At 43.0% G+C, this 288,358-nt stretch overlaps 2 protein-coding genes and 2 pseudogenes across 2 annotated transcripts; 1 reads left to right on the forward strand and 3 right to left on the reverse strand.

Annotated features, from left to right (window-relative positions):
- Nucleotides 1-2,222: 2,222 nt before the first annotated feature.
- TFDP3 (transcription factor Dp family member 3) lies at nt 2,223-3,898 on the reverse strand. Its single transcript, XM_033201317.1, has one exon. The coding sequence runs from the start codon at nt 3,807-3,809 to the stop codon at nt 2,589-2,591; it is 1,221 nt and encodes a 406-aa protein (XP_033057208.1). The 5' UTR covers nt 3,810-3,898; the 3' UTR covers nt 2,223-2,588.
- A 35,701-nt stretch (nt 3,899-39,599) lies between these two features.
- Nucleotides 39,600-39,752, reverse strand: LOC117078700 (annotated as a pseudogene).
- A 69,814-nt stretch (nt 39,753-109,566) lies between these two features.
- Nucleotides 109,567-227,666, reverse strand: GPC4 (glypican 4). The gene is made up of 9 exons (XM_033201326.1): nt 226,827-227,666; nt 146,618-146,776; nt 131,642-132,033; nt 118,381-118,546; nt 113,163-113,293; nt 112,903-113,049; nt 111,860-111,996; nt 110,306-110,481; nt 109,567-110,210 (listed from the first exon to the last, which is right to left on the reverse strand). Exons 1-9 carry the CDS (start codon nt 226,984-226,986, stop codon nt 110,008-110,010), a joined length of 1,671 nt encoding a protein of 556 aa, XP_033057217.1. The 5' UTR covers nt 226,987-227,666; the 3' UTR covers nt 109,567-110,007.
- Nucleotides 227,667-260,405: 32,739 nt separating this feature from the next.
- On the forward strand, nt 260,406-260,763 carry LOC117077661 (annotated as a pseudogene).
- The last annotated feature ends 27,595 nt before the right edge of the window (nt 260,764-288,358 follow it).

The raw sequence follows: 288,358 nt of genomic DNA on the forward strand, positions 1-288,358 counted from the left end.
AGCATGGTTTGGAAAAGTTTTCAGACAGGACACAAAGAAACCGACTCAAAAAAACACAAGGACCAGCCAGTGCCATCACTATACACAGGTGACCTTAGTAATGTCTTCTCTACTCCCAAGACTACTCGAAACCATCTCTAAGATGTCTTGTATGTTGCTGGTGAGTATTTCACAGCCTCTGTGGAAACCTGCCTGGGGGTTCCTCAAAAGGCTTAATATACTGTTACCATATGACCCAGTAATTCCACTCCCAAATATACACATACTCAAGAGAATTGAAAGCAGAGACGTGAACAGATATTTGCATACTAATGTTCACTGCATTGTTACTTGCAACAGCCGAAAGGTAGAAACAACCCAACTGTCCATCAAGAGATGACTGGATAAACAAAAAGTCTATCCATACATACAAGGGAATGTTACCCATAAAAAGGAATGAAGTACTGATCCATGCTACAAGATGGATGAACCTTGGAAACACTTTGCTAAGTAAAAGAAGTCAGTCACGGTCACGTGTGGTGGCTCACACCTATAATCCCAACATTTTTGGACGCTGAGGTAGGTGCATTGCTTGAGCCCAGGGGCTCGAGACCAGCCTGGGCAACATGGTGAAACCCCATCCCTACAAAAAATACCAAAACAAAATTAGCTAGGTGTGGAGTAGCTGTAGTCCCAGCTACTCGGGAGGCTGAGGTGAGAGGACTGATTGAGCCTGGAAGGTTGAGGCTGCAGTGAGCCATGATCTTTCCACTTCACTGCAGGCCTGGGCAATAGAGGGAGACCTTACCTCAAAATAATAATTATAATAGCCATTCTAATGGGTGTGAAGTGGTATCTCATTGTAATTAACTACCTGCCCTCTCTTATGGTCTTACGGTCTTGCTTTCACAGTGATTACTCTAGTGTCTATTTTTTCTTGGAACTCTGGACAGGTCTGCATATGGTTGGAAAGATGACCCTTTGTGAAACTGTGCTTGAAGAAAGCAACAGCTCCCTCTGCTGCCCCCAGCCACACTTTTGGTACAACTTTCTCATATTAATGAGTCAAGATCTTGCTACCTAGATTCTGAACCAGTTTCTTCTCACCATACCATGACACTGCTGTAGGCTCCACCACTGTTCTATCTCACAGATTTGAAAAAGGCACTATTCAAGGTGGCAAAGACTTGGAATCAACCCAAATGTCCATCTGTGACAGACTGGATTAAGAAAATGTGGCACATATACACCATGGAATACTATGCAGCCATCAAAAAGGATGAGTTTGCGTCCTTTGTAGGGACATGGATGCAGCTGGAAACCATCATTCTTAGCAAACTATCACAAGAAGAGAAAACCAAACACCGCATGTTCTCACTCATAGGTGGGAACTGAACAATGAGATCACTTGGACTCGGGAAGGGGAACATCACACACTGGGGCCTATCATGGGGAGGGGGGAGGAGGGAGGGATTGCATTGGGGAGTTATACATGATATAAATGATGACTTGATGGGTGCTAACGAGTTGATGGGTGCAGCACACCAACATGGCATAAGTATACATATGTAACAAACCTGCACGTTATGCACATGTACCCTAGAACTTAAAGTATAATAAAAAATATATTTAAAAAAATTAAAAAAAGAAAAAAAAAAAAGAAAAAGGAAAATCTACTCGTCTTGCTTCCAGTCAGCAAATGATTCCTGCATAGATAGATGTACCTTGATTGCCAGCTGGGAGCCTTCAGTCATCCTGTCTTAGTTCGTTTTCTGCTCCTATAACAGACTGGGTAATTTATAAAGATAAACAGATTTATTTGGCTCATGGTTCTGGAGCCTGAGAAGTCCAAAGGCATAGTGCCAGCATATGTTTGACACCTAGTGAAGACCCTCCTGCTGTGTCCTAACATGGCAGAAGGGCAAGCAAGCATTCAAGACAGAGAGAGGAATAGGGTTGAAATTATCCTTCTATCAAAAGTCTATTCCTATGATAACAGCATTAATCCATTGATGAGGGCACAGCCCTCATGGCCTATCACCTCCTAAAGTCCCTACCTTTTTTTTTTTTTTTTTTTAAAGATTAATGGTGTTTATTGTTCTGAAAATAGAATTCTGTCATTTGCTTGGGGCTCTGGACACTGCACAACTGAACAAATGGAAAACTCAAGAGTCTTGCTATGCATCAGTGGGGGTGCCATCCAAACCCATGGCAAATAAACGGCATTCGGTACTCACTGTGCACAACAGGAGAGCATTTTATTTTCATGGATGTGAATGAAGTACAATTTCTTCACTAAACTCAGCAAAAACTGTTAAGGGACAACAATGAACTCTGCATTTAAAGAAAAATAGAAAATGAAAACACAAAATCCTAAAAAGTAAATAAAGTTTCTGCGTCAGCACACTGGTATCAAAACACACATCAACAGCACGTCTTAATCATACGGGAAACAATGCTTGCTTATCAGAGGTGCACATCTAAATTCTATAGCTTACCAATATCTTCTTGAGAGTAGGCAAAAAAGAAACAGAAAACCTCACATTTAACAAAAAAAGTTTCTTTTCCCTAAATGTTTTCCCGAAGCTGAATTTGAAGTGGAGAGGACGTCAGTCATCCTCGTCATTCTCATTGAAGTCGTCATCGTTGTTGTCCTCCTCCTCCTCCTCCTCCTGGACTGCTGTGGTCTCCACTCTGGAGCCACTGTAGTGAGACCCATTGGAGCTTGTGGCTGGCATCTCATCCATATCGTTGGTCAGGTCACTGGCAGAGGGCCGCGTGCCATTAGACGTGGAACCTGCCATCGTGAACACACCTCCAAAAGTTCCCTGAGCCATTTCTGTCACGTACGGCTCCAGAGCCTTTGGGACCAAACTTCTGGCCATTTTAAGGTCTTCGGCAGAGCAGCTCCCGGACTCTAGCCCAAAAGTCATGCCCATCCACGTCAGCACTTGCCTGTCATCGTGGATTTCAAATGAGTTGTCAAACTTAAACAGATAATCTAATTTGTCGTCAGAGATGCTGCAGTTGACAACGGTCTTCTTGCTAGTGCTGACGACGATGAAGGGCAGTTGGATGACTGAGTTGGGCGGCAGCTGCTGACTGACCTGCTCCTCCACATACCGGTTTCTCAGTACCAGGTTCTTGAAGGCAATTTGCTGTAGAATAAGTTGTTGAAGTTCAGACTGTTTCTGCTTTATTCTTTCAAGTCTCTTCTGTCTTTCCACCTGTAAGTTCTGACAGTTCTGAGCTGAGTTGGTGGTCAGACCAATCCACTTGATCTTCTTTTTCTCCCTGGAGATGACATTCATGGCCATCAGCACGTTTAAGGCATCGTAGGTGCGCCGTTTTATGTTATTCACGACATAAGCTGACTCGTTTGGTGAGACGTGGTCGCTGGCAGCTCTGAACTTGGCGACCAGCTCGCCCACCACTTCCTTGCAGGAAGTGATCCCTTTCCTCTGCACCGTCTCCCAGACCTTCATGGAAAGATGGCTCAGGCCCATGCCATTCTTCTCTCCTTTCCTGTTGTGCTGCCTGGCCCACTGAGGTGAGGAGCAGGAAGGCTGGTTCTGAGAAGGAAAGTGACTGCTGGGTGGGCTTGGGCTTCCTACCACAGGGATGTTTGATGCTGCTGGTCTCTCAGGCATACCGATTACCACTTGCTGGTCGATACTGACATTGGACTGTCCAGAGGTGTTCGGCAAGAGCTGCTTCCCGAGCGGGTTTATGGTGGAGGGGTGAACGGCCACGGAGCCACTGGTCTGGTTCTGCTCTATTAAGACCTTGAGTTCCTCGTTAGCTTCAGTTAGACTGTTATATTTTGCCATGTTACCAGATTTGGGAAATAAACGCTATAAATGTTCACCTTCCAGAGAAGAAAAATAATTCTTCAGGGCCGAGTGTAGGACTGGCGTGGTGTGCGCAGTGCCGCGTGCGTTGCGCGGCGTGGCGTGCGCGGCGTGGCGTGCGCGGCGTGGCGTGCGCGGCGTGGCGTGCGCGGCGTGGCGTGCGCGGCGTGAGGCGTGCCCGGCGTGGCGTGCGCGGCGTGAGGCGTGCGTGGCGTGAGGCGTGCGCGGCCTGAGGCGTGCCCGGCGTGAGGTGTGCGGCGTGAGGTGTGCTGCGCGGGCGATGCTCCGTGCAGTGCGCCTGCGTGCCTTTTTACGCCTTCGGCCCCTCCTCCTCTGGGCCTACCTCTTAATACTGTTACAATGGTAATTAAGTTTCCAACACTGAACTTTTGGAGGACACATTTAAACCATAGCACATCCTGAAGGGACTGATGAAAATCAGACGTGTAGGCCTCTGCAGGCCCATCTATCATTTCTTCCCAGCCATTGTCTCACAAGAAGCTGGATCTGGGCTCTTGCAAGGATTATTTCTTCACCTGCTGGTCAAGAAGCTTCTTGTGGAAGAATCTGGTTTTTGTCTCTCTACCCAAACAGCTACACTAAGGCTTCCTGAGTAGATAGAGTAGAGATGGGAAAAGGGAGTTAACAATATACAGGAACATTTATTTGTTGGGCTATGGTACAATCAATAGACTAAGTCCACAGCCTATACCTCACTTTGGAAGCTACACACATTGCCAATGAGAAAGAGATTTAAAGAGAGAACAGGACAAAGCCCAGCAGAAGCAGAGGCCTGTGGCAGTCTCTTTCTCCCACCCTTGGTCTCAACTCTGCCTCACTCACCAAGAGTCCTAATAACCATGCCACACAGGCTCTGTGTCTTCAGGCCTGCTTCTCTAGTCCACAGCAACTTCCTCTAGCACCTGGGCTCTGGAAATAATGCATGTGATTGCGCACATGCATACACCTCAGCCTCAAACACATAGAGGTGCTATCTCACTCACCTTGGGCTGCCATAACAAAATACCATAGACTGGGTGGCTGAAACAAGAGACATTATTTTCTCACAGTTCTGGAGGCTGGAAGTCCAAGATCAAGTTTCCGGCAGGGTTAGTTTCTGGTGAGGGCTCACTTCCTGGCTTTCAGATGTCTGCCTTCTCACTGTGTCCTCACATGGCAGCGGGGCTTGGAGAGATCTCTTTTCATAAGGACACATCCTATCGTGTTTGGGACCCACCCTTATGACCTCATTAACCTTAATTACCTCCTAAAGACCCTATCTCCAGATACTGTCAAATTGGGGGTTAGGGCTCAACATATGAGTTTTAGCAGGTAGGGGGACAAAATTCAGTCTATAGAATTTGCTAAACAGAACCAGAGCTGGACAGTAGTGAAAGAGGTAAAACAGATATTATTCAGGAACTATTGCACTGGGGCAAAGAGACCTCAGGATAGAACTGGGCTCATTCTTTTTTTTTTTTTTTTTTTTTTTATTATTATACTTTAAGTTCTAGGGTACATGTGCATGACGTTTATATCATGTATAACTCCCCAATGCAATCCCTCCCTCCTCCCCCCTCCCCATGATAGGCCCCAGTGTGTGATGTTCCCCTTCCCGAGTCCAAGTGATCTCATTGTTCAGTTCCCACCTATGAGTGAGAACATGCGGTGTTTGGTTTTCTCTTCTTGTGATAGTTTGCTAAGAATGATGGATTCCAGCTGCATCCATGTCCCTACAAAGGACGCAAACTCATCCTTTTTGATGGCTGCATAGTATTCCATGGTGTATATGTGCCACATTTTCTTAATCCAGTCTGTCACAGATGGACATTTGGGTTGATTCCAAGTCTTTGCTATTGTGAATAGTGCCGCAATAAACATACGTGTGCATGTGTCTTTGTAGTAGAGTAATTTATAATCCTTTGGGTATATACCCAGTAGTGGGATGGCTGGGTCATATGGTACATCTAGTTCTAGATCCTTGAGGAATCGCCATACTGTTTTCCATAATGGTTGAACTAGTTTACAATCCCACCAACAGTGTAAAAGTGTTCCTATTTCTCCACATCCTCTCCAACACCTGTTGTTTCCTGACTTCTTAATGATTGCCATTCTAACTGGTGTGAGATGGTATCTCATTGTGGTTTTGATTTGCATTTCTCTGATGGCGAGTGATGATGAGCATTTTTTCATGTGTCTGTTGGCTGTATGGATGTCTTCTTTGAGAAATGTCTGTTCATATCCTTTGCCCACTTTTTGATGGGGTTGTTTGTTTTTTTCTTGTATATTTGTTTGAGTTCTTTGTAGATTCTAGATATTAGCCCTTTGTCAGATGAGTAGGTTGCAAAAATTTTCTCCCATTCTGTAGGTTGCCTGTTCACTCTGATGGTAGTTTCTTTTGCTGTGCAAAAGCTCTTTAGTTTAATTAGATCCCATGTGTCAATTTTTGCTTTTGCTGCCGTTGCTTTTGGTGTTTTAGACATGAAGTCCTTGCCCATGCCTATGTCCTGAATGGTACTACCTAGATTTTCTTCTAGGGTTTTTATGGTATTAGGTCTGACATTTAAGTCTCTGATCCATCTTGAATAATTTTCGTATAAGGGGTAAGGAAAGGATCCAGTTTCAGCTTTCTACTTATGGCTAGCCAATTTTCCCAGCACCATTTATTAAATAGGGAATCCTTTCCCCATTTCTTGTTTTTGTCAGGTTTGTCAAAGATCAGATGGCTGTAGATGTGTGGTATTATTTCTGAGGACTCTGTTCTGTTCCATTGGTCTATATCTCTGTTGTGGTACCAGTACCATGCTGTTTTGGTTACTGTAGCCTTGTAGTATAGTTTGAAGTCAGGTAGCGTGACGCCTCCAGCTTTGTCCTTTTAGGCAGAGTCTCACTCTGTCGTCCAGGCTAGACTGCAGTGGCATGATCTAGGCTCACTGCAACCTCCGCCTCCTGGGTTCAAGCGATTCTCCTGCCTCAGCCTCCTGAATAGCTGGGATTACAGGCTCCCGCCACAACCCCCAGCTGTGAGCCACTGCACTGGCCTGGGCTCAATTCTAAATGCAGTAAAGGCAAGAGGATTTGTAGTCAAGGAGCAGAGTGAAGTGGTCAGTGGATGAAAAATTACTAAAGATACATCAAGGGTAGGTGAATTCTTGTTAAACCAACTTAACAAGATTCTTGCTAAAGGCAGGCTGGGGTGATCAGATATCAAGGGTGGGGAAGAAGAGTGTGATCAGATATTGAAGGTGATTGGATATCAACAGCCGGGGATTCTCACTAAGGTGACTTAAGCTAAACTCTTGCTAAAATTAGACTTAGCAAGGATGAGGTCAAAAAGAGGGCTTAGAGGAGCCTGTCTAAAGTTTAGTTAAGGAGAGAGTTTTAACCCCTCTGGTTCGCCCCAAATTTATGTTTTCTCACATGTAAAATGCATTCATTCCATTCCAACAGTCCCAAAGTCTTCACTCTTTCCAGCATCGACTCTTAAAGTCTAAAGTCCAAAGTCTTTATCTAAATATCATGTAAATTATATGTTGGTGAGACTCAAGGTAAGATTCATCCAGAGACAGAATTCTTCTCTAGCTGTGAACCTATGAAACCAGACTAGTTATGTGCTTCTAAAATACAATGGTGACAGAGGCATAGGATAGACATTCCCATCCCAAAAGAAAGAAATCAGAAGAAAGAAAGGGGTAATGAGTCCCAAGCAAGTCCAAAACCTAGCAAGGTGAATTCCATGAGATCTTAAGGCTCAATAATCTCTTTGGTTCAACACTCTACCCACCACTTGGGTGGCAGTGTCACTTTCATTGCTCTGCTAGGGCCCTGCCCCTTCAGTTATCAGAGAGGGTCCAGCTCAAAGGATTGTCTATAAAGGCTGCCTTGTCCCTGAGGAACAGGGCAGGGTCATCCTGGCCCACTGAAACTGGAGAGGTGGTATCACCCTTTGAAACTGAGGTAGAAACAGCTTTGCCCCATGGGCCTATGGTAGAAGTGTCAGCCCTGATTATCTATAAATGCCTTCATGGTTATTCTTATTTTTCCTTGAATAACAATGCAATTAGCAGCCAAAAAGCTAAATGTTCTGCTCCTGAGAATCCAAGAACTTCAAAAGTCTCCCTTCATTCTGTGTAGCTTTCTCTGTCTCCTTTAGTTCAAACTAGTGGTGTTTTTGCTCATATAATCCCACTTCTATTCCTGGCTTCTGCTGAGATGGCTGATTAAACTCATGAGTCCCACCCACAATCTCTTCATCAAACGGTTGTCCAGCTGTAGGGTTAGTGTTCTCTTCAGGACAAGTTTCATTTTTTGCAATATGGATAGGCTGAGAATATTCCAAGTTGTAAGTTCTGGTTCCTTTTTGCTTAACAATTCCTTCTCTAATTCGTCTCTCTCTTCTTGCATTTTACTATAATTAGTCAGGAGAAACCAAGCCAATCCCTCAACACTTTGTTTAGAAATCTCCTTAGCTAAATATCCAATTTATTCACTTGTATGTTCTAACTTCTGCAAAACACTAGGACACAGTTCAGCCAAGTTCTTTGCCACCATATAACAGAAATCACCTTTCCTCCAGTTTTCAATATCAGGTTCTTTGTTTCTCTGTGAGACCTTACCAGGATTGCCCTAAATGTCCATATTTCTAGGATATGCCACAAGACTCTAGTCTTTACCCATTACCCAGTTCTAAGCCACTTCCACATTTTTAGGTATTTTTTACAGCAGCACCCCACTTCTCAGTACCAAAATCTGTCTTACTGTATTTGGGCTACCATATCAAAATACTGTAGACTGGTGGCTTAAATAACATACATTTACTTTCTCACAATTCTGGAGGCAGGAAAGTCTAAGACCAAGGTTCTAGCAGGCTTTGGTCTCTGGTGAGCACCCTCTTTCTATCTTGCAGATGGCTACCTTTTCACTGTGTTCTCACATGAAACAGAGAGAGAGAGAGAGAGAGCGAGAGAGAGAGAGAGAGAGATTTACTTATTATAAAGACATAGTCCTTTAAGATTAAGATTCCACTCTTGTGATTTCATTTAATTTTAATTACCTCCTAAAGACTCTATCTCCAAAAATAGTCAAATTGGGGGTTTGGGTTTCAGCATAAGAATTTTCAGAGGATGCAATTTAGTTCATAGCAGGTGCTCTGCTGGTTTTTTTCTCACTGCCCTGTGGTAGCTGCAGACAGGTAGGCTTTGCTGAGCTCATTAAGCATTGGTAGAACTTCTCAGAGACTTTGCTCAGAACATAAGGCCCCAACAGAGCAAAAAATGGCTCCTCACATCTAAGTGTTGACATGCTTACCAAGTCTCATCAAGGCTTCCCAATCTAACATTTGAGAGGCCCAAGCATATGCCTGATAATTAAAATTTTTAAGTCAAAGCAAAAAAATTGTAAAATATGTTCTATCTTATATTTTGACAACTCTACCTTTATAAAAATAAAATCAATATGTGTAAAGTGATGGTTTTAATACTATTGAAAGCACAATATCAAAGATGACTGAATTTAATTATGATTCTGCATGTCTGAGTGTTCTTCTTATGGGCTAGCAATATATGGATGAGTAATGTAAAGACATACATATTTCAGAAATTATTTTATATTCCACAAAATTAATTTTTGTCACCTTCAGCAAAAATCACTGTGTTATTCATTGCTATAATAGTAGATTTTCACATAATGTATATTTTCAGTCATGATCCAAAGCAGAGGTCAGCAGATTTTTTCTGTTAAGGGATAGATAGTAAAAATTTGAAGCTTTGCAGACACCATACAGTCTCTATTTCAACTACTCACTCTGCCATTGTAGCACAGAAGCTATAATACTCACCATGTAAACAAATGGGTGTGGCTGTGCTTCAATAAAACTTTATTTATAAAAATAGGCAATCCACTTGTGGGCCATACCCATGAGCTAAATGAGTAAAAAATAAAATGTAGGATGGCATCAGCAAGATGGCAGAGTAGGAATCCAGCCCTCCTTGCCCCACAAACAATGATCTAACAACTACCCACAAATGCAAATACCACCCAGGAGTTTGCCCAGGGCTCAGCAAAGTTAAAGTTCATCTAGTCCTACAGAGCAAAGCAACCTCTCAGTACTTAGAAGAAGAGAGGCGGACAGATTTAGGAAGAGACTTTTCCTAACCTCTCATGGCAAAGGAGTCAAATATTTTAGCCCAATAAAAGGGAAGGTGGCTTGTCCTAGTGGGTTACAGGGTGGCCTGCCAACCAGATGAATTCCAAATCCTTGCTGTGTGGCTTGGGGAAAGTTGCTACACCTTTCTGTGCCTCAGTATCTTCACTTAGAAAATGTTAAGCCTCCAGGTGCTCAATAAAGATTCACCCCTTCATTTGCATAAAAGAGTTTGAGCATTATTTGGTTATCAATTTAGCTTTTGTTTTAACATCTGCCATTATCAATTTCTCTTTAGAGAAATTTCAAGACCTTCCCAGATTCCACATGGCTTAAACAGAATGCAAGTTGTCAAAACAAAACCCTCCTGGCCCTTCAAGGGTACATGAGGGAGGCTGAAGAAGGGTCTGCTGGGTGCCTCACCTTCTAGGCCACTTGGGCCAGGATCCTGTATGTGGTATTGTTTGGATAAGATTCCTGAGCTCCTCTTGGCAATATCAGAAAATATGCCCACGGTCCCAGGAGTCTCTGGGATTGGTAGTGGTCAGGAAGGGAGGGGATAAGAATTTGATGCTACAGGCTGGGTGTGGTGGCTCATGCCTGTAATCCCAGCACTTTGGGAGGCCAAGGTGGGCAGATCATTTGAGGTCAGGAGTTTGAGACCAGCCTGGCCAACATGGTGAAACCTCATCTCTACCAGAAATACAATAAGTAACTGGGTGTGGTGGTGGGCACCTGCAGTCCTAGCTATTCGGGAGGCTGAGGCAGGAGAATCACTTGAACCTGGAAGGTGGAGGTTGCAGTGAGCCGAAATTGCACCACTGCACTACAGCCTGGGTGACAGAGTGACTCTGTCTCAAAAAAAGAATTTGATGCTACAAAAAAAAAAAATTTCTCTGGAGAAGGAGAGACATGATGAGAGCTGTCTTCAAATATCTAAAGAGCCATCCTGTAAAAGAAAACACAAACTTGATCTTTGTTACTCTAGAGGAAAAATCAGAAACAGCAGGCAGAAGTTACACAAATGCTGGTTCCAGCTCAATTTAAGAAAGTCATTGCTAATGACTTAAGTGATTCAACAAAGAAAAGGGCTATTCAGGCAGTAGTAAACTCCCTGGGCAGGTAGTATTCAAGCAGAGTCCATGTGTCTATCTGCTAGGATGCTACCAAAAATTTTATTGGCCAGATGGACAGTTGGGATAAATGTTCTTTCTAAAGATCCTTCTAACACCATAGGAGTCTCTATGCATGCATGGGACAACATCAAATTTAAGTAGGCTCAATCTCATAGGGCCTCAACTAACTTTACAGAATTTAAATATCTGATTACTGCAATGGTATGCCACTTTGGGATTATGTCATTGTATTTCCTTCAGCAAGCTGAAAACATTTTGCACGTCTTTTTCCTATCATCTGGCATTGTAGGCAAGGCATGATTCTCTACTGATTGTGAAACAAAGGTCCCCAAAAGATGTAACTTCCAGGAGTCATACTGAATTTGTGGGGGAATTTAAAGCAGAACACAAGTTTCCTGACCCACAACCCAACTCCAGTGACCACCTCACAATGCAAAACAGGCTCCATTGCTCTGGGATAGAAGAGGCTAACTTGACCAATTTGGAAATCCTCTCACTGTGTTGAGATTAGTAGAAAACAGAATGTGGACTTTCCAAGTTCAAAGTCTATTTCCTACTGGGAAAATTAGACATCTGGTTTGTAGTTTAAAAAGATGGATCCTGAGGGATCTGTGACAATAAATTGCTTTTCTAAATCTGCTTTTTAGAAATTTAAACACACATTCGTCAGAAACATATGGATTGGATATGCAAAAACCTGGGATGCTGTTGGATTGGCAAACAATGAGAGAATCTTAGAATAATGGGATAGAAGAGATTTCTAAATGTTTGATTATCTATTCTGTCTTCCCTCTAGCCTAGCTATCTTGCCTCCATCAAGCAAGAACTCTGTAATGAGGGCCTATTTTGTTCTCAGCACCTGTTGTGTTGGGTGGCAGTTAACAAAAAGCAGGCCAAAAATTAGTCAGTTTTCAGTAAAATAGTCATATTATGCTGAAGAAGATATCCTATAGGCTAACCTTGGTCTAATGACATGCAACTACAAGGAACATCAAGGGGCCAAACTGCAATTAACTGTGAACCCCATTGTCTTCTGGGAAATAGAGAAAAATTCCATTGTGCCCACTGAGTATTATAATACAGGGTTGAGCTGAGAAGGGTGGGTGTGGGAGGTACAGAAAATATATGGACAGGGACCCCTCAATTAAATGGCTTACTGTTAATTTTGACTTTTCTGATTAATTTCTATGAATAATCCATTTTTGCATTAAAGTTACCTGAAACAAAAATGTGGCTATATCAGAGCCCTTAGAGATGCCTTGTTCAAGGCTGGGTGTGGTGGCTCATGCCTGTAGTCCTAGCACTCAGGGAGGCCTAGGCAAGAGCATCATTTGAGCCCAGGAGTTCGAGGTTGCAGTGAGCTATGATTGTGCCACTGTACTCCAGCCTGGATGACAGAGGGAGACCCTGTCTCTTTAAAAAAAAAAAAAAAAAATGCTGATTCAATCTCTCAAGGCATGCATATGTGGGGATGTGTGTGTTGGTTGATCACTCATCAATGGATGTTTATAAACACAGTCCTTCACTAACCACAAGTTGTCAGTCTTATAGCCAGACTGTCAGTTCTAGCATTGGCTCACTTGGAAAGAGGCTCATGGAGACCCAAATCCAGGTCACCTCTGGAGCAGAGGCAGGCTTGGGAAAAATCAAATAGTTTGTTCTACACTTCAAAGGAGCAGAAGGAAGACTGGTTTCAAGAATCTAAGAGGACTAAAACAGATTTCCATAAGAAAATTCAATTCGAGTTGTAAGGAACTGTAGCTTTTTTGAAATCAGTCAATCACGTGGAAAGTATGGACCACAGATTTTTTTAAAGATGCTGATAAAATGTAAAATTTGAAGGATGGCGTATCTTTCCATTCAAAGAATAAGTATAGATCACAGGTTAAGTGTATATTTTGCTTAAATTTCTATAGCAGAAAACAGGAAAATTAAAAAGCTTTTAGTGTTTTGGCGAAATTAGAGGTAAATATTTTTAAAGTATTTATAATGGAATACTAGATAGCTATTTTTAAAAAGAATGAAATCTGACTGAAAAATATACAAATTCTTTGTTGTTTTAATTTAATTTTATTTATTTAAATTTTTTTTTTTTGAGATGGAGCTTTGCTTTTGTCACCCAGGCTGGAGTGCAATGGCACAATCTTGGCTTACTGCAACCTCCGCCTCCTGGGTTCAAGCGATTCTCCTGCCTCAGCCTCCCAAGTAGCTGGGATTACAGGTGCCCACCACCACGCCCAGCTAATTTTTTGTATTTTTATTAGAGACGGGGTTTCACCATGTTTTTCAGGCTGGTCTTGAACTCCTGACCTCAGGTAATCAACCCTCCTTGGCCTCCCAAAGTGCTGGGATTACAGGCATGAGCGACCATGCTCTGCCTGTTTTAATTTAAGTTCCAGAATACATGTGCAGGACGTGCAGGTTTGTTACATAAGTAAATGTGTACCATGGTGTTTTGCTGCACTTATCAACCAATCACATAGATATTAAGCCCAGCATGCATTAGCTATTTATCCCGCTACCTTCCCGACAGGCCCAGTATGTGTTGTTCCCCTCTCTCTGTCCATGTGTCCGTGTGTTCTCATTGTTCATCTCCCCCTTATAAGTGAGAACATGCAGTGTTTGGTTTTCTGTTCCTGTGTTGGTTTCCTGAGGATAATGGCTTTCAGCTCCATCCATGTCCTTGCAAAGGACGTGGTCTCGTTCCTTTTCATGGCTGCATAGTAAGAATATAGGAATTACTTGAAATTTTTGCATCTAAGTCTGAAGTTATTTCAAAATACATTTGTTAAAAGAGTGCTCTAAATTTTTTTCAGAATACACGAACAAGCAAGTTCATAGCAGCACTATTCATAATAGTCTCAAACTGAATGTCCATCAACAGTAAAATGGAAAAATAATGTGTCACATTTCAGTAACATGGAATGCTACACAGCAGTGAGAAAAAAAGTACAGCTACACAAGGGGGATGGATTTCACAGACATACTGTCCAGTAGAAGAAACAAGACACAAAGATACATGTTATATGATTCTATTTATGTGGAGTTCAAAAAGAGGCAGAACTAAGCTCTGGTGATGGATGGCAGAATGGAGGTTATCTTTGAGCAGGGTGTGTTGACTGAATGAAGGGGCTGTGATTTCCTGGAATTATCACAATTCATGGAGCTTTCAGGTGGAATTTGAGCACTTGCCTGAATGCAAACTGGACCTCCATAAACAACAATTCAAACTTTTCGAAAGGAACAAAAAGCATCATACTTGACATCTCCATCTTTGGCTCTTCTTCCCCTATTTGTCATTCCTCAGATCCATCAGCTCATATTTTATCCTTTTCTGTGTTCTGAGTTCTAACAAAGACAGCATTTATTTATCCCAGTATGGTAGTGTGGGCTGTGCACCTGTATGTCTGCTTCACCAGACTGTAAGTTCCTAGAGGACAAGGAGCATATCATTATCATCTTATCCCCAGTATGTGGTAGACACCTGGTCCCAAGCCTTAGAGACCTTACTCTGGCCCTTCCCTAGATGTAGCCCTCATAGAAGCAGGAATCCACTGGACCAAAAGATTGTGTCCAACCAGAGTCCATGCCCTTCCTTTCTAGTGCATGCTTGGCTACCCAGGTCCTGGGAATTCTCTGGCTAAAGGGCCTTGTGCCTTCTTTCAGGGTCTGTGTGGGTCTCTATCCCCAGTCCATCCTCCCAAGGGTGGAACCCCTTGGACAGGAGGACCGGGGTGTTTACCTGCATGTGTGAGAGGCCCCTCATAGTACAAGATGGAGTTAGAGTGGAAGAGAAGGGGGTCAAAAGTCAGGCTGGGAGCTGGGAGCCTAGGACCGCCCCATCTGTCCTGTCATGTTTTGGCATGAAACTCTGAGAAATTCAAGAATTTAAAACTTGATCCTAGTTTCCAGATCATTATGAAGATATACTTTGTTTGTAAAGGTGGGAGAACAGAACACACTTTATTAAATGCTGTTAATTTATAACTTGCAAATCTTCAGACATATGGTAGGTGGAGCTGAGTCCCTTTGTACATTTTCCCTGGGCCCCACATATGTCATGGGCAGGCTTGTCTGACATGTAGTAACTACTCGATACATAATTAGCTAAATGAATAGCATAGGCTGCTATTCGCATTTCGGATTTGCATTTCTATCACTGGCTCTAAATGTGATTGCACGAGTAAGTCCTATCCACTTATTCCAGAGCAATTCATATCACTGATAATGACATATTAAAGATGACTACATTTCTGGTTAATCAAGCTAACCTGCCTATCCCCACCACCACCACCCAGATACACACAAACATCCATGATAAAAGTTTTACTTTATTTTCTGTTTATCACATTCAAGGATTATTCTAGCCTAGAACTGGGTTTCTCATTCCTACTTTATGATCCTTTACGCAATCAATTGGCACATGTAAAGTTTTTGAGCTTCTTTTCCTTTTACTTGCATTCAAGGGCTTTAAACAGATGGTTGCTGCTGCAGATCTAGCCTCTGAGCAAGGCACGCTCTCCTGGGCTTCTGATTGCTACTTCTAGGTGTGGGGCATGTGTGGAAAGCTTGCATTTTAATCTAGGTTTTAGAGGTGGTGAGAAGTATACCTTGGCAGAGAGGAAAAGGAAAGACTTGAAATAGAGGACCTGGAGTCAGTACAGATGCAGTAATAGAATGAACATGTTCTGGGCGAATGACAGAAAGCAGAAGAGCTTGATGAATGCAGAGGGTCTGTAAAGGCATCTGACTGGTTCACAGGCATGTCCCCAGCACCTAGCTCAGTGCATAGCACGTAGTAGGCACACAACAAACATGAACTGGATGAAAAAATTAAATGAATCAGTGATGTGGGGAGTGCAGTTGTGAAAAAAAGAGATTGAGGTGTTTGTTTGGACTTGGTGCTAAAGGCAATGGGGAGTCACTGAAAATTCTTGAGCAGAAGAGTAACTTGGTAATGAAGTGTCTTAGGAAGATGTATTTGACATAAAGGAGATACTAGAGGCAAGGAGTTCAGGAATAGAAGGTTTCAGTGATTTGCTCTGCTTTCCCTAGTGTCATGTATCGCTTCTGTGATTTTCATCAAGTGAGATCTCAATGCTGGACGGAAGAAAGAGAGTGACTGTGAGTCATTGTTCAATTTTCCATGTTCTAGATTTTGCATTAGCTCCTTATTGCAGGGCCTGGATTTGGAGCCATATGCCACATGACAAGTTTTTCATATTGAGTGAGTCATAGGACTTAACACTATGGAGGCGAAGAGCTGTCCATCAGAGTAATCGAATCCAATATATGGAAAGGTGTTTATGACTCATTGCAAGGACCATTTTCTTTTTTTTTTTTTTTTTTTAGAGTTGTTTATTTGTTTGTTTGTGACACTCTGGCTCTGTCACCTAGGCAGAAGTGCAGTGGCTCGATCTCTGCTACCTGCAATCTCCACCTCCCAGGTTCAAGTGATTCATGTGCCTCACCACCCAGGTAGCTGGGATTACAGGCGTGCACCACCACTCCCCAGTAATTTTTTTTTTTTTTTTTTTTTTTTGAGACAGAGTCCCGCTCTTTCGCCAGGCTGGAATGTAATGGTGTGATCTCGGCTCACTGTGACCTCCACCTCCCAGGTTCATGCCATTCTCCTGCCTCAGCCTCCCAAGTAGCTGGGACCACAGTGGCCCACCACCACACCCAGCTAATTTTTTGTATTTTTAGTAGAGATGGGGTTCACTGTGTTAGCCAGGATGGTCTCGATCTCCTGACCTCATGATCCGCCCGCCTCGGCCTCCCAAAGCACTGGGATTACAGGCGTGAGCCACAGCCCCTGGCCAATTTTTTGTATTTTTAGTAGAGATGGGGTTTCACCATGTTGACCAGACTGGTCTTGAACTCCTGGCTTCAAGGGATCTGCCTGCCTTGGCCTCCCAAAGTGCTGGGATTACAGACATGAGCCGCTGCACCTGGTGGGATCCTGCAAATTTATCACCAGCTTTCTAGAGTCAAAGTGGACTACTAAGGCAAGGTGGCAATTCCACAAAAAACCAAGCAGATTCAGTTTGCTGATTGATAATGCAGTTTTGGGGTGTGTGTGTGTGTGTGTGTGTGTGTTTTGAGACAGGTCTTACTCTATCGCCCAGGATGGAGTGCAGTGGCACAATCTCAGCTCACTGTAACCTTTGCCTCCTGCGTTCAACCAATTATCCCACCTCAGCCTCCAGAGTAGCTGGGATTATAGGCTCACGCCACCATGCCCAACTAATTTTTTTTTTTTTTTTTTTTTGAACGGAGTTTCACTCTTGTCACCCGCCTGGAGTGCAATGGCACAATCTTGGCTCACTGCAACCTCTGCCTCATGGGTTCCAGCAATTCTCCTGCTCAGCCTCCCTAAGTAGCTGGGATTACAGGTGTCTGCCACCACACCCAGCTAATTTTTTGTATTTTTAGTGAATGGGGTTTCACCATGTTGTAGCTGCTCTTGAACTCTTACCTCAGTTGATCCACCTGCCTCGGCCTTCCAAGTGCTGGATTACAGGCATGAGCCACTAGCCTGGTCAATTTTTGTATTTTTTTTTTTATTATTATACTTTAAGTTCTAGGGTACATGTGCATAACGTTTATATCACGTATAACTCCCCAATGCAATCCCTCCCTCCTCCTCCCCACTCCCCATGATAGGCCCCAGTGTGTGATGTTCCCCTTCCCGAGTCCAAGTGATCTCATTGTTCACTTCCACCTATGAGTGAGAACATGCGGTGTTTGGTTTTCTCTTCTTGTGATAGTTTGCTAAGAATGATGGTTTCCAGCTGCATCCATGTCCCTACAAAGGACGCAACTCATCCTTTTTGATGGCTGCATAGTATTCCATGGTGTATATGTGCCACATTTTCTTAATCCAGTCTGTCACAGATGGACATTTGGGTTGATTCCAAGTCTTTGCTATTGTGAATAGTGCCGCAATAAACATACGTGTGCATGTGTCTTTGTAGTAGAGTAATTTATAATCCTTTGGGTATATACCCAGTAGTGGGATGGCTGGGTCATATGGTACATCTAGTTCTAGATCCTTGAGGAATCGCCATACTGTTTTCCATAATGGTTGAACTAGTTTACAATCCCACCAACAGTGTAAAAGTGTTCCTATTTCTCCACATCCTCTCCAGCACCTGTTGTTTCCTGACTTCTAATGATTGCCATTCTAACTGGTGTGAGATGGTATCTCATTGTGGTTTTGATTTGCATTTCTCTGATGGCGAGTGATGATGAGCATTTTTTCATGTGTCTGTTGGCTGTATGGATGTCTTCTTTTGAGAAATGTCTGTTCATATCCTTTGCCCACTTTTTGATGGGGTTGTTTTTTTTTTCTTGTATATTTGTTTGAGTTCTTTGTAGATTCTGGATATTAGCCCTTTGTCAGATGAGTAGGTTGCAAAAATTTTCTCCCATTCTGTAGGTTGCCTGTTCACTCTGATGGTAGTTTCTTTAGCTGTGCAAAAGCTCTTTAGTTTAATGAGATCCCATTTGTCAATTTTGCTTTTGCTGCCGTTGCTTTTGGTGTTTTAGACATGAAGTCCTTGCCCATGCCTATGTCCTGAATGGTACTACCTAGATTTTCTTCTAGGGTTTTTATGGTATTAGGTCTAACATTTAAGTCTCTAATCCATCTTGAATTAATTTTCGTATAAGGGGTAAGGAAAGGATCCAGTTTCAGCTTTCTACTTATGGCTAGCCAATTTTCCCAGCACCATTTATTAAATAGGGAATCCTTTCCCCATTTCTTGTTTCTCTCAGGTTTGTCAAAGATCAGATGGCTGTAGATGTGTGGTATTATTTCTGAGGACTCTGTTCTGTTCCATTGGTCTATATCTCTGTTGTGGTACCAGTACCATGCTGTTTTGGTTACTGTAGCCTTGTAGTATAGTTTGAAGTCAGGTAGCGTGACGCCTCCAGCTTTGTCCTTTTGACTTAGGATTGTCTTGGCAATGCGGGCTCTTTTTTGGTTCCATATGAACTTTAAAGCAGTTTTTTCCAATTCTGTGAAGAAAGTCATTGGTAGCTTGATGGGGATGGCATTGAATCTATAAATAACCTTGGGCAGTATGGCCATTTTCACGATATTGATTCTTCCTATCCATGAGCATGGTATGTTCTTCCATTTGTTTGTGTCCTCTTTGATTTCACTGAGCAGTGGTTTGTAGTTCTCCTTGAAGAGGTCCTTTACATCCCTTGTAAGCTGGATTCCTAGGTATTTTATTCTCTTTGAAGCAATTGTGAATGGAAGTTCATTCCTGATTTGGCTCTCTGCTTGTCTGTTACTGGTGTATAAGATGCTTGTGATTTTTGCACATTATTTTGTATCCTGAGACTTTGCTGAAGTTGCTTATCAGCTTAAGGAGATTTTGGGCTGAGACGATGGGGTTTTCTAAATATACATCATGTCATCTGCAAACAGGGACAATTTGACTTCTTCTTTTCCTAACTGGATACCCTTGATTTCTTTCTCTTGCCTGATTGCCCTAGCCAGAACTTCCAAGACTATGTTGAATAGGAGTGGTGAGAGAGGGCATCCCTGTCTTGTGCCAGTTTTCAAAGGGAATTTTTCCAGTTTTTTGCCCATTCAGTATGATATTAGCTGTGGGTTTGTCATAAATAGCTCTTATTATTTTGAGGTACGTTCCATCAATACCGAATTTATTGAGCGTTTTTAGCATAAAGGGCTGTTGAATTTTGTCAAAAGCCTTTTCTGCATCTATTGAGATAATCATGTGGTTCTTGTCTTTGGTTCTGTTTATATGCTGGATTACGTTTATTGATTTGCGAATGTTGAACCAGCCTTGCATCCCAGGGATGAAGGCCACTTGATCATGGTGGATAAGCTTTTTGATGTGCTGCTGAATCCGGTTTGCCAGTATTTTATTGAGAATTTTTGCATTGATGTTCATCAGGGATATTGGTCTAAAATTCTCTTTTTGTTGTGTCTCTGCCAGGCTTTGGTATCAGGATGATGTTGGCCTCATAAAATGAGTTAGGGAGGATTCCCTCTTTTTCTATTGATTGGAATAGTTTCAGAAGGAATGGTACCAGCTCCTCCTTGTACCTCTGGTAGAATTCAGCTGTGAATCCATCTGGTCCTGGACTTTTTTTGGTGGGTAGGCTATTAATTGTTGCCTCAATTTCAGAGCCTGCTATTGGTCTATTCAGGGATTCAACTTCTTCCTGGTTTAGTCTTGGAAGAGTGTAAGTGTCCAGGAAATTATCCATTTCTCCTAGATTTTCTAGTTGATTTGCGTAGAGGCGTTTATAGTATTCTCTGATGGTTGTTTGTATTTCTGTGGGGTCGGTGGTGATATCGCCTTTATCATTTTTTATGGCGTCTATTTGATTCCTCTCTCTTTTCTTCTTTATTAGTCTAGCTAGCGGTCTGTCAATTTGTTGATCTTTTCAAAAAACCAACTCCTGGATTCATTGATTTTTTGGAGGGTTTTTTGTGTCTCTATCTCCTTCAGTTCTGCTCTGATCTTAGTTATTTCTTGCCTTCTGCTAGCTTTTGAATGTGTTTGCTCTTGCCTCTCTAGTTCTTTTAATTGTGATGTTAGAGTGCCAATTTTAGATCTTTCCTGCTTTCTCTTGTGGGCATTTAGTGCTATAATTCCCTCTACACACTGCTTTAAATGTGTCCCAGAGATTCTGGTATGTTGTATCTTTGTTCTCATTGGTTTCAAAGAACATCTTTATTTCTGCTTCATTTCGTTATGTACCCAGTAGTCATTCAGGAGCAGGTTGTTCAGTTCCATGTAGTTGAGCGGTTTGGATTGAGTTTCTTAGTCCTGAGTTCTAGTTTGATTGCACTGTGGTCTGAGAGACAGTTTGTTATAATTTCTGTTCTTTTACATTTGCTGAGGAGTGCTTTACTTCCAATTATGTGGTCAATTTTGGAATAAGTGCGATGTGGTGCTGAGAAGAATGTATATCTGTTGATTTGGGATGGAGAGTTCTATAGATGTCTATTAGGTCCGCTTGGTGCAGAGATGAGTTCAATTCCTGGATATCCTTGTTAACTTTCTGTCTCATTGATCTGTCTAATGTTGACAGTGGAGTGTTGAAGTCTCCCATTATTATTGTATGGGAGTCTAAGTCTCTTTGTAGGTCTCTAAGGACTTGCTTTATGAATCTGGGTGCTCCTGTATTGGGTGCATATATATTTAGGAGAGTTAGCTCTTCTGTTGAATTGATCCCTTTACCATTATGTAATGGCCTTCTTTGTCTCTTTTGATCTTTGATGGTTAAAGTCTGTTTTATCAGAGACTAGGATTGCAACCCCTGCTTTTTTTTGTTCTCCATTTGCTTGGTAGATCTTCCTCCATCCCTTTATTTTGAGCCTATGTATGTCTCTGCATGTGAGATGGGTCTCCTGAATACAGCAGACTGATGGGTCTTGACTCTTTATCCAGTTTGCCAGTCTGTGTCTTTTAATTGGAGCATTTAGTCCATTGACATTTAAGGTTAATATTGTTATGTGTGAACTTGATCCTGTCATTATGATATTAACTGGTTATTTTGCTCGTTAGTTGATGCAGTTTCTTCCTAGCCTCGATGGTCTTTACATTTTGGCATGTTTTTGCAATGGCTGGTACCGCTTGTTCCTTTCCATGTTTAGGGCTTCCTTCAGGGTCTCTTGTAAGGCAGGCCTGGTGGTGACAAAATCTCTAAGCATTTGCTTATCTGTAAAGGATTTTATTTCTCCTTCACTGATGAAACTTAGTTTGGCTGGATATGAAATTCTGGGTTGAAAATTCTTTCTTTAAGAACGTTGAATATTGGCCCCCACTCTCTTCTGGCTTGTAGAGTTTCTGCCGAGAGATCTGCTGTTAGTCTGATGGGCTTCCCTTTGTGGGTAACCCGACCTTCTCTCTGGCTGCCCTTAAGATTTTTTCCTTCATTTCAACTTTGGTGAATCTGGCAATTATGTGTCTTGGAGTTGCTCTTCTGGAGGAGTATCTTTGTGGCGTTCTCTGTCTTTCCTGAATTTGAATGTTGGCCTGCACTACTAGGTTGGGGAAGTTCTCCTGGATGATATCCTGAAGAGTGTTTTCCAACTTGGTTCCATTTTCCCCCTCACTTTCAGGCACCCCAATCAGACGTAGATTGGTCTTTTTACATAATCCCATACTTCTTGCAGGCTTTGTTCATTTCTTTTTCTTCTTTTTTCTTTTGGTTTCTCTTCTCGCTTCATTTCATTCATTTGATCCTCAATCGCTGATACTCTTTCTTCCAGTTGATCGAGTCGGTTACTGAAGCTTGTGCATTTGTCACGTATTTCTCGTGTCATGGTTTTCATCTCTGTCATTTCGTTTATGATCTTCTCTGCATTAATTAGTCTAGCTGTCAATTCTTCCACTCTTTTTCAAGATTTTTAGTTTCTTTGCACTGGGTCCGTAAATCCTCCTTTAGCTCTGAGAAGTTTGATGGACTGAAGCCTTCTTCTCTCATCTCGTCAAAGTCATTCTCTGACCAGCTTTGATCCGTTGCTGGCGATGGGCTGCGCTCCTTTGCAGGGGGAGATGCGCTCTTATTTTTTGAATTTCCAGCTTTTCTGCCCTGCTTCTTCCCATCTTTGTGGTTTTATCTGTCTCTGGTCTTTGATGATGGTGACGTACTGATGGGGTTTTGGTATAGGTGTCCTTCCTGTTTGATAGTTTTCCGTCTGATAGTCAGAAGGACTGTCTGTTGGTCTGTTGGAGATTGCTTGAGGTCCACTCCAGACCCTGTTTGCCTGGGTATCAGCAGCAGAGGTTGACGAAGATAGAATATTGCTGAACAGCGAGTGTACCTGTCTGATTCTTCCTTTGAAGTTTCCTCTCAGGGGTGACTCCACCCTGTGAGGTGTGGGGTGTCAGACTGCCCCGTGGGGGATGTCTCCCCTAGGCTACTCAGGGGTCAGGGACCCACCTGAGCAGGCAGTCTGTCCGTTCTCAGATCTCAACCTCTGCGTTAGGAGATCCACGGCTCTCCCCAAGTTGTCAGACAGAGTCGTTCGCGTCTGCACCGGCCCCCGCTGCTTCCCTATTCGCAAGGACCATTTTCTAGCCTGCAATGTGAATCACCAAATGCACTTCACAGCCCAGTGTCTTTTGCATCGGCCACTGGATTTCTGAAGATATGTTTCCACAGGACTAATTTGCAAACACACAGCAAATTCCAATAGGAATATTCCATGAATGCTTTAAATTGTCAAGAGCTCCCTACCCAATTTACTTGAACTAATAGAATTGGCACCCTTTGCAGTATTTGCACTGGAGCATGCACACTGCTCTATCAAGAGGTAGATACAAACGGATGTGTATTCTGGCAGCTCAGCAAAACCTGCATAGTGCCCAGAACAGAGACAGTGCAGCTCTATGTCTCATAGCCCAGAGACCAGGTTAATAACAAAAACAGTTACCATTTATATGCACTTACTATATGCCACGCCCCATGAAGCACTTTGTAGATGTTATCTGATTCCGTCTTCACAGCCACCCTGTTAGGTATGGGCTTTTATTATCCAATTTTGCAGAAAACAGGTGAAAATATTAAGTAAATCAGAAAGACTAAGCTAGGACTAACACCCCAAATCTGACCAGCTACCAGAAGGACTGCTGCTTATTTAACCTTGGCATGTTAGTTAGTCTTCCTGAGCCTCAGTTTCCCCATTTACAAAACGAGGATACTAAATAATAGTACCTACCTCAGAGAGTTGTTGAAAAGATCAGATTAGCAGACTGCCTGGCACCATATAAACACTCAATACATGGTAACTAACATCAGTGTTATTTTTCCAGCTTTGTTACAGTACATTGACAACAATTGTATTTAAGGTGCATGACTTGATTTTTTTTTTTTTTTTTTTGAGACAGGGTCTCACTCTGTCGCCCAGACTGGAGTGCAGTGGCATGATCTTGGCTCACTCTGCCTCCCAGGCTCAAGTGATTCTCTGGCCTCAGCCTCCCAAATACCTGGGATGACAGATATGTGCCACTACCACCCAGCTAATTTTTGTATTTTCAGTAGAGACAGGGTTTCACCTTGTTGGCCAGACTGATCTCAAACTCTTGACCTCAAATGATCCACCTGCCTCAGCCACTCAAAATGCTGGGATTACAGGTGTGAGCCACCATACCCAGCCCACAATTTGATGTTTTGATATATGTATACATTGTGAAGTGATCACCACGATTAAGCTAATTAACATCTCCATCACCACACATAGTTACTACTTTCTTTTTTGTGTGATGAAAACACTAAAGATGTACCTTTTTAGTAAATTTCAAGTATACACTACTGTGTTGTTAACTATAGGCATGGTGTTGTACAGAAGATTTCTACAATTTATTCATCCAGCATAACTGAAATTCTATATCCATTGAACAAGAACTCCTCATTTTCCCCATGCCCCAGTTCCTGGCAACCACTATTATATTCTCTGCTTCTATGAGTTTGACTGTTATAGATTCCATATAAAAGTGAGATCATTCAATATTTGTCTTTATGTGTCTGGCCTATTTCACTTAGCAGTGTCTTCCAGGTTCATCCGTATTGTCAAAAATGACAGGCTTTCCTTATTTTTTAAGGCCAAATAATATTCCATTTTATAAATGTAAGAACACATCCCCCACTTTCTTTATTCATTCATCTGTCAACCACACTTAACCACTAGGCCTTATGGCTTCTACCTTCAGAAGTCATCAATAGATCCTGGCTCTGTCACCAAAGTTGGGCAGTTGCAAACCATTTGGAACAAATACTAACAGTGCTAATGCAGATGAGTTACCTCCACTCTCTGGACTTTATTATCCTAGGCACCATCTTAAGAACTTGGATTTTCAAAATTATCTTCTGGAGAAAAGAAGAACAAGGAAGGCTGGGCATGGTGGTTCACATCTGTAATGCCAGCACTTTGGGAGGCCAACGCAGGAGATCACCTGAGCCCAGGAGTTTGAGACCAGCCTGAGCAGCATAGTGAGACCCCCCTCTCTACAAAGAATTTAAAAAACTAGCCTGGCATGGTGGTGTACACCTGTGGTCCCAGCTACTTGGAAGGCTAAGGTGGGAGGGCCACTTGCCAGGAAGTAGAGCCTGCAGTGAGCTGTGACTGTGCCACTGCACTCCAGCTTGGGTGAGAGAGCAAGACCCCATCTGAAAGAAAGAAAGAAAGAAAGAAAGAAAGAAAGAAAGAAAGAAAGAAAGAAAAAAAGAAAGAAAGAAAGAAAGAGAGAGAGAGAAAAGAAAGGAAGGAAGGAAGGAAGGAAGGAAGGAAGAAGGAAGGAAGGCAGGCAGGCAGGCCGGGCATGGTCATGGTGGCTTACACCTGTAATCCCAGCACTTTGGGAGGCCGAAGCGGGTAGATAATGAACTCAGGAGATGGAGACCATCCTGGCTAACATGGGGAAACCCTGTCTCTACTAAAAATACAAAAATTAGCCAGGCATGGTGGCGCATGTCTGTAATCCCAGCTACTTGGGAGGCTGAGGCAGGAGAATGGCATGAACCCAGGAGGCGGAGCTTGCAGTGAGCCAAGATTGTGTCACTGCACTCCAGCCTGGGCAACAGAGTGAGACTCCATCACAAAAAAAAAAGAAGAAGAAGAAGGAGCAAGGAGAGAGAGAGAGAGGAAGAACAAGAGGAAGAGAAAGAGAGGGAGGGAGGGAGGAAGGGAGAGAAGGGAGGGAGGGAGGGAGGGAGGAAGGAAGGAAGGAAGGAAGGAAGGAAGGAAACTAAAGGAATGGTTTGAGTTAACCTAAGTAAAGAACAAAAGTAAGAACCCAGTCCATTCTCAGCATGCTGTTGTAATTAAAAGCAAAGATTCAACCCAGTCCAAGAGACTAGATTACACTATTCTACATGAAAAAACAGCCAGAGCTGAGCTCACTGGATACAGCCACCACACCCACCGAGCCTGGGCTCACAAGAGAAACAACTTTATCAGGTCAACCAAAGTTCTTTGGCCTAGGTGTGTGGGCTTTTGCAGGTATTTTTCTGCCTGAACTTGAAAAAGATGCGCTAGTCACCTCTGCTATCAAAGCATACCCAAGTTGGAAAAGGCCATCCATCTTCTTATGGTGATTTGGAATCATCTACATGAGCTAGAAGCACATTAAGTCTAAAACCAATTACTACCTTAGGCCCAAGTTCTCAGGAAATCAGAGATAATATTATTTTATGAAAGAGAGTTCACTTGTCATGGAATGTATAAATACATAGAATTTAGAGAACAGATATGTTATAAAAATTATGACAGCTCCAGATGATGGATCATGAATCATAATGGCAGAGAACCAGCTAGCTAGCATTACTGATTTAGCATATATTTTCCTCAGGAGTGGTCATCTCAAAACGGTTTCCATTTTGCTCTCTTGTTCTTTCTTTCTTCCTCTATGCCCCTGCATAGATTTTTTTTAACTTCTTTTTTTATTATTATACTTTAAGTTCTAGGGTACATGTGCACAACATACAGGTTTGTTACATAAGTATACATGTGCCATGTTGGTGTGCTGCACCCATTAACTTGTCATTTACATTAGGTATATCTCCTAATGTTATCCTTCCCCTCTCCCTGCTCCCCACAACAGGCCCCGGTGTGTGATGTTCCCCTTCCTGTGTCCAAATTTCTCATTGTTCAATTCCCACCTATGAGTGAGACATGTGGTGTTTGGTTTTCTCTTCTTGTGATAGTTTGCTGAGAATGATGGTTTCCAGCTTCATCCATGTCCCTACAAAGGACACGAACTCATCCTTTTTATGGCTGCATAGTATTCCATGGTGTATATGTGCCACATTTTCTTTTTTTTTTTTTTTAAATCTTAATAATTTATATATTTTCTTATATACATTTTACACAGTGAATTTATACTGTATAACATTTATGAAGTAATATATTCAAGGTAATATTATATCTCTTTTCATTGTTCTAAACTGTTTTTTAATAATTGTCACAGGTAGTTTGAATATAGGTGGTCAATTCTCTCCATCCAACTTCTAGTGGTAGATGAAAAAATTGTTATATTTGAATTAATATGGTTGACTTTTTCTTATTTATATCTTTTTGGCTCATTTTACACCTATCCTCTATATTCTTTTTTTTTTATTTTTTTAATTTTTTTTATTATACTTTAAGTTCTAGGGTACATGTGCATAACGTGCAGGTTGTTACATATGTATACTTATGCCATGTTGGTGTGCTGCACCCATCAACTCGTCAGCACCCATCAATTCATCATTTATATCATGTATCTCCCCAATGCAATCCTCCCTCCTCCCCCCTCCCATGATAGGCCCCAGTGTGTGATGTTCCCCTTCCCGAGTCCAAGTGATCTCATTGTTCAGTTCCCACCTATGAGTGAGAACATACGGTGTTTGGTTTTCTCTTCTTGTGATAGTTTGCTAAGAATGATGGTTTCCAGCTGCATCCATGTCCCTACAAAGGACGCAAACTCATCCTTTTTGATGGCTGCATAGTATTCCATGGTGTATATGTGCCACATTTTCTTAATCCAGTCTGTCACAGATGGACATTTGGGTTGATTCCAAGTCTTTGCTATTGTGAATAGTGCCGCAATAAACATACGTGTGCATGTGTCTTTGTAGTAGAGTAATTATAATCCTTTGGGTATATACCCAGTAGTGGGATGGCTGGGTCATATGGTACATCTAGTTCTAGATCCTTGAGGAATCGCCATACTGTTTTCCATAATGGTTGAACTAGTTTACAATCCCACCAACAGTGTAAAAGTGTTCCTATTTCTCCACATCCTCTCCAACACCTGTTGTTTCCTGACTTCTTAATGATTGCCATTCTGACTGGTGTGAGATGGTATCTCATTGTGGTTTTGATTTGCATTTCTCTGATGGCGAGTGATGATGAGCATTTTTTCATGTGTCTGTTGGCTGTATGGATGTCTTCTTTTGAGAAATGTCTGTTCATATCCTTTGCCCACTTTTTGATGGGGTTGTTTGTTTTTTTCTTGTATATTTGTTTGAGTTCTTTGTAGATTCTGGATATTAGCCCTTTGTCAGATGAGTAGGTTGCAAAAATTTTCTCCCATTCTGTAGGTTGCCTGTTCACTCTGATGGTAGTTTCTTTTGCTGTGCAGAAGCTCTTTAGTTTAATGAGATCCCATTTGTCAATTTTGGCTTTTGCTGCCATTGCTTTTGGTGTTTTAGACATGAAGTCCTTGCCCATGCCTATGTCCTGAATGGTATTGACTAGGTTTCTTCTAGGGTTTTTATGGTTTTAGGTCTAACATTTAAGTCTTTAATCCATCTTGAATAATTTTTGTATAAGGTGTAAGGAAGGGATCCAGTTTCAGCTTTCTACTTATGGCTAGCAGTTTCCCAGCACCATTTATTAAATAGGGAATCCTTTCCCCATTTCTTGTTTTTGTCAGGTTTGTCAAAGATCAGATGGTTGTAGATGTGTGGTATTATTTCTGAGGGCTCTGTTCTGTTCCATTGGTCTATATCTCTGTTGTGGTACCAGTACCATGCTGTTTTGGTTACTGTAGCCTTGCAGTATAGTTTGAAGTCAGGTAGTGTGATGCCTCCAGCTTTGTTCTTTTGGCTTAGGATTGACTTGGCAATGCGGGCTCTTTTTGGTTCCATATGAACTTTAAAGCAGTTTTTTCCAATGCTGTGAAGAAAGTCATTGGTAGCTCGATGGGGATGGTATTGAATCATAAATTACCTTGGGCAGTATGGCCATTTTCACGAGATTGATTCTTCCTATCCATGAGCATGGTATGTTCTTCCATTTGCTTGTGTTCTCTTTTATTTCGTTGAGCAGTGGTTTGTAGTTCTCCTTGAAGAGGTCCTTCACATCCCTTGTAAGTTGGATTCCTAGGTATTTTATTCTCTCTGTAGCAATTGTGAATAGGAGTTCACTCATGATTTCGCTCTCTGTCTATTCTTGGTGTATAAGAATGCTTACGGCCGGGCGCGGTGGCTCAAGCCTGTAATCCCAGCACTTTGGGAGGCCGAGACGGCGGATCACGAGGTCAGGAGATCGAGACCATCCTGGCTAACATGGTGAAACCCCGTCTCTACTAAAAAAATACAAAAAACTAGCCGGGCGACATGGCGGGCGCCTGTAGTCCCAGCTGCTTGGGAGGCTGAGGCAGGAGAATGGCGTAAACCCAGGAGGCGGAGCTTGCAGTGAGCTGAGATCCGGCCACTGCACTCCAGCCTGGGCGGCAGAGCGAGACTCCGTCTCAAAAAAAAAAAAAAAAAGAATGCTTACGATTTCTGCACATTGATTTTGTATCCTGAGACTTTGCTGAAGTTGCTTATCAACTTAGGAGATTTGGGCTGAGATGATGGTTTTCTAAATATACAATCATATCATCTGCAAACAGGGACAAATTTACTTCCTCTTTTCCTAATTGAATACCCTTTATTTCTTTCTCCTGCCTGATTGCCCTGGCCAGAACTTCCAACACTATGTTGAATAGGAGTGGTGAGAGAGGGCATCCCTGTCTTGTGCCAGTTTTCAAAAGGAATGCTTCCAGTTTTTGCCCATTCAGTATGATATTGGCTGTGGGTTTGTCATAAATAGCCCTTATTATTTTGAGATACATCCCATCAATACCTAATTTATTGAGAGTTTTTAGCATGAAGGGCTGTTGAATTTTGTCAAAGGCCTTTTCTGCATCTATTGAGATAATCATGTGGTTTTGTTTTTGGTTCTGTTTATATGCTGGATTACGTTAATTGATTTGCATATGTTGAACCAGCCTTGCATCCAGGGATGAAGCCCACTTGATCATGGTGGATAAGCTTTTTGATGTGCTGCTGGATTCAGTTTGCCAGTATTTTTATTGAGGATTTTTGCATCGATGTTCATCAGGGATATTGATCTAAAATTCTCTTTTTCTGTTGTGTCTCTGCCAGGCTTTGGTATCAGTATGATGCTGGCCTCACAAAATGAGTTAGGGAGGATTCCCTCTTTTTCTATTGACTGGAATAGTTTCAGAAGGAATGGTACCAGCTCCTCCTTGTACCTCTGGTAGAATTCAGCTGTGAATCCGTCTGGTCCTGGACTTTTTTTGATTGATAGGCTATTCATTATTGCCTTAATTTCAGAGCCTGCTATTGGCTATTCAGGGATTCACTTCTTCCTGGTTTAGTCTTGGAGGGTGTATGTGTCCAGGAATTTATCCATTTCTTCTAGATTTTCTAGTTTATTTGCATAGAGGTGTTTATAATATTCTCTGATGGTAGTTTGTATTTCTGTGGGATCAGTGGTGATATCCCCTTTATCATTTTTTATTGCATCTATTTGATTCTTCTCTCTTTTCTTCTTTATTAGTCTTGCTAGCGGTCTATCAATTTTGTTGATCTTTTCAAAAAACGAGACCCTGGATTCATTGATTTTTTGAAGGGTTTTTTGTCTGTCTATCTCCTTCAGTTCTGCTCTGATCTTAGTTATTTCTTGTCTTCTCTTAGCTTTTGAATGTGTTTGCTCTTGCTTCTCTAGTTCTTTTAATTGTGATGTTAGGGTGTCAATTTTAGATCTCTTCTGCTTTCTCTTGTGGGCATTTAGTGCTATAAATTTGCCTGTACACACTGCTTTAAATGTGTCCCACAGATTCTAGTATGTTGTGTCTTTGTTCTCATTGATTTCAAAGAACATCTTTATTTCTGCCTTCATTTCGTTATGTACTCAGTAGTCATTCAGAAGCAGGTTGTTCGGTTTCCGTGTAGTTGAGTGGTTTTCAGTAAGTTTCTTAAATCTGAGTTCTAGTTTGATCACACTGTGATTTGAAAGACAGTTTGTTATAGTTTTTGTTCTTTTACATTTGCTGAAGAGTGCTTTGCTTCCACTATGTGGTCAATTTTGGAATAAGTGCGATGTGGTGCTGAGAAGAATGTATATTCTGTTGATTTGGGGTGGAGAGTTCTGTACATGTCTATTAGGTCTGCTTGGTGCAGAGCTGAGTTCAATTCCTGGATATCCTGGTTAACTTTCTGTCTCGTTGATCTGTCTAATGTTGGCAGTGGGGTGTTAAAATCTCCCATTATTACTATGTGGGAGTTTAAGTCTCTTTGTAGGTCTCTAAGGACTTGCTTTATGAATCTGGGTGCCCCTGTATTGGGTGCAAATATATTTAGGATAGTTAGCTCTTCTTGTTGAATTGATCCCTTTACCATTATGTAGTGGCCTTCTTTGTCTCTTTTGATCTTTGATGGTTTAAAGTCTGTTTTATCAGAGACTCGGATTGCAATGCCTGCCTTTTTTTGATTTCCATTTGCTTGGTAGATCTTCCTCCATCCCTTTATTTTGAGTCTATGTGTGTCTCTGCATGTGAGATGGGTCTCCTGAATACAGCACACTTATGGGTCTTGACTCTATCCAATTTGCCAGTCTGTGTCTTTTAATTGGAGCATTTAGCCCATTTACATTTAAGGTTAATATTGTTAGGTGTGAATTTGATCCTGTCATTATGATGTTAGCTGGTTATTTTACTCATTAGTTGATGCAGTTTCTTCTTAGCATCGATGGTCTTTACAATTTGACATGTTTTTGCAGTGGCTGGTACCTGTTGTTCCTTTCCATGTGAGTGCTTCCTTCAGGAGCTCTTGTAAGGCAGGCCTGGTGGTGACAAACTCTCTGAGCATTTGCTTGTCTGTAAAGGATTTTATTTTTCCTTCACTTATGAAGCTTAGCTTGGCTGGATATGAAATTCTTGGTTGAAATTTCTTTTCTTTAGGAATGTTGAATATTGGCCCCCACTCTCTTCTGGCTTGGAGAGTTTCTGCTGAGAGATCCACTGTTAGTCTGATGGGCTTCCCTTTGTGAGTAACCTGACCTTTCTCTCTGGCTGTCCTTAACATTTTTTCCTTCATTTCAACTTTGGTGAATCTGACAATTGTGTGTCTTGGAGTTGCTCTTCTCGAGGAGTATCTTTGTGGCATTCTCTGTATTTCTTGAATTTGAATGTTGGCCTGCCTTGCTAGGTTGGGGAAGTTCTCCCGTATAATATCCTGTAGAGTGTTTTCCAACTTGGTTCCATTCTCCCCGTCACTTTCAGGTACACCAATCAGACATAGATTTGGTCTTTTCACATAGTCCCGTATTTCTTGGAGCCTTTGTTCATTTCTTTTTACTCTTTTTGCTCTAAACTTCTCTTCTCGCTTCATTTCATTCATTTGATCGTCAATCACTAATGCCCTTTCTTCCAGTTGATTGAATCGGTTACTGAAGCTTGTGCATTCGTCACGTAGTTCTCATGCCAGGATTTTCAGCTCCATCAGGTCATTTAAGGACTTCTCTACACTGGTTATTCTAGTTAGCCATTTGTCTAATCTTTTTTCAAGGTTTTTAGCTTCTTTGCAATGGGTTCAAACTCCCTCCTTTAGCTTGGAGAAGTTTGATCGTCTGAAGCCTTCTTCTCTCAACTCGTCAAAGTCATTCTCCATCCTATTTTGTTCCGTTGCTGGCAAAGATCTGAGTTCCTTTGGAGGGGGAGAGGTGCTCTGATTTTTAGAATTTTCAGCTTTTCTGCTCTGTTTTTTCACCATCTTTGTGGTTTTATCTACCTTTGGTCTTTGATGATGGTGACATACATATGGGGTTTTGGTGTGGACATCCTTTCTGTTTGTTAGTTTTCCTTCTAACAGTCAGGACCTCAGCTGCAGGTCTGCTGGCATTTGCTGGGGGTCCACTCCAGACCCTGTTTGCCTGGGTATCAGCAGTGGAGGCTGCAGAACAGATAATATTGCTGAACAGCAAATGTTGCTGCCTGATCATTTCTCTGGAAGCTTCATCTCAGAGGGGTACCTGGCTGTGTGAGGTGTCAGTCGGCCCCTACTTGGGAGCGCATCCCGGTTAGGCTGTTCGGGTGTCAGGGACCCACTTGAGGACGCAGTCTGTCCGTTCTCAGATCTCAAACTCCATGCTTGGAGAACCACTATTCTATTCAAAGCTGTCAGACAGGGACATTTAAGTCTGCAGAGGTTTCTGCTGTCTTTTGTTTGGCTATGCCCTGCCCCCAGAGGTGGACTCTACAGAGGCAGGCAGGCCTCCTTGAGCTGCAGTGGGCTCCACCCAGTTCGAGCTTCCCGGCTGCTTTGTTTACCTACTCAAGCCTCAGCAATGGCGGGCGCCCCTTTCGCAGCCTCGCTGCGGCCTTGCAATTCAATCTCAGACTGCCGTGCTAGTAATGAGTGAGGCTCTGTGGGCGTGGGACCCTCCGAGCCAGGCGCGGGATATTATCTCTTGGTGTGCCATTTGCTAAGACCACTGGAAAAGCGCAGTATTAGGGTGGGAGTGACCCGATTTTCCAGGTGTCGTCTGTCACAGCTTCCCTTGGCTAGGAAAGGGGATTCCCTGACCCCTTGCACTTCCTGGGTGAGGCAATGCCTCACCCTGCTTCAGCTCATGCTCAGTGGGCTGCTCCCACTGTCCTGCACCCACTGTCTGACAAGCTGCAGTGAGATGAACCAGGTACCTCAGTTGGAAATGCAGAAATCACCCATCTTCTGCATCGCTCATGCTGGGAGCTGGAGGCTGGAGCTGTTCCTGTTCCGCCATCTTGGAACCACCAGTCGCCCCTGCATAGATTTTAATGCCCAACCTGAGCCTCTCTACTTCCAGGATGCCTCTTCTGACCAACTGCTATAGTTTGCCTTATTTGCACAACTCATCTCACATGCCATCATTCACTACGTTGTGCTATTTCTATACAATTGTCTAGGACTGTGATTAACACTAATCGCCATTTTCTTAGCTGTTCATGTATGTATGTCTTCTCACTTCTAGTTCTTAATGACTGAGATTGTATAGTTCTACAAATTACTATTTTTCCTGAATGTTTCTAAAAAGACTTCAAGATGGCTGGGGCTGTTGTCCTATAATTATTTGTATCTTTCACAGAATTTAGCATAGTTATACCTAAAGAAAGTAAGTCATAAATGCTTGTTGAGTGGAAGAATGAAAACAGGATGAGTCATTGATCCATAAAAATCCAGTACATGGATTTGGAACCTTATTCTCAGCCTTATACTGAGAATCAAAGGAAGGCTTCTTCCCTTCTCTGGCTACTCTAAACTAAACATGTATAGCACAGGCAGGGGTGACCCAAAGGTCCACAGCACAGGAGAGCAGCAGCATTCAAGGACCCAGGAAGGATCATCAGATTTCACAATTACCTTCTTCTCCATGACTTTCAGTATTTAGGACTTTCAGATAAACATACAGACATGGACAATCATGTATCCCTTTAAGCAAACACCTGTGTTTACTAAATAAATAAACCTTCCTTGGTATTCTAAACACATTAAGAACTCTCCTGCCTTGGGGTCTTTGCACTTGCTCTTCCCTCTACTGGGAAAGCCCTTTTCTTCAAATCTCTCCACGACTCACTCTCACTGTCCTGTGTTTTCAGGTCTCAGCTCAATAGACACTTCCTATATGAGGTCTTCGCTGATCACTCAATGTCTCACTCCCCAAAAAGTCCCCATCCACCAACCCTGCTTGAATTTTTCTTTAGAACTTGTCACCACTTGACTTCGTGTATATTTACTGGCTTGTTTATTATTGACTCTCTCCCTCTTTGAGAGTGTAAGCTCCATGTGGTGGAGGGTAGTACTTTGTCTTTCTTGTTCACTGTATTCCCAGCACTTAGCATAATTCTTTGAGTGGGTAATAGTAACAGCTCCAGTATAGGGAGATATTAAATAACATCCTAAGACTTTGCTGTGTTCCAGGCATGATGCTAAGAATTTTACACAAGGTATTTTATTTAATTCCTATAACAGTCCTGTAAGGGAGTGCTTTTTGTTTGTTTGTTTTGAGGCAGGGTCTCTGTCACCCAGGCTGGAGTGCAGTGGCATGATCTCAGCACACTGCAGCCTCTGCTTCCCGGGCTCAAGCAATCCTTCCACCTCAGCCTTGTGAGTAGCTAGGATGGCAGGAGCAGGCCACCATGCCTGGCTAAGGGAGTGCTTTTAATATCCCCATTTTACAAATAAGAAAACTGAAGCTCGTAGAAGTTAAGCGACATCTTACAGCTAGTAAGTCATGGTCTGACTATTCTGACCATGTACCCTAAGTGGGTTACAGGAAGGGGATTGTGCAGGCATTGAAGATCAGATACACGGGATAAGCAAAGATCTAACTGAGCATGGGCAGTTAGGAGAGTGTTTATATTACTGGGAGAATGGATGTGGGGTGAGAGAGGACTGAGGGAGGGGATCATGAGTAGAACTAGGAAATGGCCATAATAGAGTTTGAATCCATGACCCTCTAGCACCAATATCTGTGCTATAGACCACTATTTAAGAGTAATTAGCCTCCTACTGGAATGTCTTTTCCCTCCATCTCTGCCCACCTGTCAGGATCCAGCTCAAATGCAGCCTTCTCAATAATCAGTGATCATGTGTTCACTGATCCTGTCCCTCTCTAACAGGTAATGGGCTCTCTTGCTGCTACCAGGTGAGAAATATGGGAAAACGTTAGAGTTGGGTGCAATGTAGTGTTGAGAACACTGGGATCAGTTAGCACTGGGCTGGATGTTGTAGAAAGGACCCAGGTTTGTACTTGGGGGTTTGCACTTGTTAGGTTGCCAATATTCTGCAAAGTCCAGTGCAAAGAAATAACAAAGTAACTCATACCCATCTCCTGATTGGTCAGAGCAAGCTAAATGCAAACTACAAGTTGAAAACAAATATGGTAAACAACAACAAAGTACTGTACGGCAGCCACCTGGATTGATGCCAGTAACAAATTCTAACAGTACAGCAACCATCCTTTCCAGTCTTTTGCATATCCTTGCCTCCTCCTAGGAAGTTCTTTCCTCCTATCTGTGCCATGGAAATCTTACTCCACTCTTCGACCTCCTCTCTGAAGCCTTTTCTAATTTCATGCTCTCCCACCCCCAACAGAGAGACTCAACAGAGGTGTTACTATTGGATGGGGGACATGGGGAGGCCACACCATTTTTAAGTGGCAGAGGTGGGATGGGAGCCCGGTCTACCTGCAAAATCCATACTCTTTCCATGTAGCATTTTGCTTGTTACCTGGCATTAAGGGCTGTGCACTCTAATTCCACATCAGTTGAGTCTGTGGAATGGGCAGTAAAATACACAGAAGAATGGATAACTATCCAGTGAGCATATGCAATTACAAGATACACTTAAGATCTCTTTCTCATGGCTATGGTCCCTCCCCACTTCATCCCTTTCCCTTTATCTTATAGTTGCTTAGCAGCAGCAATACTCAGAATGTTTTCCTGGGGTGCAAAAATAGAAAAGCTGGACAAGAAAACAATGCTGTACAGGTGGGGGCTGTATAGGTAGAAGAGGTAACTATGGAGGCACCCTCCGGAACCCTTGGTAGGATGTCTTTGTCTAGGCCCAGGTTGAGTATATCCTACCTTTTGGGTGGTGTGCTGCAGGGACTAATCTTCCCAACTCTGACTATCCAAGACAGGAATTATGTCCTCTCCTTCTCCTTATTTTCTTTCTTTCTTTTCTTCTTCTTTTTTGGAACAGGGTCTCTCTGTTGCCCAGGCTGGAGTGCAGTGGTGTGATTATAGCTCACTGCAGCTTTGAACTCCTGGCCTCGAGCAATCCTCCCACCTCAGCCTCCCAAGTAGCTGGGACTACAGGCACACACCACCATGCCCACCTAAGTAAAAAAGAAAAAGTTGTAGAGATGGAGTCTCACTATTGCCCAGGCTGGTCTCAAACTCCTAGCCTCAAGCAATCCTCTCATCTCGGCCTCCCACAGTGTTGGGATTACAGGCATCAGCCACTGCACCCCGCCCAGAGTGACTTCCTAACTCCAAATCTGAATTCCACTTCTGTTACCTACTAGACTAAAACCGGTCCCTTTCCTCTTTCCTGTTGCTCTGTCCATCTCCAAACCCAACCCCATGCCTCCACATCCCTTTGATATATTGTCTTGACTCTTCTGGATACTACAAGGTGAAGGTTCTGAATATACTGAACTGATTATCCGCCCAGGGACTATACCCTCCCACATATGCACTGGCAGAAAAGGAAGCTGTTTGAGAAGAAAGGACCATTATGAAATTAAATAATAGAAGAGGCTTGAGAAACATGCAAGCTCCAAAGTAGAATTCTCTAGCCAGGATTCTCAACATGTGGTCCATGGACCACCATCCTCAAAATTGCCTAAGGAGCTTGTTAAAAATATAGAATCTCAGGCCCCAAGCCCAGACCTACTGAATCTGCATTTTAACAAGCTCCCTAGTTGATTCCAGTATGCACTAAAGTTAGAGACCCATTTCCTTTATCGGCCTTAACTGCTTAAAGCAGTGGTTCACAGACTTGGCAACACATCAGAATAACATGGTGAGCTCAAGAAAAATATTGGCTCCTGGGTCACTAACAATTGTGATTCGATTGGTCTGTGGTGGCCTAGACATTTGAGAATTTTAAAAACTTCCCAGGTAATTTTAATGTCCTGCCATAGTTGCAAACCACTGGTGTAGAGGAAACCCATGAAGCTGCATAGATAAGAGCTCCTCCATCCAAGGCTGTGTTTTCTGTGTGATTGTGTGTGCTTGTGTATGTCTGTTCAAAAATGTTAAAATTTCTGCTGGGCCTGAGGTGTAAAGCAACATCTTCTGGGCAGATTTGGGAATTTCATTGGGGGTGACAACAAGCACTCCCAGGAAAAATATGCGGTGTGCTGACTGGTCCATTGAGAGAAATTATCATCTCGTATCATTCATTTGCCCAATCACCCTCAGGGATCGGGGCCACAGATGCATCCCTGGCATGGATGACCTGGCAGTGCCCACCCTTAGCACTGTGTCATTTGTACCATTAAAGTTGTATCCTCTCTGTTGGGCTCATTTGAGGCTCTCTTAAGATCTGGTGATTAATATAAAGGTGAAGATCCAAAGAGTTGACTTTTGTTTCTATCTGCACTGCCCTCCCCGCAAAGAAACAAGATTTGCCTTAAGTAGCCCCCAAGTTCATGGTGTCAGCCACATAAAAGGCTCCAGACCCATTTATGTGTCTCAGCTGTGATTGATGAATAGCCATTCATCCTCCTGTGACTGGAGTTGCTGCTTGTTGTCATACTAGGTAAAACAATTGTATAAATTACCTCTCATCCAAGTCACAAAATATATTTGCCAAAATGATTTCTTCTAAAATTGTAAAAGTGAAAATAGAGTGCAGAGAGAGAAATTGAGTTTGCTCCAAGGAGCTATGAATGCACCATTAAGAAAGCCTCGAAAAGAGATTAGCAATCCATCTAGTGTGTTTGCACATCGTTTAGTGCCATTTTGGGGCATTTCTGAAAATGTCAGTCACAGTGGGGAGGAAGAGGAGGAGGTTCTACTGGCCTTTAAGATGATATACCAAGAGGCTGTGATTATCAGGGCATGCAGTGGGGCAGCGCTTCACCAGCTCTGACCTCAGCTCAGTGAGAATTGCAAAAGCTCCAAAGTTTAATAAAAATCATTGATTGGATTCCAGTGCCAGGGGGTTTGATAAAGCATTGTTATAAGCTTCAGGCCATGTTCTCTGAACAAAACAACTGTCTATATTCTTGAATATACCCCCCTACACACACACACACAGACACAACCCCTCACCAAAGAAAACTGACAAACAGACAAACTCATATTTTCTAAGCCAATCTGGGAAAAGATCTCGACTAAATATGGGACATCTTAGTTAAGTACTTGCTGGAAAGTCCCACTCTTTAGCGGTCTTAAAACTAAGACAGACTGGGCACAGTGGCTCATTCCTGTAATCTCAGCACTTTAGGAGACTGAGGCAGGAGGATCACTTGAGGCCAGGAGTTCCATACCAGCTTGGGCAACATAGTGAGACTCCATCTCTATAAAAAATTAAAAATTATCTGTGCATGGTGGCACATACCTGTAATCCCAGCTACTTATGAAGCCGGGGTGGGAGGGTCACTTGAGCCCAGGAGTTCAAGGCTACAGTGAACCATGATTGCACCATTGCACTCCAGCCTGGGCAACAGAGTGAGCCTGTCTCTAAAACAAGTAAAAAAAAAAAAAAAAGATTAAATCATGTTGTGACATAGTTACATTTTATATAAAATAATCTTTAGCAGGCTGTATATCTTCTATCCATTCTCTTTTACTGTTATTAGAAAATTATACTCCCAGCATTACAACTATATGTAATAAGACAGACTACACTTTCTTCCACCTCATTACATCTATATGTAGTAAAACAGACTACACTTTCTTCCACCTCTTGGTGAAGGAATTTTGTCTACTCCCTATGCTTACCTTGTCCCAAAAGCTGAAATCTGGATTCTGGGGCTATTTTCCAAAATGACAGAGGATATCAAAGATCATGCAGAATAGATCAAAGTAAGTGTTCAAATGTAAATGCCTGTTTCCTGGAAGGGGCACACTCTGAATGAGACAAGGAGATAAAGCCCTAGAGATCTGCCCACCACTGAGAAATTTTGAATGTGCTCGTCTGTTTCCTTTTTCTTTTTCTTTTTCCTCAGGGAAAGTGTGAACAAAAGCCACTATCACAATTACCAGTCAGTTTTTCACATTTTGGGAAATTGCAGGGGTCAGCACATCTGAGTGCAATGGATAAAGCTGGCATGGAAAAACCACCTTTGTGATCATGGTATTTCCACTGCCAGGTAAGTGTCTCAGATGATTCTTATCCAGAGTTCATTACCAGTATTTTCTGTTTTGGATCAGAATTGGAAAGCCGGATGGGCGGAGCAAGATGGCCGAATAGGAGCAGCTCCAGTCTCCAACTCCCAGCGCGAGCGACACAGAAGACCGGTGATTTCTGCGTTTTCAACTGAGGTACTGGGGTCATCTCGCTAGGGAGTGCCGGACAATCGGTGCTGGTCAGCTGCTGCAGCCTGACCAGCGTGAGCTGAAGCAGGGCGAGGCATCGCCTCACCTGGAAGCGCAAGGGGGAAAGGAATCCCTTTTCCTAGCCAGGGGAACTGAGACACACAACACCTGGAAAATCGGGTAACTCCCACCCCAATACTGCGCTTTAAGGAAACAGGCACACCAGGAGAATATATCCCACACCTGGCCGGGAGGGTCCCACGCCCACGGAGCCTCCCTCACTGCTAACACAGCCGTCTGCGGCGATCTATCCGCAAGGCAGCAGCGAGGCTGGGGGAGGGGCGCCCGCCATTGCTGAGGCTTAAGTAGGTAAACAAAGCCGCTGGGAAGCTCGAACTGGGTGGAGCTCACAGCAGCTCAAGGAAGCCTGCCTGTCTCTGTAGACTCTACCTCTGGGGACAGCGCACAGCTGCAGCCCATTAGGGGAAAGAGCGGGGGCGGTGCAGACGCGAACGACTCTGTCTGACAGCTTTGGGGAGAGCCGTGGATCTCCAACGCGGAGGTTGAGATCCGAGAACGGACAGACTGCCTGCTCAGGTGGGTCCCTGACCCCTGAGTAGCCTAGCTGGGAGACATCCCCCACTAGGGGCAGTCTGACACCCCACACCTCACAGGGTGGAGTCACCCCTGAGAGGAAACTTCCAAAGAAAGAATCAGACAGGTACACTCGCTGTTCAGCAATATTCTATCTTCGGCAACCTCTGCTGCTGATACCCAGGCAAACAGGGTCTGGAGTGGACCTCAAGCAATCTCCAACAGACCAACAGACAGTCCTTCTGACTGTCAGACGGAAAACTATCAAACAGGAAGGACACCTATACCAAAACCCCATCAGTACGTCACCATCATCAAAGACAGAGACAGATAAAACCACAAAGATGGGGAAGAAGCAGGGCAGAAAAGCTGGAAATTCAAAAAATAAGAGCGCATCTCCCCCTGCAAAGGAGCGCAGCCCATCGCCAGCAACGGATCAAAGCTGGTCAGAGAATGACTTTGACGAGATGAGAGAAGAAGGCTTCAGTCCATCAAACCTCTCAGAGCTAAAGGAGGAATTACGTACCCAGCGCAAAGAAACTAAAAATCTTGAAAAAAGTGGAAGAATTGACAGCTAGACTAATTAATGCAGAGAAGATCATAAACGAAATGACAGAGATGAAAACCATGACACGAGAAATACGTGACAAATGCACAAGCTTCAGTAACCGACTCGATCAACTGGAAGAAAGAGTATCAGCGATTGAGGATCAAATGAATGAAATGAAGCGAGAAGAGAAACCAAAAGAAAAGAAGAAAAAGAAATGAACAAAGCCTGCAAGAAGTATGGGATTATGTAAAAAGACCAAATCTACGTCTGATTGGGGTGCCTGAAAGTGAGGGGGAAAATGGAACCAAGTTGGAAAACACTCTTCAGGATATCATCCAGGAGAACTTCCCCAACCTAGTAGGCAGGCCAACATTCAAATTCAGGAAATACAGAGAACGCCACAAAGATACTCCTCCAGAAGAGCAACTCCAAGACACATAATTGCCAGATTCACCAAAGTTGAAATGAAGGAAAAAATCTTAAGGGCAGCCAGAGAGAAAGGTCGGGTTACCCACAAAGGGAAGCCCATCAATAACAGCAGACCTCTCGGCAGAAACTCTACAAGCCAGAAGAGAGTGGGGGCCAATATTCAACGTTCTTAAAGAAAAGAATTTTCAACCCAGAATTTCATATCCAGCCAAACTAAGCTTCATCAGTGAAGGAGAAAAAAATCCTTTACAGATAAGCAAATGCTTAGAGATTTTGTCACCACCAGGCCTGCCTTACAAGAGACCCTGAAGGAAGCCCTAAACATGGAAAGGAACAACGGTACCAGCCATTGCAAAAACATGCCAAAATGTAAAGACCATCGAGGCTAGGAAGAAACTGCATCAACTAACGAGCAAAATAACCAGTTAATATCATAATGACAGGATCAAGTTCACACATAACAATATTAACCTTAATGTCAATGGACTAAATGCTCCAATTAAAAGACACAGACTGGCAAACTGGATAAAGAGTCAAGACCCATCAGTCTGCTGTATTCAGGAGACCCATCTCACATGCAGAGACATACATAGGCTCAAAATAAAGGGATGGAGGAAGATCTACCAAGCAAATGGAGAACAAAAAAAAGCAGGGGTTGCAATCCTAGTCTCTGATAAAACAGACTTTAAACCATCAAAGATCAAAAGAGACAAAGAAGGCCATTACATAATGGTAAAGGGATCAATTCAACAGGAAGAGCTAACTCTCCTAAATATATATGCACCCAATACAGGAGCACCCAGATTCATAAAGCAAGTCCTTAGAGACCTACAAAGAGACTTAGACTCCCATACAATAATAATGGGAGACTTCAACACTCCACTGTCAACATTAGACAGATCAACGAGACAGAAAGTTAACAAGGATATCCAGGAATTGAACTCATCTCTGCACCAAGCGGACCTAATAGACATCTATAGAACTCTCCACCCCAAATCAACAGAATATACATTCTTCTCAGCACCACATCGCACTTATTCCAAAATTGACCACATAATTGGAAGTAAAGCACTCCTCAGCAAATGTACAAGAACAGAAATTATAACAAACTGTCTCTCAGACCACAGTGCAATCAAACTAGAACTCAGGACTAAGAAACTCAATCCAAACCGCTCAACTACATGGAAACTGAACAACCTGCTCCTGAATGACTACTGGGTACATAACGAAATGAAAGCAGAAATAAAGATGTTCTTTGAAACCAATGAGAACAAAGATACAACATACCAGAATCTCTGGGACACATTTAAAGCAGTGTGTAGAGGGAAATTTATAGCACTAAATGCCCACAAGAGAAAGCAGGAGAGATCTAAAATTGACACTCTAACATCACAATTAAAAGAACTAGAGAGGCAAGAGCAAACACATTCAAAAGCTAGCAGAAGGCAAGAAATAACTAAGATCAGAGCAGAACTGAAGGAGATAGAGACACAAAAAACCCTCCAAAAATCAATGAATCCAGGAGTTGGTTTTTTGAAAAGATCAACAAAATTGACAGACCGCTAGCTAGACTAATAAAGAAGAAAAGAGAGAGAATCAAAGACGCAATAAAAAATGATAAAGGGGATATCACCACCGACCCCACAGAAATACAAACTACCATCAGAGAATACTATAAACACCTCTACGCAAATCAACTAGAAAATCTAGAAGAAATGGATAATTTCCTGGACACTTACACTCTCCCAAGACTAAACCAGGAAGAAGTTGAATCCCTGAATAGACCAATAGCAGGCTCTGAAATTGAGGCAACAATTAATAGCCTACCCACCAAAAAAAGTCCAGGACCAGATGGATTCACAGCTGAATTCTACCAGAGGTACAAGGAGGAGCTGGTACCATTCCTTCTGAAACTATTTCAATCAATAGAAAAAGAGGGAATCCTCCCTAACTCTTTTTATGAGGCCAACATCATCCTGATACCAAAGCCTGGCAGAGACACAACAAAAAAAGAGAATTTTAGACCAATATCCCTGATGAACATCGATGCAAAAATCCTCAATAAAATACTGGCAAACCGGATTCAGCAGCACATCAAAAAGCTTATCCACCATGATCAAGTGGGCTTCATCCCTGGGATGCAAGGCTGGTTCAACATTCGCAAATCAATAAACGTAATCCAGCATATAAACAGAACCAAAGACAAGAACCACATGATTATCTCAATAGATGCAGAAAAGGCTTTTGACAAAATTCAACAGCCCTTTATGCTAAAAACGCTCAATAAATTGGTATTGATGGAACGTACCTCAAAATAATAAGAGCTATTTATGACAAACCCACAGCTAATATCATACTGAATGGGCAAAAACTGGAAAAATTCCCTTTGAAAACTGGCACAAGACAGGGATGCCCTCTCTCACCACTCCTATTCAACATAGTGTTGGAAGTTCTGGCTAGGGCAATCAGGCAAGAGAAAGAAATCAAGGGTATCCAGTTAGGAAAAGAAGAAGTCAAATTGTCCTGTTTGCAGATGACATGATTGTATATTTAGAAAACCCCATTGTCTCAGCCCAAAATCTCCTTAAGCTGATAAGCAACTTCAGCAAAGTCTCAGGATACAAAATTAATGTGCAAAAATCACAAGCATTCTTATACACCAGTAACAGACAAGCAGAGAGCCAAATCAGGAATGAACTTCCATTCACAATTGCTTCAAAGAGAATAAAATACCTAGGAATCCAGCTTACAAGGGATGTAAAGGACCTCTTCAAGGAGAACTACAAACCACTGCTCAGTGAAATCAAAGAGGACACAAACAAATGGAAGAACATACCATGCTCATGGATAGGAAGAATCAATATCGTGAAAATGGCCATACTGCCCAAGGTGATTTATAGATTCAATGCCATCCCCATCAAGCTACCAATGACTTTCTTCACAGAATTGGAAAAAACGGCTTTAAAGTTCATATGGAACCAAAAAAGAGCCCGCATTGCAAGACAATCCTAAGTCAAAAGGACAAAGCTGGAGGCGTCACGCTACCTGACTTCAAACTATACTACAAGGCTACAGTAACCAAAACAGCATGGTACTGGTACCACAACAGAGATATAGACCAATGGAACAGAACAGAGTCCTCAGAAATAATACCACACATCTACAGCCATCTGATCTTTGACAAACCTGAGAGAAACAAGAAATGGGGAAAGGATTCCCTATTTAATAAATGGTGCTGGGAAAATTGGCTAGCCATAAGTAGAAAGCTGAAACTGGATCCTTTCCTTACCCCTTATCGAAAATTAATTCAAGATGATTAGAGACTTAAATGTTAGACCTAATACCATAAAAACCCTAGAAGAAAATCTAGGTAGTACCATTCAGGACATAGGCATGGGCAAGGACTTCATGTCTAAAACACCAAAAGCAACGGCAGCAAAAGCAAAAATTGACACATGGGATCTAATTAACTAAAGAGCTTTTGCACAGCCAAAGAAACTACCATCAGAGTGAACAGGCAACCTACAGAATGGGAAAAATTTTTGCAACCTACTCATCTGACAAAGGGCTAATATCCAGAATCTACAAAGAACTCAAACAAATATACAAGAAAAAACAACAACCCCATCAAAAAGTGGGGAAAGGATATGAACAGACATTTCTCAAAAGAAGACATCCATACAGCCAACAGACACATGAAAAATGCTCATCATCACTGGCCATCAGAGAAATGCAAATCAAAACCACAATGAGATACCATCTCACACCAGTTAGAATGGCAATCATTAAGAAGTCAGGAAACAACAGGTGTTGGAGAGGATGTGGAGAAATAGGAACACTTTTACACTGTTGGTGGGATTGTAAACTAGTTCAACCATTATGGAAAACAGTATGGCGATTCCTCAAGGATCTAGAACTAGATGTACCATATGACCCAGCCATCCCACTACTGGGTATATACCCAAAGGATTATAAATTACTCTACTACAAAGACACATGCACACGTATGTTTATTGCGGCACTATTCACAATAGCAAAGACTTGGAATCAACCCAAATGTCCATCTGTGACAGACTGGATTAAGAAAATGTGGCACATATACACCATGGAATACTATGCAGCCATCAAAAAGATGAGTTTGCGTCCTTTGTAGGGACATGGATGCAGCTGGAAACCATCATTCTTAGCAAACTATCACAAGAAGAGAAACCAAACACCGCATGTTCTCACTCATAGGTGGGAACTGAACAATGAGATCACTTGGACTCGGGAAGGGGAACATCACACACTGGGGCCTATCATGGGGAGGGGGGAGGAGGGAGGGATTGCATTGGGGAGTTATACATGATAAAACGTCATGCACATGTACCCTAGAACTTAAAGTATAATAAAAAAAAAAAAAAAAAAGAATTGGAAAGCCATCATCAGTTTGAGAGATTCCTACAACGTATAATACAAAGTCAATGAGGGAAGGGAGTTGTGGTCTGTTTTGTTCACCAGTGTATCTCCTTAGTATAGCTAAGTGTATACTCCATTCTCATGCTGCTAATAAAGACATACACGAGACTGGGTAATTTGTAAAGAAAGAGATTTAATGGACTTGCAGTTCAGCATGACTGGAAAGGCCTCAGGAAACTTATAATCATGGTGAAAAGGGGGAAGCAGGCATACCCTTCTTCACATGGCAGCAGGAACAGAGGTGCCAAGCAAAAGGGAGAAAAGCCCCTTATAAAACCATCAGATCTCATGAGAACTCACTATCACGAGAACAGCATGGAGGTAACTGCCCCCATGATTCAGTTACCTCCCACCAGGTCCCTCCCATGGCAGGTGGGGATTATGAGAACTACAATTCAGGATGAGATTTGGGTGGGGAAACAGCCAACCATATCACTAAGTGTCTGGCAAATAGTAAGTACTCAACAATATTTTCCAATCGTGTTGAAACTGTAAAACAAACTGAGTTTAAAATCTAGGCAGCATGGCCGGGTGCGGTGGCTCAAGCCTGTAATCCCAGCACTTTTGGGAGGCCGAGACGGGCGGATCACAAGGTCAGGAGATCGAGACCATCCTGGCTAACACGGTGAAACCCCGTCTCTACTAAAAATACAAAAACTAGCCGGGCGAGGTGGCAGGCGCCTGTAGTCCCAGCTGCTCGGGAGGCTGAGGCAGGAGAATGGTGTGAACCCGGGAGGCGGAGCTTGCAGTGAGCTGAGATCCGGCCACTGCACTCTAGTCCGGCGACAGAGCGAGACTCCGCCTCCAAAAAAAAAAAAAAAAAAAATCTAGGCAGCCATTGTAACCATACAGTCACCTGTTCCTAAAGTCTATAGAAAAAAGAACAGACCTTCTCCAACTCTATCCTGTGTCCCCTGTCCTCGGCCCCATTTTTTTCCTCTACCTGTGCTACAAATCCAGGTTGCATTCATATGGGTTGTGAATAAGAGCTCCACATCCCAGTCCTGAGCTGGCCACCATGACAGGGTGGCATAGAGGGGAGGTACTTACTGGGACAGGACAATTGCTGGCAGAGCAGATGGGAAGGAAGGACAGTCTGCATCCCAGGGCTACTCACAGCTCTGGCAGGCACCATGCTTCTAGCCTCACAAAAGGCAACTCCAATAGGCTGATGTACACATGCAGAGGCTTCTCTCCCTCTCTGGCCACCAGCACAAGAGCTTTTCAGTTCCCAGAGCTGTGGAACAATTGGGAAACTCTAGGCAGGATCTACATGACACTGAGTACCAGAGTCAAAATAACTGGGGTCCACCAGAAAGAAGCCAGTTAACAGACTGGTCAAGACATAGTCCATTTTTAACATTTTGATAATTCTAGATGTTGAAGAAGATTCCCTTCTTAGAATACTGCCTTGTTAATAACAGCCTGATTATTATATTGACCAGAAATTAATTTCGCCAGCATAAAAGCATAGGAATAATTTAGAAAATGATTTTTTTTTGAGACAAGGTCTCACTGTGTTTCCCAGGCTGAAGTGCAGTGGCATGATCACAGCTCATTGTAGCCTCGACCTTTCAGGCTCAGGTGATTCTCTTACCTCAGTCCCCCAAGTAGCTGGGACTATACCATACACCACCACACCTGGCTAATTTTTGTATTTTTTGGTAAAGATGGGGTTTCACCATGTTGGGCAGGCTGGTCTCGAACTCCTGGGCTCAAGTGATCCTCCCACCTCAGCCTCCCAAAATGCTGGGATTGCAGGCATGAGCCACTGCATCTGGCCTAGAAAATAATTTGTATAAACTAAAACTATTGTAAAGGTCATGAAACAAGAAACAAGTGAAAGATAAAACAGAAAATGTGGGGGCTGAGAAAGCACCCCTAATCCCATGACCCTAAAAGTTGCTTTTTTAATTTTGCATTTTCCCTACCTCCAAGCCCCTTTCTTTATTCATACTTTGATTATATATATGGCATTTAAAAAATCATGTATTATGCCTTATTTACACAAGTAGTACATGTTCATAATAAAAAATTAACACAGAAAAATTAATACAGATAAGAACAATTATATAATATAAATAGTACATATTTATAATAAATATTTAATTTATTAATACCAATAAATGGGCTACAATCCTATTAATCAGAGATAACCATTGTTAACATTTTGGTTAACCACTGTTTAGTGTGTACTTCTTAATCTAACGATATGGGTATAGATAAAGATATTTTATGTATACATAAAGGTATACACACATGTGGCCAAATGCATACAGATCCCAAGTTTGCTATTTAAGAAAGTGCTTTTTTGGTTTAACAGTAGTTTGTGAACATATTTCCATATCAATAAATACATTATAGTAAGATGATATCTTATAACCTTTCCCAGCCTTGTAACTCCAGAATTATTATTTTATAATCCAATGATCAGGGATATTGCACTGAAAATACATTCATTACTCAAGTTATGACCCATTATCAATTCTGTATCCTGCACAGTACACGGGGAAGTACAGACATATCTACCATTTATTAAATCTGCTTAATATGTACCATGCCTTGTGCCATTGTCACATTACAAATGTCTCTCACAACAACCCTGTGATATGGGTACCATTGTTCCTAGTGGATGAAGAAGCTGAGAGAAGCTCCGAGTGGGTATTGCAACCATTCTCAGACCTAGAAAAAGTAGAAGGGCTCCACATTGAAGACACATCTGTCTGACTTTCAAGCCCACTCTTGTTCTCTTAGGGATTCATTTGGGAGTCGAGCTGTGGCAGTTAGGATATGATTAGAGAATGGACTAGAGCAGAGTAGTAAGTAGGGACAGCAAGACCAACAAAGAGTCTCAACTTCTGTTATATCAATGATAAGTCCCATGGGCTATGAGAAATTGCAGAGATCCCAATTGGGGGAGTAGTCATAGAAAGTTTCATGGGAAGGTGGTGTATTAGTCAGTTCTTACATGGCTATAAAGAACTATGTGAGACTGGGTAATTTTTGAAGAAAAGAGGTTTAATTGGCTCATGTTCTAAAGGCTGTACAGAAAGCATGGTTGGGGAGGCCTCAGGAAACTTACAATCATGGTGTATTTTGTATTGACCAGAAATGAATTTGACCAGCATAAAAGCATAGGAATAATTTAGAAAAAAAAAGTATATATATATATAGAGAGAGAGAGAGGGTCTCGCTCTGTCGCCCAGAAAACAGGGAAGCAGGCATGTCCCTACATGTTTGCAGCAGGAGGAAGACAGCGAAGGGGGAGGTGCTACATACCTTTAAACAACCAGGTCTCATGAAAACTCACTATCACGAGAACAGCAAGGGGGAAATTCACCCAACTGATCCAATCACCTCCCACCAGGCCCTTTCTCCAACACTGGGGATTACAATTCAACATGAGATTTGGGTGAGAACACAGACTGAAACCATATCAGGTGGAATCAGAGATGGATCTTGAAGGATAAGCAAGGCCTGCACTTTGTATGGGGTGAGGAAGCAGCAAGAGCAAAGGTTTGGTGGTGGAAATTTAACATTCAGTGGTCTTGTCCTAGTAAGGAGACTCGTCTTATGAGAGGAAAGGGCTAGTGCTGGCAAGGAGTATGGCCAGATAAGGATGACTGCCTGCAAGTATGTTCCTGCACAGTGTCAATGAGAGTCACTCATACTCCGACAATATTTGGGAAGCCAAGATTTGTAGAACATTCTATTTCCATATGGTTAGTTAGTTATGAGTTTCAGAACTTGGAAACCTTGCAACCTTCGGAAAGAACCAGACTACGTATTAACGGATTACAGTTTCAAATGTCATTTCCCATTTCTGTCCAAATGAGGTTGAGACATTTTTGATGGAAAAAAACGCCAAGCTTCTCATGACTAGTTTCTCGCACAGTATCTGAATGATTTGGATCACTGATTGACTTGATGGTAGCCACTCAACACCAAGACAGAATCGTTTCCAATCATGTGGATTTTCAGCATCGAAGACAGATACTGATACTAACTGATAGACGTTGGGTTTCAGTGTTGAGCATGATGCTTAAATCTCTTCTTCTGATTAGCTTTGATAACTCCATGTCTTTAAATTTTGTTTTATTCTTTTGACACAGGATCTCACTCTGTCGCCCAGGCTGGAGTGCAGTGGCACAATCATGGCTCACTGCAGCCTTATACTCCTGGGCTCAAGCGATCCCCACACCTCAGCCTCCTGATTAGCTGGGACTACAGGCATGAGCCAACATTTTTTTTTTTTTTTTTTTTTTACTTTTAGTTGAGACAAGGTCTTGCTAAGTTGCCCAGGCTAGTTTCTAACTCCTGAGCTCAATCAGTCCTCCTGCCTTGGTCTCCCAAAGTGCTGGGATTACAGGCATGAGCCACCATGCCTGGCTCCATCTCTTTAAAAAGCAATCTTCCTTTTTAGTTTGATCTGTCATTTGTGTCTGACCCTCCCCAAAGAGTAGCTTTCTTTTGAACATCCTATGTGATGGACTACACACATTCCAAAACTAGGCTTCATCTTTTGATACAAACCAGTTTCCTGAATTCTGTGTGCAGGTATACACTGTTTCTGCACATTTTTGTCTACATGACACCAAAAACTGCTTTGGCTGCTTTATTTTTAATTTTTTTACTTTTCAACCAATGATTTTGGTGAGTAGATCCACCCTGAAGATAAGTAATAATACTTGTACTTGTTTCATTTCGACTACCCAACAGTGGCTAATGGTTCAAAGGTCATCAATAAGAGATTGGATTTGGTTTTAAAATTCTCTTTTAAAACCGCAGAAAACACAGTGTTGCACTAGGCCCTGTCTATAATGTTTGGCTTGGATGCAGGTGAGAGGTTCTTCGGAAGGCTTGACACAACACAGTCTTCAAAGACTTTAGAAATTGGCACTTCCCTAGTTTGCTTTTAGCATCCAAATTTTGTTGCTGATCAGAGTTGACACTTATTCATAGAGGTGAAGATAGAAAGAATGAACCCTTGGGACAGCTAAGAAGGATGGAGGAATTGATCTGAAAGATTCATAAGGTGACTCAAGTTGAGGATTTCTTCGGCCAACTGGCTAGAACTGCTATTAATTCTTGCTGTCTTCAGATGTGTGGTAGTGAGTCATCTACTGGGGTATGATTAATCCTATTTTGTAGAAATGGACAGCACAAAGATTCCACCCAGATCTTATATAACATACTGGCCCCAGAGCTCAACACACTCTATTTCTGTAATAATTCTTAGCTACAGAGCACTTTACCAAGTTTGAATAATCATTAAGCTCAGTACTTGAGGAAGAACGGAAGTGCCACCATACAAAGCTCAATCTTAGGGATCATATAGCAACACAGATCTTTCCATTTCATACAATCAGTCCTCTCAGAAGTTGGTTTTCTCATCAACCCAATTAGTGTGGTCCTATAATCTAGGAGTTGGAAGATGGAAAATTGAGTTCTGACCCTCATTAGCTGTTAGACTCTAACTGAAAAAATCATTTCACTTCTCTGAGCCTCCATTTTCTCATCTACAAAGTGGGCATCTATATATCTACCCTGCATATGTGTCAGCACTGCTGTATGAAACAAGATAACATACATAAAAGTACTTTGGAAATCATAGCTTATAACAAGTATAAGAGATTATTGTGATTGCATTGGTTTTGTAAGGTATGTTATGGTTATGTTGCCAACAAAACCTAAATAACAATTTCTAATATAAAAATATTTAAAAAAAAAAACAAGCATTGGGTACACTATAAAAATGTGGAAATCTGGACATCAAGTTTTGGCCCAATATGGCAATCTATGACCCCCAAACTCATTTGAGATAAACCAATAATACAAGAGAATTTTTTACTTCAGGAGCTTCCAAATGCCCACCCTGGCAGATGGTGCCCAGCTCTGAGTGATGCTGGGACCCTTGAAGCATTGCTAAATCCCACCACCCAGATGTTCTGTGCATCTGTCCCATGTTTAGAAAACTCCTAAACTTTCCATAAACTACCTAAGATAGTTTAAGATGGTATTTAAAGTATCAAGGCAGTGGCATGGGAAACAAGCTCAAATCAAAGGAGTATGCCTTTTGTGCTGAGGGTCTAGACCAGGGGTTGGCAACTTCTCTGAAGAGTCAGACACAACAAATTCCTTACATTGGGGTAAAGGGAACAGAGCAAGCACAGGTCTGGAAGTAGACAAAGATCACTAATCCGGATGGGCCTCCTTCGTGATAATATCTCACGTATACTACCATTTTAAGATCCATTTGAGCTAATAAGCACCTCTTTCTTTTAAAATGCAATGTCTGAGTCTGGGTGTGGTGTCTCACGCTGTAATCCCAACACTGGGAGGCTGAGGTGGGAGAATCACTTGAGCTCAGAAGTCTGAGACCAGCCTGGGCAACATAGTGAGAGCCTGGGCAACACAGTGAGACCTGGTCTCCACAAAAAAATACAAAAATTAGCTGGTTGTGGTGACATGTATCTGTAGCACCAGCTACTTGGGAGGCTGGGGCGGGAGGATTGTTTGAGCCTGGGAGGTAGGGGGTTGCAGTGAGCCGAGATTGCACCACTGCACTCCAGCCTGGGTGACAGAGTGAGACCCTGTCTCGAAAAAATATAAATAAATAAAATGTAATCTCTGTGAAGATAAGGTCTATCATCCACCTATACCTTAGTATAAGTGTCTTTAGTTAACCCTTAGTCATGTTCTTCTATCTGAGATCTGTTATAATGTAAGAATAAACATTTTGACTGAAGAGTAAGAGTAGTTTTAAAGTTTAGCATACTTTGGGGAAGGGCAGCTTGGAGTGGACAGTGAGAGGGAGATATCATACAGTTTCTGTGGGTAAGGCAAAGAAGGGCCACCAGGAAGCAGGAGCAAAATGCAAAAATGGAAGATGAAGAACACAAGACCCAGGATATGTTCTCAGCTGTTCCTATAGGCAATTGAAAATAATAAAGACCTGAATTTTGGTATGCTAGCTGTGGGTGGCCAATGCCTAATTTAGAGAAATGACGGTGGGACTGAAACGTATTTCGTGTTTTTTTTAGACACAGGATCTCAGTTTATCACCCAGACTGGAGTGCAGTGGCACAATCACGGCACACTGCAGCCTTGATCTCCTGAGCCCAAGTGATCCTCCCACCTCAACCTCCTGTGTAGCTAGGACTACAGGTGTGCACTACCATGCCTGGTTATTTTTTATTTTTATTTATTTTTTATTTTTGTAGAGACTGGGTCTCACTATGTTGCCCAGCTGGTCTTGAACTCCTGGGCTCAAGTGATCCTCCCATCTCGGCTTCTCAAAGCGCTGGGATTACAAGTACAAGCCACCACACCTGGCCAATGGGACTGAATATTAATTTGACTTCAAGGAAAACAGAGTAGAAGAAGAGAAAGGACACTATGCACATAATGGTCCCCAGTCACTCACGATGATCTAAGCCACAAGGACCCCAGAACACCTTACATTTAGCCTGAGCCACAGACACAGCACAAGATTGAGTCAGTGTGGCCTTCAGTTCACTGAACCATGGCTGACAGTCCATCAGCAGAGCCATGCTTCATCCTTTGACTGAGGCAGCGCAAGCTCACCAGGGCAAATGAAGTCTCTAGGTGAACATAGTTGTTCTTTTCAAGCAAATAAGAAAGAGTGAAAGTTTTGTAGTAGCCCCAACAATGGATATCATTTTAAGCAATTCTGTAGGCCAAAATCAACATTTGTGCATCAGGAAAATAAGATGGAGCAGTGGACAATACAGGGTTGGATGGACCTACAGACATGTGATAAAACAAGTATAGCAAAAAATTGGTGGCAAAATCTGGGTGATAGGTACATGGATGTTTACTGTAAAAATATTTAAGTTTACTGTATGTTTAAAATTGTTCATAATAGAGGGCAAGAGATTCTCCCTCAGAAAAAAAAAAAAATACACATTTGCAAAACTGATCTTTTAGGGCATAGTACACTTTTCTAGAAAAGGATTTCCAGATTAACTTTTAAACAAGCCCATCACGTCTGAGGAGTGCAATACACAAATGAAGTGGATGTCATCCTTGCTGAAACTGTATTAGCAGATTCTTCATTTCCAGGGAGAGAAGAAACATGAAAAACATAGAGATGTCCAAAATTTCAGTGCAAATGTAACCAGTTTGTAATTTTTTTATACAATGTCCCCAAAAACTTCAAGAAAGAAAATATTCCCTCAGTTTAAAATGCATGTTAAATTCTGCTTAAGTGTGTGTGTGTGGGTGGGTCTGTGTATGTGTGTGTGTGTGTGTCTTAAAATCTGTGGAAATTAACATGATTTATTTAACAAAAAGCAGACCACTGAGAGAGAAGGAAGGAAGAAACTGGTCAAGCAGGCAGTTAGGGTGGGTCCTCAGTTGAGTTCTTTCAAACAAAGAACAGCCTGCAGACACAGATAAGGGAACTTGCACAGGGGTGCTTGCCTAAGGTATGCCCACAGCCACATAGATAAGAAAGGCTACACAGGAGACTTGCCTAGACATCCTACAATGGAAAATTCCATCCCCTGACACATGTGCAGTAAGGGGAACAAAGCAATATGGAATAACTCAAGCAAAGGGCCCATATGTGCACTAGGAGGATGGGAAGGAGCTACCATAAATTTGCACCTCATGCAAATGAGACACCCAACCCTCATCAGTTTCTTATAAAAGCCTCTGTATTCAACTGTGAGGTGGCAACATTTTTGGGGGGATCCCTCTCTATGGCAGAGGGATTTCTCTCTTTCTTTTGCTTATTAAAGTCCTGCTGTATCCTCACCCTTGGAGTGTCTGCATCCTTGATTTCCTTGGCCATGAGACAAAGAACTTCGGGTGGCACCCCAGACAGCAAGGCTGTTTCACCATTACAGATCTGTGAGTTAAAGGGGGGTGAACAGAGATCTTGTGTGCAGAATTTCCTTTATGAGGAAACGAAAGTGAGGGATCAAAAACAGACCCACAAAAATTAGGTGAGGAAATACCTTCTAAATATGGGTTGAGAGGGTGGTCATTCAGGGTCATGCTGCTGGAATGAGTCTACATAATTGGACTGTCCTGTTCTTGCTGACTGTAGTGAAATAAGGCAATAAAAGTGCAGTCAGGGTTTTCTCTCTTCTGCTTGGAATCACGATACTGGGATATGGCTTGGCCTACAAAGTGCCTACCCATTTGATTTGCTCCTCCATACAGCACTGAGAATTTGAACGGCAATTGTAATTCTCATCTCACAGATGGAGACACAGAGACTCAGGGAGAGTCAGAAAGGTCACACAAAAAGGCTAGGGCTGGGCCGGGCCACAAACTCCCATTGCTTGGCACCTGATCACTGTCTCCATGGAGATTGAACCTAAGTGTCTTGGTGACTTCAGGTACTCTCATTAGGTGTAGGATTTCAAGCTATTCCAACATAGGTTTCAGCTATGCTAAGACAGCATTCCTTAAGACAGCTGAAGCCTTTCAAATTACTAACTTTTCTGCCTGACTCTTCTTCTTAGAAATACACCTGGAAGCACAGCTTCCATTACTCTAAGTGGCAACAACCTTTGCTTCTGCCTTAATTAGCTTGTTGTCTGTCTGGCAGGGGCAGGGCTGAGAACTTTGTATGTTTTAGGACTTTCAACTGCCAGAAGGCTAGAAGAGGCCCTTAAGTGGCCTTGCTCTAATAATCAGTACCTGGTGAGTCAAGAATGCCTTTGTGTGATAGAGCTCTGCTTCTCCCTACAGGATTTGCTAAGCAAAAGAGAGGATGTATTATTGTCAGAAATGATCTAGTCATTGAACTGTAGCTAGTGAAACTGCCTTTACAAAAATCCTAACAGTGAGAAAATTATGGCAGTGAAGGAGATCTGATCTGGTCAACCCTCATCTTGCCTTTGGCCTTCAAGCTGCCCTTAATTATTCCTGGGCTTAGGCCAAGCTAACTTTGGGAGACATTTAGTTTATAGTTCAAATGATAATAGTCCTTGCCCAAAACTCAACTGCCTTTGTAAAGCTAATGAGAAATCACCAGACTAGGAGGATAGAAAAGCCTGAATTTCACTAACGTATAGACATCAAGGATTGCCAGCCATTATTCTGAAGGTCACAAGATATGCAACTTTCCAATTACTCCTGCACATAACATCACCATTGTAGAACCTAAGATTGGTCTTTTGAGATATCTTCTCAGGGTTTTTGCATGTCTGACCAAAGGTTCCACCTGGACCCACCAACTGCTCCTGTGGCCCCACCCAGAAGCGATCAGTCCAAGAGGACAGATCCTTCAACTCCCTATTATTTCATCTCTGACCCAACCAGTCAGTACTGTCTATTCCTTAGCTCCCTGTCCAGCAAACTGTCTTTGAAAACTCCTAACATCTGAGTTCCATGAAATTGATTTGAATAATAACTCCATCTTCTGTATGGTGTGGCCAGCCTCGTGTTAATTAAACTCTTTACTGCAATGACACAATCTCTGTGAATTGATTTTGTTTGTGCAGTGGGCAGGAAGAACCCCTTGGGACCTGCTCCCTAGGTTTTTGTATTCGGCATTATGGAAAAAATACTCACTCCTCTTTCTAGCCCTGAACACAGAAAAGCAAAGATATTGGGAATGTCAAAATGGCCGGAGAAATTGTGCCTTTTAATCCAAAGGGATGTTTGGAGAAGAATGATCAGTCAGCTTTGTTTCCCCCCCAACCCCCCACCCCCTTGGCTCATTTCATAAAGGAAAAGGGGGAGGAAGAAAAGTTTGTCAGGATTTTGCAAATGAAAAACACATCCACACTGACAGAAATAGACTGTTTTCTATTAAGGAATCTGGTCATGGGAACAATTGTATTTTTTGAATTTATCATGATGTTTATAAAACGATATTCCAGAAAAGATTAGAAGGAGAGATTTTGTGAAATAATTCCTCTAGCTTGGTTCTCTTTGTGAATGCCTCAATAAACAACGTTAGTCATACTGCTGTTGTTTTCTGTTGAACTTTGACCGGGAGATTTAAAAATTGCTGCAAGTGAGAGAAGAAGGTTCTCCTCTATTTTCCAATTTGTGGTATTAGTGTTTTCTGTTTATTAAGTTCTCCATGCCACCTAGTGTTTATCTGAAGAAATACCAGATTGTTAGCAAGTCCCCCAATCCTGTGCAGGGCTCCAAGTTCATGCAGTAACACAGTTAGACATGCTCTGTGTGACATCCCAACTGACTGAAAATTTTGTGATGATCTTCAACACTAACACATGTGACCCAATTCCTCTCCTTGAAGAAAACATTACCTTTTTTTCTTCTATAGCAAGCTTGTCCAGCCCATGGGCGGCATGCAGCTCAGGACAGCTTATTGAATGCAGCCCAACACAAATTCGTAAACTTTATGAGATTGTTTTGCAATTTTTTTTTCCTCATCAGCTATCGTTAGTGTATTTTATGTGTGGCCAAAGACAATTCTTCTTCCAATGTGGCCCAGGGAAGCCAAAAGATTGGGAACCCCTGGTCTATAGGACATAGTGGCATCAAAGAAGTCTAGAATTATCATGGTGGAAGGGACTTTCCAGACCTTTACACCCCAGCCCACTGTTGTGCCAGGAAGCCCTTGTGTACAATGCAGTGTTTCACAAGAGCCTCCCTGGAACATCAACTTTGCTCTTTACTTTTTTCTTTGAAAGTATCTGAAATATATGACTGGAAAGCCAGGAGGGGCCTGAAAACCATTCAGAGTCTCTGTTTCTCTCTGTGGCTGCAGCAGTAGTCAGAGAACGCACAATAAAGAAAGGGCCTGTTTTATCTCTGGCAGGCGCTGGCCGAGCAGCAGGATCCAGGTCGTGCAGCTCATAGACCTCTAGCTGGAAGGGCTTGATTGAATTCCTCCTCCCTCTTCCTACCCTCCTCCAAAAAAAACAAACCCATTACAAACAAGGCCCATGATATTAGCAACAACAAAGCTGTCCTTTTCAAAATCTGTCTTCTATCATTTGCCTTCAGTAATTACCAAGGCCTTCTAAATGCTACCAAAAGCTGAGCTAGGGCTGGAGAGGGTGTAGGGGCAGGGAACAGAGCTGTAGGAATGAAGTCCAGTTTTGCAAAGGGACCCTGGCAATCCTGCTGTGGCCCGTTTCTGGGTTACAGAAAGTAGTGGTTGTCATAATTCTGGCAAACACATGCCCTGTATTTTATACAACAGTTCCAATTTCAAATAGTTTCCCTTGTCGTTCACGTAAGCACACTTGGCCCGGTCACATTATGGATTCTGTTCTTTTTTTTAAGGGGTCTGCTTGGAAAATATGCTCACCATCTCATTAGAGCCACGGTCTAATAAGGAGGAATCTCCTTTCTGCCACCTTTTGACAAACTTCCCCACTTACTGTTACTACTTCCCACAGGGCCTGAAGGGCTACAGGTTGCTGATAGGGTGAGGGCTTGCAAAGTCAGCTGGAGGCTTGAAGAGCTGGCAACCTTGATCGACACATTTGGAGCCAATAAAGCACATTCACTTTGGGCTAGTAAACATAAAATGGATCGGAATTTTTTTTTGTTTGTTTCTGTGTATGCTGATCTGGGCAATTTGCAAATCTTACTACAACAGACGAAATACCATTAGCATGACCTTATGGAAACCCACATCTGTAGTGAGACAGGGAGCCAGTCATCACAAGTGTCTTCATGCAAGGCCCCAGAGGATATCTCCAGGAGGTGAGAGCTGCATTTGACAAACTCCACAGGCTCTGAATCGCCTGTCAGTTCTGCAGAGAAAAACCAACATTCCTGCTGACCACACACCATACCCAATGCCCTTAATCAGAACTCTGTCACCATAACATGGAACTCTTGGGTCCTGCCTAACCCTTGGTTTTGTTAGAGGCGTTAAAAATAGGGGACCTCAGACGGCTGGAGGGGAGGTGGTGCTATCAAAGTGGGGAAAAAAGACAAAGAGAGGAGCTGGGCATAGTGGCTCATGCCTGTAATCCCAGGGTTTGGGGAGGCCAAGATGGAGGATCGTTTGAGCCTAGGAGTTCAAGACAAGCCTGGGAAACATACAGAGACCCCATCTCTACAAAAGGTAGAAAACATAGCCAGACATGGTGGCAAATGCTGGTAGTCCTCAGGAGGCTGAGGCAGGAAGATAAGTTGAGGCCAGGAGTTTGAGACTAGCCTGGGCAACATAGTGAGATACCTGTCTCTACAAAAAATGAAAATTAAAAAAAAAAGCCAGGTGTGGTGGTGTGTGCCTATAGTCCCAGCTACTCAGGAGGTTGAGGTGGGAGGATCACTTAAGCCCAGGAGTTTTAGGCTACAGTAAGCTATGATTGTACCACTGCACTCCAGCCTGAATGAAAGAGCAAGATTCTGTTAGAAGGTAGGAAGGAAAAAAGGAAAGAAAGAAAGAAGAAAGACAAAAGGAAGAAAGAAAAGGAGAGAAAGAAGAAAGGAAGGAAAGAAAGAAAGAAAGAAAGAAAAGAAAAAGAGGAAGGGAGGAAGGAGGAAGGAGAAAAGAAAGAAGGAAGGAAGAAAAAAGAGAAAGAGGAGAACAAAAAAAGGAAGGAAAAGAAGAAAAGAAAAGAAGAAAGACAAAAGGAAGAAAGAAAAGGAGAGAAGAAGAAAGGAAGGAAAGAAAGAAAGAAGAAAAGAAAGAGAAAAAAGAAAGAGAAGGGGAGGGAAGAGGAGGGGAGAGGGGAGGAGAGGGGAGGGGAGGGGAGGGGAGGGGAGGGATGAGAAGAGGAAGGGAAGAGAAGAGGAAGGGAAGAGAGGAGAGAGGGAGGGAGCCAGCCAGAAGCAGAGGAGGGCAGAGGAAGGGCACACAGGACACCAGAGCAAGAAGTCAGAACTGAGAGACCTCCAACCACAGGCTCAGGTTCAAGGCAGGCCCAAGCAAGATGGGGAAGGAGGCAGCTATCTGCCAGGCCTCCCAGGCCTTCAAGCTACACCTGCCAATCAAGTCTCCCCAGCAGGATCTAAGGAAAAAGATGAGTGAGTATTTTGTTACTGCAATATTCTCATTTCTTTGAGCTATATCACCATCTTCTGTCTCACTCTCTTTTTCTCTCTTTGTGAATCTCCTTCTTCCCCTTCCCCTGTTCTATCATTCTGTTAACCTGCCTTCTCCATGCATCTATTCATCTTTTTTCCTTTCTTTCATCTGGCAGCTCCAAAAGCACCTTCTGATCCATGGAGTTTCCAGTAGCTGCTCCCTTATTGCTGTGGAATCAGGGGTGCCAGGGTCCTTGAGCCTCAGAGTTGCTTCTTTGAAGGACAACCTACTCCTCTCCCCTGGACTCCCCTTTCCTGTGGCCACCATGCGCCAGACAGCAGGGCCTCCCCTAAAGAGAGCTTGCTCTGGTGAGTAGAGTGGCTTCAGCAGGAACCAGTCCTTTGAGTCATGGTGTGGTCTGGGGGTCCAGGCCTCCAACTTTGGCAGGAGCAAGACTTGTAGCTCCACAACCCAGGGCTTTGGCAGCCCCTCCACAATTTCACGGTACAGGCTCTGTGGCCTATATGGAATGCAGGTCCTGCTAAGAGCCCCCACCATTAACTGCCTGCTCTGGACTAACTGACATCAAACTACAAAGTAGAACATTCCGGGCCGGGTGTGGTGGCTCACGCTTGTAATCCTAGCACTTTGGGAGGTGGAGGCGGGTGGATCACCTGAGGTCATGAGTTCAAGATCAGCCTGGCCAACATGCCAAAACCCCATCTCTACTAAAAGTACAAAAATTAGCTGGGCGTGGTGGTGGGCACCTGTAATCCCAGCTACTCAGGAGGCTGAGGCTAAAGAATCGCTTGAACCTGGGAGGCAGAGGTTGCAGTGAGCTGAGATTGCACCATTGCACTTCAGCCTGGGCGACACAGTGAGACTCTGTCTCAAAGAAAAAAGCAGAACATTCCAAGCTGCTGTTCTTTAAAAGTAAATAAATAAATAAATAATGCAATGTTTAAAAACCTCTAAAAAAGTATTTCCCAAACTTCTACTCCCTGTTCTTAACTTCAGTGGCTGCTTGGGGGAAATAGATCCCTTTAGTTTCTCTGCTCTGTTGTGTTAACAAAATTGTTTCTCGAATGTTACCTTAGATTAATCTGGAGAGGAGAAAAACAGATCCAACTCTGTAGCCATCTCTTATTGCTACAGAATACGCGAGGGAAAATTTGCTGAAAGTAGATTTTCACACCATTGGGAGCCAATGAGTCAAAAATGGAAAAACTTTAAATATTCCAAATGTTGAAGTAGTGTCACTGACTTATTCTGCTAGGTTTTGCCTGGAATGAAGGTTGGTCCTTCAAAGTCAGAGACAGAGAAAGGAAAGGCAGCAATTGGATGGGAGACTCACTTAGGTCCAAGGGTCCCAATAACTGCTGGCAAAGTTAAAGGGTAGGGAAGGGCCATTGAATAGGGCCCAGCTCTGCAGCCCTATTCAGTGTCCCATTCAGTCCCTGTCTCCAAGGAGCAACCAGAAGTCAGGCGGAAGTCCTGACAGCTGCACTTTGCAACTTGGAAATAAAACTCCAAGGCTTTGATCTTTTCTTCTTCTTCCTTCATATTTAATCCTGTGTTTTTAATTTCCTTCTTCATTGCATATTTGGCAAACCCAACTACTGAATCAGTGGAATGGTGTAAATAATGCACTGTGTTTCCTCCTCCAAACCCAAGAGGCTTGGGCCCATTTGACCTCTGTGGTTTATGCAAAATCACCATGGGCCCCTGAGGAAGATCTACATTTCCAAAAGTCACATAATCATTGACACTCACACTGAAAGGGGCAGTTGAGATCATTCTCATCCAGCCTCATCATTTTACAGATGAAACTACTGCCCAGAGAAACTGGGAGGCATGTGAAATGTCACAGGTTGAGACCCAAAACTCCCAACTCCCAATCCAAATTATTTAATAGCATTACATTTCAAGGTTAGTGGTTTGAATCCATGCCTGATTATGGATGTGTTTAAGGGGCCACGGTCGTGCAATGTATTTTCTGACATGAGTGTGTATGTGTACACACACATATCCATAGACATGTAATCTCCACTTAGGATCAAAAGGAAAAAAACATCAGAACTCTCTGTTAGGTTAGTGACTCATGAATACCCAACCAAATCACCATGGGCACTGTGGCTTGTTTACATAAGACCTTGACAAACAACACATTTTATCTCTGGTCAAAAGCTACTGCTATCATTCTTTTGGGAGTAAAATCACAGGATATTCTCTGGGATGCCCACCCAAATCCCATAGCCATCCTATCTATGTTGCCTACCAAAAGGGCAACAGTGCCACTAAGGATGGTGTCTCTGACTCTGACATTAGCTCTGTCTCTACTGGTTTCCCCAGCTCTCCGATCTTCCTGACAGACCTGCTCTTTTCTGTCTCCTTCTCAGTGAGGGAGGAGATGAAGGCTTAATGGGGACTTCTCAACCTTGTCAGCATGAGATAGAGAAAGGGAGTTCACATCATGATCTCCATTGGTGGCCCTATTTGGGGAAGGTCTGATGTTACACCAGCTCCTCCTAACTTTCTCCTGTACCCTTCAACTTACATGTCCTTCTCAGATCAACCTTCCCTGCTGATATACATCCTATAATTGCTGATGCCGGGTGTTGGGGATCAGGCGGTTATATCCACACTAAGCTCATGGTACCCCACTTCTTAAACCCTCCCCTTAAGAGAAGAGCACCTGCTGTGAGCTTCAAAGACTCAAGTTACTCAATACCAAAAATCTTGATCTTCAACATTGACTCAAGTGGGCTACTTCTTTAAGTAGAGCAGCATCTAACCTTGAGGCATCTGAAATACCCACTCTGTGATACTTGGTGGATGGTTAACCCTCTATAAACAGAGATATAGTTTGGATATTTGTCCCCCCCCCAATCTCATGTTGAAATGTAATCCCCAATGTTGGAGGCAGGGCCTGGTGAGAGGTGTCTGGATCATGGGGTGAATCCCTCATGAATGGCTTCAGCCATCCCCTTGGTGATAAGTGAGCTCTCACTCTGAGTTCACATGAGACTTGGTCATTTAAAAGTATGTAACACATCCCCCTCCTCCTGCTTTGGCTATGTGAAGTGGCTGCTCCCACTTCACCTTCTGCCGTGATTGAAAGGTCCCTGAGGCTTCACCAGCACCATACTTCCTGTATGAGCCAATTAAACCTCTTTTTAAAAATAAATTACCCAGTCTCAGGTATTTCTTTATAGCAATGCAAGAACAGCCTAATACAGACAGCTATAGCCATAAACAGCTATATGCACTGTGGAATCATAGATGTATGTTCATACCAGAAATCAACTTTGTTGTATTTATTCTTTCTGTCAACATTTTACTTTCACTCATTCATTCATTTATTCAACAAACATTTGCCCCTTGAAGATTCAGCTGAAATGCCAAAACTTCAGAAGAGCCTTCTCTGACCACCTAAAGAACCCACCAACCTTTCAGCCCTGCCATCAGGTGACCCATTTATTTCCCTCAAGGCATTTACCATAATCAGAAATTACCTTATGGATTGAGTTACTGTCTGTCTCCTCCAACCAGAATGTAAGCTTCCTGAGGACAGAGGTTTTGGCTGTCTTGTCCATAGCTATATTCTAACGCCTGTGTTTTCCTTTCTGAAACCTAGAGGTTAGCACAGAGCCTGTATAGAAAAGATACGAAATATTGATTGGAGATTATGCAGCAGCTTAAAAGAATGGGGAGGGCTCAATATGTTTCACCATGGAAAACTCCAAGTGAGACTGTTGTGTGACAAAAGCCAAAAAATCTGCCTAGTTTAACATCATTTAGACTTCAAGAAAACACTCTAAACCAAACTCTAGATTTCTGTACATACATATTCCTATGTAAGTGCATCAAAGGGGTCTGGATAAAGAGGAGGGAACACTTCCAAACTCATTCTATGAAGCCAGCATTACTCTGATACCAAAGCCAGACAAAGACACAACAAGAAAACTACAGACCAATGTCCCTGATAAATAAGGATTTTAAAAACTCAATAAAATATTAGCAAACTTAATTTAACAGCACATTAAAAGGATTCTACTCCATGACCATGTTGAATTTATACCTATGGTTTTGATCTGTGTCCCCGCCCAAATCTCATGTCAAATTGGTCAAATTGTAAGTCCAGTGTTGGAGGTGGGGACTGGTGAGAGGTGGTGGGATCATGGGAGAAGAGTTATCATAAATGGTTTAGCACCATATCCTCAGTGCTGTCCTCATCAATTATCACAAGATCTGGTTGTTTTAAAAGTGTGTAGCACCTTTCCCCTGTCTTCTTCCTGCTCCGGACACATAAGACATGCCTGCTTCCCCTTTTGCCTTCCACCATGAGTGTAGGTTTCCTTAGGCCTCCCCAGAAACTGAACAGATGCTGCCATCCTGCCCATACAGCCTGCAGAATCATGAGCCAATTAAATCTCTTTTCTTTATGAATTACCCAGTCTTGGGTGTTTTTTATAGCAGTTCGAGAATGGACTAATACAACCTGGAATGCAAGGATAGTTCAACATACACAAATCAATCAATGTGAGCCTGGTGTGGTGGCACATACCTATGGTCTCAACTACTCAGGAGGCTGAGGCAGGAGGATTGCTGGAGCCCAGAAGTTAGAGACCAGCAGGGGAAACATAGCAAGAACCCATCTCAAAAAGTTAATCAGTGTGATAAATCATGTTAACAAAGTAAAGAACAAAATCCACATGATCATCTAAATTGATGAAGAGAAAGCATCACTCAAATGAAAATTCAATACCTTTTCATGACAAAAACACTCAAGAAACTTGTAATAGAAGGACAGGCCATATATGGAAAGCCCACAACTACTGTCATATTCAGTAATGAATGACTAAACTTTTTCCTCTAAGATCAGTAATAAGATAAGGATGCCCACTCTTGCCACTTCTTTTCAACATAATATAAGAAGTCCTGGCCAAAGCAATTAGGCAAGAAATAAAATGTATTCAAACTGGAAAAGAATAAGTAAAATTACCTCTGTTTGTGGATGACATGATCCTTTACGGAAAAAAGCCCTAAAGATTTCACACACACACACACAAAATCTGTTGTAACTAATATAGAATTTCAGCAAAATTGCAGGATGCAAAATCAACATGCAAAAATTAGTTGGTGTTTTGTGTGTGTTGTGGTTTTTTTTTTTTTTTTTTTTTTTGTAGCACCAGCAGCAAAAGCAAACATAGACAAGAGGAATTACATCAAACTAAAAAGCCTCTGCCCAGATAAGGAAACAATTAACAGAGTAAAAAGGCAAACTATGGGATGGGAGAAAATATTTGTAAACCATGTTTCTGATAAGGGGTTAATCTCCAAATATACAAGGAACTCCTACAACTTAATAACAGAAGAAGAATAAATAACCCAATTTAAAAGTGGGCAAAGGACTTAAATAAACATGTCTCAAAAAAAGCCATGCAAATAGCCAACAGAAATATGAAACGATGCTCAACATCACTAATCATCAAGGAAATGCAAATCAAAACCACAATGAGATATCACCTCATACCTTTTAAGATGGCCATTATCAAAATAACAAAAGATAACAGGCATTGGCATGAGTGTAGAGTAAAGGGAACCCTGTACACTGTTGGTGGCAATGTAAAATGGTGTAGCTGCTATGGAAAACAGCAGTCAGTTTCCTCAAAAAATTAAAAATAGAACGACTATATGAACCAGCAATCCTACTTCTGGGTATACATCTAAAATAATTCAAAACAGTATCTCAACAGTATCTCAAAGAGATATCTGCACACTCATGTTCATTGCAGTGTTATTCACAATAGCCAAGAGGTGGAAACAGCCCAAGTGTCCACTGACAGATGAATGGAAAGAGAAAATGTGGTATACACACACAATGAAACGTTACTCAGCCTTAAAACATCACTAAGCCTTAAAAGCCTTAAAACATTACTCAGCCTAAAAAGCTTAAGCCTTAAAAGCCTTAAAAGGAAGGGACTTCTAACACATATACAATGTGGATAAACCCTGAAGACATTATGCTAAGTGAAACAAGCCAGTCACAGAAAGACAAATAATATATAATTCCACTTATATGAAGTATCTAAAAATATCAAAATCACAATAATAGAAAATAGAAAGATGGTTGCCAAGGTCTGGGTGAATGGAAAAGGGGAAATTGGTGTTTAAAGGGCCTAGAGTTTCAGTTTTGCAAGATTAAAAAGTTCTAGAGATCTGTTGCATAACAAATTGTACATACTTAACACTCCACGCTTAAGATAGTAAATTTCATGTAATGTGTTTGTAACCACAATTAAAATAAAAATTACAAACAAAACAAAGATTTGGGTAGATATAGAGGGAACTGGAATGGGAGTCAGAGGAAAACTTTTGTTTTTTTCTCTTTTTTAACATTGAAATTGTTCTCAGTTATTACCTGTGTAATTGAAATCATTGTTTAAAGTTTTAGAAAAAAAAATCAGAAAAGGACCCTATCCTGGAGGCGTTTAGAGTCTAGTGAAAGAGACATTCATCTACACAAAGCATGCACGGGACAGGGGAGTGTGGTGGCACCAGGTGCAGTGAATATGGGGGACAGAAAACTTGTTCCTCCTGGGCCCGCAGAAAAGGACTCATGGTAAGGGTGGTCATTTGGTGTCAGACTCCAAAGACAGATAGGTATTTGTCTGGGGGAAGGTTAGTCTAGGCCCTAGAGACTACACCATTCAAAACCTTCCACTGCAATTTCCAGGTGTTCAGCTGCAATAGATCTAAAACACACTTAGCTCAAATAATACCATGAAATATGAGGGAGGAAGAAGTCTTAAAGACCGCTTTGAAAACACTTGATAGGCCGGGCGCGGTGGCTCAAGCCTGTAATCCAGCACTTTGGGAGGCCGAGACGGGCGGATCACAAGGTCAGGAGATCGAGACCATCCTGGCGAACACGGTGAAACCCCGTCTCTACTAAAAAAAAATACACACACAAAAAAAACTAGCCGGGCGAGGTAGTGGGCGCCTGTAGTCCCAGCTACTCGGGAGGCTGAGGCAGGAGAATGGCGTAAACCCGGGAGGCGGAGCTTGCAGTGAGCTGAGATCCAGCCACTGCACTCCAGCCTGGGCGACAGAGCGAGACTCCGTCTCAAAAAAAAAAAAGAAAACACTTGATAAAATAACTAACTAATGTCAAGAAATGCTAAAGCTCTAAAGCTTATTATATGCATACACAAAGCGATCTAAAGCAGAGGTGGGGTATGCCAGACCCCACAAGCATTTCATACAGTTCAGTTTAGCCAAACAACATGACTGCATAGAATTCCTTGGAGGATCCACTGAACAAGTAAGAATGATTTTTCACCAGCAAGCTTTTTAAATGTCCGTTTATACATCTGCCATGCTTGAGGGGGATTAAGACATTTGCTCTCTTTCATTCTTCCATGCATTTGAGCTTGCACTATTAATTTGCTCAGCAAACCATTTTATTCATGGCTAGAGCAAAAGAAGCTTTAACTCAACTGTTGTCTGAAATCAAAATGGGTAGGGTTTAACTGAGAGGGTCCACCATACAATCAAGATATTTATCTAGTCAACTCTTAGTTAGCACCCTAAATAGATGAGGAGGAGTGTTCACATAGAGTGCCAAAAGCATTTTGCTTTCAGGGATACTGACAGTGAATTTTTATTTTCATCATCCCATTTGCCTTTCCTATTTTGTTTTCTTTAGGTGAAACAAGAAAACTAGTTAACAGTCCAGAGTTCCTCGCTGGCTAGAATAAGAGATAAAAATAGCCAGGTTATGAGGTCTAACCTTCCTAAGAGACCACATTGCAGCTACAATTGCTCACGGTAACCTGTTAGCTCCTTACTGCCTCCCACATCTCCAGGGCTGGCAAGAAGATGCCAGATCCCAGGCTACAGTGCAAGGTTATTTCCAAGAACAAATCGTTCAAAACTCTGAAGTCAGGGGTAGCAGCTCCACTTTAGTCCAGAAATCCGCCAACTCAGGTGTAGTGTAGCATCTTCTTTTAGGAAGTGGTATAACACTGTAGTTAAAAGTGTGGTCTTTGAAGCCAGTCATCCTGGATTTGGATCCCAGCTCTGCCACTTGCCAGTTGTATGATCTTGGACAAGTCACTTAGCTGCTCTATGCCTCAGTTTTCTCATCTGTTAAATGGGCATAATGATCATTGTGAGGGTTAAATGAGTTCACATGTGTAAGATGCTTAGGTTAATTTTAAAGCTGCCAGTGTATCCAGCTTGGGCAACATGGTGAAATCCCGTCTCTACAAAAAATACAAAAATAAGCCAGGCATGGTGGCATGTGCCTGTAGTTCCAGCTACTTGGAAGGCTGAGGTGGGAGGATGGCTTGAGCTCAGGAAGCAGAGGTTGCAGTGAGTTGAGATCATGTCGTTGCACTCCAGCCTGGGTGACTGAGACCCCCATATCTCTAAAATAAAAATGAATAAATAAATAAACTGCAAATGTAGGCTAACTCTTTATTGGTTCTTCCTTTCATTGGGTCAGCATAACACCTCCAGACCTCCCCCAAGGCTCATGCAATCTTCAACCTTCTGGTGGCTACGTATTCATGGGGACATTTGTCACATGGTATTGTTAATCTGCTGCATCATTAATCTGTCTGTCTTCCTCCGAGATTGTAAGCGTCTTGAGGGCAGGGCCAGTCATTCCTAGTTATATCCCTAGCACCTGATATAGTCCCTGGTCAAAAAAAATTGTACATTGTGTGTATATATACATATATATGTGTATATATGTATATACGTATATGCAACATACACATATATACATATATACGTGTGTGTATGTATACACATATATATGTGTATATATATTTGAATTAAGCATTTTGAGGGCAGGGCCAAGTCATTCCTGGTTATATCCCTAGCACCTGGTATAGTTCCTGGCCAAAAAAAAATTGTATATTGTGAGTGTGTGTATGTATGTGTATGTGTGTGTGTGGTGTGTGTGTGTATGTGTGTGTGTACATATATATATACACACACATATATATATATAAAATCAGCTCAGTACAAGTCTTTGAATTAAGCTCCTTTGAGTTTCCTTTAATTCTGAGCTCAGCGGTGTCCCAGCCAGAGGGCCCAAATGGCTCATTTCCGAAGTCAATGACTATGTCTCATTGTCAGGATCCTCTGTGAACAGTAGGCAGGGACCATGGGCCAAAGGATGTCTCCACCAGAGTTTCACCAAGTACTTACATACCAGGAATAAAAACTGAACAGTTACAGCTGATGGACATCTATTTTTCTGTAAGATGCTTGAGAAGTGGGTGGTTTGAAGAAGCCTAGGCGTGGCAGGGTGAATGATGCTCCCCTGAAAGATGCCCACGTCCTAGTCCCTGGAACCTGTTACTTTACATGACAAAAGGGACTTTGCAGATGTGATGAGGTTGAGGAGCCTGACATGGGGAGAGTATCCTACATGATCCAGGTGGACCCAATGTCATCACAAAGGTGTTTATAAGAGGGAAGAAAGAGGATCAGAGTCAGAGAAGGAGATGTGACCATGGAAGCAGAAGTCAGAGAGAGAGTGAGATTTAAAGATTCTGCCTTGCTGGCTTTGAAGGGGAAGGAAGGATCTGTCCACCAAGGCAAGCAGGCAGCCTCTATAAGCTGGAAAATGGAAGGAAACATTCTCTGTGCAGCTTCCAGAAGTGTTGCAGTCCTACTGACATCTTGATTTTAGGACTTCTAACCTCTAGAATTGTAGGATCATAAATCTGTGTTGTTTTAGGCCACTAACGTTGTGGTAAATTCTCACAGCAACAATAGGAAACTAGGGTAGGAATGCCCTCTAACAGTTCTTCATTTCTTTCTAAAAAGAAATAAGGTAATAGATCATTTCCACGATTTTACCTCCCCAAATTGGAATTGCAGAGGTGGTGACCTGGAAGCACATGTTGTAGTTGATAGGAACATCTGATGTCTCTTATTCAGTTTGGAACTCAGGACCATCTTTCAGCATTTCAAATGAAGTTTCTTTTCTCCTATACTCTCCTGTACTTAATCTTAAAAAGCATAACACATCACATCATTTTCTCATTGTTCTCTTCAAAATCCTTGGATGGTCTTGTATTGGCTACGGGATAAAAAGCAAACTCTTCAGCATTCCATTCAAACACATGGCCCTAGTTGCGTTTCTTTTCTTCTCTTTCTCTTTCTCTGTCTCTGTCTCTGCCTCTCTCTCTCTCTTTCTCTCTCTCGTCTTGCTGTGTCACACGGGCTGCAGTGCAGTGGCACAATCTCGGCTTGCTGCAGCCTCCACCTCCTAGACTCGAGTGATTCTCCTTCCTCAGCCTCCTGAGTAGCTGGGACTACAGGCCTGGCTAATTTTTTTTAAGTTTTTTGTAGAGACAGGGATCCCGCTATGTTGCCCAAGCTGATCTTGAACTCCTAGCCTCAAGTCATCTGCCCGCCTTGGCCTCCCAAAGTGCTGGGATTGCAGGCATGAGCCACTGTGCCCAGCCTCCTCGTTGGTTTTCTAGATTCACCTTTTACCATTTCAAGCCTTCTCACATCTTATGTTCCAATCCATGTGGCTTCATGCTCCTGCCAATTGTATTAGTTCATTTTCACAGTGCTGATACTGACATACTGGCCAGGTGTGGTGGTTCACGCCTGTAATCCCAGCACTTTGGGTGGTTGAGGCAGTTGGATCACCTGAGGTCAGGAGTTCGAGACCAGCCTAACCAACATGGTGAAACCCTGTTTCTACTAAAAATGCAAAAATTAGCTGGGTGTGGTGGCGGGCACCTTTAATCCCAGCTACTTGGGAGGCTGAGGCAGGAGAATCACTTGAACCCGGGAGGTGGAGGTTGCAGTGAGCTGAGATCACGTCATTGTACTCCAGTCTGGGCAACAAGAGCAAAACTCCATCTCAAAAAAAAAAAAAAAAAAGACATGTCAAGACTGGGTAATTTATAAAGAAAAAGAGGTTTAGTGGACTCACAGTTCCACATGGCTGGGGAGGCCTCATTAACATGGCAGAAGGCAAAAGACACATCTTTCATGGCAGCAAACAAGAGAGAATGAGAGCTATGTGAAATGGGAGACTCTTTATAAAACCATCAGATCTCATGAGACTTATTCACTACCACAAGAACAATATGGGGAAAACCACCCGCATGATTCAATTATCTCCCACTGGGTCCCTCCCACAACACATGGGAATTATGGGAGCTACAATTCAAAATGAGATTTGGGTGGAGACACCACCAAACCATATCAGTGATCATGCTGTGTGTAGTCCCATGCACCCTCCCCGGTGGTTGATTAGGCTGTTCCCAAGGGGAAGGTTTACTTCCCTTCCTCCCCTTCCTGCAATAAAATGAGGTACTGGATCCCCCAGCTGATTCCCAAAACCTCCCTTGAGCCCTTTTTACATTCCGCTTCATTACATGTTTATGCATTTGTCTATCACCCTAGAACATACACGTGAGGCCAGGAAACATATTATAAATTTCTTGAAGATCTCACCTCTCACTTCTCACCACCACTATTTCTCCTACACACACACACACAGAGCCATACACATAGTAGTCACTCAATAAGTGCTGAAATAATTAATGCGTATTAGGGTCAAACATGATAGCACAGCAAGGAGACCAGTGCTCTTTCCATTCTGCTAAGGAGAAAAGATGACAGGAGTCAGGATTCGGAGTTGGAGATGTCTGGGTTCAAATATGTGCTCTGGCATACACTAGCTGTGAGCTTTAGGCCAGGTACTGAACATCTCTGTGCTGTAGTTTCCTCATTTGTCAAATGAGAACAATAATACCTTCCTTCATGACTATAGTTAGTGTAATGACATGATATGTTCAAAGCTGCTAGCACAGTAACTGGTACTAAGTAAGCACTATATGCATCAGCTATTATTGTTTTTCTTTCCTTTCCTTTCCTTTTTCCTTTCCTTTCCTTTTCCCTTTCCTTTCCTTTCCTTTTCCTTTCCTTTCCTTTCCTTTTCCCTTCCTTCCTTCCTTTCCTCTCCTTTTTCCTTTCCTTTCCTTTTTCCTTTTCCTTTCCTTTCCTTTCCTTTCCTTTCCTTTTTCCTTCCCTTCCTTCCCTTCCCTTTCCTTCCTTTCCTTTTCTTTTTCTTTTCTTTTCTTTCTCACTATGTCACCCAGGCTGGCACACAATGGCATGATCTCAGCTCACTGCAGCCTTGATCTCCCAGGCTCAAATGATCCTCTTACCTCTGCCTCCCAAGTAATTGGGACTACAGGAGCAGGTCACCATGCCTGGCTAATTTTTTTTGTATTTGTAGAGACAGGGTTTTGCTATGCTGCCCAGGCTGATCTCAAACCCCTGGGATCAAGCAATCCTCCTGCCTCGGCCTCCCAAAGTGCCGGATTATAGGCATGAGCCACCGCACCCAGCCAGCTATTATGATTAACATTATTTTTGGCTGCGAGTGGGGGCTCATGCCTGTAATCCCAGGAATTTGGGAGGCCCAGGCAGGAGAATCACTTGAGGCTAGGAGTTTGAGACCAGCCTGGACAACATAGCAAGACCCCATGTCTACCAAAAATTAAAAAATTAACCAGACATGTTGGCATGTGCCTATAGTTCTAGCTACTCAGGAGGCTCGGGCAGGAGGATCACTGGAGCCCAGGAGTTCAAGGCTGCACTGACCTATGATTATACCACTGCACGCCAGCCTGGGTAACAGAGCAAGACCCTGAATCTAATAAGTAGGTAAATAAATAAATAAATAAATAATTTAAAAAGCATTATTTTTACTATATAATCCTTGTTGGCACAGGCTAGTCCCTTCTCCTCCTATTGGCCTTATTTTTCCCATTTCACTGTAATAATGATTCAAACCTCTCAGGATAATCTCCAGAATTACACTTTATTTTAAAATGGAGAAAAAGAAAAATAGTTATTTAGAAATATTTAGTGCTGAATGTGGTGGCACACACCTGTAGCCCCAGCTGCTCCGGGGACAGAGGAGGGAGGAACCCTTGAGCTCAGGAGTTCAAGGCCAGCCTGAGCAACATAGTGAGACCATATCTCAACAACAGAAAAGTTTAGCAACTGTAAAGTATTAGGCAAGTATTAGGCTATCCCAGTCCCGTTCTGATTTTACTTACCATATGCCTCCCACCCGCAATGCACCCCCATCACCAAAATGGAATCTCCTGAAGTACATGAAAATTAATACTAATCTCTAAGTAAAAACATTACTGTTCTAAATAATAGCAATTTCTAAATACTTTGCTTATACTGTACATTGCAGTGGACTTATCCTTAGAGTACTCATTTTGTAAACAGCCAAGGATTTCTGTTATTTTACATAAGATTTGACATCCGACTCAAAACTGAGACAGGGTGGGAACTTTGTCAAGTTCAAGTCATCTCTGCAGCACCGCTGCGTTGCCCTGTTTTTAATGAGCTGGCGTCCTCCTTTTGAGACAGACTGAAGTGAACTTGGATCAGACCCTTAGTCCTGAAACAATGCGCCCTACCTTTGTTGAAGCCCAAAGAGCTTTTCTGTGCAAAGACCAGTGTGTTCTAACAAATGGCATTCCGCACATTTTCTCGACCGAGGCTCCAGCCTCAGCGGGATTCCACTGCATTCTTGGCAGTCCGGCTCCTTTCCTCTGGCAGGGGGTCAGCCTGGGGCCACTGGGGTCAAGGAACCTCCACGGGCTGCCCCTGCCTCTTAGGCGGACAATGCAAGCCCGCACCGCAGCACTTCCTGCTCTAGCAGCCTGGTCTTGTGAGTGCTCAACTACTCAGTGAGAGGGGCTCCCAGGCTGCGGAGGAGGGGACAGCCCGGGTTGCACTGGAGGTACCAAGAAGGAAACAGAGAGGGACAGAATCCTATTTTATTTCATGTTTTTAAGGAGGGGCCTCTGAGAAGGGGCTGGGAGGGTTAGCCTTCCTTAGGAAGCTCTTGTAAAAAACCCCGGGCAGTGAGCCATGCACAATACTGCCCCGTGGTCCCGATTGCAGGTGGACCTCCTTGTAAGTGTTTCACGGCCATCAAAAGGCCCCTGACAGGAAGAAAATAGTAAGAACAGTGCTTATATTTGGGTAGAGAGATGATGGGTGACTTTCCTCTTCTTTCTTACATTCCCTGTATTTTCTCATTTATTTTAACGATGCCTACACATTGCTTGTGGGATGTCAGTTAACAACCTCTGCTTAAAAGCTGCTTCCTCATTGCTGCAGACTGTGTCTGAAAAAGAAAGAGAAAAGAAAGAAAGAAAGAAAATTCCCACAGGCAAGAGTCGGATAAGGGTCCAATCTCCAGAAGGCCTCTTTTAAAACGCATAAATGTGTATGGAATGAGCTGGGGTGCAGATGAGGAGTAGGGGGGAGGTGTGGCATAGAAACCCATTAGCACCCATTAGTTTCTCTTTTTTGTTGTTTTTGTTTTGTTGTTGTTGTTGCTGTTGTTTTTAACTTTTAATTAAAAAGTAAACTTTAATGTCGAAAATGCAAACTTGGGGAAGGCAAAAAGATCACACACAAGGCTGTCACTTCACACTTGGAAGGCTGTTGTTGTTTTTGAGACAGTCTCGCTCTGTCTCCCAGGCTGGAGTGCAGTGGCGCGATCTTGGCTCGCTGCAAGCTCTACCTCCTGGGTTCAGGCCATCTCCTGCCTCAGCCTCCAGAGTAGCTGGGACTACGGGCGCCCACCACCATGCCCAGCTAATTCTTTGTATTTTTAGTAGAGACAGGGTTTCACCGTTTTAGCCAGGATGGTCTCCATCTCCTGACCTCGTGATCCACCCGCCTTGGCCTCCCAAAGTGCTGGGATTACAGGTATGAGCCACCACACTCGGCCTAATTTTTGTATTTTTAGTAGATGGGCTTTGCCATGTTGGCAAGGCTGGTCTTGAACTCCTGACCCAAGTGGTCCACCTGCCTTGGTCTCCCAAAATGCTGGGATTACAGGCATGAGCCACCCCACCTGGCCAGCAGCCATTAGTTTCTGACTAGGGATTAGTTTGTCTGGTTTGCAAGCCTGGGAGACTGGGCCCTGGTACAGCAGGCCACAGGATAGAGCACTTTGGCTTGTGTGGGACTCAGAAAGTGGCTCTGAAAATGCTGTGGAAGATAAAAGGCAAAACATATGAGCAAATGCTCTGTGTGCACGCATGCCTGTCTGCCTGCCTGCCTGTCCGTCCAAGTATGAGAATGTTCACACCATAAAGAAAGGACAGTGGAAAGAGCTGGGAGAAGAATCTGAAGTTTTGTGGATGAAAGTTTAGGAAGGCAGACCTGAAACGGAAACCTCAGGGCATAGCCTTATTTCCTCATTTGTAAAATGAGCAGATGAGGCCAGTGCTGTCCAACACAGTTGCCACTGGCCACATGTGGCTATTGAGCACTTGCGATGCGGCCTGTCTGAATTGAGATGTGTGGTAAGTGTAAAATACACACTGGTTTTTGCAGTTAGTATGAACAAAAGAATTTCAAATAGCTCAGTATTATTAAAATATTGATTACATGTTGAAGTTACAGTATTTTGAATATATTGCGTTAAAGAAAATATGTTACTAAAATTAACTTCACCTGTTTCTTTTTCCCTTTTTAGCCTAGCTACTGGAAAATTTAAATTACACATGTGGTATGCACTGTATTTCTATTGGACAGCACTGGGTTATGCAATCATCTTAGAGCTTCTTAAATTTCTCCATTGAAAGATCACTAATAGCTTACCCAAGTACCACTGAAGTGGATAGGGAAGTCTGGTTCAGAACATAATCTGAAGCAGCCTGCCATAAGCATGAAGTGCCTTTGAAATCTCATATTTTCAGTTTTAAAATGCTTATGTTATTGTTTTGCTACAAAAATAACAGGTCCAAATTATATAAAACAAACAAACAAAAAAAAACACCCGTTTTCTCCCTGCATCCATTCTCCAACTAAACTCTTTAAGTAAAAAGACATAATAATATTTCTCATGTCATTTCAAGCCCCACACACCCTGCCAGCACACTGTCCTGGGGGTCTGCAGACCCCAGTTTGGGAAACACAGGCGGTGATCTCTAAACGGGCCCTTCCATTTTGCAGTTTCTATTGGACGCTCCTGAGTTCCTAATTGCCACATGTCCCCTTTTGTTCTGAGGTTCTCACCTTTGCTCCCTCTTACCCCTTAAAGTTCCCAAGGCCCTGGGAGTGGAGTGGGCCCAGCAAAAAGGACCGAGGCAGCCTTTCTCTCTCTTTTGTAGCCCCACAGAGCTATGCACACAGGTGCCCCATAAATACTTGTCGTGTTGAATAGTTCAGTAACCAGAACTGGGGGCCCAGCTCTCCTCCTGCAGCCAGGCTGCCTCCTGCTGCTGCTAGCAGTGTGAAAAGGTCTTTCAAAATGGTCCTGCTTTGAAAATTAACTAGGGATAAAAGCTGCCTCTGATCCTTTAGGGGAAGCAGATAGACAGCATAGAAACCAAATGATAAATAAGCAAATTAGGTAAGAATTCAATTTGGAACCAGCGTGACTCAGAAATAATGTGACACTCCATCATCGAAACTGAACGGTAACCCTTACGAAAGTTACACCCTAATAAGTGGGGTCAGTCAGGATCAATCACTTCCTAAGTACATTTCACATTTCTCCCCTCCTAATCTTGCATGAGCTTCCCAATGAACTTGGCCACCTCTGGGTGACACCTTTTCCCACTTTAATATCCCTTTTTAGACTCACAATTCTGACTTCTCTTGACTCTCAATGATGCTAACACCATCCAGCTCTGGGCCACTTGCCAAGCTGTGGCCACCCCAAGCCTTGGTGCAGAGGGATCCCACAGCACATTCTTGAACAGAACCCTTGGAAGTTACAAATATTATTTTCTGGGTCACTTGATGACTGACCTTGACTAAGCCTCCACATGGGGTGCAGTTAAACCACCATCACCAAAGTGTAGCTTTGCTCTCTCAAGGAGTCTGCTCAGATCACTGTGCCCTCCTCCTCCTGATCCCAGTCCATGAATAATCTGGAGCCAGGAGGTGGTAACTGCTGGCAGGATAAGACAGAGGACTTGGAGTTGTTTACACAAATGGGAAAACCAGGACTCTGTGGTCCCTGCTCTTCCTTGGGAGCTCCTCTGACTGGAGGCCCAGGGAGCTGCTTCTGAGTACAGAGTGAGACTTACCTTCAGGCTTGGATAGGAAGCCTCTATAAGCACGCTCCCTGGGTCAGAATGAACTCACTTAGCTGTTCTGCAGCTCAGGAAACTCTGAAGGGCTACCCTGTGGTTTAATGAGCTTCAGCCAGTAAACCTGGCACCCTGGCAGGTAAGAGTTCCACAAACACACAGCCGGTTCCCTGGAGGGAAACAAACTGAAATGCTTCTAGGTCAATGTGGCCCCTTTTCTATTAACAGAAAGGAAATTTGAAATTCACAAGAAAACCCAAGTCCCATCAGTGCAGAATGATAGGACAAAGGCTGTTTGCTTTCTCCTGTGGCCAAGGAAGATGTTGAATGGTGTAACGCAGGAAGTGTCATGGTGTTCATGCTACTTCAATACTTCCCATAGATTGATCTAGGTTTAAGTTTGGTCAGATTTCTGGGAAATCAAGTGCTTCTTCTCTAATCAGAGATATGTGAACTAGAAGTGGTTTTGCTAGCATTGAACTCAGCTTCTTCATTGCACTTGTGAAGAGACGAAAGCTCAGAGAAAAAGGAATCATTTGCCTATCTCACAGCAAATTGGTGGCACAGATAGAGTGAAAATCCAGCTCTCCCAGCTCAGCAAATATTTAAGACCACTTGCTATGTGTCTCAGGCTGTTCTTAGGCATAATGAATAAGGCAGACATGGTCTCTACTCTCTCGAACCTTCCCATCTATTTTTTGCAACTTTGAAATGCAATTTCAATCAAGAATATTTGGAGAATATTTGGAGCCTGATTTCCACCAGCAGGTGGGGACTAAAATTAGTCCTGCTGCCCTGTGACTTTGGCCGGTCCCTGAGCACCTGCATGCTTGTCAAGCTGTACTCTTCTCCTTCAACTTCCCACCATTCATTCATCATCACATACTTCTTGAGCTCCTTCTGTGTGTCAGGTATGGTACTAGGTACTCACTGGGGCATTAATTGTGAAAAAGACAAATATGGGCCCCTCCTTATAGAATTACAATACAGGGCTTGCTTTACTACACACTCTCGTACTCTGCCTCTTCAACAGGGCTTTAGCACTGGATGCTAACATAGCGCCGTCCATATGCAGAGCTAAGTACACAAGCCAATAATTCTACTGTCATGGAGTTATCCACAGGCCCTTCTCATCACATTCCCCTGCCCTTCACTTTTTGTAACATCCCCTCTCTTTGAGAATCTGTCCTGGATATTCATTTTAAGTAGATTTGATGGAGGAAGTTATTAAACAAGAGAAACCTACACAGTATAATTTCCTCCTCCTTCTCCATCTCCCAGGAATAGACCCTATCATCAATCTCCATCCCAATCAAACAGCTAGAGGGGTGGGCTTTTTCTTGACTGCTGTGACCCAAGCCTTCATAACCAGTCCCCAGTCTCACAGCCTGCACCCCTCCCAGAGAGAATGGGGCTCTGATGTGGATCTATAGGGGAACACTTCTGTGGCGGGGCAAAACCCCAAGCTGCAGGTAACAGCCCACCCAAAAGGCATTGCTGCCCATCAGACATTAGGAGAGGAGCTCTTCCTCTCTCTGGCATGCCTGACTTGGGTCCCAATCATAGCTGAAATGACATAGGTCAAAGAGGTTTTTGACTGCAGTGAACAGGTGATTTTTTAATTATTTATTTTTGGGTCCCATGCATGCTTAGAACTTCACTGCAAGGTCAAAGCAACAGCCCACACAAAAATTGGCTAAACATGTAAGAGATGGAAAATGTTGATGGTGGCAACTAAATATAAATGCACATATGGGTGGATTCCGGAAACTGCCGGGCAGTGCACCTGACGTTGAGCCCCAGCAAAATTCTTGACCATATGATCAAACAGGTGGCTTTTTCATATTTAGAAAAGAATGTGGAGCCCACACACTATTGGACTTTAAAAGGTTAAAGAGGAAACCTCTGAGCAGTTCCAGTCAAGGAGGGATGTTTGATAGTGAGAAGTAGGAAGGGCCATAGTTAATGTCACCTGGAGGAGGTTTTAAATTCAGGTCGTGGTAAAGACAATAAAAGCCTACGAATGACAACCTACAGTATAGATTGTATTTTGCAGTGGTAAACCTATACAAAAATGCAGGCCGGGCGCGGTGGCTCAAGCCTGTAATCCCAGCACTTTGGGAGGCCGAGACGGGCGGATCACGAGGTCAGGAGATCGAGACCATCCTGGCTAATACGGTGAAACCCTGTCTCTACTTAAAAAAATACAAAAAACTAGCCGGGCGAGGTGGCGGGCGCCTGTAGTCCCAGCTACTCAGGAGGCTGAGGCAGGAGAATGGTGTAAACCCGGGAGGCGGAGCTTGCAGTGAGCTGAGATCCGGCCACTGCACTCCAGCCTGGGTGGCAAAGCAAGACTCTGTCTCAAAAAAAAAAAAAAAAAAAAATGCAAATGACAAGCTAGACTACTTTATAATGGGTTGCTGATACTGACCTTTGTTAAAGTAAATTAAGATGGAGATTTGACCTGAAGAATCCCTGAGGAGACAAAGCCAGTTAGGCCTCTTAAGTGAACTTAATCTTGCTACAGTTGCAGATGTAAGCAAAACTTGAGCTATCTCTTGTAAATATATATAGTAAAGAAAACCAGAATGCAAGCTAGACCAATCAGAAAGTCAACAAACTTGGCTGGATGTGGTGGCTCACACCTATAATCCCAGCACTTTGGGAGGCTGAGGCAGGCAGATCACTTGAGGCCAGGAGTTCCAGACTAGCCTGGACAACATAGTGAGACGTTGTCACTACAAAAAATAAACAAAACATTAGCCAGGCGTGGTAGCATACACCTGTAGTCCCAGCTACTTGGCAAGCTGAGCTGGGAGGATTGCTTGAGCTCTGGGAGGTTAAGGCTGCGGTAAGCCATGATCATGCCACTGTACTTCAGCCGGGGTGACAGACTGATAATCTGTCTCAAAAAGAAAAAAAGGAAGTCAGGCTGGGCACGGTGGCTCATGCCTGTAATCTCAGCACTTTGGGAGGCCAAGGCAGGCAGGAGATCAGAAGTTTGAGACCAGCCTGGCCAACATGGTGAAACCCCCTATCTACTAAAAATATAAAAATTAGCCAGGAACTCCAGCCTGGATGATGAAGTGAGATTGCCTTAAAAAAAAAAAAAAAAGTGAACACACATAATTATATAACTAGAATTTTTTCCAACAGGGTAGATCAAATAAGGCAACTGTATAATTGTAACCAATCAATTTTTTTTTTTTTTTTTTTTTTTTGCTTTACTTCTGTGTTTGTCCTATAAAAGCATCCTTCTTGCATTTCCTTGGTGAAGCTCCTGAGCCACTTCTGGAATTGTTTGCTCAAATAAGTTCTTTAAAATATTATTGTGCTTCAGTTTACTTTCTTAACGCCTCTATTTCCTTTCTCACAAAACAGTATTGAAGCCCCTCTTCAGATTTTCTGGTTCAGTAAGTACACTTCTTTTCTTTCATGTTCTAAATTCTGCTGATCTTCTGCATGTTCTATATTGTGTTGTCTTTGATGGTACTTTCGTAAAAAAAAAAAAAAGTGATGACACTTGGGCTAGATAATAGCATTGAAGGAGATTTGCATCTGGTAGAAGAACACTATGCTTGGGGAATTCATCAATGGTAGCTTAAGGCTGGAGCAAAGAGTGGGGCTCTCCGGAACTCCAACTCTGTGCTGATGAACATTTATTTGTCAAGGAAAGATGCAAGCAGAGTCTCTTGATCAAATTTGCACATGACCCAAGTGGAGAGGGTGAGCTTGTCCAAATCTGTTCACAGAACTACACATAAACTCCTAACCCATACCCTTAACCTGAGACATTGGGTTATCAAGAGCTGAAATAATTGACCTGCTCAAATTCCTGCTATGAAGGGGAGTCCTTGCTGGTTGAAGATCTCTGGCTCTTATCTGCTTGATCTTTACTCCAAAGAAAGAGAGGCATACACACTTCTATAGCCCCTCTGTTCTCACTCCAAGTAAGCCCTGGGAGGAAACAATGCCACATAGGTATCCATTTCATTCAAAGATCCTGGGAAAAGGAAGTTCTTCGTAGAGCTCACTTCATTTTAAAGCTGTACATACCAGTCGCACTTTAGGTCTAAAGGAAGTCGGTGTAACAAAATACAATTTGAACACAAATATTAGCATTCTTACTATAATTATTTGTTCAATAACAAGACATTGTTCTCAGGATATTCTTTAGGTCAATCCTGTCACTGACAAATCTGTTGCTGAGGATATAGGCAAAGAAGGACAAAGTAACTGTGGACATACGATGCTGGCTTCTCTAAAATGGCCTGACCTTCACACCAGCCCAAATACCCTAGATTTATAAAATTCAGATATAACATCCCCTCTTAGTTTTAAAAGGTACCTTAATAAAGTTCCTTGAAGTTTTGGCCTATTCAGCACTTTTTAAAGAACATTCAAGCAACACATTCACTTTGCTTTTGGAAAATAATCCATGAATTCACTTTGCTTTTGGAAAATAGTCCATGAACGATGCCTGTCCAAACCAAGGAGCACTGCCCAGTGTGGTTGCAACCTCTTGCTAAGAAAGCAGCAAATTTTCTGAATATATTGAACGGGACTCACCCACTTTTCTTTTAGTAACTTAGTTCATTTGGTGTAGAAAGTCCTTGGGTTGAGGACACACAGATGCACACTTTCCCTCTCTCTCTCTCCCCTCCTCTCTCTTTCCTGGAACTCCTTTTGAACAGGTGGTAATATTTTTATTCCTGTATTTTATCAGCAACTTATTTGCCATGGCATGAGGAAGGCATTTGTTACAACATTTTTGTGTATACTGATCAGTTACAAGGAAAGTTGTGCCTTAAAATACTCTGCCTGGAAAATACTTTCTATGTCCAAGAAAACAAGGTTGGCCTTAGTTTAAATTCTGACTTACAACTGGGAAGGAACAACCTAGTTTACCCTCTTCTGAAATCAGAAGTAAATGCAACTCTGCATTTCTCTTTTCAAAGTCTTAGAAAAAAAAAAAAAATGGAAGCACGTGTAATGTGCCCACAGTGCCTATATCTGCTATTATGCTACCATTTTTCTTTACTCATTATTTCTCAAAAATTTCAAGTACAGATATGACTAACTTCTCCTGAATTAAAAAACATATGTCTAATTATATGAAGATTTCAAAAAAAGTGTAAAGACACCATGAAAAGTCTCAAATGGTCTCTGTGTAGTTCGTTACATAGGTTTCTTAGGTGAGTTCATGTTAGAGAAGGCAAACCTTCTATCTATCTATACTTATATTTGTGAAAATTCATGGAGTACATGTGCAATTTTATTATATGCATAGATTGTATAGTGGTCAAGTCGGGGCTTTTAGGGTATTCATCACCAGAATAACATACATTGTAACCATTAACTACACAATGTATATATTTACACACACATATTTGTAAAAGGAAATCTTTCCAAAAGGTATATGAAACACCTCCCATATTTTCCACCCTCTGGTCGCATAAAATATAGACTCTTCAGATTTCTGGTCCTCCCTTAACAAGGAGGTGTTCTCCAGGAACCAGTTTGGGTTAGCTTTACAGGAAGTCAATTGCAAGATTCATGACAGTAACCAAAAGGGCTCCACTCTCCAGTCACTGATGAGGGACAAGACTTTTCCGTTGTTTACTAGGTTTCAGAAAACATGGCCAGAGAATAGTCCCTGAGGGACACTGTGAAGAACATCTTTATAGGTTAGGTGAGAAACTCAAGTACAGTTTTCAAGAAACAAACAAAAAAAGCATGAATCCCTAGCCAGAGCAAAATGGAATTTTTAAGTCAATTATCCAAATTATCCAAATAACTCAGCAGCAAAATTAAAAAGATCCATTCAATTTCATGGTCATTTAAGACCCCAAAATGATCATAGACTGAATGGTGTCCAATCTCAGATCCCCTTTGGCTATACAGCAATATCATCCAACTTCAGGCTCAGATCCATGTACTGCAGAGAGGCAGAAAGGCTGCAGGGCATTCTGGTGGGAACTAGAAAGTCACACTGAGTTTGTCCCTATTTTTATGTGAAACAAAATGCTAGGGGTGAACTGCCCAGCTTTGGAACTGAATGCTGAGAGTTGCCTAGCTTGCTGCTGGACACCCCACAGATATCCACCTGCAAATTCCTCGGGATTTGTACAAGTCAATGATTCTGTATTCACTGCCTTCTAGTAAGCATTTGAGACCCATAACTATGAAAAATCTTGCAGGTAATTTCCCCAGTAATTCCATTAATCCCAATAGATAGCTAAACGTGGCTCAACACACTCGGAAATCTCATGGCAAATTTATTCTCTTCATTTTATTCAAAGCCTTTTAAAATAAGCCCCAATTAAAAGTGATGCTAACAATAAGGTCTGCTGTTAAGCTCCCTGGCTATCCCCTTCAACCGTGTCGTGCTAATGTAATCCACTGAGTGATCTTCAACTCACTGAGATTTAGAGTAGGTAGGAACTTTAGAGATTATATTCAAATACCCAAGCATTCCTAAATACAGCAGTTCTTTTGATCCAAATGAGATTTCCAGAGCGGGATGTGGCGGCTGGTGGTGAAGGGAGTACCACCACTGCCTGTTGTCAACCTGTCTGAGCCCTACTCCCACATCCCTGGAATCAACACACCAATTGCTTTAACCCACACACACTCCAATTAAGCCCTACAGTGACCAGTTATAATTAATGTCCAATGGCGAGTGTTAGTTTTTCTTAAATAACAAGAATGATGAAATAGTAAAAATTAGGTCACTCAGGCTAGCTGAGAGTATTGTGGATTATTGGGTTTACAAATGGAATAAATTTTGTTTATAGGTAGCAATCCTTGAACAAATCACTTTTGGGCTTAATTGTTAACTGCACTGGAAAATAAACCGCGTGATGAAAATGAGAGTGTAGTTTGCAGAGAGAAAAAAAAAAGAAATGTATTTTAAAAAACAATAACCAGCCCTAGGCCGGGCGCGGTGGCTCAAGCCTGTAATCCCAGCACTTTGGGAGGCCGAGACGGGCGGATCACGAGGTCAGGAGATCGAGACCATCCTGGCTAACACGGTGAAACCCCGTCTCTACTAAAAATACAAAAAACTAGCCGGGCGAGGTGGCGGGCGCCTGTAGTCCCAGCTACTCCGGAGGCTGAGGCAGGAGAATGGCGTAAAACCCGGGAGGCGGAGCTTGCAGTGAGCTGAGATCGGGCCACTGCACTCCAGCCCGGGCGAAAGAGCAAGACTCCGTCTCAAAAAAAAAAAAAAAAACAATAACCAGCCCTTACTTGAAAAACAAGCAAACCCATGTGATTGGCCTCTCTCTCCATAGAAGAAGAGTATATGGAATGAGTGAATACAAGCATTAGGGATTGAACAAATGAATCAATTCTACTCATAAAATATCCCCCACAGCAAGCTTGCGTGACAGCAAGGTTTTAAAGAAGAGTACAAAAACTCTACTCTTTACAATATGGCTGGTAGCTGTGTTACCTTCGATTGTTAACATTTTTTGTATGTTTATGTGGGGTTTATTTCGAGACAGGGTTTTCACTTTGTCTCCCAAGCTGGAGTGCAGTGGTGCAATCACAGCTCACTGCAGCCTCCAACTCCTTGGCTCAAGCGATCCTCATACCTCAGTCCCCCAAATAGCTGGAATCACAGGTGCATACCACCAAGCTTGCTGATTTTTTAAATTTTTAGTAGAGAAAGAGTCTCATGATGTTGCCAGGCTGGTCTCAAACTCCTGGGCTCAAGTGATCTGCCTGCCTCAGCCTCCCAAAGTGCTAGGATTACAAGTGTTAGTCACTGCACCCGGTCACATTTATGTATCACATTAGCATGGGAGCCCAAGTGTATCTCTCCTACCTGCCTACATGGTACCTGGCATATAGTTGGAACTCATAGCAATTTTTGCAGCTGCTCAGTAACTTCTCCCCATTGAGTGTAGGGCCCATATGTTGACAGATGGGACAGAATGTGAGCTTCCCGCTGCTCATAAAGGCAGCCCCCATTTCTTTTCCTGCTCCTCACCACTAGGCGAGGTCTGCAACTCCACGTCAACCCCTTGTCCTTTGTGACCTTCCATAAGGTAGGAGAGGTAGGCTTTGTCCTTACTAGAGACCCAATCTCACAGCAGGGCTGAGACTTTGGAGATAGGAAAGTATAGTAGGCCTCAGATGATCCAGTTTATAGAGTAGGCAAAAGCCCAGACACCACCTGTTTTCAATATGAGTTTCTCCATTACCAAACACACATTTTTACTTAGGCTTCTGGTTAGGCCAAAGGCTGAACCAGCCTCCAGTTCCCCACTGGCCCAGCCCTCCCCACAGTAGGGATCCATCTGTATAATCAGCTTGCCTGGGCCATGGTGGTCTAGCTGGCATCCACTCATGGTGCCCTTGAGCCTAAGTGCTCACTCAGCGTATCTGCTATCCAAATAGCCACCCGACAAGTCTGGCTATATCACCAGACAGTCTCTTTCCTGCCTGTTATTAAATAAATGAATGGGATGAGCCACATCTTCCCTCTGAGGCATAGCCAGAAGCACAGACAAAATGTAAACCATATTCCTCTCAGCTAGTCATGACAAGGTTCTGAAGACCATCTGATATGGTTTGGCTGTGTCCCCACCCAAATCTCATCTTGAATTGTAGCTCCCACAATTCCCACATGTTGTGGGAGGGACCTGGTGGGAGATAATTGAATCATGGGGGTGGGTCTTTCCCATGCAGTTCTCCTGATAGTGAATAAGTCTCATGAGATCTGATGGTTTTAAAAGGGGAGTTTCCCTGCACAAGTTCCCTTATCTTGTCTGCCACCATATGAGATGTGACTTTCACCTTCTGCCATGATTTGTAAGGCCTCCCCAGCCACATGGAACTGTGAGCCTATTAAACCTCTTCCTTTTGTAAATTACCCAGTCTTAGGTATGTCTTTATTAGCAGCATGAAAACGGACTAATAAACCATCTTAGTGACATGTTCTCTTGATGATGTGAAACTGTCCAGTGGCTGGCATGTTTTGGAGCTAATGAGTGATATGGGAAACTTGGAAGCAGCCGCCCACACCCATCCCTTCCTCTCCACCCTTGCCTCAAATCCCCAAGTGACAATGTCATGGTTTCAGTTCCAATGTTTGCTCTTTGTGAAAATGTAGGTCCTCCAGGAGGGAAAGCAGACCATCAGAACCTCTGGGGCTTGTGGGGTGGAGGTAAGAAGGAGCTGATATCTGGGAGGTTGAGTGGGCCTGGGACAAATTTGACTTGCCTCACACTTTTTTTCTGGAGCAAATTCTGAATTGTACACAACTCACAAAATTCCAGATGGAATTTCATTTGGTGACCCTGTTATAATGTAGTATATATTATTGCCACTCAAAGTGGAGTCCCCAGACCAGCAGCAGTGGCATCAGCTGGGAGCTTATGGTATATGAAACCTCAGGCTTCACCCCAAACCTACTGAATCAGAAGCTGTATCTAAAAAGATTCCTAGATGATTGATGTGACATTGAAATTTGGAGAGTTATTAGTATACGGAGACTCAAAGAGCCCTGGTTTCAAACGCTGGATGTAGAACTTACCAACTTTGTGATCTTGGGAAAGGTCATTAAATTCTCTGAGCCTCAGTGTCCTCACCTGGAAAATAAGGATTATATTCCCTGTCTCACAGGGTTGTTATAAGGATTAAATGATAGTGTTTATTATAATATTAGTTAGCACAGTGGCTGGTACATGGTAAGTATAGACTAAGAAGTAGCGATCAATTAATTATAATCCCAGCACACTGGGAGGCCAAAGAAGGTGGATCACTTAAGCCCAGGGGTTCAAGGCTGGCCTTGGCAACATAGTGAGACCCCATCTCTTTAAAAAGAAAATTAGCCAGGCCTGGTGGCACGCACCTGTGGTCCTAGTGACTCAGGAAGCTGAGGTGGGAGGATTGCTTGATCCCAGGAGGTCAAGGCTACAGTGAGCCATGACCCTGCCACTGCACTCCAGCCTGGGAGACAGAGTGACACCCTGTCTCAAAAACAAAGAAAAAACAAACAAAAAAAAGGTGACAGGCAAGGTGGCCGAATAGGAACAGCTCCAGTCTACAGCTCCCAGTGAGATCAATGCAGAAGTCGGGTAATTTCTGCATTTCCAGCTGAGGCACCCGGCTCATCTCATTGGGGCTGGTTAGACAGCGGTTGCAGCCCACGGAGGGTGAGCCGAAGCAGGGTGGGGCATCACCTCACCTGGGAAGTGCAGGGGGTGGGGAACTCCCTCCTCTAGCCAAGGGAAGCCCTGAGGGACTGTGACATGAGGAACAGTGTACTGCGGCCCAGATACTGTGCTTTTCCCATGGTCTTTGCAAGCCACAGACCAGGAGATTCCCTCGGGTTCCTACGCCATCAGGGCCCTGGGTTTCAAGCACAAAACTGGGCAGCTGTTTGGGCAGATACCGAGCTAGCTGCATGAGCTTTTTCATACCCCAGTGGTGCCTGGAATGCCAGTGAGACAGAACCATTAACTCCCCTGGAAAGTGGGCTGAAGTCAGGGAGCAAAGTGGTCTAGCTCAGCGGAACCCACCCCCATGGAGCCCAGCAAGCTAAGATCCACCGGCTTGAAATTCTTGCTGCGAGCACAGCAGTCTGAAGTCCACCATTACTGAGGCTAGAGTAGGCGGTTTTCCCCTCACAGTGTAAACAAAGCCTCAGGGAAGTTTAGACTGGGTGGAGCCCACTGCAGCTCCACAAAGCTGCTGTAGTCAGACTGCCTCTCTAGATTCCTCCTTTCTGGGCAGGGCATCTCTGAAACAAAGGCAGCAGCCCTAGTCAGGTGCTTAGAGACAAAACTCCCATCTCCCTGGGACAGAGCACCTGGGGGAAGGGGCCACTGTGGGCTCAGCTTCAGCAGACTTAAACGTTCCTGCCTGCCGGCTCTGAAAAGAGTGGCGGATCTCCCAGCACAGCACTAGAGCTCTGCTAAGGGAGAGACTGCCTCCTCAAGATGGTTCCTGATCCCCATTCCTCCTGACCCCAGGAGACACCTCCCAGCAGGGGTCGACAGACACTTCACACAAGAGAGCTCTGGCTGGCATCTGGCAGATGCCCCTTTGGGAGGAAGCTTCCAGAGGAAGGAACAGGCAGCAATCTTTGCTCTTCTGCAGCCTCCTCTGTTGATACCCAGGCAAACAGGGTCTGGAGTGGATCTCCAGCAAACTCCAGCAGACCTGTAGCTGAGGGGGCTGATGGTTGAAAATAAAACTAACAACAGGAAAGGAATAGCATCAACATCAACAAAAAGGACATCCACTCAGAAATCCCATCCGAAGGTCACCAACATCAAAGACCAAAGGTAGATAAATCCATGAAGATGAGGAAAAACCAGTGCAAAAAGGCTGAAAATTCCAAAAACCAAAATGCCTCTTCTCCTCCAAAGGATCACAGCTCCTCGCCAGCAAGGGAACAAAACTGGACAGAGAATGAGTTTGACAAATTGACAAAAGTAGGCTTCAGAAGGTGGGTAATAACAAACTAATCTGAGCTAAAGGAGCATATTCTAACCCAATGCAAGAAAGTTAAGAACCTTGAAAAAAGGTTAGAGGAATTACTAACGAGAATAAGCAGTTTGGAGAAGAACATAAATGACCTGAGGGAGCTCAAAAACGAGCACGAGATCTTTGTGAAGCATACACAAGTATCAATAGCTGAATCAATCAAGTGGAAGAAAGGATATCAGAGATTGAAGATCAACTTAATGAAATAAAGCATGAAGACAAGATTAGAGGAAAAAAAAGAATGAAAAGGAACAAACAAAGTTTCCAAGAAATATGGGACTATGTGAGAAGACCAAACCTATGTTTGATTGGTATACTTGAAAGTGACCGGGAGAACGGAACCAAGTTGGAAAACACTCTTCAGGATATTATCCAGAAGAACTTCCCCAAGCTAGCAAGATAGGCCAACATTCAAATTCAGGAAATACAGAGAACACCACTAAGATATTTGTTGAGAAGAGCAACCCCAAGGCACATAATCATCACATTCAGCAAGGTTGAAATGAAGGAAAAAATATTAAGGGCAGCCAAAGAGAAAGGCTGGGTTACCCATAAAGGGAAGCCCATCATACTAACATCAAATCTCTCTGCAGAAACTCTACAAGCCAGAAGAGAGTGGGGGCCAATATTCAACATTCTTAAAGAAAAGAATTTTCAGCCCAGAATTTCATATCCAGCCAAACTAAACTTCATAAGTGAAGGAGAAATAAAACCCTTTATAGACAAGCAAATGCTGAGAGATTCTGTCACCACCAGGCCTGTCTTACAAGAGGTCCTGAAGGAAGCACTAAATATAGAAAGCAAAAACCAGTACCAGACACTGCAAAAATATACCAAATTGTAAAGAAAATTGACACTATCAAGAAACTTCATCAACTAATGGGCAAAATAACCAGCTAACATCATAATGACAGGATCAGATTCACACATAACAATATTAACCATAAACCTAAATGTTTATGGTTAATATTGATGCGAATGAACATTAATGCGAAAATCCTCTATAAAATACTGGCAAACCAGCCAGGCGTGGTGGCTCACACCTGTAATCCCAGCACTTTGGGAGGCCGAGGTGGGTGGATCATGAGGTCAGGAGATCGAGACCATCCTGGCTAACACGGTGAAACCCCGTCTCTACTAAAAATACCAAAAATTAGCCAGGCGTGGTGGCAGCAGGCACCTGTAGTCCCGGCTACTCAGGAGGCTGAGGCAGGAGAACGGAGTGAACCCGGGAGCTTGCAGTGAGCCGAGATTGCGCCATTGCGCTCCAGCCTGGGTGACAGAGCGAGACTCTGTCTCAAAAAAAAAAAAAAAAAAAAAATACTGGCAAGCCAAATTCAGCAGCACATCAAAAAGCTTATCCACCATGATCAAGTTAGCTTCACCCATGGGATGCAAGGCTGGTTCAATATAGCCAAATCAATCAATGTAATCCATCACATAAACAGAACCAATGACAAAAACCACATGATTATCTCAATAGATGTAGAAAAGGCCTTCAGTAAAATTCAATACCCCTTCATGCTAAAAATTCTCAATAAACTAGGTATTGATGGAATGTATCTCAAAATAATAAGAGTTATTTATGACAAACCCACAGCCAATATCATACTGAATGGGCAAAAGCTGGAAGCATTCCCTTTGAAAACCAGCACAAGACAAGGATGCCCTTTCTCACCACTCCTATTCAACACAGTATTGGAAGTTCTGGCCAGGATAATTAAGAAAGAGAAAGAAATAAAGTGTATTAAAATAGGAAGAGAGGAAGTCAAATTGTCTCTGTTTGCAGATGACATGATTGTATATTTAGAAAACCCCATCATCTCAGCCCCAAATTTCCTTAAGCTGGTAAGCAACTTCAGCAAAGTCTCGGGATACAAAATCAATGCAAATATCACAAGCATTCCTATACACCAATAATAGACAGAAAGCCAAATCATGAGTGGACTCCCATTCCCAATTACTACAAAGAGATTAAAATACCTAGGAATACAACTTACAAGGAATGTGAAGGACTTCTTCAAGGAGAACTACAAACCACTGCTCAAGGAAATAAGACACAAACAAATGGAAAAATATTCCATGCTCATGGATAGGAAGAATCAATAACGTGAAAATGGGCACACTTTCCAAAGTAAATTATAGATTCAATGCTATCTTCATCAAGCTACCATTGACTTTCTTCACAGAATTAGAAAAAACTACTTTAAGTTTCATATAAAACCTAAAAAGAGCCCATATGGGCAAGACGATCCTAAGCAAAAAGAACAAAGCTGGAGACATCATGCTACTTGACTTCAAACTATACTACAAGACCACGGTAACCAAAACACCATGGTACTGGTACCAAAACAGATATATAGACCAATTGAACAGAACAGAGGCCTCAGAAATAATGCCACACATTTACAACCATCTGATCTTTGACAAACCTGACAAAAACAAGCAATGGGGAAAGGATTCCCTATTTAACAAATGGTGTTAGGAAAACTGGCTAGCCCTATGCAGAAAACTGAGACTGGATCCCTTCCTTACACCTTATACAAAAATTAACTCAAGATGGATTAAAGACTTAAATGTAAGCCCTAAAACCATCAAAACCCTAGAAGAAAACTTAAGCAATACCATTCAGGACACAGGCATGGGCAAAGACTTCATGACCAAAACACCAAAAGCAATGGCAACAAAATTGACAAATGGTATCTAATTAAACTAAAGAGCTTCTGCACAGCAAAATAAACTATCATCAGAGTGAACAGGTCACCTACAGAATGGGAGAAAATTTTTGTAATCTATCCATCTGACAAAGGGCTAATATCCAGAATCTACAAAGAACGTAAACAAATTTATAAGAAAAAATCAAACAGCCCCATCAAAAAGTGGGCAAAGGATATGAACAGACGCTTCTCAAAAGAAGACATTCATGCAGCCAACAGACATGAAAAAATGCTCATCATCACTGGTCATTAGAGAAATGCAAATCAAAACCACAATGAGATACCATTTCATGCCAGTTAGAATGGCGATCATTGAAAAGTCAGGAAACAACAGATGCTGGAATGATTTGCAGAAACAGGGACGGTTTTACACTGTTGGTGGGAGTGTAAATTAGTTCAACCATTGTGGAAGACAGTGTGGCAATTCCTCAAGGATCTAGAACGAGAAATACCATTTGACCCAGCAATCGCATTACTGGGTAGATACCCAAAGGATGTTAAATCATTCTACTATAAAGACACACGCACATACATGTTTATTGCAGCACTGTTCCCAATAGCAAAGACCTGGAACCAACCAAAATGCCCATTAATGATAGACTGGATAAAGAAAATGTGGCACGTGTACACCATGGAATGCTATGCAGCTATAAAAAAGGATGAATTCATGTCCTTTGCAGGGACATGCATGAAGCTGGAAACCATCATTCTCAGCAAACTAACACAGGAACAGAAAACCAAACACCGCATGTTCTCACTCATAAGTGGGAGTTGAACAATGAGAATACATGGACAGAGGGAGGGGAATATCACATACCGGGACCTGTCAGGGCGGGGGTGGGCTTGAGGAGGGATTGCATTAGGAGAAATGCTTAATGGAGATGACAGGTTGACGGATGCAGCAAACCACCATGGCACGTGTATACCTATGTAACAAACCTGCACATTCTGCACACGTATCCCAGAACTTAAAGGATAATAAAAAAAAGAAAAAAATCATTATTACTTGTGCATCTGATGCTCAACTGCTGGTGTATAATCACACGCATTTCCTTTTGCTCTCCCTCAGGACTGAAACTGCAGTGGAAGTCCACTGACAAGTCAGGCCTAAGTCCTTAATGGAAAAGGTACACACAAGCCCAAATATTAATTCAAAGCACATTTCTCATCCTTTCCACTCTATGCTAACTAGAAAAATGGTTTTATTTTTTGAACTCTGTCAGAATCTGTAAGTCTGAGATTGTGCAGATTTCATTATGATTAGTCTGGTCATGCCAGAGAAGTATGACATGGTGACAAGATGACACAGTCCAACCTTTAAGGAAGCTGGATAAGAGCTAATGATGCTGGTTACCACCAAGCTGATAGGACTTCCTGTCACAGCCTTGCGTCAGCCACTATGTGTCCATACAGTAAGGAGACCAATGACTTTTGACAAAAGAGCAGAACTGGCACCTCCAAGGAATACCGGCTCCTAAGGACAGAGGTTCCTTGGGAGGCCATCGCCTGGCTCCAGCCATATGGCCTCGCCCATGTGAGTTGAAACACTGCTTCAAGACCTGCCTTTGGAACCCATTCTGAGCCACGTGAGGAAAAATCTCTCTTTTTCTTTCCTAGTCACAGCCTATTTCTCAGCAAAATTGCTCACCTGGAGACTGAGGGAAACCTGTGAGGTCTTGGCTTCCCTGACATCTAGATTACATACAAAAGAATCTGGTTGATGAAAGAACCATTTGGCCAATGCTCTGGGATTGGTCTTTACTAACTTTTGGCTATTTAAATAATCATATCCCTCATCAGAGGCTGAAGATATGCCCCAAGGTGGGGGTTACTCCAAGTGTGCTGCAAGGTGGGAAGGCATTCCCCACTGAGTTGCAGGAACAGTGGCTAACCTCTTGATGGGATGACCTAAACAGATACTACTTGAGAAGTGAAGTCGTTTTTTTTTTTTTTCTTTTTTGAGACGGAGTCTCGCTCTGTTGCCCAGGCTGGAGCACAGTGGCACAATCTCAGCTCACTGCAAGCTTCGCCTCCGGGTTCACGCCATTCTCCTTCCTCAGCCTCTGGGGCAGCTGGGACTACAGGCGCCCGCCACCACGGCCGGCTAATTTTTTGTATTTTTAGTAGAGATGGGGTTTCACCATGTTAGTCAGGATGGTCTCAATCTCCTGACCTCATGATCTGCCCACCTCGGCCTCCCAAAGTGCTGGGATTACAAGCATGAGCCACCGTGCCCAGCCCGTATTTGTTAAAGGAGAAGAAAGACCAAGTGTGGTGATGATGATGATGATGATGATGATGATTATTATTTTGAGACAGAGTCTCACTCTGTCACCCAGGCTGGAGTGCAGTGGCACGATCTCAGGTCATTGCAGTCTCAACCAAGCTCAAGCGATCTTCCCACCTTGGTCTCCCAAGTAGCTGGGACTAGAGACACATGCCACCATGCCTGGCTGTTTTTCTATTATTATTGTTTTTTTTTAGAGACAGGGTCTCACTATGTTGCCAGGCTGGTCTTGAACTCCTGGGCTGAAGCAATCCTCCCACCTTGGCTTCCCAAGTAGCTGGGAGGCCAAGTAGCTGGAACCATGCCTAGCTAAGTTTTTCTGTTTTTTCTAAAGACGGGGTTTTGCGTGTTGCCTAGGGTGGTCTCGTACTCCTGAGCTCAAGCAGTCCACCCGCCTTGGCCTCCCAAAATCCTGGGATTACAGGCATGAGCCAGTGTGCCCAGTCAAGTGTGACTACTAGGAACTGGGAGCAATTGTCTGAAGGAAGGGACAGTCTACAGTTACATCAAGCTCTTGGCCACAGCTAGAGAAGGATGACTCTGCATTAACCATATTTTGACAAAGCCAAAAACCAAATTCAAAGGCCATGTCTGAATATAGGACAACTAGGCCTGAAGAAGGGAGGTGGATGGAAGGAGTAGAGCTGCTGTAAGGACAGTGGCTTCAGGGTTGGTGGTGGAGAAAGAGACACACATCAAGGAGGGTGGTGAGGAGACGAGTATCATCATAGATGGAATCAATCTTGAAATCAAAAGTAATATGTCCTTTGGCTGTGCATGGTGGCTCATGCATGTTATCCCAGAACTTTGGGAGGTCGAGGTGGGTGGATCACTTGAAGTTAGAAGTTCAAGACCAGCCTGGCCAACATGGTGAAACCCCATCTCTACTAAAAATACAAAGATTAGCCAGGCGTGGTGGCATGTGCCTGTGACCCCAGCTACTGAGGAAGCTGAGGCAGGAGAATCACTTGAACCCAGGAGGAGGAGGTTGCAGTGAGCCAAGATCACACCACTGCATTCCAGCCTGGGCAAAAGAGCGAGCTTCTGTCTCGAAAAAGTAAAAGGGCAGAAGGAAGTAATATTATGTCCTTTGAAAGATAGAAAGTGCCCTGACAATGCAGGCATAATTAAGGGCACTCATCCCAGCTGGAAACAGAACAAATCTTTCCATAGCAACATACTGATATTCGAGAACAACTGACTAGAATCCATGACTCTGGTGAATCTGGGCTCCTCCCTCTGGTCTGGTCAGGCAGTGATGATCCACATAGCCAGAGAAGAACAGAATCACTGGAGCACAAATGGTCTCCTGATCTCTACCCCAAGCCTTCCCTTGGGTACCACCACCAACCCCTAACCCGTGGCAGCACACGACAGTCAATACTACCAACCTCTGAACAGTCTTGGCCAAGGTTGGGAACCATTGTTATTCTCCATTCACCCAGATTCATGTGAACACACCAAATATACCATCCAACTCTCACTGCTTGTGGTGGCACCAAGGGAAGTGCTTCCCTCCTGCCATAGGGACAACCAGGAATTCAACTAGGCTTCTCCAGTGTAATTGGAGAGGGGACCATGTGGGGCCAACATACAATCACTACTTTCAAGGTTAATGCCACAAGGCATTTCCTGAAAACATTTCCTCCCAAAATGTTAGTTATTAGGTTATGCTATGGTCTAATCTCTTGTTAAAATTTAAAGCGTTCAAACTAAAAATGGGTTTGGAGTATGAAAAATATCTACAGATCTTAACACAGAAAAGCCAGTTCTTTCCTAGAATTATTTGGTTGTTTATTTGTTTTAAGTATCTCTTGGCAACACATATGATCCTGCAAGGACATTTTTGTTAGCAACTTCTGAAAACATCCATTTCCAGTGGAAATACTAATGGAAACTTCAAAGGCTTTCCCACCTAATCACTGAGCAAACAGTACATTTGTGTATACTTTGGAGTCCGTGGAGAAACCTTTCTAATATTGAGAGCTGCCCAAAGATAGAGTATCATTGTAAGTAATGAGATCCCTGTCACTGGAAGTGTTCAAGCACTGATTGGGCAACCACTTGACAGGACTTTTGTAGAGGACAACCAATTATCAAGGATTCAAGATTGGCTGACCGAGGTGGCTCAAGCCTGTAATCCTGGCACTTTAGGAGGCCACGATGGGAGGCTCACTTGAGCCCAGCCTGGGCAGCATAGCAATACCCTGTCTCTACAAAAACACAAACAAACAAACAAGTTGGGCATGGTGGGGTGTGCCTGTAGTTCCAGCTATTTGAGAGGCTGATGTGGGAGGATCCCTTGAACCCAGGAGGTTGAGGTTGCAACAAGCTGTATTTTCACACCACTACACTCCAGCCGGGGTGACAGAGTGAGACCTTGTCTCCAAAAAAAAAAAAAAAAAGATTCAAGATTGACTTGATTTGGATGACCTTTAAAGGACTGTGGGAGTTGAACTGAGCTGGTGTGTCTAAAGAGTCATATATTGATTTCCATGTAGCTCTACCTTCCTGAATCCCTGAAGCTCAATGAAGTTTCCTGTTCATGCCAAAGTTGCTGATGGCTAATGCACTGATATAGTGCTCCATTTCTCCATCTCAGATGTAGCAAGAGTACCCTATATTCCTACTAGTGTTACCCTCTGGTAGTACACAGGTGTAGCCAATCCAGTTATCTGCCTACCCAATAGCCAATCCTCCCTTATACCTTGTCAGTTATCTTCTGATGTGTTCAGTGTTCATCATCCTTCCTGCAGCCATGTCTATTAGGTAGGACTGGCCTCAGCTCCTGGCACGAAACTTGGATCATATTTATACTCTGCAGTTTAGGGCATGTGAGCCGATTCTAAGCACCAAGAGGTGAGGGGACATCTGCTGGAAGAAGGTGTGTACTGGGAAAGATTGGTTAGCTTTTCAAATGAAACTTGAGGGAAATAGTCTTTTATTGCTACCAGCAGAAAGTGGTATGTGGAGATGTGTTCTCACCAGAACTGTTTCAGCCATCTTGCAGCCATGAGGAGTTTCAACATGCTGAAATTAGCAGAGCTGAAAGATGGAAAAAACCTTGATACTTGATAACTACATTGAGAATTAACCATCCCTGAAGCTTCTCTACATCATGGCTTTTTGTTATGTGAGATGATAAGTCCCTTATGGTTTGAATCATTTTGAGTTGGATTCATCATTGTTTGCAGCCAAGAGCATGTAACTAATACTACAGTCTTTGAAGCGATCTTGTTCTGAAACCACTCTTAACCCATGGGATCTGGGCCAGAAGATTATTTTTTAAATGGACAAGAGAAGTACTCAGAAATCCCCTTTCCCTTCAACTCTGATCTATAAGCATCCCTATAAACTTTATATCCTCACTTGATTTTCCCTTGAGGAGTGATCATGCTCAGAGTGACTCCTTGATTTCTTAGAAAATGACACCCTCCACACCCTTTTTTTTTTTTTTTTTTTTTTTTGAGACGGAATCTTGCTCTGTCTCCCGATTGGAGTGCAGTGGTGTGATCTTGGCTCACTGCAACCTCTGCCTCCAGGGTTCAGGCAATTCTCCTGACTCGGCATCCCAAGTAGCTGGGACTGCAGGCATGCACCACCACGCCCAGCTAATTTTTGTATTTTTAGTAGAGACAGGGTTTCGCCATGTTGGCCAGGCTGGTCTGGAACTCCTGACCTCAGGTGATCCGTCCACCTTGGCCTCCCAAAGTGCTGGGATTACAGGCACGAGCCACCGTACCCGGCCACACCCTCCACACTTGCTTGACCTTTTCTGGATCCTGGGATATGGTGAACATAGCTCAGGTTCTATTTAGGAATACTACTAACTAAAGCCCAACCTGTCAGTGTGACAGGATCATTGCAGTCTGAAGCGATTCACCTGATTCCTTTCTTCCCAGTATTTCTCTGGAGGCACCCTGATTTACTGCTCAATAGGGCTATGTGTCCTGCATCAAAGGCCAGGCTCAAAATCCCTTTCCTTAGGCCAATGGTTTTCAAAGGGTAGTCACTGGACCAGCGGCATCATATGGAAACTTGGTAGAAATGAATTCTTGAGACCCATCCCAGACCTACTAAATCAGAACCTCTGCAGATGGGGCCTGGGTGACTGTGTCTTATCAAGCCCTCCAGGATACTGTCATAGACTTTGGCTACAGCTATGACTCGTAACTGGAAGTGTGAAAGCTTCCCAGGGCTCTAACTTGATTATTTTGCATTGAGAGAGTCCCACCTGACTCTGTAAGTTTTTATTTTTATTTTTTGAAACAGAAAAGTCCCACTCTGTCACCCAGGCTGCAGTGCAGTGGCATCTCAACTCACTGCAACCTCCGCCTCCTGGGTTCAAGCGATTCTCCTGCCTCAGCCTCCTGAGTAGCTGGGTTTACAGGTGCACACCACCACACCCAGCTAATTTTGTATTTTTAGTAGAGATGGGGTTTTCACCATGTTGGCCAGGCTGGTCTCAAACTCCTGGCCTCAAGTGATCCACCCACCTTGGCCTCCCAAAGTGCTGGGATTATAGACATGAGCCACTGCACCTGTCCTGATTCTGTAATTATACTTTCATTGCTCATTATTTGATTGTCTTTCTTTTGCACTAGTGTTGAGCTCCACCGGAATGGACACCAAGTCTGTTTATCTTCATTACTGTATTCCCAGTGTAAGCCTAACACAATACCTGGCACATAGCATGTACTCAACCAATGTTTGTGAAATGGGTTAAGAAGGGCCCTCATGGGCCACACAAATTACTGGGTGGCATATTTTGTTCTGTACTACATTCAGCAAATTCCTAAGGTAATTATCTAGTTAAAATGTTCCAAGTTGTACAATATGTTTTCTTTGTCTTAGTCCATTTTCTGCTGCCGTAACAAAATACAACAAACTGGGTAATGTACAAAGGAAAGGAATGTATTGGTCAGGTGTGGTGGCTCACGCCTGTAATCCCAACACTTTGGGAGGCTGAGGCGGGTGGATCGCTTGAGTCCAGAAGTTTGAGATCACCTCGGGCAACATGGTGAAACCCTGTCTCTACAAAAAATACAAATATTAGCTTGGGGTGGTGGTGCATGACTGTAGTTCCACCTACTTGAGAGGCTGAGGTGGGAGAATCACTTGAGCCCAAGAGGTTGAGGCTGAAGTGAGCCACGATTGTGTCACTGCACTCGAGCCTGAGTGAGACCATGTCTCAAAAAAAGAAAAGAAAAGAAAAAACATGTATTTTTGGCAGTTTTAGAGGCTGGGAAACCCAAAAGCAGCCGCCAGTATCTGGCAAAGGCCGTCCCATGGTGGAAGGGCAGAAGGCAGAAGTGAGCACATGAGATGGAGAGAGCAAGATGGAGGCTAAACTTAATCCTTTTTATCAGGAGTCAACTCCTGTGATAATTAACCCACTCCTGCAATATACGTATTGATCACTTCCTAAGGGTCCCACCTCTTAACACTCTTATAATGGCAATTAAGTTTCAACATAAGTTTTGGTAAAACCAAAACCATAGCCAAACCATAGCACTGTCCAAGCTGCGTACAACTGAAAAATCGACTTTCAGATTTTCTCAAATTGAACTCCGAAAATGAAGACAACTTCAAATTATTCCAGAATGTGACTTCCACTTAGACAACTGTCATGCTAAGAAGCCATGGGTACTGACCACTGTCCATTATAGACAGTGTCCTGAGGGATACTTTCCTTTGTTTTTGCAAAAGACTTGACTCTGAAGAACACTAAAGACCCAAGGGCCAGTCTAAGAAGAAACATCCATAAATCCACCTCTACTCACCCAGCCACCATGCCCTTTCAAGACCACATGGATTTTGGGGGAAAAACAGATTGGAATTAGGTACTAGGAAACACTTCTGCATAGCTTTCTCCTTTCTCCCTGTCAACTCTGGAACCAGAGGAGATAGTGCAGCTTTGCTATGTAACCAGGAGATTGACGAACTTTAATTTACAGAAGGGATGGCACCTCCCCAGGACCTCAGAGTCTTAGGAAATTGGCAGGAGGGATGGGGTTGGGGATGGGCAACTGAGAGGCACTCTTCTGAGCACCCTGCCTGCCTTCTAGGGAAGAGTTTTATGTGTGGAATTCTTTTCCTCTAGTTGCATTGATAGAAAAGAGTAGAAAGAGACACGTGTTAAGGATGGAGGAAGGTGAAAAGGCCAGGTAAAGGTACCATTGGAGCTTTTCCTATTTGAAATCCCTAAAAGCAGAATATGTCATTATTGAAGATTTTGAATCTTTTCTTGCTAGGAAGAACCAGGTTTTACACTCCCATCTGCTCATTTTCTGTAGAACCTCAGCCATGCAGGTTTCATCTAAATGGAGCCCTTCCTGGTTATCACTTGGCAATGGCAGGCATATAGAGACACAACCTTTGCAGGAAAGCTCCATTCTACATGTTTATAGTGCATAGCCACAGAGGGCACAATAATTCAGATGGGCTGAGGTCCATCTCAGAGTCCGCGCATCAGGAGCTCTTCCCTGCCCAGGCTCCAACCTATGCCCAGTGCAGGAGGTGGGGCTCAGTGGCCAGGTCTCAGAAATGCAGCTAGCCCTCATCCAAGGGCCCAAGTGGCCATTGAGCCTGGTGAGAAAGGCACCATAAAATAGCCACTGCTCTGGGCGAAAGCCTGTGATGGAGCAGCTCCTATCACCCTAGTCCCTGGAAGGGCACTCCCAGCCTTGGAACACCATTGTATGTGTGCATCTTCCCAGAATCTCCTTATAACAATCCCAGCAGTAGGCAGGGCCCTTAAGAGAAAAGCCCCTAAAGTTAAACAGCTGCTTTGTAGTTGTCCAGCTGTGATCTAGGGTACTCAAGTGGTAACTTGACATAAGTCACTTGGGGTGGGGAGAGACAAGTAGGTAGGTGTCTGTCCCTCTCACACCTCACCGGAGTGGCTCCTCCTTAACCTGATTTATACTTGGTGCCCTCAACCCACCAGCTGGCTGCCTAATGCCCAAAGAGGTTTTCCAACTCCCATGTAAGCCCAGGTCCCTGCAGGATGGTGTCTGGGGAGGTAGACCTCAGGGATACCTCTCATGTTTCTTTCCAGCTAGGAGGCCAGAGCAGAATAGAGTGGCCTAAGACATCTGGATCTCTGGAATGACTCTGGCAGTAGCAGTGAGAGTGGGGCACCTAGAAGCAATGTTTGAAGATGTGGCAAAGATATGTGCATGTGACTGACCAGAATTCAAAGGTGTGATGGTGTGGGAGATGGGGATGACCACTTAAAACATGTCTTACTACATTCCAAATCTGGACATCCAATACATACCCCTTGAGTTGAACTGAAATATCTTCACTGGAAAGGTCCAAATCAAAATTGTTGGGGGAGGCTGGTGTGTATTAGGTGTAAAGGGAGTTGAACCTCCTAGGGTTGCATAGTATAGCACTGAGCACACTGTCAAGCCCAAGGACGACTCCAGTGAATCCATGCTACATACGCCGACCTAGTTCTTCTTTACGTACCCTGTGCATCATGTCTTGTCCTACTCAAGAAACTGTGTTAGGACCTGCCCACTTGAATGCTAAATTGCCTTGCCTGGTTTTTGAGGGCTTCATAGTCTGATCCTATCCTTCACCAGTCCTGTAGTAGGAAACCCATCACCTCTGCCTTTCAGACACATTTCCCTTCTGCTTCCTCACTCCCCACACCTATCCCACCACCCCGCCCAGACCACACTTAGTACCACCTCCCTGCCCTTACTCCTACAATCCCAAACCAGCCAGTGCTTTATTGAGTGTGGAAGGCAACCTGTAGCACAATAGTAAGAACTAATGACTTGTCCTGCTCATGAGAGTTCCTAGAATTTCCTCCCCTCTCCTCCCTTCCTAGTCAAATTCTCCCCTCCAACCATGCCTGGTTCTAGCCCTGCCTCCCCAGGAGGTCACCCTGAACTTTCCAATGTGCACCCCTCTCCCTTGACCTGCAAGACAGCTCAGAGCTCGTGATTTCACTGGCACGTTTCCTGAGGAGCCTTGTCTCCCCAATGGAGACAGAGGCCCCATCCTATGTCAAGTTTTCCTCCTGCCCTCTTATTCAAAGGCCAGGGCCAGACCTGTCATAAATCATATGACTGCCTCAAATTCCTGTGGTTTTGGAAGTCAGACATCCAGAGCCACATGACTGCTATCCAAGGGCTGGCCTCTCTGGACACTTTATTTTTGGAGTCTCTGTTTCAACATGACAAGCACCTTCAAATTCTTCAGTTGGACATAAATTACCTATTTATGAACCCAAACTATGCAATGTTGGGCACACAGGGGTTCATCCAGCCCTGACTTAGGTGCAGGCTGATGGTCCAAAGGGTGGTTGAAGAGTAATGAATACCTAGCTCCAATGGCCACCTCAGATAGTGCTGCCCTCTCCCCATTCCACTCTGATTCACCTTTTGAGTCCAGGGATTTTGTTCAGCATCAGCTGATCACCAGCAGCCTAGAGTATTAAAAAAGAAAAGTTTATTTTTTTCCTTTTTTTGTTACAGAGTCTCACTCTGTTGCCCACGCTGGAGTGCAGTAGCATGATCTCGGCTCACTGCAACCTCTGCCTCCCGGGTTCAAGCAATTCTCCTACCTCAGCCTCCCGAGTAGCTGGGATTACAGGCGTGCACCTCCACATCCGGCTAATTTTTGTATTTTTGGTAGAGACTTGGTTTCACCATGTTGCCCAAGCTGGTGTCAAAATCCTGACCTCAAGTGATCCACCCACCTCAGTCTCCAAAAGTGCTGGGATTACAGCTGTGAGCCACCACGCCTGGCCAGCATCTTTAATTTGAGCAATTACATAAATCACTGCTCATTAAGACAGAACTCCTTTTTTATCAAAATGGATCGTTTACTCGTTCTGAGGGGGTACTGTGCCTTTAGTTCTAGGAATTCAAATTCCCCACAGCCCCAATTATATAGGTTTGAGTCTCTGTCTTTGTAGACTAGTGAGGCATCACTTGTCATTCACTTGGAGGTAGAGCCCTCAGTTCCTGCTGATTTTGCTGCTCATCTCTAGACCTTATATCAAGGTGGTGGTCAAACCCAGAGTACAAAGCACTCCTAGGTCAGGACCTTTCCCATACTGTTCTGCACATACTGCCCTATGGGGATGCTGGGACACGTGATCAGCACACAACCAACAAAAAGCTCTGGGTTTCTTTCCTAGGTAGGAAGTGGGAATTTAAAATCTCTCCTTCCTAACACACAGATTTTGTCTGTAGATATCTTTTGTAATGTGCACTAAGACCAGTTGTGCAGGAAAAACCTATTGTTATACTCCCCCTCTAGAATAGTGCCTGTTCATCCCTGTTCTTTGTGTCTAATCTCTGACCCAGGTGTAAACTTTAAGATGGAGTCTTGTCAAGGGCTCTTTAAGAAGCCTAGATGATGTTCACTGACCCCTACTTATCCCAAGATGTGTTTACCTCCCACACAGAGCCCCAGCTGATCAAGCAGGTATGAATTTTTCCCATGTAAACCACGATATTTTTCTCAACAAACTGTATTTCTTTAAGTGTTCAGCCTTTTCAGCCCTGTCACTACAAGGGCACCCCCAGAACCATTCACACAGCCTGTGAATGGATAATTTCACATTCGCAGGCTGTCCTGGAAAGGGTAGACAAGATACCTTGAGTTAATAATTGTTTCTTCAGGCTGGGCGCAGTGGCTCACGCCTGTAATCCCAGCACTTTGGGAGGCAGAGGCTGGCAGATCACTTGAGGTCAGGAGTTCAAGAACAGCCTGGCCTACATGGCGAAACCTTGTCTCTACACTACAAATACGAAAATTTGCTGGACATAGTGGCGAAAGACTGTAATCCCAGCTACTTGGGAGGCTGAGGCACGAGAATCACTTGAACCGGGGAGGCAGAGTTTGCAGTGAGCCAAGGTCACTCCAGCCTGGGCGACAGAGTGAGATTCTGCGTCAAATACATAATAATAAAATAAATAAAATAAAATAAAGTTCTTCAAGAACCAGCACATCAGTGATGGCACACAATCTGCATGCACTGGAGTTCTTTCTGCTTTGAAGTCCACAGAGCAAGGAGCCACACTGTGTGAAGTCAAAAACCCTCTTCATCATCAAGATTTGCCTCCAGGCAGCCCTGGACTCCTTGGCCCATACTCAGGTCAGCCAAGTTAATCAGCACCTCCTATGGCCATTAACTCGACCCTTCCTCAGGGACAGGGCAGCTCTACATGTGGTAAGCTTGACAAGCCTTGTGCCTTCCTAATGATTCAGACAATGTGGGGTAACGGAAAAGCAGCAATCAAAGGAAAAGTAGCACTTGAGCAGGTTCGGCCTGATGGCAAACCCACCAATGCTTCAAATCTGGTTCTTGCATTTCTTATATGGGTGTCACCCTTGGCCAAGTTACCTGATTTCTTTGCATCCTTTGAGTCATCTGTGAAATGGACTCACTTCTACTCTGCAGAATTCTGTAACAGAATCGATGTGGCCCAGCCTTAGTGCCGGGCACACAGGTTCTTCCTGCCTCATTTTTTTTTCAAAGTTTTTGAGATGGAGTCTTGCTCTGTTGCCCAGGGTGGAGTGCAGTGGTGCGATCTCAGCTCACAGCAACCTCCAACTCCCGGGTTCAAGCGATTATCACGCTTCAGCCTCCCGAGTAGCTGGGATTATAGTTGCCCGCCACCATGCCCCGCTAATTTTTGTATTTTTAGCAGAGACAGGGTTTCACCATGTTGGCCAGGCTGGTCTTGAACTTCTGACCTCAAGTAATCTGCCTGCCTCGGCCTCCCAAAATGTTGGTATTACACGTGTGAGCCACCAGGCCCAGCCCCTGCCTCACTTCTCAGTCAGGAAGTTACAAGTAAATAAACAGCAAATAACTACTTTATTTTTAAATAATAAATGTCTAAATGTTCATTACCGCTACCAGATCCTGTTGCAAAGTGTTCTGAACTGAAACAGCAGAGTAAAAACCGTTTGTCATTACATTTTAAAAGAAACGTGCGGGTGGGGACAGTAAAGACCTTTAAAGACAAATGCACTGAAAGAGGACCAAGAGATCCTAATGGGTGTGTTCAGAAAACCACCCACTGGCTGTGATTCTTTCTTTTCGGCCAACCTGGCACCAAAATGCTCTGTACAGCGAGTCACCATGAACAGCGGGTTACAGTCAGCTTTAGGTTATCTGTGGTGATGCAGAAAAGCACATACAGGGAGTGGTAAATCTAAGAAATTCTATTTGGTCTCTGGTATGCATTTTATATATGTGTATTTACTTTCTCTTGGCAGGAGACTTACCTTCTTAATTATGTTTCCCTTAGGCTGTTATTAAAATGAGTCTACATTCTCCAAGCACACCCCACTGACAGCCATGGGAAGGCAGCCCATAAGTGACAGGGTAAGATCTACCTGGTATTTAGTGTTTGAAAATACACAATCACTCAATAAATCTCTCTCTGTGGGTAGGTCTGTGTACACACACACACACACAGAGTCTTCTAATCCTACTATGCAAGAAACACAGGAATTAAGAATAACATGGAGTGGCAAGAAAGTTGCTGCCAAAGGCTTCCTCAAAGACCAGAGAACAGGATCATAAAAGCCTCCTGGGGTCATCACACATATACCTTTAGCTTTACTCTTTAAACACACTCGTTATCTTTCATCAGCTTTTATCTAGTAGGATTGATGCGTGAAGATCTTTGTCTTTCCAACAACCCTGTGCTTTTTTTTCCAGAATTCCTAACATTTAAGAAATGTCAAAAGTAGAGTAGAATGTACATTTAATTGCACATGTAGACGCTCATGCTGAGGAATTGATTTCTTTAGATTTTAGACGCTCATGCTGAGGAATTGATTTCTTTAGATTTTACTGAACTCAGAAGTCTCTCAAACACTGATTCATAAAAATTCAACTTTACAAGAAAACTGAAGTTGGAACAATTTATTTGCATATTCTAATGACTGAACCATTGGACGCAGTAACCAAGGTGTAGTTACACATTTTCCTAGTACCCTCATCTCCATTCTGTGTGGTGGCTGATGCTGCTGCAAGGCATCTGGGCTTTTGAAAGCATTAAAAGTACTTCAAGGCCAGTGTGGTGGCTCATGCCTGTAATCCCAGCACCATGGGAGGCCAAGGCAGGAGAACTGCTTGAAGCCAGAAATTGAAGGCCAGCTTGAGCAACATGGCGATACGCTGTCTTTACAAAAAAAAAAAAAAAAAAAGCTGGGTATGGTGGCGTGTGCCTGTAGTTCCAGGTACTTAGGAGCCTGAGGTGGGAGGATCACTCAAGTACAGAAGTCCAAGGTTGCAGTGAGCTCTGATGGTGCCACTGCACTCCAGCCTGGGTGACAGAGTAATACCCTGTCTCAAAAAAAGAGAATACTTTATTCTAATAGAATATGAGTAAATTCCAGGTCACAACAGGTCCTGTGAACCATTTCTAAGCATGAACAGTGGTACTAACATGCTGTATTCTGAGAGGATCTTCCAAACTATTTTGGCTAATGTCTTCTGCACTGGTGATGATATGAAAACAAACTACCAAAAAGTAAACCTTAACAAAAACAGAGAGCATTCAAATTGTACACTCTGGGGTTATAGTACTATAATGCCAAACTATTCCTCACTCTATTCAATGCCTGTTTCTTGTAAAACTACTTAATCTGGGCCAAAATGCAGTAAAACACAAAATGTGCTACTACTGAGAAGCCATGCCTTTAGAATAGGAATCCTAAACTTAATTACAGAGCTATATCCTCAGAGTCTCCTATTCTCAATATTCAAAACATTAACTTCAAGAAATAGGACATTATAAGCATAAAATACTACCTTTTTGATGGGTGCAGTGGCTCATGCCTGCAATTCCAGCATTTTGGGAGACCGAGGTGGGAGTATCACTTGAGCTTAGAGTTCGAGACCAGCCTGGCCAACATGGTGAAATCCTGTCTCTACTAAAAATACAAAATTAGCTGGATGTGGTGGTGTACACCTGTAATCCCAGCTACTCATGAGGCTGAGATGGGAGGATTGCTTGAGCCGGAAGGTGGAGGTTGCAGTGAGCTGAGATTGCGCCACTGTACTCCAGCCTTGGGGACACAGGGAGTCTCCATCTCAAAAAAAACAAAAAACAAAAAACAAAAAACAAAAAATCTCTACCTTTTATATGACAAAAAGAGTAATTTCTATTCATATTTGCTTGTATATGCATAAATAAACTTTGGAAGAAGACATACATAAGTAACTAGTAAGAGCTTACTCAGGGTGTGGGGACAACTTGGCAGATGGAAGCAGGAATGGGAGGAAAATTCACTCAGTCTCTTGATATATGTTCTGTTTTTTAAACCCTGTCAATATATTACCCAATTTAAAACTACGTACACAGTAAATATTATTTGGCATTTGGCTCATTGATGGAATAGAATTCCTGTTACCAAATGTCATCTCTCAGGTATTTTTCACATACATAAAAGGAATTTTAGAAGAATTTTAGAAGTTAAAAAGTAGAAACTGAGTTTGTGAAGTGTATCATGGCATGTGCGCACGCACACACACACACACACACACACCCTCCTCTAGTAGATAACTGTATTTTGCCATTGAAAGTAATGGCAAAAACTGCAATTACTTTTGCAGTAACCTAATAACTTACTACCCTTTAGCTATGTAAATAGACATATTCTGCTAACAAAGGGGAAGCAGAAATTTGTGTAGCACCACTCACACCTATTTTTATTTTGATTCTGTAATCACAAATGACAATTTCTACTTCATGTGAACTGTTAGGTTTTGAACACTCAGTAACTAAACTTTAGAAATTTACGTCAATTCTTCGCAGTGTCTTTTAATCAAAATAACAGGTGCTAGTTACGATTTTTGAAATAAAATATAAACCTAAGAGTTGTAAAATGTTTCTTTAAGGTACAGAGTAGGTGACGTGTTTTAAAGAAAAATATTTATAAATTACTTTGTAAAACACAAGCCCTTCACATGCTGTTAACTTTGGAAAAGTCAGGTCTTCTCCTAACAAGGCTTTTATTCTACCTCATACTCCAAACTCTTAAGGCTTTAAAATATTCAATTGCCTTTCTTCTTTTTTGGGGAGTGGGGGTGAGTTTGCCAGCTGGTTAGAAGCCAACAGTTATCCAGTAAGAGCTGAATGGAAAAATCTATGATTTGTTTATTTCATAGTTGAAGTTCAAAAACAAGAGACAATTTAAATAATAAAAGAGTAACAGGAAAAAATGCAAAGAAAGAAAACAAATCAGTAAGAGTCCAGAAGAACCTTCAAGAATATTTAATTCGGAAAACGTTATTGGTTTAGAGAACTTGACTGGAAGAAAACAGCTGGGCACAGTTCAAGGTTTTAAATTAAAAACAATCTAACAAGGTCTATGGGGATAACTCTCTGAGCCATATTTTGGAGACCAGATTCATTTCTACCAAGTAAAAGTAATAGCAGTCTAAGCTAAAAAGGAAATTCCTCACAACTGAGGTAGTTACTAAGTATCAGCACATTTTCCAAGTTCTCACAAGGCCCCTTAGCTATTTACAATCTATTTTCCCTCATATATAAATGGAGTGCCTTTTCAATTTTATGTCTTCTGTGATTTGTTTAAAAAAAACACTTATACACACCAGCCAGAATATGCCTATTTTATTAACATCATGCTTTAATAAATAACTGACTACTTCTAATAAAATTAAGCCTCTGTTTACAACAGCCCCCAATATTCCATTTTGACCACTCTGCAGAATTTGGTGTAAAAAGTTGAATGAAATGTAGACCCTGAGCTATCAAGTAATTATGTTTCAATATAAAAATAGAGAATTACTCTTACAACTGAAGATTGAACAATAACACAAACAACCTCTTTGTGGGTTTTAGGTTCAGTAAAATTAGTTGGGATCTTAATGGCTGTCTAAAGCAGGAAGAGACTTACAGAATTTTAGTCTTTCTGAAGACTTCTGGAAACTCCTTTGAAAGTGATTTGTTACATTATCAGAGTTTTATGAGCTATCATTTGGTAAGGACACAAGGAAGGGATTCCCAGGGGCCAAGGCAGTTGTTAGTCTTTGGCCTGGGACAACAGATATGGCCATGGCCTTTGTCACTTCACCCACATGGCTAAAGGTCACTGCTTCTCAGCTCTACCTACTCCCACCCCGCCCCACCCCCGAAGAAAAACAACACGTACAAAAATCTGGACACCTAGTTCTCCCCTAAGTGGGCTCCTTGGCTGATATCTTGGATCGCAGCACATTGCTGTGAACCATGGCAAGTCCTTTGTTTTACTGTTAAGAGGGGGCCGGGTAAGAAAAAGACTCAAATGAGACACCTTATACTCTCTTAAAAACTGGGATCCCAAAACAAATGGAGATACGCATGCACAGACAAAAACTTTGCCCGAGTGTTGACAGCTATTCCCTGAGCCCAGGCTGTACCCCAGTTCTGGCTAGCTCCCAGACAGCTCCCTGTACATAGTTGGGTTTGAAATCTGGACCACTCTAACAAGGGGGATCAAGTGAGATTGCTGGTCATTTATTGCTGCCATTGGGATATTAATTCAAATAGGGTCAGTGTGAACATGAAAACTAGCACACGGTGGGCTAGCTAACCTGCCTGGTTTTTAAAAACACCCCCAAACGCAAGTGTGAACATGTGATAACTGGGACATCCTGAACGCCTTCTATCCTTCAAGGGGGAGGATATCCAGAATCTTTTTCTAAATGGGTTACAGTTTATATATAAGTGGGTTCAGGAAATGGACCTACAGTGATCTTAGCTTATGTAATTCAACTCATTCAAAGCAGTAATCTGCAGTCTCTTCCAATTACCACCTATAAATGAAGTACGTATAACCTTCTTCTTGGATTGATGCTTTGAATACAATCTGACAAGTGGCTCAGAAGCCTGCTCGTGTCCTCACATTCTGTCCTAACTTAATAATAATTAAAAAAAAGAAAATCACCTCCACGTCTCTCCAGATAAGGCAACTAAAATAACATGGAGAAATGGAAATTTTACTGCTTGTTGGGCTTTTTCTTTTAATAACATGATAAATAAAACCTGCTTCTGTACAGCTATTTAATATTTCAGAAATACGTACATGTTACATGCCAAGAAGGGACCCTGGTTTGCTTGTAAGAAACAAGGTGAGATCATAGTTGGAAAAAAAAACCCACAAACGAAATGAGAAAAAAAACATACAAACAAATAATAGAGTGATAAAATCACAAATGCACAACTAACTATAGTTCTTGTACCTACACTGTTAGCCACGTTTAACATGGTTTGGGGAGCAGGAACCAACTCAATGCACAGTCCCTTTTCCTCCCAAAACTGAATGAAAAAACAAAGTCAGCATTTCTTAAACCAGTGGCCACGTAGTAAAAACTGTACATTGTTGTCCATTCATTTAAAAAGCAAAGTCACTAGGATGGTAGAAAAGTGATAACTGGTGCCTTTTAACTTTTTGATGATGAACACTTTTTCTCAGAGTTTGAGAATTATCTCCACTCTCTCTGCATAACCAGGAACAAGATGCAGAAGGCAGTGAGGAGGTAGGCCTGTGCCCCAGGACGGACACCTGCACTGTCGGCTTTCTCATTGGCACTCTTCCCAGCGTGGTCAGTGGCATTATAGTCAAACTCTGAAGGGCACTGCTGATACTCACAGCCACTTCCACTTCCTTCTCCACTAGTTTCATCACCTAGTTTAAAAAAAATGGAATAGAGATTTCATTCCACTTGTTCTCATCAGAAGGCATACAAGAGCAATTTGTACTTTCAAACCACAAATGCTTACTGGTATCAAAGAAGTCCACGTCGTTCCCATTGTATGCATTCTTCATCTTGCTGGTCATCACTCGAAGAGCCATGATTTGACGAAGGATCAGTATGTCTGGTTTGCTGGTGTCAACCTGGACCTCTGGGTTGTTGCCCTGGTTGGCTAATCCATTTCCTGTCACTGCAAACAGGTACCTGGAATGTAAAACGACCCCAGTAAGAAGATTCGTAAAGCAAAAAGATTTTATCTGTCTGCCTCCCAAAGTGCTGGATTACAGGCTTGAAGATTATCAAGATTATACAAGAGATTATCAAATATTTCTGCTAGATTCTAATATTTCCACCAAGCAAAATTAGATGGAAGTTCTTCAATTCCTAATGAACTCTAATCTTTCTTGTTCCTGTGGATTCCTCATTTCTCCAATTTGATGGAAACCTTCTTGAAAGCTATCCCAGCACTTTTGGAGGCTGAGGTGGGTGGATCACTTGAGGTCAGGCATTCAAGACCAACCCTGCCAACATAGCGAAACCCTGTCTCTACTGAAAATATAAAAATGAGCTGTGTGTGGTGGTGTGCGCCTGTAATCCCAGATGCTCAGGAGGCTGACACAGAAGATTAACTTGAACCCAGGAGGCAAAGGTTGCAGTGAGCTGAGATTGCAGTGAGGTTGCAGAGAGCCGAGATTTCGCCACTGCATTCTAGCAGGTTGACAATGATACTCTATGGAAGGAAGGATGGAAGGAAGGAAGGAAGGAAGAAGGAAGGAAGGAAGGAAGGAAGGAAGGAAGGAAGGGAGGAAGCTATCCCTCTTGAGGAGGTTGGTGGGTTGAAGTAAAGAAGTATGGGTACTGGCTAGGTGTGGTGGCTCACACCTGTAATCCCAGCACTTTGGGAGGCTGAGGAGGGCGAATCACAAGGTCAGAAGATCAAGACCATCCTGGTTAACATGGTGAAAACCCGTCTCTACTAAAAATACAAAAAAAAAAAAAAAAAATTAGCCGGGCATGGTGGCAGGCACCTGTAGTCCTAGCTACTCAGGAGGCTGAGGCAGGAGAACTGCTTGAACCCGGGAGGCGGAGGTTGCAGTGAGCCATGATTGCGCCACTACACTCCAGTCTGGGCAAAAGAGCGAGACTCCATCTCAAACAAACAAACAAACAAACAAAAGTATGGGTACTTCTCTAACTTATTGAGTGTCTAAGGGAGGGACACAGGGCATCAAGTCAGAGAATGGAACCTTTGAGAACTGGTTATTTATTAGGCTAGGCCATTGGGCAAAGAGCAACGGGCATCAAATATTTTTAAAATAATGACACTATTGGAACGGCCCTAATACGAGACTATAACTACTGTCAAACTTTTGACTCAGCACTCTTTGTAAGTAACTGGGTGCCTTCTCAATACTCCCAGTGCAACGCCTGTTCCTAAGAATGCCTAGAAGACTTCCATGTTGTTGCTACCTACTGTGAATTGCTTCCTGATGCCTCGGGTGACAATTGCGAGAACCCTCTCTGAAGGTCACCCAGGCATCTAGGAAGGGACAGACTTCAAATTCATTCAACAGACACTAACCTGCTTTTGCCTTTCCCATTCCAGCAGTCATCCTCATTGCCGTTTCCTGCAGCCATCCTCTCATCATTGCAAACGTTGCTTGGAAGGGAGGACCAGAATTTCTTGGCCTGTTTCAGTTTCTCCTTGACATCAGTAACCTAATTATGAAACAACAAAAAAAGGATCATTGTAAGACAAGACAAAACTACCTACAAATGTGCCTTCTGGCCATTTCCAAAGTATCTCCAGAGTGATATGCAATTCATTTTCAACTTTAGTTAGAAGAGGAAGATGCAACTCCAATTTATATCTTAGAAGTACAAAACCACTCAAATGAATAGTTGAAATGTAAGTTCCAAAGGAGTGGCCTAGATCCCTCGTGCACCTCATTGTAAGTACCATCTGAGGCCTACCAGGTTCCATGCCCTGTAGGCTCAAAGATAATACGCAGTCTCTTCTCCCAAGGCTTTTAGAGTCAGGATCAAGCGCATATATTATGCACTCTGTGAAACATAGCTGCTATTGCTCTTTCTCTCCATCCCTGTCTCCTCAGACTCCCTCTTCTGTGTTCCTACTACTGTAGGAATACTTTCTTACATTTTTGTAGCATATTACTGTGGATAAAGCAATTTGTCTACAGTTATTCACTCTTCTCCCATCTCAGCGTTTACTAAACATCATTTTATGTTAATAAGCCTGGAACATCTACTTCTCCCTCTTTGCCTCCTTGTTGGTACCTTTTGAGAACAAGGATCTGCCTTATTTCTCTGAGCTTCTCTGTGCCTAGCACAGTGATGGACACATAGTAGATGTTCAGTAAATGCATGGTGAATCTAAAGAGAAGTTTTGTGACAAGACTTACTGCATCATAACTCCTTGACTACCCAGGAACTTTCTGAGCTAGAAAATGGGACAGGCAGATTGACTGACATCCACATCCTATTTGCTTGAAAAGTGACACCCGAAAGACCCACACTTGTCAGCCTTCCAGCTAAAAATTCATTCTGAGCAAGAGTTTTCAGTTCGCTGTCATTAAACACGGCCCTTCCTGCCAAAATGCTCACCAGTCGGTCCAGACTAGTGCCAGCTGCTGTGGTTGGGCGTTCCTCAGGGTGATGTGGTCTGAAGCGAGCACTGAAGGCACTTTCAGAGATGGAACGAGAAATTCGTCCAGCTGGGAGGGGCTTGGGGGGTCCACATCCCTGGAAAATCTGCATTGGAGTAAGTGCAGTCATGTTAGGGAAGTCACATGCCAACGTGAGGCGGGGCGGGCGGGGGAGGGGTGGTTCCCCAGCTTCCCTTTCCAGCATCCTGCCTTCATTACCTTCTGAGACACTTGAACACTATTATCCTGCATGTTCATAATAGCATCAGAAATCTTCACATCGATGGGATCCATGACCGATTCAATGTTGAAAGGACCCTCTAGCCTCTCTGCCACCATCAGCATAGCATCTAATATGAGGTTTGGGGAAGAACAACACAGCATAAGAAGTCAATCATTAGTTTGGCCTTGGGTAAATCAATCTAAGTTTTTTTTTTTCCTGTTTCCTGCATGGGGGTGGGGGAAGTAAGACATGGATCATAATGAATTCTTGTTTTTATGTTTTTATATCTATTTCCCTTACACCAAACTGCATTTAGTCACTATGTAACACTAGCTCTCTGAAGTGTGAAATGGCCAGATGAAGGCTTAGTTCTACAGCAAGGAAACCAAATCAGGAACTTTCCTCAATACTGATTATTCGTGTGTCAGCCACTGTCACTGTAAGGCCTAGTTAGCTCCCAGAAGACAAACCTAAGGCTGGAGGCAAAAGAACATGCCAGTTCTCCCAGAGACTTCCCTAGGATCTTTTCGTTTCACATTCCATTTATAAGAGTCAAAAACATAAATCAGTTAAGATGCTGGCATATTAATTCTTTTCTTTCATTTTTAAAAACAAAACCCCTCAGATCCTTGAATGCACCGTTGAAAAATACAAATGAAAGGGTTCCTAGGAATTCTAATGACTTTTCAAATAATAAAACTTTGAATAATCCAATTTTTGTATTAAGAAAAACTTCTCATTGCAAATACAATGGCCTCAATTGATCTTAAAGCATGTACCTCCTTTTTTTTTCCAAAGTGAAAAGATGACACAAGACACAGTATACAAAATTAGTGGGCTCACAGTATGTATCTTCACCAATTATCCTGCTTTAGACTCTGGAGTAGTCTAGCATTTTCCAGTAAGCACTGAATCGCTTCAATAAAATACATTGTCTTTGTTTTCTTGCCATACATGTTTCTAAGGAGTATGAGGCTTAGTGTTTTTGCCTGCTACCTGTTTTACAAAATTAGAAGAACTTCGAAATGAAAACCCCAAATGACAAAAAGGATGCTTCATTAATGACAAACAGTGAACTTTTAAACTTGTTTATCCCCGCTTTACACCCTAGTGCTTAGTGCATGGCAAGAAAGGAGTTAGACCAACATTATCTATCACCTTCAGGTAGTGCAAGGATGGTTACTAGAAAGAAGGGCTAGTTTCCGGAAGATTGTGCCCTTTCCAAAGAACACCGCTGACAACTGCAGCCCCCAGCTGAGCTTCTACCTAAGCTTTCTAGTGGAAAGGAGCATAGGCATCAGCATATCAATGAAACCAAATCTGGTCATCAACCTTTCACCTTCAACCTAGAACAAATGCTACACAACATTTGAATGCATGGGGTCATTTCTCTAAACTACAATTCCGATGTCACAAACCACAAATAGATTTCCGTGAAATGCAATTTTTAAAACAGTAATAACAAATGAAGTTTCAGAATGCATTGTGGTAAGCGCCAATCAAGTGATGCTTCTAACTCTAAGTAAGGGCTGAAAGCATGAATATACCATTGTACTAGATGAGAGAAAAAAATGCTTTTGATGTGCTAGCAAAAGGAGACTTTTGTAAACAAGCGGAGCACAACTTAAATGTGTTCATCATTGTCAAATCATCAGGGCTGCCATGTACAGAAAGCATATTCCTTCGTAAGCTGAGAAGAAATCACCTGCTCCCAATAAAAAGATTATGAATAGACAGATAATAAACATCTAAAATGCATACGTTTAAACAACAACAACAACAACACCCAGTGCATTTTGTATCTCCTTATTCCCCTAGCGGCGAGGAATGGCCAGATCACTAATGTGTTTGTGAATGACTGAAAGGAAACATAAACCCCAATTCTTCTGGCTCTTTGGCGTCTTTGTAAACTCTGAGCCAGCCGGCTATACACAAGAGCCTGGGAATGGAGGGGGAAGCTGGGCCTTTGTTGGGGCCGGTGCCATGGCGTTGCATGCTGCGTAGCTGAAGAATGCGACTGAAGAGCACTCTGCCTGCAGTGTGCAGCCCGGGAGCCAAAGCTGCCTCTAACCCTGGAGGAAGTCATGATTGGCTATCAATCGGCTCTTCTGTAACAGCAGCCAGCCCTGATAAGAAGCCTCCAGAGAAAGCCAAAGATGACTGGTTTGGAGTTGGGTTTTCTTCTGGCTGATATGAGCCACGGGGCCCTTGTTTTGGGATATCCGACTGGCTCTTGCCAGGACCTGGCTGGAGCCCCCGCCAGCAATCCCCATACTAAATTCCCACTGGCAGCAACATGCGACATTAATAGGGTTGGCCCTGAGTCAAATGAATGTTAACACAGCTACAGTATGTGATGGAGAACAAGGTGCACTTTAGCATAATTTATGATTCTCCAGAAACTGACTTTTGTTGGTAGGGGCAAGGCAGATATTTGGTTTGTTTTTCCAAGTGAAGGTTTCATATAAACCAGCCTCTTATAAAACCAAGTTCCAAGGTGTTTTAACTATTTGGATCCATCCTGATAAAAGGTTGACAAGACTTCAACATTTACTAAAGGGTCTCAATTCATGGCCAGTTGCAGATGCAGTTAAGAGAGGAGAGGAAGAGCATGGCAACAAGAAGACAGATTTGGAAAACCGGTTCATCCTTAGTCTCTTAAAGGGTCTAGTCCAACTGCATGATTTCAGTGCTCAAGACACTGGCACTGAGTCTCCCCCCACACCCCCAGCAACAAAGCATCCCTTCTCACTAGGGAAAGCGATTCCTTTTGCATTGTGCTGCCAATAATCAGAAACCCACATCTTCAGCCTCGCGACCTGACTGGAAGAACAAAAGGCAGTTTCCCGACTTAACCCCAAGATCTGATTTAAAGAAGGGGGAAAAAGCCCTTGACCATTCATTAGCTGCAGTCATTTAAAGGGGAAAGAAAAATTCCTTGCAAAGAGGAAAAAAAAGAGAGAGACAAGAAATAAAAAAAGAATTTACAGCAGAGGCATGTAAATTGGGACTGAATTCTACAACCACAAAGCAGATTAATTAAACCCTTGTGAAAAATTCATGAAAAAGCACTGGAGATTAACAATGTCTATTACTCCTGATCTTTTATATCTGCTTATTAGAAATAAAAGAATAGTATACCCATTAAAACAAAGTTTAGATACAACTATATACCTCACCCCTCCAAAAAGTTATCACTTAAAATAACTAGGGAAAAATCGATTCAGAAATCCTATCAACTTCTACTTGGGTTTAATTTTTTTCTCCAAAGACAACAAATGTAATTTTAAAAACGCACAACAAGAACAGCAGCAACTTAAGTCCTCTTTGTTTCAGAGTAACTGATTTAAAACATCAATTGAGAAAGCCAGAGTGTGGTTTTGATTTGATATGGACCTGTAAACTCTAGGAAAAATACGTAGGAGCATTTGTATTTTAATATAAGGATATGAGTTTAGTTATAGCTGCTGCTAGACATATTAGAATATCAAAATAGTGGCAAGCCATGCCCTTCTGTGTTCCATTCCCAATGTGTGTGTAGAGAAGTTAGCAAAATTTGATCACTGTCATCATACATTTTTTTGTACCATATGGCAAATTCTACTACTTTGCCTGCAGAAACAGTGAATTATAGGGGAAATTGAAGAGGATCATGAACTTTCTTTAAAAATTCAATTTAGCAAAAGAGAACTGCAAACTTGACATTTGGGTGTGGGGATGAGCATGGGATAAAAGAGACAGAGAAAAAAACAAAAACAGCGACTTTAGATCTGGAAATGCTATGGGTTTTTACTTCCATGAGAAATACTTTGAATCAACAATTTCTCCCATGGCTTCATTCTGGGCATGATGTGCCATTTGGCCTGTGTGTCTTTGCTGGTCTTATGCCTTCCCTTTCATGAGATTCTGCTTTTCTGTGTGTAGAAGATTTTTTCAGGTCTTCTAGCTTTGAGCTATTTAGGCTACAATTGTGCTGAAGTGCTTAATATTCACATCTTTTTTTTCCCCCTGTGTCAGTGTTCTTAAGAATCTGTTGGAGCCAATTTATTGATGCACTTTCAAACGGAATTAATATGGTAATTAGCTCTCACACAGACTAAAAAGCATTCCCCAACCTTAACACCCCTCACTTCCCCCCAAAAAAACAAGCCAGCAAACTGCATGCATGTTCCCATGATTTGGACAAATAAGTGAAAAATAGGTGCTTATAAAGACATTCAAATTTGGTAATTATGCAAAGGTGACTGGGGTGGGGAAAAATGTGAGTTTCCTTTTGTGAGCTGTTAGTATGTGTGTGCGGTCCTACTAATATTCAGTATAAGGAACTTCAACACTGGTCACTGTTGTTTCAGGCATCAAAGTAATTGACAACTGGACATTTAAATTCTCCTTAATTTGTCCTTTCCCCAAAATCATAACTAACCCTCTCAGCAATTGGCCACTTCATTTACATTGCTGTCTGGGCTCTGAGAATGGTTTTCTAGGTGGAAGATACATGCAGGAATATGTATCCCTTACATTCTCAGGGCTAAAGTCCTTCCACTCTCACCAGAGCAGACTACTATTGCTAAATCGTGTACAGAAACAGAATCCCTAAATTTCTCAATCAGATTTCACCTGATCCAAATAACAATACATATCTGGCCTGTTTGCAGAAGATTTGGTTGCAGTGTAACAGATATAACATTTTAAAAGCCACTTTCACAACTCCATGAGGACTGTACTCCAGCATTTACTTGGATACAAGCCTATAATCATAAACACAACTGACTTTTAGGGAGAAAATATCAAAAAGGCACTTTCTCAGGGAGTGGCTCATGCCTATAATCCCAGGGCTTTTGGGGGGCTGAGGGTGGGAGGATCGCTTGAACCCAGGAGTTTCTGGTTACACACAGCTATGACTCTGCTGCTATACTCCAGTCTAGGTGACAGAAAGAGACTGTCTCTGAGAAAAAAGCATTTTCTCGTTATTAAAACCTGGCAGTCACTGTACCTATTACCTTCAGAAATGCCACCATTAGTTCAAGGGAATATTCACTTGTAGTAATGTTTTTACTATACTCAAAGTAGTTGAGTATGATCTACATAGTCAGGATTCTGACAAACACTAAATAACACTAAAACAAACAAATTTCATAGCTGCCAATTACAACATTCCTGTGACTGGAAGCTAAGCTATCTCTAGCAATGCAAATATGTTAATCACTTGCTCACCTATGAAATTGTTCCATTCAAAATCGAGATCCCCTTGGTTGGCCAAACAGCCTCTCATGATGTTTGAGCAGTAGTTGTAACATGGCTTCACAGTCACGAGACCCCGGCAGTGGGAGCAGTAGATCATCTTCAACAGGGCATGGGTACACTGGGCTGTGGGGTTTACCTAATGTGTGAAAAGAAAAAAAGATAGTAGTGGTGGGGCTAAAATAGAGACAGAAATCGCTTCTATCACACTGACACTGAAGACTTGGCCATTCACTTAAGAATGAGTTGTAATTGATCACAATTAGTAAGCCTGGACTGCCTCCTGAAGACGTAGATTAGATAAAAGATACATGCTGGACAGGGGAGAGGAGGGAGATGAACATCACATGACCCAAAACAACAAGGCGCACCAACTCCCACCCTGTAAACACCCATTCCTCCCCCACACCCCCTTCCCTCCTGGAGTCTCTCTCTCACACACATAAATTGCTCGAATATCTCAAAATCCTTTTACAGATAACTATCCAGGGTGAGCCATGAAATGCAGTAGAGGAGACTACCTTCATGTGCCCACCATGCACGCCCTGCTAATAGCCTCAACCATCAGTGTTTGTCTTTGCCGGACTGGAACAGAAGCACATCTTCTTCTGAATCACATTGACTACAAGGCTGTCCTTTCAACCCTAACCCCAAATCAAGGTTTAGAAGGATATCTATGGTGTCTTCTGTTCTGTGCCAAGAGCTGCGCAGAAGGCAAAGTTAACATATTCTACCGGGCAGAATATGAGTAATCTTAAACTTGGGGGGTATGTGAAGGCTTTCCAAGGCTTGGGAGTACTAAAGCACAGAGTGTTCATGGAACACTTGATGAAAGAGGTGGGACTTTGGTTAAATTTTCAAGAAAGGGGCTGGACTTAAGTGGTCAAACAAGGGAGAGCATCCTAAGTAAGTTCAATGAAATGAACAAAACCTGTAGGAGAGTACAGGACATATCACTGCATCTCAGAATGGGGTTGGAAATTGTGGGAAATAAGGTCAGGTGCACAGGAGTATGTGTGTGGCCAGAATTTAGAGGGGCTTAAACATCAGGCAGAAACTGGGACACCAGCTGCCAGGTGTGGTGGCTCATGCTTGTAATCCCAGCACTTTGGGAGGCCAAGGCTGGCGGATCACGAGGTCAGGAGTTTGAGACCAGCCTGGCCAGTATGGTGAAACCCCCATCTCTACTAAAAATACAAAAATTAGCTGGGTATGGTGGTGTGTGCCTGTAGTCCCAGCTACTCAGGAGCTGAGGCAGGAGAATTGCTTGAACCTGGGAGATGGAGGTTGCAGTGAGCCGAGATCTTACCACTGCACTCCAGACTGTGACAGAGTGAGACGAAGGAAGGAAGGAAGGAAGGAAGGAAGGAAGGAAGGAAGGAAGGAGGGAGGGAGGGAGGGAGGGAGGGAGGGAGGGAGGGAAGGAAGGAAGGAAGGAAGGAAGGAAGGAAGGAAGGAAGGAAGGAAACAAATTGGGACACCATATGGCAGTACACATGTGGCTACGACTGGAAGTTCGTGAGGAAGGAAAGGAAGAATGACGGAAACATTACTCAAGTCAGATTGGGCTGGCCGTCCTCTCCAGAGAAATGGACTTCATTTCATCTAGTTTTATAAGGTGAAACTATTTGGGGTGTAGAAGAGCTGATTCCATCTGGTCACTTGTTTTCTTCAATGCTTAGAAAGGATTGGGGCTAGGTATAGCATTCTAGCAGCTAATTAAAAGTTCCTGTCTCCTCATTCTTTCTGCCCCACCCTCCTCTTTTGGAGTCAATATCAGAGGATTAGTGTATTCTTCTGTATAAGTACCCACCAGTTCTGCAAACATAGACTTTTGGAGGCAGATACCACCACAGGGAACAGATGCTGGGATGCAGGGCAGCCCGGCAATGCACTTCACCTGCTCTGGAGTGTTACTTTGGATATCACTTATCAGCAGTACCCTTAGGAACAGGAACAGTGGATTAGTAGTGTCAGGAGAAAAAATAAACAATCAGGCTCCTGTGTGATGCATGCGCACATCCATTCCCCTCATCCCAAACAAGGCTCTAGCCTAAAAGGGGGGAATACGTGTTAACAATAAAATGGTAATTGTATACACTAAAGTCAACATTCCCTACCAAGAATTAAGATTTTTCCACAGTTTTAACCATTCCCAAATGTTTTCCTAGGCACTAAATTAGTCCTAACTATGTATTAATGTACAGTAAAATTTTGGCTAACCAATATACCCTAGAGGAATGGCCTTTTCTGGATAGCCAGATTTGCTGGACAGCTAAAAGTTCATTCCTTTAAAGCCACAGATTGTTAAGACTTCCCTCTCCTTTTATAAAGGAGCAAACAGGACTGGAGGGGGGAGGTGGCTTGAGAAGCATAGGATCACAGAAGTCTTAGAGTTGGAAGGGACCATAGGATCACTGAGTGTTGCTCTCACATTTGATAGATAAGAAAACCAAAGCCAAAGCCAAAGAGATCAAGCAACTTGCTGACAGTCACCTCACAACATCAGATTCCAGTACTGTACCTTATCAAGCATTTGTGATGACAAGATTTCCCAGATGTATCATGTTTCCCTGCCAGATGACAGGAAACTGTAATCTTAGGCACTGGTTATTTTCTACTTTAGTTTTAGTTGGGTTCCACATTGATGAGACTGCAAAATGGCTAGATTTTAAAGAGGTAAAAGTTATGCAAGTGGCTACGAAATGAAAAATCACTGAATAGCGCGTGACATTTGTTGAATATTATGCTTAACAGGAGACAATGCCCTAGTAAGAAGAAATTCAGAAAGCTATGGGGTCAACAAATAGTTACTGAACACCTACTATGTGCCAGTGATTATTCTGGAATGCATTTGAATTTAGGTAGCAAGGCAAGTTAAGAATTTCTATATTAGAATACAAAACCTGTTCTATAAAATACAAAGCATTTCCAAAGTGGTAAAGGACTTTAGGAAATGAGCAAAAATTTTAGACCCAAGATAGTTATATTCAGAAAACACTTTTTTTTTTTTCAAAGAAGCCCTTTCTCACTGTTTTAAAAAATAACTCTAGGAAATGGTTCATTGTATTCTTACTTCAATTGCAAGTCAAATCATTTATGCAATAGACCTTGTAGTACCCTCCCCTAAAACAGACTGATGGAGGCTCAAGTTTTAAAAAGAGACCAAACTAAATGACACAGTAGAGTTGTATTAAGGGAAATTATGATGCTGAGTTTGGCAGAGTTCTTCCATTTCATTATTTGGCTAAGTGCTGGCTCATGCTCTGTACATGATTTGTTGTGTAACTACTAAAAATGGTCACAGGGAACTCAGCTGTAACGTCCTACAGAAACACTAAATAATACCAGAACTGAAAAGAGAGATGAGGAAGTTATAAGAAAAATGGAAAGAGAAAGGACACATAAAATATTAAAGTTAGAAAAAAATCTGTCTTTTGTCTCATAACCACTAGTCAGACCACCATGCACTATTTCACATGAAGGGAATTCAGAATCTGGAAAGCAATCTATTTTAGTGGGATGAGGCCCTAATATAAAGGGAAGAGTTTTAAAACAGTCACAAGACCTAAAGAAACAGGTCTCCCCTGCAAAGCCTCATCCCCCTAGAAAAAACAGCAATAATGCTAGCACTCCCCAGGCCTTGGGGCCCCAGCCTTGTCGACCCGCCCAGCTCAGAATGGTAAGCCCAGAGTGTCAAGGACTCTGGACTACCCTAATAGGGCATCTTAGTAAGAAGCAATGTAATTGGTGTAAGAGCCAAAAGTGTGCCACCACCATGGAAGAAAAAGCTACACAGTATATGACACATGTTGAGTAGCCCTTATCAAAAATGCTTGGGACAAGAAGTGTTTGGGTTTTTTTTTTTTAAATATTCACATTATACTTATGGTTTGAGCATCCCTAAACCGAACACCCAAAAGCTGAAATGCTCCAATGAGCATTTCTTTAAGTATCAGGTTGGTATTCAAAAAGTTTCAGATTTAGAGCATTTCGGATCTTAAATTTTCACATTTGGCATGTTCAATCTGCAACTTTAATTTAAGTTCTCTCGTGGAGCTTCTGGTGAAAGTCAGAGATCTCCTGGATCCAGTGGTGGCACTTACTGTCACATGGTAATATACCAGGCACTGCTGGGGGCTCTTTCATTAGCTCTTAATGGTCTCTCCACACTATTAGAGGCAAACCTTTCACCCTTAAGCAAATATAACAGTGGACTAAGTCAGACTTTGTTCTGGGGCTTTATTCATTTTGAATAGAAATTCAAGTTCATTCACATTCTACTCCCTGGTAACCCTCAAAATCAATTACTTCTTTTGAGTCTTCAAAAACTTATTTGCTGAAGTAGATTTATTCCGTAAGACCCAAAACCAAGCAGTAGATCATACCACACAGGGATTAACAAAAAGGTCTTCCTTTAATCTTCAGTTGTGTATTTATTCTCCATGGCATGGCATGGCGTGCCACTTAAATTGTTCAATTTGATTGTTACCTTGGGGCACAGCTCTTGACTAACATTTAGTATGTTTTTTTCTTTTATTTAGAAGGGTTGGTTGAGCCTAGATATTAGTAAGTTCCAGAATCCTTGGGGCTGGGTTAAAAGCAGGGGTAGGAGTTATGACTACTTTTTACTAAAGTTACATTTTTCAGACCTCTCTTAGTGATTTAATAGTTACTTCTTAAAATCATATGAAGAAATGGGAAAAGAAAAACTGTACATTCCTCCCTTCCCCCTTCAAATAAAAAGAATGGTTTAATGATCTCTTAAAGAAAATGCTTATTTAGCTTTTATGGTTTCATGGTCATGAGGGTTTTGAGGTCAAGATTCAAGAAAAAATTTTTCTGTTCTATGGCAGAGTTACTACTGATAGATTTTACTGGATTTTATTGGTTTCTATGATACATTTACACAGTATTTAGTATGTACCAGGTTCTGTTCTAAGTACTCTACATGTATTAACTCATTTAAGCCTCAAAATAATCATACAACGTGAGTATTATCTCATTTCACAGATGAGGAAGTGGAGCCCCAAGAGATTAAGGGACTCAAACAAAGTCTTCCAGTAAATGGCCAAACCAGGAATTGAATCTAGGCAATTTGGTTGCAGAGTAGGTGTAGCTGACTTCCATGATAATGTACCTAAATGGCTTCTTTTGAGTAACAGACTATAGGAACCTTGATGGCAGTAGATAAGCCTAATCCTTTTGCCAGAGCTCCTAGACCTAGTACAGTATCTCCATGTACAATGTACACTCCACTACGGAGCTGGATGTTTTCTAGTGACAATTTTCAGTTTTCAATGTTTATTGACCAGATGAATCCATTTTTATGTTGGAGGGTAATTTAGGATCAACTGTTCTATGGAGCAATATCTCACTAGATACTTGGATGAGATGACATATTGTTTAGTAAAACAATAATGACTTACTGAGCCAGTGCTATGTCTTTAGAACTATTCAAGGTGCCACGGGTGAGAAAAAGGATATGAATATATGTATATTACTCATCAGTCCCTGCTCACAAAGAATTCAAAGGCTCAAGAAAACACTGCCGGATGTGGAGAGAAAAAAGTTCACTTGAACAAAACCAACCAGAAATCAATGACATATTTTACCAAAGTTTTAACGTTTTGAAAGAACTGTAGCTAATGTAGCAGAGATGATCAATTCCTACTATAAAATGGGACATAATTTGCATAAAAATAAAAAGATTTTGACATTATTTACATAAGAATGAGGTTTGATTCATTTACTTTTGTGGGGTGGTATGATAGAAAGGAATAACATCTGGACTGAGTACTTCCATATTAACTCATATATCAAAATCAATCTGAATTATTGACCCATAATGACAATACATTGATACCAAATTTCCAAGCCTATAAAATCCTTCAAGATTGACCAAGGTCTTTCTTAATGATAAGGTAACTGTAGGCGGTACCTTAAAATTTAAGATTTTAGGAGTCAATCTATGTTTCATGGCAAAAGTCAGTGTGTATGTGAGGGGAAGACGCCTCATTTCCTTCTCAACTTATTAAAACTCTTTTAAAAATACTCATTCCTGCCTTCCTCAGGATATATACATTTATCATGACATCTGCATGCCATAATCTGCCTTTTCTGCAAAGACTCTTTTCACATACATTGAGACTTTCTACCCAATAACCTGCATTTTCCAAACACCACATTAAAAACTACTGCAAGCAGCCTGAAAAAAAATGCTGGAACAGAACTCTTCACACAGCCTGGATTTCATTTCGGTAATTCAGAACGAGCCTTAAGCCACATTACACAGTGATGATAGTCAACACGCTGTACTGAAGCTAGAAATACATTTCCTTTTAGTTTATTTCACCTCCTAACATACATTCATTGCACTATTTTTGTTTTTGTTTTTTGCACAGCCAATAGTAGCAAGCAAGCAGAAAAGGTCTAGTTTTTTTTTTTTTTTTTTTTTTTTTTTTTGAGACAGAGTCTCGCTCTGTCGCCCAGGCTGGAGTGCAGTGGCGCGATCTCCGCTCACTGCAAGCTCCGTTGCCTCCTGGGTTCACGACATTCTCCTGCCTCTGCCTCCCTAGAAGCTGGGACTACAGGCGCCCGCCACCATGCCCGGCTAATTTTTTTTTGTATTTTTAGTAGAGACAGGGTTTCACCGTGTTCGCCAGGATAGTCTAGATCTCCTGACCTCGTGATCCGTCCGCTTTGGCCTCCCAAAGTGCTGGGATTACAGGCATGAGCCACCGCGCTCAGCCAAGGTCTAGATTTTATCTGTTGCTTGGTAACAAAAGCACCCAATAGGAATAACACAACTATTCCCAAAATTACGGTAAGAGTGATAGGGAACCCACACTTGCCATGTTATGTGATGAGTTTCTTCAACAATTTCCTAACCAGTTTTGAATTCAATGCATATACACAAAGAAAGGAGGATTTACATTTACAATTACAATTCAAACTTCCTAATGATTCCTCTAATAATAAAATCTAAAAAGCATAACAAAACACTCATTCAGGAATATTTCTGGAGATGTTGTAGATAAAACTGAAGCTTCATAAATACTTGAAATGTGTCTTGTCTTTGTTTCAAATGATTAGAGTCAGTTAACACTTACAAGTCAACCCCCTTGAAAAGGGCTCTATTTTTGTTTTGTGATTATGTAAATTCAGTTTATTCAATTTGACACCTACCATCCTCACCCTTTCCATAACTTGAGTACCATCTTCCTCATTGCAATTCTAGATTTTAAGATTGTGAGTGAAAAAGAATATTGAGAGTTGAATGTGTCTACACTTTGCTTCTTAAGAGCTTTTTGTATTGACTATTTTTTAAAATTTATATTTATAATGATTTTGAGAAGTGGTAAAATAGTTTGTTTAGTACTCTTGTAGGCTTCTTGGTTTCCCACAGTTAATTCTGAGAAGGATGTCCAGAAGAATGCAACACAGGGAAGGCACAACTGCTTACTTCCCCCACCCTAACCTGGGATGTGGGGAGATGCAAAACAAAGGCAAATAGAAATAAAGAGGGAGCAATGAAAATTGTTTTCAAGGCAGGACAGTCATTTAGACATCCCAATGGTGAGGCACTGATTTCTAATTATAGCTTCTGTAGTTTGGGGTGAGGTGTAGACATAGTCCCATTATGTCAGTGTTAACTGAAACCATGAGAATGCAACTCTCTTGGCATAGGAGCTATTAATTTTCATGGTGCATGTAACCACTTGTGCATTTCTGAAAGACCAAAACAGACTTCATCCTTCCAGGCAAAACTGCTGCCACAAGCAGGTGAATAAGAAATGTATCATGAACCACGACAAATAAAGATGGAGTAAGTAATACAAAGATATGTAGTACAAGGGTATTCTTGAACCATCTGTTACTAATTAAAGGGGCTTTTAGGAAGTTTGAATTGTAAAGCTCAGTGGAGTGAGCTGAAATCACTGGAGATTTGAGCCCAGAAAAAACAAAAGCAAGGCAAGTGTACTTCAACTATGAAGTGCCTTTCTCTTGAAGTAACTTAAGCTTGCTGGTGCTAATGGTCTTGCAAAGGTTCAGTGATAACCAAATCATTGCTCAACTTTTAACTGCAACCCTTTTGCTACAAAAGTAAACTGGGCATCCACTCATGAAGAGAAAATGGGAACATCTCTAAGTATGGGAACAAGACCATGATGCTTTTCGTATTTCACTTTAAAGACCTCTTTGCAGGCCGGGCGCAGTGGCTTATGCCTGTAATTCTAGCAGTCTGGGAGACTAATATGGGAGGATCGCTGGAGCCCAGGAATTTGAGACCAGCCTGGGCAACATAACGAGAACCCCATCTCTACAAAAAATAAAAAATTAGCTGGGTGTGGTGGCACATGCCTGTAGTGCTAGTTATTTCGGAGGCTGAGGCAGGAGGATTGCTTCAGTCCCAGAGGTTGAGGCTGCAGTGAGCTGTGATCATGCCACTGCACTCCAGCCTGGGTGACAGAGCAGGACCCTATGGAAAGAAAGAAAATAAAGAAAAGAAAGGAAGAAGGAAGGAAAAAAGAAAAGAAAGAAAAGAAACAAAGAAGAAAGAAAGAAAGGAAGAAAGAAAGACATCTTTGTAGATGAAGTGACTGATGAGGTGGCTCTCTTCAATTAGGGAACACATCCCTTACTTTGAAAGGTCTTTTTTCAGGCCCGAAGCAATTAATATTATTGGGCACCAAAAGAAGAAACGTTCGTTTTTTGGGTTGTTGTTCTAGATCCACCTGCAAACTGCTTCTTGGGCAGGGGTTAGCAGAGGTGGGAACCATATATATATATAAAACATTACTTGGGCATCCAAACTGGTAGAGAATCTTATTTATAAATTAATCAAATGAATTCTTCAACATGTTCATTTTGAAATGTTTTTGATAGCCAGATCCTTTATTGTCTTTCCAATACCACTGTATCTCAATTTTTTTAGCTGGTTGCCATACTCCAAAAATTAATGTAATAAATATTTTTTCAGGTATGCAAGTATGCCTTGCATGCTTGTATACAGATGCATTCCACAGATGGTAGATATTTATAGAATTCTTGTTTCAGCACCTTTAGAAACTGACTTGATGCCTATATGCCTTATTCATTTAGATAATATAATTTAATTAAAGGGTTTGATTTCAAGTCAGTCCTTAAGTTTAGAAGCTCAGTTGTGAAGCAAAAACATTGTCTTTTTTAGGCATTCCCAATTGTGACCACAATACTTAAAGTAGCCACAAAACTTTATTTTCAACTAAACAATTGGCAAGTTATGTTTTACTCTATGTAAATTCAGCCATATTGCTCCTATTCACTGTATTCCCATACAACTACACAATTATCTCTTAGGCTGACATGAGAATACAATGACTATAGAATAGAGATCAAGTCTAAAAACAAAAATCGTTAGGGTTATATTTAGAAAGTAAATTTCTTAAGGCCAGGCGTGGTGGCTCATGCCTATAATTCCAGCACTTTGGGAGGCCAAGGCGGGCGAATCACCTGAGGTCGGGAGTTCAACCGGTCTGACCAACACGGAGAAACCCTGTCTCTACTAAAAATACAAAATTAGTCAGGTATGGGTGCATGCCTGTAATCCCAGCTACGTGGGAGGCTGGGGCAGAAAAATTGCTTGAACCCGGGAGGTAGAGGTTGCAGTGCGTCGAGATTGTGCCATTGCACTCCAGCTTGAGCAACAAGAATAAAACTCTGTCTCAAAAAAAAAAAAAAAAAAAAAGTAAATTTCTCAAAGAATTTAACAATACTAAGGTAGACAGGGACTCTTTTTCTTTCTATTAAGAAAAATTCATACCAAAAGCAACATCAGAAAGTGATTATCCCTGTAATCCCAGTGCTTTGGGAAGCTGAGGTGGGAGGATCGCTTGAGGCCAGGAGTTCAAGACCAGCCTGGGCAACATAGCGCAACTCTGTCTCTACCAAAAAAAAAAAAAAAAAAAAAAAAAAAAAAATTACCCAGGTATGATGGTGCATGCCTGTGGTCCCAGCTACTCAGGAGGCTGAGGCAGGAGGATTGCTGGAGCCCAGGAGATCGAGGCTGCAGTGAGCTATGATCGTGCCACTGAGCTCCAGCCTGGGTGAAAGAGCAAGATCCTGCCTCTTTTTAAAAAGAAAGGACAAAGAAAAAGTGATTGTGACTATTTCACATTGGGTCACATATCTTTGTTGCAAAAGTAAGGGTGTCTGAATCTTAAATATCAAAGTCAAGCTTCTTGGTTTTCCACGGTTAATTCTGAGAATGATGTCCAGAAGAATGCAACACAGGGAAGGCACAACTGCTTACTTCCCCGTAACCTGGGAGGTAGGGAGACGCAAAACAAAGGCAAGCCTTTTCTAGCCTTCAATCCTCTAACCTGCAATCACTTGTCTCTAAAACTTCTTGGTTTGGCTACCCTCCCTATCCGTGTTTGTAGGTTCAGTTCTCTAAAGTATGCTCCAACCTTGCAAAGTGAGACTAACACCAAGGCAGGCTTGAGTCTGCTGTCTCGCCCTTTTTCTCCAAGAATCAACACTGAAACTCAAAGGAAGGGGAGAGGGTTAACATAAAGAAAGTACTTTTCAAACACTAGCAAAGGGCTCTTGACTCTCTTTCTCTTTGGCACAAGTGCACACGCACATGCACATGCATGCACAGATGTCCAAATCACACAACAGTGTCTTTCTGCCCTTTCAGTAGAGGATGAACATGAAGAATTGTTGAAGGAGAGCATATGTGCTGGGTGTACCACAACGCAAACAACTTTGATCTGATTCACTGTGCACTGTTTTAGGGACTCTGACAAAAGTATGTCCAAGATTAATAATGGTTGCTGGGGTTGGCAGAAGTTCAAGAATCAGATATTATTCCTTCAATTTATAACAATCATCTCCCCACTTACCCTCAACTCCACCCTCATATGCCCCAATAAATATTTGCAATTTATGATGAAAATATCAAAGAAGGAGTGAACAAAAACATACTAGAAAGAATTGTTTCCTGACAGTTTATGGCCTGGAGATGAGACAGAGAACAAATAACATAATGAATGCAATCAATCAACTAATCCTTATTATCACCCAATTCTAATATGAAAAATCCCATGAGCACCTGTTTTTCCTAATAAACCATGCTTTAGAATCTTTATCTTCACTCTGGTGAATGTAAGTTTTCTAACTAGAGTGACCCGTGTATCCTGGCCAGTCCACGACAGTCCTGGTTGCTTATTAACAATTAGTGATACTTGGCCAGCGTGGTGGCTCATGCCTGTAATCCCAGCACTTTGGGAGGCCAAGGCAGTCAGATCACCTGAGGTCAGGAGTTCAAGACCAACCTGACCAACATGATGAAAACCAATCTCTACTAAAAATACAAAAATTAGCTGAGTGTGGTGGCACATGCCTGTAATCCCAGCTACCAGGGAGGCTGAGGCAGGAGAATCGTCTGAGTCTGGGAGGTGGAGGTTGCAGTGAGCAGAGATCTCGCCACTGCATTCAAGCCTGGGTGACAGAGCAAGAGTCCAGAAAAAAAAAAAAAAAAAAAATTTGTGACACCTGTTGTCATCTGAGCCCGGGAAGTGGAGGTTGCAGTGAGCGGAGATCTCACCACTGCACTCAAGCCTGGGTGACAGAGTGAGACTCTGTGGAAAAAAAAAAAAAAGTGACACCTGTTGTCTGTGAATAATTTGCTAATAAGCACCTCTTGATTTAGACAGTAAGTGTTCTGTTTGGACAATAAATTATATGGTCACCCTAACTGTATATAAACTGTGAGAGGCAATCAGGTGTCTATTTTCATGTTTGTAGTGCTGTCCAGTTTTTACGCTGTCCATTCTTCCAGTCCTCAAAACAACCAAATGGCTTCGGCAGAATCTGCTGTTATTGTGCATCCAGGCTTTTTAGCAGTGGCCAACATTTGGCTTTCTCTTTGAGGGCCTAAAGTTGACAGCACTAAGACCAGCCTTGCAAAGATCACTTTGCCCCAGTATATTTATGTTTCTTCCCTGGTATCAACTTAAGGAAAGGCAGAGGTGGTAGGGTCTTCAAGGAGTTTTCAGATTTTATTTGGGGCAGGGGAGTGGCAGTGAAGGAGCAGTGGAACCCTTTTCCCCTTGAAATCTTGCTCAGATCCCCACTGTGTGAAGTCAAAGAAAGCAAAGACTCTCTGGTGGAACTGGGAGGTAAAGGCACAGTTGCACAGTCTCATCCACAGAAGACTTCTTTCTCCGTTGCTTCTGCTCAAGGAATCCCCTAAAGCAAGATCCTGCTCAAGAACAGAGTCTATCGGCCAGGTGTGGTGGCTCTCACTTATAATCCCAGCACTCTGAGAGGCCAAAACAGGAGGATCACTTGAGGCCAGGAGTTCGAGACCAGCCTGGCCAACATGGTGAAACCCCATCTCTACTACAAATACAAAAAATTAGCCAGGCGTACTGGCACATACCTGTAATCCCAGCTACTAGGGAGGCTGTGGCAGTAGAATCGCTTGAGCCCTGGAGGTGGAGGGTGCAGTGAGCTGAGATCCTGCCACTGCACTCTGGCCTGGGCAGCAGAGCAAGACCCTGTCCCCACCTCCAAAAAAAAAAAAAAAAAGAACAGAGTCTATGTAGTTCAATTTGCTGAATTTCTCAATGAGGAAACAGGTTCATTTCATCAGCTCCTGATCACATATTACAATTTCACTTTCTGTATTGGTAATCCTACAAAGTCATGAGTCAACAGCAGTGTGGTCCACACTGATTGTCATAGAAACCTATCTTCCAAAGAGCTCTGGGTATACCTTCTAACAAGGAAACATACGCTCACAGAGATTAAATGCTTTTCTAGATTATAACTAGTAGGCTCATAGTTACACAAAACAACCAAATGTGGAGCCGTGTGTGTGTATGTTTGTTTGTGTAGAAAGGAAGTAGAATAAGAGCTAAAAGGGGTATGGCAGTATTAACCCACTTTTAAAATTAAGATTCCTGAGTAAACATATATTCCCCCTTCTAAGAATAGCTACAAAAGAAACCACAATAACAATGATAGGTGAAGATTCTGATCAGAGTATTGTTTAGTAACTCTAAAATGTACATGTGTAAGGACAAAGTGTGGGACAGAAGAGGTAAGACAGGAAGAAAAGGCTGCTATTGAGCCAACAGAATTCTGGTGATTTATTTTTCTACCTTTCCCAAACGTTCTTTTAACATGAAACAAAACAAAAACAAAAACAAAAACAAAAACAGAGAAGACAAAGAGTGCTTACCACGGAGACCTTGCTCACAACATCTCCGGCAACTGCTAAGCCTTGAGCAAAAGTACGGGCTGCTACAAATGCACGAGTAACCTGGAGCTTCAGTTTGCGAGGGACATCTCCGAAGGGCTTCAGCTGCTCCGTATACTTGCTCACACATTCCAGATACTCATCTGTAAAGTGGTACTGGGAGTTCACCAGGCGGAACATCCGCTCCAGGAGGCGAGCCCAGAAGTCATTTAGCATTTCTTCCAGGTTCACATTTCCCACCACGTAGTAACGCTTCAACTCTACGAAGAGATCTTTAAATAGCTCAGAATTTTGCATGTATAAATGGCCATATGTCTTCACAAACATATCATTCAGGGATTTCTCTGCATTTTCAAGTAGTTCTTTGAAGAATTCTAAAACCAACACCAAAAAAAAAAAAAAAAAAAGGAAAAAACGAAAGAGGTTTCAGTATTTAAATAACTGCTTTTCCAGTGAATTTGAAAACGGAAAAAAAAAACCCCATAATTAAATTGGAAAACATGTTTGTATATAGGGTGAATTTCCTTTGGGGAATGTGGCATCTCAGATCCTTTGCCAATGAAAGAAAACCTACGTCACAAAGTCACTTACATAGGTGTCTGAGAGAGGAGAAAAATGAAAATTTAAACTAACAATTTCTCAGGAGTCAGTACAATACACACATTCTCTCATTCTCTCACTTTCTCTCTCTGTCATAGGTGGATAAAGAAAAACTGGAAAAAAAATGGGCACATGAAGTCTAAAACATGAGATTTCCCTCAACTTTTTACTTAAGAATCTAAGCCAAAGTTAACCATGCCTTCTAATTGTAACCTAAGAGCAGGACAGCTGTTTTCAAAAGTTGTTATTTTACTTGGGCCTGAATTTTTTTTCATTTCTCCTTTTACTTATCTATATGATCATGCACTATAGCTGCCTGGAAAATGCTTGAGGCCGAAAAACATCATCAAACACCCCTACAAGCAAGCACATAATTTTTCTGAAAATGAGTTCCTCGGTGTTTCTCTGTGACAGTAGTACAAATTGGGAGTGCCCAGCTTGATCCTGGGTTTCTAAAGGATTTATACAATAACATCACGAGACTCTTTTCAACGTTCCTTCTGATTCTGTGTGTGTGTGTGTGTGTGTGTGTGAGAGAGAGAGAGAGAGAGAGAGCGAGCATGCATAATGGACTTAATAATTATAGTATATTTATGAGACAACATGAAACACTGAAAAATGTAAATGAGAATACCTGGTTATTTCAGATTTACTTTTTGGCCACCATACAGCCACAGACTAAGTGTTAGAGATTTTAATCTCTTAACTACAAATGGCAAACTAGTTTTCTGCTGAAGCTTTCCTCAGGAACTTCAATGAAAAAACAAGCCAACAGTGTATCTGTAACATTAATCATTCTTAAAGAATCTCTTGCCTGGTATAAAAATAAACACCTCATGATATCAAGTTTATAAGCAGGAAATATAACAAATACCAAAGCAAAATATAAGGACCACATCAAATAAGAAACTGCCTCTGAGTAAATATGGAACAGAAAAGAAAATATGACACCTACTTCAAAGCCAGAACATTGGTGAGCTTATCAAAATGCAAGAGTCCTACAAAACCGTTCTCTTCTCACGTTGGGTGGGCAACTCAGAGACTGGCCACTAATTCCAAACAGCTTTTCAAAACCGGGACGGAGGAAACGGAATACTTTCGCAGGGAGATGTATGTGTGTGACTTTCCTGACATGCCAAGAGATTCCATACCTATGTCTCTCAGCCCCTAACTCATCACTTAGTGATTCCTTGAGGCCTGAGGATGAAGTCCACAGTCCTCCCTGGTTCCAGCTTTTCAAATATTGTAGGTACGATTTGTGTGTGTTTTTTTTCTTTGCTTCTCTCCTTTTCCTTTTATCTAGTTCTTTTCCCTACTATTGCTTGCCTTTTGTTTACTAGGCTTTCTTCAGAGAAACAAAGGAAACAGACTTCCTCTGCACAGTAAACAAACAGACAGGTCAACTCATCCCCATTACAAGTGTACAGCCTGACATTTTAACCAAAGATCTCTCCCTGAAAGTGAGAGGGCAGAAACTGCACAAAGAGTTAAGAGAACAATAAAAGAAGCATACCAATCAGCTACCTGGGATGGCCTTTTATTCTCTCTAAAATCCCCTGAGTGGTTCTCAAAGTGTGGGCCTGGGACCAGCAGGATCAGCATCACCTGGGCACTTGCTATAAATGCAAATTCTCGGCCCCACCCCAGACTTACTGAATCAGAAACCCTGGAGGGTCCCTTTTGCTGTGCATCATTCCATTTCTACTAAGGGCACTCTCAGCACCAGCTAGGCAACTGGCTTGTCCAGGCCAAATGGTTTGGTGGACAGGCCAAAATTTTCAGCTATCTGTGATTCCGATATACCCTAAAGTTGGAGAACAACTGCTCTAGCTGCGGAAACTTCTCCCATTTCACCTATCAGTTGCAAGCACCAACAACTTAGGGGCTGTGTTGAGTGTGAAGCTGTCAGGGTAAGCATTAATGTTTTACTTAAGAGAAAATGTCTTTCCAATGAATTGTGTTTTTTAATAAATTTGTTGCATTCCTAGGAATGACTTTTTTATTGTCTTGGGGACAAATTTTCTTGTGTGGAACTCTCTCAACTGTTAACATAGATGATTAAATGTATGCAGTACTTTTCTAGAGTTCAAAGTTGAGAAGGGACCTTAAATGCCATCTGGTCCATGTCCCACACCATGCTTGAATTTTGCTAGCATCCTTGCCAAGTGGTGATTGCTCATGGAGGGCATAAAAGGCACATGTGAGTTGCGTTATTACATGACCAGTGTGTTGCACACATAGCTATCATATATTGGAAAAATAAAGCCTTGTCATCATTGAGAATAATATGCAAGCCTTGTGCCAATCCAGTGCTATTAGTATTTCATGACCAAAAAAAGTGGATTCCAACAGCAACCACAGGTCCTTCCTTATATTGAATTTTTATTATACGGCTCATAAAATTGGCACATATCAGCAGAAATTGGACATTCAGAATTATTTGACTTGTGCTTTCAGACCCATTTAGTAAGTAATTCCCAAAACTCACTTGTATTTTTAAGGAATGTCACCTGGAGTCATGTTGGTTTTTAGGGGTGGGGTGGGGTGCAGTGTGACATTTCAAGCTTAGTTTTAATTTAAAACTTCTAATAAATGTCAAAGTTTAGCCTTTTGACAAAGTGCTGCAAGTCAAACAAACACTAAATCACTGAACACTTTATGGAAAAAGTAAAACGTTATCTATCTTGGAGTTCCTCATTCAGATCAAGAGCTTGTGGGTAGATGTAGCCATATATAACATAGCTACTTTGGAGTATAAGAAAAATGGCCTAATGAACAGGAGACCGATTTGAAACTGACATGCCCCTGTCCAACACCCACCATGGACCATACTTTGGTTTCCATGACTCACATTCTGTCTAGGAAAGTTTCAGTGTGCGTGTGTGTGTATGCTAGTGTGTACTTTAAGAGCCTAGCTTGGTGCTATATACATACTAAATCCTAATTCATTTCATCACTCAGAAAATTATTTTCTTTCCTTCACATTTTAAAAGACTCTTTAATGTGGCTATATAAGTTGCAAATATAAAGAGCATTTGAGTGAGCATGTGGTTAATAAATGCTTGAGAAATTCTATAAAACTGATATAATGAGTTAAAATTTTTTGTCACAGTTTCTCCAAATGGGTATGCAATTTGACAAGTATGTACTGAGTGGCTCTTATGGGCTCAAATCAAAGCACATGGTGTTTTACCATGCATCTTAACCTTCTTCCTGCTCAATCAGACCATAATGAAAATTTCTGGTAAGACAAATTTCCCCCAACCAATTCACCTTTACCATACACTGCCACTCTCCACATACGGTTTTATGAGAGCACCAGAGATTTTTTTTACACGTCTATAAAATTGTTAATCCCACACTACATACAAAAAGTTCCTAAATATTCATATATTTAATCTATGAGAGTCAACCAGACAAAAATCAGGGGATCCAGAAGACCCAGACTCATTTCTTTTTAGACGGATTCTTACTAGCCCTGTTACATGGGACTATTCTACCTATGCCTTTTGCCTCAAAGGGACCTCATAAGGATGGCAGACATCTTTTAAATTCTAAAATCCATAGCAATTAGGGACAATATCAACCAAAGCATAATAATTTGCTATTAGAAAGAAGGGGGAAAAATCCTTTTGCATCTGTTCCTTTTATTAAACTAGCAGCTCGCATGTTCTTGCATAATTCTTTCACATCCCCAATCCTCCTTTCTATTCCCATGACATTTACCTTTACAATGAGGAATGAAGCATAAATTAGCCATTCAGATCCCGGTCCACAGCCATCAATAGCAACTTCAGTAATCGCTGCAATGTTCATCTCCATTTTTTTTTTTTTTTCAATATTCTCAGAACTCAGAATCAGGGTCAGATCTTAACTGCTGAAGAAGAGCTGTACAGGCCCTAGACACCTAGCAATCATTGCTCATAATCATTATGCCTGAAACTAATTACAATACACTTGGTGACTAAGAGAGAACCAGCCAAGAGCAATGTAAACCAGGATTCCACAATGATCAAAAGCCAAGCAAATGGAAGTTAGATCTGTGCAGCAATTGCTTATATTCATGTAAAAATGCTGCTCAGGGAATCTGTTTTAAGTAAAGCTACTGGTGTCTGAAAGAAAGTTTGAGAGGTGGTGGTTTGCAAGGATTTGAAATACAGTGTCTGTGATCAGGGTTTATTTCTCCTTCAATTTTCAGTCTGAAGGCTTAAGTATATACATTCTAAGATAAAGCAGCTGCTACTCCTTGAACTCATGAATGGCCACTCAACACAGGGATGGAAATAAACACTGTAACACGCTATGAATCTAAAGCAGGAGGACACAGTGGGAAAAAACAGGAGATCTCTCACTCGGGGACTCTATGACCCTGCTTGGGCAAAAGGACTAATCTCTCTGAGCCTCTTTTATCCCATCCATAAAATGGGACTATTATCACTCACCTCATATGGATAATGCTTGGCATAAAGTAGATGCTCAACAAATAAACGTTATTACTAATATGTGAGATAATAGTGTTGTCACTCTTAGAGTTTCTTTGTATCTACAATCATTTAAAAAAAAATATTTAAAGACTGGTTTTTATTTTTCCTAGTGGAGTTAAACATTATCCATCTGAGGGTACATAAATGAAGCCAAGCTGCTGGAGGTCTTTTAAGAAGACCCAAGGCCTTATAAAATTGGGAACTGTTTATCCTAAGGGAAATGCTTAATGGTTCTACCATCAAAGGTTGTGAAATGTACGGACATCTATGAAGGTGGAAGTGACTGCTGGGTGAAAAATAGGGAATGGGGAAACCTCACCCTGGAGAAGAGAGTTACATTATATTAAACAAGAGAATACCACACATACCACATATATATATAAAAAATAAGAATTAATCAGCAGGTCAACACCCTCCACCCATGTATTTCATTTGCATACTACCTTCTTTGCCAGAAATCCACTTGGTATAAGGATTGAGCTAGGGAAGTGTAAGTACTTTCCAATTCTAAAATATAATCATTCTAAATGCAAGTAGTACCAATTTAACATGGGAAAAACTAGAGTGAAAAGGTGAAAATTTTCCATATAAAAGTTTTCTATGTAAATATCCTGTCTTTTAAAAAAGAGAAGAACATCATGTACTTCTGGAACTTCTATCCCCAGCTACTTGTTTTGCATCAAACAAACATTCAAAATTCTTGAAATAGGCCAAAGAACCTCCAGTTCTGCTACTAAATGCCACATTAGTTACTCCTTTATAAACAATCAACTGGCTATTAATTAATGAATTAGAATGCATTCTAGACTTAACCCATAACCTTAAGAGATTGGGGCCCTTTTTATTTGATCAATTTTTTTGGTGCTATAAATTACCACCTGGTATTTACATTATTAGGAAGCTGCCTTTTACATATAAGGATTGACTTTTCTCTTACTATACATGCTGTATTTCATACCCCTGGTGTGGCATGCAAATATTAAGTTACTAGATCAACAAAAGTGCTGAAAAAAGAAGCCTCCTTGTAAATGCTACAAATCATACCTTTCAAACTTCTAAGAAAATTTAAAGAGTAACACCCATCGACTTTTTCACCTAAGATGAAGTAATTAATGAAGAACAGGAAACATAAGCATCTAAGAATGTAAGGAAAAAAAGGAAAAGTAGCAAGTATTTTACTGACAACCTGAAACTTTGGTTTATCACTATCTCCTCCTGTTTTGCTTTTTTGATAAAGTCTGCGTAAATTTTTTTGTTTTTTAAACAGGCATTTTTTCTCGAGCATGGCATAATCTCACTCCTCAAGAGTGCCTGCTAAGGCATGGTGTACCAAAAGATCATATACTTAACTTATGTTTATCAACTGATAGCAAATCAATATGCTGCTCCTTGGCCAGGTGCAGCAGCTCATGCCTGTAATCCCAACACTTTAGGAGGCCAAGGTGGGAGGACTGCTTGAAGCTAGGAGTTTTAGACCACCCTGAAAAGTGAGACCCCATCTCTACAAAAATTTAAAAACTTAGCCAGTCATCGTGCTGCATGCCTGTAGTCGTAGCTACTAGGGAGGCTGAGGTGGGAGAATCGCTTAAGCCCAAGAGTTCAAGGCTGCAGTGAGCTATGATTACACCACTGCACTCCAGCCCGGGCAACAGAGTGAGACCCTAACTCTGAGGAAAAAACAAAACAAAACAATAGAACAGGCTGCTCCTTGGTGGACAAGCCAATCACCAGCTGTAGCTCATATTAGGAGCTATTAGCATATCACAGAGTACTAGGGGATTCTGCCAAAATAAGATCAGCCTTTCTTCCCAAGGTTGCTTTTATTTGTGAACACAATTTGAATGCTAAGGCTCCAAGGGAATAAATATAATGTTTACTGATGGCCCTCATCTTTGGCTAATATGGCCAGGGACACAGGCTCAGTATTGCAAGGTCCCTTTTGCTGGGAATCATTCCATTTCTACTAAGGGCACTCTCAGTACCAGCTAGGCAATTGGCTTTAGCATGCCCAGAGTTCTGTGCATCCAGAAATGCCCAGAGAAGGTTTCAGGCATGTATAAGTAAGCCAGGGAGCTGGAGGAGCCATTGCAAGTGTTCCATGTTCTCAACTCTATGTGGATCAGTCAGAGAGGTACCATATAGTTTCAAATACACATCTCATAATAGAGTCTATCTGTTAGTAATCTAATGTCAAGAAAAAATCAGGCCAGGCACAGTGGCTCACGCCTGTAATCCAAGCACTTTGAGAGGCCAAGGTGGGCAGATCACTTGAGGTCAGGAGTCCGAAACCAGCCTGACCAATATGGTGAAACTCTGTCTCTACTAAAAATACAAAAATTAGCCAGGTGTGGTGGCATGCGCTTGTAATCCCAGCTACTTGGGAGGCTGGGGCATGAGAATCACTTGAACCGGGAGACAGACGTTAAAGGAGCTGAGATCGAGCCACTGCACTCCAGCCTGGCCAACACAGTGAGACTCTGTCTCAAAAAAAAAAAAAAAATTAGAACATGAAATAGCAAATCATTATGATACCAATTTGTATGTATGTATATGTATTATCTAGGTACACAAAAAGATGAGGTAAATACAAGAGTGATGGTTGGGTGCTGGGGATCAAGGATAATTTTTTCATTCTATCCTTCTTGATTTTGTTCCCTCAGATATTTCAGTGATATTTTATAATCAGAAAAGTGACATACCTTCATGCTTTCAAAAGTAACTTTATTTCCCTTTATTCCCTTCATTCTATTTAACCACCGGAGGATTTGATGTATTTTTCTAATTTTCCAAATTTCACTGTAATACTTAATAAAAAGAAAAACATTATTTTAAAACTTCACCAAAGCAGTTTCCATATTTTTCATAAAGAAATATGTAATTTTTTTTCCTAAAAAGTATTCCTCATTATAGCAACTTGAAAAATACGGATAGGTATGAAGAAAACACAAATACAATCCCCACTGCTAAAAGACAGTGACAATGGCTTACCAAATTTCCTTCCTACCTTTTCCTTGAAAATACATGTTGTTACATGGTTGAAATCAAAATGTATTTGCACCGTGTTCTTATGTAACACTATATGGTTTGTATTTTCTATGTATTTGAAACTTCTTCAGAAGCATCGTTTTTTTTTTTCGAGACAGAGTCTTGCTCTGTCATCCAGGCTGGAGTGCAGTAGTGCGATCTCAACTCACTGCAACCTCCACCTCTCTGGTTCAAGTGAGTCTTCTGACTCAGCCTCCCAAGTAGCTGAGATTACAGGCGTGCACCACCACGCCTGGCTAATTTTTGTATTTTAGTAGAGGTAGGGTTTCACCATGTTGGCCAGGCTGGTCTCAAACTCCTGATCTCAAGTGATCCACCCAATTTGGCCTCCCAAACTGCTAGGATGACAGGCGTTAGCCACTGCACCCAGCAGAAGCATCATTTTTAATGACTGCATACAATGACACCACATGGATGGAGACTAATGTAATCACTGTGGGGCATGCAGGCTTATTTCCAATTTCCTACTACTAGAAATAATGCTGTGATGAACATCCTATTAACATTGTACATAAGTGTTTATGCAGATCTTTCTTTCCTTGGGATACACACCCAGAAGTGGAATTACTAAATCAATGAGTATGAACATATTCAAAACTGCTGACACATTGCCAAATCTATCTGCAGAAAGGGTGTGTCCATGTACCATCCTTGCTGTTAGAGTCATATTTATTACAAGAGTTTCCATTGCTCTGCTAATTCTTTCAAGAGAGAGGGTGATGAAGATGGGTGTGGACCATGAACAAGAAAGGGCTGAAGCCTGTCTGGATAGGGAATTCTCTCAGTCAATTGGCTGGAATCAGTGCTAGATCAACTAACCCCTGTTCTTTGCCTGGACAGACAGACATGTAGAAGCAGAGCAGGCAGTGATGAACAACATTCCAAACTCCCAGGCCCAAAGAGTAATGAACCAACAGAGTTGATAAAAGCAGTTCATTTGAAGCTCCTCTATGTATTTACTTCCCTCCAGACAGATCCATTGCTTCTTGCTGATGTCACGCCTTCTGAAGAAGTCAAAGCTAATAGGAGAAGACCCAAAGTTAAAGTACTTTGGGCTCTGTAGAAGCTACACATGCATTTTCAATCCGATGAGACAGCCAATGCTACAGCCACAATTGGTCACATTTCAGATAACAACTCAAAAGACAGAAAACCTTTGTCAATAGAGAAATGTGTGCATTTTGTCTGAGCTTTTGATTTGATTACAGTAAGCTTGCAGTGGCTCATTCTGGTCAAGTTTCACAGAGAGATTATAAAAGAATTAGCAAAAGTGTCTGGCTTTTTAGTCTCTTTCATATGGAAGGAAAAGAAAATAGAATCATAAAGGAAAGAGTAGCAGTGCTTTCGAACTAAATCGAAGACCACTGGCATAATCTGGAAGAAACACTGCATTTGCAGGAAGGCCAGAAGGCCTCGTGTCTTTCTCTGTACTTTTGAGGCTACTCAGCCTATGAAATGTTGCCCGCTGTACTGTAGCAGAGGTTTCAGAAAGCAATGACTTTTTTTAATGTCTTAATGAAATGTGAGGTGAGGATTAAAAACCAATCAGTGTTGTATGTTATGCTATGCATATCTGTGACACACTTACTTTGAGGATGTTTTAGACTTTTTCCAATCTAAAACTCTCTCAGGGGATCTTTAGTAAGTAACTGTGGCTATATAAATGATAATAATCTATCTATACAGGTAGAAAATAGTTAAGGTCAGGGGTCAGGAAAATTACAGAAATTTCAGCTTAGTCAATGGCCATGAAGCTTAGCTGGACATATTTGTCTTTTAAGGTTAGCAGACAGCTCACTTCCACTGAGATATGCCTTTCACGGGCATATAAATTCCAATGCCTCCCACTCACTGAGCCTCTGCACTGGTTAATGGCTAATATGAACTACAGAAAATTTGCAGTTAGTGATTAAAACACAGATTCTGCTAAGTCTGAAGAGTGCTTCGTGCCCTGCCTCTGTGAAGTGATAGGAAACAAGGGGCCTTAGGGCTTAAGGGAAGGGTAGCTGCTTGGTTTACACTTGGCCCATGCAGATAGATGGGACAGACAATTATTTCTTTTATGTGCGTTTTAAGCTAATTCAGAAAATTTCTACTATTATTCAAGTTAACAAGCTTCAGGCTCATGGGAGGGTTTTTCAAAGACCTGGTGAAAGTAGCTGAGAGTTAAAAAATGATAGAGGGAAAATAGAGGGTACCATACAGCCGGCTAATTAACATCTTGTAAGGCCTTTCACTAAAGCAGCTGGTCTAGTCACATGTTTAAAAGATTCACAGAATTGGTAGAATTGAAAGGGTTTTAGAGAGCATCTAGCTCAACCCCCTCATTTTATGGATGGGAAAACTGAGACTCAATTAATTGCCCCAGGTCACAGTCACAGTGGGTTCACTGCAGAACTAGGATGATAATTCACTGTGCACTGCCTCCCATCCAAAGTTGTTAAATTTGCTCTAAAAATGACAAAGGAGTTTTCCCAACAGACTAGCATCAGACAACATGCATTTCCTTAGTTCTTCAAACCTGCAAAATATCTACAGTTTGATACAGGCAGTTATATAGCAATGATATTACTTCATAGTTATAACATCATTTTTACTAGGTAATTCAGAAATACATTTAACGTGGCAGCTGTAATCACCTTAACCTATTTGGGTTTTTAACTATGCTTCTTTTAAAAACGATTTTCTCACAAAATGCCAGGCATTTGGGGATGGGTCTTCATGCTGTAGTCCCAAAACACGGATTATGCCCCACTTCTATTTCTATTCCCTTTGCCAGGCAATTTTCCCTAACTCCCTCCTGAATTAAGTATATGATTAGCATATTCATGAGATGACTAATTCAGCTAAGTTAATTAGCAGCTCTACTATGAAAAAAATTCCCAGAATTGGCCAAGAGGGGGAGCAGCTAGCTCTGTCACTACCACAATCTGGCTCTATGTCTCCAGCAGATAGCAGATTTCTGGTATTAAACACCCTAAGTTATAAAGTGGGTTTAAAAAATGACAGAATAGAAAAACATAGAGGCCAACCTTTAAACTCAGTTATATGTATTTAAAATATAAGAAATGTGATAATTTTTGAGGGGGAGGAAGTTTTCTCTTGTACTTCACCCAAATCCAAACACACACACACGTTTGTATCTTAAAAACTGATATAGAGAGTAGTCTCTTGAGATATGCAAACGATAGAAAATTAAAAGTACAGAACAAAAAAGGGCCTTAGAGGTAAGGGACCTGGAGAAGGGACTCATCTCTCAAATCCAATGATTCCAAAAATGCCAGAGCTGGCAACTATAATCCTGACCAGAGTCAACTGAGGAAGAATGATGGAAAATTGGGATAATGGAATTATTTCCAGTAACAGAAGGCTACCTCTCTACAAGCCCCCAAACTTTATTTTTGTTGAAAAGTTTCTTCTTTTTCAATAATTACTTTAAAAGTAATTATTTCTACCTTAGAAAGAAGTAGTATCTCATAGACATAGACAGGTTTTGCTGGTAGACAAAGTTGTCTGGGGTCAAGGTCACCACTTTGAATTTACACTATAAGCTTGCAGATGATAAAAGGTACTCCCCTGAAGTTGCCTGACCCAGAATATTTCCATGTGTCCTTTTACTATTTCCTTACTATATGTCCCCAGCTGTCTCTGTGCAACTTCACTGCTCCATCTTGGTTCCCTACCACCATCTTTTTAGTCTGCCCAACTTTCTCTCTTCAATTCACACCAAAGAGCCAGGGTTTAGCTATTATAATAGTTTGGATAATTCTTTGACCAAAGCATCTACCCTTGAATTTCTGAAAATCAAGCCATATCCTATAGGCAGCCTGTTAATCAATGCCCTTGGATTGGCAGGCCTTGAGAATTACTGGCAAGTCCTAATTGACAGTCTTAAAAATTAGTCAGTCATCGGCAGGCTTGGTGGCTCACGCCTGTAATCCCAGCGCTTTGGGAGGCCGAGGCGGGCAGATCACCTGAGGTCAGGAGTTCAAGACTAGCCTGGCCAACATGGTGAAACCACGTCTCTACTAAAAATACAAAAATTAGCTGGGCATGGTGGTGTGTGCCTGTAATCCCAGCTACTTGGGAGGCTGAGACAGGAGAATCACTTGAACCCAGGAGGCGGAGGTTGCAGTGAGCCAAGATTGTGCCACTGCACTCCAGCCTGGGCAACAGAGCAAGGCTCCATCTCAAAACAAACAAAAAAAAATTAGTCAATCAATGCAGCACCCACAAGGGGACTATGATTTGCTGGGTACCAGTCAACTAAGATTTTTATAAAATTATCTCATTGTTTCTGTAACCTAACATGGAGAAAATGTGCAAAGTATTCTGGCATTCCAGTATTCCAGCATTCCAGTATACTGATCTCTAGATCAAATACATTTCAGCTACTACCTATTTAAAAAACACTTGTATCTATATTTCGTAACTTTATTGTCTATGCTGTATTTTGTTATATTATTTCATTTATTTGTTTCGAGACAGGGTCTTGTTCTGTTGCCTAGGCTGGAGTGCAGTGGCATGATCTTGGCTCACTGCAGCCTTGAACTCCCAGGCTCACGTGTTCCTCTCACCTCAATCTCCCAAATAGCTGGGACCATAGGCGCACACCACCACTCCTGGCTAAGTTTCATATTTTTAGTAGAGACAGGGTTTCGCCATGTTGCTCAGGCTGCTCTCGAACTCCAGGGCTTAAGCAATCTGCCCACCGTGGCCTCCTAAAGTGCTGGGATTACAGGCATGAGCCACCATGTCCAGCCTATGTCATATTTTAATTTGAAGTCAGAAAAAAACACTGGAGTTTCATAATCATTAAAGTTTTGAAACTGATCAAGGCATAGTGTTAACACATTTATTGAATGTGAAGCCTGGTAGGGAAGAGCAAGAAAAACTGTTTTTCTATCCTTTTTAAAAAACACATGTTAACACTTACAGATAAAGTTTCTCTGTATGGTTTAAGAAGAAAAAACAAAGCAAAACAAAACAAAAAAAAACTACACATTGGAATCATAGTAGTGCTATAAAACCATGGGGAGCGAGAAGGGAAAAGAATAGCTAAACCAGCAGGCCCATAGGCAATGACTGTGGGCTCCCTGCCAGGAAGACAGAAGTCTAACAATAAATGAGGTGGTTTGGAGTAGAAGGCCTTGGAATTTGGAAACAACTCTATCTCCACTACATTGTGCTGCCAACAGGAGAGTCATTTCTAAAGAGCAGATTTTTTTTTTCCTTCTAAATTCCATTATGAAGCCCCTAAGTGGTGATTTTTAAATATCATCTTAAGTTTTCAAAGATGACCATTTAATTATCTAAGTTTTCTCCCCAAAGTAAAATAAAAGACTTAGGTTATTATCTTGAATGAGAAATGCTATAGTCAAGAAAACACCATTATTTTCAATAATAATAATTCAGTGATCAGGAGAGACAGGGGAGGTCTAATGATAGATTTTGCCAGTAACACCCATTTTCACGTGGTATTAACATACTGTGAATATTCTTAACAGCTACAGCATATATGTACAGAGATATGGGTAATAAGAAGGATATATAGATATAAATTGTTCCCATTCATCCAGGGAAAGGTAATAGAACTAAGACACAATTTTCCACATAGTGTGTTTGAAAAAATGGGTAGGATCAATGGCATACTACATAGACAGTGTTTTAGTTCAACTACATTATAGATTAAATATGCTTTTGTGGTCTCACCTGGGAACCTAACACTTATTAAATTGGCTATAAGTTTGAAATAACAAATCTCAAAGCCAACATTTGAAATACAACCTGTTCTTTAACTGAGGACTGCCTTATCAGCTATATCAAATCTAATTTAGTCTAACTTTCTCACCATGGTAACAAGCCCTTTGCAGAAATACTCAAAGACATTTCATATCTAGAAAATTTGTCTTGTACTTCTTCACCACACATAATGTCAAGAAAAGCATGCTTCAAAGGTACTATGTAATTAGAATGGCCTTTAAAACAGGCACAAAGGAATCATTCCTCTTAAAACTAAATCTACTTCATAACAATCTTCAAACTGAGTGAACAGCACCAGGGAAAAGAATCCTGAGGTGTTTTGGACTCCATATTCTATTTTTTAAAGTCTGTTATCTGTACCATTGTTCAGATAGGACCAAAGTACACTCTCAATTGGCTCATACTGGTTATTTCTTCAATATAAGAGAAAGTGTGCCTGTGAGAAGTCATGTCTGGCACAGGTGATTAGAATGGGTTCTGTTGTGGCTTTTACATGAAAAGACTATGCAAGAGCTTCAGTTAATGTGAGGCTGGATGGAGCCCAGCTTAATGAAGACTATAGTAAAATAGCTACTTTTGGGTCTCTGCTGCATGGAAACTCAAGAACTTTAATCCTGTCTGTGTTCTGCAAAACTTTTAGGAATTCTAGTTGTCTTTGGGGATCTACTTTGAAATTTAATTTGAAGTCCAGCATCTGTAAATTCTCTCCATTTTGACTAAGACAGTTTTCAGATGCCTGCTTTTTATTAGGAGGTCTTTTTTTTAAAAAAGGGATTTGCGTCAACAACACTATTCTGTGTTCATCCAAGAAAATAAATGAAAGCATTTAAGTTAAACTAATCTATTTTTTGGCTCCTTGTGACCATATTTCCATAATGCCTACCATACAGATTCCAGTGCATCCGGAAGTGTTCTAGCCATAAAGCTACAGGGCTAACTCGTCTCTGGTATCCAACAAAGACAACATCTTGGGAGAAAACTTAAGCACTGAGGGAGCAGAGGAGCTGTGAAAAAGCTACAGTACAGACTTAACTGCCGGCTCTTACATATGACTTGAATAACATACCATCAAACTTCTTGTAACGTGAAGCAAAGACAGCCTGCAAATGATTGCACTGTTCGCTGACCACACTTTTGAAATCATCTTTACTTTGCAGGCTGTACTTCTCCTCCATCTCTTGAGAGCAGCAGGTAGAACCCTGGGGACAGATCTTCAAATGATCACCTGCAAGATAAAAAGTAGGACAGTCAATGTCTATCATCATTCATCAAGTCCAAGAGGAAGGGTTTGATTTAGGTTCATTTCAACCTGTGAGGTTCCTGCAAAGGCCCAGGCATCATGTGTACCTAACGAGTTCCAGGAAGCCTAAAAATATTTATTCCCTTTTTGAGAAAATAAATAAAGCCCTCTTCCAAAAAGCAAAATAACTTTCCAATCAGAGAGATGGCTAAATCACAGGAAAATTGGTGTGGTCAATAAACAATATAGTATTCCATGTCAACTAAAGTCTCTTTTATAAATTCCCAGAGATTCTCATATTCTATGCTAAATACTGCAGAAGTCATGCAAACGAGACACAGTTTTTCCAGATTTGGGAGTTTACACTCCAAGAGAGATTGTCCTTAATGACGAATGATTTATAAAATATGTGACAACAGACAAAAACTGAGCAATATATGTGCAATAGTTACACTGTGGGGAAACAAAGGGATTTGTACATTTCAAGGGTTGTCAGCAAAGAGGAAACTATAGGAGTTTATGCTGGATGATCTGAGCCTATGATAAATCACAAAGGGGTAATGGTAATCCTCAATCCTTGAGTTTAAGATTTTTTAAAATCCAATGTATTCTGTGCAGATGTCAGAGACTGTATCTACCCTATGATTCTGTATAGGGTAGCATCATCCCAGTATAGACCAACAACTTCCAATAAACGCCTTTATGTAGTGATGCAGCCCCAAGAGTCAAGGGAAATGTCAAAGACACATCACTCCACAGCAACCCAACCCACGAAGTATCTCCCTCCTTTATACCACTGCATTTCGCTTGCAGTGTGAAGGTGAGGTTTAGGCAGGGTTTTTTTCTATATGCCCCAGAGTTCCCCCCTTGTTCTCCGTCACAGAACAAAAATTGTGCTTTGAAGAGACAGTGTCTCTTCCCTCATAATGACCACAAGATGCAATGCCACTCAAAAATAAACCCCACTAGCTACTATCACTTCAGTCTCTCCAATATTAATTGGTGTGGTATAATTTTGTATACATGTTTACAAGGATTGACTTTCACTGTTCCTTCTGCTATTGCTGTCCGTGTTCTATGTAAGTCAAAACGGGTCCGAAGAGAGAGGTGATCTGAGGAACTCAGGAATGAGTATATTGAAGACATATGAACCTGTCAATGGTAAGTGTGCCCAATCAACAAAGTGATGGGGCATTAAAAGCTAATCATTCAAACAACACTAATCATGGAAAACGAAATGGTCCATGAGCTGGTCATTGCTGTTTCTTGGCCATGTGTACTTACAGGAAATAGGGCTTCGCCTAACAGAGATATCAAAGCAGCTTTAGGGTAGCAGGGTACTTCAGATAAAATTGAGCTGGCAATTTATTTGACTAACACTAGATTGTCTACTGCGCATATGCAAATAATTATATAATCATATATGTTCCCGATCATTCTTCCTTCCTGGCAATTAAAAAGTAAGGAGAATGTTACTGCCCCCAAAAAAGGGGAGTATGCAGCATTAAAGGACAATGTAAGGAAGACAGAAAGGGCAACAATCTTCAAATAACTCCCTCATCCAGAAACTGCTAAAAGTTTCTTTTGGCATTTCTGAAAACCGTGGTCAACAGATAATTCTAACAGTAAAAAAAGGAAAAAAAAAAAAAAAAAAAAAGGTTGTGTAATCAAGTTTAGAGCTGTGAGACTGCAGAATATCTTAGATCTCGTTAGTGACAGAAGAGGGGTTGCTACAGCTCGGTTTTATGGAAACACCTTTGTTACAACCAAAACAAAACTCCCTCTTCACTGGCTTAACAAGTTCACAGCAGGCCTTTGGTACTGGGACACATAATTAACACAGAAAGATTCAGCTGTCTCCTGGTTTCAGGGTTGAGGTAAGGGTTCCCTCCATTACAGTCTTAACACAATTAACTAATACATATTACACTCACAGCCCCTCTAGAAAATGAATTGGATTGCTCAGAATGAGAACCCACAGAGGATGGTTCAAATGAATTACTTCATAATAAAGACTTTAAATAAAATTTTTAAAGATTGTTATAAGCTAAAATTCATTATAGGATAGGCTGTTTTCTCAAGCACCTGCAAAGATTCCATTGTGGTATGCATGAATTTTTAAGGCAAAATAACTTGTGAGTTTGGAAAATAAACTATGCTCACCTAATGTCAACAGGGTTCACACATAATAAGGGTCACTTACTGGATCCTATCAAAATAGGTTTCTAAGTTCACAGAAAAGTACCCATCTTTTTTCCCTGCCCCCAATGTACATGGGTACATGCACAAACACATGCGCACACACACACATACACCTCAAAGCAAGAAAATCCTAAGAGACAGCAGAAATAATAATTTTCTCTGTTGAAGAAGGTGCTAGATGTTGACAGGCTTAAACTTACCCACAGGAAATTTATACTAAGGATATACCCTTCAAAAATGGGTAGCAGCAATAAAAGTTTTCCTAGTAACCTGGTCCGAGTGGATGGCACCATTTACACTGGCACACATTAAAGGCCCAGAGTGGTCCAGGCACTCCACCCATCTCATCTCCACTAGTGACCTTCAAGCAGAACCTTATCGAGACTTGCTGATACTGGAACACTGGGGCATGTCTTTGTTTTGGTGCCTTTTTTTTCTTTCTTTCTTTCTTTTTTTTGAGACAGAATCTCAGTCTACTGCCCAGGCTGGAGTACAGTGTCATGATCTCAGCTCACTGCAACCTCCGCCTCCTGGGTTCAAGGGGTTCTCGTGCCTCAGCCTCCCAAGTAACTGGGATTACAGGCATGTGCCACCATGCCCGGCTAATTTTTGTATTTTTAGTAGAGACAGGGTTTCACCATGTTGGCCAGGCTGGTCTCAAACTCCTGACCTCAGGTGATCTGCCAGCCTCTGCCTCCTAAAGTGCTGGGATTACAAGCATGAGCCACTGTGCCTGGCCTGCAATATCTAATTTTAAAAAGAAAAAAAAAAAAGTGCACTTTCATCTCAGAGAGATCTTTCCGGGAAGATTTTGTCTAATGGTGAAAGGCTTGCCTTATGTAAAGGACAACAACAGGGTAGATACTTGGCTAATGTTTCTGTTGGCAAAGTCATCTGCCCCTCAGTGCAAAGTTCGCACTTTGGGCCATATAGCCCTGAATGCACCACTTATCCTGTCTGCATTTCTAAAAAGCATTACTTGAAAATGTAATTTGACATTCTTGCCAAAAGCCCTGTGACACACGTAGTCCAAGACATACTTGTGAATTAAACCCCAAGACATACTTGGGCTACTGGGGATTTAGTGCCATAACTAGTTAGTGCTAATGAGAAGCACAGGGAGGAAAAGGAGGACAAGTCTGGGTACATTTGAAAATGAAATTATAGCTCCATATTCTGGTAAAAAATCTTTGAAGACTCGAGCAACTAATTCAGTTTTTTTTTTTTTTAACTTGAATATTTCTACTTTAAGCACCCAAAATGGTTTATTTTGAAAGCTAGGGCGTGCATATTATTTGAAAGGCATTCTGTCTATGTGTTTGAGACTGCTTCTAAAAAATGCTGTGTCTGAGTGAGAAATCTTTTCTTTCTGGAGATTTCTTTCTAAGCCCGGTGATCTTATATTCTTCTCATTGAAGAAAGATGCCACAAATTTTCCTTTAGGCTGAGAGAGCTGAACACGAGGACAACAGAATAAAGATGGGACAGGTAGACAGCCACTGTGGGGGTAGCATTGGACACTTGTACTTTTTAACAAGGGCTCTAGGTGATTCTGACCCTTCCTTAAGAATTGTTGCTAGAAAGGCTTCTGAATTCCAGCTGTGGAACAGCTGGTTATAGCAGTTGACCATTAGTCTACTACCTTAGTGAATAGTAGATTATGATCTACAACTGGCATCTCTCCCATATTTCCCTAATTCAATCTCCTGCTTCCATGACTCTTGACATATAGTTTCTTCTTCATGTATCGCTTCTAGTCCCTCAAGACTCTCCTGTCTGCTTTCCACTCTCTTTTCACTCTACCCATGTAGTTCTCTCTGACCCCACCCCACCTCTTAAATGGTGCATAATATGAAACTGAAGGGTTTTTTTATTTGTACTTGTTGAGAATTCCTTGTTCTTAATTTAAAAAGCAGGTGAATTCAATGCTTTATGATTTTCTAAGGAAGCACCTAAATTAAGTTGCTTTTGTACATGGCCCTTGATTAGTTTTTTTCTTTGTGGGTCAGTGGCCCTCAATAGAAAAAATGTCCCCCAGCCCTGTCCTAGGAGGCTTGGATGGGATTCAATGAAGCGTGCTTTTAAAGCTTAACTCTCTGGCATTAAAAACAAAAAAATCACTCAAAAGAGCCAAACTTTTTCAATCACACCAGCTCTATGTAATTTCTCTTTAGTCTTAATATCAATGCCTTAGTTTTCAAAGCTGAACAAAGACAATCACAATAAATTACTCTCAATCCTGCTGAGTATGTATTGGTTCTTTTTTTGAAGCACTTCAAATCAATGGTTAAAGAAGTAGGCATTGAATATGAGGAATCTATTCCATCATTTAACAGCGCTCTGAGGCAAACAATCTGTGAAACTGTGCTTTCTCATTTTATCTCATTTATTCCTCTCACCAAAGGCCGGCTCTGATGTACAAATGGGATGCAGCTCATGTTCGTTTATTTTCAGTTGCTCATAACTCAGCTTCCCATAGAAAATGTTATAAATGGTAGGTAGGTTCTCAGGCTAGCCCTCAGTTTATTACTACTAACTTGACTATTTTCAACTATGTCTTACAAGCATTTTCTATATGTCTCTCAGAAAATACATTTAGAAATCCAACTAGATGCCAAGAAAGTGTCTCTCCAATTCTCACACTTTTTTGGGAGGTGGGGCAGTAATAGAGGAATACTGGTAGTTACCACTGAGGGGTCAGCTTTCTTTCTGTACCTGCAGGAAATAAAGTAAATCTCTAGTGTTTACTCCCCCAGTGGCCTAAATGGAGAAAACAGAGCCAGAAAATAATTGCAAGACACTGGGAGAGAACCCAGGCTTTGCCTGCACCAGTGGGATTTTTAAGGTAGACACTCTTGGTACTCGGACTGATTTTACCAATAATGCAACCAAATGCCTTTGGTAAATAAGAGAGACAAACTGTTTCCTAAGGGTAAGGACTGTAGTGAGGAACATTTGAGAAGAACAGACTGGAAAGCACTATGTAAATTGCAAACATAAGAGACTATGATTTTGCATTGGCCTTTCTTGAAGAGTGCCTCACTTGAGTTATGAAGAAAACTTAGCTTTTTACAAGGATTTTTTAAGGAGTGAATTTAAAAGGTTCCAAATATTTAAAACTACTTGGATCTTTTATTCTGCAGAGATAGCAGCAGTCTAGGGATAAGAAATTAGATCTAGCCGGGCACGGTGGCTCACACCTGTAATCCCAGCACTTTGGGAGGCCGAGGTGGGCAGATCACGAGGTCAGGAGATCGAGACCATCCTGGCTAACAGGATGAAACCCCGTCTCTACTAAAAATACAAAAAGATTAGCCGGGTGCCTGTAGTCCCAGCTACTCAGGAGGCTGAGGCAGGAGAATGGCGTGAACCCGGGAGGTGGAGCTTGCAGTGAGACGAGATCACATCACTGCACTCCAGCATGGGTGACAGAGCGAGACTCTGCCTCATAAAAAAAAAAAGAAGTTTGAGCTAGAAGTCAGGAATATGGATTTGAAGCCCAGCTCTACATGATTGGAAGCTTTTGGTAAGACTCTTGGGAAAGTCAGTTACCCACTGGAACCTTAAAACGAAAAAAGCCCTTTGAAAACAGGGAGGTATTATATAAATGTAAAACAGTACAACTGCAAAACAAAGAAAGAAATGAACATATCTTATGCTAAGTTACTGAAGTTTTATGTGAAGAACAATTTCTGACAACTTGTACTAGGTGAGGGAGAGGGGCCAGAAAAGCAGCACCTTGTTAAATTCAGTTCAGCCTAAAGTGCCTCCTTACACATTTAAAGTTTGGTCTAAAGGTTTCTCCATACATAGTGAACTGTAACCTAAACTGGGTGTGTAAACAGACTGTAACCTGCTCTTGCACCAATCACAGGTGGCCAACGGTTCAAACCATGTTCAAATAAGGAAATCACTGAGCTGTAACCAACTCAGCTGTTTCTGTACCTCACTTCCGTTTTCTGTAAGTCACTTTCCCTTTTCTGTCCATAAATCCTCTCCGACTACATGGCAGTACTGGAATCCCTCTGAACATATTCTGGTTGTTGGGAGGGGTGATCAATTTGCAAATCATTCTTTGCTCAGTTAAATTCTGTTAAAATTAATTTGTCTGTTACCAATAGAGGGTCTTGACTGCAAGTTGTCCAGGTTCTTGGTATTTTGAACAAAGAATTGGACAAAATGCACAGCAAAGCAAGGAAAGAATGAAGCAACAAAATAAGAGATTTATAGAAAATTAAAGTATTCTCCACAGGGTGTGGGCCACCCAAGCAGTGGCTCATGGGCCCCGGTTACAGAATCTTCTGGGGTTCAAACACCCCCTAGAGGTTTCCATTGGCCACTTGGTGTTTACCTCATGCAAATGAAGTAGTGGCCTGCAATCAGTCTGAGGCTAAAATGAAGTTACAAAGTTACACTCCTATGCAAATGTCTGATTAGGAAAGCAACCAATCAAGAGGTACTTTATTTTTTATTTTTTATTTTTTAATTTTTTATTTTTATTATTTTATTATTAGTGTTGCTGTCGCCCAGGCTGGAGTGCAGGGGCGCAATCTCGGCTCACTGCAAGCTCTGCCTCCCGGGTTCACGCCATTCTCCTGCTTCAGTCTCCTGAGCTGGGACTACAGGCACCCACCGCCGCACCCAGCTAATTTTTTGTATTTTTAGTAGGGACGGGGTTTCACCATGGTTTCAATCTCCTGACCTCGTGATCCACCTGTCTAGGCCTCCCAAAGTGCTGGGATTACAGGTGTGAGTCACTGCGCCCAGCCCAATCAGAGGTACTTTCAGTTTTCCTCCTGCCACACAGAAAAAGGGGGAAGGTAGGGTGTGGTGTTGCAAAGGAAGTAGCCTCTGGTCCTTTTGTCACTTAAGCGTGGAAAGTTGGGGTTTTCCTTTCAGTTTAGTTCTTGGAAGTCAGCATGAATTAGCCTCAGGTTCTCTGCCTCCAGATCCTATTCTCCTGCCTCATGTCCAAAGTTTTTCTTTTAACAAACTTTCCTCTTCTAGCAAGTACAGAAAGATGTGGAAATAGGGCACATCAAGGAGTTGAACGGCATGCATATGTGATGGTGAACCGATGGCGACCAAGCCATCAACCAAGGAATTCAAACGGCCATCAAAAGCAAAGCCACAGGAGCTTAAGGAGACATGATGAGGAAATATAATGTGACATCCTGGATGGGATCCTGGAACAGAATAAGGACACTGGTGGGGGCAGGGGTGAACTAAGGAAATCAAACAAAAAGTTGTATGCAAATGTTCATAGCAGCATTATTCATAATAGCCAAATTTCCATCAGCAAATGAATGGATAAACAAAATGTGGTCTACTGTATCTGTATAATAGAATATTACTCAGCCATTAGAAGGAAGGAAATTCAGATACATGTTACAACATGGATGAATCTCAAAAACACTGCTAAGTGAAAAAAATCCACATTCATATAAAATGTCCAGCATAAGCAAATCTAGAGATAGAATGTAGATTCTTGGTTGCCCAGGGCTGGGGGAGAGGGGAAAGGATGAAAGTGAGGATGCCAGCTAAAAGGTGCGGGGTTTCTCTTGGGGGTGATGAAAAATTGATTTTGGTGATGGAGGTACAACCTTGTAGATTTAAAGTCACTGTACACTTCAAATAGGTGAATTATTTGTTACATTAACTATATCCCAATAAGACAGTTACCAAAAAGCTCAGGAAATCAGAATTAAGTGTGGACTTCAGTTAATAATTTTACATCAATATTGGTTCATCAATCATGAGAAACATACCACCCTAATGTAAGATGTTAATAACGGGATCCTGGGGGTGAGATATAGGAAAGTCTATGTGCTATCTTCCCAACTTCTGTAAATCTAAAACTCTTCTATTAGAAGTTATTTTTTTAAAGAAAAGCGAGTCTTGGCTTTCAAATTAAAAAGCATAAATACATGTGGCCAGCAGGGAAAAGCTTTCATCACGCTTTCAAAAATATAAATACTTGATGTAATTCTAATATTGGGGAGCTGTATTAAGCTATTATTTGCTGGAGCAATTTTCCTAATCCCTCAATTGCTACTTTACTCTTTTTCTAATTTTTATTGTTCTAAAAGTAAAATAATTCCTTGCTGTTGGTCTAAAGCATTACCAAAACAGTTTCTGTTCATTTCTTAGATCTAAATTCATGTAGCCACAAAGTGAACTAAAATGCAGGTTGCTATATAACTCCAGCCCCTCTAAGCTATCTAAGAACCCCATGAGGAACATACAATGCTCTGCCTCATGGGAACAAAGAAAGAAAATCTCTAAAGGTTTTTAATAACTCTAGGGAGGTGGAGGGACGTGTACATTAATCCATCCTCCCTCCTTCCAAAAAGGAATGAAATTACTGCATAAAATGTGCTATGTGCATCCAAAGCCTGGAGTCATCTGACCTTAATAACAAAGCATGTAAATTACAGTCATTATGCAGATGTATGATTTGAGATCACCTACCAATCAGTAGGAGAAATGCAGCCAGTTAGCATTTTGCAAAACCTTGCCAAAATATAGCTCTGGAGGGCTTAAGACTGCCAATTATTTCTAGGTCCACTAATCCTGCAAGGTAGGATACAGAAGGCCAGTCAGAAACACATACAGTTCAATAATCAGTTTTATTATATTTTTGTAAGAATAACTTTATGTAAGGGTAGTTGGAAGAGTTAGGGTTGCTACTTTAAAACTCTACATTTCATTTCAATGAGCTTATAACAGCTTTAAACTGCACTCCAGATAGAAATCAATCAAGGCTTCTTATTGCTTTTTAAATGATAAGCAAATTGTGAACCAATCTGACAAATTAAGAACCAATTCTGATAATCTTAGATCCCCATTTTAACTGTACCAAAGGTTTATTAAGTAAGGCACACCAAACCAAACTGAGTGAATGGCCTGAAATGCACACTTTGACCTTGTGTTGCCATCACTTCTGAGCAGCTAGAGCGACTACATCTATTTTGCACATTTACAACCACTACCTCCAGGACTCAAAAGGAATAGTAATACTACTAGTGATTAACCCAAAACTCTCCAAAAATTCTGAGGCTCCTGTAAATACTTTCTAAGCAGTGCTAATAAAAGGCTCACGAAGTGTGCTGGGGACCCTTGCGGGATAGCAAGGAGCAGACAGGAAAAGATGGAACTCTCTTACTTGTTTCGCAACTAACAAAGGAGATCTTTTCTGTCAATAATTCAGCTGCACATATCTTGGTAGCATCGTTAGAGAATTTCTCTTAAGTAGCAATTATGATTTTCACTAGGCTCATAATTAACAGAAGGCCTAGGGATAAATAAATGATTCCAAATGCCTCTATGGATTTCATACTCATTCAAGTGATTTAAAGGCGTCACATGTGAGTTTCAAGCTCTTTAAGAGAAAAACAAACACACAGACTTTGAGGGTGTTTGTTACATAGCGCCTATGAAATTAAGATTTCCACAACTCTCCTCAAAGTCCTTCTTGCTTTACTGGTGAATTTTTCTCATACTCCCACTCCTCCAACTCTGAGGTTTTCTTTTTACGGAGAGTGAGATGAGAGACAGTATACAGACTGAGATTCCCAGGGTTGATCACGTCTGTTAGAGCCCCAGCGATACATTCAGTTACGAATAAAAAGCAGTCTAGACAGAAAACGCCATGGGTGAGGATTTTATTTTCCCTCTGGAACCTGTACCCCCAAGCCACGCATCATAATCGCTGGCAGACCAAGGCCTTGGCAGGGCCGTCTCTGAGACAGCTGATCAGACCTGGCTTGGAAGGTCATGGTGATTCCCAGAGTAGGAGAGGGCTAGCCGCCAGCACTTTGCCCTTTCTTTGCATCTCCAGTGACTGCCCCAGTGGGCAGTCTCCTGCACACCATCACAGAAGACCTCGGAGAAAGCAAAAGGAGGAAGGTATCCTCAGGAAGACATCAGAGACACCCCTTTCCTCCTCCCCCAGGGGCTGACTCAACACTGACTTCCAACAGCAGGTAATTTTCCTTATTATTTCCAAATAATCTCTAAAGAAGATCCTGGGAATCTCATTCTCAGATAGCCTGCCACAGCCATTTAGAATTCACAGGAATATCCGAAATGGTCAACAGCTGAATTTGCTGCAAGTATAGAAGAAAATACAGTTGGTGGGTGGGGAGGCTCAGAGATACCAGACATTTCTCTGATTGTTCTAATTGAATGATTAAAGCCTGCCTTTTTACATACATTTCATGGATTGTGTGAGTCATGACAATTTGTTGTTGTTGTTGAGACACAGCGTCTTTGCTCTGTCACCCAGGATGGAGCGCAGTGGCGTGAGCATAGCTCACTGTAGTCTCGACCTCCTGGGCTCAAGTGATCTTCCCACCTCAGCCTCCTGAGTAGCTGGGATTACAGGCGTGTGCCACCACATCTGGTTAATTTTTGTACTTTTTGTAGAGATGGGATTTCACTACGTCGCCCAGGCTGGTCTCGAACTCTGAGCTCATGCGATCCTCCCCCTTAGCCTCCCAAAGTGCTGAGATTACAGGCATGAGCCACTGCACTTGGCTGAGTCATGACAATTTTTAACATCAAATTATTTTATCTTTCTTAGTAATTGCTTTCAGCTTAAACAAAAGGGAAGGTAAAAGCTGTCTTTACCTTCTCTTAACCCTCCTTTTCACAGTATACCCAAAATTTCTCCCCTCAAAATACAGCATGATAAGAGGTTTTCAGTAAATTTATTGTCTAGAAAAAATACACCAGAAGAATAACATTTTCATTCATCATGAATTCTCCAAAAGATATTTCTCCAAATGGCTATCTAGAAAGCCTTTATGTAAACCTACCGATGGCAAAGTCCACTTCCTCACATAAAGAAAAATGATTCTGGGACGGGCACAGTGGCTCATGCCTGTAATCCTACCATTTTGGGAGGTCAAAGTGGGAGGATTGCTTCAGCCCATGATTTCAAGATCAGCATGGGCAACATAGTGAGACCCTGTCTCTACAAAAAATTTAAAAATTAGCCGGGCATGGTGCCACACACCTGTAATCCCAGCTAGTCAGGGAGGCTGAGGTGGGAGAATCACCTGAGCCCAGGAGGCTGAGGCTGTAGTGAACCATGATCATGCCACTCATGTACTCAAGCCTTGGGGTGGGGGAGGGGGGAATGTTTCATTCTGAAAACAAAACAAAAATACACAACAACAACAAAAAACAGTAATCCATGCAAACCATTACTCAAAATTCTAGCTAGGCATCAATAAAATGGTGCAGAGGAAAGTAAGATTTACATTTTTAATGTTTGTGCTTAATTACATCCTTTAAAACCCACTTCCACAAAATTCTTGTTAAAGGTCATAGTTAAGTTACAGCTTACTCTAATACAGATCTGCACTGAAGGACTCTTAATAAGTCCCAGTTCCCATGGATGTGGACATGAGCCACAGTTGACCAGGGGTTAATTTTATAACATGAGAGAAAAATTGTTCTGAACCTTGGAATGGGCAGATGAGGGAGGGGCAGAGCCCTCCTCATACTCCCCATCGTTTTGCAAGGCTGAGTTTCCCCAACCCTCCCAACTGGCCACGAAAAGTCTTCAAGCAGCATTTTATGCAATATGAAGCATGCCATTTTCAGTAAAAGCAAAACAAAAACTCCTTCTCCCCCATTATCTAATGCCCTAGCACCTGGGGCACATGCCCTACAATTTACTACCATTTAATAGGCTCTTTGTTATTTAGAAAAGTTTTGTTGACAAATGTAAAGATTTCAATGCATACTTCCTTTTCTAGGTCAGTTCCTGGAGCTTTAAGTAAAACTTGTCTCAGTCCTAATTTTGGAGTGAATGCCACTGTTGATGTTGCTATCCAGAGAATTACCTGCGTTTATCCCTTATCCTTTGTTTCCTGCCTCAAAGTCAATCATAATATTTGACGAAACAGTCCCACAATTCCATGGTGTGCCAGTTATTTTGAGTTTCCTTGGCTTGGTGTGAACCCCTAGCCCCCCACGGCCACCGCCTCCCCCCACCACCACCAAGAAAAGCGTTGTGATCTAAATAGATCACATGCACTGGTTTTCCTTTCTCTACATATGCATTAGCCACTTAAGAAACACAAGGTCACTAGCAAAGCACAGATTCCCCTTATTTAACAAAGTTGCCTTTCCTGGAAGACTGAGTTTGCTCAAGTTTTCAGCGTCCTCAGCCTTTATTATAGACTCTAACTCTACCAGCTTGCCTTTATTAGTGAGGCACCCCAGGTCTGACTGGGACTTATCCTAGTGGCTTCTTAACACCATTTGATTCTCCAATCTCACCTTTCAGAACCTTTCCTTTAGAATCAAACCTGTTAAATAACCACATTTTATTTATTCAGTAGGATTAGAAAATCCAGTATATTTACCACTTTGTGAACTCGTTACTTCAAGTAGACCACTGCAAGAGATTATCTGGGAATGGAACTTTGCCCTAACATTTTCCCCAAGTCGAAGTCAAAGATTTGATTCACTTCTCCCAAACTAACCTTTGACCTGATTTGGCAACACAAAAACATTGTTGGTCCTTAATGCAGTATTTATCAAGTGCCTCTTATGTGCCAGATGCCATCCATCAGTGCAGAAAATACAAAAGGTTTGGTCTCCGCCTCTTGAAAATTACAAGATGAACAGACATGGATTTTATTGTTGTTCTCTAGGCTTTTTCTCTCTCCTTCTTACTCTATAATGTTAATTCCTCCAACCCCCTCCCCACCACAAGATCTCTGAGGTCCTCTAATCTTATCTTGGAACAACTCAAGTCCAAAAGACAGGAGGAGAGATGATGCTAAATCAGGCAAATCAACTCAATCTATGTTTCTTCTCACTTTGGGACTTCAACCGATGTGCCATAGGGGTGCCTTTGGACAAAGTAGGAGAGAGTCGTACACTCAGATATAACCTATACATTGCCATATATACTATAGCCATTTGTTGAGACAACCAAAACTACTGAAGGCATTATCTCGGACTCAGAGCAAAATCTGACAAGGTAAGGGTGAATAAACAAACTCCTTGGGGACCTAGTTCTGCTGCCTTTCTTGGTCAACAAAGCAAAATCGGCAGAACAAAGACTTCCCACACACATGCTGTTTCATTTCCTTGGCTTGACAAATCAGAAATCACTAAACATTCAAATCTTCTTAAAAAAAACAAAAACAAACAAACAAAAAACTCAGACAATGTCAGTGCTTTGATTTTTAAAGGCCCTAACCTGGTCACTTGATAACAAGCTTCCCTAAACTTATATTTGGATAGTCAATAAATTATTGGCATAGCTCCATTCAATTTTTGTAGCAGAGGTCTCACCAGAGGAGAGCTTCTATGCCCTCAAGTGACTGATATATACTCAACAGTGAACAACTTGAGATACCACCCAGTGCCTCTCCAGCACACACCAGGAATAATCCCTGTTTTTTTCTGGGCTCTGTAAAACACTGATAAAAAGGTGCCTGAAATCAAAGGCAAGGTATTGATTAGCCAATTCTTCAGCTGGGCTGCCATCCAGCCACCCACCATTTTCCTCTGGTTTCTTAAGTACCACAGGGAAGGAAAAATAAAGCCAGATCTTAGGTGCTATATTAAAGTATTAATGTGTCTACTTATTCATGACATAAAAAAATATACTCCCTTAGAGAAGAAGATGGAAAAGTTATTGCCTCTTTGTCAGCAAGTGACACAGAAAAGAGAGAAACCAGTCATTTACTACATATTCAAGTCAGGCCTGTTCAATTCCTAGCCATCTTCAGATAACCCTAACCATACCAGGGCCCTCTTAGGCACCACTGGGCCAAAGAGATAGATATGAATGCTCCAGAAAGTGCATTGCAAGTGTCCTGGCCTTCTTTACTGAAGAACTAACCAAAAATGAAACGGCTGCCTGTTACCATTTTTGCTTTGGGTATGAATGAAAGGATAGGAGCCACTCTAATTTGAGCCTCTAAGAACTTAGGGTTCCTTCCATGGGGCTGATGTTGGAGTCACTATACAATGTAATGCCTGTCACAGGAGCTAAGAGAGACACCAGCACTTCAGAAATCTGGCCCACAGACAAGCTTGAGACCTGATGCTCACAAATTCAAAGTATCAGACAGCTTTCTCTGACCTGGTGCAACTGGGTGAGTGGGTGCTCATTCCGTTATTTCAATGTCTAGCTTGCCCTCCCTAACTCTTTTGGTAATGGGCCAACTGCTCACTCATAAACCAATTGATTTGGTCAAACATTTGATCCCAAAGAAGTTCCAATTACTCCTCTACTCCTAGAATGTGGCCTGTCAGCTACTTTAGGATAAGCAACAAACATGGGGGATGGGGAAGTTCTTTCTCTCTTACTCCTGCACATGAGAGGCCTGTAGGAGTGAGAGAGAAACAAATGGAAAGAAATAGGCCAAAGGAGGGAGGGAGAAAAAAAGACAGTATATATGACCAAGGGCCCAGGAGTGGGAGAGTCACCTACAATTGATGCAAGTGGTGATCTGGCACCAGGGCCTTTCGTTCTATGGTAACTCCCATCAAGCACAGGGACACGTTTTTCTCCCTAGTTTCCATTACACAGAGCCTGCAGATGGCACGCAGCATTACTACTGCAATTACTGACTATAATTATCATGAAAAGTCTTTGATGTGATAGCAAAAATTATTAAAATAGCCTTTCTTAGAAAAGAAGGGCAATAAATACAACCTCATTTGGAAAATTGAAGGACCTAATTTTGTACCAGGACCTTCTGCCAGAAAAGAGTAAGTCACTTTAATATACTTGTTTTTGTCCCCTCTCCTTGAGGATGTTTCATCTTATGTGGAAAACACATAATGGTATGCAGTTCAGGATATATTTTAAGAGTACACTTAAAGGTACTTCAAAGGAAAATAAAAAATAAAGTAACCTTCTCCTTTCAGATACACACATATTTACATAAGCTCCTAGTTTTTCCTGATCCCACAGTAACCAATGAGAGGCAACTGTTTTTTTTTTTTTTTTTTTGAGACGGAGTCTTGCTCTGTAGCCCAGGCTGGAGTGCAGTGACCGGATCTCAGCTCCCTGCAAGCTCCGCCCTCTGGGTTCACGCCATTCTCCTGCCTCAGCCTCCGGAGTAGCTTGGACTACAGGCGCCCGCCACCTCGCCCGGCTAGTTTTTTTGTATTTTTTAGTAGAGACGGGGTTTCACTGGGTTAGCCAGGATGGTCTCGATCTCCTGACCTCGTGATCCGCCCTTCTCAGCCTCCCAAAGTGCTGGGATTACAGGCTTGAGCCACTGCGCCCGGCGAGGCAACTGTTTTTTAAACTGCCTTCAAGGATAAGAACAAATGACAACTGAATTAAATGTCGGTCTTGTTTTAAAGATAATACTTGGCGGCAGTGCTATGCTTATCGGTTTGAAATAGTAAACACTGTAGTGTACTTTAAAAAGTATCAGTAACTAGAAGTACGAAAGAACAGAGAACAGCCCACTTTGTTCTCTTTATCTTTCATTGGATCATAAACCGTGCAAGGTCATGTTTGATTTTTTTAATCTAACTACTCTTATGTTTTAACTCTGAGTCAAGACAGCATAATCCTAAATTGTATGCAATGCTACAGTAGCACATACATTAAATCATATTCTGAAATCAGTTTCAATGTGGGGAAGAACGGCCTTTCAAAGGCTGAAGCCAAACTAAATGTCCAGCATTATAAGACCTAAATTTTGCAAATGAACTGCCTAAATAAAAATGAGTTCCACCAGGCTATCCAGAAAACATGCTTATGTTTTTGCCCATGAGTGTTTCTATTAATATTTTTTATATATGACAATTAACACAGACCAGTACAAAGACCAACTAGCCTAACCCAAATTTACTTGACTAAAGTTCAGTCATACAGAATGACTATACTAGAACTGCATGAGCTTGAAAAAGAAAAATAGTTCAATCTCAAGTTTCATAAATATACATAGAAAAAGGTGCTCAGTGGCACCAAGTCTGAGCTTCCATTTGGCCGAATGACTTGGTGGGTATGGGCAAATAGAATATATACTCTTATAAAAAAAGCATTGTTTTGTTATTATGAGATGAACTTTCATAGCTCCATGATTTGTGGCTACAAACATAACACAAATACATCAGGGACTATTACAAAATGAGCCTATATCAAGAAATAGTCATGATGCATTTTGCTTATTGGTTTAAAACTCTTCTAATGGCACTGACACATTTGGTAGCCTTGGGATCGCATACAGAACCCAAACTTCTTTTTATTCCACCAGTAAGTAGCAACTTAGAACAAGAAGGGTCAATGATAATGTTTTGGATGTGTGCACCGTCCAAATTGCATGTTGAAAAGTGACTCCCAATGTTGGAGGTGGGTCCTAGTGTGAGGTGACTGGGTCGTGTGGTTGGGTCCCTCATGAATGGCTTACCACGAGTCCCTGGGAGAAAAGTGAGTTCTTGCTCTGAGTTCCCATGAGACCTGGTTGGTTAAGAGAGTATGGCACCTCCCCACTCTTTCTCCCTTGATCCCACTATCACCATATGACATGCTGGCTCCTCCTTTCCCTTCCACCATGATTGGGAGCTCCCTGAGGCCTCATTAGAAGCAAATGCTGGAGTCATGCTTGTACAAACTGCAGAACCATGAGCCAATTAAACCTATTTTCTTTATAAATTACCCAGCCTCCAGTATGTCTTTATAGTGATGCAAAAATGGTGTAACAGTCGGGCACTTCCAGAACCAAGAGTTTTAGGTTATTCTGTGCTATCGTGTAGATATGGTTTGTACGGCCCTTTCAAGTCTCATGTTGAAATCTGATCCCCAATGTTGAAGGTGGGGTCTGGTGGGAGATGTTTGGATTGTGGTGGGCAGATCCTTAGTGAATGGCTTGGATCTCGCAGCAGTGAATTCTTTTTTTATTTCAGATGAAGTCTTGCTCCGTCACCCAGACTGGAGTGCAGTGGCGTAATCTCAGCTCACTGCAACCTCCGCCTCCTGGGTTCAAGTGATTCTCCTGCCTCAGCCTCCCAAATAGCTGGGATTACAGACACCTGCCACTACACCCAACTAATTTTTGTATTTTTAGTAGAGACGGGGTTTCACCATGTTGGCCAGGCTGGTTTCGAACTCCTGACCTCAGGTGATCCACCCACCTCAGCCTCCCAAAGTGCTGGAATCACAGGTGTGAGCCACCACACCCGACAGTGAATTCTTACTCTTAGTTCCCAAGAGAGAACTGGTTGGTAAAAAGCGCTTGGCACCTCCTCTCTCACCATGTGATGCCTGCTCCTCTCCCCTTTCCACCATGAGTAGAGGCTTCCTGACACCCTCACCAGAAGCAGATACTGACAATATGCTTCTCGTACAGCCTGCAGAACCATGAGCCAAATAAATCTCTCTTCTTTATAATTACCCAGTCTCAGGTATTCCTTCATAGCAACACAAATGGACTAAGACACTCCACCTCACCAAGGATCCTCAATCAGAACAGTTCAGTAAAAAGCAAATGGATAAAGTCACAATAAGTGGGAAACTCAAGAGAACAGAAAAGCTTGTCTGGACTATGATTTACTATCTAACTACATACTGTATAGTGTACATGTCAGAACAATGTGGAAAATTAGCTATAAATGTTTTGACTGGACTCTCTTTTCTGAGTCTCTGAGGCAGGGAGGCATCATGTTATATAGAAAGCATAACAGCTTCAGAGGTAAATAAGCCCAAGTTTAGGCTAAGTTCTTTCTTAATTAAAAAAATGATTTTTAGGGCCAAGTGCAGTGGGTCATGCCTGTAATCCCAGCACTTTGGGAGGCCGAGGCAGGTGGATCACTTGAGGCCAGGAGTTCGAGACCAGCCTGGGCAACATGGCAAAACCCTGTCTCTACTAAAAGTACAAAAATTAGCCAGGCATAGTGGTGCATGCCTGTAGTCCCAGCTACTTCGGAGGCTGAGGCAGGAGAATTGCTTGAGCCTGGGAGGTGGAGGTTACAGTGAACCGAGATAGCACCACTGCACTCCAGCCTAGGCGACAGAGGAAGACTTTGTCTCAAAAAAAAAAAAAATTTTTTTTTTAGAGATGGCGTCTCTGTCACCCACACTGGAGTGCAGTGGCATCATCGTACCTCACTGTACCCTCAAACTCCTGTGTTCAAATGATCCTCCCACCTCAGCCTCCTGAACAGTTAGGACTACAGGTATGCACCATCACGTCTGGTTATTTTTTCGTTTTTTTAAGAGACAGGGTCTCCCTGTGTTGCTCAGGCTAGTCTGAAACTCCCGGCCTCAAGCAGGAGCCACCTCACAGTGGCTGGGATGAAAGGCCCACGCCACCATGCCCAGCTTAGGCTCAGTTCTGTTGCTTGCCAACTGTGCAAGTTTGAGCCACTCTCCTAACTTCTCTGAGACTAGTTCATCTTCTGTAAAATGAGGACAAGAGCAAAACCTACCTCAGAGATTTGTTGGAAGCATTAAAATTATACAGTATACCTCAGTCAACAGTAGCTATTATCATAAACACTGATATCAGAAGCTGCTATATATTTCTCAGAAAGGGGATCCTTTCTATGTATCAGAGTTCAGCTATGTTTAACCAATGGGGGAGTGTTTGTTTTCTTATTGTTGCTATTGTTATCATTACTATTCTTTTTAGTCTTTGGAAATATTTTTTTCCAAAAATTACAGATCAAATGGAAATTTAGCTTTATTTAGCAGAAAGACAAAATAGTCCCTTGATAAAAATTCAGGCTACAGCCTGCAATACTGCTCTAGGATTGTGAGCTACAGAATCTTTGCTTTAGCTTTTGACATGGTTCTGTTATGAGCTTTGAGAGATTAAATAAAAACAAAATATTAAGGTTGATTCTTATGAGAGTGCCATTATTTTAGGCCAAATAGGTCAAATATCAGCAATTTCACATAGTCTGACCAAATATTTTGGGGAATCAACTTAGCAACAATATCCAAAGGTTTCTACGTATAAATATGATTCACTTGCATCCTAGAATACCTAACTCATGAACAAAATTCAAAAGATTAAAACAAGACACTATTTGCTTTGAGTAGATATGCATCTGACTTTACAAAAAATATTGTGTGCCCAGAATATGCACTATGTCTGCTGCACTATCCTGACAAATGATCAATTTCTTCCTAATGGCCAATCATTTTGTTGAAAGAACTCTCTGCTCTATGAAATAAAGGCAGATGCTTTGGAAATTTAGACTGTCTAAGGATAAATGTATGTCAAATAAAAACAAAAACAAAAAATCCACCCTGAGATGAAGGGAGTTTGTTCCCTATCACATCAAAGGAAGGGAGAACAAAGATGGAAATGACAGCTCTCTGTACCATTGTGATGCATTTAAGTGCTGATTTTTTTTTATGTTGCTGATGAGAGTATATCAACCTTAGAGCGTCTGTCAGTTTATCACCAGATCACCTCCCTTATACTATCTTTATGTCTTAAATATTTCTGTCAAATAGGTCTTCCTCTACTCAGCTTTAGATTGGTACCATAGATTTCCCTCCAATATCCCCTTACATTTGTGCATAAGATTCACAGACATAAATGAAAAAAAAATCATCAGCATAATACTTACCTGCCAACATCTACAGCCAAGATTTGGAGACATGAAAAATGATTACTTCCTGAACAAGTGTTTCTAGAATGGGAGTACGGGGGATGGAGGGAGGAAGGGAAGAAAGAACAGGTGTCCCAAGAGATACGTGGCCTTGGTCTTGAGTAGTGTATAGGACTTAGGACACCAAGTAAGTGTGGATAAGCAAATGTGTAATGGTGACCACACAGCAATATTAAATTTAACAACATGATGAGAGAGGAAAAGTACAAACCCCCATATATAATTTTTGCTATATTAGAGTAAGAAACTATGACAAAAGCAGGGCATTACTGAGGGAGTTCGGAAAGTAAACAACCCTCAAGATGCCTGGAGACTGTTTTAAAAAGGGGAAAGAGAAAAACTTACTTATAGTTGCCCCAGAATAATTACTTATATTTGTGGGGGGTGGAGGCTGGAGAGAGAAGAGAACCTTCATTGTGGTTAAAAGGCAGAAGAAAAAGCAGTGGTGATTAAAGAAAAAAAAAAAAAAGTCCAGAGATGGAATAGAGAAAATCCTGTAAGGCACAGCAGGTTAAACACAAAATAAAATCTAGGCAGGAACAACTTGCAAGAGGTTGCAAAGCCAATAGTAAGAGGTTCTTTTGCTCTATCAAAGGGAGGAAGCCAGTTAGAGGAACCACTTAATCACAGTCATAGGGCTAAAAAGGAGATGGTGGAGAGACTGAATGAATTCTTTGTCTTGTAAGGAGATGCGCATTTCCAAACCAGAACACTGAACTCCGCAGGTCAGAGGTACTAGATCAAATAGTGGTAAACATGATGCCCTGCGTCTAATCAACAAACCAGGAGTAGATAAATCACTGGGACCAGATGGTATCCACCAGCCAGTTTGAAGTAACTCAAGGGTGAAATTGTTTTGGCCAACATGTGTAGGCTGTCTTTATAAACAGCCACTGTGCCCAAGAGACTGGTGCTTGTCAATGTGATTCCTATTCATAAGAGGGGTTCTAGAAGGGACCCTGGGAAGCAGAAACCAGTAAAGCTCATTTCCATATCAAGCAGGCTGGCCAACTTACAGGAAAGGTGAAATCACTACACATTTATGAAAATAAGGCCTATGGTGGCAGGGGCGGGTGGGGGGGTGTCGGGGGAGAGAAAACCAAGTATTTTGGCAAAGGAGAAAAATCATGTTCATCTAATAAACCAGGGCTCTTGGGGTGGGTGGTGCAAGGAGAATATATGAATAAAGGGAACCCTGAGGATATATTTATACAAAGCGTGCTAAAAACACAACAGAAAGTATTATCATGTTATCTACATTACTGTGCATTGTCATTGAATCTTAAAGGACACACACAAATGAGATAAGGAAAAATCAGATGTTAGATTAAAAGGTCAGGGCAATAATTTGCTTTATGAGAGGTTAGGAAGACAAATGAAAATATATTAAGGTTCAGTGTGTAAAGACAAGAATATTATTTCTTTTAATCAAACATATGGAGAGGTTTTAAAATGGTTGTCTCTTTTATCACCTCCTGATATACTAAGTTTATTCAATAAATAACCCTAAAAGTATAGCAATGGCTTGCTTATACATTACTTCAAATTGCGGGATGACCCAATAAGCAAGGGAAGCCTTGGTTTGCCAGAAAAAAAAAAATAAGAAGAAGAAACATTCAAAGTCTGTAAATTTACTGTAGAAGACTGAAGGCACCCTCTGGAACACAGTCTTTATTTTGTACACAAATACTCCAGTTGCATATTTAACCAACTCTGCTGTCTGATTTCTAGACATTCAGTTCTGCACTGGGTTAAAAAGGGTCAAAGAGTGAACCCGAATCAACGACAGCAGAAGTGACAGCTGAAAAGGAAAGCAGAAGCAACTGCAGCAGAACAGTCTGGGGCCATTTAGCTTAGGGGCAAATAGTTCCTCATACTTCAAAGAGCCCTAAGGACATTGCTGCATTGGAGCACCATTTATTAAATGATTCTCATAATGATGACCCTGAGTGTTTTTTAACTGGTTACAGTTTTTATCCTTCTGTTTAATAAGTTAGGAGAATAAATATTTTAGAAATATTTTCATTGAAATGTTTAAAATATGTTTAAAAGACAGCTTGATAGGTAAAGGAAAAATCTCTTACTCATAATATTTTCTTTTCAGATGAAGCAAGATAACTAAGACATTATTTTAAAGCTACAAGCAAAAGGTCAACAGTTGGTATAGTTTGTAACTCAAGAGCTTCACAAAAATTCTAGATGTTAGAGAAAACAGACCTACGAGGTGATTTATTAAGGAAAACTGGTTTGTTCGGTATACATTTATAACCTTTGAAATGTTCCAAAAAAGAACATTCATTTTCCTTCTACCTGAGTGTGATGTCCTTGCTGGTGATGCACTACCAGAAAACTGACTCATGCAGCAAGGCTGTTACTTTCAAAGGGCATCAAACAGCTGGTTCACATTACTAAAAGTATCAATCCCAGAAGACATAGAAGAAAAGAGCTACGTAAACAGGAAAACAGGGTTTATATCTTAGAATGGGCTTATTTATTTCTCGAAACATACAGTTTGCCATTTGGGAAGAGAGATTCTGCTAAATACACTTCACACCATTCATGAGTTCTTTCAAGACAACTTGGACTCAACGGAGGAAATAGATCCAAAACACTCAAGAAAAAAACAAAAACGAGATGATTAAGTAGAGCCAACTCTCAAACCACATGCCTTAGAACAAGCTGCTGCATACACCAGAAAAGCACCATTGCTGGTCTTTGTCATTAAATGTGTTAAGTGCTCCAGGGAAATGAAATGACACAAAACCTGGGTAACCTTGAAGGCGGAAATAATAAATTTTCTAGAAAACAAAATTGCATAAATTGTATCGTTCATTTTCCTGTAAATTAGAGTGTCCAAAAGCAAAAGTTGCTCTTCTCTCACAAAAGAGAAAGAATGATGAGGCAGGATTCTGAGTAAGAAAGAAACTCCAAAACAAATTAAATACATATAGAAACAAAGATCTTGAAAAATACAGACAAGGCCCAAAGCAATGGCTCATGCCTGTAATCTCAGCATTTTGGGGAGGCTGAGTCGGGAGGATTGCTTGAGCTCAAGAGTTCAAGACCAGGCCGGACGCGGTGGCTCAAGCCTGTAATCCCAGCACTTTGGGAGGCCGAGACGGGCGGATCACGAGGTCAGGAGATCGAGACCATCCTGGCTAACACGGTGAAACCCCGTCTCTGCTAAAAACTACAAAAAACTAGCCAGGCGAGGTGGTGGCGCCTGTAGTCCCAGCTACCCGGGAGGCTGAGGCAGGAGAATGGTGTGAACCCAGGAGGCGGAGCTTGCAGTGAGCTGAGATCCAGCCACAGCACTCCAGCCTGGGTGACAGAGCGAGACTCCGTCTCACAAAAAAAAAAAAAAAAGAGTTCAAGACCAGCCTGGGCAACAGATTGAGACCTCGTCTCTACATAAAACTTAAAAATTAGCTGAGCATGGTGGGGTGTGCCTGTGGTCCCATTTACATAGGAGACTGAAGCAGGAGGATCACTTGAGCCCAGGAGGTCGAGGCTTCAGTGAGCTGTAATTGTGCCAATGCACTCGAGCCAGGGTGACAGAGTAAGACAGTTTCAAAAAAAACAAAAAACAAACAAACAAAAAAGACGGAGAGGAGAGGAGAGGAGAGGGGAGGGGGGAGGGGAGGGGAGGGGGGAGGGGAGGGGAGGGGAGGGGGGAGGGGAGGGGAGGGGAGGAAAAATACAGACAGAGAAGGGAAGAGGCAAGAAAAAACAATGGGTCACTCATTTTCATTCTAAAAATGCCAATGTACCAAATGTCACATGCCATATCTGTGCCCTACATGTAACACAAACATAATACAAATGTTCTACATTTGAAAGAACAAGTTAAGAATGGTTTTACAATTTTAAATGGCATTGACTTTGAGATTGAACTTGATATAAACCCAGCAGTGCTCCCAGTTTTATAAGGCATTTTATATATGGACATGTGTGTGGTCATAGATGGCACTTAGCACTGATATTTGGGGATCATTTTTTTAGAACAATGCCTTCTTAACATTTCCTATTTTTTAGCAGAATCAGACACTAAAAGCACCAGAGTAATGCCCTGCTAAAGAAGGGATGAAAAGCTTACAATATTGCCAACAGTTCTGGAAGGAACAAACATCCTCTGTGAGAGTTGTCCTGAAAACAGCCCTGTGTGATGGCTCACACAATCTTTATTTCATGAAAACCTACACAATGATGACTTTTCAGTGAAAGCTTATAAACTGCTTGTTTCCTCTCTGAGTGATGAATGAGTGCTGCTGTGGTCCTAGAAAAGGTTTCTGGGCTCCCTCAAGCTCCCATCCATTGCACAGCTGTCTCCCACTACAAAGAACAGGTAAATTCTGACAAAAAAAGCCAGGCTGATGGCAGAATGGGGCAAAAGGGTGTTCCTTCTGGAAAAGCAAGTGTCAGCTACGATTTGCTATTCTGACAGAGAGCTGGGAATGCCATGGCAGAGAGACCAAGGGGTGCCTGGATAAGCTGTAGTCAAAATCCTGCCTGGTTCAGTATTAGGAATTAACTACACACACATCCTCATCCTGAGGAATAATGTTTATTTCTGTGTTTTTAAATCTTTTATTATTATTATTTTTTAGTTATTTTTAGTGTTTTTTTTTTTTTTTTCCCCAGGAATGAGGTCTCACTATGTTGCCCAGGCTGGTCTAAAATTCCTAGGCTCAAGTGATCCACCTGCCTCAGTCACCCTAAAGTGCTGGGATTACAGGCATGAACCACCACACCTGCCTGGCCTGTTTCTATTTTTAAACATACAGCTCTTTTTACTCTTGTCCTTCCCCAAATACTCAATCATTTAATTATGAAAAGGATATACAGTTTTTCTCACTCCTCTCTTCCCAACATCTACAAGGTTGCACAGTAGAAATGCATTTGGTCAGGACAAGAACCCTGGTCTCCTGTGGTCCAGCTTTTGATTTTCTTTTTCCCCATCCCTTATCAGCCAGGCAAACCCTGCTGTTAGCATTAGAGTACTACAAATCTGAAACTCAAGTGAATAATGTCCTGCTGGGCATGTTGCTTGCTCCCCACTCCAGAAATTGCCCCCCTATCATGTTTTTAAATTAAAATGTAATTCACATATTGCACAATACACTCATTTAAAGTGTACACTTCATTGAGTTTTAGTATATTCACAGGGCTGTGCAACCATCACCACTATCTAATCCCAGAACATTTCCATTACCCCAAAAAGACATCCTGTGCCTATCAGCAGTCACCCTTCCAACCCTCCCCCAACACACACACCAGCCCTGGGCAAGCATAATCTATTTTCTGTCTTTATGAATTTGCCTATTTTGTACATTTCATATAAAAAGATTCGTGCATATTGTAATCTTTCTGAATTGGCTTTTTTCATAAAACATAGTGTTTTCAAGGTTCATCCATGTTGTAGCATGTATCAGTATTTCATTCCTATTTATGGCTGTATAATATTCCATTTCATGGGCATGCCACATTTGTTTATTCAACAGTCAATATCGACATCTAGGTTGTTTCCACCTTTTGGCAACTGTGAATAATGCTGCTACCAACATGCCTATATTATTTGATTTTATTCCAATGCTGGATATATTGATATAGAAACCCTTTCAGAACACTAAAATTTCAAGAATTTCCAAAGTTAGAATGAGTCCCAACCTCCATCCCAGCATAGGGTTTCAATTCTCTTGGGTCATATGAACCAAAAATTCTATGTTAAACTTTCTGAGGAAATGCCATTCACAGACATTCTGGAGTGAAGAATTCCATCTGGACTGGCCTCAAATGTAAGCTTAACACAAGTTATTGGTCTCCACAAGCTGATGTTTCATATTGCTCAGGCCACCAGAAACGACAATAGCATTTAAATTGAGAGTGATGACCAAAACAAAACAAAACAAATTCCAAAACAAGGGTTTTAATCCCTCAAATAAGAAAACACACTTAAATTTAGTCACAACTTCCTGTTTTCAACCTAAAATTTAGACAGGGCATTCTGAACTTCAATATACACACATAATTGTAAAAGTGGAATGAAATAGTAAATAAGAATCAGATAACCCTCTGTTTAATAACTTTCATGTGAATTATATCTTTCAGAAATGGTAAAGGGAACACATAATCAACTCTCAGGATCAGAACACAACAAATTATTCCAAAGATATCTAGACACGAATGCTGCTGAAAATCCAAGAATACTCACTGTTCCAAACACAGCTAAAAAACGTGCTTCCTAGTAGCTGAGAAATTTAAGACCGTTTCATTCTATATCAAGATGTTCTACTAATACAGCGAGTGCAAACATTATCAACTTATTTTAGAAGCCGGCATGGGTGGGTAAATGTCATTCTTGTCAAAAGATGGTGGGAGGCAGAAATTGGCCTTTCTGGTGGGGAGTCACAGAGCTTGTTGATTTCTTTTCTCTCTGAAAATTCTTATTCATTACTCAGGCTGCTGGCAGAGCATTTTCCCTGATTACAGCTGTGGAATTTTAGCTCCAAAGCCAAGTACGTTTTTTTTTGTTAAAGCTTCTCAATTTTTTTTCCTTAATGTTTTTTTTATTGCGACTGCAGTTTTGGTGGCTGCCTGTAGACACACCCTGTGGTTTTCATCTAATATTTAAAACTTCATCTTTTTATGACAATTTCATCAACCATTCACCACTACTGGTGTTTGCTCTACCTCAACCTTCACCAACTTTCTTTTCTTTCTCTAGTCACTCAACCAACATTTATTGAGTAACTAGAACACATCAGGTACAGTGACAAATGCTAAAGATAAAAATGAGCACATTCTCTGCCCTCAGGGAGCTTAGAGTCTAATGTGGATCATGCCACAAATCCACCTCTTCTCACCTCCATTTCCATTGCAGTTATGACAATATCTTACCAAACCTCCAAGTCAAAACTACCTATTTGAGAGGCTGCTGAGTTTCAGATTCGGGTATCTTGAGCCCCGCTACCCTCAAGCAGACCTCCAACTAACAGCTCTATCGTACTCAAATTACTTGATTTTTAATCTGATGCTGGATGCAAACAATGATAGTAAAGATGCTTCAGAACTCTAACATCTTAGGAATCTCTATTAAAGAAATAAAAGTTATAATGCATTCATTTTCAAAGATCTAAACTGCAGACTCACTTCTCTTTAGTTTTTGGTAGAAGAGGAAATAAGCCTGTTAAAACCTGCAAATATGCACTATTTTCTGCATTACTCATCTTTCCTAAACAGTTACAGCTGTTTCACATACTTTCTCTGCAAAAAGATGCAGCAATGTCCTATACTGGATGTTAGGTTACAGGGCACACTTTTTAGTCAGTAAGATCAGAAATGGCAGATGACTGGATAATGAAATGTTAATAAGCAATCCCTCAAGAGCTGGACAGAAAGGATATAACACTACAGCAGAACATTCATCAGCCTTCCAAGTGTTTACATGCTATGAGAGCACCCTTCCCAAGTCCTTATCAGCTTCGTGGATTTCAGAGGTCAAAAGTATGTAATGAAGGCATGAATCAGGTATGCACTGAGATGATTCAAGTGTAAAAGCATGTCAGATCATAATATCAAGTTCCAAGACCAAAGCTCCAAATGTTATTACATAATAGCACACACATATGTTTTCAATGGTTCAGTTCTGTGATTCCCAGCCTATGGATCTTAGAGATATTTCCAAAAGTCCATGGATTTATAGTCCTGCCAAGTACCTTCTGCACACTGAATACTGTCTCACTTATAGAGCACACCACTGGTTTTCTCAGACTACAAAAGGTTGGGCTCCACTACAGCCAGCACTAAGCACTACAATGCATGGGATCTTCAGAGAATAGAACACAGGCCAGCTTGTGAGACTTTGTGGGCAGAAAAAGTGGCAGGTAAACCTCAGTAAGCCACTGCACTTAAGAAAAATTATCAAAATGATTTATAATAGGATGGCGAACACTTCTCACTTATGGACTCAGCAAACGGTCACCATAGATCAGGTGTCTCCAACCCCCTAGGCCTCGAACCAGTACCAGTCCATGGCCTGTTCGGAACCAACCTGCACAGCAGGAGGTGAACAGTGGGTGAGCAAGTGAAGCTTCATCTGTATTTACAATTGCTTCCCACTGCTCGCATTACCACCTGAGCTCCACCTGTTAGATCACAAGTGGCATCAGATTCTTCTAGGAGCATGAGCCCTACTGTGAACTGCACATGCAAGAGATCTAGGTTGCACACTCCTGATGAGAATCTAATGCCTGATGATCTGTCACTGTCTCCATCACCCCTAGATAGGACCATCTAGTTGCATGAAAACAAACTCAAGGCACCCACTGATTCTACATTAAGTTGTATAATTATTTCATTACACACAAGTTGTAAAATTATTTCATTACATACATTACATACTACAATGTAATAATAGAAACAGCCAGGCACAGTGGCTCATGCCTGTAATCCCAACACTTTGGGAGACTGAGGTGGATGGATCACTTGAAGTCAGGAGTTCTAGAGCAGCCCGGCCTACATGGTGAAATCCTGTCTCTACTAAAAGTACAAAAATTAGTTAGGCATGGTGGCACATGCTTGTAATCCCAGCTACTCGAGAGGCTAAGGCAGAAGAACCGCTTGAACCTGGGAAGTGGAGGTTGCAGTAAGCCAAGATCACACCACTGTACCCCAGTCTGGGGCAACAGAGCAAGACTCCATCTCAAACAAAGAAATAAAGTATACAATGTAATGTGCTTGAATCATCCTGAAACCACTCTCCTGAACCCCAACAACAGTCCATGGAAAAATTGTCTTCCACGAAACCAAACCCTGGTGCCAAAAATGTTGGGGACTGCTGCTATAGATGACAACAAACCAAATACACTGTTGGGGCCAAAAAGAGGGAATGCAACATTGTACAGTATCATTTAAAGGACAATAATACAGTTAGTTAGAAGGAATAAGTTAGTGTTCCACAGCACAGTAGGGTGACTATAGTTAACAAGTTTTTTTTTCTTTATGAAATGGGGTCCCACTCTGTCACCCAGCTGGAACTCAGTGGCATAATCAGAGCTCCCTGCAACCTCGAACTCCTGGGTTCAAGCCAATCCTCCACTTCAGCCTCCCGAGTAGCTACGACTATAGGTGAATGCCACCATGCCAAGATAATTTTTAAATTTTTTTTAGAGATGAGGTCTTGCTATGTTGCCCAGGCTGGTCTCAAACTCCTGGGCTCACACAATCCTCCTGCCTCAGCCTCCCAAAGTGCTGGGATTACAGATGTAAGCTACTACACCTGGACTCAAGAGTAAGTTACTGTACATTTCAAAATAGCAAGAAGATGTGAAATATTCCCAAAGAAATAATAGAGGCGATAGCTATCCTAATTATCTGGATTTGATTGTTACACATTGTATACATTTATCAAAATATCACACGTACTCCATAAATATGAACATAATGTATATGTATCAATTAAAAATTTTTTTTTTAAAAAAGAAAAGAATGGCAAAGATCAGAAACCTTGGTCCTCAACCTAATTCTGCCAAAACGTGGCTAGGTGACATTGGGGAAGGTTCACTTTCCCTCTTTGGGTCTTAATGACCTCATCTGTAAAATGTCTTCTGAGTTCTTCTCTGGCTCCAACATTGATAAGAGTTCCAAGATGCTAGGTTCCTGTGATTGTGGGTCTAAGGGGCACTCAGGAGTGAATTATGGGAGGGGAGAGCTGATAAGTATCAGCCCCCAAATGAAATTCAAGACTGTGTGCTCCTCCGGTAGCCAGGGCTTTATTTTATTCGCCTGAGCATCCTCAGGCGAATAAAAATAAACTGAACCTGGTTCAGTTGCTCTCAGTAAATACTTGTCAGATGAATGTGAGGGCTGGTAAGGATCTTCAGAGCAACCAGTGACCCATTTCTTAATCAACTGAGATCCTCAGAGGTTCTTAGGAAGATATTCTGATCATTTCTGATTCCTTCTGCAGTGTACTTTTTCTTCCCTAACTCTGCCTCTACCAAGTTCATTGGTTGATTTCTGCATTCTGCCTTTAGTTAGCAGGCCAAATAGGTTGCTCTATTTTTGTAAATTATGTGACTAACTCTATGTCTACCTCTGCAGGGTGGTTCAGTCTGTACATTACAATCTATGAATGCTGAAAGCTGGGAGCCAGCAGTTTTCCATCTATAACATCTGCAGGGCTGGAGGCCTGCCAAAGCTAACGGGGTGGGGGGATTTCTAAAGATAATAAATGGGACCCCTTCGTAGACTACTTTTGCTTCAGAAACCAATTTAAACTTATCCACTGACAAACAATATGATTCCTGCTCTATGCAAGGATAACTGAAAAACAGCAATGACTTAAAGTAAAACATTATTCCCATGGCCACTGGCAGACTAACCATCCTCAGCACAGGCCTGGCAGAACAGAAGTTCATAGGACCAACTTCATAAACTTTATTTAAGCAAAGCACTTACCTCTTGGTGTTTCAGTTTCCCCATCAAACTGGATGTCTCATAGACTACTTGCAGCTCTAACATACTGTGGTCTTTTTCTACTTAATTTTTCATTTAAAAGAATCCAGTGCTCTAGAGGAAATCAATCACGACTGATTAAGGAAATGAAATCCTAACAAGTAGGTGTTTGCATAACCACTGAAAGGGAAAGTTAGCAAAACTAACATAACCTGCTCAACCTTACTGTAAAGGCCATACCTGAAGCCCTTGGACCATGAACTGCAAGGGCATAGAGCACCAAAGAAAGCATGCTTAGATGGTCTAGAAACTTCTAGGTACCGAATCTACCCTTTAAAAGCTAATGTACTTTCTGACCCTGAGGATTCATTGTTCAATCACTGCTACTTGCTCTGTTCTCTTCTCTATCATTGTATCTCTGAATGAGACTGCTTAAGAGGTATTTACCAACTGCTACAAGATAATGCAGTTATCTTGACTACTGATATCTACTGGTAAGCAAGCAACTTAACTGCCCTAACCAGTAGTGCCCAAATAACTAGTTTTACTATACTCAGCAAGGACTGGACTAGGACCCCATCCTGGCCTGCCTTAAAGCTTATTTACCAGAGAACCCTGCCACTTAAGGCTCCAGTTTAATACACTGCCCTCAAAAGGGAGCTGACCCACCCTAGTGCCCCTGGAACTAAAAATAAGCCTGCACACCTGCAGGCTAGCCAGCTCCAGCACGGAGGAACAGGTGTTCAGGCCTTCTTACCTCCCACTAGACCTAGGATGCACATTCTTGCGAAGGACTATATTTGAGTCTCATTATACTCCAGGCTTGGGGCAAGGGTTGGAGTGAAGGCAATTATAAAGCCCTCCATGACCTCTTCTATTTTATCAAGTGAGACACAAGGGTAAGTGAGTGAATACATCTCCAAGAAGCAAGCAATTTACTTCTTTAACCCCAAGAGAGGATTTCTTGTGGCCTTGTTAAGCCCCAGAAAATAAAAAAGAGACCTAAGGCACAAAGTGATTAAATGACTTACCCAAGGTCATCCACTATAGCCCAGGAATCAGTATCCTAGCTCCAAGTCCACCAAACCATATGCCATGATAATCAACACATAAATCCGATTCCAAAACACCTATTCTACATTATTTGGACATTTCTGTACAACTCAAGTATTATGCTGTTCCCTAGGCTGATGATCTTTGATCACTGGACACAAAACCATAATTCATACTTTAGTTTAAAACACATAACCAGCTTAAAAAACAAAATGCACCAGTGAAATAGAAAAGAGTGCTTTTTTGCTGCTTTTGTGGCTTCCTGGAAAAAGATTCACAAAGAATGAGACTCAATTTATTGGTCATATCAAAAAGAAAAACATCAACAGGCCCTGGAAAAACGCAGTTGCACATTCGGCACTCAACTTTCACACAGAAGCAATATAGGGAGGGAGGCAGATATTTGGGACTCTGTCCACACTATTCTTTCTAGAGTGTGGGCCTGGCCTCTTACTGCATCTGTGTGTGTAGCCAGGGTAGAAGTTAAGAGATATTCGAAACGATGGCCCTGAGGTGCCACTGAGGCAGGAGAATAGGGTCTCGATGCAGGGAACCTAAGGCTGATTCACGGTGACTTCCCAGAACTAAATCGAAAGGAAAACCCCAACTTTCCACACCTAAGTAACAAAAGGACCAGAGGCTACTCCCTTTGCAACCCCCATCCCTTGCAGAGTGGCAGATGGAAAACTGAAAGTACCTCTGGTTGGTTACTTTCCACAATCAATCTGATTGCAAACTAAGTCTTCATTTGCATAGGAGTATAACCTTGTTACTTCACTTTAGCCTCTGATTGGTTGCATAGGGTATAACCTTTGTAACTTCACTTCAGCCTCTGATTCCGGCCGCTACTTTATTTACATAGAGTGTACACCAAGTGGCCAATAAGAAACCTCTAGGGGGTATCTGGACTCCAGAAGATTCTGTAACCAGGGTCCTTGAGCCGCTGCTCAGTGGCTCCCACCCTGTGGAGTGTACTTTAACTTTCAATAAATCTCTGCTTTCATTGCTTCTTTTATTCCTTGCTTTGCTGTGCATTTTGTCCAATTCTTTGTTCAAAACGCCAAGAACCTGGACAACTTGCAGTCAAGACCCTCCACTGGTAACACCATCAGAATCAGATTAAATTCTACTCTGCGTGATCCTTTTCAGACACTGGGGTATAGGGCTTTCTTGCCTCTTTGTAAAGTGCTCTTGCAATGTATATGTAACCTGCTTAGCCAGGGGATCAACTTGATGGTGTCTCCTTCCTCAACCTTAGGCTAAATTATGTCTAGGAAAAAATGTAAAGTTCTCCTAACCTTTTTTTCCTAAGCAAAACTATTTTAAATCATTTTTAATTAGCAAGTTCTTTTTGTGAATATACTGTTTCCTGTTCTTAGGGTGACCATAAATTATAGGCCAAACCAGGACACACTGGAGAGTGAAAGAAGGTACCATTAACAATTATGCTGAGGGCTGGGTGTGGTGGCTATGCCTGTAATCCCAGCACTTTGGGAGGCCGAGGCGGGAGAATGCTTGAGCCCGGGAGTTTGAGACCAGCCTGGGCAACAGAGCAAGACCCAGTCTCTACAAAAAATTAAAAAATTACCTGGGCATGGTGGTGCCTGCCTGTAGTCCCAGCTACTTGGGAGGCTGAAGTGAGAGGATCACTTGAGCCCAGGAGGTTCAGGCTGCAGTGAGCCATAATCGTGCCACTGCACTCCAGGTAAATTGACAAAGCCAGACCAGACCCTGTCTCCAAACAACAACTGTGCTAGGACAACAGGTGCAAAGCTGAACTGTGCTAGGCGAACTGGAACAATGAGCTGCTCCCTTACCTATAATTTTTCAAGAAAAGTGGCCAGGCACAGTGGCCCAGTACTTTGAGAGGCAGAGGCAGGACTGCTTGAGGCCAGGAGTTTTAGGCTGCACCAAGCTATGATTGTGCCACTGCACTCCAGCCTAGGTGACAAAGTGAGACCCCATCTCTTTTTTAAAAATTTAAAAAGAAAAGTATCTATTTGCTGAGATTCTTTTGAATAAAATGATAAAAACATGGCATACCTGTTAAACACCATGTTACCTATCTTCCAATTGTGAATCATCTTAAAACACTATTGGAGTTTAACTGGATGTGTTGTTGTTTCCTTGGCAGCATATGAAGTTTTACTTTAATTTCAATTATGTGAATAGCCAATCTAGGCCCAAGACACCTTGGAGGCAGCAACACTTCATTTACACAGCTCTGCAGCACATTTTCCAGGACTCTAAACATCCACGGTGATTGTGGAATTCATTCTAGCCTCCGTATCTAAGACTAAGGGAAGGTTTTCAATTCATAAAAGCACTGTCAATAAAATTTACCATTTTTCTATGTGTTTTGTGTTCTCATGACATATCATCTAAAAATTGTGTTGATTCACTTAGAACTTCACTTTTAAGATTTTTTAAAGATCATGGTAATTTTGTCATCTAAGAATATATAGAAAAATTACTTCAATATAACATTGAGTAACATTATTATTATTTTAGACAAAGTCTAGCTCTGTTGCCCGGGCTGGAGTACAGTGGCACAATCTCGGCTCACTGCAACCTCCACCTACCAGGTTCAAGACATTCTCCTGCCTCAGCCTCCCGAGTAGCTGGGAGTACAGGTGCCCACCGCCATGCCCAGCTAATTTTTTGTATTTTTAGTAGAGATGGGGTTTCACCATGTTGGCCAGGCTGGTCTTGAACTCCTGACCTCAGGTGATCTGCCTGCCTTGACCTCCCAACGTGCTGGGATTACAGACCTGAACCACCACATTCGGCCGAGTTACATTATTTTTATACTTTGACATGGTTTCTTAATTTTGATCGCATATCCAAGTCTAGGTACTACCTTAAACATAAAAATCACAGCAGATATAAATTATAGTACCTTATGATATGCAAAACCAGGAAACTAATCTTATTCTACTCACAATAATTTTATATAAAATTGCCTCTTTTAATCCCCCCCAAAGCATGGCACACCATTAATTTAATCTTCGTTAGTGCTGTATGTTTTCTTTAATCCTGTTACTGCATTCCTTCATGCAATCAAGTGCCCTTTAAAAACTAGTATATCAGTTACATTTGCCTCCTCTGAGAGAGGTTATGACCCTTTTATACCCTGTGGGGCTTTTGACCCTAGTTCCTGTTTTTCTTATATTTCTGTTAAGTTACAGTACCCCCAGAACAATTGTCACTCAAATGAGATAACTAGTCTGTCTTAAATGATATTGAACTTTTTCCCATTAGACAGTGTGAGTTAAGCAAAGAAACCTAATATAGTAGTACGATGCATTTGATTAAGAGTGACATGAAAACTAGTCAAGAATGTCAAAATATTTTAAAAATACTTTGCTCACAATGTGAATTATAATGCAGCCATTTCGTAGTATTCTCTTCTAAATGAATTTAAATTGAATTAAACACCGAAGTATTTACAAAGCTTTCTTTGCAGGATAAATAATTATTTCTGCATATGATACGATTATTTATGTGAGGATTCTTGAAAAGCAAGTAACTAGTTAGGGGTGCAGTACTGGTCATTTAATTATCCTAAAGGATTGTGAAAAGCAAGAGGTTGAGAATTGGAGTTTAAATAAATCATTTTCAACAGAAAATTGTTTAATGACCTATGAAATATTGAACCAAGGAATCTGGAGTTGAGCACTCACATACCAGCTGTGACTAATACTACTATTAACAAACCACCATTCAAGAGGCAGATCAAAATAATTAACACTCAACTTGATTTAAAAAAAAAAAAGGTTAAATTGCTCCCATATGATTGCTTTTAAAATAAGCATGTTACGTCAACTGGTTGATTACTTCGTTAAAAATCAAAGTTGACAAGGTAGATAGAGTGGAGGTGGGAGGTCAGCTCTCTCAAGCCAGTACATATGAAAATAAAATTTCAAAGTCAAGTGTCTTCTTACCAAATGCTTTAAAACAAAAACAGAAGAGCACGCCTCAAAACCCACCCACATTGCTTCAAAAATAAGTTTTTGCCCTGAAATAGAAGATATGCAATCTGAGGTTTTTGTTCACGTCAGAAGCAACAGCAGCAAAATCTGTCCCCAAAAGTTTCTGGTAAAAAGTCAACAATCTGTTTTGTCTTTTACTTTTAACCCAAAACAAAACATGGCTGGAGGGAAGACAGAGGGGAGCCATTTTGCAAGAGTTGGTTAAGACTTCCAAGGTTATTTCATTTGATGGAGAAAGACAATTTTCTAGAGAACGATTTGAAATAAAGAAGCAAATAACTATTGATGGAGCATTGGAAAACCTCATCATTTTGGCTAATCTGTACCAACTGATAGTTCCTGTACCTATAAAGTTCTTCGGGGTTTTTGTTTGTTTGTTTTTGAGACTGGGGCTTATTTTTTTCATACCTTCACTGTTCCAATGGAACAGTTCCATCATCTCTGCTTTTCAACCTGGATCACATTTCCAGGCTTACACAACAGATGCTTGAAATGCTCCAGTTGTAATAAGCCTTTATTCTCCTTGGATGTTCTTCGACCTCCAGAAGCCACTTACAGATTTAACTAATTTCCTTCTAAGGATTGAATGACCACTAGCTCAATAACTATTTGAGGACCTAGTTCTACATTCAGAAAAAAATCCATAGAACTGCTAACCAAAAGAGATGTCCTTTTAAGACTGTAGCTCTTGGGGGTGGGGTGGAGGGAACTCAAAGCAAAAAGGAAGTTTCAATTACTTTGTGAAGTGAAGCAGAAAAATTAAGTGAGATCCAAGAAACTTTATTAGCTATGACAAGCAATCCTTAAGGCTTTTGTTTCATGAGTGCTCAGAAACCTTTGCTAAAATATTTGAAAACTCATCCAACTATGGCATCCCAACTTAGTTAATATGTGTGTCTCTGTGGGTGTGTATACACCCAGACACACACATACAATTAGTCTTAAAGCAAATTCCCATTCACTATGTTTTATCAGCACCATTAGGAAATGAAGAAAAGAACTAAGACTCCTTCCTGTTCAAATATAAATGTAACTGGAAACTATGGCAAAGTTTTAACTGTTAACTAAAAGTCTACTTTCATTCTTGACTTCTAGGGCTCAGACTAGCCTCAAAAGCTCTTCTCAGAGTTTTCCATGACCAGTGGAACAAACAAGACAGAGTATAAAAACTACAAATCGCTAAGAAGCAATTCGTTCTGTTATTTTCTTAAGGCAAATATGTAGTCCTTTGAATTCTGGTGTTCATTATTTAAAATTACTTTCCGTTTCAGAACTTAAAAACTCACATACACATATATTACTACAAACTCTTGCTTTACTCAAATCACTGTTGTCTTTTTGGAGAGATCAGCAACCCCCCTGTCCTAATGCTAAAATATGTTCATGTTTTGTAATCTAAACAAACTCATCAAATAAAAGCCTGCAGCCATCATTTCTAAATACAAATAAAGTCATCTTTATATACAAAATTTGTCCTTAATGGGTATAGTATTTCTTTGACAGAAAAAAAAAATGCTTGAGTTGATTTCTCTTTGTCCAAACTGGTTAATATAAATATAACAAACCTTAGGCCATTATACCACTTACAATGTTTTTCATAGGGAGAGGCAATTAACTCATCCAACAGAAACTGAGGCCCCAAGATAAGCAATTTACTTCCCAGGGTCATTCTAAAATGGAGCCAAGGTCTGCAGGTGATTTCATAGAAATGAGTGCTACTCTTATCCCAAACACAAGCCACTCCACCCAGACCCTGGGACAACAGCTTAAAAGAGGTTATGGGAGGCCGGGCGCGGTGGCTAACACCTGTAATTCCAGCACTTTAGGAGGCCGAGGTGGGCGGATTACCTGACGTCAGGGGTTCGAGTTCAGCCTGGCCAACATGGTGAAACCACATTTCTACTAAAAATACAAAATTAGCTGGGTGTGGTGGTGGGCACCCAGCCACTCAGGAGCCTGAGGCAGGAGAATCGCTTGAACCTGAGAGGTGGAAGTTGCTGTGAGCCAAGATCGTGCCGCTGCACTCCAGCCTGGGTGACACAGTGAGACTCTGTCTCAAAAAAAAAAAAAGTTATAGGAACCCCAATTTTTCTTTTAACTTTCCAAAGGTATTCTGTTCTGTAAGGAGCCCCCAAGGATATCTGTTATGTATCCTTAGGGGCTCCTTACAAAACAGAAATATGTGTAGTAGGGAAAGTACTCTAGGAGAGAGAGTCATGCCAGCTCTGAAAAGAGAAGCCCTTTCAAAGTCCCTCCTTTTTCTTATCAATTCCTTTTCTACTCACCCACTACCATCTTTTAGAAAGGTCCACTTGCCTTGATAGTTGAGAGTAGAATGAAATGACAATTCTTCACTCCCTACCCTATGATTCAGAGGTTAAGCTCAACTAATACCTCATAATTGCTGAACTGGAAGTTTTGCGAAGCCCTTTGATAAGGTCTGTGGTACAATTAGGAGCATTTTAGGTTTCTGCTTAAGAGCATGCACGTGTCTTAGGAAGTGCTGCACTTCATGCTTATCACACTTTTTGAAAGTTGCTAGGATATTTTAGATAGTTAGCTTTGAAAGTTCAAAGCAATTTTCAATATTCTGCTCCTTAGTGTGTGGCTTTTAAAGTCCTATTGTTGGACAGCATTAAAGCCAAATGACCCTATAGGTTTCACTTTTGAGCTTTTGCTGATACCAGAGGGATGTGAACATATGCTGTGCCTTGAAATGCTCTGAACTCCTTGAGTATCTCCATTAACGCTTTATTGACACCTTCTCACTTCTATATCAGGCCCACTGTTATGGCAGTTGGAGAGGTTTGAGATGGAATCTCTTTATTTCCACATATTTTTGGACTGACAATAGGAGTGTACTGGACTGCAAGTATAAGTACTCCCTGCCAGATGTTCATCCTCAGATAAAGAAGAAAGGAACTAAAGAGAATCAAAGCAGCTACTTGGAGTACTGTTTTTTATAGCATTTTTAGAAAACAATAAATAAAAACATGTTCTCTAAACCTCCATTTTCTTCCCTAAAACATAAAGCCTCATCTTGTTTTCTCCTGGATAGGAATCAAACATACAAGAAACAAAAGGTAGGGAGAAATGCATCCATTTCCGCTACGTACACAAGATGGGATGCACCTAGAATTTATTCTGAAACCAGCTTTACTTGCTATTTTTAAAATGATTCTACAGTTGGGTTATTGAAGACACACACACACAGAGCATAAATAAGCTCAATTAGTTCATAGTGACAGGTGTGTCAAAAGGTATGGTAATTCCATCTTAACAGTATTAAGTTCATTCATTCAGTGACACTGAGTATCTATTTGGCAGGCAGGCAGGCATCAGGCTCAGCGCTGGGGTTACAAAATCCCCACCTCAAGGGAGCTTTCAGTTCTTGGGGTTTCCCATCACCATGGCTCAGAGGCAAAGGGTAGTTGATGATCTGCCAAAAATGGGGTTGCAGAAAGTCAGAGATCAGAAAGACAATTCACTTCAAGGTTGTCCAAGGTCCCTTTCTGGAGTCTCTAGAATAGGAAAGGAGAGGTAAACTATCTCCAACTTTGACACTAAAGTAATTAGTGACATGTCAAATTAATGGAAGAAAATGAGCAAACATCAGGCAGGCCACTGTCAAGGTGAGCAAGTGAGCAGCCACATGACTCCTCTTATCACAGGAAAGTGATTGTAGACTGGGCCCTCAGAACATAACTCCAGAGACAGAAAGCAGATTAGTGGTTGCCTAGGGCAGAAAGGAGGGAGGGAGATGGGGGTGACTGTTAATGGTACACAGTTAATTTGAGGGGGGTGATAAAAATGTTCTAAATAGACTGAGGTAATGGTTGCATAACTCCATGAATATACTAAAAACCACTGAATTGTACACCTAAACGAGGTGAGTTTTATACTATATGAATTATATATCAATAAAGCTGGGAGAAGGACACCAATCCATGATAGTGCTGAGCGGCAAGTGTTCGGCAACATGGGAGAGAGTTTGAGAAAACCCATAGCCACCAAGGGGATAAAACAAGCCTGCTCTTTATACAAAAGGGTAATTTGCTTGTGCCTAGAGTGCCATGTGCTATTCTCAAACTCATGAACACTACGAAGAAAAGTTTTAGAGAAGGGCAGCAAAAATTAAAGGAATAGGAAGGGAGAAGCCCAGTGGGAGGAACAGACTAAAGGTGGAAGGTAGGTAGGGAAAGAGAAAGGAAATGTGCAAAGTCACAAAGAGTAAGGCCAAGGTGAACCAAGAACTTATTTAAGTAAGGAAACCTTTCAAAATTTAAAAGTGTTAAATCGCAGGGGTTGGGAGTGAAAGGGGCAAAAGCAACCTACAGTCTGTTACCCATGTAGAGAGGAAACAAGACCTCATGAGTTGATCTGACTGTATGACCTTGAGAAAAAAATCAGTGACCCTTCTTGAGATCCCACTTCCCAGTCTTCAAATGCAATGTGATTCTTAATTATGCTCAAATTCTCTCTGATTAATCAAGTGGAGCCCTTAAAGAACCAGGAGCTCCTCATAGCAGGGCTATCATATTCTGCTCTGAGTCTACAATACAGAAATGTATTAAGAAAGTCATTTCACAGGTATGTGGATGGCATTTAAATGGATTTGTGTTTCACATGAGATATCCAAACGCTCCAATTATCCATAGGGTTTTAAGACCTTGGCAAAACTTTCGATGAACCTTGTTGGTTTAGGCTGGAAAAACTCCCCAGCAACCTTTAGGTTTGTTATGAAATTGTTGTACTCTATTATGAGACTGTATAATTTTTGCTGCCTGGTTGGCCAACATGGTCTAAAACAATCTAAACACTTCCACTTCCACATACTGTACAATAAAGCATCTTCAAAGCTTCTGACCATTTCAGACCTCAATTTGTAAATATCATCTATCATGCATGACAAAGTATCTCACAGGATTAATACAATCATTGAAATTCTGCCAACATTTGTGTACTGTGGGATTACAGAAACTGAACTACGCACCCCTGGTATGTGTATATGTAGTAGTCTATAGCTTTTTGATTTGTTAATAATAATAAATGCGTCCTCAGGGAAACAACACTAATGGAAGCAGTTCAGAGTTAAGTCCTCCCCAAGTACCACAGTAAACATGGTAAAAAGATGTATAAAGGCATTTTTTGTACATTTACACTAATGGGTAGTTTATGAAAAATGCAAACATCTCCCTATCTATTGTAATACAATCAGATTTGCAAAAACAATGTTTATAATAATGGAATAAATACTATTTTTAAAAGGTAAAAACCATCAAAACCAAAAAAAGAATCCTTAATAGAAAAACCACTTTACAACTGAGGCAATTTCCATTTCTTAACAATATTAAACAAGCAAAACTGCAAGTAGTTACACATTTTTGAAAACAAACCACTTGTACTTGGGAATACCATAGTCTCTGGCCATTTAGAAATTCAATTCTCATGCTCTGTTCAGAGGAGCCAAGCCTCCTCCTTTCTTTTTCTTTCCAGCCACTGAAAAGCATACTTTTTCTTTTTTTGAGAATGAGAAATGCTAACCCAGGAAAGCATGTGGTGGCTCTAACTTGTATAACTATTTAAAATGAGTATCCAGATTTGAACCTTACTTCATATTGTCCATTTCAACAGTCCTTAAAATATTTTATTGGTCCTGATACTGTTCTAATCCCCTCCATAGGAGCAGAATCACAAAAGTACACTAGGGGATTATGTAGTAGGGTTTGCAACAGTGAAAACTCGTTTAGGAAGGGAGAGAAGAATGTAACTTGAAATAAGACAGAGAGAAATGGGCCCTCTTCAAATTTCCCAGCACAGCTTTGAGAGCTGTCCTATAGCCAAGTCTCCCCAGGGTTCTCCTAATCCTCGGCAGCCACTGAAGAGAGCCAGGATGAAACTTTTTTCTGAACAAAGAAAACTGAAAAGGGCCAAGTCTCAAAGTCACAGGCTCCCAGCTCACCACTGGCTCAAAGCCAAGAAAAGCCCGTGTGCTCAGGCCAGCAGCCATGCAGCTGATGGACAGACAGCAGGCTGAGAAGGGCACAGCGTATGTTGGGGAAGGAAGCACACAACCCACCGAAGGCTCTCCCCTGCCACCCAGGGCCACAGGGCTGCTCTCTCTGTCCCCCAGCCCTCACCAATGGCATTTTACACTCGCTTCCAGCAATTAAGTCCCCATATCTGACATGATTATCCCCTGGCACGTGTGCATGCATATGTGTGCTTGTGTGTGCATTTGTGCACATGCATCTTTGGCTGACATAAGCATTCCTACCTCCATGATGGAATCTAACACAAACATCCTTGCAGATATAAGACATTCATGTTGAGGGTTCTCTCAATGTCAAGTGACTTAACGTGTTGGTAGCAGCTCAGAGTTTTCCCAGCTGTAAAACAGAACCAGTTCATGCACTGCAGTGGTTTATTGAAAGGAAGCAATAAAAATGGCAGTAAAGCACTCTGTAACTGTGACCCATATTGCCTCGGCACTATACACACGGGGTCTTGTGAGCTGGTTCTCTGGAAGTGTTCTTCCATGCCTTCATATGTCGGCTTTCGGGTTCTGTCTCCTGAAGGAACTGGGAAGGCTGGCTGTCTTTGCTTTTGTCTCTCCTCTACATGGGACATTGACAAGGAGACAACAGGCAGATAGTCAATGGCTGTGGCCTGTAAACATGGACACAGACAACAGTGAGAACACTTCTCCTGGAAGGTCTTCAACCTCAGAGCAACTGGACAAGCAGAACAGCTTGGTGTTTTGTTCTTCTTTTTGCACTCCTAGATCCATGGGTCAGACTCCTGCCTTCCATACTGTCCCAGCTTTTTCCTCCATTTCCCTTGAAAAGCTGCTAGTTTCTTTACTAGCATAAGCACCTACCTCTAGTTCCTTGAGACCCTCAGGATGGGAGTCATTAGGGAAAGAGAGAAGAAAGCATATCCAAGAAAGCTAATCTACACCAGGGCTCCGCCAACTGTGGGATCATGACCTCCAAAGAACCTGGAGAGAATTTCAAGGGGGTCAGAGGCCCTGGAGCCCAGAGCCTAAGACCTCCCAACATCTGTTGTCAGTGAGGGCAGAGCAGCCTTTTTAATACAATTTCCTCACATGCATCAGCACCAGTTCTTTTTTCAGCCCTTAAGTGTACCCAACACCCACTCCCATATGATCTCATCTCCCGGTACTATCCAAATTATTGTCCCATTACATTGTCCTGTAGTGCTCATTTCCCTGGCAGCAGGGTTGAACAAAGAATTTAAATTTTAAGAGGAATGCTATGTGTTTCCAGTCTTTGCTGCCTATCATGAACACCATCCATCAGTTGGAACTTCAAAAAAATATTTTATGATGCTTATATTAATAGTTACCAACATGCATTGAGCATTTGTTATGTGTCAGGCACCATGCCAAGCACTATATTATCTATATTAGCTCCTTTGATCTTCACAACTCAATGAGGTAGGTACAGAACTATTATCTTACCCTCCCCCCCTTTAAACATATGAATTCTGGAACAGAGTCACTAAGGAACTTGTCCAAGTTCAGAGCTAATAAGTGGCAATAAGGCTCTAGAGACTACACTTTAAATAATTCTTTCATGAGATATAATTCACACACCATACAATTCATCTGTTTAAAGTATACCATCCTTTTTTTTTCTTTTTTTTTGCTGTTGAGACAGGCTCTCGCTCTGTCATCCTGGCTGGAGTGTAGTGGTGTGACCATGGCTCTCTGCAGCTTTAACCTCCCGGGTTCAAGCGATCCTCCCACCTCAGCTTCCAGAGTAGCTGGGACTACAGGTGTGCACCACCACACCCGGCTAATTTTTGTAGAGACAGGGTTTTGTCATATTGCCCATGCTGGTCTCAAACTCCTGGGCTCAATTGATCTGCCCACCTTGGCCTACCAAAATGCTGGGATTACAGGCATGAGCCATCATGCCCAGCCCATGCAATGGTTTTTACTATATTCACAAAGTTGAACCACCTCTTCAGCCATCACTACAAGCATTAATAGAACATTTTTATTATACCAAAAAGAAATCCCATACCTTAACTACCACTCCCTAAATTTTAGACAGCCACTGATCCTACTGTCTATGGATTTCCTTATGCTGGACATTTCAAAGAATTGGAATCATACAAAATGTGGTTCCAGAGCCCATACTCTTAACTACTACCTGACACAGAGGAAGAGGAGGTTGTCCATTGACAAATTTCTGACATATGTTCTTTCACCAAGCCAAAAAAGTCCTTTTACCAACACCATCCCCTCACAACATGAGACACCCTGCAGCATGCTTCTGCGTTGGCTGGAGGTGTGGCTTGGCAGGCAATTGCTGGGGCCCTTGAGGAGTAATTAGGAGATGACATGGCCTAAGAAAATGAGCACAGACTCTGGATCCGAAAGACATGGGTTCACTTCATACACTGCTGGTGGGAATGTAAACTGTAATTGCCACTGTGGAAAATGCTTTGGCATTTCCTCAAGAGGTAAAACACAGAATTACCGTATGGCCCAATAATTCCAATCTAAGAAAAATGAAAACAGGTGTTCACATACAAAGCCGTATACAAATGTTCACAGCAGCACTATTCACCATAGCCAAAAGGCAGAAGCAACCTAAGCACCCATCAACTGATGAATGGATGATGAAATTGTGGTATGTCCATACAGTGCAATATTCTTCAGCCACCATGAAGGGAATAAAGTGCCAGTAGATTACGTTAAGTGAAAGAAACTAGACACAAAAGTCATATATTGTATGATTCCATTTATATGAAATGTCTAGAATGAGCAAATCCAGAGAGACTGAAAGCAGATTAGTGGTTGCCAGGGGCTGGTGCGAGGGTGAACAAGAAGTGGTGTCTTAATGGGTACAGAATTTTACTTTTGAAGTCGCGAAAATGTTCTAGAACTAGATAGTCTTAATGGTTGGATGACACTATTTATGTACTAAATGCCACTGATACTTTATGTTGGTTGAAATGGTGAATTTTATTTGACGTGAGTTTCGCTTCAATGAAAAAAATGAAATCGTTTAAGAATGAAAGATCTAGGTTCAAATCCATGCTGACTGATCCTGTGCAAGTGACTTAGAGAAGTCTTAGTTCCCTTATATGGAAAGTGGGGGAGGGGTCATTTTACACGGTTTTGTGAGCATTAAAGGAGATAACCCATAAAAATCACAATGCTGGCACATTGAAAGTGCTTAAGAAAGAGAAACAATTGGTCAGCCAAGAATAAAAACCACTGCCCTCGCTCTCTAGACAAAAATATCATATGTCCTATTTTCCACCTCAAACAGTTACATCTCTGTAGACTACAGCAATCCTAAATACCAACAATAACAGAATAACATGAAAACTGGATTTTGTTGATCTGGAGACTGAGGAGTCCTGAATTTTCTTTACAAAAACTTCAAAAGTGCCAGATCCTAACTCCAAGGTCCCGTTCCTAATCAAGCAGTGGAGTCCTATACATGTGATGCAGGCCGAGTGTGGTGGCTCACGCCTGTAATCCCAGCACTTTGGGAGGCCAAGGTGGGAGGATCACTTGAGGCCAGGAGTTCAAGACCAGCCTGATCAAGATGGCAAAACTCCATCTCTACTACAGGTACAAATATTAGCCAGGCGTGGTGGCGGGTGCCTGTAATCCCAGCTACTCGGGAGGCTGAAGTGGGAGAATCACTTGAACCCAGGAGGCGGAGGTTGCAGGTGAGCCGAGATCGCACCACTGCACTCCAGCTTGGGCGACAGATCAAGACTCTGTCTGCCCCCGCCCCACCCCCCAAAAAAAGTCATGCAGTTCCTGGATGGCAAGAAGTTGTAAAGCTAAGGATCTATCTCAGCCAATCTTTGGAAAACCCCAAAACTTTCCAAGAATACAGCCCCTCTGAATCCAAAGCATCTTTAGTGAGGGGATTACAGGAAATGATAGAGAAGAACGGTTTTAGTTTGAGAAGAATCCCTCCCGCCAACTGAATATAAGGTATTTATTTCCTGGAACAGAAGGGCAGCATTTTGTTGTTGTTGTTGTTGTTGAAACACTTATCTATATACATTTATATGTAATGTGGATGTCCATTTTTGAAAAGAAATTCCTGGCCAGGCGCGGTGTCTCATGCCTGTAATCCCAGCACTTTGGGAGGCCAAGGCGGGCGGATCACGAGGTCAGGAGATTAACACCATCCTGGCTAACACGATGAAACCCCGTCTCTACTAAAAATACAAAAAAAATTAGCCAGGCGTGGTGGCGGGTGCCTGTAGTCCCAGCTACTCAGGAGGCTGAGGTACGAGAATGGTGTGAACCCGGGAGGCAGAGCTTGCAGTGAGCTGAGATCGCGCCACTGCACTCCAGCCTGGGCGACACAGTGAGACTTGGTCTCAAAAAAAAAAGAAAAGAAAAAGAAAAAAAGAAAAAAAAAAGAAAAGAAATTCCTTTCTAAGGTGTTGTTTTCCCTTGGTAAATGAGTAACATGACTGAAAGCTTCCCCAGCAAGAGATGGTTTCCATAATCCATGAGGGACAAATTGCACACAAAACAGATGTAGACACAACTGAATACAGTCCTGCTAGAGATTAGAAAGATGTACTTCCAATATGCTTTTAATTACTTTATGAAGACAGTCCATTTGAGGGCTCAATATGCAGTGAACCCTAGTTAGACAAGCTCCAGATAAGCCTTCTAGGGCTCAGCCCTGGTGGATGCCTCATCCACACCAGCATTTTTAGTAAGCAATAGCTCTTACCAGCCCAGCACTCCTCCCTCAATATAGAACCAGAAGTCTACTCTTTGCATACTAACTGACCCTCCTAAGCAGCACAAGAGGCACATGGTAGAAGAAAGGGACAGGTGATAAAAGAACCAGGGTCAGTGGGCCCCAGACACCAACACTTCTGGGCAGCACATACAAAGGAGATCATATGTGAGCAGCTACTATGAGGATGAAAGGAACATATGCTCAAGAATGCAACAAAGGATATTAGTTACAGTCTATTATGCTATCACATTTATTTTGAAAATGTGAATTTGTTTCAATGCAATTGATATATTAAGGAACAAGTTGAGCATAATGAAAATTTCACGTTTCCTTATGCGTGAGCCTGTCTTCCAGAAATAGGAGGTGAATGCAGAAAACCGCAACCAGCTGTACCCAGCCATGTAGAAATACACAAAACATATACATCAAACATCCACCAGCTCCCTCAGTCCAGTGGTAGGAGCCACCTCTACCTCCACAGTTAGTGCTCCAGCTTTCCATCAGATTTCAGATAACTCTCCATCTACCACTTCATAATGATTCACACAAGCTGGAATCCTTCTGACTTCCCCATCCACAGGCAAACTTCAGATGTTCTTCAAGGTCACATGCCATATTATGGCAATATTCTGTATTTCTTAACCATTTAGCATGTGTGAAACTGCTCCTGAGTTTCTTCAGTTCCTTTTTACTTTTTTAATGTGTCAGTGGAGAAGTCTGTTAGTGTTGTGCCCTAATCCCAATTTTCCCATAACGCTTATTGTTGTCCTACCACACAATTTGGCATAGCATGGTGATTTTTAGAAATGAATTATGTTGTGTTATAGTGAACTGACTATACTTTCCTGCAAGGTTTGTACATTCAGTGGGTTAAATGGCACATTTAGTTGATCACTCTCACTTTTTACATGCCCTTTCACCAGAATCATGTTATTAAAAGTGAATCCTTCAGCAAGCCCAAGGGAACATATACCAGGCATAATCTGACTTAAGTCCTACATATCTAAATGGAATATGTAATCAAAACCACAATGTCCAGCTAACCAAATTAACACTTGTCATAGGATGAAAAAGTATTAAGAATATAAGAAAACAACTTGATTACAAAATAGGCAAAAGGTCTCAGCAAGCTCCTCACTGAAGATATATACATGGTAAACAAGCATGTGAAAAGATGTTCAACATCATATGTCATTAGGGAATTGCAAATGAAAACAACAGTGAGGCATGTAATGGTATCTCACAACTCCAAATGCTGGCAAGGATATAGCACGACAGAAACTCTCATTGTTGGTGGGAATGTAACATGGTACAGCCACTTTGGAAGGCAGTTTGGCAGTTTCTTACAAAACTAAATACACCCTTATCATATGATCTAGCAACTGCTCTCCTGGGTATTTATTCAAATGAGTTGAAAACATATTCACACAAAACCTTGCACACAGATGTTTATAGCAGCTTATTCCTAATTGCCAAAACTTGCCAAAACTTGGAAGCAACTAAGATACCCTTCAGTAGGCGAATCTATGGTTCATCCAGACAATAGACTATTATTTGGTGCTAAAATGAAATGAACTATTAAGCCAAGAAAATACAAAGAAACCTTAAATGCATATTACTAAGTGAAAGAAGTCAATCTGAAAAGGCTACGTACTGTTTCCAACTATATGACATATGGAATGTCATATAGATTCCAACTATATGACATTCTGGAAAGGACACACTATGGAGACAGTCAGAAGACAAGTGGTTGCCAAGAGTTGATGGAAGGAAGGGATGAATAGGTGGAGCACAGAGGAATTTTAGAGCAGTGAAACTAACCTGTCTGATACAATAATGATGGATGCATGTCATGATACATTTGTCCAAGCCCATAGAATATACAACATCAAGAGTGAACCTACTGTTGCCTGGACGCAGGGGCTCACACCTGGAATTCCAGCACTTTGGGAGGTGGAGGCAGGTGGATCTCTTGAGGCCAGGAGATTGAGACCACCCTGGGCAACATGGTGAAACCCTGTCTCTACTAAAAATATTTTAAAAACTAGCCAGGTGTTGTGGTGCATGCCTGTAATTCCAGCTACTCAGGAGGCTGAGGCAGAAGGATCGCTTGAGCCTGGGAGGCGAAGGTTGCAGTGAGCTGAGATCACACCACTGCACTTCAGCCTAAGTGGCAAAGTAAGACTGTCTCAAAAAACAACGAGTGAACCCTACCACAAACTTACAGACTTTGGGTGATGGTGATGTGTCAATGTAGGTTCACTGACTGTAAGAAATGCACCACTGTGGTGGGGAATGTTGATCATGGTGGAGGCTATGCATGTGTTGGGACAGAAGGTACATTAGAACTGTCTGTACTATTGTAACAATACAACGCGAGAATTTTCTTCAGGGAACTGGAAATGCACAGAGACATGCACTTTAATGTGTCCAAATGAACTAGACAATCCCCACTACCCAGAGCAAATAGCCATGCGCAAGATGAAAATGTAAAAGGCCTAACCAATTCTGACAATTTTAACTCCTTTGTAAAAAGGAGCCATACAGCCTTTTTCTTTTTCTTTTTTCCTGGAAGGAATAGTGCTATTGATTTTTCAAAAGTTAATAAGTTTTAAGGATCTCTGTCAAACAAAGCCATTTCTTCAAATGAAAACAAGAGAGTGGCCATACCTGTTGTTAAAACCTGCAGTGAATTAAAGTCATTTCTTAAAAAAAAAAAAAAAAAAGTTTTTTCCCCGAGAATCTCAAAGTTCAAACTCTGAAAGAGGAAAGAGGAGATGAGAGGAACTTTAGGGTTGCTATAATGTCTCAGTCTTCAGTTTGAAAGGTTACGTAAGGATGCACAATTACCTGAGTAGGAGTGAGAGCCCAAGCCAAAAGCATACGCTGAGCATTGTCCTGGTACATGTGGAGCATTTCTGTGAAGCATGTCTGGAAGGCTCCAGAAGGCTCAGGCCCCGGGCTATAGCGCGACAGGTACAAGGAGGAACCCTGAAATGTCCCAGGTCGGGCATCATTTCCCAAGGGTGTCATCAAAGACCTCAAGGGTAAAAAGGAGTGCTGAGAAGCTACGAGCACAGATGTCAGATCTCAGGCAAACCCTTCCCTTACCCCTCCTGTAAATCTCTTACTAGCCAGTGTTCCCTTTTCTGACCTGCTGGCTCCCAACACAACAGAAAGAGTACCTGTGCTAGCTGTCAAGCTGGACTCCGCTTAAACACTCTCTCTGCATAGTATCTAACACAGCAGGAAAGCACTGCGTTTTAGGATCTCTGCAGAATCCCTCTGAAACTCCCACAGGCCTCAGGTCAGAGCTAGAGAACCCTAAATCAGGACTTATAATCAACTCACATCTGTTTGTACAAAAATATTAAAACGCATCTTAATACAGGTAACTGACTGATGTCCCCAAGAGTCTAGGATTACCTACCTCGTTATCACTGTCCTGCACCTTTCCAGCTATGAGTGAATAAAGCAAGTATATTAAGTACAACACAGCCTCTATCTCACAGGAAAGCATTCTTTTGACTTGTAGAAGAGCATTCAGTTCAAGGGCTCAGTATTGCTTGGGGTTGCAAACAGGGTGACTTGCAGTGATATTTGCAAGCCATATACTCTTCAAGGCAATTTTGATGGGTTGTCAGATTGGGGGAGATGGGGAAAAGAGCATGTAAGTGTTCATAATTTTTTTTTTTTTTTTTTTTTTTGAGGTGGAGTCTCGCTCTGTCGCCCGGACTGGAGTGCAGTGGCCGGATCTCAGCTCACTGCAAGCTCCGCCTCCCGGTTTACGCCATTCTCCTGCCTCAGCCTCCCGAGTAGCTGGGACTACAGGCGCCCGCCACCTCGCCTGGCTAGTTTTGTATTTTTAGTAGAGACGAGGTTTCACCGTGTTAGCCAGGATGGTCTCAATCTCCTGACCTCGTGATCCACCCGTCTCGGCCTCCAAAGTGCTGGGATTACAGGCTTGAGCCACCGCGCCCGGCCATAAGTGTTCATAATCTACATGGTCTTAGAAGAAATGTAAGAAACACCGAAGAATTCAGTTGTTAAACATCGGGAACAGTCAAAAGGTCTGCCTAATTTGTTTTTGATTTTTACTTGAAAGTATTTATCATTAGAACAGAAGTAACTGTCATAATAATGGCAATGCCTCACATACATATGGTGCTTAAAGCATCTTCACGTATATTATCATTTTATTTTGTCTGCACCATAACCCTTGAAGGCATTATCCTATTTTACAGTTACAGAAACTATGGTTCAGTTTCTGATCAGAAAAATGAAGATAAAAATACTCCGCTCTGAGATGCTTGTGAAGTTAACAGATTCATCCAAATTAAACACTTAAATTCCTGGCCCCAAGCTTAACCCAGAACAGGCATTCCAATACTAGTTAAAATGCAAGTCATCTAATTGCTGAGCTTTTATTCCTTTCCCACATCACCACCCCAACAGTGTGGCAGCCAAAACTAATGTTTGATTTGTGGGTGTATTATACATGTGTACATATTATTAGGCTCATGCTAAAATGAAAGGACATTCCCAAGATACCAGCTAGGCAGGGGGACAGGACTGAGATTGAGGCTTTGCTGATATTTGTTTTCTGTGCAGCAACTTTCCTATGTGGGGGCCTAGGGAGGAGGGGGCTCTTAAATAGCTTTAACGGTAAGCACTGGAGTCCATTTTAACTCAAAAAATAAAAATAAATAAAATAAATAAAAAATAAAAACAAAATTAAAAAAAAACCTCTGGCCCAGCACAGTGGCTCACGCCTGTAATCTCAGCACTTTGGGAGGCTGAGGTGGGAGGATCGCTTGAGCCAAGGAAGTCGAGGTTGCAGTGGGCTATGATTGTACCACTGCAGTCCAGCCTGGGTGATAGAAAGAGACTCTGTCTCAAAAAAAAAAAAAAAAAAAAAAAAAATCCAAGCAGTTCTTTCAGATGATTCTACCAGGGACACAAATGGAATAGGAAAATGTTTAAACAAAGAATACATATTTTCTTGTTTAAATTAAAATTGCTCTAGGCACATTATCAGGAAACTTTATCTGAAAAGTAACTGAGCAAAGCCTAAGGGATCTTAATTTTAATACAAAATGTTTCAGATAGAATGAAAGGGACATGATTTTATTCCGTTTCAAAGAACAGCAATAAAGACTCTGATGATCCTGTATTATATACAATATGCAGCTCCTAATGACATTAATGGAAATGGGAGGCAGGTGCATATTCTCAGAGACTAAAGAACAACCTGAGACATGGCTATTAAGTCAGAGATCTGTCTATTCAGATGCCCCCTCGCCTCCCTTGTTTTAAGGACCATCTCAATAACTAGCAGTTTTGTTAGAGCATTAATAGTCCTAATTCGCTCTGACATACTTGAAGTAAAAGTATCTATTTCTGAGTACAAAGACTACTACCCCACCCCCAGTTTCTAGTCTGTCTAGTTTTTGGTTTTGAGACTAGAGCCAATTTTATGCAGAATTAGATTTTGGAAAAAATAACCCACATGCTAATCCACCCAACGCTTTTCCACGCCAAGCTAATTCTCATGGCCATTAGAGGGAAGGTTCTGTCTTAATACTTGAAGGAGGAGGCAGCCAGAAGCCCCTAGTCCCTCCCTCTGAGTGTTCAATCAGGGAGTTTCATGCAACCTGACATGTTGGTGTCAGAAGAAGTTGGAATCTTCACTACATAAAAAAAGGAATACCTATACTGCTAGTGAGCTGGCTGTTTCAATCTGTGCTGACACAGGATTCGATGTACCCTGACAGGATCCCATTTTCACATATATCCACTAAATCTTACTTGGCTATAGCATATCAGCCTCAGCTCACAAGAGCAAAGTAGCTTTATGGACAAAGGCCTGCAGTTATCCTTGGGGTGGGCTGAGACGTTCTACTTTGGTCTCCCAGTATTTCCTGTTATTGTAGTAATGCTGCATGAAAGAAAACAGTGGGTTTCAATTATATGCTGCGAATAATGTCCCAAAGCATTTTGCAGGAATATTAATTCCTTCTTATTTATAGTTGTCTGCCAGAATGTAAACAGTAGAGAACTGGAAGCATTTCACCAAAGAAAAGGAATGACAGAAAAAGGAAGAAAAGGAGAGAGAGAGAAAAGAAAAGAAGAAAGAAAAAAAGGAGGAAGGAAGGAGAAAAAAAGAAGGAAAAGTGCACAGAAGACTAAATGAGATTTCATTTCAACCTTGTTAGTGAATTATAGCTTATGAGTTTAAGGTATTATTCTCAAATTCTTTCCTGAAAGGTTTAGGAATAATTATATAGGACTTAAGGATAGGCAAAGCCAGATAAACCTAATAAATCTATCATTTGTAATACAGGCAGTGTTTCCTGTAAATGAGAGCTGGATTTCATTTCATAATCATACTTTGAAATGTTTGTTGATTATAAATCACATGGTACATTGGACTTGTGAGGTCATAGCTTTTTATTTTCCTAACTCTAGTGCAGCACCAATTGGGCTCAAATGATTGAATTGAGTTCCCCAGTAGGTTCTTCAGTTTCTAACATTAAGTATCCATCCAGCTCAGTGTAAATCATACCTAGCTGTATTATTTTCATGTTAAGACTTAAGCTCAAAACTAGATGGCTCAGGAACTGTTTTTCCCACAACTTTGTGTGCTCTAAAAGCCTTACGGGACAAGTCTTCTGCAAGGTTCTTCCATGCCATAGATGACATCAAATCTTTTCAATAGACACACAGATTTGTTGCTAAAGGGACTTTAGCAATGCTGGCCATAAGGTAGGTGGCAGACTGGAAGATACACTTGCCTGGGACCACAAATGGGCGAAGTTCTTAGTTTAAAAGCTTCACAGTGAAAAGGCCCTTTACGTATCTGCCAGTGACCGGTCTTAACCTTCTGTGTTTTTAGTCATTTGATGTTGAGGGAAAAATGTGCTTCAAAGCCTAACATACCCACTGTTGTTATATCAAAGTGCTACACCAAAGATGATGCCTTGGAACAGGCTTCTGGAAATGCATGACTTTTCTTTTTTTTTTTTTTTTAAGACGGAGTCTCGCTCTGTTGCCCAGGCTGGAGTGCAGTGGCCGGATCTCAGCTCACTGCAAGCTCCGCCTCCGGGTTTACGCCATTCTCCTGCCTCAGCCTCCCGAGTAGCTGGGACTACAGGCGCCCGCCACCTCGCCCGGCTAGTTTTTGTATTTTAGTAGAGACGGGGTTTCACCATGTTAGCCAGGATGGTCTCGATCTCTGACCTCGTGATCCGCCCGTCTCGGCCTCCCAAAGTGCTGGGATTATAGGCTTGAGCCACCGCGCCCGGCCGACTTTTCTTAACAGAAAAGAAACTGGGCATTTTCCAAACTGAGCTAATAACACTTATTGAGCCCCTGTACTATATGTAAGGCATGAGAGGGGATTATAAAGCTGAGCAAGACATAATACCTGATGACTTCAAGGAGCTTACATCCCTGTAGAAGTAACAAAACCAACAGCCAACTTTTTTATTTTTTATTTTCTGGAGACGGAGTCTTGCTCTGTTACCCAGGCTGGAGTGCAGTGGTCCAATCTCGGCTCACTGCAAGCTCCGCCTCTCGGGTTCACACAGGTGCCCGCCACTACGCCTGGCTAATTTTTTCTATTTTTAGTAGAGACGAGGTTTTCACCATGTTAGCCAGGATAGTCTCAATCTCCTGACTTCGTGATCCACCCGCCTCGGCCTCCCAAAGTGCTGGGATTACAGGCGTGAGCCACTGCGCCTGGGAAGCCAACTCTTTTTAAGAGATGGGACTCTCACTATGTTGCTCAGGCTGGAGTGCAGTGGCTATTCAAAGGCATGATCCTAGCACACTATGACCCCAAACTCCTGGGCTCAAGTGATCCTTCTGCCTCAGCACCAGCGCAGCTACCTACAGCCTTTTTTTTTTTTTTTTGAGACAGGGTCCGGGTCTGTCACCCAGATTGAAGTGTAGTGGCACAATCTGAGCTCACTGCAACCTCCACCTCCTGGGCTGAAACCATCCTCCCACCTAAGCCTCCTGAATACCTGGGACTACAGGCGTGTGCCACCATACCCAGCTAATTTTTTTGTATTCTTAGTAGAATTTTTTTGTATTTTTAGTAGAGACAGGGTTTCACCATGTTGCCCAGGCTGGTCTCGAACTCCTGAATTCAAGTGATCCAACCATCTTGGCCTCCCAAACTGCTGGGATTATAGGCATGAACCACCAATTTTAATATAAGGTAGGATATTGCCTTGAGGACTGAAACTGCATCTGTCTTACTCTCTCTTATATCCCTAGTAACTGACACTTAGCTGGGCACACAGAAGATATTTGATAAATGCTTACAGAATAAATGAATGAACAATTCATCATTCTAATGTCCATTCATTCATTCATGGCAAAATGCTATGGGGCAAAAGCAATTTCCAGATGGGCATCTGAGAAAACAGATGTAAAGATCTACAAGATATGAGAAGGACTGTTAATCAGCAGAAGTAGGGAGGGCAAAATTTAGGCTAAAGGAAGAACATATGTATAAAGGCCTGCAGGTGAGACGAGAAGACAGTCCCAGCTGTTTTGGGGAAACGACTCATCTGGTTTCACTATATGTAGAGTACAGGGAGTGGGAAGAGGGGGACATCAAATTGGGAAAGGTAGAAAGATGGGGGGAAATAACCCAGGGTCTCTATCTAAGATGACTCTGTTGTGACCACGAAATATACATGTGGCCAGCACCATGGACTGTGAGTACATACTGCTGTTGGACCTGATAGCCTGAAAGACTCTTCTGAACATAATGAGTGCTCATCAGTGTTAGATTTCGGGCAGGAGGATCCTAAAGCAAATTTTGAGTAAGATGACACATCTGAACGTTAATGCCTTGACATTTAACCTTGTGAAGGAAGAACTGCTGGGTTCAAATTCACACTCAGCGACTATGCACTCACACAAGGGGAGCAGGGTCTCCACAGTCTTTCAGAAGTCATGTACAACATTCCAGGCACTGGCTGAGGCAGCATGTTCTTCCCAGTGCACAACTTCAAGAAGAGAAGCATGAAGTGAGAGAGGTACACCCAAGCCAGCATTCTCATTATGATCTAAGCTACAGGTCTAACTCCAGCTGTCTCAAAGAAAGCTCCACAGCCTACTTCTTCACCTCAAACTGCTTTTTTTGATCTTTTCTAAAATGAGGCCTCTTCTGATGTACACATACCCTTGCCTCCTCTCACCCACCTACCCATCTTTCATAATGAACTAGCGTATTAACTAATATCTAGCCTAAGACGAATGGGGACATAATAACACATTACCTATCTGGAACCTAAATATAAGCCCCTAAAGGGTTCCATCAGCCAAAAACCCATGCATCACAGCCATAGGAGAAGCCCTCCCCTCACAGCTTTATGTACACTGACTTGGCATCGAGTTTTGATGAGCTTAACGCTATGGTTCCAAAGAGCACAAGGGAAGTAGCCAAGAAGGAGGGACAGGAGTTGCTAAAAGCAAGCAAGCTAAGAGCAGTACAGAATGACAGCTGACAGCAAGGAAGGAGACAAAAACCATTCAGAAAGCTCAGTTACCCAGAACTGCTCATTTCAAGGTTTTATTATATTCAAGAATACATATGCAATGAGGAAAGAGCTTTCCTCTTATTCCCCTTATCTTTCCAGATCATCTCATCAGCTCTCAACGCATTTGCAGTGAAACACAGACTATTATGGCTGGAAAGGATCCTAGTAATATAATCAAGTTTAACGCCCTCCTTTCATGAACACCAGGAACAAGACCTTGATGTGCTCACTTGTTGAATGCCCATCCCCCAGCTGGTAAGCAGCAAGGCAGGGACTAGCATCCAGGCTTCCTGATCCCCAAAGGTTCTTTCTCCTGCCTGGCAGTGATGTTTATGTGCTCATGTTGTAGTTTGTGTCCACTTAGAATAGGAAAAAATAAATCAGCCTAGAGTCTAGTGTAAATATTGGAATTTGATAACATCAAACTGGAAAGCAAATATCTTAGAATTTCTGAAAAGGTCAGTAAAAGGAATTAAAAGCTATGTATACTGTCAAGTTTCTAGAAACCCATCCCGAATCAATTTTTATCACTGTTGTTGTTGTTATCATCTGCCTACACTTATGAGCTTGAGACACCTTCCCTAATGAGGGCTCTATAAGTTACAGTGAATCCCTAAAAGGCCATGCAACAAACATCCCTTCATAACAGAAAGCTTTCTCTGCTTCAGCAGATGGCCCTCTTTCCAAGCAGTCTTTGTTAACAACAGTTCTAGTACAAAAAGGCAATGTGCGCTGCTTTTTGCTCCCGGTTTCTACCCTTACTGATCACTTCCTTTCCTCCCAAGAGGCCACTTGTAAACCAGGACTGGGATAGAACAAGAAGAGAAGGTCTGGAAAAGAATGGCCTGGATCCCAAATCCTTTTAGTTCTGTATTGTTAGAGCTTCCGTGGTTTTCTGCTGGTTAATTTTGTAAATCGATTTGGACCTTACATATTGTTCTTAATTATTAACAGGCTTTAATCTGTTAAATGTACTGCAGTCAACAATACCCAAAAAAATTGCTTCGTGAACAGAAGGAGAGCATGGGAATCAGAACATAATACATTCTCCTACCTTTCTGCAAAGCACCTGGAACATTATTGTGTAATTCTGGGCTATGCACATCAAGCAAGATATAAGCTGAACTGAGGACTCAGCTGAGGGCAGCTGACATTATTGGAGAGTCAGGGAAAGGGTGGGATAAGATGTGAGGAAAGTCTGGTACGGGAAAGAAGATTTAAAGGGAAACATTCATCCTCACTCCTGTGGCATAATAAAGGCCCATTAACTCTACAAATGACAATCTAGGGAAGCTACCAAAGGTTAGAAGAGGTGAGGAGTTGTATTCACTTACAATAGGTCTTGCACGGTGGCTCATGCCTGTAATCCAGCACTTTGGGAGGCCGAGGTTGGTGGATCACGTGAGGTCAGGAGTTCAAGACCAGCCTGGCCAACATGGTGAAACCCCGTCTCTATTAAAAATACAAAAATTAGCTGGGCGTGGTGGCGCATGCCTGTATCCCAGCTACTCAGGAGGCTGAAGCACGAGAATTGCTTGAACCAGGAGGCAGAGGTTGCAGTGAGCCGAGATTGCGCCACTGTACTCCAGCCCGGGAGACAGAGCAAAACTGTCTCAAATAAATAAATAAATATTCACTTACAATAAAGAGAAGCACTATCTTATATCCAGTAGCCAGTCAACAGTCAATCTGCTATTCCTAGAGGTGGGATAAACTAAAGAAAGCATGGCCAAGCAAATCAGGGCTACTGGGAGATATCCCTGAACACCCTGGGACCATCTGAGATAATCACACTGGCCTGGACTCTGGCTTATCCAGTGAGACAGCTCCTACTGATAAGGACACCTAGCTTTTCAATGACTTATCACTCTTGTTCATTACAGGAAATTAATCTATACAGCTGTATCTTGTATGTCCCAATTGTGTTTCCATTGGGGGTGCCCCAGCCTTTTAAGGTAAAGAAAGATACAGAAATGGTCCTATAAAGGATACAGCTGTCTTCTAACTTCAGGCTTTATTGGCAAACTCCTTTTCAAAAAAAAAAGGAGAGCATAATAATCACTTGCCATTTGTCAGACAGCCCCAAAAGAAGCGGCTAAACTCTTTCCTCTCCTTCCGCTTATATGGCCCTCCTCCTTTACCCCACCCTTTGAGCACCTCTTTCACCAACCACCTGTCAAAATAAAGCAAGCCACGGATCTTTCAAAAACTGACACTGGAAAGAAGCCGTTGGATGATTTCTTTCCAGGACCCGTTGAAAGATAAAAGATGAGGCAGACAATTTAAAAGGCGAGACTGTACCCTCTGGATCACAAAGCTGAAAGCAGACAAACCATAGAAGCCAATGACACAGGAAACGCCCTTTGACCAGAGACAGACACTAGGCATAGCAAAGTTATTTTCAATAAAGAATAAGAAACTGAATTAAGCCATTTCACAACTAATAGTCATAGAATCATTTCATTGTAAAAAAGTGGGAGAGGAGGGAGAATGGAGGGTTATTACGCGCTCCTCCTTTTAGAAACAATGACACTGCTTTCTAGGAAGTTCTGTTCAGATGACAAATGTTTTAGGAAGGGTTTTGTTTGGGGTTCTTTCCTTTGTTTTATTTTTAAAAGTGAGACACACAGACATGTGGGAAACCCTTTTCCAATCAAAAGGACAGAAGAACCACAAGAAAAGGCACTACCTTCAAGCAACTAATTTGTAGTTCAGGTTTAACCCACTCTCCCATCAGCCAACAGTTAGCTGTTTCTGGGAATATTGCTGAACTAGGTTTTTAGAAACCAGAGTAGATGCAGGTTCCCAGCCAGAACTAAGAAAGGTGAATCTGGGAAGTGCTTAGAGGAAAAAAAAATAAAGAAAGAAAAAAAAAACCTGAACTCTCAGAACTAATGCCCTGGGTTCAACTTCACATTTCCTTCGCTCCCCCACACACCTCCAAACAGAGAAATTTGGCATGTGCTGATGTTAGACTAGGCTTTAGGCATAAAAGGGGAAAGTTTCCTTCCTTTCAACCTTCTGAAAGAAAGATTATAAAAAAAAAAAAAAGGAAATATATCATAAAATTGAACTTAAGGAAGTTATTCAACAGAAGCCAAACACACAGGAATGATCATTGCTATATTCCAATATGAAACCAAACACACAAAAACACACATTCAAAACACCAAAAACAATCTAAATATCCATTTGTGGTACATATAATACATTACAGTACATTAACTTAAGGGAATATTATTCAGCCATTTGCAATTTTTAACTGTATAAAACCAGAAAAGCATTTTTATAGTTGTTATACTAAAAACAGCATATACTCCCAGTAATACATACTACAATTTAAGCCATATAAAACATATGCACACCGGGCACAGTGGCCCATGCCTGTAATCCCAGCACTTAGGGAGGCCAAGGTGGGCAGATAACTTGAGGTCAGGAGTTGGAGACCAGCCTGGCCAACATGGTAAAACCCTGTCTCTACTAAAAATACAAAAATTAGCCAGGCATGGTAGCGGGTGCCTTTAATCCCAGATACATGGGAGGCTGAGGCGGGAGAATCGCTTGAACGGGGAGGTGGAGGTTGCAGTGAGCCGAGATTGCACCATTTCACTCCAGCCTGGGTGACAGAGCAAGACTCCGTCTCAAAAAAAAAAAAAAAAAAAAATATATATATATATATATGGATTGGATCGTGATATGTAAAACATATAGAAGTTACTCTTATCACCACTGTATTCTATCATCTCTTCAATTGGAAAACATTTATCCTACCATAAACCATAATCTCTGGAGGTCTAATGACAGTATGACAACTCTCAGTGCCAGGTACAAAGTCCTGAGAGCAGAATTGATCAGGGCAAGGAGAAAAGTGGGCTGAAGAGAAGATGCTGTCCAGCTCACCCCAATTATTTCACTTCCAAGTTCTAAAGTGGCTTCAGTACACAGGTTCTTGCTTCCTCAGTGTGCAACTTTTTCCAGGTTTCTGGCCACTGGAGGTAGCTGTATTATTATTGTCATCATGGTGTTGGTAGCTACTTATCAGGAGAACCCTGACTCAGAGACTAAGAGATATGATCTCATACAGAAGAAAGAAGCAGTTACCACTAAAGACAGAAAGAGTTTGATTCTTTAGTCTAAAGACCCAAGACAACTCCATGAACCTAAAAGCCTGACTTTCTCACCTGTTGTTTTGGTTGATCTTCTACTGGAAGATCAGTAGAAGAAATGGTCATGTGAAATTATGTTGACAACACTGATTATTAAGCTGTTTAGTGTCATTTACATAACAGCCTCCATAAAACATTCTTTCTAGATTGAGCAACAACAAGAAAATACCTTGCCTGAAGAGCTCTTATGTTTCTTTTTATCAGATAAACAAAAAATGCATAACCAGTTGGTGTTCCTGTTTTACCCAGCTACCCGCAAGCCCACAGTTCATTCACTGTAATAGCCTTTCAAAATTCTTTACTCCATTTAAAATTCTCCACTCCATCCTCCATCTTTTTTATTTTCTGTTTACATTAAATGGGTTAATCTACATGATGTGTTCAAAATAGGCCCATAGTGAGTGCTCAGTAGCTGTTACCTATTGTTATTGAAATAATAATAATTATCATCATGATTGTAGGAATCCTATTGAATATGATTAAATAATTTTAAGTAGACAGGGTTTATAATATATTTAAAAATTTTTGGCCAGGCATGGTGGCTCACGCCTGTAATCTCAGCATTGTGGGAGGCCAAGGTGGATGTATTACCTGAGGTGAGGAGTTCAAGACCAGCCTGACCAACATGGTGAAACCCTGTCTCTACTAAAAAAATACAAAATTAGCCGGTGTGGTGGTACATGCCTGTAATCCCAGCTACTTGGGAGGCTGAGGCCTGAAAAAAAATTTGAGGCCTGAAAAAAAATTATCAATATTGACTGATTAAAAGAAAACAAATATTAGGAAAAGAAGAGAGATATGAGATGAGAAAGGAGAGCTCAAGTTTACAATAAATTGTCTGAAAAGGAAAACTGGCACAAAGTCAATTGCTTCAGTGGACAGAATTCAATATAACTAAGAAACCAAAGTTATATGGTATTAGAAGAAATCTCCAATACTTTACATTTACTTAGTGTAAAATGCTGTTATTCTTTCTTAATGATCAAAATTTTCCTTCATTTCAAAAGAAAATGACTATCACAACTGAAATACTTTAAAGTACAAATTAATGGTCCCTAGGAAACTGCCTGCAGTTGAGGTTATACTTTCAACAACAGCATATACTACTAAATATACAACATTAGAAAAATTCAAGGTTTGACAAAACTCTCTGATCACACATCTGGTAACTGTTGAAAATAGCGATAAATTCCTTTACCATCAATTTTTGCTCAGAAAACTACTTAATACTTGAGGCAATTTATATTTGGCAAAATGTAGCATCTAAATCTACATTCCCTAAATGTCACCCCAGGAAGCCACAAAGAATTGGCATAACACTCATGCATGTAACACAGATTCAAAGACATTTCTGAAATCAATAACTGCGCCAAATGCAATCATTTCCCTTTATTCTTAGTGATAGCTTGCATTCCCCTCACATTAAAAACACATCTCATTTTTTTTTTAGTTGTTTTTCCTTTCTGCAAAATATGAGGATACAACAGCTGCTAGGACTTCAAGAAGAAAAACAAATATCCTGTCCTAACAGCCGAGTTGCCATTAGTCTCTCGTTAAATTGGTTGATTACAGAAATGCCGTCTATAAATTTGACTTATTGGAGGGAATATAGGCTGAATTATACAATATTTTTAAAGAAACACGAACTTATCACTTTCAAACACGAAGTGACCACAGGAAGTATTGGCAACTAAAGCAACTTAAAGACCTACTTTAATAAACAGATATTTTTGTAATTAACACAATGGTTTCGATTAAAATGGTTGTTTCTGAGGTGTTTGGGAATAGTCTCTTTCCCTATGTAGGTGTTAAACATTTCCTGATATAATATTTACACCATTTATTTGCTTAACAAACCTTTCATTACAGACCCAGCAGAGAGATAAGCATGCTTATCCCCAGAATCTCATTGTATATACTTCATTCTTGAGCTTAGAAGCTAACCAAGAAAATCTCAGCACTCCAAAAGAAACACTAAAAGATTACTGGTAAAAATGGCAAATGCTACGGCCGGGCGCGGTGGCTCAAGCCTGTAATCCCAGCACTTTGGGAGGCCGAGACGGGCGGATCACGAGGTCAGGAGATCGAGACCATCCTGGCTAACACAGTGAAACCCTGTCTCTACTAAAAAATACAAAAAACTAGCCGGGCGTGGTGGCGGGCACCTGCAGTCCCAGCTACTCAGGAGGCTGAGGCAGGAGAATGGCGTGAACCCGGGAGGCGGAGCTTGCAGTGAGCTGAGATCCGGCCACTGCACTCCAGCCTGGGCGACAGAGCGAGACTCCGTCTCAAAAAAAAAAAAAAAAAAAAAACGGCCGGGCGCGGTGGCTCAAGCCTGTAATCCCAGCACTTTGGGAGGCCGAGACGGGCGGATCACGAGGTCAGGAGATCGAGACCATCCTGGCTAATACGGTGAAACCCCGTCTCTACTGAAAAATACAAAAAACTAGCCGGGCGACGTGGCGGGCACCTGCAGTCCCAGCTACTCAGGAGGCTGAGGCAGGAGAATGGCGTGAACCCGGGAGGCGGAGCTTGCAGTGAGCTGAGATCCGGCCACTGCACTCCAGCCTGGGCGACAGAGCGAGACTCCGTCTCAAAAAAAAAAAAAAAAAAAAAACGGCCGGGCGCGGTGGCTCAAGCCTGTAATCCCAGCACTTTGGGAGGCCGAGACGGGCGGATCACGAGGTCAGGAGATCGAGACCATCCTGGCTAATACGGTGAAACCCCGTCTCTACTGAAAAATACAAAAAACTAGCCGGGCGACGAGGCGGGCGCCTGTAGTCCCAGCTACTCGGGAGGCTGAGGCAGGAGAATGGCGTGAACCCGGGAGGCGGAGCTTGCAGTGAGCTGAGAGCCGGCCACTGCACTCCAGCCTGGGCGGCAGAGCAAGACTCCGTCTCAAAAAAAAAAAAAAAAAAAAAAAGGCAAATGCTTTGTCTGTTTCTAAACTAAAGCAGAGGCTGGGCGCAGCAGCTCCACTCATAATCCCAGCACTCTGGGAGGCCAAGGCAGGCAGATCACTGGAGCCCAGAAGCTCGAGACCAGCCTGGGCAACATGGCAAAACCCCGTCTCTACAAAAAATACAAAAATTAGCCAGGTGTGGTGGCACACGCCTCTAGTCCCAGCACTTTGGGAAGCTGAGGCAGGCAGATCACTTGAGCCCAGGAGTTCGAGACTGGCCTGGGTGATAATGGCAAAACTCCCTCTCTAGAAAAAATATAAAAATTAGCTAGGCATGGTGGTATGTGCCTGTGATCTCAGCTACTTGGGAGGGTGAGGTGGGAGGATCATCTAAGGCTGGGAGGTTGAGACTGCAGTGAGCTGTGATCACACCACTGCCCTCAAGGCTGGGTGACAGAGTGAGACCTTGTCTCCAAAAAAAAAGCAGAGACAATCACACACCCATAAACTTAAAGCTAAGTTTAGATAGTTAAAGATTGGTTTGCCCTATCATAAACTCATGCAGCTCAGCCCACACCCTGAATGCCTCCTAGAAAATGGACCATTAGAACCATTAGAAGAGAAATTAAACACTTCTATTCTTAATCAAAAACTTACCCTTATAATAATAATAAGCTGAGGCCAGGCACAGTGGCTCACGCCTGTAATCCCAGCACTTTGGGAGGCCAAGGCAGGCAGATCACCTGAGTTCAGGAGTTTGAGACCAGCCTGGGCAACATGGTGAATCCCTGTCTCTACTAAAAACCCAAAACTCAGCTGGGCATGGTGGTGGCTCACCCCTGTAATCCCAGCTACTTGGGAGGCTGAGGCAGGAGAATCACTTGAACCCCGGAGGCAGAAGTTGCCGTGAGCCAAGATTGCCCCATTGCACTCCAGCCTGGGTGACAGAGAGAGACTTGGTCTCAAACGAACAAAATATAGTAAGCCTATAGTATTTAAAATAGGGCATATGCCATAATCTTCAAATTTAAAGTAGGGCCCACCTTAGTCTTCATATTTAAGCAAACTCGCCCCTTGCCTACAAACTTGCTCCCAATTTACAACAAGGCAGTCGGTTCGCTGCATTAAATAGAGAGGTTGGGGCTTCAGCCTTTGTCATGGCTATGTAGTGTGCCCTTCAGAAGAGGGGTCCACATTAGAAAATGGCTGAAAACACTTGCTTGTAACCCAGAAACACTGAGATGTCACAGCTACTCACGTACCTCTAGGTAAAATTGTCAGGCATCCAAGCTAGTGTCTCTATACATACCCTAGCCTCAGGGTTCCTCACTAAGACTTTGAATTTCTGAACAAACTAAGACAAAGGGATCTATCAGTCAGGCGCCATGGCTCACGCCTGCAATCCCAGCACTTTGGGAGGTTGAAACGGGTGGATCACCTGAGGTCAGGAGTTCGAGACCAGCCTGGCCAATGTGGTAAAACCCCTCCTCTACTAAAAATACAAAATTAGCCAGGTGTGGTAGCATGCACCGGTAATCCCAGTTACTCGGGAGGCTGAGGCAGAAGAATCACTTGAACCTGGGAGGTGGAAGTTGCAGTGAGACAAGATTGTGCCACTGCACTTTAGCCTAGGTGACAGAGTGAGACTCTGTCTCAGAGAAAAGAAAAAAAGAAAAGAAATAGGGAACTATCTCACGGTGTTCATCTAAAATTCTGAAAAAACAATCTTTCTTGAAATACGGAAGACTCTGTTCTCAGAGCAGCAGCATGTGGCAAGGAAGGTTCCTTCCCATCCTGTTATGATAACTGCTAGGACTGCATTTGCTTACAATCCTAAACTCCCTGGCCAGCCTCTGCACTTGCTCCCTGCACAGCCAGGACCCTCCTCTCCTTGAGACAACCTGCACATTCAGTCACCATTGATAAAGGCTTGGAGAGGGAAGGAATCTTGTTACCAACTGACAGATGCATTCCATCCCTATTTTGCTAAACCAGAGTTTTACTATTGCAGGGCCAGAAGGCTTCATCTTGAGTCACTCACCAATCAAATGACAGTATTTCTGTGGTCTCTATGAAAATGAGAGTGGACTCAGACCTTTCATAAAAGGCTAAAGGCTTTAGCACTAATTGTCTGGTTCCTCTGCAGACCACCTAGAGAACAGAAAACAACAGTGCAAAGTGACACAAGCGTTAACTTTGCATTTCCCAGTGCCCCTGTAAACCCATCCTTAAAATGACGGCCACAGTATTGTAAACAAATGTGAATCTGAAAGAGCCAATCCTTCAAGGTGGATCCCAAGTGGTTAACTGGGCCTAAGTTTAAAATAGAACCAAGAGGTCATTTGCTAACGAAAGGTGACACACTTCCTCTGAGTTTCCTGAAAACACCCACCTCCGTTTAACTTTGGGACTTTCAGAACTCCCCTGAAGCAACCAGTCAGAGCTCATCTGTACCAACCAATCAGGGCTCACTTGTATAAACCAATCAGGGCTCAGCTGAGTCAACCAATTGGAATTAAGCAAATTTCAGCCTTTCATTTGCATAACACTTGCTTAGGAACCTGGGTGTGAACTTTTGCTCTAAAACCAGAATCCAGCCAGGCACAGTGGCTCACGCCTGTAATCCCAACACTTTGGGAGCCCAAGGTGGGCAGATCGCTTGAGGCCAGGAGTCTGAGTCCAGCCTGGCCAACATGGCAAAACCCCATCTCTACAAAAATTAGCCAGGAGTGGTGGTGTGCACCTGTAGTTCCAGCTACTTGGGAGGCTGAATTGGGAGAATTGTTCGAACCTGGGAGGCAGAGGCTGCAGTGAGCCGAGATCACACCACTGCACTCCAGCCTGGGCAACAGAGCAAGACTCTGTCCCAAAACAAAAACAACCAGAAACCAGAATCCTCTCTTTGGTCTCTGGAATGTGCACTTTTGTTTTACACTGAAGGATGTATCTCCCCAGTTTACAAACTGTTCACTGGAATAAAATCTTTTTCCTCCAAATTCCTTTCCAGAGAACTTTTGTTCACAATATGCAACCAGAGAAAGTGTTCCATGTAAGCCAGGATAACTCAGGCCTATCTTCCCTGCACCACTGCATAAGTGCTCTAGGACTCATCTCAGGATCCACTGTCAGAAACACAAACCCTGGCCATTCACTGAGGGCAGGAGCTTGTGATGATGTAAAAAGCACTACTCCTAGAAAATGAGAAGGCCTTATAGGCCCATAATGTTCAAGAAAACTATGCTTTGCCCTGATTGCCATTCCCTTACTCCACACCCAAGACCAAGGGCTTCTCCTTGGAAGTAGTTATCACAACTGTAACTAATTTCCAATTTGCAGAATTATTGAATGACTTAATGTCTGTCTCACCATTTAGACTGTGAGCTGCATGAGGGTGAGACCTGGCTTGTATCCCTTTTATTCACTGTTCTGTCACCAGTGCCTAGTAATTATAGGCACTAGCTAAATACCTGCTGAATGAATGAATCCAGTCTAGGCATCCCCTTTCTACAGATGGCAGTTCATATGTATAATCTCATATTCAGAAGTCCTAAAGAGTCAACTATGCCCTCTGAAAGCTTTTTGCCTAAGAGCAACCTATTTGCAAGGAGTACTCATTCATGTATTCATTCAACAAACATTTTTGAGTATTAGCCAATGTGGTAGACATTGAGTATAGGGCAGTGAATAAAAGAGGCAAAGCCCCTGCCCACAGGTCAGGTGGTGATAACTAAGAAGAAAGCAGAGAGGAAGGAGGACGAAGTATATGAATATATGTGTGTGTCTGCAGGGGGTGGGGGCATGGGGGTATCCTATTTTATTTTTTTTAGGGGGGGAGTATCCTACTTTATACAGAGACCAGGAAAAGCTTCTCTATTAAGGTGACAGGTAATCAAAGGCCCGAAACATGTGAAGGAGTGAACCATGCTGCTATCTGGCAGCCGGGTGTTCAAGGCATTGAAAATACGAAGTGCAAAGGCCCCTAAACGTGCCTGGTGTGCTTGAAGGAAAACAGAGACCAACATGGCTAGAATGGGATGGGGTCTTAGATAAAGATAAAGCCTGAGAAGAGAAGACCTCGTGGGCTGGCACAGGAGAAGGCAGATGTGCTCATAAGCCTCAATTTTCACTCTGGTTGGCATGGGGAACCATTGGAGCATTTTGAGCAAAGCAGTGATATGATCTGATTTAAGTTTAAGAGAATACCATCACAGTGGCTGCTATGCTGAGAACACAGGCTGGCGAGAGCCAGAGCCAGAGAGCTAGAGCAGGGGAACTGATATGGGCGACTGCAATAATCCAGGCAAGAGGTAATGAGGGGTGAGACCAGGATAGTAGTCACTGAGATGGTAAGATGACAAATTTTACATATATCTTGAAAGCAAAGCCCAAAGGTAGAGATTATGAAACATTAGCTAAGCTGAAACATATCCCATCCAATCACCTAAATCTTCATTCAGATTACAAGAAAATTGATGCAGTCCCTTATTTTGGAAGGTTGTTATTTCATCATTTGCTCTCCAACTTAAAGAATACAAGAACATCTTCTAAGACTGCCTTACTGCTTAATAATCCATTGACCTCCTACCAGAAGAGCCTCCCAGAATGTGTCCAGGCCCATCAGATCTGGGAGGGCAGAAAGAAAAGCTAGTTCCAACCGGGGTAAACAACAAGGCAGAACATTAACCACCCAGCCAGCTGAGGGCATTTAATTCAAATTCAGTTTAAAGTAAACTCATTTCACTACTCTCCTTTAAAAAAAAATCCCCATAAACACAAAGAACTAATCCTTACCATAGCCTCCAACATTCTGGTGACGCGTGATGTTTAAGGACCATTTCTAAAGTACACTGGTAAAAAGTTGTCTTATTTTACTTTTTAAAATCTTAGCATGGGGACATCGTCTATAATTAAGGCACTTTAAAAAATAGTAGATAATAATTTGACTATAAATTGTAAGGAATGTAATGACTGCTTATTCTGGCACCAAAAAAACAAGACTTTCTGTGAAGTCACTGCCAAGAAAAATGATACTCCCACTCAGACTGGACCATTGCAAGTAGTAACTGCTAACCACATGCTTTACACTGCAGTTTGCAAGGACACAGTGCTTTGTTTTCATCTCTGACCAAACACTAGACTGAAAACTCAATGGAGACAAACATGTGGTGAAATAGAAACAATAACTGAAGGAAAAAAAATATTCTGGTGGCTTAATGCTTGCTGGGATGACTACGTCAAGGGTTTGGTGAACTAAGGAAACATCTACAATCCAAAAGAAACAACTTCCAGCCTGCTCTGGTAGGCAGAAGGTGAACAGAAGAAAGAAGACAGGCTTTAAGAGGCCTGCAAAAGCCAACTGACAAAGTGGCTTTGTGAAGGAAGAACTAGCATGAAAAGAATGGCTGTGATGAAGCAGAGATCAAGCCCTGACCCAAGCCTCCAGGAGAAGACGGAAGTGAGCACCTAGTAGAAAGGCTGATGCAACAAAAAGGGGCAAAGGTAGCCTCTTCCAAAAGCACCTCTGAGGCCAGGTACAGTGGCTCATGCCTGTAATCCCAGCACTTTGGGAGGCCGAGGCAGGCAGATCACCTGAGGTCAGGGGTTCAAGACCAGCCCGGCTAACATGGTGAAACCCGCCTCTACCAAAATCAGCCGAGCACGGTGGCAGGTGCCTGTAGTCCCAGCTACACATGAGGCTGGGGCATGAGAATCACTCGAACCCAGGAGGCAGAGGATGCAGTGAGCCGAGATTATGCCATTGCACTCCAGCCTGGGCTGGAGAGAGAGAGAGAGAGAGAGAGAGAACCTCTGCAGGCACAGCCAAGTTCCTGCTAATGTCTGAATGTCTGGAACAGACAGCATAAGAAGTAGCAACCATTTGTCTACCGGGATTAAAACAAACCACATGAAATACTAAGCGCCCACCTCCAAGCAAGCCAAGAAAGAACACCACACTCTAGGTTAAGGGGTAAGAAAACACGTTTTCCTTTTCCTTTCCTTACTTAGGCATCTAGTACTGAACGTATGCAAAAGTTACAAAAAAAATGAGACAGCTTAAAATAATTAGATTTATAAAGGGTTATCTTAGCCTGTTTGGCCTGCTAAAACAAAATACCAAAGACTGGGTGGCTTCTAAACAAGAGAAATGTATTGCTTGCAGTTCTAGAGGCCAGGAAGTCCAAGATCAAGATGCTGGTAGATTGGGTTCTGGTAAGGGCATGCTTCCTCATAGAGGGCCATCTTCTCATCATAATTTCATGTGGCACAAGTGTCAAGGGTTTTCTCTGGGGCCTCTACATTCATGAGGGTTTACCTCCCAAAGGCTCCACCTCCTAACACCATCACCTTGAGGGTTAGGATTTCAATATATGAATTTTGGAAGAATATAGTAAGACCATAGCAGATATGAATAAAAATATCTCATCCTGGAATGAGTACAGAAGTAAAAAGTCATGCTTAAGGTTCTTGAGCACCTACCACATGCCATGCAGTGTGATAAGAACCAGGGATACATGGTCTCTCAGATCTGGCATGATAGGGCACATAGAGCTACACTTTTTTTTTTTTTTTTTTTTTGACAGAGTCTCACTCTGTCGCCCAGGCTGGGGTGCAGTGGTGTGATCTCCTCTTGCTGCAATCTCTGCCTCCCGGGTTCAAGCAATCCTTGTGCTTCAGCCTCCCGAGTAGCTGGGATTACAGGTGCACACCACCACACCCAGCTAATTTTGTATTTTTAGTGGAGATGGGGTTTCACCATGTTGGCCAGGCTGGTCTTGAACTCCTGGCCTCAAGTGATCTGCCTGCTTTGACCTCCCAAAGTGATGGGATTACAGGCGAGAGCCCCACACCCAGCCGAGCTTTGCTTTTTTTTAAGGTTCAAACAGCTACACAGACAGAGACTATCCTTAACTTCTAGTGTTTCTTATGATTATACATTTACCTAGTTTGGTAAATGTTTACAAGGGAAACCAATATTCAAATGTGTCACCCATTAACTAGGAACCAACTGTTGTTGACTTCATGTCAAAATGTCAGTTTCCTAAACTGACCACAGCAGGTAGTACAGTATCAGGAACTAAGTCAAACTTGGATGTTCTAGAGGGCTTTCAAAAGAAGGTGCAGAGGGGCTGGGCGTGGTGGCTCATGCCTGTCCCAGCACTTTGGGATGCTGAGGAGGAATCACTTTAGGCCAGGAGTTAGAGATCAGCCTGGCCAACATGGTGAAAACCCATCTCTACTAAAAATATAAAAATTAGCCAGACGTGGTGGTGCACGCCTATAATCACAGCTACTTGTAAAGCTGAGGCAAGATAATCTCTTGAACCTGGGTGGCAGAGGTTGCAGTGAGCAGAGATCATGCCACTGCATTCCAGCCTGGACAAAAGAGTAAGACCCTGTCTCAAAAAAAAAAAAAAAAAAAAAGAAGGTGCAGAGGAACAAAATCATAAATCACAAGCTCTGCGGTGAAAAAGCCACTGAATAATAATATATAATTGTTAACATATTTTTTAAAATAAAAAGACAAAGTGACATGTAGAATGACTCTTGTTGATCCAGCACTGTTGGGAAACTGGGTGCTCTAAATAGGTAAATGTGTAAGTTAACTAAATTTCCCCTTTTTTAAAGGGTAGTTTTCATATTTTGAATATTTCTAATAGAACTTTTTTTTTTTTTGGAGACAGACTTTCGCTCTTGTTGCCCATGCTGGAGTACAATGGCTCGATGTCGGCTCACTGCAACCTCCACCTCCCGGGTTCAAGTGATTCTCCTGCCTCAGCCTCCCGAGTAGCTGGGATCACAAGCATGTGCCACCACGCCTGGCTAATTTTGGTATTTTTAGTAGAGACATGGTTTCTCCATGTTGGTCAGGCTGGTCTCGAACTCCCAACCTCAGGTGATCTGCCCACCTCGGCCTCCCAAAGTGCTGGGATTACAGGCGTGAGCCATCGCACCCAGTAATGGAACTCTTTCTAAAATATACTTTCTGAACTTTCAAATCAGAATAAGCCAAACACCATTATTTAATACTATAATGAAATATACTAGTGCCCTCAATAGTTATGGTTACAAAGGTGGCTTTGAGCATTCGCCCATTCTAGGAGATCTCAAACTGCCAAGACCAGCAAGTTCTGGGTCTTCCGTTCAGCTTCTGGTCACCCTCCAACTGTCCTCTCTCACTTCTTCCAGATGTCAAGTCTTACCTGCCTCCAACACAATCCCTTCCTGTGATTCCCATCGGCCCCCAACCAGTACCATTTGCTACTTCTAATCTGCCATAGACTGGGAAACTGGATAAATGAAGCATTTTATCTTCTCACCTATAAACCCTATCTACCTAATTTGAATGCAAGCTCCTCAAAAGCTTGATTCCTGCTTGACACCTCTTGGAATCCCCTGCACCCAGCATACTGCTCTGGATACAGGAGTCATTCAATAATTGCTGATAATAAATTTCTGAAGGCCTTTTCTCCACATAGAATGCATGGGCTTTATGACAGCTGTTTCCATCATTTGGCTTTTCTGCTTACTTCCACATTCCCAGCTGTGTTCTAGACGGTTACACCAGCTAGAAGCCTAGGGATTTACTGTACTTCTATTTCTTGATAAGATACTTGAAGAGAATAAACACATGGCAAAGAGGACATTAAAGTAAGGGATGAAGAGATTTTTTAAATTTTACCAATAAAGAAAAAGGGAAGAAGTATCACCTAGCATGTTGACACTTAATCAATAAATGACAGCAAGGCTGGATTCCTTTCTAATTCTTTCCAAAACATTCTCATTGTCCTTGTCTTATGTCTCTACCTGCAGCAAAGCATCACCCAGCTGTGGTTCACACTTATATCTTGATTGAAAATATTTTCCTCCATGTTTGACACACCTTTCTCTTAAATCCAAGTTAGCCAAAATTAAAACAACCATGCACTGAGTCTAAACTAAAGGCTTTATCTCAAACAACACTTCGTGATGAATCTCATTAGAAAATTTAGAATAACAGAATCTCAGAGATGGAAGGGAACTAGGCCGGGCATGGTGGCTTACGCCTGTAATCCCAGCACTTTGGGAGGCCGAGGTGGGCAGATCATGAGGTCAGGAGTTCGGAACCAGCCTGGCCAACATGGTGAAACCCTGTCCCTACTAAAAATATAAAAAATTAGCCAGGAGTGGTGGTGCACGCCTGTAATCCCGGCTACTTGGGAGGCTGAGGCAGGAGAATCACTTGAACTCAGGAGGCGGAGGTTACAGTGAGTGGAGATCATGCCATTTCACCCAGCTTTGGTGACAGAGCAAGACTTTGTCTCAAAAAAAAAATTTTTTTTTAATTAAAAAAAAAATCTACCATGGGCCAGGCACAGTGGCTCACGCCTGTAACACCAGCACTTTGGGAGGCCAAGGTGGGTGGATCACTTTAGGCCAGGAGTTCAAGACCAGCCTGGCCAACATGGTGAATCCCCATCTCTACTAAAAATACAAAAATTAGCCGGGCGTGGCAGCACACACCTGTAGTCCCAGCTACTCGGGAGGCTGAGGCAGAAGGATTGCTTGAACCCAGGAGGTGGAGGCTACAGTAAGTTGAGATCACGCCATTGCACTGCAGCCTGAGTGACGAGCAAGACTCCATGTCAAACAAAATAAATTAATTTTAAAAAAATACACACACACACACACACACACACATCCATCCATCCATCCATCCATGGCCTCGTCCCTCCTGAAGAAAGTATTATTTCATTGGTATGGGATGGTACCCAGGTATTAGTATATTTTAAAATCTCCCCAGGTGCCAGGTGGTTCAATTTCACCCCATTTTTCAAAGAGGGAAGAACTTCACCAAAGGTATTTGACAACTAATTTGCCAGAGTTAGGCTAGAACTACTCATTCCAATAAGCCATGTCTTTTCCACGTAAACTACTCCATCTACAACAGTGGAGTCTCTTCCCTCCTTCACTCTTCCTCTCTGTCCAACTATCCCCACCTATCTCAAAGTAAATACATTTTCTGAATATTCCTTGCCTTAGAATCCATTGCATAATTTTTTAAAACCTAAATGATGTCTGTTTCCCTGTATCCTCATGCTTTTTTTTTCTCACAAAGAACCCTGATTGATCCCTGAGAGATCAATCAGGCACGGTTTACCCTTAAAGAAGCCATACTGCTTCTCCTCAGATAGGTTGGACTCAACCTACTCTTTTCACCATTATTATCGCACAGGCCATCTTTCAAATCCCTTGCAAGGTTCAACTTCAATTCTCTGTCAGCCCACTTAATTTCTAGTTTGTACCTGAGCCTTGTCAAACCTAGTGGACTTCCCTCTTCTGGCTTAAACTCCTTCTATTTTGTGAAAGATGCCTTTTTCCCTGAAGCAGCCTCTTTTACTCTGCCAGTTAGTCATGCCGGGTTCTTTTTATCTTCCCCCAAGCAGTTGGTCTTTTTGATGTCTGGCACACATTTATCTGGGCTTCCAATAAGATGTTTTTACATAGTTTCCAGGCTTCCTGGAGGTTATTGACTTTTTTAACTCTCCCATTCAATTTTTTCCCCTAATTTCTAACATTTGTTAGAGTTTCTTTTTCAAAAGTTGAATACCTGGCTGATGCAGCTCTTTGATTTTTCTCTCCCACCAGATTGCTGAATTAAATGCATCAGAACTTAAACATAATATTTCAAATTACCTCCAGGATGGAATCGCTTCATGAATTTTCTGCACTTTCATGTTCTCTATAGTAAGCAACAGATGTTTAACCAAGTAGATTTGAAAATGCTAGTTTTTACCTGTTTGTATTTTAGTATGTCTGTTTATTTATATAAAATATTCTGATACCCTTCAAAGCTTGTGTTCTTCTTGGTAAAGACAATAAACTTGAGTTTTTTTGTGTTAAAAGGTAACTGATGCACACTGAACAAGCTCTATGTTCTGAATCTAATGTGGTAAATTTGCCCCAAATTGCCTAATTACAACAGTCTCAACTGTTTATTCTTTAAAGAAGTATATCTCAAGGCATTAAGAAAAACAATTCTGAATCTTTCTGAAAAAATCCCGGCCAGTGCCGCAGCTCATGCCTTTAATCCCAGCACTTTGGGAGGCCAAGGTGGGCAAATCACCTGAGGTCAGGAGTTCAAGACCAACCTGACCAACATGGAGAAACCCCATCTCTACTAAAAATACAAAATTAGCCGGGTGTGGTGGTGCATGCCTGTAATCCCAGCTACTCTGGAGGCTGAGGCAGGAGAATCGCTTGAACTCAGGAGGTGGAAGTGGTGGTGAGCTGTGATCATGCCATTGCACTCCAGCCTGGGCAACAAGAGCAAAACTCCGTCTCAGAAAAAAAAAAAAAATCCTATAAGCATTCAGTTATTAATGAAGTGGTAAACACAAGCACTCCCCCAAAAGAATAAAAATGTCCTCCAAGCTATACCAACATATGCAGATTTGCTTTAAATTTATTTCATTCAAAGTGTTTAGATCCAGGCCTGGAACGGTGGTTCATGCCTGTAATTCCAGCACTTTGGGAGGCTGGATCATTTGAGGTCAGGAGCTCGAAACCAGCCTGGCCAACATGGTGAAACCACGTCTCTACTAAAAATACAAAAATTAGCCCGGTATGGTGGCACACGCCTATAATCCCAGCTATTCGGGAGGCTGAGGCAGGAGAATCCTTTGAACTTAGGAGGTGGAGACTGCAGTGAGCTGAGATCACGTGACTGCAATCCAGCCTGGGCAACAGAGACTCAGTCTCAAAAAAAAAAAAAAAAAATAGCCAGGCGGTAGTGGCTCATGCCTATAATCCCAACTACTCTGGAGGCTGAGGCAGGAGAATTGCTTGAGCCTGGAAGGCAGAGGTTGAGATGAGGCAAGATCACTCCACTGCACTTCCAGTCTGGGCGACAGTGAGAGCCGATCTTAAAAAAAAAAAAAATAGTGTTTAGATCCAAAAAGATTCCTAGGAGATAAACAGACCATGGAATGACAATCTATCAAGGCAGTATAATCTCATTACAGCACTAGTGTCCTGACAGAAAACACAATAGAATTATCTATGTCATTCTCCCACTTGTTTAACAAATATTGCACTGACCTACCACACTTGGTACTGCTACCTACAGACAAGACCCGAAGTTGCCATCTTTGCCCTCAAGTTGCTTCCAGTTGAGGAGAGAAGACAAACACGTGCCTGCACAAACAGTTAGCTATAAAACAAGGCAGTTATGTACAAAGACCATGGATCTGGTTCCAACAGGGAATTAGGAAGAAGCAGGCACATAACCCTGGCAAGTTCACAAGTGACTCAATGAAAGAAGTATAATTTGGGATGCTTGGAACCACTGAAGCTCAAAGCACAGGAATGACTCTAATCGAAGCAGTGATGTAAGGAAATTAAGCTGTCAATGTTCAGGATAGAACAGGGAGTTAGGAGGCGGAGACAGACAAGAGGCAGGTGGACCAGTTAAGAACTATTTAAAAGGGGAGTGTGCTGACAGACCTCCCTGTCTTTATCTCTTGCCTTGCCAACCCTTAACCCAAAGAACCACTAGTTATCTTCCTAAAACAGCTTGACTGACGACATTCCCCTCCCTCAGAAACCCTCATTGGCTCCTCAATTGTATTGTCCAGGAAATACAATTTATATTCCTTCTACCATTAACACTAGAGTGTCTATGTCTGTGTTTGATCCAGATATGACTGGATCCTCTCCACTATAATGCGAAAATTGTGCTGTTTTGATGATGGTCCCTTACTAGTTAGCTGAAGGTCCTCCCATAGTTTATATCTCAACAACCTCTATGGGAATAAAGAAGGTACTTTCTTGTCTTACTATCTGTACAACATAGCATGAACTACACCCTAGAACAAATAAGACCTGGGTTCAAATCCCACCTCTGTCATTCACTAGCTATAAGATTGTGGACATATTTCATAATCCCTTTGAATCTGTTTTCTTGTCTGTAAAATGGAGATAATTCTGATGTCATATGGTTGTTGTGGGTTTTAAATGAGAGAATCATGTAAGTTCCTTGGTATAGGGCCAGGCCCAGAGAAAGCATTCGATAGCTACGACCCTTATCATGAGGCCAAAATACATTTTTTAAAACATAAGTGAGAAAAAAACCTCAGTGCTAAAACAGTTAATGTCATTGGGGAGCAGAGAGACTCACTTCCAACTGCCTCAGATTAACACCAATGTTGTTTCCCTTATATAGATAACAAAAACTTCCTTTTTCATTCCTCAGTCTAGTCTCCAGTTAATCCTGAAATTGCATGCAACCCAACGTGAATCAAATAAAAAAGAACAGTAATTATGCTGAATCAGACATTTTATATTTATATGTTCTAACCAGAGATTGAGCTGCATAAGCCAGAACTTTTACTAAATTTTTTTTTGAACATGTCCAGAAGATACCTCCTGTAAACTACTTGGGACAATTTCTACAGTGATAGGCCCTATGGTTCAATTTGACCCTTCCCAAGTGAAACACAGAGCCAAACTGATGATTCCAACAAAACAGGAGGTCACAAATTCATTGCAAAATCCAACACATTACTTAAGATGGGGAAGGGGGACTACAAATCTTAAAGACACATGCTGTATGTCATGTATAATCAACTCACTAGTAGAAAGTATTGCTACCTCTCCAACACACATACACATGCACTTTTTTTCCACGTAGTCATAACAGCTTATAGGAGTCCTGGAATCCTTTGTGCATGTACATATGTATGTGTGTGTGTGGGCATTGCTCAGGAACACAGTGCATTGCTCATGAACACAAAAGGGAACAAGAAATAAAAACTCCAAAACTGCAACTAGGGCACAAAGTTCTGAGTATCATTCAATGTCATTGTGAAGAGGACCTTTGGCAAGTTCATGAATGCTTCTAACCCATTGCCTCACTCTTAAAAACAATTTCAACATAGATGAGTAATAAAATGCCCATTGTTGCATACCCTTTACCTTTCCTTTGTCTTTATGGAGGGAGGCATAACGCAAATGGTTAGATTTTTAAACTTATTATTATTAGCATTTTCATTTTTACTAGTGAACTAGCTTTACCCAGTTAATATTCTATAGTATTAGAGTCCTAAATCCCTTCTGTCTTTGAAATGCCTGGGCACTCCCTTCTTGTCATCTGTATCACTTGTATGGCACTTATCACCACAGTGTTGTATTCTAATTTTGTGTGTGCCTGGTTTATCTCCCTACTAACAGGAAAGGTCCTGGTGGCAGAAGCCCCTCCTGCCTTTCTTGCTGTCTCCACAATGCTGAGCAGAAGATACTGCACATAGTAGGCGCTCCAAAAACACATGGCCATTGAAATCTGAACAAAAACATAACCTTTGTGTTAAAGATCCCTTTTGATCATGGCACCTGGGCTCAGCATTATTTGAAAAGTACAGGGGTCAAGCAGACAGGCAATGCAGGACCTCAGTTGGAAGCCCTGTCAGCATGATGTACTCCCTGACACCCTTGAGAGCACATCAGATTATCCTAACTATGATCATAAAGACTGAGACTCCTCCAGAACATGGAGTATTCTTAAAGCCTGTTCAAACCTCTAGAAGGCAAGTGCAAGGCCATCTGGAATAAAATATTAAACTTGGGCTGAGCCTGGGGTTCAATGAGCTAGGAACCCAGACTTTGTGATACTTCACCTGGAAAATGATCTTGGGTGTTTTGCACTGAAAAAAACACATCCCCCATCCCAGGGAAAGTGCCTGGCAATTAATCCATTCAGACCTAGGCTGAATACAAGTCACTATATTGACTATCCCCCTTAAAAAATGACCAAAATTATCTGAGTGTAGCCCAGAGAAGACAAGGCTAATGTATGCATCTGGAGAGGCCAGGGCAATGGTAAAGATTACGCCTGTTTCTATACTGGCCGTCTAAAGGTATTTACTTGGGTCCGTCTGTGTTGTGACAGTGTCCTAGACTCAAATGAATGCCTCTAACACTCCACATTTTTGAGCCATTCAGTCATGCATTTTTGTTATTGTTGAAAGTGGTGCGAAATTGCACTGCATGAGCTAAAGTCCTTGGTGGTCTTCCAAGGATTCCAGCTAAAAAGGCACTTCCTTTGTTCCTCAGGAGAATGCAGTCCAGTAGGTCATTCAAAAGGGGAAATAAAAGCAGCAGCCCTGGGAGGGAGATGAAGGACAAGACAAAAAGAATAAAATGTTTTGGGTGTGAGCACATTAGCTTCCATTTCCTGCTGCTGGTCACTAATAACTCCCCTATCTTTGGCATGGGGGAATGTCCAGATAGACATATATGCAAAATATCCCTCAGGTGATTTCTGGGGATGATGACAATCAAAGGGAACACGCAGCACAGAGTCTCTGAACACCCTTCAAGCTTGCTTTCTCCTGAGAATGCTGGCTGGGGAAGATGCCCTGCCACAGCAAAAGACTGCACAGAGTAAAGTTGGGGAAACTGGGGAGGGCAATTTCACAACCCCACTCGCTGAATGCCTGCAGTCAATATCAAAGGCACATATTGTTTGCATGAGCAGAAGATGAAACCTTGTCACATTCCCATTAAGTGCAGAGCTGCATCTACCCCTTCAAAATGTGAGAATGACAACTGTAACCTTCACGCCAATCATCTCCACTGTGCCCAGGCCCAAACTGTGCAGGGCACAAAGGCCCCAGGTTTGACCTGCAGAGCCCCCAAGCTTCAGCGGCTGCTGGTTCACTTCATTTTTTTTCTGGCGGGGCGGGAGGAAGGGAAAGAAAGAGGGCTTTTCAGGGCTCTACAACCAATAAAATCGTGCCGCTTTGAGGACATACTTGAGCTCCCGAAAAGACAGGCAGCTGAAGGGCAAACAGGTCTAATCAGTAGTGAGCATGTTATTTGGTAACTGCCAAGGTGCAGTGGGCGCCTGGGCTGCTCCAAAAATTCTTAGGTTCTATTTCTAGACAGATGCAGTTACACTCCAAAAGTCCCAACAACTTCCCTCAATTACCTTTGTAATTTATATGTAATTGATGACTGCACTTAATCTCCAAGGTTATTAATAGCCCTTCCAAAAAATGACCCCCAAATCTTCCTAAGCCTTTGGAAGCGCCTGGTTGAAATTACAGTATTTCCTTTGCTGGCTGCCTGCCCCACCCGGAGACCAGCACGGCAAGGCAAAGGCGCGCTCCACTCACTTCCATGAAAGGTTCGGAGTGGAGGCTCGGCCCTCTGGGCTCGAATCTCTCACTCCTCGGTTAGATTACGCTGGCCACCAGCCAGCTAGATTCATGGTGCTTTCCGAGCCCCCAGGGCGAACGGGCTACCTGCGCGGCCGGCGGAGCTGCGCGCAACAGTTGGCGGCTGCTAAGAAGGGGACCCGGCCGGACACCGCCGCCGGCCTCGCTAGGAAGGATGCAGGGCACCCGCCGAACGCTGCCTCCCCAGCGCTCCGAGAGAGGCTTTCACAAATACCCCCATACACGCCCCCATCCCACCCCACCGGCTCCAAAATCCGGTGAACTTTTTCACAGGCTAAGCCGTCTCTATTTGCATAACCATCTCCAAACTGAGATTCAGGTTTCCTGTAATCAGTCCTTTCAAAGGTCTGTAATTGAAAGTGCAATTAACCCTTAAAACGAGGTAAGAAAAAAGAAAGAGGGGAAAAATACTCCTCTGGTCCGATACCTTCCGGAAAGTAGGAGAGTTCCCAAAAGTCAGGGTTTGGAGGGGTGGAGAGTGAGGGTAGTCGTTTGCTTTTTAAAGGCGACTTCTAAAGCCGTTGCGGCTACTAAAACTCCTAATCCGTGTCAGCGGTGCAAGAGAGGCGGGGAGAGAGTTTTAAAAGAACATCAATGAAACATCAATTCAAGTTCCACGTTTTGCGACCCCCAGAATCTAGCAAGCTCCGGAAGGTTTCCCTCCACCACACCCCACTGGCGACCTCCACCCCCACCTGACCTCTCGTGGTCACCCATACAACAAAGCGGGGCGTCCTATAAGGAGTTCAACCCGGAAAAGGCGAGGGAGCCGGTAACACGCACTTTGAGGGCCAGAATCCCCAGGGGCTTCCGGACGGCGAATAATGCAGGGGGAGGGGGAGCGGGGGTAGGGAGCGGAGCGCGACAGTGGCACCGGGCAACCCGGCGGCTCCCCTCCGCTCGCAGTGCTGGAGGCGGGGAGCGCCGCGCCCGCAGGGAACGTCCTGCGCCCGGGCTGCCTGGCTCTCTCGCTCGCTCCTGCTCTCTCGACTGCCCATTTCTCCCTCTAGTGTACCTGCGTCCAGCGCTGAGGGCGGCGGGGCGGGGGAAGGGGGTTGCAGCCACCTTCCCGCGGTGTCGGTCTCTACGCCCACCTCCCGGGGGTGCCCACCTACCGTTGATCTCGTGGAGGGGAGCATCGTTCTTGTTGAAGCCTTTGGACACGTAAAGACGTCGCACTTCCGAGCAACTTTTCGACTTGAGCTCGGCAGCCTGCAGCAAGGCGTTGAGCACTGCCAGGGTGCAGAGAAGCGCGGGCAAGCCGAACCGTGCCATGGTGCGGGCCGGGGCGGACGCGTTCCCACCTTTGGGACTGGACGGGAAGCGGCGCTACGGCAGCGGGCCGAGGGCTGGTGGAGTCGGGGACTAGCGAGTGGAGCTAGAGGGAGAAGGAACTGGAGTTGGTGGAACAGGCGAGCAGGCGGAGGAGACGCGGGGCAAAAAGTAGAGCTGGCCTCGCGTCAGGCAAGGGTCCCCGGTGCCAGGCGCCGGGCCAGGGGAAAAGGAGGAGGAGGGCGTGGAGGCTGCGCGCGGCCCAGGAAAGCAGAGGCGAGGGCCGGTGACCTCGGGGTTCCGCGGGGCAGCGAACCGGCAAGCTGGCTGGCCGGCGAGGCGGGGACGTGGGGAAGGAGGGAAGGGTGGCAGGCGCCGCGGGGACCGCGGAGGGTGTCGGCGGCGGCGGGCGTTCGCTGCGCGCGGCTTGGGCTGCCCTGCGCTGGTCCGCTCGTCCAGCTGGACTCGGCTCGGCTGACTCTGCCCTCCGCCGCGCGGCTGTGCCCTTCCCACCTCTGCCGCTGATTGACTGGCCGGCGTGCGCCGCGACGCTCCGCAAACTTGGCCAAGCGGGCGGCACTCGGGGGGAGGGGGCGGGCGTCGGGGGGGCCGGAGACAGGCGGGAGCACGCTGGGCCGGGCCGGGAGAAAACCTGGAAGCCGGGTTGGATCCGGAGCGGTCAAATCCACTTCCTAGGGGGCCGCACCGGGCGCCCGGCGCTCCTTCGCGTGACACGCCCCACCCGGCTCCTCCTTCCTCCCCTCCTCCTCGGAGGCAGGGAGCCAGCCCACCGCCCCCCAACCGCGAAGGGAAGGCCAACTACTCCGGGCTGAAGGGCCCAGGTTCTGGGGAACAGGATGGCCTGGGACTTGTCCCCGAAGCCCATGTCTGAGCCGCAGGCCTTGCGCGCGGCCACCTGACCCGCCGCCTATGGGCAAAAGCCGCGCAGAGCCCCTCCCGCCGCGATATCCGCCTCCCCGCTGCCATCCCGCACCCGCGGACGCTCCTATCCGCGCAGCCCCCGGGCTGGGCGGAAAAGGCGCATTATTCACATTGTTTCGCTGCAGGCAGGCGGGGGATTTGGAGCTCCGAGCTCGTCCTAGAGCCTCACCTGGTCTCCCCAGACCTGCTTCCCATAGGACGGTACTCGTGAAACACCAATTTGTCCAGGACCCCGTCAGGCATTCTCCTTCCCGCATTCGCAACACTCCAACCTCTCGACGCCACTCCCACCCCGACCCGGTTCTGCTACAAGTCTAACCGAACCCTGAAGCGGGAAAAATCCCCAACCGCGAGGTGAGGGGGCAAAGTCAGGGTTGACCGTAGAGATCTTGGAGACCATTTGGCCCAACCCTTCCTTCTATTAGGTAGGGGAACTGGGGCCCAGAAATGGGAAGCGACTTGGTAATAGCACGCCGGGGTAGGGGGCGTCCAGAACCCGTGACTCTTGACTCGAATTTCATGGAATAATGGTAGCCCAGGACCCCCAAACATCCTACCCACTCAAGCCCCCTGAGAGAGAATTGACGCCCCTCTGGGACTCAGTCCCCACTTTTCCGCCAGAAAACTGGAAATGGGCGAGACTTCCCATCTTGCAAGCTTTGTCAGATTCCATTAATGAGTGTTTTTTGAAGCTCCCAGGGCTTCTTAAATGAAGGGAACTGTGCAGCTCGGGAACTTGTCATTACCGTTGTTATTGTTACAATCTGCTTTAAGAGGTTGGGGTGAGAAGTGCCTCAGACACCTCGGGAGTGTGCTGGGAACTGGACAGATAAAAAGGGCTGGAACTTATTATTTGGCTAGACTCTCAATTCCCATAAAATTACATAGGGCAAAGATACGAACCATCATTACAGTTATCACCCTCAGAGGGTTTGTTGAGACTTTCTCCCTGTTGTTTGTAAACCACGTTGACATGGCTGGCTATGAGGAGCTGTTATTTTGAATGCCCGCTTGCAAACTCTTCTACATTTTGTTAACAGACCATCAACATAAACAGATAGATTGTGACCTGTCTATAACTGTGACTTCCAATTTCTGTGGGCTGGCAGAACATTTAACTCTGAAACTAGGAGAGCAGTTTTTTTTTAATGTGCAAACTCAACTACAATTGAATTTCCTGCCATTTTCAAGACTTTCCTTAAACTGGTAACCATCAAGTCCTGAAGGCATTGCTAGGGCTTAGCTGAGCACTTTTAATTTTCATTGATGATACATTTACTTAAAGATGTTCTTCACCAAGGAGAACATGCTCTGAGATACAACCAACATTATTATAAAATGGAAGCCAGTGACCATAAGGGAGAAAATAATACTCCTAAACCATGAAGGCCAAATCAGAAAACTGCTTCTCACACCAAGGCTAGGAGGAACTCATTTGTTGCCGCCGCCCCCGCCCCACCGGGTTTACTCTTGCTCTTCCTCATAATGTATTATTAACCCAAACTTGAGCCTTTTCCACCAGAAACAGTAACCTCTGGCTACAAACAGATCTGGACAAGTCTGAACTTTACCAAGGGAGGCAGGAACCCCAAGCCCTGCTCAGAGGCGGCTCCCACTTCAAAGCCTCCTTTCATTTAAATACAAACAGGGTGAACAACTGGCAATCTACGAAACAAATACCATCCAGAAGGGAAGCTTTTCAGATGGGCCAGAATTCCTTCTTCCCTCTCCAACTCCCATCCCTGCTATCTTCAGAAGAGGCTTCTTAGTGGAGATGCACCTACTTCTTGTAAGTTCTCTCAATGCCAAAAAATGAATTGGAGGCTGCATGTTAAATGCAAAAATCAATGACTTCTCAGGCTGATTAACCTTCATATAACCTTTTTTTTTTTTTTAGAATTGTGGTAAAAAGCACACACTTAGGCAATTTGGTACCATTTTAACCATTTTGAAATGCACACTTCAGTGGCATCTAGTACAATCATAATGTACAGCCATCACCACTAGTTACAGAACATTTTCTTTTTTTTTTTTGAGACGGAGTCTTGCTCTGTCACCCGGGCTGGAGTGCAGTGGCCAGATCTCAGCTCACTGCAAGCTCCGCCTCCCGGGTTTACGCCATTCTCCTGCCTCAGCCTCCCAAGTAGCTGGGACTACAGGCGCCCGCCACCTTGCCCGGCTATTTTTTTGTATTTTTTAGTAGAGACGGGGTTTCACAGTGTTAGCCAGGATGGTCTCCATCTCCTGACCTCGTGATCCGCCCGTCTCGGCCTCCCAAAGTGCTGGGATCACAGGCTTGAGCCACCGCGCCCGGCCTAGTTACAGAACATTTTCATCACTCAAAAGGAGACCACATACCCATAAGCACTCAAAGTTCCTTCTCTTCTCCCTCTAGTCCCTACAAACCACTAATCTGCTTTGTCTCTATGGATTTGCCTATTTCAGACATTTTGTAGAAATGGAATTATACAATACAGGGCTTTTATGTCTGACTTCTTTCACCTAGCATCGTGTTTTCAAGATCCATCCATATTGGTATCATGTATCATTACTTCATTCCTTTTTATGACTGAATAATGTTCCATTTACAGATATACCACATTTTGGTCATATAGCACTTTACAAGTTTGCACAGTGCTTCCAGGTGCACCCTTGTATCTTAGAACATTTTGTTTGTTTTCTGTTTGTTTGTTTTTAATTGATAAGCAAACCAAGTCTCAGCAAGATTCTGTGGCTTGCCCACAGCCACAGAGCTCTTGGGTGGCTGTACCAAGACTGAAATCTAAGGCCTCTGACCAAATCCCATGCTATTTTTGTTGTTGTTGGTGGTGGTGGTGGTGGTGGTCAGAGAACACAGTGCTCTGGGTCTCTTACAGTGTCAGCAGTGAATGTACAACTGCCAAGGTCCTGTGGAAGTATCCTTGTTTTAGATTGATAAATGTTCATTGAACACCTCCTATGTGCCTGACAACGTTCAGTCCTAGAGGAAGGGAAGATGTATAAGTCAAAAGGAGTTTACAGTTTTATAAACAGTGTGCAAAGGTTTGCTTAGATAGAATGCACTAATGGTATACTTGTTTTTCCCAGGTCAGGAGTTTCCCCCGATGTGACACTTGGAGGGGGAGGATACATTTGCTGGTGGGCAGAGAGAACAAAGAATGCATTCCCATGCTTCTGTCCTCCAATCCAAGAGAACTGATTGAGCCAGGTCTACTCTCTCAGCTTTGAGGACACTTCTCATGGCCTGCTGGGTAGCTACCCTGATTTCCAAATATGGTGCTGGGAAGAACCAAACCTGGGCACAGTGGCTCATATCTGTTAGGAGGCCGAGGCAGGAGGATCGCTTGAGCCTAGGAGTTCAAGATCAGCCTAGGCAACATAGTGAGACTTTGTCTCTACAACAAAATAAAAATTATCCATGCATAGTGGCGCACACCTGTGGTCCCAGCTATTTGGAGGCTGAGGCAGAAGGATTGCTTGAGCCTGGGAGGTAGAGGCTGAAGTAAACTGTGATCACACCACTGCACTGCAGCCTGGGTGACAGCATAAGACCCTGTTTCAGGAAAAAGAGAGGAGAGGAGAGGAAGAGAGGGAGTGGAGAGGAGGGGAGGGGGGAGGGAGGGGGAGGGAGGGGAAGGGAGGGGAAGGGAAGGGAAGGGAGAGAAGAAGAAAGGAAGGAAGCTCCCTCCCTTAGTTAGGGTAAGATGTTGGCCTGCAGCCCTCTAGTCTTCCCCTGTATCCAGCCCATTCCCCACACAACCATCAGAGTGAGGCTTTAACAACATCATCTGGACAATGTCCTTCTGGCTGATTTTTGTAGAGACGTTTTGTCATGTTGCCCTGGCTGATCTTGAACTCCCGAGCTCAAGTGATCCTCCCACCTCAGCCTCCCAAAGTGCTAGGATTATAGGTGTGAACCACCGTGCCTGCCTCCCCCACAACCTTTTTTAAAAATTTAATTTAATTTAATTTAATTTTATGTTATTTTATTTTTAAAACAGGCTCTGTCGCCTAGGCTAGAGTATAGCTTCCACCTTCCTGGGCTCAAGTGATCCTCCCAGCTCAGCCTTCCGAGTAGCTGGGACTACAGGCACGTGCCACCATGCCCAGCTTTCTTAATTTTTTTCTGTTTTGTAGAGACAGAGTTTCACCATTTTGCTCAGGCTACATTTCCAGCTTTCTTACTGGCCCTTCCCTGTCCTGTATCCTGTGCTCTGGCCCCACAAGAATGCGTCATCACATTCTCTATCTTGCGTGGATTTATCTACCTGTACCCTGCCCCTTCTTATGACTATCCTTTCATTCCCCTCCATTTCTTGGACAATTCTTTCATACTCATGCTTCAAGACTCAGCTGAGAAGTCACCTCTTCTGGAAAGCTTTCCTGGGTTCCTCCAAGCAGAGCTAGCCCCTCCTCCTTTTAGGCCTCCAAAGCACTGTCTGCAAAAAGTGACTACAATGCTTGTTCCTTAGCAGAGGCCACATTTTCTTTGAGAGTTCCTCCACTACCAGCCTCCAAGAGCTCTTCTAGGCTTGCTTTATTTATTTATTTATTTATTTATTTATTTATTTTGAGACAGAGCCTTGCTTTGTTGCCCAGGCTGGAGTTCAGTGGTGCAATCTCGGCTTACTGCAACCTCCACCTACCAGGCTCAAGCAATCCTCCCACCTCAGCCTCCCAAGTGGCTGGCATCACAGTTGCACACCACCATGCTAATTTTTGTATTTTTGTAGAGACGGGGATTTCGCCATGTTGCCCAGGCTGGTCTTGAACTCCTGGACTCAACAATCTGCCCATCTCCACTTCCCAAAGTGCTGGGATTACAGGCTTGAGCCACCACACCTGGCCTTAGGCTTTATTTTTATTTGCATGCCTATTGCCTTAAAGAGTACAGGTTCACCAGATGGGCAGTTTCCCTGAGGGCATAAAAGACCTACATTCATATTTGAAACCTCCTGATTTTTAAATGGTAGCGACTGTTTCAGAACTCTTAAAAGTTTGTTTGAGCCGGGCGCGGTGGCTCACGGTTGTAATCCCAGCACTTTGGGAGGCCGAGGCGGGTGGATCACGAGGTCAGGAGATCGAAACCATCCTGGCTAACATGGTGAAACCCCGTCTCTACTAAAAATGCAAAAAATTAGCCGGGCGTGGCAGCGGGCGCCTGTAGTACCAGCTACTTGGGAGGCTGAGGCAGGAGAATGGAGTGAACCCGGGAGGCGGAGCTTGCAGTAAGCTGAGATCTGGCCACTGCACTTCAGCCTGGGCGACTGAGCAAGACTCCATCTCCAAAAAGAAAAAAGTTTGTTTGACAGATTCAGCCCATCTTCAGTCGAGATTTCACCCAGTAAGCTTTCCTCCCCCGCCCCATGCCTCTCTTTCAAGCAACCAAGCAGTGTCTTCTGTTTACTTTGTACAAAGGTTGATTCTGTGAAGGTTCCAGAAACTTAAATAATAGATGCCTTTGAGGATCTGACAGCCTGTTTAGGGAGGTAGGACCCATATATACATGGAGAAAGATACTGGCAAATATAAGGCAATGCATGTATGCCAGTCATCCTGAGACAGGAGAATAGGGTCTGGAGGCAGGGAACCTAAGGCTGATTCACACTGACTTCCTAGAACCAAGTCAAAAGGAAAAACCCAACTTTCCACACCTAAGTAACAAAAGGACCAGAGGCTACACCTTTTGCAAGCCCCTTTCCTTTTTCTGTGTAGCAGATGGAAAATTGAAAGTACCTCTGATTGGTTGCTTTTGAAACCAATCAGACATTGCATAGGAGTGTAACTGTAACTTTGATTCAGCCTCTGATTGGTTGCTTTCCACAACAAATCAGATGTTTGTATAGGGTGTAACCTTTGTAACTTCACTTCAGCCTCTGATTGGGGGCCAAGTCTTCATTTGCATAGAAGTATAACTTTATAACATCATTTTAGCCTTAGCCTCTGATTGGTTGCTTTCCACAACCAAACGGACGTTGGCATAGGGTGTAATCTTTGTAACTTCCCTTCAGCCTCTGATTGCAGGCCACTACTTCATTTCCATGGGGTGTACACCAGGTGGCCATTGGGAAACTTCTAGACGGTATTTAAACCCCAGAAAATTCTGTAACTGGGTTCTTGAGCCCCTATCCTCAGGCCCACTCCCACCTTGTGGAGTGTACTTTCATTTTCAATAAATCTCTGCTTTTGTTGCTTCATTCTTTCCTTGCTTTGTTTGTGTGCTTTGTCTAATTCTTTGTTCAAGACACCAAGAATCTGGGCACCCTCCACTGGTAAAAATCCCAGTTTGCTCTTTTTTATGAAGTCTGGTTTCTTTCTTGGTCACTCTGGAAATTTTTACAGAAGTGCCAGTAATTAAAGGATCAGCCATCTGGAAGGAGTTGATGTGAGTAAATTCATTCCTGCCTCTCAATTCCATATATCCCTTCAGTATTCTTTCTTTACTGCCTGAAATTTGCTCTGCCTTTCCTTCTCCCTCAGAGAGCTCATTCGTGTTTATAGATTTAACCACCAGCTATAGGTCCCCAGCACCCTACTTTCCTTTGTGTGCCTGTGCAGTGGCTCCCAGTTCTGTAGTTGCCTGTCTTTCTTAATCACTTGGATCTATTGCATCCTCCTTTCCATTCCACAACCATCAACCCCTATCCAGATTCCATTACCTCTTGTCTAGACTGTAGAGCCTCCCTCCTAACAGATCATCTGACCTCCAGTGCTCCATTCCATCCATCCACTGAGGGAAGAGTCCCCAAATCTATCTTCCTATAACATTTACAAGAATCATACCCCTTGGTTAAAAGTCTTTCATGGAAAGACAATATCACAATAATAACTGATATTGGTTTAGTACTGTGGAGTTTATGAATTGCTTTCACATGCATTATCTGTGAAGTATGTCATATTTTCCCTAATTTATGGATGAGGAAACACATTCAGAAATTTAATTTAAATTCTCTTGAGTCCCAGTTTGATGAAACAGCCATTTTTTACTATACTCTAAGCCCACAATTTGCCCAGGAAAACATCAAACACAGTACAAGGCTGGTGGGTACAAGACTGGAGATGGTAGGAACACCTTGAGGCCTTGTGTCTAGGCAGAGAGACAGGGTGGGGAATGGGAGGCCAGCAGAGGCCCGTGAAGGCATTATCTTGAGTGAGTACAGGTTCATCTGGGAGACTATGATGAAGAGAGATGCCGGATAATGGAGGCACATTATCCTGAGGTCACAGTGCCATCTTGAGCCTCTCAACACTGAAGATTTACAAGCAGAGAGGGAGATATCAAAGTAGTACATTGGAAAGAATGATCTGAAGGGGTGGGAGGCTTAGGATGGATTGAAAAGTGGCAAGTTGCAGTCTTCTCAACAAAGAGGCGAAAGCCCAGCACTTCCTCATCCAAGGATTCTGTATGAAAAGCAAAAAATAAATACGGCCAGGCACGAAGGCTCACGCCTGTAATCCCAGCACTTTGGGAGGCTGAGGTGGGCGGATCACTTGAGCTCAGGAGTTCAAGACCAGCAGAGGCAACATGGTGAAACCTTGTTTCTACAAAAAATTAGCCGGGCATGGTGTCACCTGACTATAGTCACAGTTACTAGAGAGGCTGAGGTGGGAGGATTGCTTGAGCCTGGAGGTTGAGGCTGCAATGAGCTCAGATTGCACCATTGCACTCCAGCCTGGGCAACAGAGCAAAACCTTGTCTAAAAAAAAAAAAAAGAAGAAGAAGAAAAGAAATACAATAAATAAATAAAAGAAGGAAAGAAGAAAGGCAGTGTTACCCAAGGAAAGGGCTATGGGGCCAAGCAAACAGAGTTAAATCCTGATTCTGCCATTTACTGTCTGTGTGTCCTTAGATAAGTAACACCGTCCCTGAGCCTTACTTTTCTCATGTGTCACACCTACACTATGAGGGTTAAAAATACAGACAGATAGAGCAATAGATGCATATAAAGGGCATCCCTCTTGGTCCAAAGCATGCCTAATTCATTTTTGTACCCTCAGCACCGGGCACAGAGTAGAAAATACATATACCTCGAAGTAATTGGAAAGCACTTAGCACACTGCCTGATACAAAGCATGTATTATTTATCCATTACTCATTCCTTCATTCAACAAGTATTTACTGAGGATCGGCACTGTTTTAGGCTTTGGAGATATAGTTATGAATAAAACAAAATCCTGTCTCTCATGAGGCCTAAAAGCAGGCGCTCAATACATAGTAACTACTATTATTATTATGGTTGTTATAAATTCCACGTACTTCGCATTTTGCTCGCACCCAGCCCTGCCAGCACTAAATGCTATTTAGTATGAGAGTAAATTGATCTAATAATTTTGTATCAGGGCTCCTGATTTACATCTGTATTGGTCCATAATTAGCATTGAATTATTAATTATTGTGTTGTAGACAGAAAGGGATTTCAATTACTTTCATATAATATGACCTCTTCACTACAGAGAAAGTGTTTCTTATTATCCCCATTTTCCTGACAAGATAACTGAAGCCCAAAGAGTAACATGGCCATTCTTATGTAATAATCATATAAGTGATTAGTATTTGTGTTATTATTTGTGATAATAAGATAAGTGATATTATTTTATACTTTACTACAGGGACAAAGGTTGCATGAAGTATGCAGCTTTTGTAAAATTTACATCTCATGCCCCATGCTCATAGGAGAACAAAGACCAAGGCAGTATAGGAAGAGAGCTGGCTAATGTTCCCTGCACCTAAGCTTTAATGTATAGTCTGATTTATAAAGAGAATTTCTGCCGGGTGCGGTGCCTCATGCCTGTAATCCCAGCACTTTGGGAGGCCGAGGCGGGTGGATCACAAGGTCAGGAGATTGAGACCATCCTGGCTACACAGTGAAACCCCATCTCTACTAAAAATACAAAAAATTAGCCGGGCATGGTGGCGGGTGCCTGTAGTCCCAGCTACTCGGAAGGCTGAGGCAGGAGAATGGCGTGAACCCAGGAGGAGGAGGTTGCAGTGAGCCGAGATAGTGCCACTGCACTCGAACCTGGGTGACAGAGCGAGACTCTGTCTCAAAAAAAAAAAAAAAAAGCATTTCTAATTACTGAAAAAGAGCCCACTTTTCAGTGAGTACACTTCCATGTGATGGCAGAATAGTTGCCATAGATACTCATTACTCTAGCTTGTTGTACATGATTTGATCTACAGTTTTAGATGTAAAATGCGCATTTCAATGTAATTGGGGGAGAGTTCCTTCTCTAATTTGCCCACTGGACATAAATGGTTCATTCATGGAAATAAGAGTATTCTTTTTTTTTAGACAGAGTTTTGCTCTGTCGCCCAGGCTAGAGTGCAATGGTGCCATCTTGGCTCACTACAACCTCCGTCTCCCCGTTCAAGCGATTCTCCTGCCTCAGCCTCCAGAGTAGCTGGGATTACAGGCGCCCACCACCACACCCAACTAATTTTTTTTTTTTTTTTTTTTTTTTTGGAGACAGAGTCTAGCTCTGTCACCCAGGCTGGAGTGCAATGGCGCAATCTCAGCTCACTACAACCTCCACCTCCTGGGTTCAAGTGATTCTGATGCCTCAGCCTTCCAAGTAGCTGGGATTACAGGTGCCTGCCACAACACCTGGCTAATTTTTGTATTTTTAGTAGAAACAGGGTTTCACCATGTTGGTCAGACTGGTCTCAAATTCCTAACCTCAAGTGATCCACCCACCTCAGCCTCCCAAAGTGCTGGGATTACAGGCGTAAGCCACTGCGCCTGGCCTTAATTTTTGTCTTTTTAGTAGAGACCAGGTTTCACCATGTTGGCCAGTCTGGTTTTGAACTCCTGACCTCAGGTGATCCACCCACCTCAGCCTCCCAAAGTGCTGGGATTACAGGCATGAGCCACCACACCCGGCCATATTCTTTTAATTAAATAAAAACGCTGACACTTCAAGTTGGCTCTTAGATTGTTGAAGGTACTTCTGGAACATTTATTTTTCAAACATGTTTCTATTACTCTTCCACATCTCACCTGGCTGATGAGAAAATCGCACAGGCAAAAAGAGACAGGATGGAGGCAGGGAGTTTACATTATTACAGCAGAGGCTATGGGAATATGAGATCTGGAAGGGGCCTTGGCATTCTAGTCAATCCACATCAAACTTGACCTTTCCTTTTTTGTTTTTCAAAATCTCAAGCCTGTGAAGGGCTGTCACAGGCAAAGCGCAAGGTCTGACTAGAGCAGTTGCTGTAGCAATGGTGTTTTCCAACCTTGCTTCTCCTATTTGGATTTCATATGAGAATAAGGGCTCCCAGGTATCAGGCACATTTATGGCTCAAGATTGCAAAGGAAGCCTGGTGACATGTGGTACTGAACATTGCATTTTCTATTTATTCTCTACCCCATTTGGAAAAGTGGACAAGCTGTCTGGTGTCAGCTTCACTCTCCCAGGGCTCCAGGGAGCCGAAGGGCACCCTCCCCCAACTCTGGCCCTGAACTTTATGAAACCTGCTCCTCTTCAGTGAGGATCAGGAAACCGAGCTACAAAAACAGAAAGCAACAGAATGTTTTAAATGGACATGAAAATGTTCTTAATGAAGTGCCAATTAAGCCCAACAGGTTTTTTTGGACTTGCACTTCAAACCTGGGGAGTTGGAATGAATTCGTTTTCTTCTTTTCTCTTCCTCCTCTTCTTCTCTTACTTTTTCATAGCACCATCATCCTTGCCTTTATGTGAAGGGACAATATGCATTTTTAAGAAGTCCCAGCAGGGAGCAGGCATTTTTATTCCAAAGAGATACCGCAGATAAAAAGAGTTGGAGAGAGGGTCAGCCATAGTTTGACATTTGTCATTTTCTAACCACTGATGGGTAATGTCTGCGGAACTGCTGCTGTTATTGCTGCTACAACAATAACGCATTCAAATGAGGAAGGAAACTATGAAACCTGGATAGACATTCCAAAAGTGTAGCTGAATCCAGGCTGTCCACCAGCACGAGGGAGTTGGCTTTTTCCATGTCCCTGTCTACTAACATATGCAGACTTCTCTCACCCAGTCTGACTTTCGATGATAATTCTATCCAACGTTTTCTTAATAATTCTCAGAGGGCCTGACATGGTGGCTCATGCCTGTAATCCCAGCACTTTGGGAGGCTGAGACAGGCGGATCACAAGGTCAGGAGTTCAAGACCAGCCTGACCAATATGGCGAAACCTCGTCTCTACAAAAATACAAAATTTAGCCGGCTCACTGGGACAGTGAAAGCTCTCACTTTTCTTCTTTTTCTTCTTTTTTACAGAGACAGGGTCTCATTCTGTCACCCAGACTGTAATGCAGTGGTGTGATCACAGTTCACAGCAACCTCAACCTCCCAGGCTCGAGTGACCCTCCCACTTCAGTCTCCCTCCCGAGTACCTGTGACCACAGGTGGGCACCACCATGCCAGGCTATTTTTTTTTTTTTTTTGACTTTTAGTAGAGGGAGGGTCTCACTAAGTTTCCAGGCTGGTCTTAAATTCCTGAACTCAATCGATCCTCCTGCCTCAGCCTCCCAAAGGCTGGGATTGCAGGCATGAACCACTGCACCTGGTCATCATTTTTCTTACTTGCTTTTTTCTTATGTGCCTAACGCTCCCTGTCTTTTACTTACATCATATCTCAACTCACTTAAAAAAAAAAGTCGTCTTTCTTCTTGTATAATTCTCAAACATTTACCAAAGCAGCTACTCTCTAAATCTGTCATCTCGAGACTTTCAAGCGAGTTTGGGTGATGGGTGATGACTAGAACTCAGTGCTGAGTTATCAAAGCCTGTGCAGGATGCTCAGAAGCTAGAAGAGCTGGAAGAGTGAATGCAATCAAGTTCTGGAGGGAGAGCTGAGGATCAAGAATGAGAAGTGACTGTATGTATACGGCATCATGGAATGGAACTGGTGACATTACCAGCTACAGAGCCAAGAGTGCAGAACCAAGTGGAAATTGGGTAAATGTAAAATTTGATAGGGCCGGGCTCAGTGGCTCACACTTGTAATCCCAGCACTTTGGGAGGCCAAGGTAGGTGCATCATTTCAGGTCAGGAGTTTAAGACCAGCCTGTTCTCAAAATTATCCAGACGTCGTGGTGCAGGCCTGTAATCCCAGCTACTTGGGAGGCTGGGCAAAAGAATCACTTAAACTCGGGAGGTGGAAGTTGCAGTGAGCCAAGATCGCACCACTGCACTTCCGCCTAAATGACAGAGCAAGACTCCTGTTGGGGGCATGGCCCATCTTTACTAGTCAGGGGAAGCTGGGTGCCTGGCTGTCAGACTGCTTAAAGGTAACTGATTGAGGTAGTTCTCTACTCTGAGCTGATTCCTGTTAGTTGTTGCACTGTGAAGGCCCAATACTGGCTTGACTCCTTTGATGTTTCCTTAAGGCTGGTATAAGAGGTTGCTGCTAGACCCTAGATGATAGCTATTTTTTTTATTTTTATTTTTTTCTGAGACAGAGTCTCTGTCTGTCGCCCAGGCTTGAGTGCAGTGGCGTGATCTCGGCTCACTGCAAGCTCCGCCTCCCAGGTTCACACCATTCTCCAGCCTCAGCCTCCCAAGTAGCTGGGACTACAGGAGCCTGCCATCACGCCCAGCTGATTTTTTGTATTTTTAGTAGAAATGGGGTTTCACTGTGTTAGCCAGGATGGTCTCGATCTCCTGACCTTGTGATCCGCCCACCTCGGCCTCCCAAAGTACTGAAATTATAGGCATGAGCCACCGTGCCCGGCCCTTGATAATAGCTATTCTTTATTGAACTCTTGTCAGCTATACACTTCCCTAAAAATATTATGTGTCCCCTTTCGAACACTTGCCATGCATTATTTAATCTTTGTGACATCCCCATGAGTAGGTTCTAAAGTGATCCCCATTTCACAGAGGAGGAAACTGAGGATCAGGAAGACTAAATTCCTAGCCCATAGGCACCCAGATGGTCAGTGGCAGGGCTGAGACTTGTGCCCAGTTCTGATATTAAAGCCTGTACTCTGACCATCATGCTTGCTGTCCAACACTATTTGCATCCCAATAAGACCCTGTTTCATTTGAGGCAATCAGCAGTTGTCATGGCCTAGACCCATGAACTAAGGTGCTAAAATATTTTCTTTCTTTTTAAAAAATTGAGGTGAAGACTAGGCACGGTGGCTCACACCTCTAATCCCAGCACTCTGGGAGGCCGAGGTGGGTGGATCACCTGAGGTCAGGAGTTTGAGACCAGCCTGGCCAACATGGTGAAACCCCGTCTCTACTAAAACTACAAAAAAATTAGTCAGGCGTGGTGGCACATGCCTGTAATTCCAGCTACTCAGGAGGCTGAGGCAGGAGAATCATTTGAACCCAGAAAGTGGAGGTTGCAGTGAGCCAAGATTGTGCCATTGCACTCCAGCCTGGGCAACAAGGGCAAAACTCCACCTCAAAAAAAAAAAAAAAGAAAAAAGGTAAAATTTACCCGTTTCCCTCTGTGGGGCCTAAAATTTACCATTTCGAAGTGAACAATTGAGGAATGTTTTGTGCATTCACAATGTTGTACAACCACTACCTCTAATTAGTTCCATAACATTTCCATCACCCTAAACAAAAATGTGGTTCCCATTAAACAATAACTTCCAATTTTCTTCTCTTGCCAACCCTTGGTAACCTCTAATCTACTTTCTATGTCTATCAATTTGCCTGTTCTAGGTGTTTCATAATAGTGAAATCATACAATATTGACTTTTTGTGTCCAGCTTCTTTCATTTAGCATAATGTTTTGGGATTCATCTAACTTGTGGCATGAATCAATACTTTTTTCTTTTTTATAGCTGAATAATATTCCATTGTATGGATGCGTATACCACACTTTGTTTACTCAGTCATCCATTAATGGACATTTGGGCTCTTTTCCACCTTTTGGTTATTATGAATAAAGCTGCTGTGAACCTTTGTGCATGTGTATTGTTTGAGTACCAATTTTCAATTATTTGTAGTATTAGCATACTTTCTTTCTTTTTCTTTTTTTCTTTTTCCAGGTGGAGTCTCACTCTGTCACCCAGGCTGAAGTGCAGGGGTGCAACCTTGGTTCATTGCAACCTCCGCCTTCTGGCTTCAAGTGATTCTCCTGCCTCAGCCTCCCGAGTAGCTGGGATTACAGGCGCCCACCACCACGCCCAGCTAATGTTTTGTATTTGGGTAGAGATGGGGTTTCACCATGTTGGATAGGCTGGTCTTGAACTGACCTCAGGTGATTCGCCCGCCTCAGCCTCCCAAAGTGCTGGGATTACAGGCGTGAGCCACCATGCCCTGCGTTGGCATACTTTGTTTGACAGGAAGAGACAGGATCTCACTCTGTCACCCAGTTTGGAATGCAGTGGTAGGATCATGACTCCCTGCAGCCTCAACCTCCTGGGCTCAAGTGATCTTCCCACCTCATCCTTCAGAGTAGCTGGGACCACAGGTGCATGCCACCACGCGCAGATTTTTTTTTTTTTTTTGGTAGACACAGGGTCTCACTATGTTGCCCAGGCTGGTCTTGAACTCCTGGCCTCAGCAATCCTTCCACCTCGGCCTCTCAAAGTGCTGGGGTTATAGGCATAAGCCACTGTGCCTGGCCTTTTGATGTACTTTTTTAAATAGTGAAAGACACAGTCTCTCTCTGTCACCCAAGCTGGAGTGCAGTGGCTCAACCATAATTCACAGCAGCCTCATACTCCTGGGCTCAAGTGATTCTCTCACCTCAGCCTCTCGAGTAGCTGGGACTACAGACATGCACCACCATGCCCCGCTAATTTTTTTTGATTTTTTTTTTTTTTTTTTTCTGAGATGGAGTTTTGCTCTGTCGCCCAGGCTGGAGTGCAGTGACATGATCTTGGCTCACTGCAAACTTCACTTCCCAGGTTCACCCCATTCTCCTGCTGTGAGCCACTGCGCCTGGCTTTTTATAATTTTTGTTATTTTATTTTTGTAAGGATGGGGACTCCCCATGTTGCCTAGATTGGTCTCAAACTCCGGGACTCCAGTGATCCTCCTGCCTCCACCTCCCAAAGTGCTAGGATTGCAGGTGTGAGCCACTGTGCTTGGCTGACACACTTTCTTTCTCATGGATCATTTCTGGGTGTTATAAGTGAAAGTTCTATCCTGTTTCCCTCTGTGAGGCAGTCGTTGAATAGTCTGTCAGTAGCAAATGTTGGGGGTTGGCATGATATGAAGTTATTGGGCTGTGAATCCTATGGCTTCCGATTCAGTTCTAACTCTGCCACTTACCACTTTCTTGTCCCCAATTTTCTCATCTCTGGTATTTGAACTCTGGAAGTTCTTTTTTTTTTCTTTTTTTTTTTTTTGAGACGGAGTCTCGCTCTGTCGTCCAGGCTGGAGTGCAGTGGCGTGATCTCAGCTCACTGCAAGCCCCGCCTCCTGGGTTCACCCCATTCTCCCGCATCAGCCTCCCGAGCAGCTGGGATTACAGGCGCCCACCACATACCCGGCTAGTTTTTTTGTATTTTTAGTAGAGACAGGATTTCACCGTGTTAGCCAGGATGGTCTCGATCTCCTGACCTCATGATCCACCCGCCTCGGCCTCCCAAAGTGCTGGGATTACAGGCGTGAGCCACCGCGCCCGGTAAACTCTGGAAGTTCTGTCCAGCTCTGACATTCAATTTTTGCACTAGACATGATCCTGGCCCTCAAAAGGCTTACAGTTTTACTGGGAAGCCAAGACATGCCTCACCAAGAGACAACTGATGGTCCACAACAGCATGTGTGCAACACCAGTAAATTAATCTTACAGGTGTTTGGAAAAAGGAGCTTTTCTTTTAGTCTACCTTCTCCATACAACATGAGGAAGCCTTTTTGATGATTTTCAAATTCCTTACTGTAACAGTTGCTGCTGCTGCACCAGTAATTTTGACGTCTTGGGCACTGCTCAGTTGGTGATTTTAGCCATAGGGACCGAAGGCAATAGTGAAAACAGAAACGTTATAAAGGTTGAATTGCGGAGCTGTCGGCAATGCCCAATTTTGGCTGCACAAAGCTAGCTGTTTGCTAGGGATAAGGAGCAGCTGGCCTAGGCCCTCCCCCAATCTGGGGAATGGCTGCTTCCCTAAACTGAGAGAGCAGCAGCAAAAGCTTTGACCCCACCCTGCACCCGTGAAGAAACACTGCTGTACCACCTGCCTTGCAGGCCCTCTTTTCATTCTGTGAAAGAATACTACACTATAAACTGCAGCAGCCCCTCTGTGCACTGTGTACTGTCACATCCCCTCTTTGAATTCCATTCTAAATGTTACTTGACAATTGGATAAAATCACATTTCAAAGAATGCACTGGACAACATGCAGCAGGGACCCATTAAAACATTGCTTTGGTAGATACAAAAATATACTCATTTTCCCAGATTTAAATACTTCTCAGCTCTCTTCAAAGGACTGCATAACAGATGGTTTCAAAGCAAGTCACATTTACAAACAGCAGACAAAAATATGATTTAACAGATTCTCTAAGAGTTCTTCTGAGCCTTCCAGAACCAGTCTTTTTCCATGGACTCTTTCATTTCTAATTTGTGGATTCCTAACTAAAACATCTTTCTACTTGCTAGCAACTTCTCTGTGTATTTCCTGGCTTGTGGAACATAAGAGTTGAAAGAAGTTCTAGAGCTATGGAGCTGGCTCTTGTGTTATTTTAGAAAATGCTACTTTGCCTTGAAAAATAGGAATCATTTAGCCCACCATGAACACTAGCCAAAAAACTGGGGGTGGAAGGTGGAGAGGAGGAGAGAAGAAGGAGGGAGGAATAAACCGATATAGGAATTGTCACAGGAGTTATGAATCAAGTACACAGTCATTTAGTAAGACAAATGATGTTTCACTTAAAGTCATCAAAACCAGAGTCAACTCCTGGACAACACCTTGCTTTTGAAGTTTTGAAAAAAAGTCACGTTGGCCGGGTGCGGTGGCTCAAGCCTGTAATCCCAGCACTTTGGGAGGCTGAGACAGGCGGATCACGAGGTCAGGAGATCGAGACCATCCTGGCTAATACGGTGAAACCCTGTCTCTACTTAAAAATATAAAAAACTAGCCGGGCGACGAGGCGGGCGCCTGTAGTCCCAGCTACTTGGGAGGCTGAGGCAGGAGAATGGCGTAAACCCGGGAGGCGGAGCTTGCAGTGAGCTGAGATCCGGCCACTGCACTCCAGCCTGGGTGGCAGAGCAAGACTCCGTCTCAAAAGAAAAAAAAAAAAAAAAAAAGTCATGTCACAAGCATATACTATGAACAGGGAACAAACCCCAGCCCTGGCCTGTCCTACAAGAGCATCCACTGATCCACTGTTGGTGGAGACCTAAACATTAATTCACAAGGCAGGCGGTGTGTGTTAGATCCAGATAGCCAGTGGTCCTCATGGTCAGAGGAGGGGTGAGGTCATTGGGCCTTCTGTGGATGGGCTCAGGCAAGGGGAGTTATTCATACCAGAGAGACTTCAAAGGGGTAGGAAGAGGGCTGAGGGCATACCAGATAAATAGAATACCTTGAATAAAGGTCTAGAGCAAGGTTGTCCAATTCGCGGCCCATGGAGGCTTTGAATGCGGCCCAACACAAATTCATAAGCTTTCTTAAAATATTATGCGATTTTTAAGGGCCGGGCGCGGTGGCTCAAGCCTGTAATCCCAGCACTTTGGGAGGCCGAGACGGGCGGATCACAAGGTCAGCAGATCGAGACCATCCTGGCTAACCCGGTGAGACCCCGTCTCTACTAAAAAAAAATACAAAAAACTAGCCGGGCGAGGTGGCGGGCGCCTGTAGTCCCAGCTACTCGGGAGGCTGAGGCAGGAGAATGACGTAAACCGGGAGGTGGAGCTTGCAGTGAGCTGAGATCCAGCCACTGCACTCCAGCCTGGGCGACAGAGCGAGACTCCGTCTCAAAAAAAAAAAAAAAATTATGCGATTTTTTTGGAAAAAATTTTTAAGTGCATCAGCTATCGTTAGTGTTAGTGTATTTTATGAATGGTCGAAGACAATTCTTCTTCCAGTGTGACCCAGAGAAGCAAAAAGATTGAACATTCCTGGCCTAGCAGATGAGGAACATTTGAGGATGGGCAGAGAGAGGAGACTGGGAGACACTTTAGCTTGGAGGAAGAGTGGACACAGAGGGAGTGAGAGGAGGAAGTGAGCAGAACCTAGGGGTTGACAGCGTAGAACCCTGTCTGGTTGGAAGGAAAGCAGGCTTGACGATGTGTGACCAATTAGGTTATATTCTTACTGTGTCAATGAAGACTACATTCTTTCTCTTACTGTTAGCTTTATCTGAAAAACTAACTGTATTTACGCCATCTTTAACACATGTATTGACAAGGAGAAGAAGGAGAAGCCTGAGCAAAGTAACAATATATCTAGGCCTGTTTCAGATTAATAGCACAATTGTGGGTTGTCAGAGGGAAGCCATCCACAAGGAGTTGGTGCATTTTCATCTCTTACAGTGAAATTCTCCTGTTTATTCCTCCCACTCATGTTCTAGAATTTTATTTATAACACTTTTTGGCCTGCTCTTTAAAGTGTGTGTGCGCCTCTGTGTGTGAGACTGACTGAAAAACTCAAGTACTCTATTGGGCTTTGAGCTTCTGGAAAACAGGCCCCACAGACATTCCAAGTATTCTAATCATGATCCATTATACATAAGGAGAAGCAATAGAGACAGAGACGGTGGCCCACTGTTTTGGCTGCACCGTCTGGCATAGCTGCCTCCTGGGCTGAATATCATATGAACCAGCCTCAGCTTCCTCTCTGGCCCTAGCAAGGCTACCTAACCCCCAGGGCCATGGAGCTTTCTGGGAGCTGTCTCACTGCACTGCAAGTGGCTTCAGGGAGTTGCCGGATCCAGGACAAGACATCTCAGACAGGTGGCTAAAGGTGCCTAGAGAGGGAGAGGCTACCAGCCCTACTGGGCAATTGGCCTAGGGTTTACCCAGCCTGACAGGCAGGAAGGGCTCCCCCAACTCCTGCAGGGTTTGGCAGGGGAAGGGTGGGCCTCCTTACCCTTGTGTGTGGCCTGGAGTTTGTGGCAGCAAGCTGCAGAGGGACTTGCCCACATTAGGCCAAAGTGAGCCCAGGTGTCTTGCTTGGACAGGGCTGCTGTTTCAGTGCCAATTTGAGCCTGGGTAACCACTACCCTTTCAAAGGGATGAAGCTTAGTGACTGAAGAGTCTTCCTGTTGCAGTTTAGGACCGAGGGCTCTTCACTGGCCCACAGGAGATAGGAGCAGCTCAGTACTTTGCCTGGGGCTGGATAGACGGAGGATAGGCTGGATAAACTGAGATTTGCCCTTAGTTCTCTCCTGGTCTGGGTTTTCTCATTAATTGCAAGGGGGCAATGTGATGTAATAGAAAGGACATTCGATTTGAGATTGGACAAACTTGTGTTTGAATCCTTCCTCTGCCATTTTGTTCAGATGTGACCTTGGGAAAGTTACTTATTCTTTCTAGGTTTCGGTTTCCTCAGTTGTAAAATGAGAATAAAATTTGCATCTTCCGGCCGGGTGCGGTGGCTCACACCTGTAATCCCAGCACTTTGAGATCAGGAGCTGAAGATCAGCCTGGCCAACATCTCAAAACCCCGTCTCTACTAAAATTACAAAAAGAAAAAAAAAAAATTAGCTGGACATGGTGGTGCACGCCTGTAATCCTAGCTACTCAGAAGGCTGAGGCAGGAGAATTGCTTGAACCTGGGAGGTAGAGGTTGCAGTGAGCTGAGATCGAGCCACTGCACTCCAGCCTGGGTGACAGAGCGAGATCCGTCTCATAATAATAATAATAATAACAACAACAACAACAACATCTTCCTCAAAAGTTGGCTGTGAAGATTAAATGTGTCTTGAACATAGTGTACAGATGATAAATATTAGCTCACACCACTTTTTTTTTTTTTTTACCCTAATGGGTCATAGATTTTTCTTTTTTAATCATTTCAAAAAACATGCAGGAACTATCTCAATTTCTGTTGATCTAAACATTGCTTTAAATAAACATGCCACTGCCTAGAGGTTTAGACAGCATTTTGCTATAGGGAAATGGGACTGTGATGAGAAGTCTTACAGCAAGATCTCACCAGTATATTCAGAACTTTTCATGCCTTTGGTGTTTTCTTCAGGGCCCTCTTCGAATTTCTTTTCAACACCTTGCAGAAGGGCTCCAGATTAGACTCAGAACACTGGGTAAGTTTTCATCACTGCCAAGTCAAGTGGAAGAATGCCTTCTTGTTTTTGCAGATTATTGTTCTTGAACCAATACAAAATGTTCATTTAACATAATGATAATAATAATAATAATATGTTAAATGAACATTTTGTATTTGAAAATAATCAATATCTCAGCCTGGGCAACATGGCAAAGCCATGAAATTAACAAAAATTAGATGGCCTGTAGTCCTGGTCCCGGTGGAGGGTGTCCAGATTCTTGGCATTTTGAACAAAGAAGTGGAGAGAATGCACAAACAAGGCAAGGAAAGAATGAAGTAACAAAAGCAGAGATTTATTGAAAATGAAAGTACACTCTATAGGGTGGGAGTGGGCCCGAGCAGCCGCTTAAGGGCCCCAGATACAGAATCTTCTGGGGTCCAAATACCCCCTAGAGGTTTCCCATTGGCCACCTGGTGTTCACTCCAATGTAAATGAAGTGGTGGCCTGCAATCAGCAGGAAGCAACCAATCAGAGGCTAAAGTGAAGTTACAACGTTGCACTTCTATGCAAACGAAGACTTGGTCTGCAATCAGTGTAACTGGTTGGATACAGCAATCAGTCAGAGGCTAAAGTGAAGTTACAAAGTTATTTTTAATTTCCCATCTGCCAGTGCAGAAAAGGCGGGGCTTTGCAAAGACAGTAGCCTCTGGTCCTTTTGTTACTCAGGAGTGGATAGTTAGGGTTTTCCTTTCAATTTAGTTCTAGGAAGTCAGTGTGAAAAGGCCTTAGATTCTTTGCTTCCAGACCCTATTCTCCTGCCTCAGTCCCAGGCTACAGGCTGGAGGCTGAGGTGGGAGGATTGCTTGAGCTCAGGAGGTTGAGGTTGCAGTGAGCCGACATCATGCCACTGCACTCTAGCCTGGGTAAGAGTGAGACCCTGTTTCAAAAAAGAATAAAAATAATAAATATAGTCATTTAACTTAAAAATAATTATATTGCAATAATGATATGTGAAATCTGGTCTGGTCTGATCTGGATCCGGTCTGGTGTGGTTTGATCCGGTTTGATCCGGTCTGGTCTGGTTTCATCCGGTTTGATCCGATTTGATCTGGTTTGATCCGGTTTGATCCAGTCCGATCCGGTTTGATCCGGTCTGGACTGGCTTGATCCGGTTTGATCCGGTCCAATCCGGTTTGATCCGGTTTCATCCGTTCTGCTCAGGTTTGATCCGGTGTGAACCGGTTTGATCCGGTCTGGTCCGGTCTGATCCGGCTTGATCCGGTCTGGAGTGGTTTGATCCAGTTTCATCCGGTTTGATCCGGTCTGGTCTCGTTTCATCAGGTCTGGTTTCATCCGGTTTGATCCGGTCCGATCCGGTTTGATCCGGTGATCCGGTTTGAACCAGTTTGAACCGGTTTGATCCGGTCCGATCCGGTTTGATCCGGCTTGAACCGGTTTGAACCGGTTTGATCCGGTCCGATCCAGTTTGATCCGGTTTGTTTGATCCGGCTTGAACCGGTTTGATCCAGTTTGAACCGGTCTGATCCGGTTTGATCCGGTCAGGTCTGGTTTCATCCGGTCTGGTTCCATCCGGTTTGATCTGGTTTGATCCGGTCCGGTTGGATCCGGTTGGATCCGGTTTGATCCGGTTTGATCCGGTCCAATCCGGTCTGATCCGGTTTGATCCGGTCTGATCCGGACTGATCCGGTTTGATCTGGTCTGGTCTGGTTTCATCCGGTCTGGTTTCATCCGGTTTGATCCGATTGGATCCGGTTTGATCCGGTTTGATCCGGTCCAATCCGGTCCGATCCGATTTGATCCGGTTTCAACCGCTTTGAACCGGTTTGATCCGGTCCGATCCGCTTTAAACCGGTTTGATCCGGTTTGAACCGCTTTGATCCGGTCTGATCCGGTCCGATCCCGTTTGATCCGCTCCGATCCGGTTTGATCCGGTTTGAACCGCTTTGAACCAGTTTGATCCGATTTGATCCGGTCCGATCCGGTTTGATCCGGTGCGATCCGGTTTGAACCGGCTTGATCAGGTTTGATCCGGTTTGAACCGCTTTGAACCGGTTTGATCCGGAGCGATCCGGTTTGAACCGGTCGGATCCGGTTTGATCCGGTTTGAACCACTTTGAACCAGTTTGATCCAGTACGATCCGGTTTGAAACGGCTTGATCAGGTTTGATCCGGTTTCATCCGGTTTGAACCGCTTAGAGGTCCGATCCGGTTTGAACCGGCTTGATCAGGGCTTGATCAGGTTTGATCCGGTTTCATCCGGTTTGAACCGCTTAGAGGTCCGATCCGGTTGGAACCGGCTTGATCAGGTTTGATCCGGTCCGATCCGGTCTGATCCGGTCCGATCCGGTCTGAACCGGTTTGATCCGGTCCGATCCGGTTTGATCCGGTTTAATCCGGTCTGATACGGTCTGAACCGGTCTGAACTGGTTTGATCCGGTCGCATCCGGTTTGATCCGGTCTTAACTGGTTTGATCAGGTTTGATCCGCTTTGATCCGGTCTTGATGATCCGGTCTTGATCCTGTCCGATCCGGTTTGATCCGGGTTTGATCCGGTCTTGATCCGGTCCGATCCGGTTTGATCCGGGTTTGATCCGGTCTTGATCCGGTCCGATCCGGTTTGATCCGGTCTTGATCCGGTTTTGATCCGGTCCGATCCGGTCTTGATCCGGTTTTGATCCGGTCTTGATCCGGTTTTGATCCGGTCTTGATCCGGTCCGATCCGGTTTGATCCGGTCTTGATCCGGTCCGATCCGGTTTGATCCGGTCTTGATCCGGTCCGATCCGGTTTGATCCGGTTTGATCCGGTCCGAACGGGTTTGATCCGGTCTAGATCCGGTCCGATCCGGTTTCATCCGGTCCGATCCGGTTTGATCCGGTCTTGATCCGGTTTTGATCCGGTTTTGATCCGGTCCGATCCGGTCTTGATCCGGTCTGATCCGGTCTGATCCGGTCCGATCCGGTTTTGATCCGGTCTTGATCCGGTCCGATCCGGTTTGATCCGGTCTTGATCCCGTCCGATCCGGTTTTGATCCGGTCCGATCCGGTCCGATCCGGTCTTCATCCGGTCCGATCCGGTTTTGATCCGGTCTTGATCCGGTTTGATCCGGTCTTGATCCGGTCCGATCCAGTCCGATCCGGTCTTGATCCGGTTTGATCCGGTCCGATCCGGTCTTGATCCGGTCTTGATCCGGTCTTGATCCGGTTTGATCCGGTCTTGATCCGGTCCGATCCAGTCCGATCCGGTCTTGATCCGGTTTGATCCGGTCCGATCCGGTCTTGATCCGGTCTTGATCCGGTCTTGATCCGGTTTGATCCGGTCTTGATCCGGTCCGATCCGGTTTGATCCGGTCCGATCCGGTCTTGATCCGGTTTGATCGGGTCTTGATCCGGTCCGATCCGGTTTTGATCCGGTCTTGATCCGGTCCGATCCGGTCCGATCCAGTCCGATCCGGTCTTGATCCGGTTTGATCGGGTCTTGATCCGGTCCGATCCGGTCCGATCCGGTCTTGATCCGGTTTGATCCGGTCTTGATCCGGTTTGATCCGGTCCGATCCGGTCCGATCCGGTCTTGATCCGGTTTGATCCGGTCTTGATCCGGTCCGATCCGGTCCGATCCGGTCTTGATCCGGTTTGATCCGGTCTTGATCCGGTTTGATCCGGTCCGATCCGGTCCGATCCGGTCTTGATCCGGTTTGATCGGTCTTGATCCGATCCGGTCCGATCCGGTTTGATCCGGTCTTGATCCGTCTTGATCCGGTCTTGATCCGTTTGATCCGGTCTTGATCCGGTCTTGATCCGGTCTTGATCCGTCTTGATCCGGTCTTGATCCGGTTTGATCCGGTCCGATCCGGTCTTGATCCGGTTTGATCGGGTCTTGATCGGTCCGATCCGGTCCGATCCGGTCTTGATCCGGTCTTGATCCGGTCTTGATCCGGTCTTGATCCGGTCTTGATCCGGTTTGATCCGGTCTTGATCCGGTCCGATCCGGTCAGATCCGGTCTTGATCCGGTTTGATCGGGTCTTGATCCGGTCCGATCCGGTCTTGATCCGGTCTTGATCCGGTCCGATCCGGTTTGATGCGATCCGGTCTTGATCCGGTCTTGATCCGGTTTGATCCGGTCTTGATCCGGTCTTGATCCGGTCCGATCCGGTTTGATGCGATCCGGTCTTGATCCGGTCTTGATCCGATCCGGTCCGATCCGGTTTGATCCGGTTTGATCCGGTCTTGATCCGGTCTTGATCCGGTCCGATCCGGTTTGATGCGATCCGGTCTTGATCCGGTCTTGATCCGATCCGGTCCGATCCGGTTTGATCCGGTTTGATCCGGTCTTGATCCGGTCTTGATCCGGTCCGGTCTGAACCGGTCTGATCCGGTCTGATCCGGTCTTGATCCGGTCTTGATCCGATCCGGTCCGATCCGGTTTGATCCGGTTTGATGCGGTCTTAACCGGTTTGATCCGGTCTTAACCGGTTTGAACCGGTTTGATCCGGTCTTAGCCATCCGGTTTGATCCGGTACGATCCGATCTTAACCGGTTTGATCCGGTCTTAACCATCCGGTTTGATCCGGTCCGAATCGGTTTGATCCGGTCCGATCCGGTTTGATCCGGTCTGATCCGGTCTTAACCAGTCTGAACCGGTTTGATCAGATTTGATCCGGTTTGATCCGGTCTTGACCGGTTTGATCCGGTCTGGACCGGTCCGATCCGGTTTGATCCTGATCCGGGTTTGATCCGGTCTGGACCGGTACGATCCGGTTTGATCCGGTCTGGTCTGATCCGGTTTGATCCGGTATGATCCGGTCTGGACCGGTACGATCCGGTATGAACCGGTTTGATCCGGTCCGATCCGGTTTCATCAGGTTTGATATAAACCGGTTTGATCCGGTCTAAACCGGTTTGATCCGGTCTGAAGCGTTCTGAGCCGGTTTGGTCCGGTCCGGTCTGAACCGGTTTGATCCGGTCCGATCCGGTTTGATCCGGTTTGATCCGGTCTTGACCGGTCTGAACCGGTCTGAACCGGTTTGATCCGGTCCGATCCGGTTTCATCAGGTTTGATCCGGTGTTAACCGGTCTGAACGGTCTGAACCGGTTTGATCTGGTCTGAACCGGTCTGAACGGTTTGATCCGGTCCGATCCGGTTTCATCAGGTTTGATCCGGTGTTAACCGGTCTGAACCGGTCTGAACCGGTTTGATCTGGTCTGAACCGGTCTGAACCGGTTTGATCTGGTCTGAACCGGTTTGATCAGGTTTGATCCGGTTTGATCAGGTTTGGTCTGAACCGGTTGTTTGATCAGGTTTCCGATTAACCGGTTTGGTCCGGTCTGAACCGGTTTGATCCGGTTTAATCCGGTCTGATCCGATCTGATCCGGTCTGAACCGGTCTGATCCGGTTTGATCTGGTCCGATCCGGTTTAACCGGTTTGATGCGGTCTGAACTGGTGCGATCCGATCTGATCCGGTCTGAACCGGTCTGATCCGGTTTGATCCGGTCCGATCCGGTTTAACCGGTTTGATCCGGTCTGAACTGGTGCGATCCGGTCTGATCCGGTCTTAACCGGTCTGAACCAGTTTGATCAGATTTGATCCGGTTTGATCCGGTCTTGACCGGTTTGATCCGGTCCGATCCGGTTTGATCCGGTTTGATCCGGTCCGAGCCGGTTTGATCCGGTCTTGACCCGGTCTTGACCGGTTTGATCCGGTCCGATCCGGTTTGATCCGGTTTGATCCGGTCCGAGCCGGTTTGATCCGGTCTTGACCCGGTCTTGACCGGTTTGATCCGGTCCGATCCGGTTTGATCCGGTTTGATCCGGTCCGAGCCGGTTTGATCCGGTCTGAACCGCTCCGATCCGGTTTGATCCGGTCTTGACCGGTTTGATCCGGTCTTGACCAGTCTGAACCTGTCTGAACCAGTTTGATCCGGTCCGATCCGGTTTCATCAGGTTTGATCCGGTCTAAATCGGTTTGATCCGATCTGAAGCGTTCTGAACCGGTTTGGTCCGGTCTGAACCGGTTTGATCAGGTTTGGTCCGGTCCGGTCTGAACTGGTTTGATCAGGTTTGGTCCGGTTTGAGCAGGTTTGGTCCGGTCCGATCCGGTTTGATCCGGTCTGAACCGGTTTGATCCGGTTTGATCAGGTTTGTCTGAACCGGTTTGATCCGGTCCGAACCGGTCTGAACCGGTTGTTTGTTCAGGTTTTATCCGGTCCGGTCTGAACCGGTTGTTTGTTCAGGTTTGATCCGGTCCGAACCGGTCTGAACCGGTTGTTTGTTCAGGTTTGATCCGGTTTGATCCGTTCTGATCCGGTTTAACCGGTTTGAACCGGTCTGAACCGGTTTGATCCGGTTTAATCCGGTCTGATCCGGTCTGATCCGGTTTAACCGATTTGGTCCGGTCTGAACCGGTTTGATCCGGTTTAATCCGGTCTGATCCGGTCTGATCCGGTAACCGGTTTGGTCCGGTCTGATCCGGTCTGATCCGGTCTGAACCGGTCTGATCCGGTCTGAACTGGTCTGAACCGGTCTGATCCGGTTTGATCCGGTCTGATTCGGTTTAACCGGTTTCATCCGGTCTGAACCGGTTTGATCCGGTTTGATCCAGTCTGATCCCGTTTAACCGGTTTGATCCGGTCTGATCCTGTCTGAACCGGTTTGGTCTCAACCGGTTTGATCCGGTCTGAACCAGTTTGATCCGGTCTGATCCGGTCTGAACCAGTTTGATCCGGTTTGATCCGGTTTGATCCGGTCTGAACCTGTTTGATCCGGTCTGGACTGGCTTGATCGGTCTGTTCGGTTTGATCCAGTCCGATCCTGTGTGATCTGGTTTGATCCGGTTTGATCCGGTCCGATCCGGTTTGATCCGGTCCGGTCTGGACTTGCTTGATCCGGTTTGATCCGGTCCGATCCGGTTGATCCGGTCTGATCCGGTCTGAACCGGTTTGATCGGTTTGATCCAGTCTGATCCCGTTTAACCGGTTTGATCCGGTCTGATCCTGTCTGAACCGGTTTGGTCTCAACCGGTTTGATCCGGTCTGAACCAGTTTGATCCGGTCTGATCCGGTCTGAACCAGTTTGATCCGGTTTGATCCGGTTTGATCCGGTCTGAACCTGTTTGATCCGGTCTGGACTGGCTTGATCCGGTCTGTTCCGGTTTGATCCAGTCCGATCCTGTGTGATCTGGTTTGATCCGGTTTGATCCGGTCCGATCCGGTTTGATCCGGTCCGGTCTGGACTTGCTTGATCCGGTTTGATCCGGTCCGATCCGGTTTGATCCGGTCTGATCCGGTCTGAACCGGTTTGATCCGGTCTGGTCTGGTCTGATCCGGTTTGATCCGGTCTGTTTCAAAAAAGAATAAAAATAATAAATATTGCAATAATGATATGTGAAGTCGTATTAAATGAGATAATATAGGTAAAGTGCACGACATAGAGTAGGTATACAATAATTAGAAGCATATAGATATATATGTATATATATATATTTTTTGAGACAGGCTCTTGCTCTGTCACCCAGCAGGATGGAATGCAGTGGCACGATCTCAGCTCACTGCAGCCTTGATTTCCCAAGCTCAAACAATCCTTCCACCTCAGCCTTCTGAGTAGCTGGGACTACAGAAGCATACCACCACACCCAGCTATTTATTTTTATTTTTGTTTTTAGTAGAGATGATGTCTCGCTATGTTGCCCAGGCTGGTCTGGAACTCGTGAGCTCAAGCAGTCCCCACCTCAGCCTCCTAAAGTGCTGGGATTACAGGCATGAGCCACCGTACCTAGCCTAGCGGCTGCTATTATTATGAGTACTTCTATTATTATATTAAAGCAGAAGATGATGAGGGAGGACGCTCAAAAGGAAAGCTTTATCCTTCCTCCCCTTGACTGGAATGCTGAGCTCCAGATGGATATACATTACATCAAAGGCCTGTTCAGTCATCTTAGCGAGATTTTGAAATTCCCCCTTCTGAAGTCAGTGAAGTCCCCATATTTGACAACTTGATCCTTGAGCCTGAGACCAGAGAGAAAGAGAAAGTGACTGGCCAGCCTGAAGTTCTTTGTAATTGCTCCGGACAAAAGGTTAATGAGGAAGTGGAGAGGCCCTTCCCTGGAGGACACAAAGGCCAGGCCCTCCCCTCAAGGAACTTAGACTCTCCCCTAGGCTCACTCCCCTCCCTATTATACCCACTTGTAAGTTGTTTTGTAAGTGTCCTTAAGGCTTTTCTCAAGAGAGCCGCTTGGAGATCGCTAATTAGGCCTGTAAACCCATGGGAGACTAGGGCCTCTGGCTTTGATTTCTTTTGTTTCCCTCTCCCTCTCACAGAGACTAGCACAGGGCACAGCCTCAATAGAAGTTGCTGGCTGACCTTGGAGACTTGGTCAACAGGCTAGTTAGAAGCTCCAGCTTAAGTTGTGTTAAATGGCATTCACTGATGACTGTGGCTGCCTGGTTGGCTGGCTGGGCTGGTGCAGACAGAGCCAAAGAAATCAGAGTCCGAGGCTGCCAAGGGCAGTTCAGGAGGGAAAGCCAGGCAGTGAAGAGATGGGTATTTGGGGGAGGTGGCACCGGGGGTGGCTCAGTCATCTCCACCAGTAGATTAGATGTAATTGCCTCTACAGCATGTGCTCAGGTTACCTTCTGTGCAATTGACAGCAAACTGCCTGTTAAGAGTGATGGGAGCCAAAGGGAGTGAGGGTGAAGCAGATGGGGGGTGGGTGTATATTTTGAAAAACTTGACCTTTTAAAATGCATTTAATACTGTAAACATCTTTTGATTACTGCTACTACCGCCACAGCAGAGGCACTGACTCTATGGGGTTTTATATGATATTTGCCTCTGTTGGCTGGGGATTCATTTCCCAGGTTAGCCAAAGCACAACTGTCGGTTGGGCGCGGTGGTTCACGCCTGTAATCCCAGCACTTTGGGAGGCCAGAGCGAGTCGATCACTTGAGGTCAGGAGTTCAAGACCAGCCTGACCAACATGGTGAAACCCTGTCTCTACTAAAAATACAAAAAATTTGCTGGGCGTGGTGGCACACGCCTGTAATCCAGCTACTCGGGAGGCTGAGGCAGGAGAATCGCTTGAACACGGGAGGTGAAGGTTGCAGTGAGCCGAGATTGTGTCATTGCACTCCAGCCTGGGCGACAGAGCAAGACTTCGACTCAAGGGGGGAAAAAAAAAGCACAACTGTCTGTCTGGTGGATAATGGAAATTCAGGGCAGCCTTTTTGTCTGCAGGGGATAGAAGAGAGCATACCTGGAGTAAGGAGGCATTCCTCATAGAGCCACTGGGATACTATGTGACTTAGGGACTGTCATATCCCGCTTAGGATCACTTATCTCCCTACATAGAATCCTAAGGATGGAAAGGCATCTAACCAACTGAATATGACCGTAGCAGGTGCCCAACCAAATCTGAGAGTGGGAAAACAACGTTGCTGAGGTCTGTTTGAGGAAGAGGAAGCAGATTTAATCCATGTGGTTTCTAATGGCGGAGCTGGGAACAAAGGGGAGAAGGTCCAAGGAGGCAGATTTCACCTCTATCTAAGAAAGAGCTTTCGAACCCATTAGAGCTGTTATAATTTAAATAGGCTGCCTGCTAAGGCAACGAGTTCTCCAAGCAGGAATTGTTTAAGTTTCTGATTTAGTCTCTCTAACCACATATCCTGCTTCTTTGCCAAAATTTGCAAAACCAAAGCCCCAACTGCTCATGATTCAAAGCGACTACATGTGAGACCCTGACATCCTAAGCTCAGTGGCTTCTGGCTCCAGGGCCACTGCCAGACCCTGCTCTCATATGTGGATTTCTTTCTCTAGAAATCAAAGTAGGAGCCCCCAAGCTGGTCTCCTGCTTGGGGCGTGGCTCCCATCCCAGCACTTCCTGGAGTGAGTTAAGACGTTCCTGCTTTGGCCCTCAGGGAATTGGACACTCCAGGTGTTGGCCCTTCCTTCTGCTGTTGGACTTTCCGGGTGCCAGGCAGGCCCTGCATCCCACCTGTTCAGCGACTCTCCAAGGCAAGTCCATTCCTCTGCCCCAAGGAAGATCTGCCACCAAGCAAGCTTGGCAAGAAAATACAAGATGTTTACAAAACTACAAACCATTTTTCACTAGCTTGCCAGTCCCCTAAAGGTACTGTAAGAGCAAAAGACATGAAATTAGCATTCTTGACCTGTGACCCCACACAAATCATCATTCCCCAGAAAGAGTGGCTATTCACAAAGCAAAATTCAGCCATTCCCTCCTGATTGACACAACCTGGACATGTGCGTTTAAAGAGGCAGATTTAGAGCCATCCTGTGTTCCATCTAAGCTTTAAATGTATTCAGCCTTCAAATGAGTATTCATTACAAAGAAAGCGTTCAGGACTTTTGAATACTACTTTCAATAATAATACTTTACCTTGGGAGGGGGGGAGGAGTAATCTATTTACAATTTGCAAAGCCTTTTCAAGAACCTGGACCTAAATCAAAGCAGCAAGATTCAGCACACCCCTGGAACGTAAGTGCTCAATGAATGTTAAGATTTCTTTCTTGTTTTTCTTTTTCTCTTATTTTCTTTCTTTCTCTTTCTTTCCCTTTCTTTCTTTTCTTTCTTTCTTTCTTTCCTTTCTTTCTTTCTCTTTCTTTCTTCTCTTTCTTTTCTTTTCTTTTTCTTTCTTTTTTTGTTTGTTTTTGAAGACAGAGTCCCACTCAGTCACCCAGGCTGGAATGCAGTGGCGCACTCATGGCTCACTGCAGCCTCGACCTCCCCAGGCTCAGGTGATCCTCCCACCTCAGCCTCCTGAATGGCTGGGACTACAGGCGTGTGCTACCACACCCAGCTAATTATTTTGTATTTTTTTTGTAGAGACAGGGTTTGTCCATGTTGCCCAAGCTGGTCTTGAACTCCTGGACTCAAGCAACCTGCCCTAGCCTCAGCCCCCCAAAGTGCTAGGATTACAGCGTGAGCCACTGTACCGGGCTGAATGTTAAGATTTCAACAGAAATGTGATTCAGTGGGGGAATTTACTGATGAAATCATTGCCAATGGGGGTGGCAGAGAGTATGTTTGAGGGCAAGGCATTACCATCTGTTGAGTGCCTGCCAGGTGTTACTTGTTTGTTTCTAGGTGCTTTCTTATGCTATCTCATTTAATCCTCTTTAACAACCTTACGAGATAGAGTTACTATCCCCTATTGTAAAGAGGAAGAAACAGAGGCACCCCTAGAGAGGCAGGCACCAGCCCAAGGTCACGCAGCTGGTTTTCCAGGTACTCCTGTGTGTCTAACTTTAGTGCCCATGTTCTCTGGGCTTCGCCACAGCATTCCAGGTGCCCAGCACTGCCTGACAGGAAAGAACAAGGAGACAACAGGAGATGCTTTTCGTTCCAGGATTCCTATCATCACCATTCACAACATTGAGCCTGGGAGGGTCTTGAGCTGCCCTGCCCCTCTGGATGGTGCCTGTCGGATTCTTCTCGTGTTTACCCCCCAGATACCCCAGGAATACACAAAGTCTTTAGTGTGCATTGCTCCCCCCTTCCTCCCCGCTCACATAAAAGCTGGAGCTCTTATCCTAGAATTCAGCCCTCCCCGGAAGCAGGAATCTATGTGCTAATGTGTTAATCCTCCTATTCAAAAGGTCGCTTCTTCCCTACTGTGGGGACCAGCAGCAGTCTATAACCCGCCCCGTACAGTATTTCTGTCCTGGGGTGAGCCTTGTTCCAGCCTAATTATAGCACAAAGGGGAGTTTAGACCCACTCATGCAGTTGTTTAAATTTACTGGGAGCAAATGGGGCTAGGGGATTTTGAAGGTAGCAATAGGGTCCTGACTTCCAAATTACTGGAGGCCACGTGACAACCAGGGCTCTTAGAGAAAGCAGGAGGGGATAGGGAGGAGAGTCATGCACGTGTGCCCTAGCCAGACAGAGGAATCCCCCAAAGGGTCAGGAGAGTGTGCGCAAATGACCGAGGGCTAGAGCCGGCATCCTGGAGGAGCATGGTCCTCCCTTTGGCATGCCATGGGCACCCAAAAGAGGCTGTGTCCATTGTGGGAGCCTTTCTTTCCTGTGTGGGAAAGAACTAGGATCAGATTTTCCACCTGGCCATTCTGAGAAGGCCAGAAAGAAGGGAACGGCGACACAGACAGACAGAGTCTGCAGACAGAGTCTTTCATCATGGTGGTGGGTGGTGGGGAGAGACATGGTGGCCTTGCTGTCTGGCTGGGGCTTGTTGGGGAACATAGGCTAAGTACAGCTGTGGGGCACTGGCTCTTACTTTGCTGAGCAAATGGAACGGGGAGAATGGGAGAGAATAAGGGCATTACGCTTTTCTAGGACCCAGAAGTAGGGTTTTGGCCTAGGTAACGGGGCAGAGATGTGGTTCGAGGTACTCCCCGGACTCGCCGTCATGGCGTGTGCTTGTTTATTCCAGGACTGGCTACTGCGTACATCCAGAGGTTCACTAACGGGGCAAGGAAAAAAGGATTGCTCATCTTGGGTATCACTGGAAACTGATAGAAAGAGATAGGCGCATCTCTGGAATTAATCGTTACTATGTGTCAAAGGGTTTGGAGAACATTGATTAAGGAAGCATTTTCCTGATTGATAAAAAAATAACTCAGTTATGGCCATCTACCCCTGCTAGAAGGGTTATACAGTGTATTATGTAACATGCAATGTGTTATGTAGTGCTTAATAAAAATAAAATGAAAAAAATGCAAAAAAAAAAAAAATAAGGGCATTACATGCTGCCCCTTTCCTGTTGCCACTTGGCAGCTGTGCCATGGCAGTGTCAGGAGGTGTGGGCCCCAGCCAGTGGACCTGGGAGGCTGCTGAAAGGATCTGTGGTTGAGTGGAAGGAGCACTGGACTGGGAGTCAAGAGTCAGACATCCAGTCTCTTTCAGGTTCTGGCCATGTGTCTTCATCTGTCCTCTGAGTGGGTTGAATGAGCTCATTGCTAGAAACTTTTCTAGCTCCACAGTTTTGGAATTCACCTCAGGAGAGTTTCTGGAAGTTAGACGGTAGGACAGGACATGAGACTGGAACACACGGAGGACCCTTTCCACTGGCGTATCAAAACTGGGATGCCATGGTGGCTGCCCCACTGCTCAGCCCTCCTGAAGCACTCTTATGAGGCCACAGCTAACCAGCCATGGCTGCCCCTGAGGAGCCCTGGGGTCCAGTGAAGAGTACAAGTCTATTGTTGCCCCGTGAAGTCCTTCTGACTGACAAAAGGCTGAAGATCCTAACGAGTAAGCTGGGCATAGTTGGGGGACAAACAAAGTGATTCCGTGGGAGTTGCAATCCTGAGATTAGGGATGATGGATTATTTTCCCTTTTTCATATTTTCAAACTTTTCAGGAAAGTAGTTATATTAATTTTTTTGAACACTGCTTTGCTAAAAGGAAGCTTTCCAGGGGTCACTATCGTTAGGTGGCAGGGTGACTAAAGCCTTGACTGGGCTGAGGTTTACTTTGTACTGTCCAGTAAGCTAACCAGTAGCCACATGTAGCTATTTAATTTAAGTAAAATTAAGCAAAATAAAAAAATTCAGCTTTTCAATTGACTAGTCACATTTCAAGTGCTTAGCAGCTACAAGTGGCTAGTAACTGCCATATTGGACAGCACAAATATGGGATATTTCCATGGTCTTAGAAAGTTCTACTGGATAGTGCTGCTTTAGGATATCTATGAAAATAGGTTTGAAAAGCAAAGTTTGGCTAGACACAGTGGCTCACACTGTGCTTTGGGAGACCGAGGTGGAAGGATTGCTTGAGCCCAGGAGTTTGAGACCCCATCTTTACAAAACATAAAAGTATTAGGTGGGCACAATGGCATGTGCCTGTAGTCCCAATTACTTGGGAGGCTGTAGTGAGAGAGGATCACTTGTGCCCAGGAGTTTGAAGTTGCAGTGAGCTATGATGATGCAGCACTGTACTTCAGCCTGGGTGACAGAGCCAGACTGTCTGAAAAAAAGAAAAAAAAAAAGCAATGTTCTATTGTATGTGTGTTAACAAGCTGGGCACCGTGATACTTGCCTGTAGTCCCAGCTACTCAGGAGGTTGAAGTGGGAGGCTTGCTTGAGCCCAGGAGTTTGAAACCAGCCTGAGCAACATAGTGAGACATTATCTCTAAAAAAAAAAAAAAAAAAAAAAAAAAAAAAAAAAAGGTGTGTGTTGTCCTTACTAAACAGACCAAATGTCTTTAAGTCACCTACATGGAAATCTGTGCTTATAGTAATGTGAATATTCCATATTATTTTCTTATATCCATTCAAAGAGATGAACCCAACCTCTTTGGGCAATACTTTGTTAGTTGGTACTATTACTGCATGATTGAAAGTAATAAAATTGTATTTCTTGAAAGCATAATCTTACTATTTTTAAGGTTGTAATTGACCCTGACGCATCTTTCTGGATCCCAGCTTTTCCTGTCATTCTGTAAGAAAACTAGTCCATTTAAAAGCTGCTATTTTTGCAGGATAGGTGGGATCTCCTGGTATATCTTGAAATGCCTGAGAGAATTTCAAAGTTAGTTGTTGCTCTCATAACTCATGGAAAACTAGGCCTTATGTTGGGAAGTGGGAGCATGAGGCAGAGTGGAAGTAAAGTGGAGGGGTGGGAATGAGGGACAAGTCCAGGCAACAATGGCCTTTGACTATTATCCTAATGCTCCTGGGAAATGAAAACCAATACTCCTTATAAGGAGATCAGGGGCTGGGCGTGGTGGCTCACACCTGTAATCCCAGCACTTGGGGAGGCCGAGGCGGGTGGATTACCTGAGGTCAGGAGTTCGAGACCAGCCTGGCCAGCATAGTGAAACCCTGTCTCTACTAAAAATACAAAAATTAGCTGGGCGTGGTGGCACACGCCTATAATCCCAGCTATTCAGGAGGCTGAGGTAGGAGAATTGCTGAGCCCGGGAGACGGAGGTCGCAGTGAGTAGAGATCATGCCACTGCATTCCAGCCTCTCTAACAGAGCAAGACTCTGTCTCAAAAAAAGAAAAAAAAAAAAGGGGGAGATCAGGAGTCCCCAGATATCCAGATATCCTAGTCTTTCTCTCTGACTCCTCCCCCCAACTAAAAGAATACACCGTTACTGGGATCTTGCTGTGGTCTCACCCATTGAAACTCCTCAGGGCATCTTAAGCGTCATGTAATAGGCTAGGCTTTTCTGGCCAGGCCCTGTGCTAGGCATTATGGATTCAGAAATGAGTAAGACCCTCAAGAAGCTCTGAGAACTAGCCAATAGGTGAATTTTCACTCCTTTAACCAGTTTAATGAGTTTATATGAATGACACTAGGCACAAAGGACAGTGCTAAGCACTATGGGAAATATAAAGAAGAATAGGGCATGGTCACTGCCTTCAACTCTCCCACTTTTTTTTTTTTTTTTTTTTTGAGACGGAGTCTAGCTCTGTCGCCCAGGCTGGAGTGCAGTGGCGCGATCTCTGCTCACTGCAAGCTCCGCCTCCTGGGTTTACGCCATTCTCCTGCCTCAGCCTCCCAAGTAGCTGGGACTACAGGCGCCCGCCATCTCACCCGGCTAGTTTTTTGTATTTTTTAGTAGAGACTTGGTTTCACCATGTAGACCAGGATGGTCTCGATCTCCTGACCTCGTGATCCACCCGTCTCGGCCTCCTAAAGTGCTGGGATTACAGGCTTGAGCCCGCGCCCGGCCAACTCTCCCACTTTTTAAATATTCTGGAAAAACATCAGAGAGTTTGCCTATAATTTAAACAGTGGTGAATGTAATGCTATTCCAAGACATCTAGACATATTTAAAATTATAGCAACTTCTTTTGAGACAGAGTTTCGCTCTGTCACCCAGGCTGGAGTGCAGTGGCGCAACCTCGGCTCACTGCAAGTTCTGCCTCCCTGGTTCACGCCATTCTCCTGCCTCAGCCTCTCGAGTAGCTGGGATTACAGGCGCCCACCACCACGCCCAGCTAATTTTTTGTATTTTCAGTAGAAACAGAATTTCACCATGTTAGCCAGGATGGTCTTGATCTCCTGACCTCGTGATCTGCCCACCTCGGCCTCCCAAAGTGCTGGGATTACAGGTGTGAGCCACCGTGCCTGGCCTATAGTGAATTCTAATAACAACTTTGGTAATATGAAGGTTTCTTTTTTTTTTTAAACTGGGAAATCATATACATTTAGGTAGAAATTTATTCTCCTAAGATTAAAATGTGGCATTTATGTATTTGATTTTTTTTTTTTTTTTGAGACGTAGTCTTGCTCTGTTGCCCAGGCTGGAGGGCAGTGGCACAATCTTGGCTCACTGCAACCTATGCCTCCCAGGTTCAAGCAATCCCCCTGCCTCAGCCTCCCGAGTAGCTGAGATTACAGGCACGTACCACCACACCCAGGTTTTTGGTTTTTTTTGTATTTTTAGTAGAGATGGGGTCTCACCATGTTAGCCAAGCTGGTCTCAAACTCCTGATCTCAGATGATCCGCCCACCTTGGCCTCCCAAAGTGCTGGGATTATAGGCGTGAGCCACTGTGCCCAGCCAAAATGTGGTATTAGATCACCTGATTCCCCCAGAGAAGTAAGAACTTGACCAGAAGTCCATGTTAGCCAGTTCCTTCTGTGGCCTTGGCACATACCTTCTCTGTATAACAGTTCGTTTTTCTTAAAAATGAGGACATATCTAACAGTGCTTCTATAGTTGACAAGGCTACCGTAGAAAATTTACTTTCAAGTCCCGTTAACTATTTCAATATAAATTTATATATGTAAGACATTTTCCTTTACGCTCTTTTATTCTTTCCATTTTTTTCCCCTTTACTTTGTTTCTCAGGAGGATCTGGTTCTCTTTCTCCCTATGATTTCCAGAATGTTTCAAAACTTGTCAAATGAAAATATGCGAGTCATGACTTGTGGGTAGCAAGCTAGGACTTGTGGGGACTGTTAGGGGGAGGGCAAACCCTGAGATCTGCCAGCAATTGTTTCTCCTCTTGATTTGAACGAAGGAAAAGATCATATTATTTATACAGCATAAGGTTCCAGATTTTCAGGAATGGAATCTGAGCCTAGCATGTCAACATATTGGTCTGGTCTGTCTTGGAATCTACAGTAGATGGATTTCTTTGTACTGGGAAACATTAGGAAGGTCAATATTCTTTTCTAATTTTTTTTCCTTTTAAGAAAAGGGTTCATTCTCACACTCTAAAGTGGTGGTATTAGATATCATCCAGATAATACACTCAATGGTTGTGCAGACTTCAGTTTCAAACATAAAGCCCCGGGGCAAACAGCTTTTATGTATTCAGTTACATGTTCTTTATTTCACAGATAATGTTTTTCAACAAATATTAACGGCCGGGAGGAAATACAGAAGTGAACAATCAAATGAAATAAAAATAAAACTGATGTTAATAACAATAAAGCCTCAAATAGCAACGAACCCAGAGAGACATCAACCTGGCTTCCCAATCATCTAGGAGTTGTCCCAGAAAGGATAATCCAACAGATGCAGCAGGTGAGACAGAAGCCTCCCAGCAATGGTGGGTGGTTGACCCTGTGGAGTAGTGGAAAAAGCACAGCGCTAGGGATCAGAGGACTTGGCTTCAAGACCTTCCTTTTCTCTGATGAGTTGTGCAGGAAAGTGTAATCACTCACTCTCCCTGGCTTTCAGTTTCCTCAAATCCAAAGAAAGGGGTTGGCCTAGACCTAGAGGAAAGGGCTTGGGTTCTGGTGTCAAGACAGCGGGAGGTCTCCCTCCTGGCTCTGCCACTCCCCAGTGTGTAACCTCAGACAGTTATTCTCTGAGCCTCAATTTCTTCCCCCTGTAAATCAAGGACAATAATACCTTCCGGATTGAGCTACCCTGTGGATAAAAAGGGATAATGTTTTTAAAGCGTCTGGCACATAGTAGGCAGCACTCAGGAAACTTTAGTTTCTTGCCAGCTTCCTCTTTAAATCTATTCCAGCTCTAAAACACGCTAGTCCCAATCCAGTTCCTTTGTCTACTAAATCCAGTCCAAAGCTTAGAAAGATCCCTAATTTCCAATCGCTTCAAGAGCACACACACACCTGAATTGTCTCTTTCGGTTCTCCAAATTGCCACTGAAACTTTCTTCCTGGGAAGTATTTGCCCCAATTCCCTATCTCTTAAAGAACCTATCTACACAGTTTTCTTCCCTAACTTTACATAAACTTCCCTTTTTCAAGGCGGCCATGGAGGGAGTCTTAGGGCAAAAGAGACTGCCTGGTCTTCCCTTTGCAGCCACCAGCCGCAGGACTGCCCCGGGGACAGAGCTCCTCTTAGCCTCCCATTTCCGCCCCTTCAGGTGTTTTACTGCAAGCCCAAGAGTTAGCTAGTGTTTCCCAGGTAAGAAGGGCACAGATCCTGCCCACCTTCCAGTCTGTGGCTTTGAGATTAGCGGATTCAAAAATAGGGTCCCTTTGGCGGTTAGTTCCTTGGTGGTTTGACTAACTTGGCATGGATAGAGGACTGCTGCGTGGTGGTCCTTCTTTGGCAAAGGAACTCCTTGCTCAGAACTCCTTAATTCCAGGGAGGTTTCAGATATATGTATTTATAAAGTAACATATAATTTATATATATATATTTATAACAGGAATATAACCACATTACAGAAACTTTGAAAAGTAGAGAAAAAGAAAAGAAAAACCCTCCCTATTCATAATTATACCTCCTCAACACAGACACTGGTAGTATTTTGCTTTTTTTTTTTTTTAAGTCTTTTCCCAATGTGTAGATACACACACACACACACACTTTTTTGTACCTTGTTTTCACAATTATTATAAACTTTTCTATGTAGTGACTTCACAGTTACTATTCTTTTATGTAATATTTTTTTTGAGACAGAGTCTCGCTCTGTTGCCCAGGCTGGAATGCAGTGGCTTCAACCTCCCAGGCTCAAGCCATCATCCCAGGCTCAGCCTCCTGAGTAGCTGGAACTCCAGGCACATGCCATATTATTATTTTAGTATCTACAGACTACATCTAGTAGATTCAGTATCATTTATTTTAGTTTTTTTTTTGTCAGTCTTTTAGATGGTTTCCAATGTTTTCTATCATAATTGCGATGAATATATATTAGCATGAAGCCTTTTCGCTCAAATTTCTTATTATTTCCTTAAAGTTGCCTCCTAGGAATTGAGATTTGGTTTTAAACGGGTAGATTTTTGTTTGTTTATTTGTTTGTTTGTCTGTTTGTTTTTTAGATTTTAGAGATAGCATCTCCCTGTGTCACCCAGGCTGGAGTGCAGTGGCATCATCATAGCTTACTGTAGCCTCAAAATGCTGGGTTCAAGGCATCCTCCCTCCTTGGCCTCCCAAAGTGCTGGGATTACAGATGTGAGCCACCCCACCTGGACAGAACATGTTTATCATTCCATAAATCATGCCCAAATGCCTTCCAAACGGTGGAACCAATATATCCTCTTATCTCCATTGGGTGAGAGTATCCTTTAATCACATACTTCCTACCACAGGCTTTCTTTCCTTTATAAATGTTCATTGTTGGCCAGGTGTGGTGGCTCAAGCCTGTAATCCCAGCACTTTGGGAGGCCGAGGCAAGCGGATCACAAGGTCAGGAGTTCGAGAACAGCCTGGCCAACATGGTGAAACCCTATCTCTACTAAAAAAAAAATACAAAAATTAGCTGGGCACGGTGGTGCACACCTGCAGTCCCAGCTACTCGGGAGGCTGAGGCAGGAGAATCGCTTGAACCCGGGAAGTGGAGGTTGCAGTGAGCCGAGATCATGCCATTGCACTCCAGTCTGGGCAACAGAGTGAGACTCTGTCTCAAAAAAAGAGTTTGTTTGTTTATTTATTTATTTATTTATTAGAGATGGAGTCTCATTCTGTTGCCCAGGCTGGAGTGTAGTGGCCTGATCTTGGCTCACTGCAACCTCTGCCTCCTGGGTTCAAGTGATTCTCTTGCCTCAGCCTCCCCAGTAGCTGAGATTACAGGCACCCACCACCATGCCTGGCTAATTTTTCTTTTTTCTTTTTTTTTTTTTAGTAGAGACGGGGTTTCACTATGTTGGCTAGGTTGGTCTCGACCCCTGACCTCAGGTGATCCACCTGCCTCGGCCTCCCAAAGTGCTGGAATTACAGGTGTGAGCCACCACACCTGGCTCACTGTTTTTTTTTCAAGGTAACTTTTGATTTTCTGTGAGAGGAATGCCCCCCACCCCCCTTGAGTTTTATTACAGTTTTTTTTCTGTTTTCATTTTATAAGCAAGCTTCTTGACACGAGTGAGTGGGATCTGAATGAAGAAAGAAGTCTCAGTGACTAAAAACTGGGAGTTTTTCCAGTAGTGATGTTAAAGGAGGAATAGCAAAGCAGATAGAGTGAATGGACAGAACAGAGGAGGAGATGGGTTTGGGAGGGGCCCATGATAGAGCCTAGCCCCTTGATGTGGTCCAAACTGCAGGTGTGAGAAAGTTGTATCTAGAAGCAGCTGCTTGGACAAATTGGAAGCAAAAGAGGTTGGGGTCCAGACATGAAATGAGCATTAAGGATTTGGCAAAGAGATGAAAAAGAAGTGAATTTCGAATTTGTTAAAGAAAGGACAGAATCTGTATCGGGTTCAGGGGGAAGGCAACACTCCGATCTAACTCTCTTTTATTGATCACCTTCCCTGTGCCCAGGTACTTTTTGAAGGCTTTTTTTTTTTTTTTTTTTTGGACACGGAATCACTCTGTCACCCAGGCTGGATGCAGTGGCATGATCATAGCTCACTGAGCCTGGAACTCCTGGCCTCAAGCAGTCCTCTCGCTTCAGCCCCCCCAAGTAGTTGGGACTTCGGGTACACACTACCACACCTGGCTAATTACAATTTTTTTTTTTTTTTAGATAGAGGGTCTTGCTATGTTGCCCAGACTGGTCTCAAAATCCTGGGCTTAAGCCAACCTCCCATCTCAGCCTCCCAAACTGCTGGTATTAAAAGCACCAGGCCTGTGGAGGCTGTCTTAATGAATTCTCATGATAACCCAAGAAGAGAATTACTATTGTTATTCCTATTTTACAGATGTGGAAACAAGAGCAGAGAGGTTTAGTGTCACAGCCAAGGCCTCATATAGACCACAAGTGGCAGAAGTGAGGATTTGAAACCATGCCTTTCTACTTCAATCCTAAGCACCCCTGGGATCAAGAACAAGATTTGGACAAAGGAGGAAAGGGAACCCACACTTATCCAGATGATGAAACCCTGGGGATCAGGCCTGGGCAGAGAAAGACCACAGGACCAGTGGCCCACATCCCACATTCTTGTGGGAATGGAGGCTGGGGGCTGCCACAATCCCAGCTGCAATCTGAGTGGCTTGTCCCTAAAGGCTGCTGAGCAAGGCCTCACTAAGATTCTGATGTCTAAATCCTCAGCTGTTTGAAGACCTGGTGTCTCAGAGCTTCGCCAAAGCCTCATTCAGGATGCCAACTCCTCTTTGGACCAGCATAGTGAATGTGAGATTGCAGCTTTCTTTTGCCTAAACATGCTTTACCCTCCCCTAGATCAATGGAAGAATGTGTCTCTTGCTCAATTTCAGCTGCCTCCTCTCTCTCTCCCAATAAAGCAGAAACTCTGCCTGGTTTAGAGAGCTTGTGGCCGACAAAGCCAGAGGTAAGTTTTCAAAGGCACTTGCCTCCTAACCCGTCATTTCAACTCCTCATTATTTCCCTAAAAAAATGCCATTGGGTTTGAAACAGATTGCGTTTGACTGGTCACCAACTGAAATGTGTTCTGATGTCACCGCTTTTTTTTTTTTTTTTTTTTTTTTTGAGACCGAGTCTCTCTCTGTTGCCCAGGCTGGAGTGCAGTGGCGCGATCTCCGCTCACTGCAAGCTCCGCCTCCTGGGTTCATGCCATTCTCCTGCCTCAGCCTCCTGAGTAGCTGGGACTACAGGCGCCCACCACCATGCCTGGCTAATTTTTTGTATTTTTAGTAGAGACGGGGTTTCACCGTGTTAGCCAGGATGGTCTCTATCTCTTGACCTTGTGATCTACCTGCTTTGGCCTCCCAAAGTGCTGGGATTACAGGCGTGAGCCACTGTGCCTGGCCCCTGATGTCACCACTTTTTATTCTGCATATAGTCTTTGAAAGTACTGCTGTGGGTGGCCGGGTGCCGTGGCTCACGCCTGTAATCCCAGCACCTTGGGAGGTCGAGGTGGGTGGATCACCTGAGGTCAGGAGTTCAAGACCAGCCTGACCAACATGGAGAAACACTGTCTCTACTAAAAATACAAAATTATCCGGGCGTGGTGGTGCATGCCTGTAATCTCAGCTACTCGGGAGGCTGAGGCAGGAGAATCACTTGAACGCAGGGGGTGGAGGTTGTGGTGAGCCGAGATCGCTCCATTGCACTCTAGCCTGGGCAAGAAGAGCTAAACTCTGTCTCAAAAAAAAAAAAAAGAAAGAAAGAAAAAGAAAAAAGAAAGAAAGTACTGCTGTGAAGCGCGGGTATCACCTGGAGATTTGAGTAACAGAGGCTAGCCATGGAATCAGCCTAGCTGGTGTCAAGGCCTGAATTTCCAGAACCCCCACACTCATCAGTGCTCAGCAAGGAAAGCCCATTTTATTCAGAGACCACGTATTTGTGTGAAACGCTAGTTATACCGGTTATTATTACCTTCATATTCATATTCTATCTATTTCATATATATATTTATCTGCGACAGGCACGGTGGCTCACCCCTGTAATCCCAGCACTTTGGGAAGCCAAGGCAGGTAAATTGCTTGAATTCACAAGTTCCAGACCAACCTGGGCAACAGGGTGAAACCCTGTCTCTACTAAAAATACAAAAATTAGGTGGGTGCAGTGGCATGTATCTGTAGTCCCAGCTACTAGGGAGGCTGAGGTGTGAGAACCATTGAGCCTAGGAGGTTGAGGCTGCAGTGAGCTCTTATGATGCCATCGCCCTCCAGCCTGGGTGACAGAGTGAGACCCTTTTCAAAAAAAAAAAAAAAAAAAGGCCTAGCTCGGTGGCTCACGCTTGTAATCCCAACACTTTGGGAGGCCAAGGCAGGCAGATCACCTGAGGTCAGGAGTTCAAGACCAGCCTGGCCAACATGGTGAAACCCCGTCTCTACTAAAAACACAAAAAATTAGCTGGGTGTAGTGGTGGGCGCCTGTAATCCCAGCTACTTGGGAGGCTGAGACAGGAGAATCGCTTGAACGCAGGAGGTGGAGGTTTCAGTGAGCCGAGATTGCGCCATCGCACTCTAGCCTGAGAAACAAGAGCGAAACTCTGTGTCAAAAAATATTACAAATAAAATAAGAATAAAAATAAAAAATAAAGAATTTGGAAGGAAATACTCCAAAACATTATCATCAGCATGCTATGTTCCTGGGTAGTGGTATTATAGCATATTTTAAGGATTTTTCACTATGGTTTCTTGTGTTTTTCAAAAGTATCCATAACAGAAATGATTTACTTTGATAGTTGGAAAAACAGTAAGAAACCAGTGTTAATCAAGTTTAGCCTAAAGCTGCCTCCTTATGTATTTTAAGTTCAGCCTAAAGGTTTCTCTGCTCATAGTAAATTATAACCTAAATAAAAGTGTAACTAGACTATAACCTACTCTTGTGCCAGTCACTAAGTTTTGGCCAAAGGGGTCAACTGTCCAAACCATGTTGAAATAAGATAAACGCTGAGCTATAACCAATCCAATGTTTTTGTACCTCACTTCTGTTTTCTGTATGTCATTTTCCTCTTTTTTTTTTTTTTTTTTTTGAGACGGAGTCTCGCTGTGTCACAGGCTGGAAGGCTGGAGTGCAGTGCAGTGGCATGATCTTGGCTCCCTGCAACCTCTGCCTCCTGGGTTCAAGCGATTCTCCTGCCTCAGCCTCCCGAGTGGCTGGGACTGACTACAGGCACACGCCACCATGCCAGCTAATTTTTTTTTTTTTTTTTTTTTGAGACAGGTCTCGCTTTGTTGCCCAGGCTGGAGTGCAGTGGCGAGATCTCGGCTCACTGCAAGCTCCGCCTCCCGGGTTCACGCCATTCTCCTGCCTCAGCCTCCAAGTAGCTGGGATACAGGCATGCACCACCACGTCCGGCTAATTTTTTTTTTGCATTTTTTAGTAGAGACGGGGTTTCACCGTGTAGCCAGGATGGTCTCAATCTCCTGACCTTGTGATCCGCCCACCCGGCCTCCCAAAGTGCTGGGATTACAGGCCTGAGCCACTGTGCCCGGCCCCAGCTAATTTTTTAATTAGCCAGGATGGTCTCGATCTCTTGACCTCGTGATCCGCCTGCCTCAGCCTCCCAAAGTGCTGGGATTACGGGTGTGAGCCACCAAATCCAGCCACTTTCCCCTTTCTTTCTGTAAATCTTCTTCCACCACATAGCTGCACTGGAGTCTCTCTGAGCCTTCTCTAGCTCAGGAGGCTGCTCAATTTGTGAATGGTTCTTTGCTCAATTAAACTCTGTTAGTTTTATTTGTTTGTTTTGAGACAGGGTCCTGCTCTGTTACCCAGGCTAGAGTACAGTGGCATGATCACAATTCACTGCAGCCTCAAATTCCCAGGCTCAAGAGATCCTCCCACTTCAGCCTCCTGAGTGGCTGGGACCATGGGTACACGCCACTACACCTGGCTCATTTTTATTTATTTATTTATTTATCTTTTGAGACAGAGTTTTGCTCTTTTTGCCCAGGCTGGAGTGCAGTGGCACAATCTCGGCTCACCACAACCTCCGCTTCCTGGTTCAAGCAGTTCTCCTACCTCGGCCTCCTGAGTAGCTGGGATTACAGATGTCCACCACCACGCCTGGCTAATTTTTGTATTTTTTTCAGTAGAGATGGGGTTTCACCATGTTGGCCAAGCTGGTCTCGAACTGCTGACCTCAGGTGATCCACCAGCCTTGACCTCTCAAAGTGCTGGGATTGCAGGCGTGAGTCACCATGCCCAGCCTAACTCTGTTAAATTTAATTTAGCTAAGGTTTTTTGTTTGTTTTTTGAGATGGAGTCTTGCTCTGTCTCCCAGGCTGGAGTGCAGTAGCACGATCTCAGTTCACTGCAGCCTCTGCCTTCTGGGTTCCAGTGATTCTCCTGCCTCAGCCTCCTGGTGGCTGGGATTACATGTGCACACCACCATGCCTGGCTAATTTTTGTAGTTTCAGTAGAGACAGGGTTTTGCCATGTTGGCCGGGCTGAGCTACTGCACCTGGCCTCCATCCTCTACTATTAAACTAATTTTTTATCCTTTTTTTTTCAAGACAGGGTCTCGCTCTGTGACACCATTGCCTTGGCATCAGGAGTTTGAGACCACCCTAGCCAACATGGCGAAACCCCGACTCTACTAACAATACAAAAATTAGCCAGGCATGTTGGTGCATGCCTGTAATCCCAGCTACTCGGGAGGCTGGGGCAGGAGAATCCCTTGAACCTGGGAGGCGGAGGTTGCAGTGAGCCGAGATCACAACACTGTACTCCAGCCTAGGAGACAGCGCGAGGCTCTGTCTAAAAGAAAAAAAAAAAAAGCGGACAGAGAGGAAGGGGGAATTTGTCTGTCTTTCTTTCTTTCTTTTCTTTTCTTTCTTTCTTTTTTGAGACAGAGTGTCTCATTTTGTCACCCAGGCTAGAGTCCAATGGCTCCATCTCAGCTCACTGCAGCCTTGACTCCCCAACTCAAGCGATCTGTCCACCTGCGTCTCCCAAAGTGTTGGGATTACAGGAGTGAGCCATTGCACCACGCTCTGGAAAATTTCAATAAACAGCATTGGGATAACTGATCAACAATCTGATGCCCTCAAAATTAATTACAGGTTTCTTTTAAAAATCTCTTTTATTTCAATAGCTTTAGGGATACAAGGGGTTTTTGGTTGCATGGATGAATTGTATAGTGGTAAAGTCTAGGATTTTAGTGCACCTGTCATCCGAATAGTGTACATTGTACCCAATAGGTAGTTCTTCATCCCTCACCCTCCTCCAACCTTACCCCCTTCTGCGTCTCCAATATCCATTATACCACTCTGTATGCCTTTCTATCAAGTGTTTATTGAATATGTAAAATATGCTGGCCTGCAGTGTGGGGGTTGGGGAGACTCAAAGGACAAGGGGTGACCATTTACTGAGTGCCTGTTATTACCAGGTGTATTTTGGATGTTGACTCATTTCATTATTCAACTGTCCTGAGAGGTAGGTTTTCACTGTAGTAGCAGCACAGATGAGGAAACTGAGGCTCAGAGAGACCAGTAGCATCACTAAGCCCACACATTAAGTCAGTGGAAATGCTGGGCTTAGAAGGCAGGTCTGCCTACATCAGAGCCTGTGCTCATTAATTATATCCCATTTTTCTTCCATTATACATATAGGCATACACATGCAATATGATTCCTGGCTTTTTAGCCTTATGGTCTAGTTGAGAAGGTGAGATAAATAAAAATACAAATACAGGTAGTCGTTGGTTTATGGATACACATTACAGATGGAAATATTTGCGTATCCCAGCTGGAAACTCCATCTCTTGGGATTTCTAGAAGGCTGGGCTGGGCTGCAGGAAACTTGGCTTTTATTCACATCAGCCTTGCCTCTGGTTTTTTAAGGCTTGGACCTAGGCTGGGATCTACCGTTGTTGTCCCCAGTCTTTGGATTGCAAATCTAGGCTTCATTCCACCCTGCTTTCAGCAACTAAGACATTGCTTCTCAAACTTTAATGCACATACAAATCACCTGGGGATCTTATTAAAATGCAGATTCTGAATGAGTAGGTGTGAAGGTGGGAGCTGAGATTCTGCTGTTCTACAAAACTCCCAGGTGATGCTCATGAGACTAGTTTGAGGATTGGGTAGCAGGCACTAAGTAGTTAAATGGGTTAGCCCAGGCTAAAACCTCAGTATATCTGGCTTTGGGCAAAGTGCTGGGCTGCTCCTTATTTCCTGTGGGCTAGAGGAAGAGCACAGAGCCCTGAACTGCACCAGGAAGGATCGCCAGTCACTAAGCCTCATCCAATTGAAAGAGCAGTGATTGCCCACTCATGTCAGCAGTGAAATGGCAGCTCTGTCCAGGGAAGACACCCGGGCTCACTTTGGCCTAATGTAAGTGAGTCCCTCTGCAGCCTGCCCCAAGACCTCCAAGCCACACACAAGGGCGAGGAGGCCCATCACTTCCCTTGGGAGCTGGGGGATCCCTTCCTGTCTGTCAGGCTGGGTCAATCCTGGGCCAGTATCCTAGCAGAGCTGGTGGCCCCCCTTTCTCCAGACACCTTTAGCCACCCATCTGGGGCATCTTGTCCTGGACCTACCTGGCTGCAGAAGACAGAGGCAGCTATGCCAGATGGTGCAGCCAGAGCAGTGGGCCACCGTCTCTATTGCTTCTCCTTATGCATAATGGATCATGATTAGAATACTTGGAATGTCTGTGGGGCCTGTTTTCCCGAAGCTGAAAGCCCAATAGATATTGAGCATGCTTTTTCCTAGCCTGACCACCATCGATAACATTGTTTCTGTGGGAAATGGTTTCCAATTCCCAAACAGTGCCTGATTGCATGCTGGGAACTGGCTGTGCAGAGAGAAGAGAAGCCATGTAAGGTAGTACTCACTGAGAGTCAAAGGAATTGTTCAGAAAATGTGTACTACGGGAGTTTAGAGCAAGGAGGGAGAACTATGGGCTGATTGTTTCAACCGAAAACTTTGGAGAGCAGGGAGACATGAGCTGGGCCCTTAAGGAGAATGAGGATTTGGGTAGGTGGGATAAAAGCTTGCAAAACATAGAGACAGGAATGAGATGCTCACTACACATGCTAGGAGCCATGGATTAAGGCATTCTGGCTGGGGTCAAGGGACATCAGGCTGGATGGGGTGGGAAGAAGCACTGTCTACAGAGCTTTCATATGAGAGATGAAGAAGGGGAGAAGGAAGAGGAGGGGGAAAAAGAAGAGAAAGGGACATCATTTATCATCATTTCTATGAGCCAGACACTTTATCTACATTCTCTCTATTTCTTTTTCTTTTTGTTTTTTTTCCCTTGAGATGGAGTCTGGCTCTGTGGCCCAGGCTGCAGTGCAGTGGTGCATCTCCGCTCACTGCAACCTCTGCCTCCTGGGTTCAAGCCATTTGCTTGGCTTGCCTCAGCCACCATGCCCAGCTCATTTTGTATTTTTAGTAGAGACAGGGGTTTCACCATGCTGACAGGCTGGTCTAGAACTCCTGACCTCAGGTGATCTATCCGCCTTGGCCTCCCAAAGTGCTGGGATTATAGGCTTGAGCCATTGTGCCCAGCTCATTCTATTTCTTATAAGACCCCCCAAATTAGGAGTATCCTTGTTGCTTAGATGAGGAAATAGTTTCAAAAAGGTTAAGTAACGTCCTTTTTTTTTTTTTTTTTTAAGTTCTGGGATACATATGCACAATGTGCAGGTTTGTTACATAGGTATACATGTGCCATGGTGGTTTGCTACACCTATCAACCCATCATCTTGGTTTTAAGCCCCACATGTATTAGGTATTTGTCCTAATGCTCTCCCTCCCCTTGCCCCCCACCTCCTGACAGGCCCCAGTGTTTGATGTTCCCCTCCCTGTGTCCATGTGTTCTCATTGTTCAACTCCCACTTATGAGTGAGAACATGTGGTGTTTGGTTGTCTGTTCCTGTGTTAGTTTGCTGAGAATGATGGCTTCCAGCTTCATCCATGTCCCTGTAGAGGACATGAACTCATTCTTTCTTATGGCCGCATAGTATTCCATGGTGTATATGTGCCACATTTTCTTTATCCAGTCTATCATTGCAGGCATTTGGGTTCCAAATCTTTGCTATTGTGAATAGTGTTGCAATAAACATATGTGTGCATGTGTCTTTATAGTAGAATGATTTCTAATCCTTTGGGCATATACCAGTAATGGGATTGCTGGGTCAAATGGTATTTCTGGTTCCTGATCCTGTGGAGTTGCCACACTGTTCTTCCACAATGGTTGAACTAATTTACAGGCCCACCAACAGTGTAAAAGCATTCCTATTTCTCCACATCCTCGCCAGCATCTGTTCTTTCTTGATGTTTTAATAATCGCCATTCTTACTGGCGTGAGATGGTATCTCATTGTGGTTTGATTTGCATTTCTCTAATGACCAGCAATGATGAGCTTTTTTTCATATGTTTATTTGATGCATAAATGTCTTCTTTTGAGAAGTGTCTATTCATACCTTCGCCTACTTTTTGATGGGATTGTTTATTTTTTTCTGAGTAACATTCTTAAGCCCACCCAACTGGGAAGTGCTGGCACCAGAATTTGAACCTAGGTCTGTGTGGGTCTTTGCATAACACCATGCTCTCTTACTCCTGAACGTGTCCCTGGCTAATATGTTGGGTTTAAAAATACCCAGGGAAGTCCATGTTTCTAAACAGGTTCCAAAAGTCATCTGGTCTGGATCCTTGAAAGGTCAGAGGCTGTGATAGCTATACTAATTTGCTAGGGCTGTCATGACAAATTCTCACAAACTGCATGGCTTAAAACAATGCAAATGTATTTTCTCACAGTTCTAGAAGCCAGGAATCTGAAATTCAGATTTGGGTAGGGCTGTGGTTCCCTCCGTTGTCTCTAGGGGAAGAATTCTTCTGTATAGTCAGGGTTCTCCAGAGAAATAGAACCAATAGGAGTCATGCATGTTTTTGTTTTGTTTTGTTTTGTTTTTTTGAGACAGGGTTTCTCTCTGTAGCCCAGGCTGGAGTGCAGTGGTGCCATTATGGCTCACTGCAGCCTTGACCTACTGGGCTCAAGTGATCCTCCCATCTCAGTCTCCTAAGTAGCTGGGATCACAGGTGTGCACCACCACACCCGGCTAATTTTTTTTAAATCTTATTTTTTAGTAAAGAGAAGGTCTCACTATGTTTCCCAGGCTGGTCTTTAACTCCTGGGCTCAAGCAATCCCTTGCCCTGGCCTCCCAAAATGCTGATGTTATAGGCATTAGCCACCGTGCCCAGCCCCAGCGATGTTTTAGTTTGAGTCTGAAGGCAGTCTTCTGTAGAACCAGGAATAGCTGATGATGCAGACAAAGTCAGAAGTCAGCCTTCTGGAGAGTTCCCTCTTGTTCAGGGAGGCCATTTTTTGTTGTTCTATTGAGGCCTCCAATTGATTGGCTGAGCCCACCCACATTATGGAGGGTAATCTGCCTTACTCAAAGTCCACCAGTGTAAACATTAACCTCATCCAAAATACCCCAAAGAAACACACAGAATAAACGTTTGAACAAATATCTGGGCACCCTCTGCCTTAGCCAAGTCAGCATATAAAATTAAGTATCACACCTTTCTTGATTTTTTCAGCTTCTGGTGGCTTCAGTCATTCTTTGCTTTGGAGCTGCATGATTTCAATGTCTGCCTCCATCTTCACATGGCCTTTATCCCTGTGTGTCTGTGTCCCAAATATCCCTCTGCCTTTCTCTTATAAGGCCACTTGTCATGGATTTAGGGCCCACCCTAAATCTAAGATGATCTCAACTCAAGCTCCTTAGCTTAAGTACATGTGCAAAGACCCATTTTCGAAATAAGATCACATTCACAGGTTCTAGGAGTTAGGACACAGAGATGTTTTTTGTGGGGGGAAGCACCATTTAATCCACTAAACTGGTATTCTCCCATGGGAATCTGAAGAGTTCTACTGGCATAGCTACGTCCTAGCTTCAGGTAAAAAACAAAAGCACAACAAGGACTCCATAATATCAGTAGTAACCCCAGCGCAAGGAGTTAAATCTGCTGCCATCTAGGGTGTTTATTTTATTTTCTTTTTGAGACAGGGTATTACTCTGTGGCCCAGGCTAGAGTATAGTGGTGCAATCTTCGCTCACTGCAGCCTTGGCCTCCTGGGCTCAAGTGATACTCCCACTTCAGCCTCCGGAGTAGTTGGGACTACTGGTGCACACCACTGCTCTTGGCTAATTAAACGATTCTTTAAAAATTTTTTGTCAAGACGAGGGTCTCACTATGTTGCCTAGGTTGGTCTCAAATGCCTGAGCTCAAGTGATCCTCCTGCCTTGGCCCCCCAAAGTGCTGGGATTGCAGGTGTGAGCCACTGCAGCCAGCCTAGGGTGTGGTGTCATGCTGGGGATCTGGCGATACTGCTGCCCACTAAGCGGGGTGAGGAGGATGTCTAGAGAACATTTCTTTCTTTCTTTCTTTTGAGATGGAGTCTCGCTCTGTCACCAGACTGGAGTGCAGTGGGTGTGATCTCGGCTGACTACAACCTCCACCTCCTGGGTTCGAGCGATTCTCCTGCCTCAGCCTCCCAAGTAGCTGGAATTACAGGTGTGTACCACCACACCCAGCTAATTTTTGTATTTTTAGTAGAGACAGAGTTTTACCATGTTGGCCAGTATGGTCTTGATCTCGTGACCTCGTGATCCACCTGCCTCGGCCTCTCGAAGTGCTCGGATTACAGGTGTGAGCCACCGCACCCAGCCCCTCTAGAGAACATTTCTACATTTTCTTTTAAAGTCTATTTTCTGCCCGGGCATGATGGCTCACACCTGTAATCCCAGCACTTTGGGAGGCTAAGGCAGGTAGATCACTTGAGATCAGGAGTTGGAAACCAACCTGGCTGACATGGTGAAACCCCATTTCTACTAAAAATACAAAAAATTAGCTGGGCATGGTGGCACATGCCTGTAATCCCAGCTACTTGGGAGACTGAGGCAGGAGAATCACTTGAACCCAGGAGGTGGAAGTCAGTGAGTTGAGATCACGCCACTGCACTACAGCTTAGGTGACAGAGCAAGAATCTGTCTCAAAACAAAAACAAAAACAAACAAACAAAAAAAGATTTTCTTTTACAATATAATTGAGGTTTATTTAACATAAAGCTTTTCCATGGTGGCCAGATATATTATAGAATGTTTCATTTTAAAATCTTTTAAAATTATAAAAACATTAACATTATAAATAATTTGAAAAATAAATGACGTATCATCTTACCACCCTAATACACTGATTGATTTTCTTCATATTCCTTGTCATTCTTGTCTGCAGATGTCGTACCCACTTTGTGAAGTTTTCACTTACTTTTTCAGCAGAATGTAATGTTCCTTCCGTCCTCCAAAAGCATTTTGTGAATGATAATACCTTTCAGTTTGTTTCCATGACTGTCTTCCACTTAGATTGAACCTCCATGAGGAAGGGGACCATGTCTTCTCAGCTTTGTATCTCCTGTACATAACACAACACCTGGTAGACATTAAATGTTCAATAAGGTTTCTCAAATGAATGAATGCATGTATGTGCATAGTCATGATCATGATAGACATGTAATTTTGTAATTTGCTTCTGTTAATGAACATCAGAATACATACTTTTTTGGCGCAGTTGCTCACGCCTGTATTCCCAACACTTTGGGAGGCCGAGGCGGGTGGATCACAAGGTCAGGAGTTCAAAAGCAGCCTGGCCAAGATGGTGAAACCCTGTCTCTACTAAAAATACAAAAAATTAGCCGGGCATGGTGGCAGGCACCTGTAATCCAGCTATTCAGGAGGCTGAGGCAGAGAATTGCTTGAACCCGGGAGGCGGATGTTGCAGTGAGCCAAGATCATGCCACTGCACTCCAGCCTGGGCAACAGAGTGAGACTCCATCTCAAAAAAGAAAAAAAAAAAAAAAGAGTACACACGTTTTTACATATTGTTACTAATTTTTCAAATATATTTGATAGTGTCCTAATATCTATTCCATTGATGGAGAGTCATTTGCTTAATCATTCTCTTCTTATTACGAATGCTTGTTTTCAGCTTCCCACTATTCAGAATAATACTGAACTGAATACCCTCATACACAGGGCTTCTTGTTAGTTTTTTTCAATGAATGAAATTTCCAAGAGTGAGACAAACACTTTGCTTATTTATTTAGAGACAGGATCTTGCTGTGTTACTCAGGCTCAAGTGCAGTGGCTATTCACAGGAATGATCATTGCTTACCAGAGCCTTGAACTTCTGGCATCAAACTTTCCCTCTGCCTCAGCTTCCCGAGTAGCTGTGATTAGAGACATGCACCACTGCACCCAGCTAATGACTATATTTATTAATAGTTTGAGTTCTATATGTAATTTATACTTTAAAACCTAGATATATCCAGCGGTTTATAGGTGTTAATAGGGGTGCATGTATATACCATGTAGACAAGTACAAAAGCAAAATTTAATATTTAGGAAACAAATGACACTGAAGAGAGAAGTAGCTATCCCAGTACAGACCACACATCATGAGGCAAGGCCTCCCTGAGGCACATATGAAGAATCCCTTCTGGACGAGCTTTAAGAAGTCTTCTTCAGCCACACTGGTTTAAGCCTCCACATATTAACAGTGAAGAAGGAGATACTCTGTCTTCTACATCAGGAAACTGCTTGTGGTTTTACTGATATTATGTGAGCCCTGTCTTTTTGATAAATTCTTTTGATTCCTTCTTTAAGTCCTTTAAGCCCCTTCTAGCATTTTATATCTAGACACTTGACTAAATAAATACTTTCTGACTACAGAGTTTATATTTGGATGCTATTGATGTTCTTTATTCCTTCCTGAATGTATGAGTTTCTCTTTGATATTTCTCTTTCATCTAAAAAACTAGGAAGTTCTTTTTTTTTTTGTTTGATGGTGTCTTGCTCTATCGCTCAGGCTGCAGTGCAGTGGCGCGATCTTGGCTCACTGCAACCTCTATGCCTCCCGGGTTCAAGTGATTCTCTTGCCTCAGCCTCTTGAATAGCTGGGACTACAGGCACGTGCCACCATGTCTGGCTAATTGTTGTGTTTTTAGTAGAGGCGGGGTTTCACCATGTTGGCCAAGATGGTCTCGATCTCCTGATCTCGTGATCCACCCACCTCGACCTCCCAAAGTGCTGGGATTACAGGCGTGAGCCACCGCGCCTGGTAAAACTAGGAGTTCTTTAGATAGTTTCCAATTCTCCCTGTTCTCTTGCTTCTAGTTCTCAAGAATAACTGTAAAATGTGCTAGGAATGCAGAGTCCTGCCATAAGGGGGGCTGGCCAGAACAGCCAGGGCTCTGTTCCAGTCCCCTTTATAAACAAGATGGCCTTCCACTTTAATCTGATGTGTCATGATACCCTGGGTTATAAAACCCAGGGTGGGATGCTTTCTGGGGTCCCTCAGCTGCAGTGTTAGTGGGGCACATGCAGTTGAGACTCCATCTACCTTGAGTGGCCTTCCTGAGCCTTGGGGAGCCAGATCTCAATGAAACCTAGGTTTCTGTTGTCACTTGCTGCTCATCTGTAAGTAATAAATCCTCTTCATGTAACTTGCTGCACATGTGGGTGTTCTGTCTCACCAGACTCAGACAAGTGGTAATCAGGGCACAGTGAACCTGCTTCACAACTTTGAAGGACTCACTCTTGAAGGATAATTTCACTGATTATAGAATTCTGGGTTGATAATTTTTCTTTCAGCACTTTAAAGGTGTGGTTCCACTGTCTTCCGGTCTTCATGATTTCTGATAAGAAGACCACTGTCATTTGAATCATTAGTTCCTGGCATATATTTTGCTTCTCTGCTATTTGCATTAATTTTTTTAATTTTTTAATTTTGTTTTTTGGAGACAGGGTCTCTCTGTGTCACCCAGGCTGGAGTGCAGTGGCATGATCATGTCTCACTGCAGCCTTGAACTCCCAATCTCAAGTGATCCTCCCATCTCAGCTTCCCGTTTAGCTGGGACTACAGGAGCACATCACTATGCCAGGCTAATTTTTTTTTTTTTTTTGTAGAGATTCGGTCTCTCACTATGTTTCCTAGGCTGGTCTCGAACTTCTGGGCTCAAGCCATCCTCCTGCTTTGCCTCCCAGAGTGCTGGTATAAAGGTGGGAGCCACCCTGCCCAGCCATATGTAAGATCTGAGCACTGCTCATTTTCTTTTTTTTTTTCTTTTTTTTTTTTTTTTTGAGACGGAGTCTCGCTCTGTTTCCCTGGTTGGAGTGCAGTGGCGCGATCTTGGCTCGCTACAAGCTCCGCCTCCCGGGTTCCCGCCATTCTCCTGCCTCAGCCTCCCGAGTAGCTGGAACTACAGGCGCCCACAACCGCGCCCAGCTAATTTTTTGTATTTTTAGTAGAGACGGGGTTTCACCGTGGTCTCGATCTGCTGACCTTGTGATCCGCCACCTTGGCCTCCCAAAGTGCTGGGATTACAGGCGTGAGCCACCACGCCCGGCCTCATTTTATTTTTCTAATCTTTATTCCCCCTTTTAGATTCAGATGGGAGAATTTCTATTAATCTATCTTCATGTTCACTGACCCTTTATCTTTTCCATTCTGCCATTAAGTCAATTTAGTGTCTCCCCCACCCCTGCCTAAACACTGTATTTTTCAGTTCTAGAACTTGGTTAATTTTTTATTCCTATTTTCTCTCTTGAGATTTACTTCTTTTTCCAATCAATTACAAGACTCTTATTCTTTTTTCTCTCTAGTTTAATTAGGTATTTTATTTATTTATTTATGTATTTATGTATGTATGTATTTATTTATTTATTTATATTTTTGAGACAGAGTCTCACTCTGTTACCAAGGCTGGAGTGCACTGGTGTGATCTCAGCTCACTGCAACCTCCGCCTCCCAGGTTCAAGTGATTCTCGTGCCTCAGCCTCCCAAGTAGCTGAGATTACAGGCATGCACCACCATACTCAGCTAATTTTTTTATTTTTTTATTTTTTTGAGACAGTCTTGCTCTGTCACTGAGGCTGGAGTGCAGTGGCGTGATCTCAGCTCACTGCAACCTCCACCTCCTGGGTTCAAGCGATTCTCCTGCCTCAACTTCCTGAGTAGCTGGGATTACAGGCGCACACCACTACATCTGGCTACTTTTTGTATTTTTAGTAGAGACAGAGTTTCACGATATTGGTCAGGCTGGTCTTGAGCTCCTCACCCCATGATCCGCCCACCTCAGCCTCCCAAAGTGCTGGGATTACAGGTGTGAGCCACCGTGCCCGGCCTAATTTTTGTATTTTTAACAGAGACAGGGGTTCACCATGTTGGCCAGGCTGGTCTTCAACTACTGACCTCAGGTGATCTACCCACCTCAGCCTCCCAAAGTGCCGGGCTTACAAGCATGAGCCGTGACTCCTGGCCAGCTATTTTATTTTAATCAAAATACCAATACACTATTATGAATTAGTGAATTATGAACCATCAGCTCCATGCCTTTCATCTGAAAAAAAAAAAAAAGCCACTTTTAGTTTTGGGGGTGCATGTGCAGGTTTTATGTATAGGTAACTACGTGTCACAGGGTTTTGGTGCACAGATTATTTTGTCACCCGGTAATAAGCATGGTGCCTGATAGGAAGGTCTAAATGTGTTATTATGTTTTGAGACAGAGTCTTGCTCTGTCACCTATGCTGGAGTGCAGTGGCACAATCAGGCATGTTATTCTTTATCTCATTGGTCAGAGTTACAATACCTTTTTTTTTTGTTTTGAGACAGTGTCTCACTCCATTACCCAGGCTGGAGTACAGTGGTGCAATCTTGGCTCACTACAACCTTCGCCTCCCAGGTTCAAGTGATTCTCATGCCTCCCGAGTAGCTGGGATTACAGGCATGTGCCACCATGCCCGGCTAATGTTTTTGTATTTTTTGTAGAGACAGGGTTTTGCCATGTTGGCCAGGCTGGTCTCAGACTGCTGACCTCAAGTGATCCTCCCACCTCGGCCTCCCAAAGTGCTGGGATTATAGGTGTGAGCCAATATGCCTGGCCTACAATAATTTCTTTAAAGACCCTGACTGATAATTCCAATATCTGGGTCATCTCAGAGTTGATCTTAACTGATTGTTTTTTCTCTTGAGAACAGTGAGTCATGTTTTCCTTTTTTTTTTTTTTATGTCAATTTCTTTTTGTATGTTGGACATAGTAATTGCTAGCTTGAGACTCTGGATTCTAGTCATATTCCTCCAAAAATGTTGATTTTTTTTTTTTTTGAAAGCAATGAAGTTTTTTACTCTGAGACTGCAAACTGTCTCACCTGTGGTGGACATCAGCTCAATTACTAAATCTTTTAGCCTTAGCTGCGTGGTGATCTGAGTCTGCTCCAGGCGTGCACAGCTCAAGAAAGTAGGGGTCAGCCAAACACCTTGGCAGAGTTTATGCACAGGATATGGGCCTTTCTTGTTCTGTCTCTTTCCTTTCTAGGATTCCCCCAGCATAGTTCAAGTGGCTATAGTTACCTTAGATTCTGTCATCTGACTCTTTAGGCTAGAAAGATGGTAGATTTTCTATTAGAATTTTAGCTGTGTTGTGCCATGTAGTCTGCACGTAAGTTAAAGGCCATACAAAGGGAAACCCACCCCATGCCAGTCCTTTCTTCTCAGTTTCAGCTCCCATCAAAAGGCTGTTTTTTTTTCTCTCATTCTTCAGAATCTCTAGGTTTCTTTCTTTCTTTTCTTTTTATATTTTCCTCAAAGTTTGTAGTTGTTATCGATCTGCAGAAGGCTTGCTCTGTTAACAGCATATTCCTCCATACTGAAGGTTAAAAATTCATCAATTTTTGAATGAAAATGACCTTAAGGGATTTATTCCTTGTTATAAAATTATATATACCCATTTAAAAATCATACAACATAGAAATATGCAGAGAAGAATACAAAACTACCCATAATCTCATTTTTCTTCTTTTGCATTTTAAAAATTATTTTTTGCAGTATTATTTTATTATTTATTTCTAAAGTGATTTCCACTTTTATTTTAGATTCAGGGGGAACATGTGCAGGCTTGTTACCTGGGTATATTGCGTGATGCTAAGGTTTGGGGTATGATTGATCCTGTCACCCAAATATTGAGCATAGTACCCAATAGTTAGTTGAAAAATTTGCCCCCTCCCTCTAATCTCTCTCTAGCAGTCCCCAGTGCCTATTGTTGCCACTCTTATGCCCATGAGTACCCATTGTTTAACTCCCACTTATACATGAGAACATGCAGTATTTGGTTTTCTGTTCTGGCATTAACTTGCTTAGGATAATGGCCTCCAGCTGCATCCATGTTGGTGTAAAGGACATGATTCTGTTCCTTTTTATGGCTGTATAGTATTCCATGGTATATGTGTCTCATACTTTTTATCCAATCCACCATTGATGGGCACCTAGGTTGATTCCATGTCATTGATATTTTGAGTAGCGCTGTGATGAACATATGAGGACATGTGTCTTTTTGGTAGAATGATTTATTTTCTTTTCAATATATAGCCAGTAATGGGATTGCTGGGTCAAATGGTAGTTCTAAGTTCTTTGAGAAATTTCCAACTGCTTTCCACGAGGACCGCACTAATTTACATTCCCACCAATGGTGAAAAAGCATTCCCTTTTCTCGACAGCCTAGCCACTATCTGTTTTTTTTTTACATTTTATTAATAGCCATTCTGACTGGTGTGAGATGGTATCTCATTGTGGTTTTAATTTGCATCCCTCTGATGATTAGTGATATGGAGCATTTTTTCAAATGTTTGTTGGCTGGTTGTATGTCTTCTTTTGAGAAGTGTCTGCTCATGTCTTTGACTATTTTTAAAATAAGGTTGTTTGCTTATAGCTTGTTCAATTGTTTAAGTTCCTTATAGATTCTGGATATTAGAGCTTTGTCGGATGCATAATTTGTGAATATTTTCTCCCATTCTGTAGGTTGTCTGTTTACTCTGTTAATAGTTTCTCTTGCTATGCAGAAGCTCCTTAGTTTAATTAAGGTCCCACTTGTCAGTTTTTGTTTTTGATACAATTGCTTTGGAGGACTTAGTCATAAATTCTTTCCCAAGGCCAATGTCCAGAATGGTGTTGCCTAGGTTTGCTTCTAGGATTCTTGTACTTTGAGGTATATATTTAAGTCTTTAAACATTCTTGAGTTAGTTTTTTTATATGGTGACAGGTAGGCGTCCAGTTTTATTCTTCTGCATATAGCTAGCTAGCTATCCCAGTACCATTTATTGAATAAGGAGTCCTTTCCCCCATTGCTTATTTTTATTGACTTTGTCAAAGATCAGATCGCTGTAGGTGCATGGTTTTATTTCTGGGTACTCTATTCTGTTCCATTGGTCTATGTGTCTGTTTTGCTACCAGTACCATGCTGCTTTGGTTACTGTAGCCATACAGTATAGTTTGAAGTTAGGTAATGTGACACCTCTGGCTTTGCTCTTTTGTTTAGGATTGCTTTGTCTATTCGAGCTCTTTTTTGTTCCCACATTAATTTTAGAATAGTTTTTTCTAATTTTGTGGAAAACAATGTTGGTAGTTTGATAGGACTAGCATTGAATCTGTAGATTGCTTTGGGAGGTATGGCCATTTTAACAATACTAATTCTTCCAATCCATGAGCATGGAATGTTTTCCGTGTGTTTATTGTTTTTTTTTTTTCGGAGACACAATGTCACTCTGTCACCCAGGCTAGAGTGCAGTAGCGCGATCTTGGCTCACTGCAACCTCCGCCTCCCGGGTTCAAGCGATTCTTGTGCCTCAGCCTCCCGAGTAGCTGGGATTACAGGCGAATGCCACTATGCCCAGCTAATTTTGCTATTTTTAGTAGAGATGGAGTTTTGCCAAGTTGTCCAGATTGGTCTCAAACTCTTGACCTCAAGTGATCTGCCTGTATCAGCCTCCCAAAGTGCGGGATTCCAGACGTGAGCCACCGCACCCAGCTAGCATGGAATGTTTTGCCGTTTCTTTGCGTCATCTATGATTTCTTTCTGCAGTGTTTTGTAGTTCTTCTTGTAGACATCTTTCACCTCCTTGGTTAGATGTATTCCTAGGTATATTACTTTTTATTGTTAATGGATTGTGCTCTTGATGTGGTTCTCAGTTTGAATGTTATTGGTGTACAGAAATGCTACTGATATTTATACATTGACATTTTATACATATCTTGAAACTTTACTTTTTTTTTTGTTAGGGTCTTGCTATATTGCCCAGGCTGATCTTGAACTTCTGGGCTCAAGTGATCCTCCTGCCTCAGCCTCAAGAGTAGTGCCCAACCATAATCTCATTATTAAAAGATACCTTCTAGTTTTTTGTTTTGTTTTGTTGTGAGACAATCTCTCCCTGTCACCCAGGCTGAAGGGCAGTAGCGCGATCTTGGCTCACTGCAACCTCTGCCTCCTGGGGTCAAGCGATTCTTGTGCCTCAGCCTCCTGAGTAGCTGGGACTACAGGTGTGTGCCACCACACCTGGCTAATTTTCTTATTTTTAGTAGAGATGGGGTTTTGCCATGTTGGCCAGGCTGGATTTGAACTCCTGACCTCAAGTTATCTGCTCTCTTCAGCCTCCCAAAGTGCTGAAATTACAGTAAAGCCACCGTATCAGGCCACTTTCTAGTCTTTTTTCATGTGTACATATCCAAATGTACTTATATAAGCATAGAAATAAATATTCTCAAACTATGAATAAAAGAGGAG

Source organism: Trachypithecus francoisi, unplaced genomic scaffold, assembly GCF_009764315.1.
Source record: "Trachypithecus francoisi isolate TF-2019V2 unplaced genomic scaffold, Tfra_2.0 Lachesis_group6, whole genome shotgun sequence".
NCBI lineage: Eukaryota > Metazoa > Chordata > Mammalia > Primates > Cercopithecidae > Trachypithecus > Trachypithecus francoisi.

Excerpts from the sequence above, each read along its gene's own strand:
- GPC4 (XM_033201326.1), bottom strand. The coding sequence starts at position 226,986 with ATGGCACGGTTCGGCTTGCCCGCGCTTCTCTGCACCCTGGCAGTGCTC. Across the intron at positions 113,050-113,162 it reads GTGTTCAAGTGTCTCAGAAG|ATTTTCCAGGGATGTGGACC; the intron begins GTAATGAAGGCA and ends ACTCCAATGCAG. Across the intron at positions 110,482-111,859 it reads AATGGGAAAGGCAAAAGCAG|GTACCTGTTTGCAGTGACAG; the intron begins GTTAGTGTCTGT and ends TTTACATTCCAG.
- TFDP3 (XM_033201317.1), bottom strand. The coding sequence starts at position 3,809 with ATGGCAAAATATAACAGTCTAACTGAAGCTAACGAGGAACTCAAGGTC.